General features: G+C 45.2%; 1 protein-coding gene across 7 annotated transcripts; it reads right to left on the bottom strand.

The window, feature by feature from the left end:
- Window positions 1–123,329: 123,329 nt before the first annotated feature.
- KCNE1 (potassium voltage-gated channel subfamily E regulatory subunit 1) lies at window positions 123,330–286,312 on the bottom strand. Of its 7 annotated transcripts, XM_085621333.1 has the most exons (4): window positions 286,026–286,312; window positions 283,946–284,066; window positions 179,574–179,717; window positions 123,330–124,469 (listed from the first exon to the last, which is right to left on the bottom strand). In XM_085621333.1, the coding sequence occupies exon 4, from the start codon at window positions 124,442–124,444 to the stop codon at window positions 124,058–124,060; it is 387 nt and encodes a 128-aa protein (XP_085477459.1). In that variant the 5' UTR covers window positions 124,445–124,469; window positions 179,574–179,717; window positions 283,946–284,066; window positions 286,026–286,312; the 3' UTR covers window positions 123,330–124,057. The 7 variants fall into 7 exon arrangements, with proteins under 7 accessions (XP_085477459.1, XP_085477457.1, XP_085477458.1 ...); XM_085621331.1 differs by lacking the exon at window positions 179,574–179,717 and having other exon boundaries at window positions 286,026–286,307; XM_085621332.1 differs by lacking the exons at window positions 179,574–179,717; window positions 286,026–286,312 and adding an exon at window positions 285,728–285,872.
- Between the last annotated feature and the right edge of the window lie 2,046 nt (window positions 286,313–288,358).

Genomic DNA, 288,358 nt, shown 5'->3' with positions numbered 1-288,358 from the left:
AAGAGGCAAAATAGAGGTCAGCAATGCATAGAAAGAGGCAAAATAGAGATCAGAAATGAGCAGAAAGAGGCAAAATAGAGATCCAAAACTACTACAAACGAGGCAAAATAGAGGTCAACAAGAAGCCGAAAGAGGCAAAATAAAGGCCAGCAATGAGCAGAAAGAGGCAAAATAGAGATATGAAACAAGTAGAAAGAGGCAAAATACAGGTCAGAAAAGAGTAGCAAGAGGCAAAATAAAGTCCAGCAGAAAAAGGCAAAATAAAGGCCATAAATGAGCAGAAAGATGCAAAATAAAGGCCATCAATGAGTAGAGCGAGGCAAAATAGAGATCAGAAATGAGCAGAAAGAGCCAAAATACGACCGCATCTGCAGCCAAGGTGAGGGCCACATCCCCAGGGCTAAAATAAACAATAATGCATGGGGGCTCCTGCCCCCACACAGCCCTGGGGACCACCACCTTCCCCCAGGGGCTTACTTTACCCTCATGAAGCCCTACATGGCTCTGGGGGGATGGGGACCGCCACCCCTCAAGGCAAACTCCAGCAATGTCCTGGGGTGTATATCCCTGGACATTTCAGTTTGTTAGGGCTTGGCAGGAGCACCGCCATAACAAACGAGTGCTCTGCTTTCAGCAAGTGAGACCACAAAATGCTCTTGCTTGCTGAAAGCAGTCCATGTACCTGTTTCCCTGCCCACTGCGAAGCGAGCAAGGAAATAGACATTGCTATGGGATCCAGGCCCTGGATCTCAAAGCAATGCCGGCTACCACAAGAGGTGGAGAGCTGCCAGGGACCACGGGGGTCTTGGGCAGCTGTCCCCAATGAAGTGACCAGGTCCCAGGTCATGGAATCCCCGGGGCCAATGTCAGCCCTGGGAGGGGAGCCATGTGGGCCCTCATCCCCACTTTAAACAAATAAAGGCCTGGCCCCAGAGGATGGGGTCCACAGGGCTGGAAATGGCCCGAGAGGGGGCCGCTTTGCCCCCTTCCTTTAAAGAAAACATTAAAAAAAGCAAATGGCTGGGCCTTAGGGGATGGGGTCCTCTTGTCTCCTTAGGGCCTCAGGACAAAAGTGAAATTCTTCCCCCAAGCAGCAGTGCACCAGAAGGTGAATTTGCAGAGTGGTGGAGAAAGGGGCATGGCCTCTGATGACCTCTCAGCAATCCAGCTGTGTGGGTCTTACTGGTGGTAACAGGAGGGCTAGTTGGCCCCTAAGGACCCTCCAGAGCTAAGGGAACTTTAATCCCCAACTAGTATTGTGCCAGTAGGTGCGTTTGCAGAGTGGAGGAGAAAGGGGCGTGGCCTCCTATGAGGTCTCAGCAATCTCGCTGTGTGGGGCTTACTTAAGGTAACATGAGGGGTAGTTGGCCCCCAAGGATGTCCTGGTGGTGTAACTACCTCTCCTGTTATCTCCAGTAAGTTTCACACATCTGGATTGCTAAGAGGTCTTTCGGAGGCCACACATCCTTTCTCCACCACTTAGCAAACATGGATTGTGGTGCACTACTGATTGGGGGATGATGTCCACATTACTCCTGAGGGACCTTGGGGCTAAGAAGCCCTCTTGATACCTTCTGTACGCATTACACAGTGAGATTGTTGAGAACTGGTCGGAGGCCCAGCCCACTTTCTTCACCACTATGCAAACACGACTACTACTTAAAAAAAAATTGATATTCTATGAAACAAACAAAGGATACAGGGACGTTATAGTTAGGAATGAGCATTTAAAAAATCTTAGAAATTCACTGAAAAAACAAAGGTTACAGGGACGGTATAGTTAGGAATTGGAATTTAAAAAACACCTTAGAAATTCACTGAAAAAAACGAAGGTTACAGGGACATTATAGTTAGGCTCAGGTTTCACTCGTACAAAACCAGTGAAATTCAGCAGCTAACTATAACTTACACTCCGCAATGCACTGCTTATGACCTCACATATATATTTAAAACCTGCTGGTGGTTGCCAGTAGGTAGTTATAGTTAGGACCATGTTTCCCTAGTAAAAGCATGTTTTAACTTGCCTATAACTTTTGCGCCGTTTGACAAATCTTCACAAAAAAATCTTTTTAAAAGTGTGCGGATAATTCTAGTTATACATGGACAGGTTTGGGGCGATCCGTCAATCGGGGGCCGAGAAAAAGTTGGGCTAAATAAAGTGTGTTTTCCCATTTAATTCTTTAGACATGCCTGCTTCCTGAAACTCTAGATGGGATTGCACCAAATTTGCCAAAAGGCTAGCTTTGGTCCACAAATTTTTGATTTTTGCCTTTTTGGTGTACATCTGTTCAGTAGTTTGCGTGAAATTAAAAGAAATCTTAATTTGTATATCAACAATTATGAACCCTTCACGAAAAATGATGTGCTTCTGCAGAGATCTGCAGAGCTCTGACTGGCTGCCAACACATCAAACAGGGAATGTTGGCAGCCATCTTGGGACTCAGCTTCAGCAGAGCCCCAAACACAGATGGAGAAAAAATAAAAGGGGCAGAGTAGGAATACCCTCATCCTCTAGCCCTGGTGCTGGGTTCCCAAAGGGACCCCGCCAGGGCAAAGAAGCATTTTTAATTCAGGGTGATTTTCCAGAGATATTTGTGAATATTACAGTGATTTTAAAAAAAAGTGTGGTCTCCTGCGTTTGCTTTTAATATAGCACCATGATGGGCCAGGTCCAGAAAGCATGCATAGCTTATTAAAATGAGGAGGGTGCGCACAGCCAACCTCCAAGGTCTTATTTATTCCACAGGTTTATATAAATGCAGGGGGCTTCGTGAAACCCCCCCACCCCCCAGGGACTACCGCCTCCAGGGTCATTAAAGTAGAAAATACATAGGGGGGCCATGGGGGCCCCCTGCACCTTGGGACCAGCACCTCCCTGTGGCTATTGTTTATATTTAGCACCTGCCCAGGGTAATCATTTAAAAAAATGGGGGCCACACAGACCCACCCACCCAGGGACCACCACCTCCCCAGGGCAAATTCCATTTAAAAAAAAGGGAGGGTAGCAGTGTGGCCCCGCTCACAGGCCATATACTGCCCCAGGGACCACCACCTCCCTGGGGCCGGCCTGTGCACAACAAACTCCCCTCCTGCAGACATTAACGGACCTGGGGACCACCACTCCCCAGGGCTGGCTCTTGCTAAATCCTGGTGTGCATTGAGATGTCATCAGTGATGTAATGAGTGAGGTCACTGACCATGTCATGAGTGATGTAATATGTGAGGTAATAGGCAGTGGATTGTGAGGCATAAGTTATAGTTAGCTCAGTTATCTATAACTGCTGAATTTCACTGGTTTTGTACAAGTTGAATCTGAGCCTAACTACAGCGTCCCTGTAACCTTTAGTTTTTTTCTGATAATTATAATGTCCCTGTAACCTTGGATTTGAAGGGACTACATATATGTATGTGAAAAGGTGTTTTTAGGGTTCAGCATTCCGTCCATCATCTTTATTTTGCAATTTTTGTTCTCAGTAGCAATGGTATTACCAGACATGGGTCCCGTGTTCATTACGCCACCAGATTCAAGCTAGCTTAGAGGATGAGCGCTGATACCCCAAAACCGGTCCCAGGAATACTTGTTTTCCGGTCCAGGGAGGACCTGACCCGGCAGCTCGGGCTGAACTGTTTCCACACAGAGCAGGTTCAAGACTTATTTGCATATGGATAAGTACAAACTGGAATGGTGTGGCGAGAAAAACAACAATGGATTTAGTCCAAGAATGGGCTGGAGGTGAATGTTTGGCACTGTTCAGCATTCTGTCCATCATCTTTGTTTCGCAATTTTCACCCTACGTGGCAAGGGTATGCCCAGATGTGGTTCCCATGCTCGCTACGCCACTGGATTCAGCTAACCTGGCTGATAAGGGGTGATACCCCAAAACCAGTCCCAAGATGCTTGAGGACCTGGCCTTTTAGTTGGGGCTTCACTGTTACCATGAGTAGCTAGGTCCAAACTGGATTAGTATGGTGAGAATGAAAATGATGGATGAGTATCAAACTGGACTGTGGTGAATTTTTGACACTATTCAGCATTCCATCCATCACCTTTGTTTTGAAAAAAAATATATATATATATATATATATATATATATATATATATATATATATATATATTTTTTCTATTTTTTTTTTCACTAAAATGAAAAAACCATAGGTTTTAGGGAAAGTTATAGTTAGTTGGACATTTCAATCGTACAAAACCATAGAAATTCCCCTGTTATAGTTAGTTCAGCTAACTATAACTCGCGCCCTCGCAATGCACTGCTAATGACGTCACATATTACATCACTCATGACATGGTCAGTGACATCACTGATGACATCACTGATGACATCTCAAATGACATCACTGATGACATCACTGATGACATCATCCAGTGACTGTGTGTTTCTGTAAAGTTTAATTATGTTTAATATATAGGGAAAAGCGTATTGAAGAATGAGTGGGTGAATAAGTGTCTGAATGGATGATTTAGTAGGTGCGTGACTGACTCTATAAGTGAGTGATTAAACTTATCTTACTGAATGTATGGGTTAGTGAGTAAACTGTGTGAATGTCTGTATCTGTCTGTCTGTTGGTGTGTAAGCAGCTGCATGGGTTTGCGAATAGCTACATGAGTGTCTATATGGGTTATTGATTGGTTGTCTTAGTATCTGTATGGGTGCCTGAGTGTTTGTGTGGGTGGGTTGTATGTATCTCTATACATAGATGTGTGAGTGGGTGATTCACTGGGTGCATGGTTTCAAGAGTGCATCTGTGATGGACTGTATGGGTGGGTGAGTGTGTGTATGGGTGAGTTAGTGAGTAAATGTATACTTCAGTTGTATATGTGTTAGTAACTACATATGTGAAAGGCAGTATATATGTGTGTTGGAGTATATAAATGGCTATAAGTGAGAGTGTGTGATTGTGAGAGTGGCTGTATGGATGAGTCTGTGCTTGTATCAGTGATTGTATAAGAGCGTAAGTATGTGCTAGTATTTCTATGAGTAAGTGAGCTGGTGTTTGAATAACTGTCTAGGTGAGTAAATGGCAGTGTGATTAATTATTTGCATGACTGACTAGGTGTGTGAATACCTCTATGGATGAGTGGTGGTGTGTGAGTTTCTATATAGGTGTATGAGTGCATATGATAGTCCTGTACTGAGTGACAATAAGTATGAGTGACTGTACGGGTGAGTGAGTGGATGTGTGTGTAAACCTAAGAATCAGTGAGTGGGTATGTAGTTATTGGTGTTGGAGTCTCTATGGTTTTGAGAAAGGCAGTCTTTAATTTAGAGTGGGTGTATCAAAGGTTATATTAGGGTATGAGAAGATGCATCAATTTATCACATGGATGATGTCATCAGTGATGTCACTGACCAGGTCATGAGTGATGTAATATGTGATGTCATCAGCAGTGCATTGCGGGGGTGTGAGATATAGTTAGCTGAGCTAACTATAACGGGGGAATTTCTATGGTTTTGTACGAGTGAAATGTCCAACTAACTATAACTTTCCCTAAAACCTATGTTTTTTTCAGTGAATTTCTAAGGTTTTTTAAATGCTAATTTCTAACTATAACATGCCTGAAACCTATGGATTTTTCAGTGAATTTCAAAGGTTTTTTAAATGCTAATTTCTAACTATAACGTGCCTGAAACCTATGTTTTTTTTCTGTGAATTTCAAAGGTTTTTTAAATGGTAGTTTCTAACTATGCCTACAGAGGTAGGACATGTGAAGAAAGACGAAACAAGCATTGGCATAGCCAAAAGGTCTCGCTTTTGGGACCTTATAAGTATTTAGTTATGCAGCACAATATCCTTGGTGCAACAACATCAACTGTTGCATGGCTAAACACTTATAAGGTACAAGGTTTAGCCATGCAACAGCTGATGTTGGTGCACCAAGGATATTGTGCTGCAAAACAAAATACTTATAAGGTTCCAAAAGCGAGACCTATTGGCTATGCCAATGCTTGTTATGTATGGGGTTGTTCGGATCAGCATGATTCTGAGTGATGTTGGAGATCGTGGGGATTGATGAAGTAGGTAAAGATATAGTTTTCGATAGCAGGTTGACTTGAAGATAGTCTTTCATGTTGGATGATTGTTAATGAAGAAAAGGAAATCTAATCACAAGAGAACTCCACTAATTGTGTGGAGGAGGGAACAAGAGGCGTGGGGTTCTAGGAGCTAGCAGCCTCCAATAGTAAATGTTTACCACAAAAGAGCTGCTCCTAGTGTGATAACCCAAGCGAGTTACAAGAACGTCGTGAGTGTGGGCATCTCACAAAAAGTTACGGACAGGTCTCACACACCACCTGGTGTCATGCTTCATCATTGACCAGTCCTCGCCCTCCAAAACCTTCGTTTGATGGAGGGCGGGCATACACTTGACGACAAGGATGCACTTCTAAATGACTAAGTGGGGGCCCGTGAATATGTGAGTGGGGTTAAAAATAATTATAGTAGTCACGAGTGTTTGTTTAATGTAAATGAAAACTATATGATATTAAAATATATGTGACGGTGATTGGGGTAGGTAGTGGTCGACATGTTTCTGCCAAAGCGGCCCAATAGGGTCCATGGCATTCATCAGGACCTAGTAGTAAGAAAGGGGCTCCGTTCTTACCAAATGTTGGTAAGATGTTACCACTGTGTGAGTGTGGCGTAGGTCACACTTCACTGTTTTAAACTGCTTCCAATGGTGAAGCCTAAAACAAAAACATTTGGGAAATAATGATTAATATAATTCGTTGGGTCACTCGTACCTGCAAGAGAAAAAGAAGAAAGACAATGCATGCATTGGTTTCTAAGAGTGAACTAAGTGTGTGCGTGACTTAGTGGCACTCTATTCGTGTACACATGTGTTAAACTTCGAGGGTGGTGGCAGGCAGCGCTGCTACCAGTCTTACCCTAATTAAATGGACAACTTATCCCCTCCATCAAACGAAGGTTTTGGAGGGCGAGGACTGGTCAATGATGAAGCATGACACCAGGTGGTGTGTGAGACCAGTCCATAACTTTTTGTGAGATGCCCACACTCACGACATTCTTGTAACTCGCTTGGGTTATCACACTAGGAGCAGCTCTTTTGTGGTAAACAATGAAGAAAAGGACACTGTTCCACATTTATTTCCTCTGTGATATTAATAGAGTTTGTAGTGGAGCAGATGTCAAAGAAATAACCGATGGTGCTAAAAAGATCTTGCGAGGGCCTGGAGGTGGTGGAATGTTTATGTGAGAAGAACACATTCTTTGCCAAGATAATCTGTGATTGCCACTTTTTCTGCACAGCTTGCAGATAGACTGTCTCGTTGTAAGTAAAACAAGATATGATGTTCTTTTTTCTGTGCACATAGACTGCTGAAGGACTTTAGTTTGGGGAAAGGCTGTTAAGAACCATTCCCTAGATTTCACTTTAGGGTTATTTTTGCAGGCCTTGCAAGGGCATTTAGTGGTGCTCAGGAGAGGATGTGCGCTTTTAGTGAGGTTTTTTTGATTTTCTATATTATTCTGGTCAGTGTGGTTTGCGTGGAAGAAGCTCGTGGACAAAGGTCAGTCATATCAGGGGTAAAGAGACACTTAAATTTAAGGTTTTTGGTCAGTTCGGGTAGTTTGGGACACTGTGGTAGCAAATGTGGTCTATGGCTTCTTATGCAGAATTGGAAGGAGATAGTTTGGTGACAGAGGCTGAATATGCTAAGGCAGGGGTTTAACATGCTTGCTCTGTGGTCAGTAGAGAAGCTGTGTTCAAAATATAAGTATACTAGAACGTAACGCCGGAAGTTGCACCAAAATTAACCTTTATTATTTAATCTGTAAATATTACCACTGACGTGCTTGGTAGCATCATTTAGAATAAGATTTTATAATTATGCTGAAGACACCTAGTTGATGGTTAAACTACATTTAGACAAAAGGGAACTAGAAAACAACGTGGCAACAGATCAGTAGAATGCGATAATCAGTTTAAACTAACTGCCATGTGTGGCCGTCGACTCTGAGAGAATGGCTAGAACTTGTGGCAGTGGAAAAAATCTGGGGGGGTTGAGAAGATCAAGATGTGTGACTCAAGATGGAAGTGAAGGTGGTGTAAGCAGGATTGCTTTCATTTGACGACAATGGTCTCGCGTTTTCTATTTCAAAATTTTCATCACAGAGTACAGGTAGTGATGGCTTTTGTCCTGTCCAAATAAGATTACTCAACAAGCATTGGCCGCGTGGCAGTAAAAGTAACGCCACGCGACCGTAAAAGCAAAAGACATCACGATCACACTGAAAGCGAAAGTGATCGCGATGACGCGCTAAAGCATGCTAGGGATGCACGCGCCGCAGCGGGGGAGGGGCAGAGGCAGGGAGCAAGGGAGAGGAAAGACAGATGGTGCTGAAGGCTGGCAGATCGCGCGTGCACGCTCACGTGTACGCAAGCTTGTCGCCAGCCAGCAGCACTTTGAAAACTCACCTACTAAAGTCTCTCCGAGCAGCGCATGCGCGCTGACTCAGCAAGACCTAAAAACACACAGAAAGAAGCAAAAGAAATGCAGAAAGAGGCAACAGAAGTCCACAAAGACAAAGAAAATTGCAGGAAGAAGCAAGACGTGCAGAAAGAACCAACAGAGGAGCAGAAAGAGGTCTTGTTGTAAAATCATCCTGTGCCAACAACTTTTTCAGACGGGTACTGGTGGTAACTGACTCTGACTAACCAGGCCTAGAGCCAGTGCTATGCTAAAAGACACTTAGAATACAGTGAAAACACCTACATACACTAGGGAACACTATGCGTTGGGGTACCCCTGTGATTAGCATGACCTCCTCTGTAAGGCCCTAGTACATACTAGGGCAGGGGGATTAAAACTACCTCATAAAACGCGCCACGGGGTGCGTTTGCACAGTGGTGAAGGGAGGGGGGGCCTGAGGTGACATGTGTGCAAACACGCCCTGTGGCGCATTTTAAGTTGGGGGATAAAGTCCCCTTGAATCCTGAGGGTCCCTGGGGTCCAACTAGCCCACCAGGTACCTCCAGTAAGCACCACAGAGCTGCGCTGCAGAGAGGTGTAAAAAGGGGCATGGTCTGGACCACCTCTCTGCAACGCAGGCCTGTGGCACTTACTGGAGGTACCTGGTGGGCTGCCCAGGGGCCCTCAGGATTAAAGGAAATTAATTCCCCAACTTAAAATGCGCCACAGGGCGTGTTTACACCCATGTCACCTCAGGCCCCTCCCCCTCTCTTCACCACTGTGCAAACGCGTCACGTGGCATGTTTTAAGTTGGGGGATAAAGTCCCCTTGAATCCTGAGGGTCCCTAGGGTCCAACTAGCCCATCAGGTACCTCGGTAAGCGCCACAGAGCTGCGTTGCAGAGTGGTCTAAAAAGGGGCATGGCCTGGACCACCTCTCTGCAACGCAGCCCTGTGGCGCTTACTGGAGGTACCTGGTGGGCTAGTTGGCCCCCAGGAACCCCCAGTAATGAAGAGGAATTAATTTCCCAACTTAAAACTCGCCACAGGGTGCGTTTTCAGAGTGTTGGTGGGAGGGGGCGGGGCCTGCGCGATGCTGTTTTTTTAAAAAAAAAATTTTAATTTTAAGAAGGGGAGCTGTGTGGCCCCCCTTCCTTTTCTATTTTATGGGCCCTGGGGACCCCATCCTCCAGGGCCTGACCCCTATTTTTTTTATTTTTTTTAAATTTATTTGGAGTGGGGCTGCGTGGCCCCCCTCCTCAGGCCATTTATGGCCCCGGGACCCCATCCCCTGGGGCAGGCCTTTGCGCGATTTAAAAAAATATATATTATGGGGGAGAGGGGCCGTGTGGCCCCCCTCCTGGGCAACTTCTGGCCCCAGGGACCCCATCCCCTGGGGCCTGGCCACCTCGTTGGGGATCGTGGGGGGAGCCCCAACGCCCCCCATGGTCCCTGTCGGCTCCCCGAGTCCTGCGGGAGCCGGCATTGCTTTTCCACATGGGGAGCTGCTGACATGCAGCTCCCCGTGTGGAAAAGCAATCTGGTGTGGACAGGGTGGGAGCTGCACGGCTCCTGCCCTGTCATAGCAAATAGCAGTGTCCTGGGCGTGGTCACCCCGGGACACTGCAGGAGCCAGCTCTGGGGAGTGGCGGTCCCCAGGGCCATCACAGGCTCCTTAACGGACCCCCAAATTGACATATTAGTGCCTCGGGGAGGTGGCGGTCCCCGGGGCGTGTGGGGGGGCTCGAGCCTCCCCACACAGGTATTTTTTTTTTAAAAAGAAGCCCTGGGGTGGTGGTCCTGGGGCTGCGGGGGGGCAGTGTACCCCCCACAAATAATTAATGCAAGCCCTGGGTGGTGGTGGACCCTGTAGCTTGGGGGGCCTTTGAGGCCCCCCATACATTAAAAAACAAGCCCCAGGGGTTGGCGGTCCCAGGGACTTCGGGGGGCTGTGTGCCCCCCCTGCAAATATTTATAGAAAGCCTCGGGGTGGCGGACCCCGGGGCTGCGGGGGTCCCCCTGGGCCCCCGCAATTATTTTTTGGCATGCCCTCGGGACTTGGCCCACCCGGGAGCTAATTAACAACGAAGCGCGGGAGTCCGTGCTACGTTTATTTTATTTTCGCAGCCGTATCCGCGGATCCTCCGCGCATCTCGACGATTTTTAAAAATAAATGCTTTTAGTGGCCTAGGGGGTCCTTGTGGGACCCCCTAAGCAGGCCTAGGGGGTCAGGGTGTTTCTACCCTGCCCCCTTTTCTTGTTTTACGTGTTTGTTTCCCTAGTTTCTTATGCCTCGGTTCTTCCGAGGCACAAAATGGCTGCCAACACTTCCTGGTTTGGAGTGTTGACAGCCAATTAGAATGCCGCTCGTGATTGGGAGGGTGCGCGGATCCACAGTGCCTCTATATATCTAAACTTTTATTTTTTGATTGTATCAGCAACTACTGATGGATTTACACCATTTAAAAAAAAAGGTCTCTCTCTGAACCAAGGGCTACCTTTTTGCCAAATTTGATGTAATTCTATTCAGCAGTTTTGGCTGTAACCGTGTCTAAAGTTTCCTATGGGAAATTGATTTTTTGATCTCTTTTTTTTTATTTCTCTGGAACTACTGAACGGATTTACACCATTTAAAAAAAAGGTCTCTTTCTGAACCAAGAGCTACCTTTTTGCAAAATTTGGTGTAATTCCGTTCAGCAGTTCGGGCTGTAGCCGTGTCTAAAGATTCCTATGGGAAATAACATGAAGAAAACACGTTTTGGGACCCCCTATTTTCTTGGCCCCCGCTTGCCGAATCACCACAAAACTTTTAAAATAGGAGCGGACCGTAACGGGCCATAAGTTTTGAAAATTTCGCAAAGATTCGTCAACCGGCGCCAACGTTATTGGGAAATCAAAATACGAGTTTCATATGGAAACTAGGTCCTAACTATAACTATCTACTGGTTTTTATTACCTACTGGCTGTCGCCAGTAGGTAGTTATAGTTAGGACCTATTTTCCATAGGAAATCCGCAACATTCTATTCCCAATAAGTCTGGCGCCGGTTGACGAATCTTTGCGAAATTTTCCAAACTTTTGGCCAGCTCCGGTCCGCTCCTATCCTGAAAGTGTCGTGGTGATTCGTCAAGCGGGGGCCGAGAAAAAAGGGGGGTCCCAAAACACGTTTTATTCATGCAATTTCCCATTGGACCTGTTGACACAGCTACAGCCCGAACTGCGGAACGGAATTACACCAAATTTGGCAAAGAGGTGGTCCGCAGTTCAGACTCGTGCCTTTTGCATAAATGGTGTAAATCCGTTCAGTAGATCCTGAGAAAATTAGAGTTAAAAATATAGATATATCTATGGCCACGGAGGATCCGCGCACCCTCTGCGAACCGAGCGTGCACCCTCCCGATCACACGCTGAATGCTAATTGGCTGTCAAGTGTCTGTCTACATTCGAAACCAGGAACTGTTAGCAGCCATTTTGTGCCTCGGTAGAAGCGAGGCTGATTAAGTAAGGGAAATAAGTGTGTGAAAGATGTAAAGGGGGCAGGGTAGAAATACTCTGACCCTCTGACCCTCTGACATCACTGATGACGTCATCAGTGATGTCATCAGTGATTTCATTTGAGATGTCATCAGTGATGTAATCAGTGATGTCACTGACCATGTCATGAGTGATGTAATATGTGACGTCATCAGCAGTGCATTGCGGGGGCGCGAGTTATAGTTAGCTGAACTAACTATAACGGAGGAATTTCTAGGGTTTTGTATGAGGGAACTGTCCAGCTAACTATAAAGCCCCTGAAACCTATGGTTTTTTCAGTGAATATATATATATATATATATAAAAACAAAGGTCACAGAGACATTAGAGTAGGCTCAGGTTTCACTCGTTTAAAACCAGAGAAATTCAGCAGCTTTAGTTAGGTGAGCTAACTATAACCCACATCCCCGCAATGCACTGCTCATGGCCTCACATATTACATCACTCTGACATGATCTGAGTCATCACAAAAGGGGCATGGCCTCTAACTACCTCTCAGCAATCCCACTGTGTGGGATTTACTGGAGGTAACAGGTCGTCTTGTTGGCCCATAAGGACCCTCAGCAGCTAAGGGGACTCCATTCCCCACCCAGCAGCGCACCAGGAGGCCCATTTTGCAGAGTGATGGAGAAGGAGGAAGGGCCTCTGGAAAGGTAATGGGCTTTTCTTGTTGCTTTGTTTTTTTTCAAAGGAAAGGGGGGCAGCATAGCCCCCTTACCTGGGCCAATTCAGCCCCTGGGACCACATCCCCTGGGGACTGGCTTTTCTTTTTTTTAAATGAGGAATGGGGGGGCCACATGGCCTCCCTTCCCTGGGCTGTTTTCGGCCCCTGGGACCCCATATTTTTTTTTTATATTTAAAGGGAGGAGGACCACGTGCCCCACTCCTCCCAGGGAATTTTCCGCACTGGGACGCCATCCCCCATGGCCCCACTACATGTCCGATTTTGGCCCCAGGGACCCCATCCCCGGGGCCCGGTCCATAGTGTGGGTGTCCTTATCCCACCAAGGGCACCTAACTTTTAAATGTTGGGGACCGTGGGGGGAGTCTGAAGGCCCCTGCGAGCTCTCCACCTCCTGCGGGAGTCGACATTGCTTTGAGACCCAGAGAGCTAACATGCAGCTCCCTTGATCTCAAAGCGATTTGTCTGTTTCCCTGCTCACTTAACAGCAGGCAGGGAAACAGACATGCACCGTTTTCTGAAACTGAGAGCATTTTCTGTTCTTGCTTGCTGAAAGCAAAGCACTGTTTGCTATGGCTTGTCGGGAGTAGTGCTCCCACCAAGCCATAGCAAACTTCAAAGTTCCGGGGGTAGGCACCCCAGGACACTGCTAAGGGCTGGTCCTGGGAAGTGGCTCCAGAAGGGGGGACGCGCATCCCCCTTCTTTTCTTTTTGGTTTTAGCCCCAGGGAGGTGGTTGTCCCCGGGGCTGGGGGAGGCAGAGCCCCCCGCATTAATGTTATATTTAGCCCTGAAGAGGTGCCGGTCCCCCGGGCTGCAAGGGGGTGCACGAAGCCCACTGCATTAATAAAAAACTTGCCCTGGGGAGATGGCGTCGCCCAGGGTGCTGGGGGTTGCCATGAGGGTAACCCCACATAAATAATTAAACATGCCCCTGGGAGGTGGTGGTCCACGGGGCTTTAGGGATTCTTGGAGGTGGGCCCTGTGTGCCCCTCTCCTACATATTTACACATGACCCCGGGTCCTGGCCCACCCGGAGGCCAATTAGAAACGAAGTGTGGGAGAATACGCTTAATTAAAAAAAAAAAATCTCACCAGGAGTTGCAGACGAGCATGACTCCCGATTACATTTTTTTCTTTAAAAAAAGATTTTTGGACCTGGGGGTTCATTTGGGACCCTCCCAAGAGGCCTAGGGGTTCAGGGTGTTTCTACCACGCCCCTTTTTCTTTTTTATTGTGTGAATTGTTTGTGGGACTCAGTTCAACCGAGTCTATGGCTGCCAACACTTCCTAGTTGAAGTGTTAGCAGCCAATCAAATTTCAATAGGATGTTGGCCTCCCAGATAGCTGTATTTATAAACTTAAGTATCTAAGAAACTACTTAATGGATTTACACCAAATCACAGAAAGCACGCTTTCTGGACCAACATCTAGCTTTTTGCCAAATTTTGTGTAATTCCGTTTGGAGGTTCGGGCTGTAGCCATCTTAAAATAATGAAAAATACCCTTAGACAGAACATGAAGAAAATGTGTTCTGGGACCACCCTTTTTTCTCAGCCCCCGCTTGACGGATCATCCCGAAACATTCAACACAGCAGTTGAACCAAAATGGGAAAGTTTTGTGAAAATTTCGTAAAGATTTGTAAAAGCAGTGCTAAGGTTGTTGGCAAAACAAATCAAAAGAAGGCTTTTTCTATGGAAACTTTGGCGACCACCAGTAGGACATATATATATATATATGTATATATATATATATATATATATATATATATATATATATATATATATATATATATTTATATATCCTTAGTTCACAGCTCATGTACCGCAATATTTTTTGGTTTAATCAGGCGTGGACCACATGTTAGTGCTTCAGTATCTTATTTTAATAGTCGGCCATTACGCGTTTCAGTATATATATATATATAGTGGGTAGGGGTATTTGGGTGGAAAAGGAATTTTTAGGGGGGGAGAGGGTATTTAGGTAGCAAGGGTATTTTTAGGGTGGGTAAGGGTATTTGGGTGGCAAGGGTATATTTAGTGTTTTGGGTGTATATGGGTATTTGAGTGGTAAGGGTATTTTTAGGATTTAGTGCAGGTAGGGGTATTTGGGTGCAAAGGTTATTTTTAGGGTGGGTAAGGGTATTTGGGTGGCAAGGGTATTTTTAGGGTTTTGGGTGGGTAATGGTATTTGAGTGGCAAGGTATTCTTAGGTTTAGGATGGATAAGGGTATTTGTGTGGCAGGTGTATTTTTAGGGTTAATGGGTGGGTAAGGGTATTTGGATGGCAAGAGTATTTTAAGGGTTAGGGTGTTTAAGGGAATTTGGATGGCAGAGGTATTTTTAGGGTTTAGGTAGGTAAGGGTACTTGGTTGGCAAGGGCATTTTTAGGGCTTAGGGTGGGTAAGGGTATTTGGGTGGGAAGGGTATTTTTAAGGTTTAGGGTGGGTAGGGGTATTTGGGTGGAATATGTACTTTAGGGTAGGTAAGGGCATATGGGTGGCAAAGGTATGTTTAAGGTTTGGGGTTCTTAAGGTTATTTGGGTGACAAGGGCATTTTTAGGGTTTAGGGTGGGTAAGGGTATTTGGATGGCAAAGGTATTTTAGGGTTTTGAGTGGGTAAGGGTATTTGTGTGGCAAGGATATTTTCAGGGTTTAGGATGGGTAAGGGTATTTGGGTGCCAAGGGAATTTTCAGGGTTTAGGGCAGGTAAGGGTATTTGGGTGGAAAGGATATTTTTAGGGTTTAGCGTGGGTAAGGGTGTTTGGGTGGCAAGGGTATTTCTAGGGGTTAGGATGGGTAGGCTTTGTTACCTACTGGCGGTTGCAAGTAGGTAGTAACAGTTTGGACCTACTTTCCATAGACAAAGGGTTTTTTCTTTAGCCAATAACTTTGGCTTTGTTTGACAAATCTCCATGAAATTTACAGAACTAGTACGCAACTAGTGTTCAACTCAGTTCAGCTGCTGTGTGGAAAGCGCTGTGACCAACTCCCCGCTGTGCACAGCCAAAGGCCATACGAGGCAGAATTTGGATTAACATATGGTAATTAAATATTACTTTATGTTAAAAAAATCATAGAAATCAACTGAAAAAAACAATGCTACAGGGATGTTATAGTTGGAAATAAAATTGTAAAAGTCTTAGAAATTCACTAAAAAACGAAGATTTCAGGGACATTAAAGTTAGGTTTACATTTTACACGCACAAAACCATACAAATTTAGCAATTGTAGTTAGAGTTATCACAAGTAACTATATAATATCGTTGATAATATGAGTGCAATGTCTGCTGTAAAATTATTGATGCGAAAACAGTGTACGCCCATCCTTTGTGATTATGTGAGAATTTGTGTAAGTTCCGTTCTGGCTCAAGGTTAAATTAGGAATGTCGTCATGAACTTGCACAAACGCATTCAATTAATTTACACTGATAGCATATGTCTACTTCCATGAATCACCGTGTGTGTACTGTACACAACATTGTGAAATTCTAATATAATTAATTGCTTACTGCACCTTTCTTAAACACAATCATTGAGAACTGGGCAGATTAGTGCATCCCCTCATACTTTATGCATCACTTACAACTGAACCCTTTTGGATGTAAGTTAGATACACAGATAATTCTGTTTGTGAATAGGCTCAGGGGTACTACTGTGTATGCAACAGCCGTATTTTAACTTCATTTTACTCAAGTCGCACTACCGAGAGCCTGATGCAGTCCACCCTGGCTCCCAATGAAGCAGTGTTTTTCATTCTAAGTAGATGATTTGCATGGCACACAGAGCTTTCTTCTATTCTGGGTGATTTTAATTTTCACCTGGAACTAAATAATTCAGATACTACTAGGTTACTTGATAACCTGGCAGCTCATGGCCTAACTCAAATCGTGTTGGAATCTAAGCACTCGGCCGATCATACACTTGATGGTATTTTCACTAACAACCCTGACATTACTTTGGTCAAAATGTCCTCATTACCCTGGACTGACCATAAGGCTGTACATTTTAAAATCAAACCAATACAGCCCAACAACTCCACTTTAAACAGACAACCCTTTGTAAAAATTCGATCCTGGCATAATATACAGAGAAACAAACTACAACAGTCCCTTGACATTTGCCCTCCCTCATTGGTCACTGATAATAATGAAACGGTTTTCCAGTTTGAGTGCAATATTGGGGCAGAGTGCAATGTTTACCATACCTTTTGAAATGCTCATCCATCAGTGGCTGCTGGCATGTACAGAGAGAGGTCGGGCGGGGCACACAAAAAAATGAATAGGCTTACCTTGTATCTTGCAGCGCAACGTCCTCCTCCCTTGAGTGTCTTCTCTACTCACAGAAGCTCCCGATGCAGGAAACTGCACTACCCAATCCTGGCGGTGCTTTCACAGCATAAAAGCAGTGCCAGGATTGGATAGAGTGGCCTCTCATAGTGCTCCTAAGAGCACTGGAGGTCTGCGCTTTCCCCTTACCTAGCTGTCTAAGACAGCTAGCTTAGAGAACTTTAAAATGTGCATGCCTGGCTGGCCGTCCCAAGATGGCCGGCCAAAGAGACAAGCGCATTTTAAAGCACGTAGCTCTCTGCTGCTGCCACTGGCCCCACCCCGTCCTGACAATTGGTTCAGGATGGGTTGCTGAAAAATAAAACGGTAATAAATTAACTTTATTACTGTTTTATTTTTCAGCTCTTGGGCTTGTGGGGCGACGCTCCTATGCTCAAATGGAGGAGTCTGTCGATTTGCCACATGAAAACTTTAAGCCATTTTTCTTTCTATTTGCTATTTTAAATTGATTTGAATTATACTAACTGATATTTTCATGCATTGACTACTGATTTTTTACAACATTAAATTATTTGAGTTTGTAACTTTGCTAATCTGCTAGCAAACCTTCAGGGTTTTTCAAATCATGCCACATCACTGGGGGACCTAATGAGCTTCACTGTACTTCATGTATTGTTGATTTGTTGATGTCACGCATCAGTCTAGGTCCAAAAGGTCCATTCACTCAAACGCAGCTTGTACTTGGCTTCATACTAAAGATCTGCAAGGTACAAATCTCCTCTTGTTGCAACAAAGGAAGCACACTCATGCAGTGATGTATGTGATAAGGAAGTAGTATACCACCAGCCACATGTCGATGCTGTGGATAGCAGACAAACAAAAGAATATATAATTTTTCCTTTATACATGTGGGTGCTGTTTGCCCAATTCTGTCTCCATGTGAGCCGGTGTACAAATAAGTATGCATAGTGAAGATATGTTTACAGTGCAGTTAGGATGAGTTAGTAGGGTTAAATGAGCCTCTCACCGAGATAAATACCAATTTACAGGGATAAAATCTTTGTTAGGTGAGATATAAATACATACGCCTTGTATGGACAGTAATAATGTTGACATTTCTGGTTTCAAGTCATAGTACAAAGTTTACCTTCATAGTGCTCTCTATACAAGCATTGTAAAAAACAATGGGTCTGGCTTAGGAAAGCTAGTGCTATAGTTCTTTTTTTTGTTGGAAGCATATACCACAAAAATAATAGAAGAAAAAAACATGTCACTGCCTAAATGAGCAGCCATAGGTTTGAAAACAAAAGTTACATTTTTAAAGAATGTAACCATTGCATATTATTTTAATAGCACCATATGGGTGCTTCCCAGCTTCCAGCTGCACTTAAAACAATTATAGAAGCCCTTTTTAGTTTTAATGCACATGAAATGAAAATATAATTCCTATAGGTGGAAAGAAAAGGTACTATTGGCATTGAATTACTGCGCTTGAAGACATATTAAATTACAAAAATAAAAAATAAATATATTACTTCAAATATATTTAAAATTACTCCCCAATCTTATACCCTATAAACCCAACATCCCACTCCTGAAATTAAATATAAAAATGTAAAGAAATATATTACTTAAATCAAATATATTTTAAATTACTCCGCACCCTTTGCCCCTATAAACCCAACATCCCACTTCTAAATAAAAAAATATGAATTAAAAAATACATATTACTTTAAACAGATATATTTTAAATTACTCCTCACCCCTATCCCCTATAAACCCAACATCCCGCTCCTAAAAATAAGAAATAAAACTAAAAGATTATATTTTAACGATAAAAAAAATATTTATACATATAAAATAACTACTATTAACATAGAAACATTTATTTTAAACATTATACTAAAAATATCACTAAAAAGTCGATATTAACAACTATATTTTCAAATTCGATATTTCTTACTGACACAAATTTCTATATTTTTTACAATAATATAACTTACCTCGATATTCTGCTTCCTCAATATTCTTCATTCGATATCCATGACACTCGATATTTGTACTTCAATATTCTGTCTGTTCACCTATAAGGTATAGTTCCACCATGGTGCTAAAACAGTGTATATGTGCAGGCATCTGATACAAAGTAGTAATCAGACATACTTCTACTATACCATAACTACTCTATGTGTGACTAGAGTGTAAAAGTGGGTGTGTAGCCAAGAACCTCCCCACAGGATGATCCAACCCCATTACCTGGTGGGAAAGAATGTAGGACCCCGCCCTGGTCACAAACTGGACACCCCTCACGGAGATGTCAGGCAGCTTCTTGGCAAAGCCGCAGCGTGCATGGACCCTCGATGTCAGCTGAAGTGTCTCCACTGTTAACCTCTGGAAATGCTTATTTATTTATAATAATAAGCATCCTTGCGATGTATGTGTAGATTAGCACTGTGGATGAAGATGGAAAGACATTTATACAGTGTGCATAAAGGCCTTTTACTCGGAGGTCGGGCATTATGAAAACGCTACAAGATGCCCGAAGTATAAGGCCAGCAGTTTCAGAGAAACTAATCCAACATTGTCACGCACACAAATTTGTGCAAATGGTTACAGTAACATGTTGATGTACAGAAAGAGGACAATGTAAGAAAATTTGCAGCGTTGCTACATGTGCCTAACCTGGGCACATAACACCTTAGTTCAGGGATGTAGTTTTGGGGAGGGTTGGGTCATTTCTGATGTACAGAGCAATGTTGCTCCACATTCTGGATGTGCAGATGGAGATGGCTTGTTTTCTGGATTTCACAGTTGTTTTTTGTAGTTTGACACTGCGTGCCTGCGGTGGCTATTTCTTTTGCCAGGTATTTAGGGATGGTCTTGTATATGATGCAGCTGGTCTTGAAGGTTAAATGGATTTGGAGGAGGAGCAAGTGTAGTTCTTTTCCTAGGTGTGAAAGAAACCAAGGCTCACCCTTGAGAACTAGATGCCACATGTACTATTTACTGGTAGCAAAATACTAGTTACAATTTGTGGCACGTATTTTTGTGACCCGTAAATTTTGAATTGTAGTGGGTCAGAATCTGACCTAATTTATGAACATAAATGAGATAGGTCACAAATTACATCTCACTTTGAGAGAAGGCAATCAGTGGGATGGTTGCCTGCACCACAACACCATGACTGTCATTGCCTTTTAATAAAACAAAATTTAGTTTTTAATATGCAGCCTGGTTTCTTGAAGGAAATTGGACTTTGTTTGAAAATGAAGGGGCTCATTTATGAAAAGTGACGTATCGCTGCGTGAAAACAGCGATGCGTCCCTTTCATTGTGCCCTTCTTGGGACATGCTGGATGCGTCATATTTACAGTACGACGCTTCATGTCACTAGGAGTTACAGATACGTCAGTATTTCTGATGTATCTGTAGGTGCAAAAATGACGCATTGCTGGAGTGTGTCACGAAAGTGACACAACTCCATCAATGGCTCATTTCACATGGGCAAGTCCCATTTTAAATGTGCCTGTGTCAGTTTTATGCCTTCTGTGAGGCAGCCATAAGATATTGACCCATTTGCATCCTAGAACAGTGTAGATGGACCAGCAGCCTTCCCCCCCTCCCCCCAGCACCTTTAGACCCTCACGGGTGAATAGCCGTGCTTTACAAACCCTAATTGATTGATTGTTTGATTGATATGTGGATAGGAAAAAAGAAGTAGAATGGCTCAATACATATGTGACAAGCTGTACCAGTGCACATACAAGTAATTAACAGGGTGTGGCAATCTCTCTATGGGCATGTGACAGGATGTCAGAGTCTGTGTATAAGTATGTGAATGGATATAAAGTGTCTGTATGGATATCTGACATGGTGTAAGAGTATTTGTGTGAGTATGGTAATAGATGATATACTGTCTGTATAAGTATGTGAATGGGAATAAATAAAATCTCAATATGTATGTGTGTATGTAGCTATGTGAATGGGTATAAGGGTGTCTATATGAATATGCGAGAGGGTGTGAGAGTATCTGTATAGGTATGTCAGTGAGTATAAGGGTGCCTGTATGGATATGTAACAGGGTCTTCCAGTGTATGTATGAATATGTGAGAGGGCCTGAAAGTCTGGGTATGGGTTTGTCCATGGATATAAAGCTCTATACATGATATGTGAAAATAGATGAGTCTATGTATACATATAAGGATGATTATGACACTATCTGTATGGGTATGTGACAGGCTATGACAGTTTATATATGGGTATGTGAACAGTTATAACATGATCTCTGTGGGTATTTGAAAGGTTGTGACACTATGTATGGGTGTATGACAAAGTGTAAGTCTCTCTATAGATATGTAATAGGATATCACAGTTACTGCATCAGTATGTGAATAGGTACCGAGGATTTCTTGTTTGTTACACGTGTGAAAGTTCTTAATCCCCTTGGAACTTCGTGACTTGGAGCGCGAGGACGCGCTGTTTCCTCTGTTCCCTCCGTCCTCCGTTGGTTGCTGAAGCGCGAGGTCGCGCTGATTTGTAAACGGAGTTTTTCCTTCCTGCCATAGCGCGGGGACGCGCTGTTTCCTCTGTTCCCTCCGTCCTCCGTTGGTTGCTGACGCGCGAGGTCGCGCTGAATTGTAAATGGAGTTTTTCCTTCCTGCCATAGCGCGAGGACGCGCGGTTTTGGTAAAAGGCAATTTATTTTTCTTTTGCTGCAATAGCGCGAGGACGCGGTAGCGGGTAAACCGCCCCCACCTGAATCTGTTGACATTTACGAGCGAAGATCATTTCTTTTCTTTTTGCGTTGGCTGCACTGAGGCAAGTTAAAAAAAAACACCAACTTTGCAGCCTTAAACCACGCTAAGGACACGCTAAAACTTTAATCCTCATTCCTGCAACAAGTTGGGAGAAGCGAGTTGGTTTGCATTAAATTCCCTACGATATCCCGACGCCACCAGAAGACGTGTGAGTACTGTAATCTGAGAAGAGACGTCTGGGTACTTCCTTCTTTTGGTTGCCTCTCTATTCTGCCAAGTATGTGCACTCATGGTGATTATAAGGTACGAGACTTTGTTAGCTAGAATCAAGTGCACCATCTGTTTATATCTCTGTGGGAGTTCTGGTGCTCGATGTACCCGTTTGTTTCTTAACACGCTGGGAGTTGTACTATCCAGACAATAAGGAATAAGAACTCCATTGGTTCCAGTCCATGACGATTACCATTTCAGAACTCATTTCAAACTCCCTGCCATAGTATTTATGTGTTCCATTATCGCCTTGTCCTGCTTCCATACAGAACACGTGAGGAACATCCTGGTGGCTCATTCCTGTCTCTTCGCTCCTCGAATATAGCTCCCCTTTTTCTTGCTATTTTAATAGGCAAGGAGTGCCTAACCGGAGGACTGCGAGGACCAGCAGTCATTGGACACACCTGCTTCCTCTGTGTTCCCGCCCCTTGGTTGCCGGACATTACTTACTTTTTGCGGCCCCCGCTTCACGGGTGCCGCTTGCCAGAGTCAGCTGCTTGGCTGTTCGAGGGAGTGCCTAACCGGAGGACTGCGAGGACCAGCAGTCATTGGATACACCTGCTGCCTCTTACTCTGTGTTCCCGCCCCTTGGTTGCTTGGTTATAACTGATTTGATCCTACCGTGTCGCGGGAGCGCGTGGGCGAAGCCCGGGCCAAGGGCGGGCCCGTTGTAGCCCGTTTGAGACCGGACCGGGCCCCTTCTCTTTAGTCCTGAGTACACACAGCCCCTCCGTGTCTTAATTCTGGACGCCCCTCCGTGATATTTTACTTTTAAGTGTGAATGTTGGCCTGAATAGCTCGAGTTTAAGATTTTTATTTTTTGTTTTTTGTTTTTAAGCTTGGAAGTTCCTTCTTTAAGTACGCGAGCTTTATCATGGCATCGAAGGAGGTCAGGAACTTACTTCCCAGTGGTAACCTAACTGGTACACTGGATAATTTTATAGTGAGAGCTAATTCTGTGATTGACCAGGGCATCGTTCTGATGGAACGTAGAGTTTCACAGGATCTTGCCATAGCTAAAAGGTCCTCGATGGGCCACTTTGCAAATGCCCGCACACCCAAGGCTCAGAAGGGTGCGCACAACAAAACCGACATTGTCATAACACATGCATCTAACCAGCCTCTCAGTCAGTTTCAGGATGATTCCCCTCCCAGTGGCGTCCTGAGTTACCAAGATTCTCTTGTGACCTTGGAAGATTCAACACTGGTGGCGCCCATGGAAAGACCTAATTTACGAAAAACCAAGGGAAAAGAAATAGGGACGATCCCAAAAAATAAGCTACCTTCTATAGGCGCCTCGAAAGTTAAAACCAGGGGAGCAAAAATACCCAAATGCAGAAATAACAAAGTCTCCAAGGAGCTCGAGGGTGAGGGCCCAGGGGATTGTGTTCCACCCCGTGTCCTCCCATCGAACCACCCTAGTGGAGGGCACAGGTCAGGAACAGGTTGTTTCATCATTTGTACCCCCAATAGATCATGAGCTTACCCTTTTGAAATTAGATGCACTATTGCGCTCCCTCCTCCATCCTTTGGAGGAGAGACTTAGCAGCATCAAGACACAACTTATCAAGCTCGAACAAGCAACTCTGGGCACTTTAAGTAGTATCTCTACCAAAATATCAGCCCAGGGCAATGGTAATCGCAAGAGCATAATTGGGGGGGCTGGGGTACTTGACACTGCTATCTGCCCTGAGCTACATCCAATTACTAACAATCAGAATACACCTCAAGCAGCAACTGTCACAACTTTAAACCCATTATACACCCAACAAGGAGTGAGCGTTAGGGATAACCAGCATCCAGTTACTAATAGCGTAGGTATGGCCCATACAAAAACTGATAGCTACGCCGGAAGGGCAGAGAGGGTGGAAGACATCAGAGAGGAACCAAGAATTACCACCAGAGCTGATTTGCCACCTCAAGTAAGCCCCTACCTAGTTGTACTAACGGGGGTACCTGAAATCAGTGCACCAAATAGAGAGACTTTCAGTTCCCTGAAAAACAAAATTATTCAGTGGCTTAATATTTATAGGCCACTGCCCCCTCACATTACAAGTGAGATCACAATGGTCAGAAGGGTGGGATGGGTGGGACAAACACCCAAATCTCTAATTGGCGATTGTGTACTGGTTAACTTCACGGACCCACGGACTGCAGAGTATATTTATAATTGGAATTTACCCTGTCCAGGAACAACAATTGCAGTTCGTCCCCTTACGTTTTTTGATCCTGACGGTCATTTGAGAAACCAGGAGGAAGGGTGGTCCCATGTAAGCCACATGCGAGGGGGTGGTAGTGGGAAGTTTAGGTATGATGCTCCCGCCCCGGTACTATATCACATTCCATGTTATAACAGGTTCAGTGGCCTGGATCAGGTCGATTGACTGGCCTCAAATAACTTGGAATCCTGGGCCAAAACTCCTGGTGAGCTCGTCAATTTCGAGCTCACTAGGGTAGTTAGGGACAGCCACCCATTATCCGGTATATCTGGGATCTCTTCCCAATTAAAAGGGATCTGTATGAATGGTGACAACTTGGAAATAGGGAGTACCCCCCGGGAACAGACCCCTTTATCACCCCTGGAAAACAGTAACGATGTTAACCATCGGGGGCACGAGGCAAATCAGTCGGGGTGTAATACCACTCCACAGGTTACTACACGTTATTTCCCTGGCAACTCTAGGTACTTGTCCATTTTGTCATGGAATGTTGCGGGCCTCCAAAGCAAGTTGGCCTGCCCGGACTGGGGCTCTTTTGTGGACAGTACTGATATTTCCCTGTTCCAGGAGACATGTGCTAGGGAGGAGCATGCTAGAGTAGGGTATGCGACCTTTTATATCAAAGCCCGATGGGGAGGGAAAGGTCGACCTTCTGGAGGCCTAACAACGTGGGTAGGTCTACATCTAGGTTGTAAGGCCGAATCCATCCCTACTAACTCGGATGACATACAATGTATCCTAATGACCTGGCCCACATCATATAAACTGGCAGTGGTGAATGTATATTCTCGCCCGACTGCCTTGGCTAAAGAGTCAAGTACTATTGGGGAGTTGTCAACTTTTCTTGACTCCCTAAGCCCTGACATTTATTATATGGTAGCAGGTGACTTTAATTGCCACTTTGAGCCCCTGAGAGGGTTGAAGGAGGGAGCGTTAATGGAAGAGGATGAGTATTGGGGAATTCCACCCTGTAACTCCCCTTTTGCTAAGGCATGGTCCCCATTGGCCTTGCAGGTCATGACCCTAACATTGCACAAGTCTATTAGGGCAGTAAATGGACGACTGCCCTCAGACATCCCCTCCAAGTGCACTTATAATAAAAGAACCCATGAATCGCGCTTGGACTATGTTATGGTTGAGACTCGTCTGTGGTCAAAGGTAGTGGACTTTGAGGTACGGGATAGGTTGGATAGCGATCATAACGCCCTGATTTTGAAACTGGACTCCCCATACATTTTGGAAAATGGCAGCGAGGCAACCATGGACTCTCGGCTGGTCATCGCCAACAACAGACGGCGGGTCAAGTGGGGAAAATTGCAGGCCAAGAGCGAGTTACTCCCCAAATTATATAAAGCCACTCTTCCCTTTCTTACGAAGGCAAGCGATATTATCGCCCAACCCATGAACCAAGTCACTCAAGGGGACCTGCTCTCTGTCCACCAGGAACTGGTTGACTGTTTAGCAGGTTTCCTTAATCCGATTGTTCCCCCCAGCAGGAGTAGGGTGCCCACCTCCTCATGGTACAACATATCCTGTAGGATGGTAAAAACGGATTTGATGAGGGCCATAAAAGATGGCAACGACAAACCGAAAATCCGCTCTCTCAGGACATTGTACAAAGAAACAATGAAGTCCGCTAAGGAAGATTGGGAAAGATGGCAGAATCTTGCCTCCTCGCTTGACAAAAAGGATGCACGGAGATTTTGGGCTATAGTGAATACAGGGTCAGATGAACCCCGCACTGCGATTGAAACAAATATAGATGCGGGGGGGTGGGAACTCCACTTTAAAACTTTATACACAGCAACCACTGACCTAGACACCATGCCTCTGCATGCATCTCTATCGGTGATGGGTGGCAATTTGGAATTTACACCTGAAGAAGTCCTAAGTGCTATAGGGAAACTGCTACCGGGTAAAGCACGCGGTCTAGATAAACTCCCTGGTGACCTGTTCAGAGACCAACCAAAGATCTGGGCGCCATATCTCTGTGCCTTATTTAACTTCCTTTTGGGTGGCATGGAGGTGCCGGGCACTTGGCTGGGAGCAGAGATTGTACGAATTTACAAAAAGGGTTCGCCTCTGCTCCCAGTCAATTACAGGCCCATCAGCCTCATTGATGTCCCCCAAAACATTTTTTCACGACTCATCTTAGACCATTTTCAGGAGTGGATTGATGAGTCTGAAATTCTCAGCCCATTACAGGCTGGATTTAGGAGGAACACATCCACCATGGACCAGGTCTTCCGCTTAGTCATGCTGTATTGGAAGACTGTCACAATAGAGGGTGGCAGCCTCTATATGGTGTTTGTGGACCTCCGGTCCGCTTTTGATACTGTACCTAGGGGGAAACTTTGGGCTGTGCTATCGGATATGGGAATTCCGCAAGTATTGTTGGGGGTCTTAATGAGGTTGCACGCCCATAATTTTGCACAGGTGAGATGTGGGAAAGGTGGGTTACTGTCCCCCAGGTTTCCGGTCAATAGGGGGGTCAGGCAAGGGTGCGTTCTGGCGCCAACCCTGTTTTGCTTGTATGTGAATGGAATGATTTCACACTTGGATGCTGTGCCCAATAATGATGCACCAAGATTGGCAGGCAGGAGGGTGCCGGCAATAATGTTTGCCGATGACACCCTCCTGCTTTCCAAGTCCCCTATGGGGATACAACGAATATTGGACGGGTTTAATGATTTTTGTCATTGTCGTGGACTGGAAATCAATGTAGATAAAACCAAATACATGATTTTTAATCCTCCAACATCCACCCGTCCTGCACCAACACTAGGGTTGGTTAGACTGGAGAGGGTCCAGACTTTCCAATACCTAGGGGTCACGCTAAGTGAGAATCTTTCCTGGGGCCCCCAACAGGCTAAGTCTCAACATAAACTATCCCAACTAGCGGGGGGTATTCTTAAAATGTCAAACGCATCAACATTCAAGCCTCTCAGCCCTGTGCTTGAAATATACAAAACAAGGGTGAGGGCAGCTGCACTTTATGGGGGGGAACTTTGGGGGCACGCCTCCAAGTCCAACATCTCTAAAGTTGAGAACAGATTTTTGCGGCAGTTGCTGGCGTTACCCCAAAGCACACCCGTTTTACCGTTAAGGTTAGATCTAGGATTATATCCTATTCAGGAGGAGCTATCTATAAAACCCCTTAGGTTCTGGAGAAGGCTGTGGGTAACACCTGAACTCTTAACGTACAGACTTGAATTGCAGGAAGTTTTGAGTTCAAGCAAGTTAACGAACATACCATGGCTTATTTCCGTTAAACAGGAATTAATGGCAATGGGTCTTCCAACTTTATGGCTTAACCCAGATATGGCGTGTAGGGAAGTCTCGGGCAAATCTCTCACGGAGTGCTACAGGATACGGAGAAGCAATGTATGGTTGCATGATTCGCAAAGCGGCACTCTGGTAAGAACATTTATAGAAAATAAATCTGTTTATGCCTTTGAAGACTTCCTGAATGTCATCTATCCTGTCTCAGCTAGAAAGTTGTATATACAATGGAGGTATGGCACACTCCCATTAAGGAGCTTCACAAGCAAATGGACTTCCTCTAGGGACACACACTGCCCAGGCTGTGAAGCAGGGATGGAGAATGAATGTCATATCTTATTTTTTTGTCCTGCCTATAGTAGAGCCCGAAAATACTGGATAGTACCTGTATGCAAGAATTTGGGCTTCTATAAATGCTCAGTTGCATTAAGAATTTTTAAATCAGATACTGCAGGGTATATTGTTTTTGCACTTTCAAAGTTCTTGCTTGCCATGTTGTCCAAAAGATGTTTTTTAATTGCGAATAGCAGTTAGGAGCCTATGAACACTCCGATTCTCCTCTGCTTTTCTTTTTTTGTTTTCATTTCCTGCATTTAAGTCTGTATGTAAATGAACCTTTTTTAAACTTTGTACTTGTAATGCTGTTTTAACCTGTATCTTTTATGGCTGTAATATTGCCGAAACAAAGATTAAAGAAAGAATAGGTATTACAGTATCTGTATGGGTAAGTGAGAGAGTGTAAAAGTCTATCTATGACTATGTCAATAAGTGTTATACTATGTATAAGTATATGAATCAAACTAAAGGAAGTCTGTATGATTATCTAAAAGGATGTCAGAGTCTGAGCATAGGTATATGAATGTGAATAAAGCTGTATGTATGAATACATGAGAAAGTGTGAGGGTATCTCTATAGGTATGTGACTAGTTGTGACAGTGTCTGTAAAGGTAAGTGGCACTGTCTGACAGACTATGAATGGATATCTGAGAGGGTGTAAGAGCCTGTGCATACCTATGTAATGGATATAAGAGGCTGTGTATGAGAGTGTGTAGCAGGGTGTGTAAATCTCTGTATGCATATCTCCATGAGTATAAGGATGTCTACATCAGTATGTGAGAGGAAATTAGTCTCTCTATGGGTATGTGAGAGAATGTCTAAGTCACATGTGAATGGGTATTACAGTATCTGTTAAGGGTAAGAGTCTCTCAATGAGGATGTAAATGGGTGTCACAGTCTGTATAAGTATGTCAATAAGAAAACAAGAGCTCTATATAAGTATCTGAAAAGTGTCACAGTCTAAGTTTACATATGTGAATGTGTATATGGGTGTATTTATAAATACATAGGAGGATGTGAATGTATCACTATAAATATGTGAATGGTTTTGACAGTGTCTGTATAGATATGTCAGAGGATCTGACAGTCGATGAATGGATATGTGAGAGGGTGTGAGAACCTGTGTATAGGTATATAAATGGATATAAGGGTTTTTACATGGGCAGCTCACAGTGTGTGATAGTCTGTGCATGGCTTTATGACTGGATGTTATACTGACTGTATGGCTATGAGTGAGGGTGTGAAGGACTATGTACGTGTTTGTGACAGGGTGTGGGAACCTCCGTATGCATATGTCAATGGGTATATAGGGTGTCTACATGGGAATGTGGGACGATTTCACGTTCTTTATATGGGTATGTGAGTATGTGAGAGACAGTCTGTGAATGGGTATATGACAGGGTGTGAGAGTCTTTGTATGGGTATGTGAATAGGTATAAAAGTGTCTACATGACTATATGAGAGAGTGTGGGAGTCTCTGTATGAGCACGTAAATGGGTATAAGGGTATCTACATGGGTATGTGAAAGTCTCTTTATAGGTATGCAAAAGACTGTGACTGTCTGTATGGGTATGTAAGTGCGTGTCAGACACTATAGATCTGTGAATGGGAATAGAGGATGTCTGAATGGGTATGTGAGAGGGTGTGACAGTGTATGTATGGATATGTAAGAGGGCGTGAGAGTCTCAGTATGGGTATATGACAGGATGTCAGATTCTTTGTATTAGTATTAGAATGGGTATAAAAGTGTGTGTTTAAGCATCAGAATAAAGTAGGTCTGAATTAGTGGGGGAAAGAATGCCCACATCAGCTTACTTCTTACTATGTAAATGTATACATCATTGTACCTTTTGATCTGTTACTATATGCATAGTTATATCATCATGTATAAAAAGTAAATATATTTAACTAAACCTTGCTTCTTTACCAAAATCATCCGTGTGAACCAGATCATCTTAATCTACATATCCGAGTATATGTTATTGCATAACTGCATACATAATAAAATACCTTCATTTCTTACTGCATACATTAGCATTTCACGCCTTGTGTCACTCCCTACATTGGTGTATACCTCTGTTTTGTTTTTCCTCAATAGTTTTATCTATAGTTCCTGATTAATACAGTTTATTTTAATCTTCTACTCACTTTGAACATTTCCTTTTACTATTGTCAAACATCCTGCTCACTTTCATCCACCTTACTCACACTCAGTACTTCTGTATCAACTTTTTTATGCTACAGCTTAATACACTTGATTTGATTTGATTTGAAAAAAGTTTTATATAGCGCTGGCTAGACCCGGAGGTATCAGAGCGCGTTACATGAGGATCAGTGAGTTACAGGTTACAAAAATAACTTACCTGTTAAATGTGATTGTTGGCCAGCGTTTTTCTTTCTCAATATCACGTTGTCAATCTTGTCTCAAGAAAGCACAGAAAAACCGAGCAGAAGAATGGTAAACCACTCTCATATAAGGCAACTAGTAATGGCACCCTATTCAACTTTGCTTTCAAGGTTACAGAGACTGCAAACAAATAGAAACAGTGATTTAATTGTATTTCATCTCCTTACTAATCATACATCTCTACTAAATGGTCACATTCCTTTACCCTTTGTTTAACTCCTTTAAAGAGAGCCCAAATCGGTAATGAGTTTGGGTGGGATCCGAGGATTTACGAAGGAATCCGGTAGTGTCAGCACGGCCCGTCATGAAGCCTAGTGGAGAATCTGCAGATCTGCTCGATAAACCAAGATCTTTTTTTTAAACTATTCCTAAACATTACCACTTACACACCACTTCATAAAATTCCTTAAATCTAGACCAAAAAATATCTTATTCACTATTTCTCTTATAAACAATGTTTCCTCACATTGACATTCTAGCCTTTTTTGTTCCCTTCCCCCATACTGCTATAGCTCTGTTTCCATGGTGACCAATAATGTAACATTGTCCGGCGGGAGCATCATGCTAACTTCCATAGCAAATTTTGCAAGTGTGGTTGAGTGTATACAATTACAGGCATATTCCTCATAATCAATCACATGTTGTTATTTTAAATGTGTTGCACCTAGTTGTAATTACTACCTTACTTACACCAACCAATGAAATGTGATGAATTAAACTTTACTTGCTAGAGTCCTTTTTAATTGACATAATTCTCAAATCTGCTTCATTCAGCTGCAGACTTCTCCTGTGTCCTACTCCTCCATCCTTCAAAATTGTTGGAGTATGGATTGGAGTTCACAGTTTTGCGTTCTAAGCAAGAGAGTTTTCTGGAAACAGACATATTGACAGGGACCTGGGTTTGCCTAACGTGGATATTAATTGGTTTGGCCAGAGAAGGTTAAAGTGGCATCAATTGCTTCCATTGGTTGAAAGCGTTATTGAGAAGCAACATCCAGACCTGATTGTTCACTTTGGTGGGAATGACCCGGGCACACTGACTGTTGGAGGACTCGAAATCCCAATGAAGAATACCTTTGAACAATTAATGCAACTTTTCCCTCACACTGCGTGGTGTTTTCTAACATATGCCAGAGGCAGAAATGGAACTGGTCTTCTGAATTTTGTCCGCAGATAGAGAAAGCCAGGAAACATGTTAATGAAACTGTTTCATCATTCCTCAGGGAACATAACATGGGCTCTGTCTACGATAATAACCTGCTCTTCATCATGCATGGAATATACAGAAGAGATGGTGTTCACTTCACAGGCAACAGAGTTTTTCTGAACAACTTAAAACTCTGCATTTGCTCGTATATGTAGTCATCATAAACACACAATGAACACAACAGCTTTTCTAAGAGCCACCCTATGTCCCAAACAGTTGTTATTTCTAACTGTAAACCCTCTTGTTAAATAAATTTGTCAACTCTGCGGATCCGTAGTGGATTCGCAAACCAAAAGCACACATTCAATTCAAAACAGCACATTTATTAATGCTAGTAAAAGTTTCTGAATGCATATCACAGTAGAGATAACAGAGTCTAAATGGCTATCATTCTAGGTGCATAGGTGAGTTTGTGAATGGTGTTACAGTATCTCTGTCAGTATGTGAATAGTTGGCCCAAAGTCTGTATGGGGTGTTGATTGGTGTCACAATGTCTGTATGGGTTTGTAAATGGGTGTGACAGTAACTGTTTAGGTACGTGAATGAGTGTCACAGTGTATGTATAGCTTTGTGAATGGATGTGACATTTTCTTTATGGGTATCTGAACAAGTGTGACAGTGCCTCTATAGGTTTGTAAATGAGTGTGACAGAGTCTCTATGGGTATATTAATGGATGTGACAGTGTTTTTTAGGTACATGAATGAGTATAACAGTGTCTGTATGGGTCTGTGAATGGGTGTGAAAGTGTTTGAACTCATTTGGGAAAGTGTGTAACAGTGTCTCTATCAGTATGTCACTGGGTGTGACAGTATCTGTTTCACTATGTGAATGAGTGTAATTGTGTCTGCATGGGTTTGTGAATGGGTGTGACAGTGTCTGTATAGGTTTGTAAATGGATGGAACAGTGTCTGTAGGGGTTTGCCAATGAACATGAAAGTGTCTCCATTAGTATGTGAATGGGTGTGAGAGTGTATGTTTCGGTATGTCAATGGGTGTAACATTGTCTGTATATGTTTCTAAATGAATGAGACAGTGTTTGTATAGGTTTCTGAATGGCTGTAACAGTGCAAATAGGAGTGACAGTGGCTTTATTGATATCTGAACAGGTGTGCCTCTATGGGTATATGAATGGATGTGACAGTGTCTGTTTAGGTACATGAAGGGATGTAACCGTGTCTGTATAGATTTGTGAATGGATGTGACAGTGTGTCTATCAGTATGTGAATGGGTGTGAGAGTGTATGTTTCAGTATGTCAATGGGTGTGACAGTGTCTCTATGGGTATGGGAATGACTGTCTGTTTAGGTACATGATTGGGTGTGGCAGTATCTGTATGAGTTTCTGAATAGGTTTAACAGCAACTATATAGGTTTGTGAATGGGTGTCACAGAGTCACTATGGGTATGTAAACGGATGTCACAGTGTCTCTATAAGTATGTGAATGGGTGTGACATTGTCGGTATCCTAATGAATGGGTATGACAGTGTCTGTTTAGGTACATGATTGGGTGTGACAGTGTCTGTATGGGTTTGTGAATGGGTATGACAGTGTCTGTATGAGTTTCTGAATAGGTTTAACATTAACTGTATAGGTTTGTGAATGGGTGTCACAGAGTCACTATGGGTATGTAAACGGGTGTCACAGTGTCTCTATAAGTATGTGAATGGGTGTGACATTGTCTGTATGGATTTCTGAATAGGTATAACAGTGACAATATAGGTTTGTCAATGGGTGTCACAGTGTCTCCATGAGTATGTGAAAGGGTGTGACACTGTCTGAATGGATTTCCCAATTGGTTTAATAATGGCTGTATGGGTTTGAATGAGTGTCTCAGAGTCTCTATGGGTATGTAAATAGGTACCACAGTGTCTCTATAGCTATGTGAATGGCTGTGGCAGTGTCTGCATCGGTATAAGAGTGGGTGTGAAGGTTTCTGTATTGGTATATAACTGGATGTGACAGTATCTGTATGGGTATCTGAATGGGTGTGAGAGTAAGCCTGGGTATAAAAATTTAAATATATCGTGCCCCCTACTCTGCGGATCCCCCGGGGAGTTACACAGGGGGTCCGCTGAGCCTCGAGAGGTATCTGAAGATCTTGCGAGTGGCCCAAATTATTTTTTTCCATTTTCTGACCCCAGGACACATGCTCACCCCTCTTTTATAATATGTGCAAGGGGTCCTGGACCCTCTCACCTGACCCCTTCTTTGAGCTTCCAAAGAAATGTTCAGCCCGGGGACTGTTTCCCTGACAAACATAATGGAGGCTGCAACTATTCTGTGAAGGTGCAGCCAGCCAATCAGAAGATCAGCAGTGCGCGTGAATCCGTGGATTACCCACGAGTGAATCCACATCCCCAGATATACAAATGTGTTCTCCAGTTAATATCCCCCAAAACACTCAACAGATTTACACCAAATCACAAAAAGCACTATGTGCGTACCAACATCTAGCTTGCTGCCACGTTTGGTAATTCCATCCAGCGGTTCGGTTGTAGGCTTGTTCAAAGGTCCTATGGGAATTAACATGGGGAAAATGTGTTTTGGGACCCCCCCCCCCTTTTCTCTCCGGCCCCACTTAACCGATCACCCCAAAAATTTCCAGACCCCATCTGAAGTACCGGGCAAATTGTTTTGGGGAAAATTTCATGGAGATTCATCAAGCGGTGCCAAAGATATAGGCACCTGAAAATGACCTCTTCCAATGGAAACTAGGTCCTATCTATAACTGCTTACTGGTGACCGCCAGTAGGATATATTACACATATATATATATATATATATATCAGCTCCAAACTGCCAGTCGGTAATCGTACCCATTCAAAGAAGACCGCACTCACGGGGGAGAGTTCCAATGATGTATTTATTTCGGGAACTCTGGGCGCACAACAGACGCGTTTCGGCAGGTCGCCTTTCTCGATGTTTAGCACGAAACGCCGACATCGCCATTGCCTTAAATTCATTATTCGCGCTGACAAATTGCAATCAACACAGTGAAAGGACTACTCCGGCAGATCCCCACAATCTGGGTACTAAAATGCCGCCATCTTTGAATATTCAAAGTAGTGGCACATCACCGTAAATCGTATATAACAAACTATATTACGAAATGCATAGATAAATACAATTCATAAATGTCATAGCCCATAATTGAGCCCTGGATGGGCATAATTTCATTCGCAAAAATAAAGCGCAAATAAAACCTCTCCGAATTCATAATGCAATGAACAGCGGCAACTGGACTTCATAAACAACGCAATATATAAATCAGTACAATATTCATGATAATTCAATGGATGAAATCATTACCCCAAACACAGAAAATCAGATAAGCATATACATCAAAAAATGTGTGTATGTGTAATAGACTCATTAGTCACCCAGGTGTACAGCTAATTCTGCACTACTATTTAGACCTTGCGGATTCTTACACTGTAGATCGATTATATAACGTGACTCAAGACGTCTAAGTCTTTGAATCCTATCACCCCCTCTTGGATTAATGGGTACATGATCCAAACAGAAGTATGACAGTAGATCTCGATCCCGTTTATGACATTGGTTAAAATGTCGTGCAACCGGGTAGGACATATCCACATTGGAAATGGCCCGCATATGCTCAAGGATCCGAATCTTGGCAGGGTGAATGGTACTCCCGATGTGTCGGAGTCCACAAGGACATGTCAGACAGTATACTGTGTATGGAGTAGTGCAGGTAAGAAATTTGGTAATTTTTCTCGGTGCTGTTAGGCCTGGCATATTATATGACAAGACCCTTTTGCTTTTCTTACAGGCCTTGCATTTACCGCAAGGGTAAAATCCATTAAGTACCCCAAAAGGAGATTTTGAGTCCACAGTATTGTGATAACTGTGTACCAAGGAGTCCCGAAGGGATCTAGCCTTCCTGAATGTGACCAAAGGGTTAGAAGGTAAATCACTACCTATGATGGTATCTGATAGGAGGGTCGACCAGTTCTTTTTCAAAATACGTTTAAGATGACCCGCATCTTTAGAGAATGTGGTAATCATCCTAAATTTTCCTTTGTTATCCTCTTCCCTGGGTTTACTGTGATCATTCAAGAGGTCACTTCTGTTCATGCCTTTGACCTTGTTCATAGCTTTAGTCAGTACTCCCTCACTATAGCCTCTTTGTCTAAAACGGCCAATACTTTCTTTGGCTGATAGTTCGAAATCAAGGTCTCTGGTGTTATTTCTCCTTATGCGTAATAGTTCTCCATATGGAATGCTGTCAATCAGTTTTTTAGGATGGCTACTTGAGGAATGTAAGATGGCATTCCCAGCAGTGGGTTTACGATACAATTTTGTATGCAATTTGCCATCTACTACAAACACACTAAGGTCTAAATAGTGAACTGATTCTGTACTGACTTCCCCTGTGAATTTTAAATTAACATTATTAGCATTCAGAATTTGTATATACTCGAGTGCTAATTCGGGGAAACCCTTGAAAATTACAAAAAGGTCATCGATATATCGATGCCATACCATTACTCTCTCTGTCCAAATGTTGCTGGGTTCGGCCCAGGCCACCTGCTCCTCCCACCAACCTACGAAAAGATTTGCGTAGCTGGGGGCGAAGCAGGTGCCCATCGCCGACCCGGAAACCTGTCTATATAGCTGTCTTTGATAAATAAATGTGTTATGAGTCAAGCAAAAATCAATGAACTCTACAATCATGGCATTATGATCTGTAAAACATAGTGGGCGATTGGCTAGGAAATATTTTACTGCTCTCAGCCCATCAGTAAAATATGAACAAGGTCAAAGGCATGAACAGAAGTGACCTCTTGAATGATCACAGTAAACCCAGGGAAGAGGATAACAAAGGAAAATTTAGGATGATTACCACATTCTCTAAAGATGCGGGTCATCTTAAACATATTTTGAAAAAGAACTGGTCGACCCTCCTATCAGATACCATCATAGGTAGTGATTTACCTTCTAACCCTTTGGTCACATTCAGGAAGGCTAGATCCCTTCGGGACACCTTGGTACACAGTTATCACAATACTGTGGACTCAAAATCTCCTTTTGGGGTACTTAATGGATTTTACCCTTGCGGTAAATGCAAGACCTGTAAGAAAAGCAAAAGGGTCTTGTCATATAATATCCCAGGCCTAACAGCACCGAGAAAAATTACCAAATTTCTTACATGCACTACTCCATACACAGTATACTGTCTGACATGTCCTTGTGGGCTCCGATACATCGGGAGTACCATACACCCTGCCAAGATTCGGATCCTTGAGCATATGCGGGCCATTTCCAACGTGGATATGTCCTACCCGGTTGCACGACATTTTAACCAATGTCATAAACGGGATCGAGATCTACTGTCATACTTCTGTTTGGATCATGTACCCATTAATCCAAGACGGGGTGATAGGATTCAAAGACTTAGACGTCTTGAGTCACGTTATATAATCGATCTACAGTGCAAGAATCCGCAAGGTCTAAATAGTAGTGAAGAATTAGCTGTACACCTGGGTGACTAATGAGTCTATTACACATACACACATTTTTTGATGTATATGCTTATCTGATTTTCTGTGTTTGGGGTAATGATTTCATCCATTGAATTATCATGAATATTGTACTGATTTATATATTGCGTTGTTTATGAAGTCCAGTTGCCGCTGTTCATTGCATTATGAATTCGGAGAGGTTTTATTTGCGCTTTATTTTTGCGAATGAAATTATGCCCATCCAGGGCTCAATTATGGGCTATGACATTTATGAATTGTATTTATCTATGCATTTCGTAATATAGTTCGTTATATACGATTTACGGTGATGTGCCACTACTTTGAACATTCAAAGATGGCGGAATTTTAGTACCCAGATTGTGGGGATCTGCTGGAGTAGTCCTTTCACTGTGTTGATTGCAATTTGTCAGCGCGAACAATGAATTTAAGGCAATGGCGATGTCGGCGTTTCGTGCTAAACATCGAGAAAGGCGACCTGCCGAAACGCGTCTGTTGTGCGCCCAGAGTTCCCGAAATAAATACATCATTGGAACTCTCCCCCGTGAGTACTGTCTTCTGTGAATGGGTACGATTACCGACTGGAAGTTTGGAGTGGATTTTGAAGGCGGGAGCACCCCCGCCGTGACTAGCACCGTTCATGTGTGCGTTGGGCTGGTGCAACCAGGGAGCGAAAAATATATACATATATATATATATATTCAAGCTCTGATTTGCCCACACGATTGAGTTGCACTCGGACACCGGCGAAAGGTGGCATGCCTTTATTTTCAGTACGTGCTGACAGCTGCCTGCTGCTTTTCAATCCAGTCTCTCCCGCAGCATGCCTGACGCGTTTCGGAAAATGTACTTCCTTCTTCTGAGGCTACGGGCTGTTGCAGGTAAGATGTGTGCCCACCGGACCGTGTTTCTTCTTATTCAATGCTGCTAGACAAGCCCCCAGATGGGCGGATTCCATAACAACGGCATGGCATTGTGGTCTACATGGTCCTGAAAAAAAATCCGTAGATGGACGCACTTATTACTGGGGAAAAAAACAGTCCGTGCCCTCAGATGGGCCCCCAACCAGCAGTGTCAGCACTAATCCCAAGCCAGTGTCCCACAAGGCGATTCGGCATATCTTGCTTGTGTGGATGTGTAGATATATATATATATATATATATATATATATATATAGTATAATTTTTTATATAATTTTTTATATATATATATATATATATTGGTGATTTTTACTCTCAACGATGTTTATATATCTATATTTTTATCTCTTTGAAAAAGACAGCCATTACATAAATATCTTGATTCCAATTTTTAAAGAGAAATCTTCATTATATATATACAGCTGTAATGATTGAATGTAAAGTACATAGTCAATACCTAAATCCTAGATAAACGTTGGATTAAAGAATCGAATTGAAAAAATCATCTCTAGGTTCTAATCAAGCCACTTCAAAAAATACATGTGTTTAAAATTCTCACAATAGCAACAAAAGAAAAAAGGGAAAAATATGATTTTAGTCCATACTGAGCAACCATCATTTCTCATGATCTCTCTCCCATCTGTTCCATATGTATCAAACGAGCAAGTTTTTAGTAGCAGTAATAGTGTTTTTCTGATTTCATGTTGGTTCAGGATTCCCGTGTCTAATGATATTATTTCATTGAGGATCTTATCAATCAATTTCTATCCTCCTTTATCATAGGTGTACATGCAATTCAGCGTCTAAATTATGTGCTGACGGATTCTCAGTACCAATGGCTAAGATTGTTCTAGACTCAGCTCTTCATAGATCAAGGGTTCTATTGCTTCCTCTTTCTTTTTGTTTTACAATCTTTATTCCTGAGTACTTTAGTTGCTTGCAGTCACTAGAATGAAATTCATGAAAATGTTTTGCCATCGGATATGTAAAATCTTTGTTTTTTATAGCACGTAGATGTTGTAAAATTCATGGTTTAAGTTTGTTGATGGTACTTCCTACGTATAACTTTTGACACGGGCATTCCAGAAGATAAATAACAAATTTTGATTCACATGTTATGTGATCCATGATTTTTTCAATATGACCATTTTGAAGCTGGTATGTGGTCATGTTTTGACCGTGATCACAGGCTTTGCACTTTGAGCATTTCCAGTACCCTGGAGTATTGAGCCAAGTTGAAATTACCTCTTTTTTGGACTCAAAGTGACTCTGTGTTAGTATGTCTCCCAAAGAAGCTGTTTTCCTATACGTTATTTTTGGTGAAGGAGACAATACTCTCTGAACGGTCTCATCTAACATCACGATGCCCCAATGTTTTCGAATAATTCTCTTAAGGTCGTTGCTTTGGTTGTTAAAGTCAATTATTAATCTGGTCATTTTGCTTTTTCCTGGATTCTCTTTGTTTGTTTGTAGAAGATCAGATCTTATTTTTGTAGTGACTCTATTTTTTGCAGTGGTTATTACTTCCAAGGGGTATCCTCGTTGTAAAAAGCGTTCACTCATTTCTTTAATTTGTGAATTCAAATCAGAGGCTTCAGAACAATTCCTTTTTGCCCGCAACATTTCCCCCGTAGGGAATGCTCCATTTTAGATTTTTCGGATGCCCACTGTTCGCGTGTAATATGCTATTGCTAGCTTTCTGTGCATTTTAGTGCAATTTTTTTTGCCTTGAATGAAAACCTCTACATCCAAGAAGATGATATTTATTGCACTTAAAGTGAAAGTAAAAGTCAAATTATACTTATTTGTGTTGAGAGAATGTAGGAAGTTCTGGAGGTCATCATTGTTACCTTCCCAAATAATGAAAATGTAGTCGATATATCTTGACCAAAATTTGATATTCCCAGATATTTCATTTTTCAGAACCTCCGTCTCCCACACAGCCATCAGTAGGTTGGCATACGTTGGCACAAAGGATGTCCCCATAGCAGTTCCTTGCTTTTGGAGAAAAAGGTCACCCTTAAATAAAAAAACATTGTGTGTTAGACAATATGTAAGCATTTGTATTAACATGTCTGTATGTTCAAGATGGCTTATGGATCTTGTTTCTAAAAACTGTTTTACTGCTGCTATTCCATCAGTATGGAGGATGGAAGTATACAATGACGAGACGTCAATCGAGGCCATGATATAGTTATCTTTCCAGATAATCGTCTCGATTTTTTTCAAAAAATCCATTGTATCCCTTAAGTAAGAGGGAAGTACTGTAACATAATTCATCAAGAAGATATCAATGAATCGAGATGTTGATTCCAACAGAGAACCAATGGAACTAACTATCGGTCTTCCCGGTGGATTTTGAATTGATTTGTGCACTTTCGGAAGAAAGTAGATAGTTGCAGTTGTTGGATGATCGGTTTTCAGATACAGGTATTCCTCCAGATCAATTAGGTTTTTTTCTTTCCATATCAATAGTTTCTGATGATGTTCCTCCGTCCAAGTTGTTATTGGATTTACTTTCAATTTTTCATAGTGGTCTTTATTACCCAATTGTCTGTTGGCTTCTGCTATGTAGCTTTCACGATTTTGGATAACGATGTTTCCACCTTTGTCTGAGGCCTTTATTATTATGCTCTGGTCTTCTCTTAATTCTTTTAGTGCATTATGTTCCTCTAATGTGAGATTCCATGATTTCTTTTTTGTATTTTTCTTTGGTTTGGTAATTCCATCCAGCGGTTCGATTGTAGGCTTGTTCAAAGGTCCTATGGGAATTAACATGGGGAAAATGTGTTTTGGGACCCCCCCCCTTTTCTCTCGGGCCCCACTTAACGGATCACCCCAAACATTTCCAGACCCCATCTGAAGTACCAGGCAAATTGTTTTGGGGAAAACTTCATGGAGATTCATCAAGCGGTGCCAGAGATATAGGCACCTGAAAATGACCTCTTCCAATGGAAACTAGGTCCTATCTATAACTGCCGACTGGCGACCGCCAGTAGGATATATTACATATATATATATATATATATATATATATATATATTCACTTAAAAAACCATAGGTTTCACACATGTTATAGTTAGCTGGACATTTCACTCGTAAAAAACCATTGAAATTCCCCCGTTATAGTTAGTTCAGATAACTATAACTCGCGCGCCCGCAATCCACTGCTGATGACGTCACATATTACATCACTCATGACATGGTCAGTGACATCACTCATGACATCACTGATGACATCATCCTTGTGATAGAGTGGCGGTCGCGCGAGTTATAGTTATCTGAACTAACTAGAACGGGGGAATTTCAATGGTTTTTTACGAGTGAAATGTCCAGCTAACTATAACATGTGTGAAACCTATGGTTTTTTAAGTGAATTTGCAAGGTTTTTTAAATGCTAATTCCTAACTATAACGTGTGTGAAACCTATGGTTTTTTAAGTGAATTTGCAAGGTTTTTTAAATGCTAATTCCTAACTATAACGTGTGTGAAACCTATGGTTTTTTAAGTGAATTTGTAAGGTTTTTTAAAGGCTAATTTATGTATGTATTATTATATTTTTTATATATTTATTTTACAAATAAACTACCTATATATATAGTTATACATTGGCTGTATCCTGTAATATGGAATGGCTCACCTCTTTTTTTTGAATTTGGATAAAGTTGAACAGCATAGTTAATAACTTCTATAAACTTATAAACAGTTTAAAATGTTTTTGTTTTTTTTTAAGTTTTTTTCACGGTGCGCGCACAGTGCGCGCACCCCGCGATTTTTTGAAAAAAAATAAAATATTTTTTTCACCCTCCGGGGTCCATCAGGGACCCCCTGACAAAGGCTAGGGGCTCAGGAACTCTCTGCCCTGCCCCCTTTTCACGTTCTCCACCTTTCTTTTTCACTGTCACACACAAAATGACGGCCGACACTTCCTGATTTCGACCGATTCGAATGTTGACTGACATGTAACCACCAATCAGAATTACGCTCGCGCACGTTATGGTGCGCGCACCGTGAGCGCACGGTGCGCGCTTATAGATATTTATGTACATTTAACTGCAATTTTCTCAGGAACTACTGAACAGATTGACAACATATATGCAAAAGGCACATGCCTGACCTGAGGACTACCTCTGCCAAATTTCAAGTAATTCTGGTCAGCCGTTCGGGCTGTACCTTCGACTAAAGGTCCTATGGGAAAATGCATGGGGAAACCACGTTTTGGGACCCCCCTTTTTTTCTCAGCCCCTGCTTGACGAATCACCCCGAGACTTTCAGGGTAGGAGCTGAGCGGAGCGCCCCATTAGTTTTGAAAATTTCACGAGGATTCGTCAACCGGCGCCAAAGTTATTCAAAATAGAATTTTCAGATTTCCTATGGGAACTCGGTCCTAACTATAACTATCTACTGGCGACCGCCAGTAGATAATATATTCACGAAAAAAAACATAGGTCTCAGGGGCATTATAGTTAGCTGGACATTTCCCTCATACAAAACCCTAGAAATTCCCCTGTTATAGTTAGTTCAGCTAACTATAACTCGCGCCCTCGCAATTCACTGCTGATGACGTCACATATTACATCACTCATGACATGACATGGTCAGTGACATCACTGATGACATCACTGATGACATCATCCAGTTAATGCGTGTTTTTCTGAAAAGTTTAAATATGTTTTATACATTTATAGTGAAAGGCCTATGGAAGAATGAGTGTCTCTATAAGTATGTGAATGGGTGTGACATTGTCTGTATGGATTTCTGAATAGGTATAACAGTGACAATATAGGTTTGTCAATGGGTGTCACAGTGTCTCCATGAGTATGTGAAAGGGTGTGACAGAGTCTTTATGGGTATGTAAATAGGTACCACAGTGTCTCTATAGCTATGTGAATGGCTGTGGCAGTGTCTGCATCGGTATAAGAGTGGGTGTGAAGGTTTCTGTATTGGTATATAACTGGATGTGACAGTATCTGTATGGGTATCTGAATGGGTGTGAGAGTAAGCCTGGGTATAAAAATTTAAATATATCGTTCCCCCTACTCTGCGGATCCCCCAGGGAGTTACACAGGGGGGTCCGCTGAGCCTCGAGAGGTGTCTGAAGATCTTGAGAGTGGCCCAAATTAATTTTTTCCATTTTCTGACCCCAGGACACATGCTCACCCCTCTTTTATAATATGTGCAAGGGGTCCTGGGCCCTCTCACCTGACCCCTTCTTTGAGCTTCCAAAGAAATGTTCAGCCCGGGGACTGTTTCCCTGACAAACATAATGGAGGCTGCAACTATTCTGTGAAGGTGCGGCCAGCCAATCAGAGGATCGGCAGTGCGCGTGAATCCCTGGATTACCCACAAGTGAATCCACATCCCCAGATATACAAATGTGTTCTCCAGTTAATATCCCCCAAAACACTGAACAGATTTACACCAAATCACAAAAAGCACTATGTGCGTACCAACATCTAGCTTGCTGCCACGTTTGGTAATTCCATCCAGCGGTTCGGTTGTAGGCTTGTTCAAAGGTCCTATGGGTATTAACATGGGGAAAATGTGTTTTGGGACCCCCCCCCCCTTTTCTCTCGGGCCCCACTTAACGGATCACCCCAAAAATTTCCAGACCCCATCTGAAGTCCCGGGCAAATTGTTTTGGGGAAAATTTCATGGAGATTCATCAAGCGGTGCCAAAGATATAGGCACCTGAAAATGACCTCTTCCAATGGAAACTAGGTCCTATCTATAACTGCCTACTGGTGACCGCCAGTAGGATATATTACATATATATATATATATAAATATTCAAGCTCTGATTTGCCCACACGATTGAGTTGCACTCGGACACCGGCGAAAGGTGGCAAGCCTTTATTTTCAGTACGTGCTGACAGCTGCCTGCTGCTTTTCAATCCAGTCTCTCCCGCAGCATGCCTGACGCGTTTCGGAAAATGTACTTCCTTCTTCTGAGGCTATGGGCTGTTGCAGGTAAGATGTGTGCTCACCGGACCGTGTTTCTTCTTATTCAATGCTGCTAGACACGCCCCCAGATGGGCGGATTCCATAACAACGGCATGGCATTGTGGTCTACATGGTCCTGAAATAAAATCCGTAGATGGACGCACTTATTACTGGGGAAAAAACATTCCGCGCCCTCAGATGGGCCCCCAACAAGCAGTGTCAGCACTAATCCCAAGCCAGTGTCCCACAAGGCGATTCGGCATATCTTGCTTGTGTGGATATATATATATATTATCTACTGGCAGTCGCCAGTAGATAGTTATAGTTAGGACCGTGTTTCCATAGGAAATCTGCAACATTCTATTTGGAATAACTTTGGCGCCGGTTGACGAATCCCCGCAAAATTTTCAAAATAGGTGGGGCGCTCCGCTCCGCTCCTACCCTGAAAGTCTCGGGGTGATTTGTCAAGCGGGGGCCGAGAAAAAAGGGGGGTCCCAAAACACGTTTTCCCCATGCATTTTTCCATAGGACCTTTAGTCGAAGGTACAGCCCGAACGGCTGAACAGAATTACTTGAAATTTGGCAGAGAGGTAGTCCTCAGGTCAGGGAAGTGCCTTTTGCAGGTCTGGTGTCAATCTGTTCAGTAGTTCCTGAGAAAATCAAAAGTAAAATCATATACATATGTGGGCGGAGCCTAACCACACATCTCATCCTGAGATCTGATTGGCTGTCAGCACTTCATCCAAGAAGTGTTGGCAGCCATCTTGGGACCAATATACATGATAGCACCTCATTAAAAAGCATTGCAGTTAATAGAAGGTTTTAAGACTTTAGTTACATTATAAATCATTTGTTGATGGTACCATACTCATTTTAGGAATTGTGGTATGTTCTAAGGTGATTTCACCATGTGAAAAAGCCTTCTGCTGGGATATCATGATTGAGAGAAAAATATTTTCTCATGCTTTTCCCACAGAGGTTTGGAAGGTGATCTATAAGCTAAACTGAGAGCTTATTTTCTGTAAATTCACATTATCTTTCTCAGTCATGTGAGAATGAAGTCTGACATTCTCAGTAATACATGTACATCCAACAAGGGCAGAGACTGTCAGTTGATTCCTTTGTGTTCTACTGCAGCTTCCCAGAGTGTTCCAAAGAACAACTAGAGCGCTAACAGTCCTACTTATGATAAACGTATGGCACACCTGAAGCCATCTTGCTTGGATTAAAGTGGTAACTCTTAAAACATTTAATTTAAAAAGGAACAAAATGAGGGGGTTCATTTTTCCATAAAAAGTATGATTAGTGCTGCAGAAAGAAAAATTAGGGCACATTTTGAGTGACTTCTCAAATCCTCTTCTATTTCATTAAAACATTCTGACATGCAGACTGAAACATGCACTTTCAATACCAGCAGCAGTTTTCCCTGGTGAGCAGTAGCTTTGCTACAGTGATCTAATGAGCAAAAAGAGTGCTAACATTCTGAATTTATGGCAAATGTGTGACACATCTGCATGCCTTCTTGATGGAATCAAAGTAAAAAACTGAAAGTATGTCCTACTGAGGAGACTGCAGAAAATGAGGAAATTAGGAAACTTCATAACAAAGAAGTCTCCCAAGATGGCCACCAGAGACAAAAGAGCCCAAATGTAGCCCAAATATCACCCAGATGTAGCCCAAGTATACCCAATGACAGAATGTCCCAGAGTGTTCTTAAAAACAACTAGAGCGCTTACTGTCTTCATTATGACAAAAGTATGGCACACCTGAAGCCATCTTGATTGGAATAAAGTGGTAACACTTAAAACATTTAATTTAAAAAGGAACACAATGAGGGGGTTCATTTTGCCATAGAAATTATGATTAATGCCGAAGAAAGAAAATGAGGGCACATTTTGAGTGACTTCTCAAATCCTCTTCTATTTCATTAAAAAATTCTGAGATGCAGACTGAAACATGCACTTTTAATACCAGGAGCAGACTTCCATGGTGAACAGTAGTTTTACTACAGTGATCTAATGAGCAACTAGAGTGCTAACATTCAGAATTTATGGCAAATGTGTGACATATCTGAATACCTTCATGATGGAATCAAAGTAAAAAACTGAAAGCATTTCCTACTGAGGAGACTGCAGTACATGAGGAAATTAGGAAACTTCATAACAAATAAATCTCCCAAGATGGCCACCGGAGACAAAGGAGCCCAAATGTAGCCCAAAATCACCCAGATGTAGCCCAAATATAGCCCAATGACAGAAGTGTGCAAAACACTTATTATTTTGTGTTTTTGCAGTGTTATATAGTGCAGACTTGTCAGGTATTGGAGTGCTTTACATGAGCATTGGTTACATCACACAAGAACAAATTCATTTTGGTTGTAGACATGGGGAGACTAAGTGATTTGACCAGAATCACAGAATGTCGAGCTGAAACAGAAACTCCAACCTGGTTCCCCAGTTGCAAAGACTGCAGTTCTGGAAGTAACACCACATCCTCTCCCCTAAGTGCAACATTTATTCAAGTGGACAACTGGATAAAAAAACATAAAGATAACAAATAATTTAAAAGTGCTTTGTCGCTATTTGAAAAATCAGAAAATATGTCCTTATTTTAGTCTTTTAGAGCACTAACCATAATTTTGATGCCAGTAAGACCCTCTCATATATGTAATTTCTAAAGGAAATGCTCTAGGTATTACAGTTTTGATTACATCAAGATGACGTCAGGCGTGCCACACTTTTGTAATAAATATAGAATGTTAGCAATCTAGTTGTTCATTAGGATACTGCTGAGAGGCAGAGGCCAGGGGCACGGACTCTGAAAATTGAAGGCAGGTAGGAGGGTGCAAAGGCAACAATTTAACCACACTGAGCAGGCAGGAAGGGCAGTGGCAGCACAACAGACTATGGAGGGCAGTGGAAAGGGGGGCAGGGGCAACAAACCAACAATACAGGACTTGCAAGAGAGGCTGTGGCAATGTAATAGACCATTGTGGGCAGAAGGAAGAGGCAATGGTAGTACAACCATACATGCCAACAGACCCGATTCAGCCAGGAAACGTCCAATGTTTTTAAGCTCAAATGGGCTTTATTTGATCTGTCTCCTGTCTACAATCTCCTCTTTTTCAATGTAACTCAAAGGGGAAAATCAATACCCCAGTTTTTTTTCAAAATCTCCCTCTTACCAAGTTCAAAATGTTCGCAAGTATGGTACATTGGATCATGGAAGGAAATGGGGTAGGGACATGGACTTGGATAACAGAGGACAGGGGGGACATGGAGAGGTGCACCAAACTGACCCTGCAGGGCAGGCATCAGGGTTTGCAGCAGCACAATACACCACAAAGGGCATGCGGGACGGGAGTGCAGCACAACAATCCATAGAAAGCAAGAGGGAGGGGACAGGACCATGCACATGGACAACAGAGAACAGAGGGGCAAGAGGCAATGGTAGCTATCTGACCATAATGGACAGACAGGAGAGAAAGCTGCAGCATAACAGACCATAAAGGGCAGGAGGGACGGATCAGGGGCATTACAATGGAACAGACAAGCCAGGAGGGAGGGAGTAGGGGTCTGCACATGTAAACAGAGAGCTGGGGGCAAGGGGGAAGGGCAGGAGCAGCAAGATAACCATGAAGGTCAGGCAGGATGGGCACTAGAAGCAAGACACACCATGAAGAGCAACAGTGAGACTGTGATGGCATACACACAGACCATGGAGGGAAGGTGGGAGGGGGTCAGGGGCAGCTAACTGCCACACAGGGAAGGTGGGGGGGGCATGGCAGAACAGAAGACCATGCATGGCAAGTGGGAGGGTTAGTGGCAGCACAATGGCTATGATGGGCAAGAAGGAGGGTGCAGGGGCATGCACAAAGGACGATGGAGGATAGAAGGGAGGGTCAGGACCTGTGCACAGACAAGAAAGTTCAGGGGAAGGGGCCTCACAACAGACCGCACGGGGCAGGCAGGAGGAGCAGTTTCAGCACAACAGACCAGGGAGGGCAGAAGGGTGTGGCAGTACAATGGACCATGTAGGACAGGAGGAAGAGGATAGGGGCATGGCATGTGGACAGGCAGGGTGGAGGTGGCAGGGACAGGTTACAGTCATCTGACAATGCTAGGCAGGTGGGAGGGGAGTGGCAGCTCAACAGAACACTCAGAGTAGATAGGAGTGGCAGGTCCATGGAACATGGTGGGCAAAAAGGATGGAGCAGGGGCATGCACAAAGACATCGGAGGGCAGGGGGAAGGAGAATAGGGGCAGCAAGCTAAGCACAGAGTTTAAGCAGGAGGTCAATGATGGGGCATAGAATTGGGCAATGGAGGGCAGGAGGAGTGGACTGGTACATCATACTAAATTGAGGGCAGTGGCAGCACATCAGACCATGCATGGCAGGAGGGAGGAGGCTAGTCCATGGATTCACACAACAGAGGATAGGGAGGAGAGGGATGGGGCAGCAAGCTAACTGTTCAGAGAAGGCGGGTATTAGGAACTTTATTGTTTTTAAAACGTGTGTCTGTGCGAACTACTTAAAATATGAACAAGTATGCAGCATAATCTCACTTTTATTCAGGAAGAAGAGGACGTTTGTGACTGTGACTCTGGGCTCACTTGGCAGAAACACCCCCTGACCCTCCACCCCCTGTCGCAAAATGTAATGCCCGTGAAAAGGGTAGGTGAACACAGTGTTATATAGAACATAGTCCTGAGAGCACGATTGAAAATGAAAACTAGATATAGTGTATGGTGTAAACTATGCACCAAAAAGTGTGATACAAGATGAACCGGGCGTGAAATATAATATGCAATACATTGTGCGCAATGACAGATTGATTGGAGAGCGCGAGATAGCACAGGCACTAGCGCGTGCTATGCGATATGCGCCTTGGAGTGTAATATGCACAGGGCAGTGTTGTGTAACCTAACTAGTCTCTAAAGTTGTAATATAAAATATGTGCTGGGGAGTGTAACGTTGCATATGCACTGTGACAAAGATATGGATCCCAGATTGTAATATGTATGGCATAGCACTGTGCGTTATAACATAGGCATCGAGGAAGGCACGTTAGATGGGGCAATATAACCCGTGCGAAGACAAGTGTGGCATGACATATTCACGGGGTGGTGTTACAGTGCACATGGGCTAGAGAGTGTCATAGCATACGCACTAGCTAGTGGAATACAACACAGAGGTGTGTGGCACTCAGCAGGCAATGGTGGGTGTAACACAGCATTGGGCTCTGCCAGGAGCGCGCTTTGACTCTCAAGTGATGTCCGTCCCCTTTCCAGAGAGTAAAATGAAAAGTATTACACATCCGGCAGTGGATGTGTGTTTTATTAACCGTGAGGGGGGTTTCTTGCATAGTTTTGGTCGAATTTTTGTTGAATCCCCTTTGAATGGCTTGGTGTGCATGTGTATTAAATGTGCCCGTCAATAGCTACCCATGTTTGTATAAATAAACGACAAGGGTGTCTACCGGGATTAGGCACGGCAGGGCATCAGACATGTCAGAGCTTCACTAGTGGTGTAAATACATTCCACGTGGATTCATTGTATGCATAGTCGCCTTTTAATGAATATCACGCAAATCGTCATGGTGATAGGTACGTACGGTTTGTCCAGCATGTCCTAGGTGTGTCTATAAATATATATTTTTTTAAAATAATAAAAAACAGTGGCCGGCCCTGGGGATTGGGGTCAAAAAAATATAATTAGGAGACAGGCCCTGGGGGATGGGGTCATCAGGGCCAATAAATTAGAATAAGAAGGGGAACCACACAGCCCCCCTTCTTAAAAAATTAAAATAAATAAAAGACTGGCATCGTGTCGGAGGCCACGACCCCTCCTTGCAGCACTCTGCAAACGCGCCCCCTGGCGAGTTGTAAGTTGGGGAATTAATTCCTCTTCAATACTGAGGGTCCCTGAGGGCCAACTAGCCCAACAGGCATCTCCAGTATGCGCCAGGGAGCTGCGCTGCAGACAGGTGTTCTGAGGCCAAGCCCCTTTTTACACCTCTCTGCAACGCAGCTCTGTGGCGCTTACTGGAGGTACCTAGCGGTCTAGTTTGACCCTAGGGACCCTTAGGATTCAAGGGGACTTAATCTCTCAACTTAGAACGGCCACAGGGCGCGTTTACACAGTGGTGAAGGGAGGGGACGGGGCCTGAGGTGACGTGTGCAAACACGCACTATGGCACGTTTTAAATTGGGGATATAATTTCCCTTCAATACTGAGGGCCCCTGGGGGCTAACTAGCCCACCAAGCGCTTCCAGTAAGCACCACTGAGCTGCATTGCAGAGAGGTGGTCCAGGCCGTGCCACTTTTTACACCTCTCTGCAACGCAGCTCTGTGGCACTTACTGGAGGTACCTATTGGGCTAGTTGGACCCTAGGGACCCTCAGGATTCAAATGAACTTAATCTCCCAACTAAAAATGGACACAGGGCGTGTTTACACAGTGGTGAAGGGACGGGGCCTGAGTTAACGTGTGCAAAAACGCCCTGTGGCCTGTTTTAGGAGGTAGTTTTAATCCCCCTGCCCTATTATATACTAGGGGATTACAGAGGAGGTATGTAGGTGTTTTCACTGTATTCTAAGTGTCTTTGAACATAGCACTGGCTCTAGGACTGGTTAGTCAGACTCAGTTACCACCAGTATCCATCTGAAAAAGTTGAGGGTACAGGATGATTTTGCAACAAGCCTTCTTTCTGCTCTTCTTTTTGTTCTTTCTGCACGTTATCCTTCTTCCTGCACTTTTCTTCGTCTTTGAGGACTTCTGTTGCTTCTTTCTGCATTTCTTTCTTTTCTTTCTGTGCATTTTTTCTTCTTCCTTCCCATGTCCTATCTCTGTAGGCATAGTTAGAAATTAGCATTTAAAAAACCTTTGAAATTCACAGAAAAAAACATAGGTTTCAGGCACGTTATAGTTAGGAATTAGCATTTAAAAAACCTCAGAAATTCACTGAAAAAACCATAGGTTTCAGGGGTGTTATAGTTAGCTGGACTTTTCACTTGTACAAAACCATTGAAATTCCCCCGTTATAGTTAGTTCAGCTAAGTATAACTCCCGCGCCCGCAATGCACTGCTGATGACGTCACATATTACATCACTCATGACATGGTCAGTGACATCACTCATGACATCACTGATGACATCTCAAATGACATCACTGATGACATCATCCTTGTGATAGAGTGGCAGACCTCCTCTCACCCTAATATAACCTTTGATACACACATTCAAAAATAGAGACTAAAATTTTCAAAACAATGGACATACCAATACCAGTTACAACAACCTCTTCAGTAATTCTAAGATCCACATACACATCCACTCATTCACCAACAGTCCTATACAGTCACTCATACATGTACTCACTCATCATATGTACTCATACACCTATACATCCTGTTACACAATGCCACTCATCCATAGAGTTACTCACACACACAGTCACTCATGCTAATAAAGAATCAAACATACATTTACTTGCATATACAGTTATACAAACACCACCACACTTACTTCTACGGAAACTTACACATACTTAGTCTTTTAAACAATCACTTATAGAAACACATACTTATTCATACAGGAACTCTTTCGATCTCTCACTCTCACATATACTCACTTATATACACCAATAGTCACATATACTAGTTTAAAACATATGTAGTTACTCATAAAGACACTATTGAGACAGTCATTCACTCACTAACACACCCATACACACACTCATCCACCCATACAGTCCTGCACACATGCTGTCTTCAACACATACAAACAGTGAGTCACTCATTCATGCACCTATGCACTACGTAATACCCCCCACCGAACCATGCAGACACTCAGACTGATACTCAAAAAACCAACTAATAACCTATATAGACACCCATGTAGCTACTCACCAACCCATGCAGCCACTTATACACAAAGTGAGAGACTGATACAGATATTTACATATTTAAACATTACTCACTAAGCTATGTATTCACTATGATACACTTAATCAGTCAGTTACATAATCAATTTTTCAAAAACAAATCATCCATTTAGACACTTATATACCCATTTATTCTTCCATCGACCTTGAGATATACATATATAAAACATATTTAATTTTCAGAAAAACACACATTCACTGGATGATGTCATCTGTGATTTCATGAGTGATGTCATTTGCGATGTCATGAGTGATGTCACTGACCATGTCATGAGTGATGTAATATGTGACGTCATCAGCAGTGCATTGCGGGCGCGCGAGTTATAGTTAGCTGAACTAACTAACGGGGGAATTTCAATGGTTTTGTACAAGTGAAAAGTCCAGCTAACTATAACACCCCTGAAACCTATGGTTTTTTCAGTGAATATATATATATATATATATATATATATTTATTATCTACCGGCGGTCGCCAGTAGATAGTTATAGTTAGGACCGAGTTTCCATAGGAAATCTCAAAATTCTATTTTGAATAACTTTGGCGCCGATTGACGAATCCTCGCGAAATTTTCAAAACTAATGGGGCGCTCCGCTCCGCTCCTACCCTGAAAGTCTCGGGGTGATTCGTCAAGCGGGGGCCGAGAAAAAGGGGGGTCCCAAAACGCGTTTTCCCCATGGATTTTTCCATAGGGAATTTAGTCGCAGCTACAGCCCGAACGGCTGAACAGAATTACGTGAAATTTGGTAGAGAGGTAGCCATAAGGTTCATGAAGTGCCTTTTGCAGGTTTGGTGTACATCTGTTCAGTATTTCCAGAGAAAATAGCATTTAAATCAATATATATATCTGTACGCGCGCAGCGTGCGCGCTGGGTGCGCACACCTTGCCGTGCGCGAGCGCAATTCTGATTGGTTGTTAGATCTTAGTAAACATTCGAATTGGTCGAAACCAGGAAGTGTCGGCCGCCATTTTGTCTCTCGCACTCTGAGGGGGTGAAAAAACAAATGTGGAGAACGTGAAAAGGGGGCAGGGTAGACAGTTCCTGACCCCTTAGCCGTGGTCAGGGGGTCCCAGAAGGACCCCCAAGGGCCAAAAAACAAATTATTTTTTTTTCGAAAAATCACCGAGTGCGCGCACCCTGCGCGCACCACCCAAACGGAAAAAATTCTGCGAAGTTCGCGCAGCGTGCGCGCACTCCGCGATTTATCGAAAAAAAAAATGAATTAGGCCCTTGGGGGCGAAGCGCTCCGTGCGCGCACGGCAAGAACTTTGTAAAGTGGCCTTGCGGTGTGCGAAGCGCACCGTGTGCCCACCGTGCGCGCACGGTGCGCGAAGCGCTCCGCGCGCGCACGGCACGAACTGCGCGCGCCGTGAAAAAGTTTTGTTTAAAAAAATATATTAATAAATACATAACTTAGCATTTAAAAAACCGTACAAATTCACTGAAAAAACCATAGGTTTCACACACGTTATAGTTAGGAATTAGCATTTAAAAAACCTTGGAAATTCACTGAAAAAACCATAGGTTGCACACACGTTATAGTTAGCTGGGCATTTTCCTCGTAAAAAACCAATGAAATTCCCCTGTTATAGTTAGTGCAGGCAACTATAACTCACGCGACCGCAATCCTCTGCTGATGACGTCAGATATTACATCACTGATGACATATGTGTCTTTCTGAAGAAAAAAAAAATGTAATATATGTATAGCTAAAGATGAATGGAAGAAGACATGGGTAAATAGGTGTCTAAATACAGTGATGTAATATCTGACGTCATCAGCAGAGGATTGCGGTCGCGTGAGTTATAGTTGCCTGCACTAACTATAACAGGGGAATTTCATTGGTTTTTTACGAGGGAAATGCCCAGCTAACTATAACATGTGTGAAACCTATGGTTTTTTAAGTGAATTTCCAAGGTTTTTTAAATGCTAATTCCTAACTATAACGTGTGTGAAACCTATGTTTTTTTCAGTGAATATATATATATATATATATATATATATATATATATATGTGAAGTACAATTTTTTATATAATTTTTTATATATATATATATTGGTGATTTTTACTCCCAACAATGTTTATATATCTATATTTTTATCTCTGTGAAAAAGACAGCCATTACATAAATATCTTGATTCCAATTTTTAAAGAGAAATCTCCATTATATATATACAGCTGTAATGATTGAATGTAAAGTACATAGTCAATACCTAAATCCTAGATAAACGTTGGATTAAAGAATCAAATTGAAAAAATCATCTCTAGGTTCTAATCAAGCCACTTAAAAAAATACATGTGTTTAAAATTCTCACAATAGCAACAAAAGAAAATAGGGAAAAATATGATTTTAGTCCATACTGAGCAACCATCATTTCTCATGATCTCTCTCCCATCTGTTCCATATGTATCAAACGAGCAAGTTTTTAGTAGCAGTAATAGTGTTTTGCTGATTTCATGTTAGTTCAGGATTCCCGTGTCTAATGATATTATTTCATTGAGGATCTTATCAATCAATTTCTATCCTCCTTTATCATAGGTGTACATGCAATTCAGCGTCTAAATTATGTCCTGACGGATTCTCAGTACCAATGGCTAAGATTGTTCTAGACTCAGCTCTTCGTAGATCAAGGGTTCTATTGCTTCCTCTTTCTTTTTGTTTTACAATCTTTATTCCTGAGTACTTTAGTTGCTTGCAGTCACTAGAATGAAATTCATGAAAATGTTTTGCCATCGGATATGAAAAATCTTTGTTTTTTATAGCACGTAGATGTTGTAAAATTCATGGTGTAAGTTTGTTGATGGTACTTCCTACGTATAACTTTTGACACGGGCATTCCAGAAGATAAATAACAAATTTAGATTCACATGTTATGTGATCCATGATTTTTTCAATATGACCATTTTGAAGCTGGTATGTGGTCATGTTTTGACCGTGATCACAGGCTTTGCACTTTGAGCATTTCCAGTACCCTGGAGTACTGAGCCAAGTTGAAATTACCTCTTTTTTGGACTCAAAGTGACTCTGTGTTAGTATGTCTCCCAAAGAAGCTGTTTTCCTATACGTTATTTTTGGTGAAGGAGACAATACTCTCTGAACGGTCTCATCTAACATCACGATGCCCCAATGTTTTCGAATACTTCTCTTAAGGTCGTTGCTTTGGTTGTTAAAGTCAATGATTAATCTGGTCATTTGCTCATCCGTTTTTTGGCTTTTTCCTGGATTCTCTTCGTTTGTTTGTAGAAGATCAGATCTTATTTTTGTAGTGACTCTATTTTTTGCAGTGGTTATTACTACCAGGGGGTATCCTCGTTGTAAAAAGCGTTCACTCATTTCTTTAATTTGTGAATTCAAATTAGAGGCTTCAGAACAATTCCTTTTTGCTCGCAACATTTCCCCGTAGGGAATGCTCCATTTTAGATTTTTCGGATGCCCACTGTTCGCGTGTAAAATGCCATTGCTAGCTTTCTGTGCATTTTAGTGCAATTTTTTTTGCCTTGAATGAAAACCTCTACATCCAAGAAGATGATATTTATTGCACTTAAAGTGAAAGTAAAAGTCAAATTATACTTATTTGTGTTGAGAGAATGTAGGAAGTTCTGGAGGTCATCATTGTTACCTTCCCAAATAATGAAAAGGTAGTCGATATATCTTGACCAAAATTTGATATTCCTAGATATTTCATTTTTCAGAACCTCCGTCTCCCACACAGCCATCAGTAGGTTGGCATACGTTGGCACAAAGGATATCCCCATAGCAGTTCCTTGCTTTTGGAGAAAAAGGTCACCTTTAAATAAAAAAACATTGTGTGTTAGACAATATGTAAGCATTTGTATTAACATGTCCATATGTTCAAGATGGCTTATGGATCTTGTTTCTAAAAACTGTTTTACTGCTGCTATTCCATCAGTATGGAGGATGGAAGTATACAATGACGAGACGTCAATCGAGGCCATGATATAGTTATCTTTCCAGATAATCTTCTCGATTTTTTTCAAAAAATCCATCGTATCCCTTAAGTAAGAGGGAAGTGCTGTGACATAATTCATCAAGAAGATATCAATGAATCGAGATGTTGATTCCAACAGAGAACCAATGGAACTAACTATCGGTCTTCCCGGTGGATTTTGAATTGATTTGTGCACTTTCGGAAGAAAGTAGATAGTTGCAGTTGTTGGATGATCGGTTTTCAGATACAGGTATTCCTCCAGATCAATTAGGTTTTTTTCTTTCCATATCAATAGTTTCTGATGATGTTCCTCCGTCCAAGTTGTTAGTGGATTTACTTTCAATTTTTCATAGTGGTCTTTATTACCCAATTGTCTGTTGGCTTCTGCTATGTAGCTTTCACGATTTTGGATAACGATGTTTCCACCTTTGTCTGAGGCCTTTATTATTATGCTCTGGTCTTCTCTTAATTCTTTTAGTGCATTATGTTCCTCTAATGTGAGATTCCATGATTTCTTTTTTGTATTTTTCTTTGATTTGGTAATTCCATCCAGCGGTTCGATTGTAGGCTTGTTCAAAGGTCCTATGGGATTTAACATGGGGAAAATGTGTTTTGGGACCCCCCCTTTTCTCTCGGGCCCCACTTAACGGATCACCCCAAAAATGTCCAGACCCCATCTGAAGTCCCAGGCAAATTGTTTTGGGGAAAATTTCATGGAGATTCATCAAGCGGTGCCAGAGATATAGGCACCTGAAAATGACCTCTTCCAATGGAAACTAGGTCCTATCTATAACTGCCGACTGGCGACCGCCAGTAGGATATATTACATATATATATATATATATATATATATATATATATATTCACTTAAAAAACCATAGGTTTCACACATGTTATAGTTAGCTGGACATTTCACTCGTAAAAAACCATTGAAATTCCCCCGTTATAGTTAGTTCAGATAACTATAACTCGCGCGCCCGCAATCCACTGCTGATGACGTCACATATTACATCACTCATGACATGGTCAGTGACATCACTGATGACATCATCCTTGTGATAGAGTGGCGGTCGCGCGAGTTATAGTTATCTGAACTAACTATAACGGGGGAAATTCAATGGTTTTTTACGAGTGAACCGTGCGAGCTCCCCGCGATTTTTTGAAAAAAAAAAAATGTTTTTTTTCACCCTCCGGGGTCCTTCAGGGACCCCCTGACAAAGGCTAGGGGGTCAGGAACTCTCTACCCTGCCCCCTTTTCACGTTCTCCACCTTTCTTTTTCACTGTCACACACAAAATGGCGGCCAACACTTCCTGATTTAGACCGATTCGAATGTTGACTGACATGTAACCACCAATCAGAATTACGCTCGCGCACGTTATGGTGCGCGCACGGTGCGCGCTCATAGATATTTATGTACTTTTAACTGCAATTTTCTCAAGAACTACTGAACAGATTGACACCATATATGCAAAAGGCACATGCCTGACCTGAGGACTACCTCTCTGCCAAATTTCTAGTAATTCTGTTCAGCCGTTCGGGCTGTACCTTCGACTAAAGGTCCTATGGGAAAATGCATGGGGAAAACGCGTTTTGGGACCCCCCTTTTTTCTCAGCCCCCGCTTGACGAATCACCCCGAGACTTTCAGGGTAGGAGCTGAGCGGAGCGCCCCATTAGTTTTAAAAATTTTGCGAGGATTCGTCAACCGGCGCCAAAGTTATTCAAAATAGAATTTTCAGATTTCCTATGGGAACTCGGTCCTAACTATAGCTATCTACTGGCGACCGCCAGTAGATAATATATTCACGAAAAAAACCATAGGTCTCAGGGGCGTTATAGTTAGCTGGACATTTCCCTCGTACAAAACCCTAGAAATTCCCCTGTTATAGTTAGTTCAGCTAACTATAACTCGCGCCCCCGCAATTCACTGCTGAAGACGTCACATATTACATCACTGATGACATGGTCAGTGACATCACTGATGACATCACTGATGACATCATCCAGTGAATGCGTGTTTTTCTGAAAAGTTTAAATATGTTTTATATATTTATAGTGAAAGGCCTATGGAAGAATGAGTGGGTGTATAAGTGTGTGAATGGGTGATTTTCTAGGTGCGTAACTGACTCTATAAGTGAGTCATTAAATGTATCTTACTGCAGACTAGTGACTAAACTGTGTGAATGTCTGTATGTGTCTGTGTGTTGGTGTATAAGTGGCTGCATGGTTTTGTGAATAGCTATATGAGTGTCTATATGGGTTACTGATTGGTTGTCTGAGTATCTGTATGGGTGCCTGAGTGTTTGTGTGGGTAGGGTGTGTGTGACTCTGTGCATAGATGTGTGAGAGGGTGATTCAGTGGATGCATGGTTTTAAGAGTGCAATTGTGATGGACTGTATGGTTGGGTGAGTGTATGTAGGGGTGTGTTAGTGATTGAATGTATATCTCAGTTGTACATGTGTCAGTAACTACATATGTGAAACGCAGTGTATATGTGTGTAAGAGTATATAACTATCTATATGTGAGAGTGTGTGATTGCGGGAGTGGCTGAATGGATGAGTGTGTGCTTGTATTAGTAATTGTATAAGAGCGTCAGAATGTGTTAGTATTTTTATAAGTAAGTGAACTTGAGTGTGTTTAACTGTATAGGTGAGTAAATTGGACTGTGTTTAATTATTTGCATGACTGACTAGGTGTGTCAGTACCTCAATGGATGATTGGCAGTGTGTGAGTGTCTATATAGGTGTATAAATGCATATGATAGCCTTGTACGGAGTGACTGTCAGCATGAGTGACTGTACAGGTGAGTGAGTGGAGATGTATGTAGACCTAAGAGTCAATGAGTTGGTATGTAGTTATTGGTATTGGAGTATCTATGGTTTTGAGAATGGCCGTCTGAAATTTTGAGTCGGTGTATCAAAGGTTATATTGGGGTGTGAGAAGATGCACTAATTTATCACGTGGATGATGTCATCAGTGATGTCATTTGAGATGTCATCAGTGATGTCATCAGTGATGTCACTAACCATGTCATGAGTGATGTAATATGTGACGTCATCAGCAGTGCATTGCGGGGGTGCGAGTTATAGTTAGCTGAAATAACTATAACGGGAATTTCTAGGGTTTTGTACGAGGGAAATGTCCAGCTAACTAGAACGCCCCTGAAACCTATGTTTTTTTTTAGTGAATTTCTAAGGTTTTTTAAATGCCAATTCCTAACTATAGCGCCCCTGAAACCTTTGGTTTTTTCAGTGAATTTCAAAGGTTTTTTAAATGCCATTTCCTAACTATAACGTGCATGAAACCTATGGTTTTTTCAGTGAATTTCAAAGGTTTTTTAAATGCTAATTCCTATCTATAACTGATCTCTAAATATATCATGTTTAATGATTTTCATTGGATTTCTATATTTTTCAAATTCAGTGTGTCAATTTCATTAATTCTGTTTTTTTGAAATTTTTTTTCATCACCATTTTTTAAATTTATTTTTTTAATTAATTCTTTTAAAAATTTAAAAATATTATTTGTTTTTATTGGGTTTTTCAAACATATTTTTTTATATTTTTAAAAATATTTCTTTAACTAATGTTCAAAACTTTATTTTATATATATTTTTTCCATGTTTTTGGATCCGCGCACCCTATGCGCACCGTTCTCGATCCCAACGCGTTAGCATCCGTGCATGGTATGCGTTGGGTACGTGTATAGTGCGCGATCGCAATGCGACAGGTACGCGACTCCCAGCCTATACGCGACACGTTCGATGTACGTAACGCGACGTTTATGCGCTTCCGCAATGCGTCATCTGCATCTATGATGCGGTAGGTGCGTGGATCCCGCGAAATATTTAACATTTAAAAAAAATCTATATATGTATTTCATGTGAATATTAATTGAAGACAAACTCTAAACTAGTCTTAAAACTAATATATTTTTACATCTAATCCTATAATTGTTTTTTTATTCTATATCGCGGATGCGCGCTGGGTGCGTGCTGCATATGCGAGGGTGCACGGATCCCATGTGACCTGCAAAAAAAGAGATTTGATTGGTTCATTACACTTCCTCTTCTAACTATTGAAATACCCCACTCAATTCAATCATTCTTCTTTGACCTTCTTTGGAGGAGCATCTCTTTGCAGAGAAGAAGATTTTTTTAGACTAAGTTTACACTTAGCTCTAACTTTTTTCAACTAAAAATGGCTTCAGGGCAGCAGGCATCACCTGCATCTCCTCATACATCTGAGGATGCATTTTTGGAGGAGGCACCACGCAAAGAACGTTTTTCTTCAGTGGTGTGGACATTTTTTACTTTTCCCCGAGGTGCAGAACAAGACCAATGCCACCTTGGTCACAAGCAAGATTTGCAAAAGAGTGCTGTCGCGAGGGGATCCTAACAAGAAATACTCGCGCGGCATGGCTAGTATGATGAAGCACCTAAGGACCCTTCATCCAAACAATCTTGCACGAGAAGAGTGCAAACGGATCAGAAACACTCCTGATCCTGCGCCTTCCACCTCATCGCAGCCGAGCACTTCAAGAGTGCATCCATCAAACCAAAATTTGGACATCCATCCTCAATTTCAATTTTTAAAAGTGCTCTGCACTAAGTGCAATGTGACTTTGTGCTACGGTGAGCAGTCGATCGATCTGATCTGCCGCCGGCAAGAAAGTCACATTTGCTAGTTTTTTAAATTTATTTATTGTTCCCTGAAGTTCATTGTTAGGTTCCTTCTGTTTTTTTTTTGTTTTTTTTCCCCAAAAAATCCACAAAAAAAAAAAAAATCACACAATCGTTGGAAAAACCCCCCAAAAAAAAGAAGAAAAAAAAAAGTTCTTGTAAGAACTAACTTTCCTGGTTTAAAAAAAGAGCTAAATTTCTTTGTTAGTGTGTGAAAGTTTAGATGAATGTATATGTAGTATGTAATTGACTGAATGAATGCATTAGTAGCATATGGTGAATGTGTAAGTGCAGAACTATGAGGAAGTGCTGCAGCATCACACAGTAACCTCTTTAACTGCAGTGTGCTGTAGTATTTCCGAAGCACAGGGATGCAATATATGTACATAAATATGTTGCAAATCTATGCTTCTCTCTGCACGGCTGATTAAACTGCAGCCATGTGGTGACACAGGCACCCTTGCACCATAGTGCAAGGATATCTGTGTCATGTGCTGTTTCTTTTTGTGCAGGAAGACACACCTTCCTGCACAAAAACAATCAGTAAAGGCATTTTTCTCTTTCAATGTATGCTGAGCATTGTAGCATGCATTGAAGATATAAAAATGTGGAGAAATGAAAACAATTCTCCTTGTTGTGCTTTCCTACACCAATTTTAGAATGGTGCAGCATTCACACACATATCGAGATTTATGATTTCTGATAAATCTAGACATGTGTCTTGTTCTATGAGTATTCAGTGCAATCATGCACAACAACACTTATAGAACACCCTTTCAACGCAAACTGGTTTGCATAATGAGGTTGTATTTACATGGAGTATAAAAAGTGCACAGAGTGCCTTTTCCTCTCTTTGCAAATATGAAAGAGTGTCTTGCGCAATAACTATGTTACAAAAAGTGACATATTTCTGGTTTTAATATTCCTTGCGAATGATAGAAGGTAAGCACAGAGTTTTGTCTTCAAAGATGTTCAAAGAAGAATGATTGAAATGATTGTGGTCCTTCAATAGGTACAATGGGAAATATTATGAACCCTCAAATCTCTTTTTTTGCAGGTCCCATATATCCGATTATGGTCAGATTTCAAAACTACATAGGTATAAACAGAGTGTTTTTAGAAACGTGTTTCAACTTTGTAACTTCTTGCAGACCTCCTCATTCTGCATATTGAGACTTAGTTAAACTTACCTTCACAGTAATAGGAATAAAAAATGGTATACATTTTTTTCAGATTTTCATTGCAATCTAAATTCATATAAATTGCTTATTTTAAAATTTGGATCTGTGAAAGAAAAGGAAAAAAAAATTATAACATGTAATAATAAATTTTTTACAACACAGCATAATTTCCACAAAGTAATTTGTTTGCCTTTTTATGCTGTTCTCAGAATATATTGAATTTCACTAAAAATAGTGATTTCAATCGTACTCATCACATAACAGCGGGCAAAAAAAAAACAATCATAAAGATTGTTAAAAAAGAAACAACATGCTATTCTCAGCAAAATACCACAAGATACAAATCACAGATATATAAAATGCTTACGGCTAACAAAATTTTATAAGTTTAACTTACAAAAACTGTTAATGTTGTCGCTTTAAAATATTCACCGAATCTGAGGATACATTTTTGGAGAAGGCACCACGCCCACAATGTTTTTCTTCAGTGGTGTGGAAATTTTTTACTTTTCCCGAGGGGCAAACAAAGACCAATGCCACCTTGGTCACATGCAAGATTTGCAAAAGAGTTCTGTCGCGAGGGGATCCTAACAAGAAATACTCGCACGGCAAGTATGATGAAACACCTAAGGACCCTTCATCCGAACAATCTTGCACGAGAAGAGTGCTAACGGATGAGAAACACTCCTGCTCCTGCACCTTTCTGAGTTTCTTTTCTTTTTCTTTTTTTTTCTGGCATGATTTCTCTATTTTTACGTTGAACAACAGTATCTGTAAAAAAGAATCACAAATCAATGTATATTAATAACTTTCAAATTTATACTATTCCATTACTGTGCAAACACATTTTATATAAAAACTCACTAAGAAACTATAGCCCTGAACCACAAGTGACACGATGGTTAAAACACTACATGCACAGTGCATACTACTTTGAAGCAGTTCATGCCCTAAAGCCTACCTCACTAAAAGATTACATGCTAACTGACTGAATGATTATAGTACTATAAGGAGACACACTGGGTGAGTGACAGGGTGTTTGCTAGAAGTGTATGAATACTGATTGGGAAATTGAAGGTGTGAAAGACAACTGTGTAGGTGATTAGAGGACTGCATCCATAGTGAATAGGCATTGAGCGTACCCCCACCCCAACTGTGTATGTACGACCCGTACCCTCACCCGCGTATGCATGGAGCGTACCCCCACCCCAACCGTGTATGTACGACCCGTACCCCCACCCCAACCGTGTATGTACGACCCGTACCCTCACCCGCGCACGTATGGAGCATACCCCCACCCCAACCGTGTATGTACGGCCCGTACCCACACCTGCGTATGTATGGCGCGTACCCCCACCCCAACCGTGTATGTACGACCCGTACCCCCACCCGCGTATGCATGTAGCGTACCCCCACCCCAACCGCGTATGTACGACCCGTACCCTCACCCGCGTATGCATGGAGCGTACCCCCACCCCAACCGTGTATGTATGACCCGTACCCTCACCCGCGTATGCATGGAGCGTACCCCCACGCAACCGTGTATGTACGACCCGTACCCCCACCCCAACCGTGTATGTACGACCCGTACCCTCACCCGCGTACGTATGGAGCGTACCCCCACCCCAACCGTGTATGTACGGACCGTACCCCCACCCCAACCGTGTATGTATGACCCGTACCCTCACCCGCGTATGCATGGAGCGTACCCCCACCCCAACCGTGTATGTATGACCAGTACCCTCACCCGCGTATGCATGGAGCGTACCCCCACCCCAACCGTGTATGTACGACCCGTACCCCCACCCCAACCGTGTATGTACGACCCGTACCCTCACCCGCGTACGTATGGAGCGTACCCCCACCCCAACCGTGTATGTACGACCTGTACCCCCACCCGCATATGTATGTAGCGTACCCCAACCGTGTATGTACAACCCATACCCTCACCCACGTATGTGTGGAGCATACCCCCACCCCAACATTCTAAGTACGGAGCGCACCCCAGGCCCCAACACCAGCACCTTCACACAACATCGCGCATGTACGAGTCGTACCAAGCCAGACACAAGGACAGCACTGTACAACAAAATTGCCGAAGTACACACCGTACACACGCTAAAAACGCACGTACACAACCAGGACAAAGCACAACAACACAAGAACACACTATTCGAATGGCACAAAGCCACAAAACATGTCCAACAAGCACAAATACAACACATTCACTGACCTGCAACTGCCAAAATCCCAAACAGAGGCCCAAAACACAACCACTCCTTATAACACACCCACCCAAAGTTCAAACACAGCCACACCCACCGATGGACCAATAAAAAGGGCCCACAGACACAAACCATGAGCCTTTGCAACAGACTCACTGCTGCCAGACCCCACAGACAACCTACAGCACCATACTTGAACCTTTACTACACCTTACACTTGCACACCTTCACACACCCACCTTCACAAACACCCCCTCATCACATTCACACACACACCTGCACAACCACACCCACACACCCACAACCATCCACACCCACGCCCCCCACAACCATCCACACCCACACCCCTCACCATGCCCACTAACAAGAATCCAAAGTTCACTAGCCGAGAGTTGGAGGTCCTTGTCGACGAAATCCTCAGAGTCGAGCCACACCTCTTTGGAACATTGGTCAGACAGACCAGCATTTCCGAAAAAACAGCCATGTGGCAGAGGATTGTCGATGCTGTGAATGCTGTTGCATCCACCAGAAGGACCAGGCATGAATGCCAAGCCAGGTGGTACGATCTGCGGAGGAGGGTCCGAGCCAAAATGACCGACGACCACAACCAGGCCAACATCACTGGAGGAGGGCCGCCCCGCAGACCCGTACAATACCATCCCTGGGAAGAGAGGGTGATGGCCATACTGCCGGTGGTGTCAGTGGACGGATTAGAAGGACTCCGAGACCCGGGTGAGTACACAAACAACTCACCTCACATGGAGGGAACGTCATCCACAACCAAACTCACAATCAGTCACGCAACCACCCCAAGCTATCGCATGACTCAACCACACTCCATGAACACGCACATGCCACTAGCGCCACCATGCCCCATGCACCCAGCTGGACAATGCCAAGTCACAGGCCACAGAAAACACCAACACAAGACACGGTAATCCGGATGGCGGGAGTGTGGGCCCCAAAAATCACATAGTGCAACTCAGAAGCAGACAACAATGCCCTCTGCCCATATGGCTTAGGTCGCAGCCAGACAAACAGTGTGTCCCCACACAGGAAAGACTTGCCAGCAAATGGCGGATGCCTTGCATTAAGACATGGGGGTGAAGGCACGTTTTTGCACATGACAGCAGCTAATGAACAGCCAACACTGTGAAAGAGTGGCAGCACACACCACCACAGCAGCAGCGCAGACACAGACACTACACCCAATGGGTGCCTGGAGATCAGAAACAAACTCAAATCAACAAGCCAAGGGCCATTCAAAGATCTGCAAAAAGTGTGTGCCTAGGAAGCTGGGCTGAGGTGACAGAGGGTGACACACAGAGGGAGGGAGAGGGGGAGAGAGAGGGAGGGAGACACAGGGAGACGGACAGAGGGAGGAGGCTGACACAGGGAGGGAGGGAGAGGGGGACAGAGAGGGAGTGAGAAAGGGACACACAGGGAGACCAATTCAGCCTTGTGGGGTGTGGGAATGTCTGCTCGTCAGCAGGTGGACTGCGTGCATGTAGACAAGGGTGGCCAGAGCCTGAATCCCCCTCTCTTCTCCATGGCAAAACACAGGGCCATGTCTCAACCTGTGCACGAGCACAACGCCAGCTACCTGCATTATATAAGTGTGTGGAACAACTCCATGTGCCCACGTACAGTGCAACACGGAAGGCGCCAATGCGTGGCTCGCCACACCTGCTCACTCCACTGCTGACTGCAGTCACAATTGACGCAGCAAGTAAGACTGTGTCACACATAGGTAAAGTCTCAAAAGCTGTGGCCAAGGGACATACCCATGCACAAGTGCACTGTGAGTGGAATGCAAGACATATCCAAATTCCCAGAGGAAATGTGCCAACTTAGAAACGAATGAAACATGGATGTTGCATGGAACAAAATTAACATTGTCTCTCTCACACACAGGTCAACGTCGTGGATCACCCACCAACACTGGGGGGGAAGACTCACAGGACCCGGCTCTGCGGGATGACGGACCCACCGGCAGCAATGACTCTCACCACTCTGTGGACAACCCCGACCAACCTGGCCCCTCTGGTGTCCAACCACCTGCAGCACCTGCGTCAGGTACAACTGGGCCAACCCCCACTCCTGCCACATCCCAGGAGACACCCAGGATCCCTGCCACACCACCACGACGCAGCCAGGCTGACCAGGAGGAACACGGTGTACCGGGCACCCAGGAGGAGGCAGGCGACAACGCAAATGCCACCCCTCAGGGGTCCCGGAGACCCGATGTGCCCACAAGGGCAGGCCAGGTGCAAGTGGGCAGGGGTGGTGGGAGTGGAGGACGGCGGAGGCGCGATCCTGACCAGTTGGCTGCGGAACCGGTATATTCCCATGTCAGAAACATCCTGGACACATACCGGCAGGACACCACGGGCATGGCCCAGGTTGTGTCCATCCTCGAGGAGATCAAGACCCAGCAGGCCCAGCAACATGCGGAGCAACATGCCTGTCTACTGCGACACCAAGGGCGGATGGAGGACAGAAAGGCTGAGCTCGTGACGGTGTTCACGGGAATTCACAGTACACTCTGTCGGATAGCCGACAACATGGGCAACCCTCCCTGTGCCACCAGGCATAGATCACCACCACCCACAGGGAGGGATCAGGAGGAGGAGGAGGAGACATCCGACGGAGCATCCCAAACATCGTCACGGCCTGCTTCTGAGGGTTCCCGCAGGAGGGCAGGTCGTCCACGGAAAAGATCATGAGGGTCGGCGCAACAGCACCATCTCCCAGGACACCTGGCCTGGCACCTGGCCCACTGGACCAACAGCAGCACATCAGCAAAAGACATTCTCTGCCACATGGACTTGCTGGTCACTGTCTGACCAATGTTGACAAAGACTGTGGCATGGACTCTGAGGATTTCCAATGGCAAGGACACCAACTCCCCTAGTGAACTTTGGATTCCACACACCCGGAAATCCCCTCATGTCATACCCCCCCCCACGTACCCCAACAAAAATAAAAAGTTACACTATAAAGAGATGATGCCTACATTTTGCATTATTACCCTACATGTGTCTTGTTAAGTCTAACCATGCCTGAGTTCTCATATGACTTCAACCATCCACACCCTGGGGCCTGAGTCTGGCACAGGACACACATGTGCCACAATGTATTAGGCAACACAGACATGGAGCACCATACACACCCGTGATGGGCCCAACCAGCTGAGGGGGTGGCCGCACAACCGTGCCGACAGACATATTGAGTACAGCGACAGCCATGCGCAGAGGTCAGGGATCATGTGGAGTGTCCTGGGGGGCACCCAGGTATGTGTGGACAGGTGGCAGAACCATGTCCTGCAAGCTTGAGTCAGGTGGATGCAGAGAATGGTGGCCTGGCCAACGTTGGATGCATGGGGATGGCACATGTCACAATACCCACACAGTCATGGACATCATGCACAATACACAGTCTAATCCCACACAAACAGCTTGCATCTTGCTACTCGACACATAGACACATAGCCACTATCACGGAAAACCATGCCAGACATGCCGGATGCACCGTGGCAACACACCAGCATTGACTGAGAATAGGCACCTTGGAGGCATAGGGACACCTTTATTATTCATGTATTCGGGAAAGCAGAGGCAACTCGGAGTACACATAAACAGGTCATGTGGAGTAACATGTGGGTCCAACACTGAAACCCCCCTTCTGCAGCACAAATGCGTGATAGCCATGGAACTGGCACACAAGTGTCGGCTAACAGCTAAACACCCCCTGCTGCTCATGGAGAGGCTGCCATACACCATTGATCCTCTGATGTGGAAGTCCCACACCATGTCAAGCCAATGCAAACCGTATGTGTCCGAGGGCAGTGTTACACACATTGATGCCATCATCACAATCCACTATCCCATCACAGATGACTGTCAACAAGTCTGACCATCTATTCAGGTGTACCCAGCTACATGTCATGTGTCCCATGGTGATGCGACATGTCTGCAGAGGAACCAAACATCGACAGGGGCAGTGTGCACACATCGTAAACAACTGCCACACCCAATACACCCCTGATGCATCCCTTACCCTAAAGAGACTTCCAAACTAGTCCGTGCGTGTAACGCTGAGTCAGCACACGATGACGTGTCCATGAGGAATAGCAGTGCCACAACAATGCAACCAGCAGACGGCATGCGCAAGTACCTGGGGATGAGAGACACACAAGAAGTCAGCCACAAAAAGCACAGCCACTTGCATGTGCATGTACTCGACACATGTAAGGATGACAACATGCTAGGTCACAATTATGACTGGGGAAATACACTCATCACTGGCACCATCACTCCAGTGACACATCCACACACACCTCTGACTCACGTGGCATACATGCAGATGGACACACACATCGCAACACATGCCACACGGGGACCAATGCGTGCACACACAGACACTGGTACTCACCACTAAGCAAAGAAGTCGCGTATGAGCCGACTCCGGATGTCCTCTTGCGGAACCACATCCTCCACATCACTAGCCCCATTGCCAAGCCCTTCGTCCTCCACGGGTGGATGGTCCTGATCATCTTGATCCAGGATGAGTGGCACAGCTTTCTCAACTGCCATGTTGTGCAGCATGCAGCAGACCATGAAGATTTTGCAGACCTTTGCCGGGGCATATGGGAGGGCGCCGCCGGTCTTGTGGAGGCATCTGAATCGGCTCTTCAGGAGGCCAAATGTCCTCTCTATCACTCGCCTTGTCCGGCCATGGGCGGTGTTGTAGCGGAGCTGGGCCGGCGTGATGGGGTTGCGGAGAGGTGTGATCAGCCATGGCATGTTGGGATAGCCAGCGTCCCCTACATGGAAACCACATGGACATAAGTAGGACAGGAGAAGCGGTCGTGCTGGAAGTCTACGCAAAATACAGGACAGACAGAGTGTACCCACCAACAACACATGCTCGTTCGTTGCGCAGCTGCGTCATCATTTCAGGCACCCTGCTACGCCTCATGATGTAGGCATCGTGTGCTGATCCTGGAAAATGAGCACAGACATGTGAAATCACCATGTTGGACAGACACACCACAAGGGCATTGATGGAGTGGTAGTGTTTGCGATTCCTGTACGCTACCTCCTGTGCCTGTGGTGGTACCAAAGCCACATGTGTCCCATCTATAGACCCAATGACATGGGGCATCCCTCCCAGGGCATAGAATTCACGCTAGACCCCAGTCAACTGTTCAGGAGTTGGGAAATGGATGAACTCATCCAGGTGAAGCAACATGGCCTCTAAGAAATCATGCAGCACATGGCTGAACATGCTCTGGGACATGCCACCAACATGAGCTATGGTATATTGAAAGGTACCCGTGGCAAGAAAATGTAGGGCTGCCATTACCTTCAGCTTGGGTGTCAGTGCCGTAGGATACCTGTGCAGCGGTTGCAGGTGTGGTGCCAGCCTTGCTGTCAACTCCTCAATCAACGGTTGTGGGAAGCGGTAGCAGCGTATACAGTCATTCTCCCGCATGTCAGCCAAGTCCGGAATTGGTCGGGGAAGAGGCGGCGCTCTGCAGTAATTTGGAAGTGACAAGGAAGAGTGAGTGCACTACAACAACAATTTATTTGTACTGAGCACATGTTAATCTGTCAATACACATATGCTACATACGGAGTCAGGTATGTGCCACATGCCCTGGACACGTATGGCTGCCAGGTGACACTCCTACCAAGACCCAGCTACACATGGAGATTGTGAACCTCCACAAGCCATGGCATGGGATTAGCTGTGTCCCAGTGTAAGTGAACAGCCAGACGCAACACAGGAGTGACATACATCAACACATCAGCAGAAGTAGGATGTCGATTTCAGAGACAGGTAGCGGAACACTAGAGCCACAGGTCACATGACATTACACTAGGACAGCCCACACACCTTGCCAATAAGGTGTACATGTAATGACTCACCACACATTCATTGAGAGGATGCAGACATGTCCTTGTTACGCTACTCCGTGTCCCATGCATACATACGCACCTCACATCCGATACCACATGTGGCCTGGTGTGCGTAACAGTGTGCCATGTCCATCTACACACAGACACCTGTTGGTTGGTGCAACAGCTGATGCTTTTGAGGGAGCACCAACATCAAGCTAATGGGAACACCCCACACATACATGACATAGACACATCGTGCACCGTGGGTACTCACATGTCTGGTGTGGTAACCCCTGTAGCGGGCATCAGGGGACACTTGCGTGTGTTGTTGACTGTGCCATGCCAGTGACGCTCATCCCAAGTGTGCAGTACGACATGCACACATGTCAAAGGAGTTAAGGGCATGCATGGCACACATTGCACCGTAACACATAACATCTGTACACATCTCATCATACATCTGTAGCCTTCTCGACTCAGGAGTAATGTGCCACATCACAGCCTTTCACACCTGTGCCCCACACATGTAGTACTGCCCAGACAATGCCTTGATGTCCATCCATGAACAAGTATGTCAGCTCTATTCCTTCCTGTGTGCTGCCTGTCACCACTGTGATGTGTGAAAGGCACCGTACATTCGCTCAGAGGGCCTGTGTACGTTCCCTATCACTATGGGTGTGCTCGCGTATGCGTACCCATAGTGATAGTGAGCGTACAGGCGTGTGTACGGTCCGTATCACTATGGGTGTGCTCGCGTATGCGTACCCATAGTGATAGTGAGCGTACAGGCGTGTGTACGGTCCGTATCACTATGGGTGTGCTCGCGTATGCGTACCCATAGCGATAGTGAGCGTACAGGCGTGTGTACGGTCCGTATCACTATGGGTGTGCTCGCGTATGCGTACCCATAGTGATACGGACCGTACACACGCCTGTACGGGCCGTTGCTATGCATTTGGGGTGCCCTAGGGCCCCGGTACGCACCGTACCTGTGTGTGAAACTCCAAATTACATAGGGGACACATGAGGGACAAGTATAAAGGCCTACATGCATGCTGGTTGTCATGGAGACCAAGTATAAAGTTTGAATTTTTTCCGGAAGGTGCACAGCAGAAGTCAGTTTGAATGAATCTACTTTGTTGCAATGTGGTTCTGGAGTTGACATCATGCTGAAGAAAAAAAACAATAAAAACCCACTGACTGTGCTAGGTTTGAAGGGATTGGAGGAAACATAGGATGCAAATGTGAGTGACCAATCACTCTGTACTCCTGTGCATGAAACAGGCCAGCAAGGCAGATATAAGGCAGCCAGGTCCCATGAGGGAGCACTTGCCTGCACATATTTCGATTCTACCACACTGCTGCTGCTCCTGATTCCTTGGAACCATGTCAAGGTCTGTGGAGAGGGCACAGCCTTTCACCCTGGAGGAGAACCTGGCATTGCTGGATGTGATCCTCCCACAGTACCCCTGCTGTATGGGCGACCAGGGTATCAGGTGAGTGCAGAGTCTACTAGCACAGACTGTGTCCCTTTTTTGTGACTGTGACTTCTGGCATTGTGTCCAGGTGTGACACACATGCTATGTACTGTGGGGGAGGTCCCAGGGGGGGGAATGCCTGATGTCTCTCAGCCAGAGCATGCTGTGGTGCATGTCTGCCGTCCTCACTTGCATTGTGTTTACTGTGACAATCACTGCATGGTGCATGCCACATTCTGCCTGTCTTGTCCTCCTGGGAATGTAGCCTCTACAGTCCTCATTTGATTATGTGGTCAGCCCAGTGTGACAGGTGACTGTACCCACAGATGTGTGTTAGTTCTGTGTACCTGTGCTGAGAGTGCCCACATGATGTGTTCGTACCCTGGACATGGGTGTGTGTGTAAGTCCCCTGTCATGTGGGTGGGTGCATATGTGGAGTGTAGCACCCGGGCTGCATGAGGGATGGATATACCCTGCCCATCTGATGTGAGCAGGGAGCAGTGCTGTGTGTCTGACGTGCAGAGCCAGCCCCACACCTGTGAGCCCCCCCCCCCCGTCTAGTGGCACATGTGCAGAGTGAGGTTTGTCGCTGCATTTGGCAATGGCAGGTGAATGTCCTGTGCCTGTGTGTGTCTGTGTACTCTGCTGAGGTAGTGTCAGTGGCCTGTGGCATGTGACTGCTTTGAGGTGCTGCCCATAATCCTGGTGTAGCTTGTGATGCACAGTGTGAGCCTGGATCATTGATTGTGTCGTTGCCCTCATTCCACCTGTGTACTTTCAATGGCACGTACTGCTTTTGCCCTTCCCCAGAGGATCATGTCCCTATGACAAAGATGCAATGCGTTGGATGCATACTATGCCTTGTTGTAAACAGCAAATTTGTTCTAATATGTCTCTCTGTGACATGTGCCAGGTGTATTGATGTAGTGTCACTTGTTCATCCTCACAGGTAGGCGCCTCTGCCAAGAAGCAGATCTGGATGAACGCCGTCAGTGCCGTGAGGAGGACGGAGGGTCGCAAGCGGCGCCTGTCCCAGGTGAGAAAACGCTGGCAGGATATCCGGTGCTGGACGCGGAGGATCGCACGGGTCCTGCTGGGGGACTCACCTGAGACCCATAAGAACCGCGGGCGCCGCCGTCTGACCCACATCCACAAGCGTGTGCTGGCGGTGGTCTCTCCAGACTTGGACAGGCGCTTACAGGAGAAGCAGCAGCAGGAAGGGGGTAGGTACATGTGTGTTTGTTGTGTGTCACCAGCATTTGTAAGTGCACAGTTGCATGGATACACTGCCAGGGTTTAAAGGTGCTGTGCAGATCCTGTTACCCACAGTATAGCGGTGCTCTCCTGCCTCCCTTCCCCTCCTTGCAATGTGTTCCCTGGTCTGTGTGTAGTCACTCCTTCACAAGGTTATCTAGGCTGGCACTTTATCCACGTGAACAATGCCTGTAGCATCATGTGTGGGGGTGGTGTGTAACAGGTTTTGGGACCTTGCCTGTGCCCTGTCCAGTTCAGTACTTGTGGGTTCCATGTCAGTTGGCACTGATGCTGAGTCCAGACATAGGAGTTAGTCTCTCAAGTGTCATGCCTTACAGCACCCATGTCCTATGTTGTGGCCTGTGACATGATGTGCATGAGTGTGCGATACGCATGTTGCAGGGATGGTGGCGTGTGTTGCAGTCATTCCCATTCAGGACCACGGAGTTGTGTGGCCACTACTGTCCCCTGGGGCATATTTTCATAGGTGTCATGTGTGTCATCACAAAATGTGGACACTCTGTGTCTACAGCATAGTTTGTGCTCTGTGCCATTGTCCCCTGGCACCATGTATATTGACGTAAAATGTAGTACAAGTGTCCACTGTACAGCCTGACCTGATTTTCCTTGTTCATACTCACGGTGGCCAGTGCCTGTGTGTCTTGTTACAATCATCTGATGATGACCATTTGTACATGATTATTTGGACAGGCGCACCTTGGGTATTTGGTGTCCAATCTTGCATTTATGCAGCCCATGTGTATTTCACCCAGACTAAGAGATGTAATTGCTTCCTGTGTCTCAACTAATTGTCTCATGTAGGGGGTGGTTGGTGCGGGCAAAGCCTACATGTCAAAACCTGATATCTCCTTGCTAGGTCTGGCCAGTGTGTGATGTTTGTCTGGACATACACTCAAGGTGCAGTGAGGCAGTCATGGTGGGCATGTTTTCAGTATTACCTATGCAGCATGTGCCTCAAGTTCATGGATATGGTCCCTGCTCATCCCTATTTTCGGTGACGCTGTGTGGTGCAGATGCAGTGCTGGATTGTCCCCAGGGCCTGGCTCCTCTGTCAAAATCCATTTCATGTCATTTGCTATTGTGTCATGCTCTCCATAGTTTTTCAGTGGCATGGTGGGTCAACCAACTGTGTGTTGCATGCCCTACATATGTACCTTGTTTTGTAGATGTTACTCATCTTTCTTTTCAGGCTATGCACTGTAACCTATGTAGATTGGACTCATGTGACATATGTATACAGGTGTATGATTAATTGCTGTCTCTTCACCTTGCCCACAGCATCGTCGGGGGACACGGAGGGAGACATCAGCACAGACGGAGCGGAGGGACCGAGCACCAGTGCCAGCGGTGACATCGTGGCTGGCACATCGAGTGGAACTGAGGCGGAGGAGAGTGAGGCCGAGGACCTGTCCACTGCCACCACAGAATATGAAGCTGACGGGTCCAAGGATGATCTCTCCGAGTGGGCGGAGGCTGCACCAGCAGCTGCCAGCGGCACAACATCTCTCCCCGCCCCCTCCATTGCCATTAGCCGCCTCCCACTTGCTCGTGTCCCTTCCCAGCATGCCCAGTCACCGCATGTCTCCTTCCTGCCAGGCACCGCACCCCCTGCCCCTGTCTCCACTGCTGCCGCCAATGCCGAGTCTGTGGACATCCAGCGGCAGTTGCAGGTTGGTCAGGCTGCGATGCTTAATGTCCTCCATGGCCACAGCCAAGTGCTGAACAACAAGGAGGCATACTTGGAGGGCATTTTCTCATCGCAGGCTGACCAACGCAACTTGCTGAGGTCCATTGACTCGACACTGACTGCAGCAGTGGGTCTCCTGCAGCGCTTCGTCCAACCCCCTACCCCTGACCCATCCACACTTCCCACTCCCATGCCTGTCCCACGTACACCCAGACGTCAGCATGCACCCACCACAACAGACACAGGCACCACACCAGCAGGGAAGGTCAAACGCACACCTCCTGGCACGCACACACAGGGTGAAGTTGGCACACCCACTGGGTCGAGGGGCAAACGTAAGACATGCAGCCAGAGTGAGAGTCCGCATTCCACCAAATCCACTCCCTCCAAATCCCCTCCCCTCAGCTCTCCTGGCCACATATCCGGCAAAGACTCCTTCATGGCCGCTCTGTCCCTGAGCCCCACAGTGACACCACCCCGCAAGCGGTCAAGGGAGTCCCCGGTCAGGGTGGTTGAGTCCCCCCCCTGTCCACACCCTCCCCCAGTGGTGCTGCGACCCATCCCTCTGACCCCCCCCCCCCTCCTTGGGGCCTGTGGTTCCTTCGGGTGCAGGGGAGTCGCTGGAGGACCTTGCTAAGGTGTGCAGTGCCATCCTGGCCTCCGCCTTTGGCCCTGCCCCACCCCCTGTGGTGGAGTCCTCCATCCCTGCACCCACGACGCCTACCCTTCGCCCTCATGTCCCTGCGGTGCCTGGTCCTTCCCCCCCACATGATGCCCTCCCCCCTCTGGAAGACGAAGGAGTAGGACTGTGCAGGCAAGCTAGGGGACACGGGTCCCACTGTGTCCACCACCTGGATTTGAACTTTGGATTGCCCTATGGGCATTGTACATTTTGAACTTTCAAGGGACAAACAGATTTTTGGATGCTGAATAAAGCAATTTATTTTTCCTTAGTACACTACTGTCTGTCTGGTATTGCTGTTGGTGGACCGGCCCCATTATTTTGGGTGGTGATTATGTGTTGGGTGTGTGGGAATTGTAGTCTTGTGCTGGTCATAGGGTGGATCCTGGTATCTGTGTGCCATCACAAGCTGTTGGCTACATAACTTTGTTCATGTAAGCAGTTACTGCATGGTGACATCGTCCCAAGGTGTGTTCCTTCCTCTGTGTAACCTGACATCTTCCCTGCAGGGTCTTTCCAATATGTGGTGCTGAGCTGTGTCTACATTGGCTGGGTGTGTGACGTACTCGTTAGACTTGGGCCATGCATGCTGAGCGATGTCTCCACCTGCATCATTCGTGGCGTCCTTGGTGGTCACTGTACTTGTGTATGTAGACTGTTGTCATGACTTCATGTGGACATGTTTTCTTTTCGGCGCTATGCATGTGTATACTGCCAGCCTCGCACACATGTGGTACATGTACTGCAGGATCTTTGTGCACCTGACTGACATTTGTGGGCATTGGATCTGTGGGTACTCCACCCTTTTCTTTGCAGGGGCACTGCTGTGAGTGTTAGGCACCCACCCCTCCTGTGTCTGGGCACTGCTGGGAGTGTTAGGCACACACCCCTCTTGTGACTGGGCACTGCTGGGAGGACTCTGCACACACCCCTCTTATGACTGGGCACTGCTGGGAGGACTCTGCACCCACCCCTCCTGTGTCTGGGCACTGCTGGGAGGCCTCTGCACACACCCCTCCTGTGTCTGGGCACTGCTGGGAGGCCTCTGCACCCACCCTCCTATGTCTGGGCACTGCTGGGAGGCCTCTGCACCCATCCCTCCTGTGTCTGGGCACTGATGGGAGGACTCTGCACCCACCCCTCCTGTGTCTGGGCACTGCTGGAAGGACTCTGCACCCACCCCTCCTGTGTCTGGGCACTGCTGGGAGGACTCTGCACCCACCCCTCCTGTGTCTGGGCACTGCTGGGAGGACTCTGCACCCACCCCTCGTGTGTCTGGGCACTGCTGGGAGTGTTAGGCACACACCCCTCTTATGACTGGGCACTGCTGGGAGGACTCTGCACACACCCCTCCTGTGTCTGGGCACTGCTGGGAGGCCTCTGCACACACCCCTCCTGTGTCTGGGCACTGCTGGGAGGCCTCTGCACCCAACCCTCCTATTTCAGGATATGTACGCTTAGGACATACACGGGTGTGGGTTCGCTCCATGCATACGCGGGTACGGGTCGTACATACACGGTTGGGGTGGGGGTACGCTCCATGCATACGCGGGTGTGGGTACGGGCCGTACATACACGGTTGGGGTGGGGGTACGCTCCATACGTACGCGGGTGAGGGTACGGGTCGTACATACATGGTTGGGGTGGGGGTGCGGGTCGTACATACACGGTTGGGGTGGGTGTACGCTCCATACATACGCGGGTGAGGGTACGGGTCGTACTTACACTGTTGGGGTGGGGGGGTACGCTCCATGCATACGGGGTGTGGGTACGGTCCGTACGTACACTGTTGGCATGGGGGTATGCTCCATACGTACGCGGGTGAGGGTACGGGTCGTACATACACGGTGGGGGTACGCTCCATGCATACGCGGGTGAGGGTATGGGTCATACATACACGGTGGGGGTACGCTCCATGCATACGGGGTGTGGGTACGGTCCGTACGTACACTGTTGGCATGGGGGTACGCTCCATACGTACGCGGGTGAGGGTACGGGTCGTACATACACGGTTGGGGTGGAGGTACGCTCCATGCATACGCGGGTGAGGGTACGGGTCGTACATATACGGTTGGGGTGGGGGTACGCTCCATGCATACGGGGTGTGGGTACGGGTCGTACATACAGGGTTGGGGTGGGGGTACGGGTCGTACATACATGGTTGGGGTGGGGGTACGCTCCATACATACGCGGGTGAGGGTACAGGTCGTACTTACACTGTTGGGGTGGGGGGGTACGCTCCATGCATACGGGGTGGGGGTACGGTCCGTACGTACACTGTTGGCATGGGGGGTATGCTCCATACGTACGCGGGTGAGGGTATGGGTCGTACATACACGGTTGGGGTGGAGGTACGCTTCATGCATATGCGGGTGAGGGTACGGGTCGTACATACACGGTTGGGGTGGGGGTACGCTCCATGCATACGGGGTGTGGGTACGGTCCGTACGTACACTGTTGGCATGGGGGGTACGCTCCATACATACGCGGGGGTGGGTACGGTCCGTACGTACACTGTTGGCATGGGGGTACGCTCCATACGTACGCGGGTGAGGGTACGGGTCGTACATACACGGTTGGGGTGGGGGTACGGGTCGTACATACATGGTTGGGGTGGAGGTACGCTCCATGCATACGCGGGTGAGGGTACGGGTCGTACATATACGGTTGAGGTGGGGGTACGCTCCATGCATACGGGGTGGGGGTACAGTCCGTACGTACACTGTTGGCATGGGGGGTACGCTCCATACGTACGCGGGTGAGGGTACGGGTCGTACATACACGGTTGGGGTGGAGGTACGCTTCATGCATACGCGGGTGAGGGTACGGGTCGTACATACTAGGGTGGGGGTACGCTCCATGCATACGGGGTGTGGGTACGGTCCGTACGTACACTGTTGGCATGGGGGTACGCTCCATACATACGCGGGTGAGGGTACGAGTCGTACTTACACTGTTGGGGTGGGGGGTACGCTCCATGCATACGGGGGTGGGGGTACGGTCCGTACATGTCCGTACCCACGCTGTGGAATGCTTGTGCGGGCCGTACCCAGGCCTTTGCCACGTGGGTACAGCCGTCCCGCCATTGTTGGGGTGACGTAGGTGTGGGCGTGGTACGCCTCGTACCCACGCTCTTAAGGCGTGGGTACGGGACGTACCTGTATTGTTGTGTTGCCAGTTCGCGTCGTCAACCACTTCCGTTGTGGCGGACGCTGGCTTTGCTGGACACGCCCCCACCCCCTCGTAGTGACCAGGGCCTGGGGGTCAGGTATGTCCAGGGCATGTGTGCTGTGAGATTTTGGTGGGGGTTTTGTGGCCTGCCCCTGCTCCTGCCCCCCCCTTTCCCCCCTCCCTTTGTTGTTCTGACCTTCTGCGGCGTCTGCGTCGTAACCTGTAGAGGAGGTCGACTGCTATGAGGGCCGGGATGACACGTAGGTTCGGGTCCATGTCTGTCCGTCGCGTGCAGGTACTCCTTGTTCGCGTCGTCCTGATTTCCCGGCAGTTTTTGGCTGCCGGAAAATATTCTCCGTGCGGGATGACGTCGGTGCGAATCGTACTTCCTGGTTCGTGAATGGCAGGCTGCGTGCGTCCCGACGTCACGTCGGCGCTTTCCCGGATCACAATTGTATGTTTATTTTCGTCGGTCGGGGTTTTGTACGATTCGTACGGAAATAGTATTTCCGTGCGAATCGTACTTACATGTTTGTATATTGTTACGACCGGGTACGCGTCGGACGGAGAATATGCTCCGTCCGACGGTTCGTACCCGGTTTTTACAGGATCGTAATCGGCACCCAAATGTTCTTATACAGAATCTCTGCACTGTGCAGCTCTCAGCAAAAACAAAGAATGGCAAAGTTTCCCTTTCATTTTCCACACATATACATGTAAACATCAAATCACAATCCTTCACACATAAATTCAAAAGCAAACACACATTTCTATTGGTTAAACATTTCAACCCTTTCCAAATGAAATACATTTTAACCCTTCCCCCAATCTGCCTTCTGCCTGTTACCATAGAAACAGGTCATGGAACACTGAACTGAGCACACAGGTCACAAGTGCAGCACACAATGTTGCTAAACAAGACAGCAAGTGTGCTTGACTTTTCAACACACAATGTTGCTAAACAAGATAGCAAGTGTGCTTGACTTTTCAACATATCAGCTTATCATATATAATGTTCCTTACAATCAGTTTTTGTTAACCAATAAGAATCATGCGTTTAAAAAACAGAAATATACACCCTACCTTTCAGTGTAGAAAGTTGTCATACAACCAATGATTTCTTGTCTTTTTTCAATTTTTTTTTCCTTGGATCCCCGCACCCAACGTGAGAGGATCCGTGCACCAAATGCGATAGGATGCGCGCACCCTGCGCGCATTTCGGCGTTTTTTTTTTTTCTTCAAAAGGGGGCCCCAGGGGGTCCTTCTGGGACCCCCTAAGCACCTCTAGAGGGTCAGAGTATTTCCACTCTGCCCCCTTTATATGTTTTACACACTTATTCCCCATGCTTCTTCAGCCTCGCTTCTACCCTGGCAGAAAATGGCCGCCAACAGTTCCTGGTTTCGAATGTAGACAGACACTCGACAGCCAATTAGCATACAGCGCACGATCGGGAGGTTGCGCGCTCGATTCGGGGAGGGTGCGCTTACGGTGCGGGTAGGGTCTGCGGATCCTCCCCGGCCATAGATATCACTAACATTTTTTACCCTAATTATCTCAGGAACTAATGAACAGATTCACACCATATATGCAAAAGGCACGAGTCTGAACTGAGGACTACCTCTTTGCCAAATTTGGTGTCATTCCGTTCAGCGGTTCGGGCTGTAGTTGCGACAACAGATCCTGTGGGAAATTGCATGGGGAAAACGCGTTTTGGGACCCCCCTTTTTTCTCGGCCCCCGCTTTACGAATCACCACAAAACTTTCAGGATAGGAGCGGAGCGGAGCTGGTCAAAGGTTTGGAAAATTTCGCGAGGATTCATCAACCGGCGCCAGACTTATTGGGAATAGAATGTTGCGGATTTCCTATGGAAAATAGGTCCTAACTATAACTATCTACTGGCGACCGCCAGTAGATAATATGTATATAGAGAGATATGTAGATATATATATATATATATTTAATAACCGAATATTATGGCGGCCATTTTGTGATGTGCAGGTTTTAACTTCATCGTTAAAGTATATAGAAAATAAATACTTCAAATACATCTTGGCATATATGGTACTACATGTCTCCAATTGTCGCCATTATTTCATCAAATATATCATTTAAATTATCAATGTCAATATTGGTATTTGGTGGCTCCCACATCATTCAACTCCACAATGTTGCCCTGGATGGGCTTAAGGTGCTTTTCTATGAAAACAGCTGGCTAATACGGTGACTATTTGACACCATGTAATTCTCCTCATCATATTTGCAATTAAAAAAAAAGAGATAACATGCAAACAATTTTGATCCCCTGATACTGCATCATCATTCAGCTACTGCATAAATGATGGTTCATCTATTGGCAGTTTTTTAATTTGCCATGCTTCCAACGGATCACTGACAAAATATCGAGAAGGAGAATATCGATTTGCCAAAATATCGAAGGAAAAATATAGAATGCCAAAATATCGAAGCCCTATCTCCAAACAGGTAAGTACAAAAATATAGAATACAAAATATCGTTGTAAAAAATATAATTAGTCACAATATCGAATTATTTTAAATGTCTTAAAATTAATGTAAAATTAATTAAATAAAACATATAATTAACTGAAACATACTTAAAAATACTTAAATAACTTTAAAATTAATAAATAATTAATGTAAGTAAAATAAAAAAAATAATACATATATATTAACGTAATATTAATTTAAAAAATGCAATATTTTTTGCGTAGGATAGCGGGCGGGTAAAATTTACTATTACCACTCCAGTAAGTGCAATAGTAGGGAAAGCGTTGGATAGCGGGAGGGTAAAAATTACTATTCCCACTCCAGAGAGTGCAACAGTAGGGAAAGCGTTGGATAGCGGGAAGGTAAAATTTACTATTCCCACTCCAGTGAGTTCAACAGTAGGGAAAGCATTGGATAGCGTAGGGGTAAAAATTACTATTCCCACTTCAGAGAGTGCAACAGTAGGGAAAACGTCAGATGGCGTAGGGTTAAAAATTACTATTCCCACTCCAAAGAGTGCAACAGTAGGGAAAGCGTTGGATAGCGTAGGGGTAAAAATGACTATTCCCACTCCAAAGAGTGCAACAGTAGGGAAAGCGTTGGATAGCGTAGGGGTAAAAATTACTATTCCCACTCCAAAGAGTGCAACAGTAGGGAAAGCGTTGGATAGCGTAGGGTTAAAAATTACTATTCCCACTCCAAAGAGTGCAACAGTAGGGAAAGCGTTGGATAGCGTAGGGGTAAAAATTACTATTCCCACTCCAGAGAGTGCAACAGTAGGGAAAGCGTTGGATAGCGGGAGGGTAAAATTCACTATTCCCTCTCCAGTGAGTGCAACTGTAGGGTAAGCGTTGGATACCGTAGGGGTACAAATTATTATTCCCACTCCAGTGAGTGCAATAGTAGGAAAAGCGTTGGATAGCGTAGGGGTAAAAATTACTATTCCCACTCCAGTGAGTGCAATAGTAGGGAAAATATTAATTTAACATTTTATTAAAAATAAATAAATTATTAATCCCAAATAAAAATATTAAAATTAATTACCAATCACACAATATTTAATAATTTATTTATTATAAATACCAATAATTTTTCTTAATAACCTATTAATGATTAACAACCAATTAATTTTAAATACTAAAATATAATAAATAAAATTAGTACCAATTAATAATTAATTAAGAATAAATTAATTAGCAATATACAAAAATGATTTCAAAAATTTATTATTTACAATTAAATTAATTCCCACCATATTCCCCTATAAACCCACAACCCACTACAAATAATAAATTAATACAATTAACATAATTATCAATTAAACAATTAATACTAATTTATTACCAATTAATACAAATTATTTACCAATTAATAATTAATCAACAACCAATTAATTTTCAATACCAATTAATAATTACCCATTAACAATTAAATTACTTCCCACCCTATTCTCCTATAAACCCATAACCCGCTACAGAAGTAAAACGCAAAATTAAAGTAAAAATAATGAATAATTTCTAAAAATTATTATTTAATGTACTATAATTAAATTACTTCCCACCCTAATCCCCTATAAACCCACAACCCGCTACGGAATTAAATTACACAAAAATTAAATAACATAAAATTCATTACTTTAAAAATATTCAAACATACATTCCAAAATTTATACATACTTTTAACACATATACTAACACTTAAAACACTATAAAAAATTCGATATTTTTAACAACTATGTTATGACTGTCGATATTACTTACTTATATATTATTTAAATCGAAATTTTTTTTCTTACCTGATTTTCGATATTCTTCACCACTATATTTTGGCAATTCGATATTCTGTCCATTCTATATTAAAAACTCGATATTCTGTCCTGTCGATATTTTTAATTAGATATTATGTCTGTTTACCGCTTCCAACTGCAATATAATTTCATTACATGTCCCACTTGAATCTTATAATTCCGAAATCTCTGAGTCCCACAATTGTGCTTTAAATGGGCTTTTTCTTTGCTGCCTAGGGCATGTAAAAAAAAAAACAATCAGTATCAGGGTCGAACTTGGATGTCTCTTGGTTTAAGGTTATTACTAGTGCATTATCCTCACAGATGTCCACATGTGCCATGCTCTAATTCTAAAGAACTTACATGAGATAACCTCTTAACCCCTAAGTGATCCTATACTTGAAAATTCCCACAGTGTCCTACACATAGGTACTCATTGTCCAAATCCAAATAAATGTCTCCAGTTTACGGTTCAGAATGAGAGGATCTGTTCTTAGAGTGTCTAAAAGGACCTAATCTTATACAATGTCAACCAACATGAGTCCACAGCTCCTCCTCCTCCACACCCCATGGTGTTATGTTATGTTATTAAGACTTATATAGCGCACTTATACCCATAGGTGTCTTGGCACTTTCAAGCTCAAAAATACTACGCTGAGGAAGCTAAATTCTAAAAAGCCACATCTTGAGTTGTTTTCTGAAGTCGAGGAGGGTAGGTATCATCCTGAGGTATAGTGGGAGAGAATTCCACAGTCTGGTGGTATTGTAGCAGAAACTCCTACCACCCCAGCTCTCCTTTTTGATTTTAACAGTGGTCACAAAGCTAGCATTGGCCGATCGAAGAGATCCATTTGGATCTATTTGGTGTGCGGGTCCTTAGCTCTACTATATATCTAAATTCCAGTTGCTACAGCAATCTGACCCCGTCACCTCCTCTCTCTTTATGGGGAATTTGATCAATGCAAAAGAAACATAGCAAGTTGCCTCTGCTGTTATGTGTTTCGGCAAAATGTCTTGCCACTATTATGTGTCATCTTTATTAGATATTGCACGAGCATGTTACAATACCCGCTTTTTGGCAGGGTGGACTGTGCTGCTGATGAATTTCTTACCTCATGGACATAAAAAGCAGTATAAAACAAAGCTAGAGTTACAGTTAAGGAGTTTCGTTATGTTCCTCTGCCCAGAATCTCAAAGTCCCTAACTTTTGCACTGCTTCTAAATGCCTTACATCTGGCACATGGAAATAATCCCATCAACTCTGATCTTGTGACTGGTTTCTCTGTGTAATGGCTATCTACTAAAAGATCTTTTAATGATAGGCTTTTAATGTGATATCTGGCCTGTCCGGTAACACTGATCCTAGAATGGTATCCGCCTGCAAGATACCCCAATGTTTCTGGATGAGCCCACGAATTTGACCAGACTCAGATGAAAAATTCAAATTAAGTCTTGTGGTGGTCTTCACCCCCATTGTTTTATGCTTTGGAGTTAATAAGTCCCGTCCATTCTTCTTCTGGACCTTGTGGACTGCTTCCTTCAAGATAATCTTGGAGTATCCCCTGTCTTTGAACCTACTGCTTGCTTCTCTTTCTGACTCCCTGAAATCATTGGGCAGAGAGCAATTACGTTTCAGGCGCCGTAGCTCTCCAGAGGCGATACTATTCACTAGACTGCACGGGTGTTGGCTTTGCGCATGCAAAATTGCATTGCCCACATTCAGTTTTCTGTATAGCTTGGTGCACAGTTTTTTTTATCCTTCACGAACACCAATAGATCCAGGAATAGCACTTGTATTTTACTTATGTGACTAGTGAACTTGATATTTAATTTATTGTCATTGAGGATCAAGATGCAAGTTCCTGCTTCCTCCTGAGTGCACCACCAGACAATAAAAAGATCATCAATTTATTAAGCCCATAGGGCCACCTTTTCCACCGACTGCTCATGGGGCTCCGTCCAGGCCATGTGGTTCTCCCAGCAGCCCATGAAAAGATTTACATAGCTGGGGGCGACGTACGTGCTCTTGGCAGTCCCCTGTGTCTGTTGATATAACTGTCCAGAGAACAGAAACATTTTATTATTAAGGCAAAAGGAAACACATTTTAATAACATAACATTGTGTTCCTAGTACTTAAATGATCTGTTTTTTTAATAAGAACTCAAGTGCTAATAAGCGAGGTTGATGTACTATGCAAGTGTAAAGACTTGTAATGTCCAATGTATTCAGTATGAAACCAACCTCCCATTGTATGTTCTGCACAGCCCTGATAAAATCTGTTGTGTCTTGAACATAAGGGCTTAGGTCTTTATCTAGAAGAAACAGAAATGAGTCTGCATGCATCAATGTGATTACCAAAAGGTCCCGTTTTGATGAAACTATCGGATGTGTAGGGGTCTCTCTGGGTTCTTCGGAATTTTCGATATGTTGTAGAAGGTGGGTAATATTGGATAATCCACTTTAAGGAACTGGTACTCCTCAACGTCCAAGGCGCCTTTGTCTTGCCAGCTTCCTATAATCTAGTAGAAATCTTCGATGCTAGCATCTTTTTATCGGTCCATAGCTCTGAACATCACCAAGGAGTCGTAATGCTTCTTCTTGGTAAGCTTCTTTGTCAAATATTACCACATTTCTGCCCTTGTCTGAGGGTCTAATGACTAGTGAAGCATCGTTCTTGAGAGATATATGGCTTCCCACTGTTCCTTCATGAGATTATATTTCTTTTTAGATGCTGTTGGTTTTGTTCCCATCCTAAAATTGTACTGCTCCCTAATAATAGCGTCATGAAAAGAGTTGATGGCATCAAAGGGAGTCTTGGGTATGAATCTGGATTTGTCTTTAAACAGACTTTTACCACTTTTTTGTTGTGTTCCTGTTTGATCTAAAACATGAAGAGCCCTCTTCTCTTTCTGGTTGGCTGTTGACTGGTGTAATTCCTGCAATTCAAGTAAAATCTGTAAGGTTTCTAGGTCATTCCCAGTCAATAAATCTGTGAGTGTCCCCATGTTGGTTGCTTTCGGTTCCTTATATTTAGAACATTGCATGTGAGTTTTTCTTAATGTTAACTTCCTGAAAAATAGATAGCAATGTGTGTCTGGGTGGGGCAGAACGTGAGTCCTTTTTGGAGTACCGAGGTTTCCTCAGCAGATAGTATTCGATGAGATAAATTTATTATTGTCCGATATATATATATTTATAATTTTTGCTAATGTTTTCAAAGCTCATATTTTACAGAAAAGAAGAATGACTGAATTATTTCCTATAATTCATTGTGCTGAATTACTTTGCAGGATATTTAGCTTACCTAAAGAAAATGCTTTCATAATGACACTGCTGCTCTTAGACTATTGATCAGCACACTTGACAAGCCCAACCTTGCAGGTCCAGCCTAGTCATCAAATAATCAAATAGATAGCAATGTGTGTCCGGGTGGGGCAGAACGTGAGTCCTTTTTGGAGTACCGAGGTTTCCGCAGCAGATAGTATTCGATGAGATAAATTTATAATTTATATATATATTCACTGAAAAAAACCATAGGTTTCACACATGTTATAGTTAGGAATTAGCATTTAAAAAACCTTGCAAATTCAGTGAAAAAACCATAGGTTTCACACACGTTATAGTTAGCTGGACATTTCACTCGTAAAAAACCAATGAAAATTTCCCGTTATAGTTAGTTAAGCTAACTATAACTCGCGCGCCCGCAATGCACTGCTGATGACGTCACATATTACATCACTCATGACATGGTCAGTGACATCACTCATGACATCACTGATGACATCTCAAATGACATCACTCATGACATCATCCAGTGAATGTGTGTTTTTCTGAAAATTAAATATGTTTTATATATGTATATCTCAAGGTCGATGGAAGAATAAATGGGTATATAAGTGTCTAAATGGATGATTTGTTTTTGAAAAATTGATTGTGTAACTGACTGATTAAGTGTATCTTAGTGAATACATGGCTTAGTGAGTAATGTTTAAATATGTAAATATCTGTATCAGTCTCTCACTTTGTGTATAAGTGGCTGCATGGGTTGGTGAGTAGCTACATGGGTGTCTATATAGGTTATTAGTTGTTTTTTTGAGTATCAGTGTCTATATGGTTCGGTGGGGGGTATTACGTAGTGCATAGGTGCATGAATGAGTGACTCACTGTTTGCATGTGTTGAAGACAGCATATGTGCAGGACTGTATGGGTGGAAGAGTGTGTGTATGGGTGTGTTAGTGAGTGAATGGCTGTCTCAATAGTGTCTTTATGAGTAACTACATATGTTTTAAACTAGTATATGTGACTATTGGTGTATATAAGTGAGTATATGTGAGAGTGAGAGATTGAAAGAGTTCCTGTATGAATAAGTATGTGTTTCTATAAGTGATTGTTTAAAAGACTAAGTATGTGTAAGTTTCTGTAGAAGTAAGTGTGGTGGTGTGTGTATAACTGTATATGCAAGTAAATGTATGTTTCTTTCTTTTTTTCATGAGTGACTATGTGTGTCAGTAACTGTGGATGAGTGGCATTGTGTAACAGGATGTATTGGTGTATGAGTACATATGATGTGTGAGTACACGAATGAGTGACTGTACAGGACTGTTGGTGAATGAGTGGATGTTTATGTGGTTCTTAGAATTATTGAAGAGGTTGTTGTAATTGGTATTGGTATGTCCATTTTTTTGAAAATTTCAGTCTCTATTTTTGAATGTGTGTATTAAAGGTTATATTAGGGTGAGAGGAGATCTGCCACTCCATCACATGGATGATGTCATCAGTGATGTCATCAGTGATGTCATTTGAGATGTCATCAGTGATGTCATGAGTGATGTCACTGACCATGTCATGACTGATGTAATATGTGACGTCATCAGCAGTGCATTGCGGGCGCGCGAGGTATAGTTAGCTTAACTAACTATAACGGGAAAATTTCATTGGTTTTTTACGAGTGAAATGTCCAGCTAACTATAACGTGTGTGAAACCTATGGTTTTTTCACTGAATTTGCAAGGTTTTTTAAATGCTAATTCCTAACTATAACATGTGTGAAACCTATGGTTTTTTCAGTGAATTTGCAAGGTTTTTTAAATGCTAATCCTTAACTATAACATGTGTGAAACCTATGGTTTTTTCAGTGAATTTGCAAGGTTTTTTAAATGCTAATTTCTAACTATAACGTGTGTGAAACCCATGGTTTTTTCAGTGAATTTGTATGGTTTTTTAAATGCTAATTCTTACCTATAACATATGTGATTCCCATATTTTTTTTTATTGATTTTGTATGATTTTTTTATTATAAATTCTTATCTTAAATGTGTTTTTTTTTTTTTAAAAAACAAGTTTTTTTAAACTTTTTATTCTCTTAAAACACTGTTTTTTTTTAAAAAAAAATATGCAATATATCAAGTTTTCTCTTTTTTTTTTTACCAAACAGGTAAGATATATTAGTATAACAGAATTTTTTTTTTTTAATTTTTTTTTTTTTAGTGCGCGTACGGTAAGCGTACGGTAAGCGTACGGTTTACGCAATGTTTGTAATTTATCTACTCTGTTTGCGTATAGTTACGCAATTTGCGTAGCCGCGCGTACTGTGCGTGGGGCGCGTAGGCGTGTACGCTACACGCGCACGTTACGCGGAAGTGTTGTAGAGTGACTGTTTTGCGCATGCGCGCGAGCGCGTCTTTTTTACGCGCATGCGCACTTTTACCGTAAGCGCACCGTAAGCGCAACGTAAGCGTAACGTAAGCGTAACGTACGCGCACGGTGGGTCATGTGATCATGAAACACAACTTTTGATTGGTTGAAACTACTTTCAGTTCTGGAACTCTCCTACACCACACCCATTCCCCTCATTTCTGCTTGTGATCCCTTAGGAGAAGGAGCTGACTTGTCTTTGTGATACGATGGCAGAACAGCACTCTTCTGCTGAGACTGAGGCTAGCAGCACCACCATCAGGCAGAGAAAGAGGAAACAGAAGGGCTCTTTCATATGGGAGTATTTCAGTTTTCCAGAGGGTGAGAAAAAAGTCAATGCTGCCTTGGTGACTTGCAAGCTGTGCCAGCGTGTACTTTCACGAGGTAATCCCAACAAGAAGTATTCCTTTGGGAATCACACTATGTTGAGACACCTTGAGGATGTGCATCCTAGGACACATGCACGACATACTAGGGGCAACCCTTCAGTAAGTCGAGCTAGCACATCCACAGCAGCTCAGCCGAGTCCTTCTTCGGAAGCTCAGCAGAGCCCTTCATCTGTGGGGGCACAATCACCTTTTTCTGAACCTCTGGAAATGAACCCTCGGTTTGGTAGGGTTACTATGCGGTGTTCATTTTGCCATGATCTAATTGTTCATAGGGAGACCAGTGTTTCCCTCATTAACAACAGAATAGATCAGCACAAATGTCCAACCAGCTAATGTTCCCATACTTCCTTTCCTCTGTCCCTACATGAACACAACGGCTCTTTTAAGAGCCAACCTTACCTCTCAACTTTTTTTTATTTTTTCTTTAAAACTTTTTTTTTTTTTACCGTACGCGTACGGTAAGCGTATTTTTTTTTTTTTTTTTTAAAAACACAAAATCAATTACCACATCTCAAGATCCTTGAGGAATTAATAACTAAATACTAAAAATCTTTTTGAGATAAAGTGGAAGAAAGAGACCTTCTAATTTCTCAGTTACCTGTCCCACCCAACAATTGAATTTTTAATTAAAATGTAATTGAAATTACTTGAAAAAAATGGTTGGTTTTTTTTGAAAATTTTCTTTCACAATCTGAAAAAAAAGAAAAAAGTATTAATATTTAATAAATCAATATATTACACAGTACACGTATTTACATGTTTTTCCCCAAAAATTTTTTGCCTTTTTTTTGCTGTTTTCAGAATATATTGCATTTCACTATAAATTGTGAAAGCAATTGCATTCATCATTTAACAGCGGGCAAAAAAAAAATAACAATCTCAAAGATTGTTTAAAAAAAGCCCAGAATCTCTTTTAACTTAAACATAACATTATAGAAATGCATAATATTCTAAAAAAATATCAACTAATATCAATACTTATTTCTTTAAAATACCGTCTGACATTTTTGTTTCAGAAGTATAATCACAAAAATATATCTCAAATAACTCCACAATACATCTGGTTCCATTTCCTTTAGGCCAAATAGTAATTTTAAAATTCTTTTTTGATTAAATTTCCAATGGTAATCCAATAAAATTCTAAAGTTTAAATTGTACAGATCTCACCGATTCTCTGTAACATTTTGGTTTCCGAAAGATTAATTAATAATTAAATAAGTCCACAATACAATTGTTTACCTTTCCTCATGGCCAAATAGTAATTTTAAAAATCTTTTTTGAATAAATTTCCAATGGCAATCCAATAACATTCCAAAATTTAAATTGTGCAGATGTTACCGATTTTGTCTAAATTTTTGGTTTTCCAAAGTTTCATTAAAAATTTAAAAAGTCCACATTACAATTAGTTACCTTTCCATTAGGCCAAATGATAATTTGAAAAATCATTTTTTTTGAAAATTCCAATGGTAATCCAATAAAATGGTAAAATTGTTTTGTACACATCTTGCCAAGTCTCTCTAAAATTTAGGTTTCAGGAAGATTAGATAGGAATTTGCTAAATCAAAAGGCAAACGTTGCTTGAAAATCAATTGGGAATCATTACACAGTGTCCAGCCTTTTTCACATTTAAGATAAACTGTGTAATGTCCAGAAGTAACAGTAGGTCCTTCATGGAAAATTATTGCAACTGTTACAAAAGTTTTTCCTGAAATTGATAATTGCTGTCCTGTAAACTTCTTTATTAAAGTATCCAATTTTGAACCATCAGCTTTACATCGTTGCATCATTAAAATTACATATTGTCCGTATTCCTTTAAAAGTAACGTTGAAAACATTTCAGATTGACACTCACTGCATTCCATGTTATGATTAGCATCTTTAACTAATTTAGCAAAAGTGACTGTTTTACTTTCTGGCAATGTTAAATAAATAAACCTTTCAGAATCAACATTAGAGCCACATGTATTGTAACAGTTTTCACAACTATGTTCCCATTTATAAGAGAGACCAAACAAATTTTTTAATGGGAACCCCTTCTTCTTCCAGTACCTGAAGAAAAAACATCAAGAATTCCTGTGCGTCTTGCTGTACATTTTGAGAAAACTGTGTCCGTCCTGAACATACATCTAAAAGTTTTCTAATTTCAGTAGCACTTTCTATTTGAGTTTTATCATTACTCAGCTTTTGAAAAAGGAGACTCAACTCAGAACAGAATCTTTTTCTCCGATTTACTATTATCTGCTCTTGCACACTTTCCAGATAAAATGCAACATTCAGCACTACATTAGCGTAGCAGTTGACACCAGAGCTATTTTCAAAATGACATCCTACAACCTCTTCTTCATTTTCCTTTTTCTTTTTGCTTGCAATTACATCACTCCTCTTTTTTTTCCTCTTCTCTACATCTTCATTACAGATATTCTAATTTCTCCTTTTACGAGAAACTACACGTTTCTCCAACACAGGATACTGACCTAAATGAGGAGCATAGGTTCTTCTTAATCTATTATACTCCTTTACACAATTTGTATCAGCACTAACTTTTGAGTCATCAAAGTCTATCATGAATAAACCAGATAATGTTTTCACTCGTGACAAAGCTACATAAGCCATACCTTCTTTGAACACAGTTGAACCAATGTTCACAAAAGCACAATCTACAGTCAATCCTTGAGACTTGTGAATAGTTACAGCATATGCTAGCGAAAATGGAAACTGCTTCCTACGTACATATAAGTCTTTCACAAGCATGAAACGAACTGAACAACGACAAATGTCTTTAACTTCTTGTATCTGATCAAATTTTATTTTTAAACATTCAATTCCATCTTTTTTCTGATAATTAATAAAACCCACAACTCTTCCCATAGCTCCATTAACTAAACCTTTTTCAACATCCAAATTTCTCCTTAAAAATACTCTACAGTTCATGCAAACATATAGATTTTTTTCTAATCCAGCTGTTTTGGAAATGTTCTTCTCTAGTGAATCCAATTTATTTTTCAGTGTGCCTGTTAATGTGATACTAATTCTTCCATCCTCAATTTTGTCCACTGCTTCCAATTTCCTGATATCTTCCTTTTCCAATTTTAAAAGCTCCTCATTGAATATTGAGCATTCACGTAGAGTTGGCATTAAGCAGATGACACTTTTCTTTTCTGCAATGTTCTTGTATATCTTCTCTGCAACTATTTCTTCCTTTGGAAATAAATTATGTAGCAGCCGACTCTGTAATGCTTTCGTGCCAGCTTCAGTGAGTAGTCCAATTCTAATATCTTTCAGAATACTTCCATATTCTTCATCGTTTGCTTGCCTCATATTAGTAGTAAGTTCCTTGTACTCAAAGAAGGACCAAATATTTGCATTACCGATGCTTCCCAATGACTTCTTTGTGTCTTCATGTGTCACAGTATTAAACACTGGTTGTCCTTTAACTGGAGTAAGCTGTAGAAGATCCCCAAAAACTATGACATGTTTTCCACCAAATAACACGTCATAGTCTGTCCTTAGAATTTGCTGCATTCTTAAATGCACAAAGGCAAGCATTAAGTTTGATACCATGCTCACCTCATCAATAATGAGAACTTGCATCTTCTTCAATACTCTTGAAACTTCCAAGCATGCTTCTCCAGTTAGCTTGTTGTATTGTATTTTGTCCTCATGCTCCACTGGTAACATTAGCAAACGATGTAAGGTGATTCCTTTTATGTTATATGCTGCTAACCCAGTTGGAGCAGTAACCACACAAGACAAAGTAGAATCCGTTTTTTGCTGTAGGTAGCTTCTGATGACTTTTATTAGGAAACTTTTTCCAGTTCCAGCTTGTCCGCTTACATACATCCTGATTGGATGAAATGATGTGCATGAGCACTCTTTTTTCATGTAGAAATCCGTGATCAATTTTGCTTCTGATCTCTTCATAAATTTGTTGCTGCTCTTCATTCAGTTGTCTTTCCAAATTTTGTAAGTCTATAAATTCTTCTTGAGCTTGATTCATAGCCGTTTCCACTTCATTCATGGCTATTGATGCTTCATTTTCAACGATTGGTTGTCCTAGGGGATCTTGACTGAGTGTTCCTGAACTTTGGCTGTCTTGAGAACTGTCTCTAGCTACTTCAGCTGCAATTGTAGTTTCCTGTTCAATTTCTTCATTTAACTTTTGCAGATAAGTTGTGAATGTACTGCATTGTATGCGGTCTTTGCAAGCATTAAATGAATCTTCATAGCTTTGAAATTCTCCCAGTAGTTCATCCTCTGTACACCATGGTTTAAACAGCTGTAAAAGAGCCAAGTAGTAAAATTCCTTTTTGTCAGTAGTGTCGCAACTCAACTTCCTGTGATTTATCAAACTTCCTTTTGTTTGCTTCACCAAACATCCTTCCTCACCAATGACTTTATATTTTCCATTGTTGATGTCTTCTGCGGCTTTCCGTGAATAAATGTAGTTCTGCAGCACTTCATAGAGACACATGTTCTCCAGATGATGACTTCTTTTTGGATAATATGTGTCCAACATGTTTGATTTCAAAATATCTGTACTTTCTGGGTCATTCTCGGCCAAATATTCAATTTCTCCAACTGATTTCAGTACCCGATTTCTCATTGCTGCAAGGCCTAAACTTGCCCAAATTATTCTTCCTGATTTCGAGTAGAGACTTGCAGAAGATAACCTATCTGAACATTCGTAGGATCCAATTTCTCGATGCGATAACATCTTTAAACTGAAACTGTACAGCTTCTTACTGACAGTCTTCTCGTGAGAAATCTCTTCCCACATTTCTTTCAATTCAGTTTTTTCAGATTTAGTAATGTAAGACGTTACATATCGAGCAACAGCAATGGAATTGTCAGCTACATACTGTATATCCATGTTAGCATTCCACATGAATAAAATGACTGGGTTGTAGTCATTTATATTTTTTGATTCTTCTTTTCTTTTTAGGTTGTAGGTATTCTTAGGTGATTTTCTTGTGATAGTATGTCTCACAGATGACATAAAACTGTTTACTCTTCCATTTGAAAGAACAGGTCTAGGAAATCCAAATCGACATTTAGTGTAGTATTTTTCTTTGCTCTTGTATTTCCGTCGACAGTATTTTCCACACCGATGACTTTGGAAACGTAAAACTTGCTCCTTTAACTTTTTCTCTTCTGTGCTTTTTGGTATAGCACATGTTGCATACTCTTCAATGTAAGATAACACTGCTTCATCAGCATCTGTTCCAAACTTTGGGGCATCCTTGATCCACAACAGCATATGAATATGAGGAGCACCTCTTGCCTGGTACTCTTTTCTCCAAAAGAAATCCACTACTTCTCCTAGAGGTGGATTTTTTTTATTGCAGATGAAGGACATCATAGCCTCAAATCTATGATTGAAATATCTGCAAACATTAACCGGATCCAATGAGCACAGTTCTCCTGCTGTCTTGTATTCGATGTTTTTAATGTTTGAATTTGCCTCTCGTAGAAAATCCAGTAAATCATCCCAAGCGTACTCAGCACAGCTTAGGGTAAGGAACCATGTTGGTGTTCCTAAATTCCGTGACATGCATTTTAATTCACCATGGCGTTGGCACCAATATTCATTTGTCCCACGCTGACAAGCCATCAGATTGATCAGTTGTGTTTCCAAATGATCATCTCGGTGCTGCACTTTCTCCATAAAATCCTTAGCAGACACATTTTGTAAATGTACTCCACTTTTTAAAATGTGATTTACTGCATAAGAGAGTGCAGACAAGTCGCTTTCAAATAAAAGATGGAACAAAAAAGGAATACTTTGTCGAAATCTAGGATCTTCAGCATATAATCTTGTAGTCCGCTACTCAGAAGCTGGAATCTGTTCTGGACGTTCATCGTATCGTCCTCCTTTTCCTTTAGGAAACAGCTGGGGAAAACATCGAGCTTCCAAGCTCTCCTCCCATACACTCACGGGAGTTCCTTTTGCTTTCTTCATCTGAAACAGATCAATATTGTCTCCCATAACTTCTTTTGAATGAAGAGGATGTATGCTAAAATGTTCATAAATTTCTTCTTCCTTTGACTTGTCCACTTTTTCAATTTGTCCAGTTGATGTTTCTGTGTCTTCTTGTAAATCTTCTTCTTCTTCTATATAAATTGATTCATACCATTTGTTATTCCTTTTCAAATACAAATTTGCTCTTTGTACTTTCCGTACATCTACCAGCTCCTGCCAAATCTTCTTATTCTTTGTAGGTACACCATTAACCAGAATAACTAATGGTTCAGTTTCCAAAGTATCCGCATCAATAGTTTCCATATTTTTTTTCAAATCCAAGGGCAAATACACCACTCTACCTTTTAAACCTCTCAGTAAATCTGAAGGAGGTAATTTACCAGTTTTGGGCTCCATACGTACTATGGTCTGGAACGGATGAACACATTGAATAAGTATAGACTCATATGTATTTAATTCAGAAAGTTCAGCAGGAATAGCATCCAATTCTAAATTATTATGTACAGCTCTGGTCGGCATTCTATTTTCCTCTAACTTGTTGTAACAGTATTTACAAATACGCTGATCTTCACCCAATTCAAAACAATTTTCTAGAAATATATATGTGGCAAAATCTTTCCACTTATAATTATCTTCATTTTCACTCTTTCTGTAGAGATCAACATTCCTAGTTTGGTTTCTATAATGAGTTCTGCGGCAACAAATACAAGTAATATTTGGTCTTTCATTAGAGATTTTTTCAAATTTTGTTATGTGATCATTAAATGTCTTACTTACAGAAGGTTCTACATTCTCTTCCACTTCTTCCTCATTTACTGTGTCCTTTTCTGCACTGTTTTGTTCAGGACCAAAGTAACAAAACTGAATTTCATCAACAACCTTCTCTACATCTGATACCGATCCACGGAACAGAGCCCTATTCAATTCATCTAACTTTATTGTTGGACTTTTAGCAAAATACAACCGTCTCACAAACTTTCTCATTTCAGTATGATGAACAGCCAGCATCCTAAAATGATGGAAAACACTATTACACACTTTTCTAGATAGACAAGCCAGAGAATGACCCTGCAAACCAGTATTCTCTCTCACTCTGCATGGATCTAGACTTTGAAGCACCTTAATCTTCTGTTTTACACTTTATTTACTATATTCTCTTAGAAACTCACGAAATGTATCAATAGATTCCGGACGCACAGTGCAAATACTACTACAATTCCAAGTGTACACTGGGGCTTTAGGACGTCTCCCCATAGCCTCATCCGCCATCACTTGTACCTCATCTCTTGGAACCATTATCTCCTTCTCCATTATGCAACCATTTTTCACTTCATAAGCACGACCTCTGGTGTCAACTGCATGCAGCAAACTATTACTTTGAAAATAACTCTCTTCATTAAAAAAAGGTTCACTACTTGAACTATGCATCCATTTTCCTAAAAACACTTTACAAAAGTTTGTTCTGTTCACTACTCTTTTCCTTTTGCTTTGTGATTTCAGTACATTAACCATTTTATCTAATGTACGCATCCTATTCAAAATTAAAATGAATAGTTTCCTTTTTAATTCTAATGCCTTTGCTGCAATGGCTTCAATTTCTTTTTTTCTCTTGTAAAATTTTGCCTTTTGCTTATATTTCTTCACATCCTTTATCAAATTGGACATAACTCTTCTCTGAAACATTTTTCTACGTATTTCTTTAAACGCTGTTTTTCTGTTTAAGTTAATCTTTGTTGTTGCAGAAGGTATATTTGCATTAACTAAATTCTCAATTTTTTCCTGTTTTTTTTCTATTGAAAACATTCTTTCCAGTACAGACATTTTGTACATTTTTCCTTTTTTTGAAGATGTTCTTTCAAAAATCTTTTGTCTGCTTACCAGAAGATTTGTTCTTTTTCCCAACATGAGCATCTCCAACTAACTTAGGTCCTCCAGTTGTCTTCAAAGATAGTTTTTTTTTGTGGTCTTTCTTTAGTCTGGATTTTGTAGGCATCTTAAATTTTGTTCACTGCTCTTTAGCAATACCTGAAAAAAAAAAAAAAATTCCTTTATTTTATTTAAATATATTACTACATTTTTTATGATCTTTTCAAATCTTAAAATACTATGTACCCCTTTCCTACAAGTGAAAATCACAATAACACCATAACAAATTAAATATCTAAAAACAATTCCTGTGTGCACACAGAGTCATGGTTTGAAATTAGGCAGAAAACGAAATTTCTTTGCCAATTGCAAAGCATACTTTCTACTACTTTTTTGGCAAGTGATAAGTACTTTTACAGTCTGACACATTTTGAATCCACTTTTCAGATTCTGAAAACAGCACATGTCCAAACAGCTTTTTCAGACCAGCAACATGTGTAACCTGGGTGACTGACTACACTCCAGCAAGGACAACCAGCCTTAGTGATGCTGAATGTATTTGCATAACTGATTAAAACCTCAAACCCCACTCGGTTGTGAATACTGTGCTTGATTCCACAGGATAAGCAGCTGGCTGTGTGCTAAGAGTCTGCTTCTGCACAAAACAATAACACCCCCTTTCCATCTATTGCAAATGTAAAATCACCAGAGCAATATCAAACACCTTTCTGAGACCAGCAACATGTGTAACCTGGGTGACTGACTACACTCCAGCAAGGGCAACCAGCCTTAGTGATGCTGAATGTATTTGCATTACTGACTGAAACCTCAAACCCCACTCGGTTGTGAATACTGTGCATGATTCCACAGGATAACCAGCTGGCTGTGTGCTAAGAGTCTGCTTCTGCATACAAAAAAATGGCTCCCCCTTTCCATCTAATACAAATGTAAAATCACCAGAGCAATACGCAATAAATCTCTGCCTGTAATTCCTATTTGCACACAGAGTCATGTTTTCATATTAGTCACAAAACGAAATTTCTTTGCCAATTTGAAAGCACACTTACTACTCTTTTTTTTGGCAAGTGATAAACACTTTTACAGACTGACACATTATGAATCCACTTTTCAGATTCTGATAAAAGCACATGTCCAAACTGCTTTTTCAGACCAGCACCATGTGTAACCTGGGTGACTGACTACACTCCAGCAAGGGCAACCAGCCTCACTGATGCTGAATGTATTTGCATTACTGAGTGCAACCTCAAACCCTTAAAGTATTCCTTATTTTTACCAGTACACCTTAAATTTTCGTGAAAACATAGTCCATATTATTTTACATGTTCCTCACATTTAAATTTCTCCCAAAACAGAAAATAATAAACACAACTTCAACAAAAGGAATTCCAATTCTATTATTCATTTCTTAATTTACCATATACATCCCCTCTCAAACTCTAAACTCACCTTTAAAATTAGTTAATTGTAAAAGAAATGTGGCACTCAAACAGCAGATTATCAGAGCCAAGATCTCTGTTCTCTACACCTCTCTCCTCTCAGCAGAACCAGATAATGGCAAAGTTTCCCTCTCTTTTTCCACACATATACATGTAAGTTTCAAATCTCAGTGCTTCCCCCTTTTTTTCAAATGTAATCACACATTTCAATTGGTTGAAAACCAACACTTTTCCAAAAGTACCCTTCCCCCAACTTGACTTCTGCCTAGTACCCTTCCCCCAACTTGACTTCTGCCTGCTACCATAGCAACAGCTCTTGAAACACTGCTGTGTAGAGTCAGGTCAGAAGTTCACCAAACAGTGTTTCATTTCCAAAGAGCAGGAGTGCTTGACTTTTCAAACCTAACAGCAAATCCATAGTACTGTTCTTTGGTAACACATTTTTCTGTACCAATACAAAACATGCTTCTATAAATTTACACATACAGCCTAGTTTTTAGTGTAGAATGGTATGAAACAGCCAATCGGTTTTAAAAAAAAAAAAATATGTATGCCTCCATTTCCAAACTGTCTTTCATTTCTTTTTACCATTCTACTGAATTACACCTCCTGAGTGCATCCAGTTCTCCTTTGAAGATGTTCACAGTGTGGATTGTAGGGCACAGCTATGTCTTCTGGAGTGAAAAGTATGCAGAGAAAACAGATATGGTGAGAGACCTTGCTTTACCAAATGTAGACATTAAATGGATTGGTCAGAGAGGGTTAAAGTGGCACCAATTGATGCCATTGGTGAAATCCTTCATGCAAATCCAACACCCTGACCTCATAATAGTGCACTGTGGTGGCAATGACCTAGGCACTTTGACTGGGGTAGGTCTGGAAATGCTTATGAAGGAGACCTTTGCACAACTGTTTTCACTTTTCCCTAAAACTGCCTTTGTGTTTTCTAACATATGCCAAAGGCAAAAATGGAACTGGTCCAATCATTTCTGTCCACAGATTGACAAAGCAAGAAAGCACGTCAACAAATCTGTTTCTGCTTTCCTCCGAGACTATGGTATGGGTTCCATTTACCACAACAACTTGCGTTACGACATGCAAGACATTTATAGAGGAGATGGTGTGCACTTCAATGATGAAGGGAACAGAGTCTTCCTCTTGAACCTTAGACTCTGCATCGGTACTTACTTGTAGGTACCACTAAAAAATCACTTCATAAACACAACGGCTCTTTTTAGAGCCCCCTAATATCTAAACACTTAAATCTGAATTTTATTTCTTTTTTTATTTTTTTTTTCTACCGTACGCGTACGGTAAGCTTACCGTAAGCTTACCGTACGCGTACCCCGCGATTTTTTTTTTAAATCAATAAATGTTTTTTTTGTACTTTTCTGTCCTTCTTTGACCCCCTTTCAAATGTTAGGGGGTCTGTAACTCTCCTCCTTGCCCCCTTTTCAAGTTATCACCCTTTTTTTTTCTGTGTGAAACACACAAAATGGCGGCCGCCGCTTCCTGGTTTCGACCGATTCGAATGTTTACTAAGATCTAACAGCCAATCAGAATCGCGCTCGCGCACGTCACCGTACGCGTACGGTAAGCTTACCGTAAGCGCACGGTAAGCGCACCGTAAGCTGCCACAGATATATATATTGATTTAAATGCTATTTTCTCAGGAACTACTGAACAGATTTACACCAGACCTACAAAAGGCACTTCCTTGACCGGAGGACAACCTCTCTGCCAAATTTCAAGGAACTCTGTTCAGCCGTTCGGGCTGTAGCGGTGTCTAAAGGTCCTATGGAAAAATGCATGGGAAAAACGCGTTTTGGGACGCCCCTTTTATCTCAGCCCCCGCTTGACGAATCCCCCCCGAGACTTTCAGGGTAGGAGCGGAGCGCAGCGCCCCACCTATTTTGACAAATTTGCGAGGATTCGTCGACCGGCGCCAAAGTTATTCCAAATAGAATGTTGCGGTTTTCCTATGGAAACGTGGTCCTAACTATAACTACCTACTGGCGACCGCCAGTAGGTAATATATATATATATACACATATATATATATATATATACACATATGTGTTAGACCTGGCCACTGCTAATCAGTGCCACAGCGCGAATGCTCCCTGTGTAAAGATGACTGTATGAATTGGCATAACCATAATTAGCTCGTTTGGTTTACCTGTCGGTCCCTAGTATAAGTGCACTGTGTGTGCCCTGGGCTGGTAGACCACATACTGCTGGTGGCCCTGCAGCGCGGATTTGCGCTACCCACAGAAGCAGCTTTTAAAGTATGTTTCAGACCTGCCATTGCAGAGTCTATAGGCAGCCCAGAACTGCCTTTGTAACTGTGAGGTGCACCCACTTCCCAGTCCCTGCACCTTCCCTACGCACCATGTAAGACCCCCCTATGGCAGGGTGCGTTGTCTGTGACAGGAAGAACATGCCTAGGTCTGTGCAGCATGTTCTAATAGCGAGTTACCCTCCATTTAACTATTTACTATTGTGAGGCTATCCGGTCTCACAGGACAGAATGGGCAGGCTGAGTCTTACATTCCACAATCCTACCTGACCCCAGGAACCCGATAGGGAATTCGAATTTGATATGTTTAAGCTCAGGACATTGAGATGCATCTTTTAGTAATTATCATTTCTATATCCCATGTTCGAAAATGCCTCTTCTAGAAACAAGATATTTTCTTGCCTAAGCTTTCCTGTAGGCTTTGCTAGTATGTGTATTGGCCGTCTGGTTTTGGAGCAGCAGGGCCAGCTGGGTCAGACCTGGCTGGAGAGAGAGATCGGCATTCAGAGCATGGGGAGGGGTGACTCTTTGATCTGAGCAGGGCCTTGGCTGGCAAGGTGAATGATGGCTCCACCTCCCACTGGGCGTCTGATAGCAGACCCCCTCATTCTCAAAGGGCAGGATGTCGCCTCGTAAACCAAGTGCTCCCCGACCCCACCAAACTGGTTCTGGCTGGATTCAGTGATTTGTAACTTTAGAGAACAAAGACTTTTTAGGTATAAAATGCTGCGCTGAAACCTTTTTCAAGTGTGTTCCTTCTGGATGTCAAGACAAAACTCTGTCCGAGTGAACAGAGGAAAGGACTTTGAAACTTTCACCAAGCTTACTGAAGAAACTACCTGAGGGCCTGAATTGAGAGCGTCTCCTGCTTAAGTCTCAGGGACATTAGACTTCACCCCGTCAGCCGTCTGAATACCTGTGCGAGGAATTCTACTTGCAGGTGAGGCCTCTGTCGAGTAATCCAGAGCCTCTAGTTCTATTGTGAGGAACGCAGACTGGTAACACTTTTTAACTCCGTGTGGGCCGCCGCAGCTAAGAGAGCTGCCGCCGCTGAGAGCCCGCCTTAACTTGAACCTTCTGAACCTTCGCTGAATCTGTGTGGGCCGCTGCAGTTAAGAGAGAGCTGTAGCCGCTGAGTGCCCGCCGTTGAGCCAGCCTGGTCGAGATCATCCTTTGTCCCGTGGGCCGCCGCAGCTAAGAGAGAGCTGCTGCCGCTGAGTGCCAGCACTTGTGTCAGCTGTGCATCATCGTGACTTGTCCTGTGGGCCGCCGCAGCTAAGAGTGCTGCTGCCGCTGAGAGCCCGCACCTTTGCCAACTTTGCCTCATTGTGATTTGTCCTGTGGGCCGCCGCAGCCAAGAAAGAGCTGCTGCAGCTGAATGCCCGCACTGTTGCCAACTTTACATCATCATGATTTGTCCTGTGGGCCACCGCAGCTAAGAGAGAGCTGCTGCCGCTGAGTGCCCGCACCTTTGCCAACTCTCCATCATCGTGATGTGTCCTGTGGGCCGCTGCAGCTAAGAGAGAGCTGCTGCCGCTGTGTGCCCACACCTTTGCCAACTTCGCATCATTGTGGTTTGTCCTGTGGGCCACCGCAGCTAAGAGAGAGCTGCCACCGCGATGTGCCCGCACCTTTGCCAGCTTTGCTTCATCATGATTTGTTCTGTGGGCCACCGCAGCTAAGAGAGAGCTGCCACCGCTGTGTGCCCGCACCTTGTTCACCATTGTCAAAGATTGTCGCTATTGTCTTGTGGGCCGCCGCAGTTAAGAGAGCTGTTGCCTCTGTGAGCCCACCACGGAGCTGCACAACGAGAGTCATCGCCACCACCAGCACAGGGCCGCCGCAGCTGCATGCTGCTGCTGAGTGCCCGCCTGTCCCCGAGTGCCCGAATCGTTGTGAGTTCATGCTGCGGACCACTGCAGCCAAGAGCTGTGGTCGCTGGGAGTCCGCCTGTCACCTTCTCCGCTTCTTTGAGAAGCTGCGTGCTGTGTCCCCTTCCAACGGCAGGTATCTGGTGCGCAACGGGTCGCATAGACCCAGGCCTTGAACTAAGTCAGTGCCACGTTCTAGTGAAAACGTTATTGCATTTTTAAGTCCATACTAATTTACGTGCATTGTGGCTTGTTAAAACACTTTGAGAGTCTTGTGTTAAACCTTAGATAAAGATACTATTTTTCTATACCTACTTGAGTTGTGTCCTTTTGTGGTGCCGCTACTGCCTTATTGTGCATGCGATACCAAAGGGGATGATGGACGGAGCGTTTGAGCAAATCAAACACTCACCCCCAGTCAACTGATCTGGGTTTAATCCATCATCATTCTTTAGCTCACTCCACCACCCCAGTTCAGACATGGCCATGATTTGATTTGATTTGAAAAAAGTTTTATATAGCGCTAGCTAGACCCAGAGGTATCAGAGCGCTTTACATGAGGATCAGTGAGTTACAGGTTACAAAAATAAGATCAGTTACAGTTACAAAAAGTACATCAGTTACAGTTCTACGAAATCACATCAGTTACAGTTACAAGTATAGGCATAGGAGAAGAACATGAGATGCACAATAACAAAAGGTTATTAGCGTTTAGTATATCCAAGACAACACGTTTCATGAGGAATGGAAGGAAAAGGGGGAAAGGTAAACAGGGGAAGGAATGCTGATAGTCAGGTAGACCAGAAGGAGTAAAGTATTTCAGGGGAGACAAAGCAGTCAGAGCAAAAACAGAAACAGACAGACAAGACCGTAAAGAACCGTTAAAAACAATGTCCGATGTCCGGCTGGGTAGGTGACGGCTGAGGGGTGAACCAAAGCCAGACTCCTCTATCGCTGAATAAGTCAGCTCCACTGGGCAACGGCCAACGATTCTCGGACTCCGCAGAACGATAGCGCTGGCTAGACCCAGGGGTAAAAAAGCACTTTACATAAGGACGTTAAAACATTAAAACAGCGGTTACAAAATTACAATTAGATTCTGGACACGAAAATCAGGACCCAAAAAGACCAAGGAGATCTGGGAGTCCACATGAAGGAGACAGGAGCGGAGAAAACGATGAGACAAATGTCTGAAGTCTGGCTGGGTAGGTGACGGCCATAGCGGTGTGCCAGTGCCAATCTCCCCTACAGCTGGCGGTGCAGCTCCACCGGGAATCGGCCAAGTGGATTCAGGCCCTGCCGGATTAGAGTGAAGATAAATCAGCAATGCCATTTATCCTGGTAGTGCATCGGGACCCCCTTTATCTGATGGGACAACTTCCCTCACCGGTGGGAATACCTTGACGGGCGCCATTTTAGGGTCAGGCTCAGAGTTCCAATGTAAAAAGTAGCTGCCGAGTTAAAATAGGGGATTAAATAAGGCACCAGAAGGTTCACAAAGCCCACATTGGGATTGAATGTGGTAGTTTTTTGTTTCCCCACTCACTGCCTATGAAGGGCGTCCACTGTGGATCGCAGAGGACAATGCCCGTCGTGTTAAAGTGCCCCTCCCTCTCCAGCAGTAGCCGTGCCTTTTTAGCAGAGTGGGAACGCAAGAGGATATAAACAGTCACGTTTTTCCTGCATCTTCCTACCATTTACTGCACACTCTTCAGCCCAAGAAGCACTCTCCACGTTATCGTGATTTCCTCTTCGGTGATATCCCCGATCTCGACCTACTGCACCTTCACACCCTCCCACACAGAACCCTCGTAACCCTCCTCACCATGACTGCCGCACGTCCCTCTTGGCTCGACTGGCACAGTTCAGGATCTCGTGCTCTCACAAGGCGCGTCCTGCTGCTGGCGCAATGCACCTTTGCGCTTAGCCGATCACTTTGCTGCCCCCGGGGGAGGGGGATCATGTCTCTGATGCCACACAATCCAGGGACTCACCCGGTGTCCTCAGGCTGTAGCAGGAATGGGTCGCACAAGACGACCTCCGCATTCGCCGATGTCATGGACTCCGCCACAATTCTTGAGTCACCCTCCCTAGTCCGGACTGGTCTCTCTGGGCGTTCGTTCCGTGTTCAGCACACGGGAGCCGCCATCTTGGCTTTTGGCTTCGCGGCTTCATTCCCTTGTGCAACTCTGTGCAACTCCATGCAACTCCGTGCAACCCATCGCCGGGGCCAAATCTCTCCTGCCCCAAGGGTCCAATGACCCTTCGCTGCTGTTGGTAAGTCGGCTCCCTAAATTTGGCCAGATTCTGACAGATGGCTGTGGGGTTTTAGGCTGGCACCAGCAGCTGATCAATTAGTCTGAGACCATCTTTGCCGTTTGCTCTGATATCTCTGCGATGCTCGATCGGTGAAGGGCGAGATTTATCTCCAGGTGATCCGCCTGCATTCCGGTGGCGGAATAGTTCTTTTTAGGTGGAAAAACAGTGAAGCGGACCGTCGCTCTGGAAGTTGGAAAGAGGGTTCACCACGGAGCAACACCTCAGAGCAGCCATGATGTGGGCTGGCTTCTCCTCCCAACCACATGCAAATCAGTCTGACCCGTGCCTCATGGGAACAGTCCAGCCCGAACTGAATACCCTGTCAACTTAGGGCGAACAAAGCGATACCAAAGAGGATGATGGATGGAGCGTTAGACCAAATCAAACACTCACCCCCAGTAAACTGATCTGGGTTTAATCCATCATCATTCTTTAGCTCACTCCACCACCCCAGTTCAAACATGGCCATATGCAAATCAGTCTGACCTTGTGCCTCATGGGAACAGTCCAGCCCAAACTGCCAAGCCATGTCTTCCCTGGACTGGAAACAAGCATCCTGGGACCGGTTTCGGGTTCATAACCCTCATCAACCAGGCTCTCTTGAATCCAGTGGCAAAGTGAGCAAGAGACCCACGTCTGGCCATTCCCTGCAACTTAGGGCGAACAGAGCGATACCAAAGGGGATGATGGACAGAGCGTTCAAGCAAATCAAACAGTCACCCCCAGTCAACTGATCTGGATTTAATCCATCATCATTCTTTAGCTCACTCCACCACCCCAGTTCAGACATGGCCATATGAAAATCAGACTGACCCCGTGCCTCATGGGAACAGTCCAGCCCGAACTGCCAAGCCATGTCTTCCCTGCACCGGAAACAAGCATCCTGGGAACGGTTTCAGGTTCATAACCCTCATCAGCCAGGTTATCTTGAATCCAGTGGCAAAGTGAGCAAGGGACCCACGTCTGAGTATACCCTGCCAACTAAGGGCTAAAAAAGCAATACCAAATGGGATGATGGACGGAGCGTTTGAGCAAATCAAACACTCACCCCCAGTCAACTGATCTGGGTTTAATCCATCATCATTCTTTAGCTCACTCCACCACCCCAGTTCAGACATGGCCATATGCAAATCAGTCTGACCCTGTGCCTCATGGGAACAGTCCAGCCCGAAATACCAACCCAGATTAGTTGACTGGGTGTGAGTGTTTGATTTGCTCAAACGCTCCGTCCATCATACCCTTTGCTATTGCTTTGTTCGCCCTAAGTTGGCAGGGCATGCCCAGACGTGGGTCCCTTGCTCTCTTCGCCACTGGATTCAAGATAGCCTGGCTGATGAGGGTTATGAACCTGAAACCGGTCCCAGGATGCTTGTTTCCGGTCCAGTGAAGACATGGCTTGGCAGTTTGGGCTGGACTGTTCCCATGAGGCACAAGGTCAGACTGATTTGCATATGGCCATGTCTGAACTGGGGTGGTGGAGTGAGCTAAAGAATGATGATGTATTAAACCCAAATCAGTTGACTGGGAGTGAGTGTTTGATTTACTCAAATGCTCCGTCCATCATCCCCTTTGGTCTCACTTTGTTCACCCTAAGTTGGCAGGGTACGCGCAGATGTGGGTCCCTTGCTCACTTTGCCACTGGATTCAAGATAGCCTGGCTGATGAGGGTAAAGACCCGATACCGGTCCCAGGATGCTTGTTTCCGGTCCAGGGAAGACATGGCTTGGCAGTTTGGGCTGGACTGTTCCCATGAGGCACAGGCTCAGACTGATTTGCATATGGCCATGTCTGAACTGGGGTGGTGGAGTGAGCTAAAGAACGATGATGGATTAAACCCAGATCAGTTGACTGGGGGTGAGTGTTTGATTTACTCAAACGCTCCGTCCATCATCCCCTTTGGGATCGCGTTATTGTGCATGGTTATAACTATATATATATATATATATATATATATATATATATATATATATATATATTCACAGAAAAAAACATAGGTTTCAGGGGTGTTATAGTTAGCTGGCCATTTCACTCGTACAAATCCATAGAAATTCCTCCGCTATAGTTAGTTCTGCTAGCCATAACTCGCGCGGCATCAATGCACTGCTGATGATGTCACATATTGCATCATTCATGACATGGTGAAATGGCCAGCTAACTATAACACCCCTGAAACCTATGGTTTTTTCAGTGAATTTCTAAGGTTTTTTAAATGCTAATTTCTAACTATAACGTCTCTGAAACCTATGCTTTTTTCAGCGAATTTCAAAGCTTTTTTAAATGCTAATTTCTAACTATAACGTCTCTGAAACCTATGGTTTTTTTCAGTGAATTTCAAAGGTTGTTTAAATGCTAATTTTAAAGTGTGATAGTAGATATACCTATTTTTGGTACTGATTTTCTACAGTTTTTAACTGTTTATTTATAAATCTTTTATTCATTAAATTACATTATATATTTTTCTGAAAATTGCAAAAAAGAATTTAAAAAAAAATTAAAACTGAAATATTGATAAATTGTTTTGTTTTCATTTATTATTTTAATATATTTATATTATTTTCTTTAAAAAAAAATTGTTTCCAATTTTTTTTTGGAGTCGTGCACTCAAAGCGTACACATCACGGTGGGTGTGCGGATTTTAGCCGCCATATTAGAAAAGTCGTGAAGGATCCGCGAACGGTGTGCGACGGCTGCGTGTTTTTCAGTTACATCATATACATTTAATATTACGTGATGTGCGCAATTGGTATGTGACCAGTCCGTGACTCCTGCTCCCGCGCATTCATGATTCCTGCACATTACGGTACGAGATGTTTGCGCGGTGGCGGGTCCTGGGTGACGTCATATACATGCTGGGGCGCGCTGGGTGTGTGACTCCCGCAAAAAAATGTAATGTTGCAAAATGATATGTATGTGTCTTTACTATACATATTAGGGCAAGAGATTATCTAAGATATTCATAAAAATAATACATTTGTACTTATAATAAACTTATATTATTTTTAAATATATTTTCGCGAAGCTGGGTGCGTGCATCGTGAGCGTAGAGAACCAGGTCAGCAGAGCTGCTGTAGAGCCAGAGAAACCAGGTCAGTAGAGCCAGAGAACCAGGTCAGCAGAGCTGCTCTAGAGCCTAAGATGCAGGTCAGCAGAGCTGCTCTAGAACCAGAGACCCAGGTCAGCAGATCTGCTCTAGAGCCAGAGACCCAGGTCAGCAGAGCTGCTCTAGAGGCCGAGAACCAGGTCAGCAGAGCTGCTGTAGAGCCAGAGAAACCAGGTCAGCAGAGCTCTTTAGAGGGAGAGAACCAGGACCGCAGAGCTGCATTAGAGCCAGATAACCAGTTCAGCAGAGCTGCTCTAGAGCCAGAGAACCAGGTCAGCAGAGCTGCTTTAGAGCCAGAGAACCAGGTCAGCACACAGAGCTGCGCTAGAGGTGGAGAACCAGGTCAGCAGAGCTGCTTTAGAGAGAGAACCAGGTCAGCAGAGCTGTTGTAGAGTCAGAGAACCAGGTCAGCAGAGCTGTTATAGAGTCAGAGAACCAGGTCAGCAGAGCTGCTCTAGAGCCTAAGAACTAGGTCAGCAGAGCTGCTCTAGAGCCAGAGAACCAGGTCAGCAGAGCTGCTGTAGAGCCAGAGAAACCACGTCAGCAGAGCTGCTTTAGAGGGAGAGAACCAGGTCAGCAGAGCTGCTTTAGAGCCAGAGAACCAGGCCAGCAGAGCTGCTTTAGAGCCAGAGAACCAGGTCAGCAGAGCTGCTCTAGAGCTGGAGAACCAGGTCAGCAGAGCTGCTTTAGAGCCATAGAACCAGGTCAGCAGAGCTGCTTTGGAGCCAAAGAACCAGGTCAGCAGATCTGCTCTAGAGCATAAGAACCAGGTCAGTAGAGCTGCTCTAGAGCCAGAGGACCAGGTCAGCAGAGCTGCTGTAGAGCCATAGAAACCAGGTCAGTAGAGCTGCTTTAGAGGGAGAGAACCAGGTCAGCAGAGCTGCTCTAGAACCAGAGAACCATGTCAGCAGAACTGCTTTAGAGCCATAGAACCGGGTCAGCAGACCTGCTCTAGCTGACACTGACTGACTGACACTGACTGACTGACACGGTCTGACACTGACTGACTGACACTGACACTGACTGACACTGACTGACACTGACTGACACTGATTACTCTCTACTACTCTACTACTCACTCTCTACTACTCTCTACTACTCACTCTACTACTCTCTATTACTCTCTACTTCTCACTCTCTACTCACTCTCTACTCACTCTCTACTACTCACTCTCTACTACTACTCTCTACTACTCACTCTCCACTACTCTCTACTACTCACTCTACTACTCTCTAGCTACTAATCACTCTCTACTACTCTCTACTACTCACTCTCTACTACTCTCTACTACTCTCTACTACTACTCTCTACCACTCACTCTCCACTACTCTCTACTACTCTCTCTCTGTACTACTCACTCTCTACTACTCTCTCTCTACTACTCTCTCTACTACTCACTCTCTACTACTCTCTCTCTACTACTCTCTCTCTACTACTCTCTCTACTACTCTCTCTCTACTACTCACTCTCTACTACTCACTCTCTACTATTCACTCTCTACTATTCACTCTCTACTATTCACTCTCTACTACTCTCTCTCCACTACTCACATTCTACTACTCTCTACTACTCTCTCTCCACTACTCACATTCTACTACTCTCTACTACTCACTCTCTACTACCCTCTCTACTACTCTGCTACTCACTCTACTACTCTCTACCACTCACTCTCTACTACTCTCCACTACTCACTCTCCACTACTCACTCTCCACTACTCACTCTCCACTACTCACTCTCCACTACTCACTCTCCACTACTCACTCTCCACTACTCTACTACTCTCTACTACTCTCTCTCCGACTCTACTACTGACTCTCTACTACACTCTCTACTACTCTACTTCTCACTCTACTACTCTCTCTACTACTCACTCTCTACTACACACTCTCTACCACTCTCTACTACTCACTCTACTACTCACACTCTACTACTCACTCTCTACTACTCACTCTCTACTACTCTCTACTACTCCCTCTCTAATACTCTCTACAACTCACTCTCTACTACTCCCTACTACTCTCTCTCCGACTCTACTACTCTCTCTCTACTACTGACTCTCTACTACTCACTCTCTACTACTCACTCTCTACTACTCACTCTCTACTACTCTCTCTACTACTCACTCTCTACTACACACTCTCTACTACTCTCTCTCTGCTACTCACTCTACTACTCTCTACTACTCACTCTCTACTACTCACTCTACTACTCACTCTCTACTACTTTCTCTCTACTACTATCTACTACTCACTCTCTACTACTCACTCTCTACTACTCACTCTCTGCTACTCACTCTCTACTACTCACTCTCTACTACTCACTCTCCACTACTCTCTACTACTCACTCTCTACTACTCACTCTACTACTCTCTACTACTCACTCTCTGCTACTCTCTCTACTACTCTCTACTACTCACTCTCTACTACTCACTCTCCACTACTCTCTACTACTCACTCTCTACTACTCACTCTACTACTCTCTACTACTCACTCTCTGCTACTCACTCTACTACTCTCTACTACTCACTCTCTGCTACTCTCTACTACTCTCTACTACTCACTCTCTACTCTCCATTACTCACTCTCTACTCTCTACCTCTCTCTACTACTCTCTACCTCTCTACCTCTACCTCTCTACCTCTACACCTCTACCTCTCTCCACATGCACACATATGCACATATATGCATTTTCAGTTATCTATATGTATATATATACATACATAAACATATATATAATCTACATATCTATATAAATACAAATATAAATGCATGCATACATATACATATATGCATACATACGCATGTTATGTACATGAAAGTTTGAAAAACACTAATACAAGCAAAGATAAAAAGCCACCTAATTACAAACAGAATTGCTTTAACTTAAACGAGGGCGAGACCTATTGCATTTTCAACTTTGGTTCCATCAAGAACGCATTCAGATGTGTCACACATTTGCCATAAATTCAGAATGTTAGCACTCTAGTTGCTCATAAGATCACTGTAAAGCTACTGCTCACAAGGGAAGTCTGCTGCTGGTATTCAAAGTGCATGTTTCAGTCTGCATGTCAGAATGTTTTAATGAAATAGAAGAGGATTTGAGAAGTCACTCAAAATGTGCCCTAATTTTTCTTTCTGCAGCACTAATCATAATTTCTATAGCAAAATGAACCCCTTCATTTTGTTCCTTTGCAAATTAAATGTTTTAAGTGTTACCACTTTTTTCCAATCAAAATGGCTTCAGGTGTGCCATACTTTTGTCATAAGTAAGACTGTTAGCGCTCTAGTTGTTCTTTAGAACACTCTGGGACATTATGTCATTGGGCTATACTTGGGCTACATCTGGGTGATATTTGTGCTACATTTGGGCTCTTTTGTCTCTGGTGGCCATCTTGGGAGACTTATTGGTTATGAAGTTTGATAATTTCCTCATTTACTACAGTTTCCTCAGTAGGAAATACTTTGTTTTTTACTTTGATTCCATCAAGAAGGCATTCAGATGTGTCACACATTTGCCATAAATTCTGAATGTTCGCACTCTAGTTCCTCATTAGATCACTGTAGTAAAGCTACTGCTCACCAGGGAAGTCTGCTGCTGGTATTGAAAGTGCATGTTTCAGTCTGCATGTCAGAATTTGTTTATGAAATAGAAGAGGATTTGAGAAGTCACTCAAATTGTGCCCTAATTTTTCTTTCTGCAGCACTAATCATACTTTCTATGGCAAAATGATAACCCTCATTTTGTTCCTTTTTAAATTAAATGTTTTAAGAGTTACCACTTTATTCCAATCATGATGGCTTCAGGTTTGCCATACGTTTGTCATAAGTAGGACTGTTAGCGCTCTAGTTGACCTTTAGAACACTCTGGGAAGTTGCAGTAGAACACAAAGGAATCAACTGACAGTCTCTGCCCTTGTTGGATGTACATGTTTAACTGAGAATGTCAGACTTCATTCTCACATGACTAAGAAACAAAGTGAATTTACAGAAAATATGCGCTCAGTTTAGCTTATAGATCACCTTCCAAACCTCTGTGGGAAAAGCATGAGAAAATAGTTTTCTCTCAATCATGATATCCCAGCAGAAGGCTTTTTCACATGGTGAAATCACCTTAGAATACACCACAGTTCCTAAAATGAGTATGGTACCATCAACAAATTATTTATAATGTAACTAAAGTCTTAAAACCTTCTATTAACTGCAATGCTTTTTAATGAGGTGCTGTCATGTATATTGGTCCCAAGATGGCTGCCAACACTTCTTGGATGAAGTGCTGACAGCCAATCAGATCTCACAATGAGATGTGTGGTTAGGCTCCGCCCAGATATATGTATTTTTTTCCTTTAATACAAAAGTGCTGAACGGATTTACACCATTTAACCAAAAGGTATGAGTGTGAACCAAGGGCTACCTCTTTGCCAAATTTGGTGTAATTCCGTTTAACAGTTCGGGCTGTAGCTGCGATTAAAGGTTCCTATGGAAAATTGCATGGGGAAAACACATTTTGGGACCCCCCTTTGTTCTCGGCCCCCGCTTGACGAATCACCCCGAGACTTTCAGGATAGGAGCGGACAAGAGCGCCCCACCAGTTTTGAAAATGTCGCAGAGATTTGTCAACCGGCGCAAAAGTTATTACAAAGAGAATGTTGCGGATTTCATATCGATAATAGGTCCTAACTATAGGTAATATTCACTGAAAAAACCATAGGTTTCACACATGTTATAGTTAGCGGAAATTTTACTGATAAAAAACCAATGAAATTCCCCCGTTATAGTTAGTGCAGGCAACTATAACTCACGCGACCGTAATCCTCTGCTGATGCTAATACTGTATTTAGACACTTATTTGCCCATGTCTTCTTCCATACATTTTTAGCTATACATATATTACAAATATTTTTTTTTCATAAAGACAAATATGTCATCAGCAGAAGATTGCGGTCGCGTGAGTTATAGTTGCCTGCACTAACTATAACGGGGGAATTTCATTGGTTTTTTTATCAGTAAAATTTCCGCTAACTATAACATGTGTGAAACCTATGGTTTTTTCAGTGAATTTGCAAGGTTTTTTAAATGCTAATTCCTAACTATAACGTGTGTGAAACCTATGGTTTTTTCAGTGAATTTGTAAGTTTTTTTAAATGCTAAGTTACTTTACGCCATTCGTGGCGTGCGCGCCCACTTAACGCAGTTCGTTCCGTGCGCGCACGGTGCGCTTCGTGCACCGTGCGCGCACAGTAAGCACGCGGTGCGCTTCTCGCACCGCGCGCCCACTTTACGCAGTTAGTGCCGTGCATGCACGGTGGGCACGCGGTGCGCTACGCGCACCGCGTGCCCACGTTACGCTAGATGGGCCATGTACGCACGATGCGCTTCGCGCACCGTGCGCACATGGAGGACATATGATGCACTTCGTTTTGAAAAGGTAATATTTTAATTTTTCGTACGTTTTTATAAGCCATGCACAAATGGTGCCCTTCAGGCACCATTTGCACACGGGGTGGACAGAGTGTGGATAACTTTTTTTTTTATTTTTTATTTTTTAAATATTATAGTTTTTATCTTCTCTTATAAGCAATGCACAATTGGTGGCCTTCGGCCACCAATTGCACACGGGGTGGGGAGAGTGTGGATAATTTTTTATTTATATAATATTTTACCGTACGCGTACGGTAAGCGTAATCGGCGACATTAGCGAAAAAAAAAAAAATCCGTTTTTGGCCTTGGGGGATCTTTGGGGACCCCCCCACCTTGGCAATGTGTGTGGGAGCTGTCTAAACAGCCCCTTTACATGTGTTTGTGCTTTGTATTTTCATCATCACTCTCAGTGCGAGAGAGAAAATGGCGGCCGCCGCTTCCTGGTTTCGGCCGATTCGAATGTTTACTAAGATCTAAGAGCCAATCAGAATCGCGCTCGCGCACGCCACCGTACGCGTACGGTAAGCGTACCGTAAGCGCACCGTAAGCTGGCTCAGATATATATATTGATTTAAAGGCTATTTTCTCAGAATCTACTGAACAGATTTACACCAAACCTACAAAAGGCACTTCCTTGACCTGAGGACTACCTCTCTGCCAAATTTCAAGTAATTCTGTTCAGCCGTTCGGGCTGTAGCCCCGTCTAAAGGTCCTATGGAAAAATGCATGGGAAAAACACGTTTTGGGACCCCCCTTTTATCTCAGCCCCCGCTTGACGAATCCCCCCGAGACTTTCAGGGTAGGAGCGGAGCGTAGCGCCCCACCTATTTTGAAAAATTCGCGAGGATTCGTCGACCGGCGCCAAAGTTATTCAAAATAGAATGTTGCGGATTTCCTATGGAAACGTGGTCCTAACTATAACTACCTACTGGCGACCGCCAGTAGGTAATATGTAGATATATATATATATATTTATTTATTTATAATTTTTGCTAATGTTTTCAAAGTTCATATTTCACAGAAAAGAAGTATGACTGAATTATTTCCTACAATTCACTGTGCTGAATTGCTTTGCAGGATATTTAGCTTACCTAAAGAAAATGCTTTCATAATGACACTGCTGCTCTTAGACCATTGATCAGCACACTTGACAGGCCCAGCCTTAATGCAAGCACCTACCAATTAATCCATCCAAGTGTGTGAAAATAAACATTGTATATGCAGAAGCATCAGCCTCATTTACTAAAAAGCATTCAGTAAAGTAGTTTACAATTTGAATACCAACTTTTAACAAATACAGAATCGTAGTGGGTCCCAATTCAACCTACCTCTTTAATATTAAGGATGTAGGTCATAATTTGCACTATTATTTTTTGCCATCACTAGAAAGGTGGCCTGCTGGGGTCAGCAGACCACCATGTCTGTGACTACTTCTAAATAAAGCATAGTTTTTTTTAAAGCAACCCATGTGTTTAAAAAACAAAATGAAAAGTCTTACAACCTATTTTTTAGGAACAGGCAGTGGACCCATGGACCACTGCCTGCACCTAAAAACTTTTTTGTAAACATTCACAAAGGGGAAGAGATACATTGACTGCTTCCTTTTCGCAAATATGTTACCACCTCCTTTGAGGTGGTGGTAAAATATTAAGCTTTGTAGCTGCAAAATATTAACACATAAAATAAGGAATAAGTATCTGGAAGGGATGACTCTAACACAACCCTTCCAAATAACAATTCCTTATGGTTTCTAAACCCATTAACCAATTCAAAAAAACATTTTTGAATCATTAAATGGGCTTGGTAAGTTTGTAAAAAGCAAATAGTTATACTGCCTCACATTTCACTTTATTTTCTTTATTTATGCATGCCTTGTTAAACCTACTCTATAGCGTCAATGTAGCACAGAAAAAATCACCCCATTTTAAAATGTGTTGTTAATTTCCTTACAATCTGATTTACATTTAAAATGTAATTTTATTTGCTATAATACACACTTTTGCATAAAACATATTCTAAATATTAGCATAGCCTAACAAAAACACACATTTCTCAAACATTGCCAGATACATTTGTTCTCTCAATCAAATAATTACTACAGACCAGATGACATTAGAATCCTCTGAAATCTTTCTAAAGGGTAACAAATTTGATTAATGAATCGTAAAATATAGCAAAATACACAAAAAATAATGTGTAATATGGCCCCATATTGCCATCTAGGGGTTCAGGTGACATAATTAAACCACTCATCCGAAGTTGATATCGCCAGAACCCCTCAATGGTAACATAGGCCCATAATACAGAGTTATCCTTTATGTATTTTATACCCATGATGTATTTAATATATATCTTGCACAGTGGGGATCACCTCTGTGTATTCAATTTTAGGTCAGACTTTCCATAAGAGGGGCGTTTTTTGTTTTGCTAATAAATTTGATGCCGTTTGACAAATATTCACGAATCTTTAAAAAAAATTATTCACCCACCTCACCCCTTCATTGAACGATTTGCGGTGATCAATCAAGCACGGTCCGAGAAAAAGGGTGGTCTCAAAATGCAATTTCCATAGGAAATGTTAGAAAGTGTGTTAGATCTGGGGTCTCTAGTTGGCAGGGTAGGTACCACTGTCCAAGTAGGGACCGTTGCTTCTAGTCAGGGAAAGGGGGATATAACCCCTGCTCACCCTCTAGGTAGCTTGGCCTGAGCAGTCTAGGCTATCAAAGGCAATGTGTAAAGTATTTGTACCAACACTCACAGTAACACAGTGCAAACACCATAGATTTACTCCCCACCAGTTTTAGAAAAATAAGGTATCTTTACTAAAAACTTCACAAGACCAAATACTACAGACAAACCAACATACAATGAAAAAGGTTACTTTAAAGATAGTTCAAGAGTTTGCAGAAAGTACTCCAGGATGTAAAAGTCAGTGTCCTGCACAATGCGACTCTCAATGCACAAAATGCGACACTCTCGTGCCCAACAGTACCTGTAGTTGCGATAAGGTTCCCAAAAGCTATAACAAGGAAGATGGCAAAGGCGATGCGATACTCCTGAGATCTTGGGGAGGCTTTGCAGCAGCCCTGGTTCACGCAGCAGAGGTGGATGCGCCGGCTCCGATCTGTAGGGGGAGGATGCGATGACTTTGGCTTTCGTTGCGTAGGTTTCTTAGGGGGAAGCTTCACGCACAGGTAAGATGCGACGATCTTCGATGCGGCGCGATGCACGGCGCAACGCTGACTTTTGGCACTGCAACCCTCGATGCGTCGCGGGACGGGACTCTGTGTCGACACACGCAGCGACTGGATACTTTCACGCACCGGCAGTGGTGCGGCCCGCAAACTGGTTCTGCGACGACCCTCGCAGCGTCGGGAATCTTCACGCACCGGGACGATGCTAGACGCACTCGGCGAAGCGGGGACTCCGGGTGCTGCGATGACGCCGCGATGAAATTCTCCTCGCACTCTCGTTTCTTGCGACTCGCAATCGGATGATGCGTTGGGTACTAGTTACTCTTTTTCACGCTTCTGCTTCCCAGCTCCCAAACACAGCAAAACGACCTCCTGAGGCCCCAAGACTAGGCAAGCACTCCACGGCAGGTCAGAACTCCCTCAGCAGAGTTCCAGGGGAGCTGGTGGTGAAGTCCTTTTGTTCCTGGGACTTCTTAACAGGGAGCCAGCTCTTCTCAGGCCCTTGGAGATCAGAATCAAAAGAAGGGGACACAGCAAAGTCCTTCCCCTCTCCTTTGCAGCAAAGCAAAACAGCAAGCAGGCAGTCTTCTCCTCTTCAGTTCTTTTCAGCTTTCTCCTTGGCAGAGGTTCCTTCTTAGTTCCAAAGTGATCTAAAGTTTAAGTGTCTGGGGTCCTCTTCTTATACCCCTCCAAGTATTTGCCTCTCTTTGTTTCAGTGGGGGGATTCCCCTGCTCAAACCGGTTCCTGGGTTTGCTCTGCCCTGGAGCACCTGGTTCCTTTCAGAGTGAGGGGCAGGGTCGTTAGACGCTCAGCAGGAGGTGGAGCCTTCTTTGTGCTGGCAGAGGCAGAGTCCTCAGCCTGGCCAGCAGGGGTTGGAGCCAGCATTGTGCTGGCAGAGGCAGCCCTACTCAAACCCAGGGGCTACTCCTCCCACCCATCTAAAGCAGTTCTCCCTATTCACCCTACTGCTGACTCATCCAGACTCCTGGAGCCACCTAGCCCATCACATGACACCAGTCAGCCATTCTGCACACAGGCACACAGGAAGGTTAAACAGGAGAATAGCTACTTTCTAAAAAGTGCTATTCTCACACAGTGAATTTAAAAACCATCTTGCTAAAAAGATGTATAATTAAATTCTGAACACAAACATACCAAACTTGGATTTTCTATCTTGCCTTCAGGGGAAGATAGGCATGTAAACAGCCTCCCCCATTCTGTCCTATGGGCAAGATAGCCTCTCACCAGTGAAAAACAAAAATGGCTGTAATTCACTACCAGGGCATGTTACACACCTCAGTACATGCCCTACCTTTCAGATACACTGCACCCAGCCCAGGGGGGTACCTAGGGCCACCATAGGGATGCCTGACATGTACAAAAAGGGAAGGATAAGGCCTGGTCAGTGGTTACACTGGCCAGGTCGACATGGCAGTCCTGGACTGCACATAGGCACTGCAAGCAGGCCTAAGACATCATTTTAGGGCTACTCCTGTGGGTGGCACAATCAGAGCTGCAGCCCACTAGTAGCATTTGAATCACCAGCCCTGGCACACTCAGTGCACTTTACTAGGGGCTGAGAGGTGAAACAAATATACCAATCATGGATAACCAATCAATATAACAATTTACCTAGGGAGCACTTGCACTTTGACACTGATCAGCAGTGGCAAAGTGCCCAAAGCATCTAAACCAGCAAAAACGAAATCCAGCATAGCATCAAAAATACTGGAGGTAGAGGCAAAAAGTCAGGGGTAACCACGCCAAAGATGCCAGGTCTAACACGTGTCCCCTCCAGCTGAAAGTGGGGAGAACTACCCACCCTCTTGGGAGTTCTCATCGCTAAGGCAGAAAAACCTGGACAGACCATCAGTGTTGGCGTGTTCTGTAGCGGGACGGTGTTCCACCGTAAAGTCCATCCCCTGTAGGGAAATAGACCACCTCAACAGCTTAGGATTCTCACCCCTCATTTGCATTAACCATCTAAGGGGCCTGTGGTCCGCCTGAACCCGGAAGTGAGTCCCAAACAAGTAGGGTCTCGGCTTCTTCAGAGCCCAGACCACAGCAAAAGCTTCCCTCTCGATCGCACTCCACCTCTGTTCCCTGGGAAGTAGCCTCCTACTAATGAAAGCTACAGGTTGGTCCAAGTCCTCATTATTTAGTTGTGAGAGCACTGCTCCCACTCCATGCTCAGAAGCGTCTGTCTGCACTATGAATTCCTTGGAGAAGTCAGGCGCCTTGAGTACAGATGCTGTACACATGGCCTCCTTCAGGGCATCAAAAGCTTCTTGGCAGACACTGGTCCAATTCACTCTCGTGGGTAACTTCTTGGAAGTAAGTTCTGTCAAGGGAGCAACAATGGTGCCATACCCCTTGACAAAACGGCGATAGTACCCGGTGAGTCCTAAGAAGGTTCTCACCGCTGTCTGGGTCTTGGGGGGTTCCCAAGCCCGGATGGTATCTATCTTGGCTTGTAGGGGCGCCACCTGGCCGCTTCCTACCTGGTGTCCCAAATACACCACCGAACCCTGCCCTATCTGGCACTTACTGGCCTTGAGAGTGAGGCCTGCACTGTGCAGAGCCTTCAACACTGCGCAGAGGTGTTGCAAGTGTTCTTCCCAAGTGGAGCTGAACACAGCAATGTCGTCCAGATATGCGGCGCTGAATTGCTCCAGCCCGGACAGTACCTGGTTGACCAGTCTCTGGAATGTGGCAGGGGCGTTCTTCAACCCAAAGGGCATGACACGGAACTGGAAGTGCCCCTCTGGCGTTGAAAACACAGACCTCTCCTTGGCCCCATCAGTTAAGGCAATCTGCCGGTACCCAGAAGTTAAATCAAACGTACTGAGGTAGTTGGCAGCTCCCAACCAATCCACGAGCTCATCAGCTCTGGGGATGGGGTGTGCGTCAGTCTTCGTGACCGCATTGAGCCCACGGTAGTCCACACAAAACCTAAGTTCTGGAGTAGCACCTGGCACAGCAGCTTTTGGTACAAGTACCACTGGGCTAGCCCAGGGGCTGCTGGAGGGCTCAATCACCCCTAGTTCCAACATCTTAGAAACCTCCTTCTTGATGCTGGCCCTGACCTTGTCAGCCACCCGGTAAAACTTTTGTTTCACAGGCATGCTGTCTCCCGTGTCCACATCATGGACGCACCAGTTGGTGATACCGGGGGTCAGGGAGAACCGAGATGCAAACTGACCCAACACATGGTGACAGTCCCTCTGCTGTTCTGGGGTCAGGGTGGGCGAGAGGACCACTCCATCCACTGACCCATCTTGCTCCTTAGCTTTCAGGAGGTCAGGAAGAGGATCGCTATCCTCCTCCATCCCTGCATCTGTAGCAAGTAGCATTGTTATTTCAGACCTCTCAAAATGGGGTTTGAGGCGGTTCACATGTAGGACCCTCATGGGGTTCCTGTGAGACCGCAAGTTGACCAGGTAGGTCACTTCACTCTTGCGCTCCACCACCTCATATGGCCCAGTCCACTTGTCTTGGAGCACGCAAGGCTCCACTGGCGCCATCACCCACACCATCTGCCCAGGTTGAAATTCCACCAGAGTGGTATGCTGGTCATACCATCTCTTCATCTCATCCTGGCTGGCTTCTAGGTTCGCCTGAGCGAGGGCCCTGAAGCGCTGTGTCTGGTTGCGGATGGCCAGCACATAGCTGAACACATCCTGGGGGGGGGGTCTTCCCAGGGGATTTCTCCCAACCCTCCTTCACCAGACTGAGAGGTCCTCTAACAGGGTGCCAGTACAAAAGCTCAAAGGGACTGAACCCTAGAGACTTTTGTGGTACCTCCCTGTAGGCAAATAGGCATGGCAAAAAGACGTCCCACTTCCGTCTCATGAGCTCTGTCAGCCCCATGATCATGCCCTTCAGGGTCCGGTTGAACCTTTCAACCAACCCATTTCCTTGAGGGTGGTAAGGAGTGGTGAACTTATAAGTTACCCCACACTCCTCCCACAGAGACTTCATATACCTGGAGATGAAGTTGGTACCCCGGTCAGATACCACCTCTCTGGGGAAACCCACATGGGAAAAGATCCCCATCAACGCACGGCCCACCACCGGGGCTGTGGTTGTCCTGAGAGGGATAGCCACCGGGTACCAGGTGGCATGATCCACCAGGACCAGGATGAACCTGTTGCCCAAGGCTGTCCTGGGGTCCAGTGGCCCCACAATATCTATCTCCACCCGCTCGAAAGGGGTGCTCACTACAGGAAAAGGCTGGAGAGGGCCTTTGCACTTCCATCCCGCCTTGCCACTTGCCTGGCAAGTCTGGCATGATCTACAAAAGGAAGCGATGTCTGTCTTCATCCCGGGCCAGTAAAAGTGGGTGGCAAGCCTTTGTCGGGTCTTGTCCTGCCCGAGATGTCCTGCAAGAGGCACGTCGTGAGCCAGACCCAGTAGGAAGTCTCTGAACCCTGCAGGTACCACCAGGGTACGTGATCCACTGGGCTCAGCAAACCTAGGCTCACTGTACAACAAGTCATTCTCCCAGTAGAGAAAGAAGTTCTTTGGATCAGCACCTGCTACCTGGTCTGCAGCCTGGTGCCGCAGACCTTCAAGAGTAGGGCATGCCTTCTGCGCTCGGCAGAACTCCTCTCTGGAGGGACCACCCTCTTGCTGCCAATGGGTCAGCTCAGGTATGTCTCCCAGCTCAGCTACCTGTTCCCCTGTAGGCTCCAGGGCATCCCCCGCAGGGTCTATTCCTTCCTGGACCGTGGGAACAGCGGGGGTGGACGCACCACGCCCCTTGCCCTTCCTCTTTCTGGCAGGGACCTGGGCCACTGGTTCAGGCTCCAGGTCTGCTTCACAACCCTGTCTGGCTGCCATGGACCGAGTGGTCACACAGACCCACTCAGGCAAACCCAACATCTCCAAATGAGCCTGGCGTTCCACCTCCTTCCATGGGGAACTCTCCAGGTCATTACCTAGCAGACAGTCTACTGGCATGGATTGACTCACAACAACTCTGAGAGGACCTGAGACCCCCCCCCCACTCAAAGGGAACATGTGCTACCTTGCAAAGGCGCACAGAGTTGTCAGCTGACACTACAGGGTGAAGTACATCGGGAATGATCAGCTCCTCAGGGACCCACTGACACCTGACCGTAGTCACACTGGCTCCAGTGTCCCTGAGAGCCTCCACCCTCTTCCCATTGATGGTCACCCACTGCCTGTACTTCTTAGTGTTATCAGGGACAGGGGTTTCCTGGACCATCTCTGTGTCTCCTAAAGAGACAAGGGCCATAACTGCTAATCCCTCCAAATCACTAGAAATTAAATCCCCACCAAAAGCTACACTAGCTATACCCATTGTTGGAGCACCAGAGGGTGCCTGGGATTTCTTGGGACACACAGGGGATTTGTGACCCAACTCCTGACAGTGATAACACTTAATGGGACGCTTGTTATCCGACCTGCCCTTAGGGGGCCAGGTTGGTTTGGGTTTTGACTTGGGGGGGCTGGGACTGGTTACCCTGGCAACTGTTTTGGGGCCCTTGTGAGAACTCCTTGTGGTTACCCTTGTCCCCCCCACTCTTCTGCTGGGGACCCTGCCCACCTTTGGCTATGGTACCCACAATTCCTCTGTGGACCCTGGTACTGGTCCAGCGGTCCGCCTCCTTAGCAAGCTCAATGGGGTCCGTCAGCTTGCTGTCTAAAAGATGCTGGCGCAGCTCTGGAACAAATAGACTACTCAAGTGCTCCCAACTAATTAAATGTAACAACCCCTTATAACCAGTTACTTTGCTGCCCTTCATCCAACCTTCCAGTGCCCGCGAGTACAGATTCACACACTCCATCCAAGTCTCAGACTCTTTCTTCTTGGAGTTCCTAAACTGCAGTCTATACTGTTCTGGAGTAAGTCCATACCCGAGACATAGGGCCTCCTTCATATTGGGATAGGTCATGGTACCTGCTAATTCCAAGGGCTCTAGAGCACTCCTCCCAGAAGCCTCAAAATGTTTCCACAGGCCCGCCCCCCAATGCTGTTCAGGCACACCATTGATCCTCAACGCAATTTCATACGAGGTAAACCAGGCATAGATATCCTCACTCCTATTATAATTCTGTACCAAATCCTTGGGGATATATACTTTACCCCCCTGCACTGGCTGTGCGCTGCCACCATTGGAACCGGACTCCGCCTGCTTGGCCTTGATGTCCAGTTCTCTCATGCTCACTTCGTGAGCCAGAAGCAATTTCTTCTCTTCCACCGCCTTTTCTACTTCCAATTGCTTCATTTTCATTTTCATTATTTCCAATTCATGGTTTCTCACCCTTTGATTCTCCTCCAACTCCTCTGGAGTGAGCCCCCTATTGGAATGGGAGCTGCCTGCCCTTGAGACTGGTCTGCCCACGGGCAGAGAGACAAAATGTAGCTGTCAATCAGTTTAACCACTTTCACTGATTCCTGAGTGGCTCGTCTCATTCAACATCCCCTCCACCCTCCACCATGGGATACATGTCCAGTGCGTGAGCTTTGATGAGTGAACACTGCTTGAAGCCAGTGGTGGTGGACTCCAAGGGTTTAGGGCAACCCTGACCAGAAAAAGCAGTCAAAAGAGCACAGCAACAATTATGTAGGCCCCGTGGTCTTCGACCAGAAGAAACACCACAGAGTTTTACTGTTCATGTACATGATGATGAGTACTGTGATAGGTTTAGGGAACAATGGCAGCACTTGATGGGATGCATAATGAACACAGAAGAAAGACTGCAATGACTAGAGTCAGCAGTTCATTGCACTCACAGACTGGTAGAGCTGCCCGAAGATAAGCATCGTCAGCAAATATGTAAGGTGAGATTGGTGGTATGATACACAACTCTACAGACAGAATCAGAAGCTGCTCCAAGCCCACACATGACTCTCAGAATTTTTTCCCAGGAAAAGCCCTCGAGGAATGCATCACAACTACAACCTTCTGACTCAATGGGCACGGAGAGGAGGTCAAAGACTCCGCACACACAGTTGCACCAGGACATATTTCTCTCAGGAACTATATGGAGGACCCAGTGCATCAACATCTTCAACTTACTGTTGGCTCATTGGAGCAACAACAGATGAAAAATGATTCAGAAGAGGCTGATGACACTGCCAGGAAGCAATTACAAAACCTGCTAATAGCAGCAGGATAACCAACCCGCAGTGGATCAGAAAAATACAGCACCAAGCCCTAGAAATTACTTTTCACAGACGTGATAAATACTATACAGTGCCAGACTGCACCCATTCTGGTTGGATGTGGACGGTCCAGCATGGCTTTTGGGTACTCCCCAGCTTCCTGGGATTAATTGCAGTAGTGGTCATAAGTGAGAGCTGGGATGGGGAGGGAGGAAGAGAGAAACACTTTTAATTGTGTTCCTCGTCCATCATTCTTACCACATTGTCATTATTTTATGTCACTTTTTCTTTTAGCTTCTCACTCTGTATTGACGGTTGGCACAATAAATGACCGGCACCCACTTCCCCAAGTTCTTTATTTTACCAAAATTTATTATAGCTGCTAAAACTTCAGATAAGACCTGCAACACATTTCAACATTTGGAACACTGCTCCTTGGAGGCAATTTATGCCAACGTTCATCTTGCTGTAGCTTTTAATGCAGTCTACAGGTTGCATATAGTGGACATGCTCACTTCAAAAATCCATCTATTCCAGAGAATCATTAGCATCGAGATGATGGGTGAGGTTCTCAGCATCAGTGACACCACTTTCTGTAAATGTGGGCTTGGGGTATAGCTGTCAGTTCACAAAAATGTCAGGGGTTGAGAAAGTAATATAATGTAAAGAGTGATTCAAGAGATGACATCACAGTGCTCACTCTTGTCCCACAGCTACTGGACAGACTCCTTTTTGCTGTCAAGGAGCTAGGAGTAATTCAATTAGTGAAAAGTGTAGAAGTTAAACATAATTGTACTTCCTGGAACCCTGTAATCTTCTGTTTCTGCCAGCAAAGGCAAGGTTGGGATCCAAAATGGCAAGCAAAGGCTGGTAGCTGATATCTCTGGCTGTTGCTAATTGACGTCCAAGGTACGGTGATCGGTGTCGTGATTTTCAACCTTAGTCAGCATTCGGAGGTGATTGTATTTGGAGCCCGGAAAATTGTACATGGCAATTTAGCCACTTTTCACCACCACTAATCATCCAAAACCTATCTGGATAAGTCATTTTTAAGCAATTGAAGTCTTAGGCGGGCTTCATGACCGGGATCTGATTGCTCGGCTGCTCAACGGCAAACTCATTTTTAATTAGCATGCAGGTGTTACTAGTCGCCCTGGCTCTAACTTCAAAAATCAACTTCTCTTCCTTCTCCCAGTCCTTTTCGATGTATGTGTGGAAGGGATCGGTGGAATGCTCTTGCTTCTTTGAACGTATGTAGCTCATCATGATCCCAAATGTGAAGAAGCCGAAGAAGCCCAACAGCAGCAGGACATATACCACTTCCAGATTGTCATGGCGTTTGGTGGTTTGCATACTTGTAGAATTCCTTGCACCATCCATATATTCTTTCATAAGCTTATAAAGGAACTCATTGATGTCAGTGCTATTGATTTCCCCATCTTGATTTCTCATAGTTCCACCAGACAATTTTTTATTTCTGGAATAAAAAAAACATATTCAAATGTAGTTAAAATAAGTTGCAGAGATTCTGTTTTTGGACACTGATCACAGTCAATTGCAAACAATCTCCACTTTATTTTATCTGAAGACTGAAAGATTAGGTAGCTCAAAACTAGGACAAGTATATGGTACAGCCTGCCAAGGTAAAGCAACACACTTTGCCAACAGGCCCTACTTGCTGCTAAAGAGGGATCATTGAATGGATTCCCTCCCTGCAGATTTTAGTCAGTAAAATACCTCTCTGCGGGCACAGCTGAATTGATCAATTTGCCGCCAAACATTGACCTGTCTCAATTCAACACATCATAATCCCCCACCCCACTAATATTAACTCAAATATACATGCAAATTAATTGTACCACTTATGGAGTAAGTGCCAAGTGGAGAATATTCATCATTTACATTTTCTCCACTAAACTATCCACAAATCAAATGATTTTCTAATATTACCCTTTCTAATCCAGGCACCAATTTCTCAATTGTATCTGCCTCCTCAGTAAAATAATTGAATAACCTGCATTGCTTATGAAATAGGTGAAGTGTGTTAGAACTGGGGGTCTCTAGTTGGCAATGGTATACACCTTTGTCCAAATAGGGACCCTTGCTTCTAAGTCAGGATAAGGGGATTACACTCCTAGATAACCCCTGCTCACCCCCTTGGTAGCTTGGCACGAGCAGACAGGCTTATCTCAGAGGCAGTGTGTTAAGCATTTGTGAACACATACAGTAATACATTGAAAACACTACAGATGGACACCACACAGGTTTTATAAAAATAAGTATTCTTTATATAGACTTAACACAAGACCTCAAATGACTAAAATCCACAATACTGTAAATTGGTTTCAAGATGGTAAAAGTTACTTAGTTCAAGTTGATAATAAATGCGACACAATTCTCACCAAAGTACCTGGATGCGTAACGCAAAGTAAACAAAAGGCTCGCAGAGGGAGATGCGTTGGTTCCGTGCTCCGGGGGATATGATTCGTCACGCCTCAGTAGGGGATGCGTCGTGATCCTTACCGGTGCGGGGGTGATGCGTAGGTTCTCGGCCTGCGGCCCGGTTGCGATGTGCAAGATGGCGCCTCGATGCGATGCAACAATCCTGGTGTGATGCGAGAAGATGGCACCTTTGATGCGAAGATGCGCCGGCGATGCGTTCACGCCCTGGCAGCCTTGCGACGACTCTGTACTTTGGAGCCGCGACTGGCCCTGCGACACGCTTCTCCGGCGATGCGATGGCGACCCTCTCAATGGTGTCACGATTCTCCGGTGATGCGACAGCACATAGCTTCGACGAAGACTAGATTCCTGCGAGATGCGGCGGCGGCACGCTTCTCCGGCGATGCGACGACTACAGCTGCGGCGGCGACACGCTTCTTCTCGTTGCGTCGCGCTTCCAGCTCCCAGCGACACGCAGGCTTCTGCAGATAGAATTCCCAGCAAGGAAATTCAGAGGGGAGCTGGTGGTGAAGTCTTATGTCCCTGAGACTTCAGCAGGAGGCAAGCACAAGTTCAAGCCCTTGGAGAAATATTCTGTAAGATGATTAAAGTCCTTTGAAACGTTCCTTCTCCTTTCCTTGGCAATGAAGACACCACTGCAGGCCAACCCAGCAAACAGAACACTGGCAGAGGGGCAGTCCAAACTCCTGCAGCTTCCTTGGTTCTTCTCCTTGGCAAAAGATTCGTCTTGTTCCCAGAAGTGATCTAAAGTTCTTGGGTCTGGGTCCCAATATTTATATCCCAAAATCCTTTGTTCTCTGAAGGCAGAGAGGCCTCTGCCTAGTCCAAACCAGTTCTTAAGCACTTTGTTTACAGGACTCCTTCTTTCCTTTCACAGTGCAGGGCAGAAACATCAGACGCCCCACAGGAGGTGGAGCCAGCATTGTGAGGGAAAGCACAGCCCTGGAGCACTTTGTTGACATGATTCCTTCTCTTCTTTCACAGTGCAGGGCAGAGACATCAGCCGCACCCCAGGGGGGTGGAGCCAGCATTGTGGAGGGAGGTCCAGCCCTATTCAGGTCCCAGGTGCAACTCCTCCCTCCCATCTAGATGCAGATCTCCCTATTCACCACTGGGCTGACTCATTCTGTCTCTGGGAATTACCCAGCCCTGTCACTCAAACTCCAGACAAGGAATACACAACCTAGCAGAGGCAGGCTTTGGATAGTTATACAAGAAAATACCTACTTTCTAAAAGTGGTATTTTCAAACACAGAATGGTAAAACCAACTTTACTAAAATATGTATTTTATCATTCTGAGTTCAGGCATACTAAATTTGAATTTCTACCATGTTCCCTGAGTCAGTTAGTATTATAAGATGTAATAATCTAACTGCCCATTCTGGCCTCTGGAGAACAGGTAGCCTTGCAATAGTGAACAACGAAAATGGCTGTAATTCACTATTAGGACATGCTACACACACCAGGGCATGTCCTACCTTATACTTACAATGCACCTTGCCCTTGGGCTCACCATAGGGGTGTCTGATATGAAGAAAAGGGAAGGTTTAGGGACTGGCAAGTGGGTGCACTTGGTCAGTCAGCATGGCAGTACCAGACTGCACATAGGTTCTGCAATGGCAAACCTGAGACACACTTTACAAACTGCTTCTGTGGGTGGCACAACCAGTGCTGCAAGCCCACCAGCAGCATTTGATTTACAAGCCCTGGGCACACATGGTGCACTGTACTAGGGTCTGACAAGTAAATCAAATAACCCAATCATGGAGTCACTAATCAATACATCAATTTAACATAGGGAGCACTTGCACTGTGGCACTGAATAGCAGTGGCACAGTGCCCAAAGCATATAACCAACAAAAACAGAGGAGGCAATCCGACAAAATGGAAGGGAGACTCACGCCAATGATGCCAGGTCTAACAAAGTGCCAACGTTGGTGCTGTATTTATTTACTTAGTTATAGATGTACTTAATGTTTTAAGCACTAGTGCCACCTGGTTACTTCATACCCCGATCTCTTGATTGCTGAGCAGCCCCTCTTCCCTCCATTGAATTAATAATAATCTTAAAAGAGAAAATGATGGTATTGCATGGGGATGAAACGGGGGGTGGCACGGACAAGATCTTTCGCAGCTTGCTACACTGTTTAGTTCATACAATATTTTGTCATAATATGCAAATTTTGGAAGCATACGTATAAATATATATGAACGCCTGGCATGGCACAGTTATAGCAACACTTAATAAAATATATTATGAAAAAAAAATTATGGCTTGGAATGCTACCCTTATCGATTGCAAGGGATTAGACTATTTACAAGCATTCCTCCCATCACTGTTTGTGTGTTCAATCAATAATCTTCCTGTACCTGTACTCTCCCACATCAGAAAAAGCTGATTTTGAACATAAGGCAGAATGGATTTTGAAGACGTAAAGAACAGTAAAACATATATACATTTGCCCAATGCAGGTCTTAAAATCAGGATTGTCTTGCTAAATAGCGGACAAGTATGAACTAATGCATGGAGGGCTCCAGACCAGGCTTCTCCAACAAGTAGCTTGTGAACGGAATATGAGCTTAAACTAAAATATCTCACCAGCCGCCATAAGAATTTAGGTGCAGTCTGAACCAGGAGGATTCATTGACCACACTAGAAACCCATAACAGCCCCCAGTACAGAGAGGTGTGCCGAGTGAATTTAAGGTTCTTGGGGTCCCTAACACTCATATACTGAAGGAGACAGAGCTCGCCATGATGTATGCAAAGCCAACCCCTTCCCTGGGATCTACAGTGTGGTTGGTATTTGTTGCATAGACTCTCCTTGCATTTCTCGCACACATCCCTGGCTTCTGGGCAGCACTCTCTTTTCTGGACCACTTTATCCCTATGCATGGCATCCCCAAGGCTCTGTAGCAGCAAATAACATGCTCCCTCCACTCGCTCAAGGGCAGTGTCAACAGCATTTCAAGAAAAGTAAATAAATAGTGTTCTGATAACTGGTTACTTGCTTAGCAGACTTGTTGGAGTCACACTTGTGTGTGTCTGCGATCTCATGATTGAAATGTGCATGTAAATGCACTTATTTTTCGTTCCACTGCATGGTATACCTCATTCCAAGATGGCTCATTCTTGGACTGTGCATGTAAACTACTTTATTTCAGTACCACCGCATGTTCTCCCTCCTTCTGAGATGCCTCACTTTTTGGAATATGTATGTTTTCCCCTTTATTTTCAGTGCCACTGTTATACCTCATTCAGATATGTCTCACTTCTTGGAATGTGCATGTCAACCACCTTATTTGCAGTTCCACCACATATTATATCTCATTCCTGGATGGCTAACTTCTTTGAATTTGCAGGTTTTCCTGATTAGTTTCAGTGCCACTGCAGGTTATACCCAGCTCTGAGATGTTTCACTACTTGCAGTGGCACTGAAAACCATCAGACATTCTCTATTCTGATATTGATAGAGATGGCTCACTTCTGGGAATGTACATGACACCCCTTTACTTGCAGTGCCACTGAATGTTATTGAGAAAATCCACAAGAAAGGAAGGTGCACTCTAAGTGAAGTCAGTCAGGATAAATGCGTTATCCAAAAATCTTCTCTTTATTTATGTAGTTTGGTTAAAACCGGCACACAGCCAACACATTTCGTTCCCTAGTACCACGGGAACTTCGTCAGGGCTTACTCGTAGTATAACAGGACATGTATGACCTAAGAGCAAATCCAATTTTCATCAGAGTGCGATGTCTCCAATTTGGATCGTCTCGTGTGAATAGTCCAAACAAATCTCCAGTACAGTCCACTCCTTCAAAAACGTCAATATCAAAACCGTATAATATCAAACGACCACTCTGCCGTGGTTCCCCTGGGTTCTTAACATCAATAAATAGTTCCTCATGTATAAGAAACCTCAGAGCGCACGCAATGGTCCTCTAATATGGACAAACAAACGTAAGGAAGCGTCTGTAGAAGATATTCCTTTAAAGAAAATGAATGTGAAAGGTGAATCCGAGATAGGGAGTTCCAGGATGCACACTAGTCCTTAAATTCAAGAAGTCAGCTCTTTCATAAAAGAAGGGTCCTAAATGGCAGGTAAACCAGAGAACCCCAGGACACATAAAAGTCCTTAGTTCGGGATATTCAGCTATATTGTCATGAAAGGTTCCTGAATGGAATATTAACCAAAGAGCCCCATAGCGTCCTATTTCAAAATGTAAAAGGTCCCATACGGCATGGTGACCGGCAGAAAGCACTGCAATGCATTCCAGCCAGTTTTCATTTTGGTGAAGATATTAGAAAGGGATTACCAATTGTTGAAGGTGCTGATCTTGATTATGGAAAGGTAAGCCACCTTCTCACATAGCTCTAGTGGGGTAAACTTTTGAAGCAGCAGGAGGCATCAAAGTGATAGATTTAAATGATTGAATTCATAAGGAATGCTGAATAATTATGTACAAATTTGCCATGACCCTCTGCAAAAGGAACAATTCTAAATTAACAAGTTTGGCACATCTTTTCAAAACTGAAGCACACGCAGCCCCAAATGTGTTATTGTCCCTTATTTGTGAGCCATTGTTTGATTCCTGATGGCACAAAAAACTCACAATATGTGCCCGTGATTATCCACACACTCTCTATTTGCACAAAGGTCATGAATGAAAATATTTAAATCAATATGATTCCCTATGACACAGTGAGTTTGTGACCTATAACAGACGGACACCAGACCCTCATCACTTGGAGTAATTCACTTAGTACACCCGACACTGAATGGAAATGTGTCAATGAATCTTATCTTCTAGGTGAATTTCATTCCTTGTTTTAGGTAATCTGTGCCATGGGACAAAGATGCCACATGAGGGCCTGGCCGGGCGGGGCACCTCCACAATAATTTGCCCCACCACAGGCAACGGCAGTAGGCTGTTGCAGCAAAACTTCTTAGCTCCTGTTAAGACTTCCTTTATGTCAAAAATACATTCAGCATGCAAGCTAAAACTAAAGTTTGTACTTCACTGAGAAACAAACTGCAAACTAGTTCTTTCTTTTTGAAATAATCAGTGGAACTGCTTCTGCATGATTATCAACAAACATTTGCATTATTATTATTATTATTAAATTTGTAAGGCGCGACAGCTACCCAAAAAGGGTTTCTCGGTGCTGGAGCAGATCAGAAGAACGTATAGCAGCTTGATAGGTTACTGGTTGAAAAGCCAAGTCTTAAGGGATTTGCGAAAAAGTGTGTAGACCGTTTCTTTGTGGATGGCTGTGGGAAGTGCATTCCATAGTAGGGGACCGAGATGTGCAAATGATCTGCCTCCCATCCGAGATAATTTAATTCTTGGAACAGAAATGTTATCTTGTGTGGAAGAGCGAAGGCACCTGGATGGTACGTAGGGGCTGACCAGAGACTGCAGATATTGAGGGGCAGTTTTATTCTTGATTTTGAACATATAGCTTAGGGCTTTGAACTTGATTCTGTTCTCCACCCTGAGCCAATGAAGGCCCCGCAAATTACTAGAAACAGAGGTAGCTCGAGGGACCCTGCAGAATAGTCTTGCCGCAGAGTTCTGCACCATCTGGAGTCTGCGAGTCACTTCCTTGTTAGATCCAAGGTAGAGAATATTTCCATAGTCCAGTCTTGAGGTGATGAGAGCCTGGACTACAGTTCTTTGAGTAGACTCGGGCAACATCCAGATGATCTTTTTCAGCCACTTGCATGATTTGGGGGACATTGTAATGCTGCACGGGTCACTGCAATGCATGCATTAGTGGGATGCATGTTTTACCTGTCATCCCTCCCTTTTTTCAAGTGGGTTTCCCCAAAATGCAATTTCACGCCTTTATTCAAATGCTCTTTCCTAAAACACACATCACCCCTGATCCATTTTTTAGCTCACAACTCACTTCTCTATCTTTATCTTCACCCTCAGGGTTCTTCCATTTCTTAGAGCTTCAAGGTGGACTTAAAATTATATAAGCAGTTTAAAAGCAAAAAATGACATAATGTGGGACACAAAGACTAGTACAATGACACAGAGTGACCCACGTGAAAAAAAGAAACTGAAACAAAAGCACCAACAATGACAAAGGGGCACCAACACACACAGTGAAATGAAGCCATTGATGAGGATACAGTGATAAAGGGACACTGGGGCACTACGAAGGGAAAACCGACACAGGGGTGCTGGTAAATGAGCTCTGTCACTCGAATACTGACCAGGGCAAATCAACACTGACTCTAGGACACAGGCACAGGGCAATGAAACAGGAGCACCAATGCTAAAATGGGAACAATGACACCGGGATGCTGACATGAGACACAAACACGTGTCCTGGGACACAAGGATAGGCCAGGTGTACTGGGACGCTGACAGCAGGATGCTATGGCACAAGGATACTGCCACTAAGCTAGTGACCGCAAGACACAAAATAGAACAGTGAAATGCCATGAGGAGACTGACACAGGGATGTTGACTTGGGGTGAAACACTAGGGCGACGACATGTGGATGCTGACTGCACAGCACTGATATGAAGACACTGTCACTGGGACACAGACACTAGAACACTGACACAGTGGCACCAGCACTGACATGAGGATGTTGACATGGAGATAGTGACACGGGAGCTTTGACATGGGTCACAGGCGCTCACACTAAGTTACTGGCACAGGAACACTAACATTGACACTGGCACACTGACACTGCAGCACCATCGATCACACAGCGACCCTGACACAAGAGACCTGCCACCCGGACAGACACTGGGACACTGATACAGGAGCACAATCACTGACTTGGGGATATTTATGTGGGGACAGTGACCATGCAATGCTGACAGAAGGCACAGACTCTGATGCTGCGATGGGAATGACACGTGGACGTAACACTGGGAAATTGACAAAGGGACATTGGGAATGTGATATTAAGATACTGACTCACGGACGCAATACCAGGACAGTGACACCTCACATGGACACTGGTATAGGGCACCAAAGGGGGCCACACCACTAGAACACTGGCTTGGGATTTCTGACACTTGAGATGCTGACAAAAAGACACAGACCTGGAGACCTCTGTATAGAGACAAGGATATTGATACTGGTATAGGGGAATGTACATGGACTTAGGGCACTGCAACACTGCTTAGGGTTACTGTCACAGTACAATGTCCTCTTGTCTCCCCCTATTAATGGGACAAGACCCCGAAACTAACTTGGAGACATTGGCATTTGGAGGCTAGAAGTGGCACAGGGAGCATGGCTGGAAGAACTGACATGGGGACATATTGACTCTGGGGCAGACACCACAACACTAACACTGCGACGTGGAGAGATGGGGAAATAGGGGCACTGACATGGATACTGAAACACTGACAGATGAAAGAAACCAAGGGACCCTGAAACATATGCACTGACACTGGGAGGAGAATACTGAGCCAGGAACACTGACAAGTCTACAAACACTAATGCTGAGATGCTGACACTAGAGCATCCGCATTGGGATGCTGTCACGGAGATGCTACAAAGCAGGGATACTGACACTAAAACTAGGAGGAGTCATGGCACACGGGTACCAGTCTGGAGGCACTGACACTAGTACGGTGACACAAGAGCACTGAAAGAGGAGCATGCGGATATTGATACTGACTCTGGGACACAAGCACAGAGGTTGGGCTGCTCTTCACTGCTGCTGAGGTACAGCCACAGATACCGCGAGACACTGATACACACTAACATGGGTGGCACCGGGACAAGCCAGGCACTGAGATGGGGTACTGGAACTGCAAGACTGCCACAGGGACACTAAAATGGCACAGGGACACTTGTGCACATGGGCTCCTGATTCTGTTCCAGGGCCATTGACATTAGGACACAGATGTGGGGGCACCGACAGACTGACATTGAGACTGACACAGCATCACTGACACTGGGACATGAGGATACAGGGACACAGGGTCACTGACACAGGCCCTAAAACCTACACAAGGTCACTGACAAGAGCACACAGGAACACTAATGTGTGGACACAAAAATGAGGTCGTTGTGACAGGCTGGGAGCCCACAATGGACAGGATAACAAGCAAACATGTGGTGACACTAAACAACGACGGTCTTTAACAGCCCTCAGCCCCAAGGGGGCATAAAGCTGGCATATGGTGCTCATAATACTTACTAACATTCACTCTTGAGATAATTATGCAGTCTATCAGCTTCCACCCACAATGAGTGCTCGGCCCTGTCCAAAATAGCCGCAACTCATGCCTAAGCCTGTATGAATTCCCAAAACACAAGGTTTTGGTTTCCAGCTGTGAGAGGAAGTCACTTGTGTTCTATGGGCCTATTCATAACAAGCATTTGCAATGCAATAGGTCTCGCATTTACGCGAGTTTGAGCTATTGACATTGCAAATAACAATGCCTTTTATTTTTGTTTTTTAACATAAATAAAAGGCATTGTCATTTACAATGCCAATAGCTTAAACTCGTGTAAATGCAAGACATATTGCATTGCAAATGCTTGTTATTACTGTTTTAAACAGTCTGTTTACTTTGGGACTTGGAGGGAACCGTGTTAATATAATGGTGTTCCTGTGCTTCCTTGTAAGATGATAATATAATTATTTGTCTTAATGTGTGTTCAATAAAATAGCAAGACGCCCCAGAATGTGGTACAAGTTTTGTCGTCTTGTTTTCTGCTTGATGTAATCAGTCCTGACGCATAACTTGGGCCTCCGTTGCCGCATAATTCTAGTGACCCTGCTTGTAAACAGTAACGCAGTGTGTTCTGTGAGACGCTCCATTCGAGTCTGTCTCTATGCTCTTTTCACTTGGGTTCACTAGATCTGTGAGCCGAATGCATACCTTCCTCACCGCACCCTACCTCACACCTACTTGTTTTCATTAATTGTGGCTCCGTAAGAGGAATTCGTGCCACTCTTCTAGGAAACATCTCACTGAGTATTTGTTACTATGAGTACAACATGTACTTTTCGAGTTGATTTAGGGTGTAACAAGTTTACACCATTTGTGTCATTCTTACAAGGGGGTGAGTGATGAGAGACTTCAAACGACAGAAGTTTGTCTTTGAGTGAAAATGGTATTCGACCGTTCATGACCCTCGTGACGCTTTACTTTCGGTTCTTGTTTGTACTGACAATCGTATGGCCTATGGGCGCTGACAGCAGCCTCTCTGCACTGAGCATTCAATCAATCAAACATTTCTAGAGCACAGCAAATCACCAGTGAGGGTCTCGAGGCGCTGCATTGACGCGTGGTTGGGAATCCTGCAGTCCATTGGTTGGAAGCGGTTGGTTTGACATGGGTGAAAGCAGTGGCGCAATACAACGTGAAGGGGGTGGGGCTGCAAAGCATATGCAGATGGCGCCACATGCTCCAGTTCGCACCTAGTCTGGAGCTTTCGTGCTAGGGGCCTGCAGCCCGTGCCGGAGGGGGGCCCCCTGGGGCTTGGTGCCACCGTAGCCACAAGGTAGCGGCTGTTACTCCACTGGGTGAGAGAGATGACACTATTCTTGTTGCATGGAATTCGCGTGCTTTATTTGTATGTGCTTGTGTGCGTGGCCCACAAAATAGGGCCTGGACTGGCACCCAGAGTAACGGTAAAGTATTGGTGCACACGCAGATGGTCTGTGTGGTCACCGAGTGCTCTGCGTGGACGGGTACTTGTAACGCTTTGTATTTGGGGGAAAAAAATCCACAAATATTAAAGCAGACACATGGACTTGGGTAATCTGCACACAATATGTCAGTATCCAAGCGGTGCTGGGGCTGGAGTAGTAAACACAGGTAGCACTGCTCCCATTGGTCAAGGTCACAGGCTTAAGTCTCGGCAGCAGGGCAACTTGACGGGTTGATCTGAGACTCGAGCCTGTGAGAGGAGTATACCTGAGCAAGAAGAGCAGTGTCACTTACCTACTGATGTTAAGGAATACACTTGTACATAAATGAGTCTTGCTGGGAACTGACCGATGGGGGCCACCCCTCCCAGCCCTTACTTGCAGTTTTCCAATTGTTCAATAAGAGACTCAGGGCTTGATTCCGAGTTTGGTGGACTCAGAGGGGTGTTGTAAATTTATGGTCCTGCAGGCTTGTGAAACTAGTGTCTTCCCCGCCCCCTTACTATTTAAAGTTGGGGAGACTCTAAATTGACACCGCTGAAGCTTCCGTTTAAAAAAGAGCCGTGAAAGTGATCGCGATCAAACATCAAAGCGGCCGTGCGGCTGCGAAACTGAAAGCAAATGGTGTGCAGGCTGCCATGTGGTGGGCGCGCCCGGGGCACATGCACTGTATTTGGAGGCCTGAAAGCACTCGTTTGCACTTCCAGATCCCCCATTTACAAAAGCTCTCGCGAGAGCAGCGCTAAAGCGCTGGCTCAGGCGAACCCAACAGCTGCAAATGGAGGTTGCCGAATAACAATGAGGCCTAATTTCAATTCCACGTCATTCCTTTCTTTCAGCACCCTGTCGTCGTGTCTCTTTTTCTTGCACTTGGAGGTTCGTTTTCAACTATGGGGGTGACCACTTTATTCCTGACCATTACAGCCTGACCTCTATTAATGAAAATTTCACCTTCAAATCATTTTTGTTGTGTAAGAATAAGAAGTTCATTGGAGGCAAAGGAAAGCTACAGCATTAAAAATACATTAGATCTCAATAACGTTCATGCCTGAAAACGCTGGGGTATACAAGTCCCAATCGCCACCGCATCACTTTTTTTGACACTCAGGTGGCGTAGCGCCATTTCCCATATTTCGTGGCGCTAAGCCACTTAACGTGGCTTAACACCACCTTGTAAATATGCCCCTTTCCACCGCAGTCCTCTGCGACAAATGGCTGTGCAATAGGTGTTGCTGTGGGTGTTCCACCGCAACACCCATTGCTTTTTGACGTAACCTCAGATTTACAAGGCTGAGGCAGTGCCAAAAACAGTGCCATTCTAATGCCATATATTATGAGGCATTGGAATTACGATACAAAGAGAAATCATTCATTTCTCCTTGTTTTTTGCTCTTTCCATGTGTGCTGCATTCTGCAGCACTCCTCAGCACACATGGAAAGAGCACATCGCCATGAATGATTCTTTGTGTGCAGCAAGGTGTCCCTCCCTGCACATGAACAATCGCCCCTGCAGCACAGGCAGCTTTTTTTGCAGCAGCGCTTGGGGAAACACAAGGATGTGCTGTATTCTTGTGAATACGGTACATCCCTGCATTTGAAAAATGTCGGGGTGCTGTGCTGCTGATATTTGTGAAGCTCTGCGCTCCTAAATCTTCTTGTAAATATGCCCCATTGTCTGTAACAACGAAATAGTGACAAAAGGAGTAAGAAGAGAAAGACCACTATTTTTCATCCTGTTGGTCACTGTTTCTCTATCATTTTCTTCCTCCTTCCGTTTTAGTCTTCTTTTATTTTGGTCCGGGTGAAAGTGCAATGATGACAAGCATTTGCAATGCAATAGGTCTCGCATTTACGCGAGTTTGAGCTATTGACATTGTAAATGACAATGCCTTTTATTTATGTTTTGGTTTTTAAACCATAAATAAAAGGCATTGTCATTTACAATACTAATAGCTTAAACTCTCGCAAATGCGAGACCTATTGCATTGTAAATGCTTGTTACTTATGGTCCTTGCTTACAAGAAGCAAGGCTGGCAGTCAAAAAGGACAACTTTGCTTCTCATAAGCTACGACTACAAGTACAAAGTGCGTGTTTATGCAACACTTGCAGGTTTTGAAAATACAAATATCGCTGCTTTAGCGGCAGAAAACTGCCGCTAAAGCAGCGATAATGGGCTTGATAATATGCCACAGAGAATTCCAATAGAAGCCCATGTTCACACCAGAACTTGGGCTTCTATGGGAATTCTCAAGGACATATTATCAAGCCCATTATCGCCGCTTTAGCAGCAGTTCTCTGCCGCTAAAGCGGCGATAATTTTAACGCCGTTTCTTGATAATATGCCCCTATGTTTCTTCATTTCTGCGTACAATATATATCCACATTTGCCCAGTTTCCTGCCGCTTGTCCCTCCAAGATCGATGACAGGTAATTTACATGGCTACACTAAAAGGGACATTGTTAGTTTCTTCCTCGAATGTTTGAACGCACACCTACCCTGCAGTAAGTCATTAGGAGCTAAAGACTAACGCAAGCACTATTTAAAAAAAATAATTGCACAGCTTTATTATGACTCATCACTAATAACACTGAAAGAGTCTTGAGTTATGCAGCTGAGAAAACGAAAAACCGTAAGATGGAGGTCAGGGGGTTCTATGGTGTGTTCTGCTTTATCTATCCTTAGCGTGACCGTTTCTATCTGTGCCATTTGCAGTTGTGGAATTAAATAATGAGATCTAAGTAACAAATTACGAGAAGCAAATAATATTTCAGCCTTACTTTGAAATCAAAGCTCTAAAATATTGCGACTGTTCTATTACAATCAAGGAGCGTAAAAATCTCTTACGCAAAGACAAGGGGCCACAGATCGCAAGTTTAAATTAACGGGAAAGACATTTTGCACACAAAAGAGAGAGTGGGAGACTACACAGAGGTATGCGGCTGACATTTTTAAAGAAGTGTGCACCATTCAAAAAATTTCACGCTGTGGTGGGCATGGTTTATCTCAAGCCAGCACACACAGAGACAAACACTTTCCTTTAAACGTCGATGCCAGTCTCTGGCGATGCTGATAAGAACCTACCAATCGTTACCATGTTGCAATACACACATTTCTATTTACGTGTCATGTATGCTACAAGACAGCTGTCAACGTTACCGTATTGGTAAAGCCAGAATTCCCTGAGCACGTAGTGGAAGCTGTTATTAAAAATAGAGCAGGATGCCAAAGCCACGCAGCATGTGTCGAGGCCTCGCTGCAAACAGGGAGGTTCTGCGTTTGTGTGGAAGGCGCATCAACGGGCTAAAATAAAAACTGACTGCTGGCTGCTGCAGGGGCTGTGTGCACTTGAAGAGTGGAGGGAGGGCTTATAATGAAACCGAAGGGGAGTAAAAACGGCCAGCAATGGTCCAAAAGCATAAACATGCTGGCATCAGGGTGTGAAGCACTCACCCGGGAGAAACTAAGGCAAACTCTCCCGAGGAAACAACCGCGCGCCACTCGCAGGTCAGAGGAGGAAACACAGGCACACTTAGCGGAGGAAACAAAGGACACATAAACGCACGCATGTGAGTGTCTGAGTGAGCAGCAGCGAGGAAAAGTAAACATTTTAACAAGCAAACATTTTAACAAGCATTGGCCGCGCAAAACGCGTTGGTGTGGGATAATGGACAGGCATTGAACGCGCGAGACGTGATGGTGGGGGGTGGGGGAGAGAAGCACGAGTTCAGATAAACTGGTGTGAAATAGCAGCAGGGAAGGGGGCGGAGAGGGGCTACGAGGGAGAGCGACGTAAAGCCATATGGCTGCTTTGCGCGCGTGCACGCCTCGTGCACTGTAGCTCTATGCCAGGGGAAGCACTTTCAAAAACCCACTTACAAAATGTCTCAAAGAGACAGCTTTCGCTGTCTCAGCGAGACCTAAAAAATGAGTCCAGGTGCCCAAAAATGAGTGCCATTGCTCACCACCTGCAACCATCTGCACAGTGAGACAGTGGGCCCATGGCTCTGGCAGCATGGTGGGTGGCTGCTTAGTTATTGCTGCTTTGACTAATGGAAGTGGACCCATCGCCACACTCACTCCCTTAGCTGTGCCAATACCCCAGCTGCATCCAATGCCTGCCTTGCAACACAAGCCGTGATGCCAGTTCCATCCGGGTCTCTCCCGCAGAAGCCATGCACTGTCAGTACACTGATGACTGACAGAGGGACCATCCAATTGTATGCATGATGCCTGTGAACTCAGTACTGTGTGCCTATGTGTCTAAATGTCCTTTGAAGCAGAAATGGCCAAGTACCAACAAAAATGACTGTAAAGAACGCTTGAATAGGGCTGTGAGCAGTCTACCTTCCTGTTTGAAAAACCCGAATAAAACTTAGTAAATAAATAAAACATATTCAGTTAGGATCAACGGTAGTTAGTAAAACATGCCAAGAGGGAGAACACTCAGCTCCATACATAACAGCGCACTCTGCTCAGTTTCCAGCATCTATACTGCCTTGAAGTGCTTTCAAAACACCATTTGACACACATTTGCTCAAAATTGTTCAATGTTTCTGGCTCACTGTGCGTTAAAGTGCATAATTTACTACTAATTATTACAAATTGTTGTAAAGATAGAATAATACGAATACTTTAAAAAGAAAAAGTACCAGATAATCTGCTGTTGTCTGTAAAACCCCGCCATATTGTCCTATTTTCTAAACTATATTGTGGGGGAACATTGAACCCCAAGACTCTTTTGTGCTGTAGTTGTTCCTTTGGGTCATGCCCCATGAAGATTGGTCTTATGTAGTCTCATGGATAAAAGGGAGTTAAACCAGCTTTGACAGGACACATAGGATCCATGTCTGAGCAGCCTCAGGCTGCTTATTAGAAAGGTCTGCAATTCACATTTTACCCAAGGGGTTTGCGATAATTTCCATTTCTGGAATTTGGGGAACACATGCTGATATTAAGCTGGTAAAACAGGTTTTAAGGTGATTCCCCATCCCATATGGACCCAGAGAGGGATCACTTATAATACTCAGAAATACTAAGCCCTTGTATTTCCAAGACTCCTGGCACTAGTGATTCTGGTTCCAACCTGGAAAGATGGCCTCAGAGACCACCCATCGGATGAATGGAAAGGTTTAATTTTGTCAGGGACATTGGTAATGTACCAGGATGGTTTCAGTTCCTTTGTTAGCGCCTCTGCTGTGAATGCAAAAGGAAGTACTGTATTTCAAAAATTAAGGCAAAAATAAACAAACAAGCCTGCACTTTATACAAGGAACCCAAAAGTGTTGGTAAGAAAGCGCCAAACTGTAAAACAAAGTCACGAACTGCTTGAAGAGGTCGTGGCATTTGCTTGTTGCTGTAAAGGCATTGTCGAAATCCAACAAAAGAAAAACTGTAGAAAAAAATGCCTGTCAGTAAAAATGGGGGGAAAAGTACTCCCAATAACAGCGCGAGCAGTGGATGGACAGCAGAAGGACACAAATAAACAAAATCAATTAGTACTTGGGACATGCTTCAGGGAAATAAAAGGAAGTGACGTGAAGCATATGGTGACCAATAAAGAGGCAGCTAAAAAGAATGATATTATACCAGCAAATGTTAAGTAAGGTGCGTTATTAGGCGAGACCTAAAAAAAATAGACGACACATTGACCTGAGCGACAAGTATTCTGGCACTACCATGTTGCCATGTCGACCAGTCCGACCATGCAAGCAGTGAAATAAACCAGCATTGGAAATGCAATCGGTTTGCATTTGTTTGTGTTGAAGCTATTGGCATTGTAAATGGCAATGTATTTTACGTTATGGAGTTTATGTATGTGGTGTGTAGTGGAACTATGTGGGTTTGATTGTATTAGTTAGTTGTGTAATTGTGTGAAGTGTAGTTGTGTGGTGTGGAGTGGATTTGTGTAGTGGCATTATGTGGCATGGTGTGCTGTGAAAATATATAGTTAGCAATTTTGTGGCATTCAGTGTAGTGACATTATATGTAGTGGGATTGTGTGGAGTGGTAACTTGTACAGTTTAATTATGTGGTGTGCAGTTGAAATTTGCAGCATGATATGGAACTGTGTGGTGAAGATTGGATGTATGTGGTGTTGTGTCATTGTGTTGTATTATGTGGTTTGGTGATGAATTATGTGGTGTGGGTTGGAAATGTGTGGAGCTGAATTGTGTGGCATTGAACTTTGTGTATAGCTTTGTGTTTTTGGTGATGTAAAAGAACAAATAGGTAGGAGCTAAGCATCAGATCTATAAGTTTAAAAAAAAGGGAAGCGTTGGAGCCATTGGCATTGTAAATATAAATGTCTCTTACCTTTGTGTTATGGATTGGAGTGAATGTATGTGGTGTGTACCAATTATGTGGGTTGGATTGGACTTGTTAGTTGTGGGATTGTGTGGTGTGGATTTGTGTGGTGGAATTATGTGGTATTGTGTGCAGTTGTATTATGTGGATCGTAATTATACATTTTGGAGTGTTTTGGAATTATGTGGTGTGAGACTGTGTGTAATGGAGTGTAAGTATGTGGAGTGGTATTTTGTGTTGTGGCGTGTTATGTAGTGGAGTTTAAAGAAGACATTGTGTACAATTGAATGACTCTTTAAAAAAATGTTATCAAAAAATGTCTTCTAGTTTTATTTTGTCCTTGCAATGTTGGCAATCTCCTCCTGCCTGTTGTAATGCTTGTTTGTTATAGCTTTTTTTGTTATGCAGGGACAAATAATAGGAGGGTGGAGATTGAGAAATACTACCTGAATTACAACATGAGCAGCAGACGGACACCAGGAGAGAATCAACAGATGCCAGATTCTGAGGGCACACTGAAGTGGTGCTGAGTAATGCTGGAGTGGTGCTGAGGTATGGGTGTGCTGGTACAGATGTGATGCTCAGGCGATGCTGAATGAAACTCAGGTATTGCTAAGTGATGCTGAGGTAGTTGTGTGCTGGTGTGGAGGTGATACTGAATGTTGCTGAGGTGGTGCTGAGTGATGCTGAGGTGGTGGTGCAGTGGTGGTGCAGAGGTGGTGCTGTGTTGAGGTGAAACCTCTGCTGAAGCTGAGGTGGTGCTACATGGGTGCTGAGTTGCTGCTGAGGTGGTGGTGGTGAGCTGACGCAGAAATAGTGCTGTGCTGATGTTTATAGTGTGCTGGTGCTGAGGTGGTGCTGCACTGATGCGGAGTTGGTGGTGAACAGATGAGGAGGTGATGATGAGGTGGTGCTGAGTTGGGCTGAGGTGGTGCTGAGCTGGTTCTCAGGTGGTGCTCGGTGATGAGCTGGTGCCATGCTGAGGTAATGCCGCACTGATGTTGAAGTTGTGCTCCACTGGCGCTGAGTTGCTGCTAAGGTGGGGCTGCTTTGGTGCTGAGCTGGTGGTGATGCACTGATGCAGAGATAGTGCTATGCTAATGCTGAGGTGGTGCTGCGCTGGTGCTGAGGTGATACTGAGTCATGCTGAGGTGGTGCTGCTACATGTGCTTGGGTGGTGCTGAGCTGGTGCTCATTTGGTGCTAAGTGATGCTGATGTGGTGTTGACCTGAAGTGGTGGTGCACTGATGTGGATATGGTGCTATGCACATGCAGAGGCGGTGCTGTACTAATGCTGAGTTGGTGGTGCACTGATGAAGAGGTGGTTCTGAGTGATATTGAGGTGGTGCTGAGTGATGATGGGTGGTGTTGAGGTATGCTGAGGTGGTGGTGCTGCCTTGGTGCTGAGGAGGTGCTGAGTGATGCTGAGTTGGTGCTGCGCTGATGCGGAAGTAGTGCTGCATGGGTCCCGAGTTGCTGCTGAGGTGGTGCTGCACTTGTAGTGGTGCACTGATGCAGAGATTGTCATTTGCTAATCCTGAGATGGTGCTGTGCTGATGTTGATGTGGTGCTGCACTGGTGCTGAGTTGGTGGTGCACTGAGGAGGTAGTGCTGGGCTTGTACCGAGATGGTGCTGCGCTGATGAGGAGGTAGTACTGTGCTGATGCTGAAATGGGGCTGTGCTGATGCTGAGGGGGTGGTTTCAGGTGGTGCTGTGCTTATGAGGAGATGGTGCTGCGCTGATGTTTATGGTGTGCTGGTGCTGAGGTGGTGCTGCACTGATGCGGAGTTGGTGGTGAACAGACGAGGAGGTGATGAGGTGGTGCTGAGTTGGGCTGAGGTGGTGCTGAGCTGGTTCTCAGGTGGTGCTCGGTGATGAGCTGGTGCCATGCTGAGGTAATGTCGCACTGATGTTGAAGTTGTGCTGCACTGGCGCTGAGTTGCTGCTAAGGTGGGGCTGCTTTGGTGCTGAGCTGGTGGCGATGCACTGATACAGAGATAGTGCTGAGGTGGTGCTGTGCTGGTGCTGAGGTGGTACTGAGTCATGCTGAGGTGGAAAAAGGAGGGAAAAGAGGCAGGACTGGCCACTATTAAGCAAGGGTTTTTAAAGGACATTAAAACAAACAAATGAGAAGCAAGGAATGCCATTTGGCCCACAGAGATATATGTATACTAAATTTTACAAGAGGTCTACGCTTACGCTCGACCTAAAAAAATGGCCCCTATATGCACGTGGAAAGGAAGTGATGTACTCACGCACCTATTCGTACTCAGGGACGTGTGGAGTTGAAAAGTTTGATCTCACAAACCTCTTGCAATTTTTGCAAATTATGATTGGTGCCTGGACTTACCTGTTTTAAGTATGTTGAAATCAGAACATCTGCACCCTGTTAAAGTTGATTTGAGAAAAAAACACCAAAATCCATCCTGTTTCAAAGTCGCGAAGGAAAACGTTTTAAACTTGCAGGAAACCGGCACATCTATTTGCAATGGCATCTAGCACTGGCGGGCAATATTATGCCGTGCACAAAAATAGGAAACGTAGAAAACTCTACAAATCCTTGGGAATGTAAACATGGGAACAAACAAATCAGTCAGTGTGTCTGTTTTCATTTCTGCCACTGAGCACTATGAAAAGCACCTTCTCTTTTTAGGCCCCATCATGCTGGTGGCCCCCTATGCACCAGCCACCACTTGGGGCACCTGTTTCCCATCAAAAGTTTCCATCACAGCCACACAAATTTCACTTCCATTGTGCAAGCACTCTTTCATCACATATCTAACAGACCTACCTGATGTCCCTGCGGTGAAGCCTGACATTTTCTCCCACATATTTCTGGAAGCATGGGCAGTGGAGTGATAAACATCTCTTGAGCCAACCTCTCATCCACTTTCAGTTTCATAGCACGGTGATAGTATGCCTCATTCATAATGAAGACCACACCCAGAGTAGGAGGTTGACATTGAAGACACAAGAACATCTGCACATCAAGTTCTGCCCCTGTGGTGCTTTTCTTATCTGTATCACTTAGGATACACCCGGCTCTGCACCTGCAGTGCTGAAAGCCTTTCCCTTCAGTCAGCTTCCACTGCTCAATTTACTTCTCTGCCACTCACCTCCAACATCTTCTGTAATACCTCACTTAACAATCTATGCACCTCATGCTGGAGTGACTGCACTTTCTATAGGATTCGCCTAATTTTCATGCCTTCACATTCCACCAATCATATCCACACCTGGGACATACTGAGTCCGTCCATGAGTCTCTATCAGACAAAGTGGTCCATATTAAACCCAACTAACACCCTTATGCATCAAGCCAAAATCCAGTCGGTAAAATACCGATTCCTTATTAGCTCCCGGTATTAAGTAAAAAATACCCAATCCCAATGCATCAACCCAAAAGCAGAAATCGGTATTTAAGGAATCCTTAAATAGCGATTCTTTAAATAGGGATTCCTTAAATACCGATTCCTTAAATAGCGATTGCATTTAAGGAATCCCAAAGTGAGATTCCTTAAATGCAATGCATCAAAGTTAAAAAATTAGCGATTTCGCTAATAAGGGGAGCAAATTACCATGAAGATGAACTGCATGGTAATTTGCAAAAACTTTGAAAAATGCACTTTTGTGCATTTTTCAAAGTGTCATGTTGCGCACACACATGCCCTTAGAGCATGTGTGTGTGCAACATATGTGCACATATCATTTTCAGGGGTGCAACAGGGTGTCCTTTTGACACCCTGGCACCCTTGAAAGTGCTCCCGCTATTAGCGATTCGGTAATACCGAATCGCTAATACAGAATGGCTTTACATTCATTCCTATGGGCCTCCAAGCCCATAGGAATGAATGGGTAGGTATTCCTTATTACCGATTCGGTATTACCGATTCGGTAATAAGGAATGTTAAGGAATCGCTATTTGAATAGCGATTCCTACATGCATAGCCTTTTGCTATTCCTTATTAGCGATTCCTTATTTTTCGCTAATAAGGAATCGCAAATGGCATTGTTGATGCATAGGCCCCATAGTCCTTTCATGTACAAACACTTAACTGGGTCAAGACTCGGAACAAACACAATCTACGAAACGCAGACAATCTGGTCCACTTTAGAGTCTAGACTCAGCAGAAAAACCAAGCAAGATCGGAGATTTTCCAGGGAGGAACCTCAGTTTATAAATATCTAAAATAAATATATGCAAACATATAGTATTCGTCACTGAGCAAATATATGAAACAGAAGTATTATTTAATCTATCAACGCATTATATGTTTAGTCCAAAGGTGCTGGGAAAAATAAACATGAGCTTAGGAGAAAGGCTGAAGAGTGAATAGGGATTTGCTCAACATACAGTACGGAAATTTGACAAACACCATTTTCTGAAGAGGTGACATTTGAATGATTTCCTCGAAGTCAGACGATCTGGTTATTGCTTTAGATCTTTTGTGGAACTTTACTGTTTTTTTATTGTTTTCTGAGGCGATAACACACATACAATTTCCAACAACCAGCAGGCTGCACACAAAGTAAAGGAATTGTAATAAACAATTAGGTCCAACCCTTAATAACCACCAACCTCCCTATAAAACACCCCTATATGATGTGCTTGTGAAGTGCAGTTGGAAAAAGAGATTATGCATAGCTGCTTAGCAGGCCCTAGAACCTTCGCGACTTCGACTAGAGCATCAGCCTAGCTCAAGGGTCCTTCGCCTTAATCTAATGTACTGATCTGGTCAAAGACTTTTTTCAGAATGTTGACACATGCTGTAGACAGACATGATATCACAGATATTTTGATAATGTAAAGCAATGCATGACAAATTATGTAGACAAGCTATAGCTGATGCCATCTTGAAAAAGACTGACTAAATGCAATTTATGCAATACTGAGGAACTGTGAGATCTCTTGTTTGCATAAATGAGTCTTTCAGCACAGTTTTGTATCAATTGGTGGTTGCTGAGATATATGGATTTAAATTCGCCAGATTTCTCAGAACACATTGAATGAAATGACTGCAATTGAAAGATAAACTCCAATATACTAATGAGGAAATTATTTATAGTTTAATGTGAATGTAGCAACAAACTTTAATGTGAAGAGCAATTTGAAGAAACCAAGTTTTTTAATGTATATAAACCCTGTTCAACTCTGTAAGAGCCAAACTGAATTCATTCAGTTGCAAGAGCATAAAAAGAAACCTGCAGAATAAACAGTCCTTGACATAAGCTGGGGGTTTGGTAACCATTCTCACCATACGCTTCCAGTGAAAGCAGGTAATTAACGTTTTATCTTTTCTAAAGACCACGTCAAAGCTTTCCAAATTATTGCAGGTAACCTCCGCCATTTTTTGGCGTTCCCTCTGTAATGGTGACCTCTGGTGGTAATTTGATTACAGCAAGCGCTTTCGTGTTAGGGCTAGAGTTATTACATGCAGAGCTGATTTGTGTACTTGTGCAATTTGTTTTCTATCTATAATGGGGTTACAGCACAGCCCGCCAGAATACCATTGACAGTATTGACATTCTTCATTGAGTTTTCCTTATGTAACATCAGCCGTATATCACCGGTACTTACCGAGGTGGCTAAAGTCTGGGGGCTCGATTCACAAAGGTAAACTGAGACGAAAGTCTAACTTTACGACTTTTGGCAACATTTTGACACTATGTTTTGCGGGGAAGGAATATATGACAGGGATGCATACAAAAATTATCTAATTTTTTCAGAGTATGGAAACTGTGTAGTTCAATGAGGAGAGATTTGCATTTTACTTTTCGAAGCTTAATGTCCTATGAGCTGGGGTAGACTATGTTAAGGCATAACAAACGTGCTTCACAAAATGCCAGAAATGTTGCAGATGCACAGCTATAACTTATGCCTATATGTATGACATTATCTGTTTTTAGGAACAATGGAAAGTATCAGTAGACACAAAATGTTTCCTTCTGGAATAAATGTCCTCTTTAAAAAGTGCATTTGAATGTATTACATTAAATATAAGCAGAACAAGAACACAGGGCTAGAACAAGGGCTGTGCCATTGCACTGGATACTGACTTTAGGGGGCAATGTTTCTGAGTTTATTTTGCTTTTAAAAGCACTCCACACATTCCTGGCCTCCTGCAATTTCCAGACAAAGAAAATGTCAACATAACTCTGGTGATTGATGTTCTTGCTGGAGAGATCAGAGTTGTCTAGTGGAAGATGTTTTAACTCATTACAAGGTAGCCTATGGAGGTACCATTTTTATCGGGAGATCTAGGGGAACGCTGGGTGGTAGGAAATTTGTAGATCCATGCAGATTCCAGAACTTTCTCACCCAGAAATGTGGGAAGATTTGATTTTTTCACCTAAATTTGAGGTTTGCAGGGGATTCTGAGTAGGAAAACGTTGGGGTCCCAGAAAAGCCATACCTCGCTGGACTCCCCCGGGTGTCTAGTTTTCAGAAATGTGTGGGTTTGGTAGGTTTCCCAAGATGGCCGCGGAGCCCGGGACCAAAAACGCAGATGCCCCCCAAAAGTGAAGGCAAAGCGAGCTAATGGAATCTGCCAATCCACAAATATCCTACCACACAGTGTTCCTACACTTCTCCCAATCATAATAGTATCCAACTTGTTTGACTGGGCTGTCGTTCATGGAAGGAAAGGCTCCCTAAGCACCCTAACACAGAAGGAAACATCAGGATTTTGCCTTGCAAATTGACTAATTCTGCGATGTGGGTACAGCCGCTTTTAGGCCAGGGCTCGGTAGGCAACCAGGAGAACCTGCCAGCCCCAGACATTTCTGAAAGCAAGGCACCCAGGGTAGTTTGATTTGCTGTGTACCAGCACAGTTGACTAATCAAAGCAGTATGCCATATTGGAATATGGAGTTTAATCACTTTTCAGTGTTGTATGCCGGGGGACATTAATGAGGCAAGGATTCATTCTTGTAGTACCAAGGGCCTCACTGTCAGTCTAGTAGAGACTACCTGCCTGGACAATGATTTACACAAGGAGGCCTTGTCCGAATTGACTGTATGTAGATTTCCCCCTATCACGGTAAGGGAGGTTATCAAAGCCATAGACTTGATTACTCCAGGAAATGCGCCGGGGTTAGATAAGGTGCCTGGGGACCTGTTCAAGGCACATAAGGCATTTGGGGCCCTTACTTCACTATGTATTTTAATTGTATTTTGGAAGGCTTGCTCACTTCCTCTACTTGGGCAGGGGCAAAAATTTTACTAATTTACAAGAAAAGTTCACGGTCCAAATAATAATATGATTAGTAATAGTTTTTAAAGGAAGCCAGTTCTCATTTGATTTACATCCCGCGGCGGCAGATTTTTTTAGTTCTTTTTTTCTCTTTTCCTTCTCTTTGCCATGACTTTGATCCATTACCACCCCTCCAGTGGGGTGTGCATTATTGCTATTGATCTTTAAAGCCTGGAGGCTTTAAAGGTCAATAGCAATAATACACACCCCACTGGAGGGGTGGTAATGGATCAAAGTCATGGAACAGAGAAAAAAAAAGAACTAAAAAAATCTGCCGCCGCTCATATTATTATTTGATTGAATTACATAAAGTTTCATTCAATTTTAACAAAAAACTACAGCACCCAGAGTACACTGTGATGCTCCCATCACCTGACAGGAAATGACGTAATTTCATGTTTGTAATGCTTTTTAAACGTTGGGGAGGGAGCGGTCATTTGATCGTGAGCAAGGTATCAGTGATACCGAAACGCGTAGATAATCACGCTTTTGACCTGTGAAAATTAAATAATGGAAGCTGTGCTAACTTCAGGAGTGCGTCCCGTTTTTCTTTGCAAAAGGAATATGGTGAAATTATATAATATTATATATAACATTTCTGGCCCACTCTGCACTAATACTAATATCATAACACTCAGCAGTTGTCAGCCAACTGTAACTTACAACTCTTAAATGTTTACATTTACACCTATTACATTCACATCAGACATAGCTGCTACAAGGCTTGTCCATCACCAGTACTATGCAGCCAGTAAACCAGCCATCAATACATTTAACAGGCATCGTATAACTTAAGAGATTCGTCACACACTGCAGGTCATTCAGATGTCTCTAATCTAGTTCACAACTGCAGGTCCCAAATATCTATCCACTATAGCCGATTCTTTACATATAACAATGACACTCAGATATGGGATGATTGTAACAATGCACACCCTAGCAGATCTTTCCACATCGCTATCCCTCCATCCATGCCAGCTCAGGCCCACAACTATGTACAAAATCTCTGATTGGACAACCCAGTGCAGTACCCAGCTAAGCAGACTATATTTATAGGAAATACCATAAAGGAACCTTCAGATCTGTTTAAAGCTTCCAACATACTGAAGAACCATAAACTACATGTCTGTGTCTCTCACACCTCATCATCCACCACGCTACTATGTGCTGATTCCTGTAACATGATAACCACACACCGGTGATCTTGATGCAACAAATTGAAACCCTTCCCACATAGGATCAGAAAACAGACAACACCCTTTCAACCCACACCACCCTATATGGCATAGCGTGCTGCCCATGTACATAAGCACCTCAGTGCCACACTTATGGGTAGTAAGCGCTATACAATATTTATTGTATGTATTATATTTACAATTGTGACCCTGAGCAGGCATGGCTGGAGGAAAAGAGAAGTGAACAGATCTGCTGGGATTGCTATCATCCCATATCTGAGTCTCATTGTGACATGTAAAGAATCAAGCAAACACAAAGATATGATGGACGGAGCACTGAAACTTTTTAGAGACTCACCCCCAGTCACAGATCTGGGTTGAATCCAACATCGTTCTTAAGCTCACTTCGTCACCACAGTTCAGACCCAGCCATATGCAAATCAGTCTTGACCCTGTGCCTCATGGGAACAGTCCAGCCCGGACTGCAAAAGCCAGGTCTTCCCTGGACCAAAAAGAATCAACCATTGTGTATCGATATATGGAACCTGCCGTCTTGGATGAGATTAAAGTCCTCTGATTAACCTGCAGTGCATGACAGATCTCTTCAGTTATACAATACCTGTTGATTTAGTGATGGCTGGTTTACTGGCTGCACAAGAATGGCGATGGACAACCCTTGAAGCAGCTATGTCTTCTGTGAATGAAAGAGGAGTAAATGTAAAAATGTAGAGGTTTAAATTAAAGTTGGCTTCTGACCACTGAGTGTTATGATATTAGAATTAGTGTGAGCCACAAATGTTAAATATGACATTTCAAGAGTATATAATATCCTTACAAACCATAGGCCAGACCTCCCTAATGTATCTGCCTATTGAAAGTAGTTTTCTATTTGAGTTGTTTCCAATCTGTGAATTGTAAACTGAAGATTGAGTTCAAGGGAGTGACTGTCTTTCAGGGTTCTGCTTCCATAATGTGTGACAGTGTAGTCGTCTTGGAAATAGTCATGTTTTCAACTGTCTTCTGAAGCGTATATGCTCCTGGATGCTTTGAAAACTAGCTAGTTGTGAGTTCCAGAGCTGGGCGGCTTGTACTGACAAAAGCAGTGACTCTTACATATTTCTTATGTTAAGGGGGTATGATAAGTGGTGCAACCTTGGAGCCCAGTGTTCCATATGTTTTGCATTGCTTGAATTTAGAGTTTAGCTATAGCAGCACTTATCATTGGATTCTTTGTGACAATGCAAAAAGTGCCTTGAACATTGCCCTTCTTGCTATAAGCAGCCAGTGGAGTGATTGCAAGACTGGAGTCATGTATTCTGCTGGCTGAAGGTGGAGAAGAAGTTTTGCAGGAGCATTGGCAGGAGTTTAATTTTGCGCATGAATGCAGGTGTGCCAAGGTATAGGCATAACTAAGCTTGGAAATTGCAAGGATGATTTACAGTGTTTTGTAGGGGTATTCAAGGTATGGGAGAACACAACGTAGTGATTTTAGTGTGTAGCAGGCACTCTGTTTGACATTATTATCATGTTGTATCAAATATAGGTCTGAATCTATGGTTACCTCTACATTTCTGACTTCTTGGTATTGATGGAGGGGCCTCATGTTAGTATCGCTGTGGCAGTGGGCTGGTATTTTTGCTATTGCAAACATGCCATATTTTTGCTTTTGCAGTATTTAGCTTTCTATAGTTATTCGTTATCCATGTCAGTTTTTAAATTATGGAGGTTTTCCAGACTATCCATTTTTAAAATGATTTAGAAATCATCTACACAGTTGGAACAGTTGAAGTTAAATGAATTAAACTGATTTGGTAAGCAGGTTGGGTAGATGTTGAATGATAGAGGTGATATGATCTACCCTGAGGGATGCCACAGACAGTGTTGTGCGAGGACCTGATGTGACCTGATGTGAAAGCTGGCACCAACACTAGTTCACAGTCAAAGCTGAGGGGCCAAGAATGCAATGGGAATTAGCTGAACTATTTTCTCACCTTCCACATATGTTATGTCAAACAAGAATTTGCTGTGTGAATAGCCTGTTCTGTGAGTCATCACAAGCCAGGTAAGAGTTACATCTCACTGATATTGCTGTAGCCTACACTGGCCTTTTGTGAAATATAGCCTGGTGAGATCATGTATCTGCTCTAGAGATTTTTATTTTGTTTACAGCAGGCAGATACTTTGTTAGGTTAATGTGCCTGCTGCGGAGGGCTACAAATACCCTCACTAGCAGTATTGTGAATCTAAAATGACTCAGTTTAGCCTGCCATGTCACAAAGGGCTGCTATAACAGATTATCTAGCTTTCGTAAATGGTGTATTATCTATATAACCCTTCCAGGGTCAACATACTGAGGATTCATCTCCTTGAACCACATATGGTGGGAACCATAATCAAGGCAACTAAGGCTAAAAGCATTTATATTGTAATTGATTTCTCTAGGTATAGCCGCAGAACATCGACTAACATTTTCTGAATTTTATTTATTATAATTTAAGATCTTTCTATTATAAATCTATTGTTTGAAAAGTATGAACTCCTTTGAAACTCTGTTGTATCTTTATGCAATTTATGGTCATAGCAATTAAATTGCTGTCATGAGGTCCCATCTAATTCTTCTACTAAATGCATATTATTTGTTGTACATTTGAGGTAGCATTTTTACTGGGAGAAGTGTGGGAACGCTAGGTGTTAGGAGTCGTATGGATCCTTACAGTTCCTAGAAGTTTATTTCACATGAAGAAAATCTGTGATTTAGCCAAAGTGTGGTGTTTGCAAGGTATTCTAACTAAGAAAATATATTTGGGTCCATGCAAACCACACCACCCAGACTAGACTAGGTGCCTTGTTTTTAAAAATGTCTGGCCATGGCAGATTTCCCTGGTGCTGACCGAGCCAAGTCCTAATTACTGAAGCTACCAACATCTCCAGAATCGATCAATTTGCAAGGCAAAATCCTGATGTTTTCTTGTGTCCTATGGTGCGTAGGGAGCCTTTCCTTTCACAAGAGACAGCCCCGTCACACACGTGGATTACTATTGTTATTGGGAGGAGTGTAGAAACGCTGCGTGGTATTACATTTGTTTATCCCTGCAAATTCCATTAGCTTGGTTTGCTCGCACATTTGGATTGATGCGTAACATCAGCGCACACAGTAAACTGTGAAATATAGCAAAACAAGAAATCAAACTTCAGACTCATGGGAAACATTTACCTTACGTTCCGACTTTGATTTTGTCAAAGAATATTTGTATGCTAAACACTTTTTCTTTTCCAGTACTGTGGATAACCCGTTCAAAACCACTGCACCGTGAAGGTATTGTAGTGGACATCAATGGGTTTTGTTCCTCAAAGCAGTTAAAACCCACCAAATCCATGCAGCCTGTCCTGTCCAACTAGAATTGACAACAAGCATGTGATGGCCACATTAAACTAACTCCTTTGTTCCATAATCATAGGGGACTTCTCCAGTTCCTGGAGAACCCTGGTCATAGACAAGTGCTACTAATTGCCGTTCACAGCCATACATGGTCTATGGAGAAGAGAACTAGAGAGAGACTAAAAAATGTTGAGCAGTACATAGAAGATAGAGCAGAAGATTGAGAGAAGAGTTTCTGGAAAAGGAGAGAAGATTGAGAGAATGAAAGGAGAGTAACAGAAAAAGCATGAGAGAGAGAGCGGGAGAGATAGTAATAGGAAGATAGATGCAACAGCAAACAGAAAGGGATAGCACATAAAAGGTTGAGGCCCTTCAGTGGGGACAGAGATTAGGGGATGGGAAGAGAATAACACATTTAAGAGAAAGCCTAATGGAGCAAAATGAGAGCTAGATACAAGTGGAGAAAATGGTGACTGGAGATTATAGGTTGAATTTATAGCATTTCATGCTTTGGCAAATACACATGGTTCAATGTGATTTCAATGCACAATTTTGCACTTTATTTTCTGAAAGAGATCCTAGTATAACATCCAAAAATCACCTTGCATAGTGGTCTTTAAAGTCACAATAAGGTCTAACCATTGTTACTTGAGCCACATTGCATTTTGCAAATTGTTTAACAATAGCACCCCTTGTGAACTGGTACTATATGCTCTTGGTGATACGTGCTGCCACCTTCTATTTAAATGCATATCAGCCGTGTCTGCATTTGCTGGTATAGTCACTGGAAAGTAGAACCTACTTGCTGAGAAGTATATTTAGATATAGCAGTCTATTAACTGTTTCATAACATGACGCTTGACATTTATCTATACCTGTAGTACTGCTGAGCAATCTCTCTGCAAGTAAATACTTTCCATTTGTAGTACACAGAGCAGGCTTCCTGTTTTTCCTACATTCATCCAAACAATGTTACCAACATAGAGGGTTCCACCTTGAGGACTTATATGCAAGGAGTCTGCAGCATGTGATAGAGATGTCCATATTCCAGAAGTGGAGGATTTTGTATGGGAGGTACCATGCAAGCAGCATCAAAAAGAGAAGTTATCACAGAGCAGGATTCTAGATGCAAACTGAGAAACCTCCACACAGACCATTAAAGGCAGTACTGCTGCCTGCCAATCCATGGCTCCTCCAACTGAAGATGGGACTAGTGTCCTTATCAGGCCACACGCCTAAAATGTACCCATTCCAGGTTCACACAATCACTTAATCTTTTACCATGCCTACCTATCTTGTTGGTCAATGTCTAACAATGGTCTCTTTTTGTACAACACCTTTCCCTCAGCCTGCCTGGAACCATGAGGCGCGTATGTCAATGACGGAACCTGGATCATATCAGTGCAGTTTTGACTGGTGCTTTTGATTGAATGTAATAAACAATCCATCATTTGTCACAACCGTATATTGAAATCAATTGTGAGACCTTCCCAACATCCTCTATAAAATATCTTCTGAAATCTATTAAGTTCACACCACTGTTGCATTCCTAAAATGTTTGAAACACACTTTTCACCACTCATTTTCCAAAAGAAAGGGAGCGGTACCTCCGGCCAGCTCTCAGGAATCTCGCTGTAAGGGACTTACCGAAGGTAACAGGAGGGCTTCTTGGCCTCCAAGGTCCCTCTGCAGCCAAGGGGACTTCACCCCCCAAGCAGTAGTACACCAGAGGCACATTTGCAGAGTTGTGGAGAAAGGGGGCATGGCCTCCGAAGTCCTTATAGCAGTAGTGCTCTGTGGGACTTACTGGAGGTAACAGGAGAGGTAGTTGGCCCCCAAGTACCCTCTGGAACCAAGAGGACGTCATCCCCAAAAAGCAGTGCACCAGAAGGCACGTTTGCAGAGTGGTGAAGAAAGTAGGCGTGGCCTCCGAAATCCGATCAGCGATCAGGCTGTGTGGGACTTACAGGAGGGCTTGCTAGCCAACAAGGATCCTCTGGAGCCAAGGGGACTTCATCCTCCAATCAGGAGGGCACCAGGAGGCGTGTTTTCAGAGTGGAGGAAAAAGGGGGCATGGCCTCTAAATTCCTCTCAGCAATCAGGCTGTGTGGGACTTACTGGAGGTAAAAGGAGGGCTCGTTGGCCCCCAAGGTCCCTCAGCATCCAAGGTGACTTCATTCCCCAACCAGCAGTGCACCAGGAGGTGCATTTGCACAGTAGTGGAGAAAGGGCGCATGGTCTCTAAAGATCTCTCAGCAATTCCACTGTGTGGGGCTTACTGGAGATAACAGGAGGGCTTGTTGGCCCACAAGGACCCTCTAGACCCAAGGGGTCTTAAACCCCCCCACTGGCAGTGCGCCAGGAGGTATGTTTGCAGCATGGTGGAGAAAGGGGGTGGGGCTTCCGGCAACTTGCCAGTCTTTGAATTTTTATTTTCATTATCTGGGGAGGGAGGCTGACTGGCCCGCCATCCCAGGGCCAATTTTGGCCCTGGGACCCCATACCCTGTGGCCAGGCCTATTTTGAAAAGGGGAGGGGAGCTGTGCAGCCTTCCCTCTTTGGGCTGATTTCGGCCCTGGGGCCCCCATACCCCAGGGCCCGGTCTTTTCTTTTTCGTTTTTATAACCTAAAGGGAGGGCGCCGAGTGGCCCTCTCCCAGGCCGATTTTAGCCATGGGTATCCCATTCGCCAGCCTCTGTTGTGGGTGCACTTGTTTCACACGGGTCTCCCTCACATTTTGTTTTAGAAACAAGCCCTGGGGAGGTGGTGGTCTCCAGGGCATTAGTAAGCCCCATGAGGGGCAGCCCATGTGCCCCCCTCTTATAATTTTATAATGCCCCCGGTACCTCCCCACCCAGGGCCGAAAATGAACGAAACGTGGGAGCCCGCACTTCACTTTTTAAATTTTTCCTCAGATCCGTGGATCCTATCCCCCCCCCCAAAAAAATGCTTTGGGCCCTGCGAGGTCCCAGTGCCCCCCCTCCCCAAGAGTCCGAGGGGGTCAGGTGTTTCTACCTTGCCCCCACTTCTTTTTTTATTTACCCTTTTTGTCAATGACTCGATTCAACCAAGTCCCAAGATAGCTATCAACACTTCTTGGTTAAAATGTTGGCAGCTACTCAAATTTTGGTAGGATCCGCAAGTTAACTGCAAGGACTCGTGTCACCAGTTATCTATATTTTTAAAACTTAAACAGCTCTGAAAGTACTGAATGGGTTTACAACAAATCACTAAAAGCACACTTTCTAGACCAACATCATGCTTTCTGCCAAATTTGGTGTAATTACGATCAGCGGTTCGGGCTGTAGTCGTGTTCAAAAAATGAAAAATCACCATAGATATAACATGGAGGAAAAGCATTTTGGGAACCTCCTTTTTCTCAGCCCCCGCTTAACGGATCATCCCACAACTTGCAACACAGCAGCTGAACCAAAAAAGGGAAGTTATGAGAAACTTTTGTGAAGATTCATCAAGCGGCGCCAAAGTTATTGGCCAAACAAAAAATGCTTTTCCTATGAAAACTTTGGTCCTAACTATAACTACCTACTGGTGACCACCAATAGGATATACATATATATATACAAACATACATATATATATATATATATATATATATATATATGTATATACATATTTTTTCACAAAAAAACCCAAAGGTTTCAGGCACGTTATAGTTAGTAATTAGCATTTAAGAATCCTTTGCAATCATATAATGGACAATGTGTGACAAATTAATGGACTATGTGCTGCACGTCTCTTTTCTACAGAGAGAATCAGATTACTAAAATCAGCATAAACGAATGTGCAGACATTATCACTGAGATGAGAACAATAAAGAAAATCAAAAAACAACAGATTGTCATGATGGAGATCGAATTGGACTATACCTAGAGAATGAGTAGTCCGTTTTTTCTTGCAACATGTTGTTGTCCAATGGGGATGGGGCAGCAAATGTTTAAAAGTGAGGCATATAATAATTGCTTAACAAAATGGCATTGAAAAAGGCGTAATCGCTGAAACGCGTCTGCCTAAACTGCAATAAATTAGAGCTAATGGAACCCAAGTGTGCTCTGTATTTCCCCTGTGGAAGTTTAATGAGAGAGTATTTGCGTGAAGGTCACAATCACGACGGAAGCACCCGCCCGTAGGAAGTTCAGCAGTAATTGTGACTATTGGTGGATTAATGTTTTGAGACTGCCAGAACCGCCATTGATTTTACTGGAAGGCACGCCCATTGACATTACTAAATGCAGGTATTTGGTTACTAAACCAGTTCCTATGGGTCAGCGTAGTGAATGTAGTCACTTTGCAGCAACGTGAGGGACATGAATTCTTCAGTTTAGCGAGCACTTGGCAGGAGAACGGGGTGCAATTATATAATGGACAATGTGTGACAAATTATTGGACTATGTGCTGCACGTCTCTTTTCTACAGAGAATCAGATTACTAAAATCAGCATAAAAGGGTGTGCAGACATGATCACTGAGATGAGAACAATAAAGAAAATTAAAAAACACAGATTGTCATGTTGGAGATCGAATTGGACTATACCTGGAGAACGACCAGTCCGTTTTCTCTTGCAACATGTTGTTGTCCAATGGGGATGGGGCAGAAAATGTTTAAAAGGGAGGCATATGATAATTGCTTAACAAAATGGTACTGAAAAAGGTGTAATCGCTGAAACGCGTCTGCCTAAACTGCAATAAATTAGTTTGGTGAGAGGATATATATTAGGCATCCAATTTCCTCTTTGCCCAGAAATAATCCAGCATTCCAAAGGGATTAGTTATCATATATATATATATATATTTTTTTTTTTTGGGGGGGGGGGGGTTTGTTTGTGTTCCACAAATGCCACTTCTAAACAACCGAACGCTTTTCAGGTCAGGTGCTACCTTCTTATGCAAGTGGCTGCACGTCCTTAATTTCACAAACAAGGACATTCACACAGGAACCTCAAGAATGGGCACACAGTGGGTTCACAAAATCAATTTATTTGGTAGACGCATTTTAGTGATACTTCGCCTTTCTCAATACCGGATGCCACAATGAGTCTCGAAATTCAAGCTGTCGATACAGGTAAACCCGCCCCCATTTGTTTGGCGCTGCATTTGGAGATTGCCCCTCCTACAGTGGGTACAAGTTCCACAATGCACCTCACTTTATGTACCCGCTGACTGTAGCACATTACTATATTGGGGCAGTTTAGCATGATCAATACATTGTCCATCACCTCCTTAGATCAGCCGCATTATTGCTGTGTTGTGGAATGTCACATTCTAAGCGTTCATTTGAGTAACTGATGCTTACCCATTTTTTTTTTGTCCTCATCTCACCAATAAGCATTAACAGAGGAGGCCGTCATACCGTTCTATGCACCCTGCGGCCACTGCCTTCGCTTAGGTCTAACCAGACCAGCCTCATTGGTGCAGGCTTGGTGTAATCATAGGACCAAGGGGGGGTACCAGGTACAAGTTATATCAATCTCAAGTTCAGGCCCCAAGACAATAGGGTGTGCCAGATGTTCATCTCACTTTCCCTGCCTCCTCTCTGGTCCAAACGAGCCATAACGAACGCAGCCTTAAGCCAGTCCTCGCACCTAGGAGGGCACAGATCTTTCCACTTCATGCATATCTCACGCCGGGCTAATAGTATCAGGTTTAACAGCAGTCCCCTCTGAAGCTGCGATAAATTATTCCCAGGTATTCCATCTCCTCAAAAAATTACCAGAGAGATATTCATCCTGATGTTAAGATTAAAAATGCCACAAAGGGCGTCTCCCACTTCTCTCCAATATCCTCTAACGACAGGGCACTCAAAAAAGATGTGTATGTCATTGGCACTCGGGGCATTGCATCTTGGACATTTGGGGGAGGATGTGGGGGCAAACTTGGCAATTTTAGCAGGTGTATAGTAAAGTCTGTTAACCACATAGAAGTGATACTTTTATAAGCTGGCTGGTTTAACATATTGATACAGAAGTTTCGAAGAGGGTTCATAAAGATCTACTGCGATCAACTCAAGGGATGTCTGGTTCCAAACTGCATGTTGCGAAGGCAGTTCTATATCATCGGCATCCATGAGCTTCCCATACCATATGAACACTTCTTTCTTTTTACGAATGGGAGTCTGCAGCAGATGCTCTATTTCCCAGTCACCACTTATAACCCCTTTTTCCGCATTAAACCAGGAGGTCAGCTGTAAGTATTTAAACCTGGAGAAATCACTTCCAACCCTGGTCCTCAATACCTCCCACGGGTGAACCCCCTCCTCTGAAATCAGATCTGACCAAATTGTAATACCTGTCCTTTTTATTGGGATTGCAAGGCTATCCTTCAGGCAGATCGGAGTTCCCGGTGAATCCCAAATAGGGGAGAAATCGGAGTAGTACCCAATCCCCCCATCTGCGTCTCACCTTGACCCAAATATCCAAAGTGGCCCTAAGTAGCTTCAAGCACACTCGCTTGAAGAACCTTGGTGTCCCAAACTTATACAAAAAGCTCTCCTCCCCACAGTCGCTCTCTGTCATGACCATTTCACCCAATAATCTCCCCCAGGATGACTCCTCCGGCTTTACACGTAGCATCCTAATATTTTTAAACTGGAAAGCTATAGAATACCACCTAATATCAGGGAGGGCCAACCCCCCCCCCCCCCACCCCTAACAGGCCTGTGTCTTAGCTTTTTCCAGGACAATCTGGCTCCCTTATTGGCCCAGACAAAACTTCCGATCTTGCTTTAAATTTTATCAATGTCCTTACTGGGAAAGGCCAGGGGAATTGTATTAAAAAGATATGTCAATTTGGGCAAAATGACCATCTTCACCAGGTTGACCCTACCATAAATTGTCAATGGGAGATTCCTCCACCTGGCAAATATACGGTCTATCTCGTTACTAGTCCTAGTTAAATTGATCTGTGGAATTTTGTCCAGGTTTTTAACAATGGTAACACCTACATATATTAGTTCTTCACTTGCCTGTCCCTCCGACCCATCAATGTTCCAACACATTACCTCTGTTTTGGAGGTATTGACTAGATAGCCTGATAATGTGCCGAATTCGACCAGCAGTGCTTTAGCTCTTGGTATGGTCTCCCCTGGATTATTTGTGTATAACAGCAGATCATCGACGTAGAGGGCCAGCTTGCTACTATATTGTAGTGATTTAAAGGGGGTGATTGAGTCATCTTGTCTTATAGCTTGCGCCAATGTCTCAATATAAATATCTGTCAAGAATTCCTGTCATACAAGGGAAACACGCCCATATGTAAACAGGAGAGCTGTTACATAACTCAAGGAAAACACGCCCTTATGTAAACAGGAGAGCTGTTACATAACTCAAGGGAAACACGCCCTTATGTAAACAGGAGAGCTGTTACATAACTCAAGGGAAACACGCCCTTATGTAAACAGGAGAGCTGTTACATAACTCAAGGAAACTCGCCCTTATGTAAACAGGAGAGCTGTTACATAACTCAATGAAAACACGCCCTATAAAGGGAGGAACCGGGAGGTACAATGCTGTCGGATATTGTGTTCACACCGACGTACCTGCTTCGTGAAGAGCAGTGTTCCGGAGTGGTGCTCCAGTAAGGCAAGAACGGAGGTAGGTCGAGTCGTTACTCCCTGGGCCGTGTCTTGCCCCATCGTCACCTGTGAAGGACCCGGAAGCTCTACCGGTCAACCATTGAGCTTCGCTTTTTGACTCGGCTGAGTCCAAGCGCAGTGGCGCTTTTGCTGGTTGGAGTCGTAACTCCCAGCCCGACCAGAGACACAGGGACTGCCAGCTGTAACGCACACCAGGAGGTGTTTGCCGCGTTACAGACTCGGAAGTCCACAGGATCGATCGAGCGGCTGCTCTCGGTTCAGTCTTCTTGCTTGTGATTGGGGTATCGGCGACGCATCACCAGGAGGTGACTCCGCGTCCCGGTGCAGTCTGAGGAAGAGGTTGAGCGGCTGCTCCCTTCAGGTAGAGACCCCGGCTGGGTGTTTCCCTGACTCCTCGATTCTCCCCAACACTCTTCGTGCCCCTCACAGCCTACCGATTGGCATTGTCGGCCATTTCATTTCTGCCCTCTGTTGGCATACGCCGGGACCGGCGTATATGCAGAGGACGGTTAGGACCATCCGTGCTGTGGGCTGGTAACGTACTTAGCCTGGAGGATTCCAGTGACTATAACTTGTTTATTCTTTGTATTATATTTGCCTTCATTAAAACAACTAACCCTTCACTAGTGGTTGCGTCCTCATTGTCGTGTCTGTTAAACGATCCTGAGACGTTCAGGGCGTTACAAAATATCCGACCTTAATAACACTAACTGTCTCCCGGTCGATAACAGACATGGCAACACTTGATGATGTGCTGGCTGCTTTAGCGGCCATGCAAGTTGAAGTGGCTGCCTCTAGGCAAGAAACAGCCGATGTAAAAGCCAGACTGGATGCTATCCAATTGGACCCGCTCACGCCCAGCACCTCCCTCACGAATCAGACCCCTGCGGTAGTAGTGGAAATGCCGGTAGCCATCTCCTTGGCGACACCAGAGAGGTACAGTGGGGATCCTAACACAGTGCAGGTATTCCTCACACAAGTGGCGCTACATTTATCGTGCAAACCAAAGGCGTTCCCCACGAGTCAGGCTCGTGTGGCTTTCCTTATATCCTATTTGGCTGGAAACGCGGCACAATGGGCCGTACCTCTGGTGAGCAGGGACGACCCCCTCTTATGTGATTGGGGTGCTTTTCGCGAGGAATTCCTGAAGGTATTCGACAGAAGGGCTGACTCGTACACGGCGGACCGTGAAATGCTTGAGTTGAGACAGGGATCCAACGACCTGGTGCAGTATCTCAACGCGTTCCGAAGGCTGGTTGCGGAAACCAAGTGGCCTGTTGCTAAACAGACGTCGCTCTTCCATCAAGGGCTGTGCGATGAGCTCAAGGACGCCGTGGCTCATATTGACCCACAACCCAAGACATGTGAGGGCCTTATCAACCTGGTATTACGGCTGGAACATAGGCTAAGTGAAAGAAAGGGGAATCATGGGAGAAAAGGAAAATCCCTTCCATCCTATGTGACAGTGGGAAGTCCTGAAACTTCCACCGCATCCAAGGGAGAACCCATGGACATCGGCGCAATACGAGCGAGCCTCACAGCCACGGAGAAAGAGTCACGCCGTAAACAAGGATTGTGCCTATATTGTGGCAAAAAAGGCCACTACGTACGTGAATGCCCTGCCAAACCGAAGACGTCACGTTATCGGGCCAACCGGTCGGTAACAGCCGTGGTGGACATACCGGTGGAAAACTAGAGGACTCCAAGACCAGAGAAGGGGCATCTCGGAGTCACTCATCCATCCCTTCACTTTCCAACTCGGTCACTAAGGGACAACGACACCTGTTTATCACGGTGCACGTGGGAGTGCATGACCAGTGGATACCCGTTGTGGCCATGGTGGATTCAGGGGCCACTGGCATGTTTATGGACCACAACGAGGCATGCAGGCTAGGGCTAGTGCTTCTTCCCAAAGCTGTACCCGAAGACGTCTATGCTGTAGACGGAAGGCGATTGGTGACGGGGCCCATCGGGCAGCACACGGGGGTCCTTCCGATGAGATATGGGTGGAACCATTTGGAACAAATCGATTTTAACATCATCCGAGCGCCCCAATATGGCGTCATATTGGGATTGCCGTGGCTACAGAAACACAACCCCTTTGTGGATTGGCCAACACATCGCATCGAAATGACGTCACCGTATTGCATCCTGCATTGTGGAATAAGAACGGAATCCCTTGACGCAGATGAGAGCGGGAGTCAGACGGTGGCTACAGCGGCAGAAAAAGATGTGGCTCTCCCCCAGGCTTATCACAGTTTTGAGGATGTATTTGATGAGGTGAAGGCGGAAGTGCTACCACCACATAGACAGTTTGACTGCCAGATCGACCTGGTGCCAGGGGCCAGCATTCCCAGCGGCAGGCTGTATGCCCTGACGGAGCCTGAAAACGTGCATCTCCGGGGGTACCTGGATAAACTCCTCAAGCTAGGATTCATCCGCCCGTCCAAGTCTCCGGCCGCCTCGCCACTCTTCTTCATCCCGAAGGCTAATGGGGAGCTGAGAGCCTGTGTGGACTTTAGGGCATTGAATGCGATAACCATAAAAAATCGGTACCCCTTGCCTCTCATCAGTGTACTTCTGGAACAGGTCAAGAAAGCTCGTATCTACACCAAGTTGGATTTGAAAGGGGCATACCATCTGGTGCGCATGAGGGACGGAGACGAGTGGAAGACCGCCTTTAAGACCAGGTTCGGCCTTTTTGAGTACCTCGTCATGCCGTTCGGTCTGTGCAACGCCCCGGCAGCCTTTCAGTACTTTTTGAATGAGGTATTCAGAGAGGAGTTGGATATCTACGTGGTCGTATATATCGACGACATCCTCATCTATTCGTCCAGTGTGGAGGAGCACGTACACCACGTCAAAGCTGTGCTCCAAAAGCTGAGGGAAAACATGCTGTTTTGTAAACTCAGCAAGTGTGACTTCCACGTCACATCCGTGGAATTCCTCGGAGTGATGCTGAGTCCAGAGGGACAGGAGATGGCAGAACGAAAGATCAAGGCGGTGAAAGAATGGCCGGTGCCCCAAAGCGTGAAGGACGTCCAAAGTTTCATTGGCTTCGCCAACTTTTACAGGCGGTTCATAGATGGATTTTCAGGAGTGGTGGCCCCAATCACACAGCTACTGAGGAAGTCCAAGGAGTTTGTCTGGTCCCCTGAAGCGAACAAAGCCTTTGAGGCCCTGAAAAGCGCCTTTGGTAAGGCGCCGGTGTTGGCTCACCCCGATCCGGATCTCCCCTACGTGGTGGAAGCGGACGCGTCGGATGTGGCGCTGGGGGCTATCTTGTCCCAACGCAACCACGACACAGGGGTGCTTCATCCCGTTGCGTACATGTCCCGCAAACTCAACGACGCCGAACGCAACTACCATATTGCGGAGAAGGAGCTTCTCGCAATCAAGGACGCCTTCACCGAATGGAGGCATTGGTTGATGGGGGCAAGACATGTGGTATCGGTGTACACGGACCATCGGAACCTACAGTTCATGACTGCCACTAGACACCTTTCTCCCAGGCAGCTGCGGTGGATGATCTTCTTTGCGGGGTTCAACTTCCGCATCACATATCGGCCGGGGACGGAAAACCGAAAGGCGGACGCCCTGTCCCGTCAATCTGCAGTTAAGGAACCATTGCCTGCGACCGAGCGTTCCATCATTTCCCCGAGGATGGTATTGGGGCTTATCCATCCGGATACTTTCCTGAGGGGAATAAAGAGAGGGATCAGGTCATTCGCATGGCGGAGGTGGCTCCTCAGTCACAGAGAATGGCAGCTGAAGGACGGGATACCCCTGAAGGGCAGGTGCCTATTGATACCCACGCCTAGGCTAAGGAAACAAGCATTCATCTGGTGCCATGACTCTCCATGCGCAGGTCATTTGGGCTTTGAAAAAACGGTGGCTAGCATGGGACGGCATTTCTGGTGGCCAACCATGAGAGTGGATGTCAGGAGGTGGGGACAGGAGTGTCCTACGTGTGCTACCATGAAGGCCGACCATGGCCGAACCCAAGGGCTCTTACATCCACTTCCAACCCCGGATAGACCATGGGATAGCATATCACTGGACTTCGTGGTGGGCCTACCGGTAGACCAGGGGATGACGGCAATACTGGTGGTGGTGGATTACTTGACGAAAATGGGGCACTTCATCCCCTGCAAGAGAGTCCCTACGGCCGGGGAATTGGCGTCACTACTCCTAAAGAATGTGGTACGACTGCATGGATTACCTGGGGTGATCGTGTCGGACCGGGGGTCGCAGTTTACTGCGCAATTCTGGAAGACTTGGTGCACTGCGCTGCATGTTAAGACCGCCCTGTCCACCAGCTACCACCCTCAAACGGACGGCCAAACCGAGCGCCTGAACCAAACGCTCAAACAGTATCTGCGATGTTTTGTGGACCAGGGCAGGGAAGAATGGGTCGACTTGCTATGGGTTGCAGAGATAGCCTATAACAACGCCACTCACAGCTCCACACAGTCATCCCCGTTCTATAGCAACTATGGCCAACATCCCAGGTTCTTGCCATTTCTACATCCGTTCAGAGAGGACAGGATTCCCGCCACAGCGGACAGGGTGGCACACATAAAAGACACATTGATGCGCTCAAGGGCTGTCCTAATAGAGGCCAAGAGAAGATACAAGGCTGCGGCAGATAGGAAGAGAAGGCCCGGGCCACTGTACCGCACTGGAGACTACGTCTGGATATCCACAAGAAACATGAGGTTTCGAAAGAACAGTGTGTTCCATCCCAAGTACATGGGCCCCTATCGAATTACCAAGTGTATGGGTCCCGTGAACGTGAAGGTGTGCTTGCCCCAGTCATTGCGGATACACCCTGTCTTTCATGTATCATTGCTCAAACCAGCACCCTCCAAGCCGTCTGGGACACCTCGGCCGGTATGCGTGGAGTCGGAGGTGGAGTATGAAGTGTCGGGCATACGGGCGTCCAAATGGCGCAGGGGGAAGCTGTGGTACCTGGTTGCGTGGAAAGGCTATGGCCCGGAGGAGCATTCATGGGAACCGGCTGAAGGGGTTCATGCTCCGCGCTTGGTCTCCTTGTTCCATCGGCGTTTTCCTGCCAGCGCTGGACCCGTGGGGAGCCGCTGAGAGGGAGGATGTACTGTCAAGAATTCCTGTCATACAAGGGAAACACGCCCATATGTAAACAGGAGAGCTGTTACATAACTCAAGGAAAACACGCCCTTATGTAAACAGGAGAGCTGTTACATAACTCAAGGGAAACACGCCCTTATGTAAACAGGAGAGCTGTTACATAACTCAAGGGAAACACGCCCTTATGTAAACAGGAGAGCTGTTACATAACTCAAGGAAACTCGCCCTTATGTAAACAGGAGAGCTGTTACATAACTCAAGGAAAACACGCCCTATAAAGGGAGGAACCGGGAGGTACAATGCTGTCGGATATTGTGTTCACACCGACGTACCTGCTTCGTGAAGAGCAGTGTTCCGGAGTGGTGCTCCAGTAAGGCAAGAACGGAGGTAGGTCGAGTCGTTACTCCCTGGGCCGTGTCTTGCCCCATCGTCACCTGTGAAGGACCCGGAAGCTCTACCGGTCAACCATTGAGCTTCGCTTTTTGACTCGGCTGAGTCCAAGCGCAGTGGCGCTTTTGCTGGTTGGAGTCGTAACTCCCAGCCCGACCAGAGACACAGGGACTGCCAGCTGTAACGCACACCAGGAGGTGTTTGCCGCGTTACAGACTCGGAAGTCCACAGGATCGATCGAGCGGCTGCTCTCGGTTCAGTCTTCTTGCTTGTGATTGGGGTATCGGTGACGCATCACCAGGAGGTGACTCCGCGTCCCGGTGCAGTCTGAGGAAGAGGTTGAGCGGCTGCTCCCTTCAGGTAGAGACCCCGGCTGGGTGTTTCCCTGACTCCTCGATTCTCCCCAACACTCTTCGTGCCCCTCACAGCCTACCGATTGGCATTGTCGGCCATTTCATTTCTGCCCTCTGTTGGCATACGCCGGGACCGGCGTATATGCAGAGGACGGTTAGGACCATCCGTGCTGTGGGCTGGTAACGTACTTAGCCTGGAGGATTCCAGTGACTATAACTTGTTTATTCTTTGTATTATATTTGCCTTCATTAAAACAACTAACCCTTCACTAGTGGTTGCGTCCTCATTGTCGTGTCTGTTAAACGATCCTGAGACGTTCAGGGCGTTACAATATCAAACAGCAGGGGTGAGATGGGACAACCCTGTCTTGTTCCTCTTTGGATGTTAAAGCTCGCTGTCACCAAGCCATTCAACAAGAACTTTGCCAAGGCCCCCTGATAACAATTTATCGTGGTCTGTACAAAGATTGGTTTGAACCCTATCTGCCTAAGAACTTCCCACAGATACGTCCAGCTAACTCTGTCAAACGCCTTGGCCGCGCCGAGAGCGACTACAGCCAAGGGGTCCGACCTAGCCACCGCCAAGTCTATATTGCCTATTAGCTGATGTGTCTGCTCCTCAATGTATCTTCTGGGTACAAACCCCTTTTGGTCGGCATTAATTAAACTAGGAACAAACTTAGCCAGTCTCCCTGCCAGAATACCCATGAAGATTTTATAAATCGGCATTCAGCAGGGATATTGGTCGATACGAATCTGCCTTTAGGGGGTCCTTCCCCGGTTTTAAAATAAGTACAATGATAACTTCCTTCCAGGTCCCTGGAACCCTTCCTGTTGTGCTATATACTGAATAAAATAACTCACACAATACTGGGACCAACTCGTCTAAAAGCATCTTATAAACCTCGCTTGGAAGCGCGTCTGAGCCCGCAGCCTTATTATTCTTACATTTATTAATTTGTACTTTGATCTCTTCCTCAGTAATTGTAGCATCTAAAAAATTACTGCTATCTACTGTTAACCTAGACAGAGATTTACTTTTCAACCAGGCTTGCAGGCGCGCAGGACTAGGGACCACTTCCTCCTTATAAAGCTCAGAAAATAGGGAAAGAAGACAGGCCTGCATGTCCTCTATATTACTTGACTTCTTCCCATCCTTATTTATAATTAATTCATTAATACAATTTTGTGAGCGTTCAACTCTAGCTTTCCAAGCTAACAGTGCTCCTGCCTTTTCGCCGTACTCAAAATTCTGCATGTTTTTACTCATCCATTGAGCTATGCACTTTTGATCCAACCTTCCCCTATACTCCTGCCGAGCACTCTCGAGGTCCCTCAAGACTTGTACCAACCTACCAGAGCTCCCTTGATTGATCAGATCTGTTTCCTGCTCTAACGGTTGGATTTTCCCCTCAATATTCTGCATTTCCCGTGCTTCCATCCTATTCCTAAAACAAATGCGGCTATGTAACACACCCCTCAAGTAGGCCTTAAAGGCATCCCACACGAAATTTAAAGAGGTCAAACCAATGTTCGTGGAAAAATAATCCAACGTGGCTGCTTTAATGTCCCTCCCTTTCTCGGGATCAGCCAACATGGATCTTTTTCGCATCCATCTAGGTTGTAAATTATGACTTTTCCGAGAGTAGGAAAACAGCACGGGGCATGGTCTGATAGGTGACTAGGCAAGACCGATATATCCATCAAGTTATCTGTACTGGGCCTATCAATTAAAACATAGTCTATTCTTGAAGAGTGACCATGTTTCTTGCTGTAAAATGTAAACCCGTGTGTGTCACCCCTTTTTGCCCTCCAGGCATCAACTAGTCCCAAGTCACACAGCATGTTTTTCATGGCTCTACGGACTCGTAGGGCCCCGATGTACGACCTCTGATCAGACCGAGGGTCAAAGAGAACATTAAAGTCTCCTCTGATTATTAATGGGGTGGTAACTTCCATTAAATTAGCTTGCAGTCTGCAAATTTAGGCCGGGTCGTCTATATTAGGGCCATAAAACGAGGCACAAGTCACCTCTAGCCCTCCAAAATCCAACACGGCCACTATCCACCTCTCAGAATTATCGGATTGAACCGATTTTATAATACATTCTGTCCCCTGTTTTATCAATATTGCCACTCCCTTACTATGGGTTGTCTGTTCAGAAGAACAGAAATATTTCACCCAGGGACACTTTGCGAATGTACTACAGGATTCTACATAGCTTAGATGGGTCTCCTGGATAAGGCAAATTTGGGCGGGCGAAAGCTCCAACTATTTTAATTCCAATCTTTGTCTACGAGGGCACCTTAGGCAACTGACATTCCATGAGATAAATTTTACCTCACTTATCATCCTACTTGTGCCTGCCATCCAATTCCACTTCCCGGGGATAACGGTTTAATATTAGCAAGAGAATGAGGATTTTTTTTCCCATTTTTAACCTACAGCTCCCCACCCTGTGCTCCCCCCTCCCTCCAACCCCCCAACCCATGGGAAACCCTCGCTACTAATAGGCAAAGCCTATTTGGCCTCAGCCCACTCAGGCATTAAAAGAAGAACAAAAAACGAGTAAAATTTACTAAAAAATCAAGACTATAATCTCGCTGATACGAGTCCCTCCCCAAGCCACCCCTCCTTATACTCCTCCCCCATTCTTGATCTTAACGATAAGGGCGTCCACCTCTTCCACTGTACGATATTGGTACATGTGGTTGTTCCACATTACTCGCAGTGCCGCAGGGAATCTCAATTGAGCCTTAGCCCCCAGACTATTCAGTTCTTCCAATCTCCTCCCCAATTCCCACTGCCTAGTTGCCGTAATGTGGGATATGTCTGATCTAATTGAAAAGGAGAAGGGACTTGGGGAGGCTTTAGATGTTAATGTTCCCTCCCTGAGAGCCAAAGACAAAATGTCTTCCTTCACAGTATATGTCAAAAAATTAACCAGGATCTTCCTGGGCTTCTGCTTAGCCAAGTTCCTCTTAAATGGATCACGGTGTAAACGTTGTATCTCCTTCGCGAGGTCAACGTGGGCGAGTTCTTCAACACGGTTTCTTTCAGTAAAGAAATTACAAACCCTTTCACGTCCGTTCCTTCCAGTGCTTCGGGAATATTGATAAGCCTGAAGTTATTTTTCCTTGAATGATTCTCCAAGCGCTCAATGTCGTCTTTCATCACTTTATTCTGGGCTACTAACTTTGTCATATCTGCCATGGTGCTTTTAAGGGCCTCTTTAATTTTTGGTTGGTACCTCAGACTCTAATGCTTCAGTTCTCAGAGATACATCCTCTAGTTTTTGGGCTAGGTCCACTCAGGATGATTGAATCGCGGCATGATTGGCCTCTGAAACGGTAAATCTACTTGCCATCTCCGAGAACCTACTAGCCATTTCATCTTTGAGAGCCAATAGTATATCTGCCAATGATCTAGTCATGGCTTCCATCTCAACAGACTCTTCTGGGGTCCTTTGTTGCTCTTCATGTTCGTATTGAGGTACCAGAGAAGAAAATCTATTTGTTAGCGCTACTGCAGGGTGAATCGTAGAAGAGGCGCCCTCATAACTGCCCATTTGCACTTTCAGGGGGTCCGTTGACTTCGTATCATTCTGTGTGATGTGTGGCATAACAGGCGTGTCAAGTACCTTATTCTGAATAAAATCCACCTGCACTTCTTCACGCAAACTACTGGTATCACCCCCCAGGGTGCCCGATTGAGAGCCTCCCTTTTTGGGGTCCCTAGTAGTCAAGGAAGACATCACCTTATAGAATGTTTTCAACAAGGGGGTTATCTTTACCTTTGAGGCGAGTGCCCTCTTGCCCCTGCCCCTACTTCCTTTTGCGACAACACTGGGATACTTAGTATTGGATTTGTGCCCTTGAGGCGGAAGCCGGGAGCTGGTGTTTTAAATCTGTTTTTAAGATTACTTGTGTAATAATCTGTGTTTTAAAACATTTACCTGGATACACTTGCACCTCGCAGCCGACTAAGGCGCTGCCACGCTGATTGCTGCCATTTCCAGGGAAGCCCTCGCTCCTGGACATGACCACTGACGCTCGGCCACGCCCCCCACCCACACTCCCTTAAACGATGTGTCTCTCCCGGCCGCACAGCGGACGCGCGCAGCGGGCGCGCCGCCTGCACGCCGAAGGCGCGCCAAAGGCAAGCCCGTCTGCGCCCGTCCGTGGATGGCCAAAGACAGGGGCCACACTCCCTGGCCCCCCTCAAACATCGAGGAAGTATTATAGCTCAGGGTCCCTCCACAACTTAAGACCCCCTTTAAAAACCAGCTGCGGTCATCCCCACCATCCCCTAGAACTTCCCTCATTCTGCCCAAACTGTAACAGTAGGCTCAACACCTCCCAGCAGAAAAATGATCTACAGAATTACACTATGCTTCTTCTAAACTGCAGATCCCTTCCAAAGCATAGCACGGAAATCTCTTTAATGATAAATGAACTAAATCCAGACGCAGTTTTTCTAACCGAAACCTGGCTTAACCCCGACTCAGAGCCGAACCTGATACAAGCACTCCCCCCCGGTTATCAAATCTCACGCAGGGACCGCACACAGGGGAAAGGCGGAGGACTTGCAATCATTTACAAATCCCTATATCAGTGCCACTGCATCTCGGACCCCATCCCAGACTGCGAAAGCATATCTTTTTCCCTTAAGCTCACCTCTAATGACAGCTTCACAGGAACACTTGTCTATCGCCCTCCAGGCCCACTGAATCAATTTCATACAACTCTACCCTCCCTAGTAGCAGAACTAGCTTTGTCCCCTTCCAACTTTACCTTGCTGGGCGATCTTAACATTCATTTTGACAATAGCTCAGATAACACAGCAAATGATCTTACCACGAGCCTGGCCGCAGTGCAACTGGAGCAACTAGTCCGAGCCCCCACGCATATCCGATCACTTTCTTATCCCTCTCACCTGGTCTATATATAAACCTGTATTCTGCACTCCCCTCCCACGAAAAATGAGAAACTAGACCCTCTTTTTCCCAGAATCCCTGGTCAGACAGCAGGGAATTTGACAATTGGATCCGGAAGTCCATTGACTCCATACTCCCCACTCGCAAAATCACCTTAAAGAGACCTCGGAAAACAGCCCCTTGGTACTCAGATGAACTCAGAGTGAAAAAACGACTCTGCAGGAAATTTGAGAGGAAGTGGCGTCTGGGGTATGCCACCGCAGACAAAGCCATGTATAGGGAAGCCATCAGAGCCTACAAAACTGAAATAAAAACGGCACAGTCCTCCTATTTTAGTGTAAAAATTATGAAGGCCAGATCTAAACCGAGAGAGATTTATCAAATAGCAAGAAGCCTCACCAAGCTGCCCCCTCCCGTAGTCCCAAATGACATCCCCATCGCGCGCTGCAATGACCTAGCGGAATTCTTTTATCAGAAAATAAACAAAATGTATGTAACATTTGCAGCCTCAGCCTTGGAACCCCCCATGGTTGAAGCTCAGCTCCCTACTGGGGCGGAGTGCCACCCGCGAATAGCTCTGGATCACTTCCCCCTAGTAAACCTAGAGTCACTAGAACCCTTGATACTACAGGTAAAGTCAGGTTCCCTAAATGACCCAACCCCACCCCGCACTATGACCGCCGCCAGTAAAGTTATTCTCCCTACTCTCATTGAGCTGCTAAACAACTCCCTGATAAAAGGAAGTGTGCCACCAACTTGGAAGCAAGCTATGGTGCGAGCACTCCTGAAAAAGCCCAACCCAGACCCCAATAACTATAACAACTACCGCCCCATCTCCCTTCTGCCTTGGGTGAGCAAGGTCCTGGAGAGACATATCAACCTCCATCTCACAAAGTTTCTCGAATCCAACCATCTACTCGCTGCCTCACAGACAGGGTTCCGCCCCAAACATGGGACGGAAACGGCTCTGCTGGCCGTGACAGAAGAAACCAGGCGGACCCTGGATCGAGGGGGGTCAGTGGCAGTCATCCTCCTCGATCTGAGCGCCGCGTTTGACACGGTATGTCACAAAACTTTGCTGTGCCGACTTCTCGATCTAGGAGTGTCAGGAGACGCTCTGGCCTGGCTAGGATCCTTCTTGAGCGAAAGGACCTTCCAAGTCTTTGACGGAGATGCCGTCTCCACAAGCAAACCATTGGACCACGGGGTACCACAAGGCTCATCACTAAGCCCCACGCTGTTCACCGTGTACATGAGGCCGCTGGCAGAGATCGGTCCGTCCATATGGCATTAAGATCATCACATATGCGGACGACACTCAGCTAGTGGTCTCCCTTGCACAGAAGAACAGTGAGCCGGTACAGGTCAACCTTACGACCTGTATGGAAGAGGTCAGAAGATGGATGACGGCATCCTCTCTCAAACTCAACGGCGATAAAACCGAGCTCATATTGCTCGGCCCTCCAGCTCTATCCACCATTGACCGCCTATGGCCCATCACCTTAGGCATACCCCCAATTCCGAAAGACAATATCAAAAGCTTAGGGGTCTGGCTGGACAAATCCTTAACCCTCAACACCCAAGCTACAAAAACATCTGCAACCTGTTTCGGGATCATTAGGATGCTGAAAAAAATCCTGCTACTCCTGCCCTTTGAAGCCAAACAAATTGTCATACAAGGCCTTATTCAATCCCGTCTTGATTTCAACAATGCCCTTTACTTAGGGGCGCCGGAATACGTGTGTAAACGGGACACCCCGACTCAGGGTGTTGTGAGGGATCGACAGGACTGGTGGATGCCCGTACCTCCACTACCTTGTTCTTTTACACCCCAGCAGGAGGATTGTTGTGACTTCGTGGCTGCAGAGGCTTTCCCCGGGGGCGAGCCGAGTCCCTTTAACCAGGATTGTATGTTCACGGTCACCACGCCCCCTGCATCACGAGGACACACTGGATTGGATATAGAGCCGGAAAACCCGAAGGCAGTGTGTGACGTTACCAAGGAGCGGAACCCCGGAGGTGAGGAGCCGAGAGCGAGCGCGGAAGCCGAGGAAGAAGCACCCGGGGAGTATCGGAAGGACGACCCGAAGACGGACGCAGTGATAAAGCCAGGAGGCCAACGATTCCGCGCACCGCCGAGCCACACTCCCGGAGGAGTGTGGCTACCTCAGGTACGGGAGCGGTTCAGGGGTTGGATGGGGTGGCAGAAAAGCCTCTAGCACTCTGAGTACCTCCTTTTACCTCTGCCCCTTCACAAACCCCACATCCCTCACTCACAGCACGGAAGGGCAGTAGAAACGGGCACTGAGTTGAATTCACAAGCAGAGGTGTTCCCCCACTCCCGGTCCTAGGTTCGATACAGTTTGTGAACTGTATTCCCAACGGTCCCCTTTCTCCTTCTTATACACGCATGCCCTGTGGGTCCTGGAGTATCACGGAATATAGGAAGAGGACGCCCAGGAGGTGGGGAAAGAGGTCAAGAGCCCCGCTGTAACCACGGAGTCAGCCAAAAAGAAGAGACATTCTAGCAAACACAGACGTGTATTTTCCTCAATAAAACCCTATGTAAAAAGACCTGGTCTACGTGCTGTCCCTCCCACCCCTCCACAACGTGCTGAAAAAACTCCAGCGGACCCAAAACTGCGCTGCATGCACGCTGCTGCAGATTCCACGCAGAGTATCAGTGGTGCCCACTGGCTCCCTGTCAGGGAGAGAATTAAATTTAAAGACATGTGCATATCCCACCAAGCCTTCTGGAGAACCGGCCCCAAAATTAACCACTCCCTGCTCTCCCCCTACTGCCCCGGCAAACAACTCCGATCCACCCACGCATTCCTAGCGGTAGCCCCCCGGATCAAGAGGTCAAGAGCAGGAGGAAGGTCCTTTACGCTCAACACCGCTAAGCTGTGGAACTCCCTCCCCCCACACCTCAGATCGAACCCTAATCTGTCATCCTTTCGCAAGGAACTTAAAACGTTCCTTTTCAGCAACTAACTCCCCCTAGCTGCTCTCCTCAAGACACTATCCTTTCTATTAGCGCTTGGACGCCTAAGGGCAGCAGTCGCGCTTAATAAAACCCCCTTTCATTCATTCATTCATTTCATCTACGTTTCCCCCCTTATGGTTAGGGGGTCTAGCTGAGGCTCTAACTTCTGAAATTGGGGGGGAAACTCTGAGGGGGAGGATAGGGTGGGTAATAGCGGTGTTAGAGGTAGAGTGGGCAGCTCTAGCTTGCAGAGTGTATCTATTAACTATTGGAGAAACTATAGGGGGCACAGTGGTTACAGTCTGTGTCCCACTTGTCTCCATACAAGAAAAATAAACCAAGCCTGCTTCTTCCTTACTTCGTTTAAGTAAACGAGAAATCTCAAATTTCCCAAGCATATGGACGCTGACACACGCTTTGGGCTTACCGACCTCACCCAGCTCACCGCTCCCTCCTCTCCAGATGACCACCGCAACCCTGTTGAACCATTTGGCATTTATACTCCCTACCTGGGTGGCAGTCTCTTGATTTACTTCAATTTTACTACCTCCTCTGACCCTGGCACTATATATATATGTATAGACATCGGCACTGGCTGTGCTGACTCTGCCGCCTGTGACCCGGATCTGAATACAGGCAGCACCGCCTCGTCTCCACTCGCGGGATGCTTCCTCCCACCGCGAAAGTCGATGCGCCGCCGCAGGAGTGTCCCCGAGGTCTGGGGCCATATAAATCCCTTTGTTAGCCGCGCACGCCACGCTGGCTGGGCTCCAGAGACACGGAGGAGAAAAGAAAGGCCCCCAAGGTAAGGCAAAAGGGAGGGGTAAACAATTTTCAATAAAATTGGTTTCTGAGACCCATATCAGCGCGCACCCACGTAAATCACGGAATCATTAATGGCCTGAGCTGAGCTGCAGCCGCGGCCGTTTAGCTTGCGGCCGCCATGTTCCCCACGCTTACCCATTTTGTAATTAAGGATCAGTATCCAATGTAACTTTCCCTTCCAAGCATGCGACGGTTCTGGCAGTTTCAAAATACAGTTCCAGAATTGCCACTTCTAAACCATCAAACACTTTTCAGATCGGGTGCTACCTTCTTATGCAAGTGGCTGCACATCCTTAATTTCACAAACAACAACCTTCACACAGGAACCTCAAGGAGTACTCAGTGGGTTCACAAAATCCATTTATTTGGCAGACGCATTTCAGCGATACTTCGCCTTTCTCAATGCTGGATGCCACAAGGAGTCTCGAAATTCAAGCTGTTTATACAGGTAAAACCAACCCCATTGGTTAGGCGCCACATGTGGAGATTATCCCTCCCACAGTGGGTGCAAGTTCCACAATGCACCTCACTTTGTTATGTACTCGCTGACTGTAGCACATTACTATATTGGGGCCGTTTAACATGATCAATACATTGTCCCCCACCTCCTTCGATCAGCAGCATTATTGTCATGTTGAGAAATGTCACGTTCTAAGCCTTTGTGTGAGTAACTGATGCTTACCCAGAAGGTAGCACCCGATCTGAAAAGCATTCGGTGGTAGATAGATAGACATACAGACAGATACACTTTTCAAGCATATTCTTACTATTTTGTTGTAAAGGTATATGTGTGGTAAAGGCATATGCGTGGCAGACTTGCATCGCAAAGGCAATGCATGGTAAAGGCATTGCATGGTAGTGGAGGCGTACTAAAGGTATTGCGTGGTAAAAACCAAGATGTAAATGTTGTTTCCAATGTGGCACAATACGTGCTGCAGCCTACTATTATCATTTAATTTACAGACTCTGGGTACATTTAGTACCGCTCTACTAATGACTTATTGGTAATTTAAATGTGGCAGTTGGATGTAAGCAAGTTTCACCATGTTTAAAGGAGACAGCACAAGCACTTTTTCACTGGTTAGCACTGGTAATGTGGGCAGAGCCCTAACAGCCAACAAAAACGGGTTCAGAAAACAGGAGGGTAGAGGCAAAAGGTTTTAAGGTGACCGTGGAGAAAGGGTAAAGTCCAACAGACCCATATTCAAGGACAAGGAGACATGGACAAGGGTCAAAGAGAGACACATCTCTGGGCAGTAAGGCTCAAACTCAGACTCTAGGGTGGGGAGCTAAAGGCCCGATACTACGATAGAAAGAATCAATCGATCAATCAATCAATCAGGGAGTTTTAAGCGCGCCACTCACCTGTGAGGGTCTCAAGGCGCTTAGCTCCGGTCAGTCGAAGAGCCAGGTCTTGAGGGTCTTCCTTAAGATGTGCAGGGTGGGGGTGCATCTAATGTCGATCAGGAGCTTGTTCCAGGTCTTGACCGCGATGTAGGAGAAGGTTCTTCCCCCCGTTCTTGTTCTGTAGATACAGGGAGGTTCGGCGAGGTCGGCAGATCAGAGGTTACTCTTGGGTAAGTGGAAGGAGAGTCTATTATTGAGAAACTGGGGTCCGGTGTTGTGGAGGCATTTGTAGGTGTGGGTGAATATCTTGAAAGTTATTCTCTTCTCGACGGGGAGCCAATGGAGGTTATGCAGGTGTTGGGAGATGAGTTCATGTCGAGGGATGCAGAGGACAAGTCTGGCTGCGGTGTTCTGTATGGTCTGGAGTTTGCGGAGCAGAGACTTGTTGATCCTGGTGTAAAGGGCGTTTCCGTAGTCCAGTCTGCTGGGTGATGGTCTTTCTTGATTCGGGGTTGATGGACTTAGATTATGATAGAGAGACACCACTGGCATAGGACGGCAAAGACACATTACTTAGGGGGAGGGAGATGCAGCCATACATGACAGGATAGGTGACAATGGACACTAAACAATAAAAAGCTGTGAAAAGGAGACACACACACTAACAAAGGGACACCCGGATCAGCAAATAACTAGCCGGCAGCCCTCAGTGCCGAGGGTCCAAAGCATTGCTAGATGTTACTCCTAACAAACTGCACCCAACAAAGGGAACTCAAGTATTTAGATAATTACCACCCTCCAGAATTTCAAAAAAACGAAAACGGCAATAAAAAGTGAAATTCTTCACTAATATTTTGAGTTCAGTTTAGGTAAGAGGGGCTGGTCAGAAGAGAGACGTTTTAAGGCATGGGCAAAGTGGGCTCTGGCCCAGGGCCCCAGGCTGTCAGGGGGGCCCCTGACAGGACCTGCTCTTTTCCGCAGAGACTCCCTGGTGACCTTGAATAATTCTTAAACAGATTGCTCTAAATACCAGTTCCCTTTTATTTATTTTTAATATGGGGATGTGTGAGAGCCTATTACAGACATTTGCAGGGAAATATTTTGTTTGTTTCACGCAAAATCCATACAAAAAGTTTCTTTTACATCAAAACAGGAACTCGCATATGACAAATGTGAGGGTGTCACAGAGATTATTTGCAGTAACATTAGTGAGCTGCTTCTCGGTTACAGTATTGAAAACACACATCACTATGCCTGAATATTAGATGTAAACACATTTAGAATTTGGATGAGTGTGCCTGTGCACTGTCAGTGGCCTGGTAAAAGAGGGCATGGCAGAGTTGAAATTGGATAATAAATTTAACAGGGGGCCCCAAAAATACATTTGGCCCAGGGCCCCAAAAATCCTTAAAATGTCCCTGGAAGAGAATGTAAGGAATGAAAAGTTGTAGGCGGAGTGCACATTCGCAGGGTGTCTTGGCTGGAAATCCAACTTAACTTCCCAGCGTGAGGAAGGACAGCGTGACATTGAACTGGATGAATTAGGAGCGCGCCCCGAAACCGATTCATGAATGTTCTGCCATGTTCAGTGAGAGGAATCCTGACGGGGCCGGGCTTGGTGCCACCAATTGTAGCATAACGCCTCCAGCTGCCCTTTACGCTGCGTCCTCCTTGGTTAAAACAGGCCCGTTCCAGTTTTACAAGACCTTCCTTTTAAATAAATCAATGTCAGAACATTTTAATTGAAGCTATATATATATAATGATGTCGGGTAAGTTACATTATTTGTGCATCCATGAATCAGCCTTATTGAAAGCATCCTGACTAGTCCCGAACTGCCTCAAACCTGTTAAAGAGGAACACATTCATTTCACATAAAGTCTCCTTTGAATACCAGATCAGATCTTTTCTGGCTCACCCAGACTTTCGGTGGGAAGGTCGAATGACGTAAACCCCCAGTTTTCACAGCTTAAGCGGGGTGGTGTAGAGAGTTATAGATATTTATGACCCTGTCCTGGCTGCAGCTCTGCAGACAAAGGCAAATCATTAATCAAAAGTAAAGGAAAAGGATAAACAACACAGTGACCAGGGGTTAACCACAGCAAAGAAATTAAGAGAAAAAGAGAGTGAATGAAAGAGAGAGTGGGAGAGAGGTTTGGAAGGAAGAGCAAAAGGAAGGACATATAAAAATAAGAAAGGAACTGTGGATGAAAGGATGAATGCAAAGATAATAGCACTGATGGATCGAAGGGGAAAACAAGATTACATGGGTGGGTGAAAGAAAGTGTCTATAATGATGAAAGGCTGGATGAATGTATGGATGGATGAATAGACGGGTGGATGCAAGGGTGAAACAATGAATTGGTGGATTGGTAAAAGAAGGGTGAATTGGTGGATGGATGAAAACAAATGGATGGATGAATGGGTAAAAGTATGGAGGAATGGTTGGAAGTGTGAGTATGAGTATGGATGCAAGACTAATGATGAGAGGGTAGATAGATGGAATAGTGAAAGGGTTGGTATATGGGTGGAAACATGAAAAGATGGATAGATGGATGGATGGATGGATGGATGCATGACAGGCTTAAAAGATGGAGAAATAGATTGACAGAAGGCTGGATTGAGGGACCTCATCTAGAGTGGGTAGAGTTTACTCGCTTTGGTCAGCTGACGGGGTTCGAGGGATGGATCAAAGTGGGGGGTATTTTAATTTTCTGGCTTCTTCCATGCTCCAGCATGACTGTTTGTCACAGAGGCCCCTACTTAAACATCTCATAACTAGCACCAGACGTTTAATGATGTCGTACCTGCTTTCATTAGGCCCAGTGGCTTACTCCGCACTGTCACAGTTCGTAAGTCTCTCAAGAGATTGCGGCTCTCAAGTTGCCATTATTCTCAATTGTCCCAGTAGCAAAGGCTATTCCGATCACTGTCAGGTTATTGCATGGGGGCTGAAGTGAAAAAAGAAACAAGACAAAAAAATATGGTAGCCCTCCTCACTGCCTTCAAATTAGCAAAAAAGTTCAGTGCGTTAATGCGTATATGCTGAATGTGGAAGTTCAAGAGTACAAATATTTGGGGGTCATTTTTGACTCGAGAGGCTTATTTAAGAACCTGTGTGCTGCGACACAAAGAAGGAACAACTCATGAATCATAGCGTTCGCCTCCCTATGGAACACCTTAACCCCTTCAGTGCCACGCCCTTTCCCCCTCCTGTGCCGGGCGTTGCACTAGTGGGTGGGGTTCATGACGAGATAGTCTCGTTATGGGCACAGCGCAACCGTGCTCCATGACGAGACTATCTCGTCATGGGCACTGAAGAGGTTAAAATGCTTGTTCCTCAAACCATTACTACAAGTCATGGCAGCCAAACATGCCCCAACTTTGACATATGGCGTGCAGATTCAGATAGGGAAGGCCTATAAAACTATAGATAGCCTTGTGGTAGCATGTTTTCTCTTCCGCAGCAGGCCACGCCATCACAAATCCCATTAGAGTTTGGCCTTAAGAGACAAACTTAAATAGTCTTGGGGCATTTTTGAAATTTTGTCATAAATTAAGAAACAATAACTCCACTATTATGTCAATCGTTAAGAGACCCTAGAAATGCAGCTGCGCATGAATATTTTAATCTGGCCATATCCACATTTAGTGCAGAACAATTATGGGCCCTACCCCTCTCACAACTCGTACTTAACAGAGTTATTAATGGGATCAGCAAGAAAGTGTCATCGCTGATGGCTAGAGAGGTGCTAGTGAAAAGATCCTACGTTTGGATTGTAATTGCAACGCACAGCCAATTAAAACCCCAGAACTATCTGGGGGTCCTGAATGGACTAAAAGCAAAGTTAAAGCTCTTGCGACTCCGGCTTGGCAATTTCCAATCCATAGCAACCTACCAGCTTGGAAAAGATTGAGCAACGCAATGTCATGTTGCCTCTGGAATTACAACAGAGAAGGCATTTGCCATATAGTTTGCAGCTGCCCAGCTTTAACTGTTGAACCTAAAAGACTGTTAAGACAGGATTTCAACCAATATGCCATTCATACACGCCGTCAAGCAGTAATCACTGGTATGCAGGGAGAAGATTTACCATTTAATGGAAAAAGAATTTAAATGCGTTGATATAGCAGAGGGTAAATTAGCTAAATGTGAAGAGTAAAAGGGTTTTTGTTTTCTACTCTTTCATTCATTCAGGAACGAACTCTCTGGATTGAGATATAATTATAGCAAGGGTTTTTCTGGCACATAATTATATGAGCACCTCAAATAATGTGTAAAAACAAGAGCTTTGATATGCGCCTTTCTGTTTATTTTATTCGCTCCTCATGTCCCTCTAGCTTATGGACTATAGCATCCATTCTGGATGACATTTGGTCTACTTTCTTTCGTCTGCTAAAATGTTGCATTCTCTCTTTTCGGCAAGCCTCTCTATTAGTTATTCACCATGGTATGACAATCTACTGACAGTGACTTTACTACTATTTTCTAAACACTCTTGTATAATTTCCAAGAGAGGAAGAGGAAAAGAACCTGGTTACAAATGTATCTAGAATATTATAAAAGTTGCATTTGTCATCTACATTCCTCGCCTAGGCAGGAAAGAAACCTAAAAGACCTTTAGAAACAGGCTAAATATCTACACTCTAAGCAAGCATTTGTAACATTTGAAGGACAGAGCACAGAAAGTACATCCTCTGACAATTCTGAGGCCTACATTAATTTAGTAAACAGAGAATAATTTCTAAAAACCTACACTACTTTCACGAAGAATAAAGCGGTTTCTCTTGTCAATTATTTTTCTGCAGCTAGGAAAACAGAATAACATTAGCATTATTTACATTATTCAAGCTAAGAAAAATCAACTATTGTGCCTTGTGAACATTTCCCATGTTATACACTCTTGTGTGATATTATTAGTTTTGCGTGTTTTATTAAAATACATGCATTAGAGTGGATTTCATTGAGCAGACTTCATTTTCAAAAATCGTGCTCCATCAAGAGTATAAGTGATCTCATCAGAAATGGAAGAAATGGCCCTTAGGTAATTAAGTAGGCCAGCTCCATAGAGAGACCGTCTGGACGCCATCACCTAGGGGTATTCCCCACATGCCACCCCACGCACGAAGGTGAAATGACTCAAGCGTAATAATCCAATAAATACAATTAGTAGTCTAAATTCATCCTGCTACCACTGTTCTTGCCATCTCATAATGTATCACTGGCAATTGGTATTGTTACTGTATTGTGCATTTTGACAATCCTGAGCTCTCAAAAAACCGAAATAAACAGATTTAAACAAAAAAGAATAATTCTGAAGTTATCTCCCTTTAAGGAAGATTACAATATAAAAAGCATTTGTGGGGTTTGGTGCGGGCGGTTCTTGCTCCAGGCTATGCAAGTCCTATACCCCAAAATATACGATAGCTCACCCTGCATTGGGCGCACTCTCTTTACAACAGAGGTCTTCGAACTGTGGGTGGGTTCCCTCTGCAAGTACATGTAAATGAAGATGGCCTGGAAGTGTGACAATGTTTATTTGCTGCATTTTCAGGCTTTCTTAATTTACTCTGATCAGTGAGATCAGAGTGCTGTGGGGCCAGAGGTCAGTGAGTGTTCTGCTGTGGGCTTGGCTGGGCAGAGTCTGGAGTCTTATCTCTGGCATTCCCGAGTTTTTCACAGGTTTTTAAAGTCCATTTGAATACTTACAAACCTTTGTAAACTGGTTACCAGGCTTAGTATTATTTCTGGTTCCAGTACACCCTGGGCCCCAACTTTGCCTATTCCTTACATTTGCATTTTATATTTACTAGTGTGAGAATGCGTTTCAGGGAAAGGAATATAAAGTAGGGTTGCCAAAAGAAAAATGCTAGCCATGTGTTGTTTGAAGAGCCTGCATAAACCTCGTCTTGACACTAAATAGGGTTATAAATAAAAAGTATGTATTAATTTGTAATGTGACTTTTCTGTCTTTGTTCACTTTTAATTATCAGTCATGAACCATTCAGGCCGCCCTTTCGCAGTGTCTTAAAAACGACCTTCCTAATGAATATTAAATAGGCAGTTTGTCCACCACCTCTGTGAATGGATGTGAAAGCAGGTATTGTGGCCTGCAAGGGACAGCTGACCATCATAAAGGATACTTTACTAGTGTGAAAAATATCTATGATAGATTCCCGTTAACTAGACTACATCTAGAGTTGATTCATCACCTAGTGGTCCTCCCCAAAACTAATCCATCTTTTGATTTTCGTTTTTAAGTGTAAATACTTGTCTTTTATAAATCTATCGTATTGTAGATTTCTCTTCCTATTATCTAAAAGTCTGAAGATTTTAAATGTAATTATAGCTTTTTAACTTTTTACCTGTTATTCTTTTATGGATTTGAATATAAATCTGAATAAAGATATGAAATGATTGATTGACCACCATCCTCTTCCAAATGTGAAACATTTTGTTTTTAAACACAGTGTGTGCTAGAACCCTAGGCCCTAGACAGACAAACCTACCACTCCCGTCAGGGGTGGGTGATTACACTCACTGTATAACCTGCACACACCCTTGGGTAGCTGGGCACTGAGCAGTCAGGCTTATCACAGAGGCAGTGTGTAAAGCACTGTCACAGCACTCACAATAAATACTCTGAGCATCACAAATGAGACTTCAGACATGATGTATGTAAATAACGTTTGTATTCGACACACACAATAATCAACAGATGAACATCATGAATTTCTGGGCATAAATCACACTTGGAAATATTACTAGCAGTACTAGGCACAACCGTGTCACAATGACATCAGTAGTATGCACACTTGGAAAAAATCCTATTCTACTGCCCCAGCAAACCGTTGTCAATCCTAGGCCACCCCTGGCAATTCTTATAATTCAATTTCAAACAGTTATAGGGTGCACCCCAGATCACAGCGATATTAGAAATGTGTACATAAAAGAATCATATCACTTTGGGGGGCATGGCTTGGCTGCGAAGCGGAATGGCTGCCTGAAACTGCAGCTCCGCCGATCGAGCGAATTAATCCGACGCTTATCTGCTAAAACTGGTGCCTGGACTCGGACCTCTTGACCCCTCTGAGACGCACTGTGTAGGGGCTCTGCCAGGAGGAATTCCCGCTCCGGTGGATGGTGTGGTGGCTGAGAACGACGTGGCGAGAGGCGAGCGGCCGGACGGCCTGGTGCGATCACGGACGCCGGGGACTGGCGTGAGGCTGAGCCCGAGAGTATCCTGTGCTGCGCGGCGGCGGGCGGCTGGTCGGCCCGGACCTGGGATCTCGACCTACCCTAGACACTACCCCCGCGGGCGGAGCCGTGGTCCGGAGGCGGCGTGCCCTGCGCCGCGGATCGTTGCTGGTCTGAGGTGCTGAGGAGTGGAGGGAGACCTCTCGGCGCCCCCGCGATCCGAGGGCCTGGAGGACATCCGGGAATCGTGGAGAGGGTGCCTGCGCCGGCGATCAGAGGACGTTGCAGGGCCGCGTGGGCTGCGTCTGCTGTGCCGGACATCGAGGTAGGAGGGGGCGCCCGAGGTCCCCTTGGAGCATTGGGCCCCAAATAAGGTCTTGTGGCACGGAGAGGAGGGCGGCCATTATAGTTGGCGCAGAGGCGCTGTGGCTGACTGCGTGAAAGAGCCCAACTTAGGCGGGCGGTGTGTCTGGGTCGGCTGGGGCGGCTGACCACTGCCTTGTGCCGGAGACGCTGGGCTGCAGAAATCGGCCCCTTGAGGAACAGTGGGACCACCCGGGGAGGCGGGGGGCACTCGGTGCTGGCGCCTAGGGAGTGCACGGAGGACCGGATTGGGGCCTGGAGCATTGCTGAGCCCGAGCTGAGATAATGCGTAGCCCCGAATTGTGAGACACAAGCAGAGCTGGTGCGCAGGCGGTGGCAGGAGATTGGGGTCTTGCGCTGCTGCTGTCCCGTGAGGGCAGACTGCTGCGCGGCGGTCACACCCCTGCGCAGAAGAAGGTGTCCCTCCGGACTGCGGGCAGTGGCTGCCCGCCTTGTTGACTGCTGCGCGAGCCTGGTACAGAGTGGCTGGGGACGAGAGAGGTGTCTGTGACACGGCTGCTCCGGTCGACCGATTGCGCTGGTTGGCAGACATGGGTAAGCCGGACACCCGACAGCCGAAGATCACGTTCGACAAATCCAAACAGAAAGCGCCGGACCCCGAACCTCGAGACGCTGAAGCTGCAAAGGACGACCGCAGTGGCTCTCAGGATGCGGACATTAAATCAATGTTCCAGGAATTAAAAGCGAGTCTGCAGGGCATTGACAATAAAATGGACGCGCTGGCGGAACGAATGGATGGCATCACAACGAGAATGGACAAACAAGAAGGCAGGGTGGAAGCGTTAGAAACACGCGTGGCCGAAACGGAAGAGAGTCAGATTGATCTCGTCAACAAACTGCGGGGCATGGATAAAATATTGGCGCTCATACAGCAAAAGAACGAGGATTTGGAGGCGCGCTCGAGGCGCAACAACGTCCGCATCACGGGGTGGCGGAAACAACGGACATTACCAACATGGAACAATATGTCGAGCAGATGCTGAAAGACTTGTTTGGATCGGGCCTCTCGTCGATGTTCCTTGTTGAACGGGCACATAGGACACTGGGACCTAAGCCTAAGCCGGGAGCACCATCTAGGCCCATTATTGCACGCGTCTTGAACTACAGGGACCGGGACACGATATTGCGTATGGCAAGTAACATGAAGGACGTGCAATATAAAGGCAACATCATCTCAATTTACCTGGATTATACTATGCAAGTACAGGCCGCTCGCAGGGAATTCATGCCGGCGAAAAAAATCTTCCAGCAAACGGGCATGAAATATTCACTAATTTACCCTGCGAAGCTCAGGGTACAGGGCCCGGGGAAACCATCTTTTTTCGTGGATGCGAGAGCGGCCCTGCAGTATGCGAAACAACTGGCCAGGGACCAAAAAAACCAAACACTTGCAGAGGGTCCGGCTTCGCAGGATAGACTAAGTGATGTGGAGTGAATGACTATATTAGGTCTATGACATACCGCTGCGACCTACCTGTCCTGGCTGGCTCGGGGCCTGTTGTCTGCTGGGTACATCGGAGGTCGCCTTGCCATGTTGGGGGAGCTGTGCATATGATTGTGGATTTGGGGGAGGGGGGGTCCTCGAGCCGGCATGCTGGGCTAGAGCTCGATCGCCCTGTCACGAGTACAGGGTTAGTAGGTAGCCACCCTGCGCGCCTCAGGGGATGTTTCCCACTAACTGGTTGCTACCAATGACTTTAGTTACAGTTACAAGGGTAGGGAGGGTGACCTATTTAGCACAACCCGATTGGGGGGTTGGAGCGGGTGGGGACGCTGTTATTGTGAGTTTGGGGGATAATATTGTTGTTAGTATGTTTTGTAGCGTAGGGTCTGAGGAAGCGAGTTGTTGGGATGGAATCACTACTGTACCATATTCACTGCCTTGTTGTCCGTCACTTTGCTCGCTGAACTGTGCGCACTCCCGTGCTTGGTGGCCTGTCGGGCTGTTCGGTTCTGAAACGCACTTTGGTTGGGGGTGTGAGTGTGGCGCGCTGAGTGGAACTGGCCTGCTGTTTGAACAATGTTCTTTTGTGCCTCCATTGCCGTGCAGAGCATAAAGTGTCTCACTTGGAATGTGCGTGGAATGAATGACAGCCGCAAGGCCAGGTTGGTGCAGGCCTACTTACTAAGAAGGGACATTGACATCTGCCTCCTGCAGGAGACCCACTTGACCTCCAATGCTGCGCAGCTGCTCAGGCGTAATAGATGGGGAGAGATAGTCCACGCATCGTATTCTAATTACTCCAGAGGTGTGGCGATACTGATTAGAAAAGGTCTACATTGGACCACGCACGAGGAAATCAGGGACGCTGAAGGCAGATACATGCTGCTTGTGGGGTCGCTGTGCGGCATGAGAATGGTGCTGGTGAACGTGTACGGTCCAAATGATGATAACCCATACTTTTACTGGAATTTGTGGCATAAGGTGCAGACTCGTGGCCCGGCGACCTTACTGTGGGGGGGACTTCAATGTTGTTTTATCGGACACTATGGATCGACAGGGCGTGGCTAGGGAGCATCATCCTAGAGCGTCGGAGGCGCTGGGCTGTATTATACAAGATGCGGAGCTGGTGGACTCCTGGAGGCTACTGCACCCCGGGGACCGCGTGGGTACATGCATAACAACGTATAGAGCTGCCTGGTCCAGGCTGGACTACTGGCTGCTCTCTAGAGATTTACACACCTCAGTACTAGAGGTGGAGCACCTGCCACGGTCGCTGTCTGACCACGCCCCGGTGTGCCCGTCCGTGTCCACCCCATCCCAATATATCAAACCGTTTAGCTGGCGGTTTCCCTCCCGGGCGCTGCGAGACCAGGTATTTCAGCAGGAACTCCGCGAAAAGCTGGAGGAGTACTTCGAGATTAACGAGGGCACGGTGAATTCACCGGGCATGCTATGGGAGGCCTGTAAGGTGGTGACGAGAGGGTACTGCATGTCGCTAAAAACAGGAGTTCTGAGATCCATAAGAAACACATTGCGCACGTTAGAAACTGAGCTTGCGCAACTTGAGTCTGCATTGATCGCTGCGCCGTCGGATAGCGTCCGTGCTGCGTTTCGATCGAAGCTTACTAGGTATCAGGAGGAGGCGGACAGAGAAGTCGCTTATTTGTATAAAGACTGTCAGGCCAGACGGTATGGTGAAGGTGATCGAGCCGGCCGCACGCTAGCGAACCTGCTGCGAGCGCCGCGAGGGTCGGACCATATCCTGGCACTACAGAGCGCAGAGGGCAGAGTTGTGAGGGAGCCGCCGGATATACTGGCTGCCATGATGGACTACTATAGGGAATTATACACCTCGAGGGTGTCGCCGGAGGACAAGGTGCTCTCCGAATACCTCGATACCATCGCTTTGGCATGGTTAAATGACAGTGCCAGACAATATATGGATTTACCGTTTGAGCCGGACGACATACGGGCAATAATAGCCAGTTTGCCACCTTACAAGGCACCGGGCCCTGACGGACTGACGGCGGCCTTCTATAAAGAATATGCAGACATCCTGGTCCCGAGATTACACAAGGTATATGAGGAGGCGATGGAAACAGGCATCCTCCCCCAGTCAATGCGTGAAGCGTTGATTATCACGCTACTCAAACCTGGAAAAGACCCTATAAGCCCGGACTCTTATCGTCCACTTTCCCTGATAAACCTTGACGCCAAAATTTACGCAAAACTGCTCTCTGACCGATTAAAATTTATGATGCCGCAGATAGCGCTAACTGATCAGTCGGGTTTTGTAATGGGGAGGTCCACCTCACATAACCTAAGGGTGCTGTTTGGGCTCCTGCACTATCTAGACCCCAGAGTGCAGGCCGCGGCGGCGTTACTGGATGCGACCAAGGCATTTGACTCCCTTGAGTGGAAGTTCTTGCGGACGCTGTTTACCCGAATGGGGTTCAGCCTGCCATTTGCCAGGCGAATTGGCATACTTTACAATGACCCGACGGCCAGGGTGCGGGTGAATGGTCAGACGTCTGCACCTAACTCCATAACTAGAGGAACTCGGCAGGGGTGCCCACTCTCACCGCTTCTCTTTGCTATCGCTACGGAACCACTGGCAGCTCGCATGAGACAACACCATACTCAGCGTAGCATCGGATTTACATCGCGCGGTCTACTCATATCGATGTATGCTGACGATATCACCATCTACATGATGAACCCGGCTGAGAACTTTGATCCGTTGATGAGGGAGGTGATACGCTATAGTGGCCTAACCGGCATCGATATAAATTGGTCAAAGTCGGTGATGTTGCCGTTGACGAATGGCACGGCCGTGTGTCACACTGAATATCCGATCAAGTGGGTCGCGGACGAGGTAAAGTATCAGGGTATACAGATGAGCCGCTCAGTCCAGGACATATGGCTGTCGAATTTTGGGGTGGCCATGGAGTGGCTGGAGAGCAAAGTGAAGAGATGGAAAACACTGCCGCTCTCTTTGTTAGGCCGCATTGCTATCGCCAAAATGGTTGTTGTGCCTAAATTCTTCTATCTATTCATTAATATCCCTGTGCCACTAACAAAGGCGTTCTTTCGCCGACTCCGCTCGGCCATGATCGAACTAGTTTGGGCGGGCAAGCAACCTAGAGTCGCATGGAACCTCCTTACATTTCCCTTCCGGCAGGGGGGCCTAGCTGCCCCGGACTTTGAGCTGTATGCTTACAGCGCGCAGGCACAATACTTGCATTATTGGCATCACCCAATTCTCTACCAGCCTCATGTGGCGATAGAAACGGACGTAGCGGCACCCTGCCCATTACGGACAGCGGTGTACCAGAGATATAAACGACCTCGGGAAGACATTGACACCGTGGAGATGGTGCGATGGGCTTGGTCGAGCATTGCGAAACGCGCGGGCGTGTCGGACTTCTACGCCCCGAGCATGCCGTTGGATGGCAACCCCCTGCTGAGTCCGCTGACGGATGCGGCGGTGGTGCGACGGGCTCATGATTACGGCCTGAAGGTGGCGGGGGACTTGTACCCGGACGACACTTTCCTCGACGTGAAGAATTTGGTTGCAGCGTCTGAACCGTCGGCATCGGAACTGCTACTGTACTATCAGTTGCGGTCAGACTGCAAGCATAGATACCCTACGTTCCCAGAGGCCCCGCCGACGACTTTGAAAGACGTACTATCGAACTCCTCCCCGCGTAAACTGATCACACGCATCTATAGGGTTACACAAAATGCAACACCTGTTGCGCACGTGGATTCCAGAGCTCTGTGGGAGGATGACGCAGGCATACAAATCACAGAGAAACAGTGGGAATTCTGTTGCTCCCAGCTTGAACAACTGTCACCTAACTATAGACTGCGGCTGATCCACTTTAACTACTTACACAGGATGTACCGTACGCCCGTGCAGCTTTTTAAAATGGGATTACAGGCTGACACGCAGTGTTGGAGATGTGGCGCAGGGCAGGCTGCGTTCTATCATCTTGTATGGACCTGCGAATCAATACGTGGATTCTGGGATGCAGTCTTTTCTGGCGTAGGGGAGATAGTGGGCATGGTTATTGCTCCAGACCCACTGGTGGCCCTCCTGGGATTTGTCAAAAATATACCTGGTGCGTCGCGACGACTTGTGGCCCTCCTTCTATTGCTTGCCAAGCGTCAATTGGCGATACACTGGAAGAAGAAGGCTCCGCAGACAATCTCGGGCTGGGTGAAATCAGCGGTATACTGTAGGGAGCAACTCACCGCTTACTGGGACCAGATGCCGCAGCGTTCACGACCTTTAAACATATGGCAGCCGTTGGTGGACTGGCTGGCGAGGGCGGGAGTGCCGGGAAATGACTGAGGAAGTGTGCGGGATGACTGATGCTGCAGCGCTTTTGGGATGGTGGGCTCTGTCGGGGGGCGTGCGAGAGAAGAGGGTGCTATCTTTGTCACAGGGGCTCTAGCGGCTAGACTGCGCTATACCTGGACGTGCCACATGGACACGGGGCGGTGAATGTAGGGATATCGATCCTTTAAGTATGTCGCTATTCCTCGACTATTGTTTACAGTTGTTGTTGTTACAAAATACGAAACACACTGCTTTGGGTACTCTGCTTCAATGTACGGCATAGATCAGCTCGAGCGGTGCGCCGCTACGTAATCAAGCTGCCTGCCTCCGGGTTGTTGGCTGAATAGCAGTGTACATGCTGAAGGATCAATAAAGGTTTTTGAATACAAAAAAAAAAAAAGAATCATATCACTTTTAAGCAGCACTGTGGGGCGAAGCCGTACCTGTTAAACCAATGTCAAACGTAGTATTCTTCTGGCAACAAATCAACATGTAAAGCACCTTCGCTGGCCAGTGTCATTAATCACAGGCAGTACGCAGACTGACCCACACACACACACACGCACGCACACACACACACACACACGCGCGCACACACACACGCGCACACACAAACACAGAGCACTGTAATGTGGTGCACTGATACCCGGCAGGCCAATTGATGGCACACTGCAGATTCCATGGTTTAAGCCTCCCGTGACCCTCCAACTCACCCCGACTACCCTAAGCCCACAGATTGAGGATAGCCAGCCCTCCTACCCAGATACTAGGCCGCACATAGCCGAAGTCACACTTAGTCAGGGTCCCAGGGAAGAAGATGGGGGTAGGTAGAAGGACTATTAGAAGGCAGTCGTTAAATGATGGTTTGTCCACCATTCCAGAAGTTCACCCACAGGATGAGGAGCAGAACCGGGCTGAAGAAAATAGTAGGTCACTCAAAAGGGTTCTACATGGGTCTTCCAGCACCAGCCCAGTTCTGTGAAGCACAGCGGGGGGTCATGCAGTTTCTTTACCTGCTTCTGATCATTCTCAGAAGCGTCCCTTCACCCTTATCAGTCACTTTAAATGCCCAGGACCGAGCCGGGCAATAATACCTGGCAGCAAGATGTCCTCGGGCCAGTGGGTAGGAGAGGGCAGTTGGTCCGCCGCACTGAGTGCCCAAAAGGGAACAATTGATGAAGGGGAAATGTAGCAGGAGACCCTCTCGGAAGAAAGAGGCACCTCAGCAGACACACGTCGAACGGAGTCGCATCAGGCAGCCAGGGCACAATATCTGGGGCGCTGTGATATGAGCCACGCCAGACAATTCCCGTCTCACACAATGAAGAGTGGCAAGCTTAGTACCTCCCTGGAAATGAGGCACACTGTCTGGTGCATGGCGCTCTGAGTCGCACCAGACAGTTCCGGTCACACACAACGAAGAGTTGCAAATTCTGTACCTCCTTGGAAAGGCTGCACCTTGTCCAGTGCACATTAATACGGGTAACACAAGGCAATTCCGGTCACACACACAGGCACAATTTCAGCAGTGCCACACGAGGTAGAATGAGGCACTAATACGGGAACACCCTCACCTCCGAGGTCACAACCTGTGAATCAGACACTGCACGCAATGAGCATGCAGTTGGTGTGTCCCATGAGAGAGATGCGCTACGATTGACAAAGAGGGTCACGTTGGGTCATGTAACGGGTAAATCTGATCATCGACAAAAAGATGCTTATGCCTGTTGATGCCTGCATGATGTAGGGGCCACACTACTTTTCATGTGGGGACCAGGCAATCCTGTCTCCAGACACAATTCTTAGTTTCACGCTCACGCCACACTCCCAGTTGGGATCCAACAGATGATGTGGGGTGTTAGAACTGGGGATCTCTAATTGACAGAGGTAGGTACCTTTGTACAAGTAGGGACCCTTGTTTCTAGTCAGGGTAAGGGGGATACATACTTTAGATAACCCCTGCTCACCCCCTAGGTAGCCTGGCATGAGCAGAAAGGCTTATCCCAAAGGCAATGTGTAAAGTATTTGCACCACAACGCACAGCAATATAGTGACAAATGGACAGTAAACCAGTTTACAAAACTAAAGTATCTTTATCTAAAGCAAACAAGACCAAAACGACAAAAATCCTAATACAGGTAGTAAAATACGACTTAAAAACAGTTATCTCCAAGATAGCACTAGTAGAAAACAAATAGCTCCACTGTCGGGACAGCAATAAATCCAAAGTACGGTGCTGACCGTGAGGTGTGCAGCGTTGGGCACGGAGTCAAATGGACCCCCCAAACAAACAGTACCTTGGAAAACGACATCTATGATGATGCACAGCATCGTGGGGGTGAGGAGTCAGAGCCGTGGTAGAGGCTGGTTTCCTGGCTGCCACGGGGGAGGCTAGGCGTTGTGTCCACAAAGAGGCAATGTGTCAAATCCAGGACAGGGGAAGTCGGTTGCATCGGCAGTGAGGCTTCGGTTCTGATGAGGCAGTGCAAAGTCGGCGAGTTCGTGGAGTCACCCTCGGCAGTTATCAGCTCCACAATAACGGCATGCAGCCACTGGCGGTGACGGCCTCGGTGCGAGCGCTGGCGTCTGGAAGGGCAATAACTGCAGACGTCGAAGGGCGTAGGAGCTGCGGTGCACGCAGAGCAGTGGTCTTGCACTTTGTGAGCGGTGCCCCTGACCTCAGTGCAGGTCATAGCTGTGCCGCTGATGGGTCGGAGATTGTTTTTCTTTCTTCTTTTAGGTTTCTTCCAGCTTCCAACAGCAGGAACAACCTCCAAAGGCCCAAAACTGGAACAGGCACCTGCTGGCAGGTCAGAACTCCCAGCAATGGAGTTCAGGCGAGCTGTTGGTGAAGTCTTTGTGTCCCTGAGACTTCAGAACAGGAGGCTAGCACACACAAGCCCTTGGAGATTCTTCTTCAAACAGGTTTCTCAGCAAAGTTCCAGTCTTTGTCCTTTCCTTAGCAGAAGCGGCAACTGCAGGCCAACCTCACACAGCACACAGCAAAGGGGCAGTTCTCCTCATCACAGCTCTCCAGTTCTTCTCCTTGGCAAAGGTTCCTCTTGAGTCCAGAAGTGATCTAAAGTTCTTGGGTTTAAGGTCCACTTCTTATACCCCATTTTGTATTTGTTCATCTTTGTGCCAGGGTCCCTAAACCCCATCCAAATCAGTTCTGTCCTCACCGGTGCAGTAAGACAACACGAGGGAGAGACAGCATTGCGCAAGGGAGACAGGCCTTATTTGGGTGTAAGGAAAACTCCTCCCACTACTCTAAATGCAGCCAAGGTCTATTCAGTTCAGCTCTAAGTCATCCAGGAAAGGCCAGGCACACCTCAACCCCCCAGTGGTTCTCTACACTGAATGCACATCCCTAGCCCCTGTCACTCCAAACCAGACAGTCATTCCACAAACAGGCAGAGGCACACAGAATGGTTAAACAAGAAAATGCCTACTTTCTATAAGTTCATGCCAGGCCAAACAGGTCCTAAAACAGCAAGAGCTGTTGAGTTAAGGTAGTTTTTAAACAATATGCCCATAGCATTGGGCTCATTAAATCAATTAATGCCAGAAGGAGCAAAAACAGACAATTTTACTGAATATACGTAGGGACACAAATGGGCTTTCGCATAGCAAAAGATTTATTATTTTTAATAAGAGATATAGTTCAAGTGCTCTCAAAAAAGTGAAGACAAGCGTGATGTGGCGAGTGAAGGTGACATTTAAAATATATACATCGCATTGACAACATAGACAGAAACTCCTGTTTGTAATTTTAACAGTGAAGGAGATTTTTGTAGTATAAAGGTTGACGGCGTTTTGATCTCACTGATTTGAGATCATCATCAGGACAAAGAATTGTGAGCATGACGAATATGAATAATGGATGTCCGGGTAATCCAATGGGTAACGGTGGGCGGGCACGTTTAGGGATTAAATACAATTCTAGAAGGCGAGCAATCACCGCGTAGTCGGAGTCACCAATTTTACTTCAGTAGCGGCAGAACGAGATAAAGCGTTCACCTTTAAGGATTAAATGGCCGCGGAATTCAATTCCAAACACCAGACAATCACCGCGTAGTCGGTGTCAACGTTATAACTTAAGTGGTTGCAGAACGCATGAGTCGGTTGCGTTCTTCTCGGGACGGGCAGCCGCTCTGATGAATCGAGACAGAGCGGCCTTGTTTTTCAAATACTTTCTATAAGTGGCATTTTCGCACAATTTAAAAACCATCTTTAGTAAAATATGTGTTATTACATTCTGAGTTCAGAGAGCCTAAACTTTATTCATCCATCTTCTCTCAATGGGAAGTTATACTTGTAAGATGTTACAAAGTATCTCCGAAGGTATCCTATGGGACAGATAGCCTTTCGATAGTTAAATACTGCCAATTTTGTTATTTCACTATCAGGACATGTCACACACACCAGTTCATGTCCTACCTTTAACATACACTGCACCCTGCCTATGGGGGTACCTTGGGCCTACCTGAGGGGTGTCTTATGTGTAAGAAAAGGGAAGGTTAGAACCTATCAAGTGGGTGCACTTGCCAGGTCGACATGGCCGTTTAAAACTGCATGTTCATACACTACAGTGGTAGATTATGAGACACCTTTACAGTGCTGCTCAGGTGGATGCCACAATCAGTGCTGCAAGCCCACTAGTAGAATTTGATTTACAGGCTCTGGCACATTTAGTGCACTTTACTAGGGACTTACCAGTAAATCAAATATGCCAATCAGGTATAACCAATTATAACCATAATTTACACAGAGAGCATATGCACTCATCAGCAGTGGTAAAGTGCCCAGAGTCCTATAACCAACAAAAACAGGTTAGGAAAATAGGAGGAAGAAGCAAACAGTTTGGGGATAACCCTACAAAAAGGGCATTTCTAACATGGGCACTTAAGATGGCACTGCTCTCCATGTGTCACAAGTAGACGGTGTGGGTCCTTCGTGGGAGGTCTTTGATGTCCCTGACACCGTCACAAGGGAACAAGGGTTAGGCCAACAAGCCCTTGGAAAGCACACTTCAGGTTGCCACACAGCAGCAGGTAGTCCGCCCAGGACTGCCACTATTCAGGAAGGGTACACCGTCTCTTTCAATGGCAGTAATCCTCCTTGTGAACAACTGAGTCCTCTGGCAGTGTGCACCACGCAGTTCCAAGTTCTCCGGTCCCACGTCCCCACAAGTGTATCTCTATCCTGTTGAAGTATGGCAACAGTAGTTATCTTGTAGTGCGCCTTTAAAGTCAGGGTGCTTCAGAGGGTCTACTTTTGAACCACAGATTTCTCCCCTAAATTTTAGTCCTGTCTGCCATGAGGCCATGGAATGCAAATCTTAATCTTTAATGGGGCCATGATCTGACACCAGTGGCCGCGTGTCAAAACCTCTCTCTCCAATCTATCCAGCTAGGCCCTCAAATGACAGAGGTCTGTCGTTCCAGTTGCATGCCCAAGTTTTATAGCTGTCGCTGGGTAGTTCAAAGATGTACTCCCCCGGCCTTCAGTGTGGGATGGAGTCAAACTAAAAGGCCCACAAAGAGTTTATGAGCAGAGAAATTACCACTTTCTAGAAGTGGCATTTCTAAGCTAGTATTGGCCAAGCCACCTTTACCACAGGAAAGAGTTTGTCAATGCAAATACAATGGGAAACATTATGAGGCTGCTCCACTGCAGTCCACTATTGCAGCCTGAAGTCATGTCAACCATTCATCCTTGTTAACATATGGGCAGAGACGTTTTAAGGCATGTACAAAATAGGCCCAGGGCCCCAATCTTTCAGGGGTCCCCCAGATAGAGCGAGCCTTGCTTTGCCAGCTCTGTTTAAACGCTGCCGATACCCATTTCAATGCTTCTATTTTAAAACTGCTCATTTGCACTGTTTTTTAAATTGATTGTGAACCTTTTAACTCTCGCTCTTATCTCTTGGTACACTTGCACTCTCCGGTCCGCCGCGGTATTTCCGTTAAGCGGAGAAAGTCTTTTTTGCCTAATGCTTTTTGGCGCTCTAGCCGAATTGTGCCTTCCGGGTGGGAGGAGTATAAAAACATATGGGACATTGAGCGCGCAGCGGACGCCAGCTCTGTTTAAACGCTGCTGCTACCAATTGCAATGCTTCTATTTTAAAACTGCTCATTTGCACTGTTTTTTAAACTGATTGTGAATCTTTTAACTCTCTATCTTACCTCTTGAAGGCGCGCCAAAGGCAAGCCCGTCTGCACCCGTCCGCGCTCAGACCGCGTCAGGGACCACATAGTAAAATTCCATTACTCCGGTGAGGAACTACCTATGCTGAATAACAAGCCTAATAACTGTATAGGCTTAGACCTTTGCAATTTGCCCATAATACATCTTGATAGCTGCTCCACTTGTGGTTTTGCATTCCAGCCTGACCTAGCAGCACGGGTTTCTCCTCCCTCAAACTCTCTTTTAATATCAAAACCTCTAGATATTACCCGGTGTGCTTTGGTTAATGCACGCTCACTGCCCAAACACAGACTAGAGATCGCCGAGTTGATTGAGGGAAAACAGTTGGATGTACTCTTAGTCCCTGAAACTGGGGGTGACAAAACGACAGGCCCGGATTTCTATCATGCTGTCCCTCAGGGTTTCAAGGTATTTAGGTTTGATAGAACAGAAAATAAAAAAGGGGGAGGAATCGCTATGATTTATCGTGACAAACTAAAAGCATGTTGCGAGCCCATACCTAACATTGATTGTGAAGCTATCTCATTTAATGTAAAAACTGATAATAAATCCACTTTTAAAGGGATATTACTATATCGACCTTCAGGTAGCAAAGCAAGCTTTCTAAATACAGTAAAATCACTTCTTGAAGAATGTGCGGCCGAGAAATCAACACACATTCTAGGTGATTTTGATTTCCATCTGGAAGATAGCTCTGACACCAATACAGATACCTTAAATGATCTCATGGCTTTGACTGGTCTTAGACAAATTGTCTCAGGCCCCACTCATCAGCCAGGGCATACCCTTGATGCTATTTTTACAAATAATGACAATACCTTACTCAAGAAATCTTACCTCTGACCTGGACAGACCACTCAGCTATTATTTTTGATTTATGTAACTCTTCCACTCTGTTAGGAAATAATTCTAGACACTTATTTTCAACATACCGTAGCTGGAAATTAATTGACAGCAAAAAGCTGAATGATCAATTACTGGGAACCCTATTTGAGCGTTCAAAAGATGCTGAAATTGCCTCTTTGCAATTTAACAACTGGCTTGCACAAGCAGCCGACAGATTAGCCCCCCTGAAAAAAGCAACAAACAAAAGAAAATCACCTACCTCCCCATGGTTCTCAGAGACTCTCAGAGCAAAACAACAAGAATGTAGGCGACAGGAAAGGCGTTGGAGAAATGATTATAACGTTCAGGACCTTGCCATTTATAAAACTCTTAATTGAATATAAAAACCTAATTAACGCAGAAAAACGCACCTATTTTACTAAACAAATTGATCAGACAAAGAATTCTACTAGAGTACTCTTTCAAGTGGTCTCAAAACTATCAGGTCCCTCAGAAACAAATTCTATTGAACCATCACAAGAATTCTGCGACTCTCCAGCGCAGCATTTCCTTGATAAAGTGAATCAAATCTATGACTTCTTTGGCACTAATATTAGCATAGACAACGATACTCCCATTAACATCTCTCCCTCTGACGCCTCTAGCTTCTCTAAATTTGAATTTATCACCAATGATAAGGTCACCACTCTTATTCAACAAACTACACAGGCTCCCCCCATGATTCACTTCCCCCTAGTATCTTCAAGCTAGCCTCCAAGATGCTAGCTCCTTGTCTTGACGATATTTTTAACGCTATGTTCTCTTCTCACTAGTTGTTTTCCCTGCTATATGGAAAGCAGCCTCTATAGTACCGTTGTTAAAGAAACCTAGTCTTGATCCCACACAACCTAATAATTATAGACCAATCTCTCGTCTACCTTTTCCCGCTCAATTAGTGGAGAACATAATGAACGAACAACTGACTGATTATTTACTAAAAAATAATTATCTTGATGAGACACAGTTTGGTTTCAGAACTGAACATAGCACTTAATCTGCTTTAATCAAAGCTACAGATGAAATTAGAGCGACTTTGTATTCAGGGGGAGCAGCCGCCATGATTTTATTGGATCTTTCCGCGGCGTTTGACACCGTCGACCATGATCTCCTGTTAAATTGCCTAAACTCCATTGGCATCTCTGATAAATCACTCACACTACTCTCATCTTTTCTGTTTGGCAGAACACAATAAGTGGCCCTGGGAAGCTATGAATCTTCGTCCTTTGTACTTCCCTGCGGAATTCCTCAGGGATCATCTTTAAGCCCCACGAAATTCAATATTTATGTATCTGAACTGCCTAATCTTATAAGAACCTTTGGGATTGCAGTGACATCTTACGCAGACGATACACAAATTGTCTTTTCCCTATCAAAAAAATCCTCACCACAAATGCAAATTTTCAAGGCTTGCATGCTAGCAGTCAGTTCATGGATGAACTCTCACTGTCTGATATTAAACTCCGACAAGACTGAGGTCATCACATTTGGCAATTTCCTTCCTTGTTGGTCACAGAGTTGGTGGCCGGATGAATTGGGATCGGCTCCGAATTCAGTTACCAAAGCGAAGAACCTTTGTGTTATTATTGATGATAAATTGAATTTTAAATCACAGGTAAATGCTGTCTCTTCATCATGTTTTTTCTTGTTAAAAACTATTTTAAAAGTACTCCCATTTATCCCCGTGGACAGAAAAAAAATAGTGATCTCTTCTTTGATCTTGGCCAAGCTAGACTACTGCAATGGCCTTTATATAAGACTCCCTGAAAAACAACTCAATAAGTTGCAGATGATTCAAAACGCAGCGGTGCGTCTTCTGCTGGGTATTCCTAAGCATTCATCTGTCAGAAATCATCTGCATAAACTGCATTGGCTCCCAGTCAGGAACCGCATTATTTTTAAATCTCTCTGCAACACCTACAGAGCACTCCAGAATACTGGCCCCATTTTTCTGAGGCGCCTATTCTACTGGTACATCCCAAAAAGGCATTTACGCTCCGAAGGAGCTAAACTGCTAGCAACTCCGAGAGTCTGTAAGGCCACATGGGTGGAAGTAGTTTTAGGGCAGCTGCCCCCAGACTCTGGAACAAACTTCTTTTTGCCATCTGATCCCTTCCAACTTTACTTGCATTCAGGAAGGCCTTGAAAACATGGCTATTTGATAAATAGTCATCTTCATCTTTACAGAAACTGTCTAGTCCACGGTCCAGCGCCAAGACACCCTCGGGTAATCGTGCGCTTAACAAATTTATTAACATAACAGAGTCTTACCCTGAAGCCCTTGAATAATTCTCAAACAAATTGCTTTAAATACCGTTTTGCTTGCATATATTTTTAATGTGGGTGATGTATGGTAGTCTATTACAAACATTTTGCAGAGAAAGACTTTTGTTTTTCAACACCATGTAACAGCCATAAATTCTTTTTTTAGATCAAAATAGGACCTCACAGATGAGAAATGGGAGGGCGTTGCCCAGATTATTTGCACTAATATTAGTGAACTGCTGCTGTATTATAATATTGAAAACACATGTCAATATCCCTGAATATTAGATGTAGACACATTTCGAATTTGGACAAGTGTAGTGTGCCTGTGCAGTGTCAGTGACTCAGCGGAAGAGGGTATGAAAGAGTTGAAATTGGAACATAAATTTAAAGCTGTTCTGAACAGGAACCCCCAAAATACGCTTGGCCCAGGCCCCCCGAAATCTTTAAGATGTCCCTGCCTACGGGAATTGCAAGCCTCATAGGTAGTGAAAACAGGGTACGCACATGTGTACCCACCCAGCCTTTCACCTACAATGTGCTTCAGCCCGCCGGACTTACCCTAGAAGTGCCCTAGAGGTAGTGAAAGGTCACCTCAGGATGGGCTAGTGATTTAGCAATGCCAGACTGAGCATAAGTGCAACTGCAATTGCAGGCCTGACACCTATTCAAAAACCACCATATGTGCCAGTGCGCAGATATCGGCCTGCAATGACAGGCTTGACACCTATTGAAAACCATCATAGCCGCAGGTGCGCCTAACCCGGCCTGCAATGGCAGGCTGGACACATGGTGACAGCCATCAGGTGAGCACCACTTCCTAATATGTGTAGGAAGGGTGCGCGCACTTTCACACTGCCTTTACAGTGGAAAAGTGCCCAGAGCCCTAAGGCCACAACAAGAGAATCAGCAAAACCAACAAGGTGTCCCAGGGGAAGAATCGACCCCCTAGTTAGGGAAAACCCAAACAAGGGTTCTTGACTACCTGGGCAGAGAACACACATGTGAACCTACCTGACTGCTCACCTACAATTGGCTTCACCCATCAGGAATTACCCCAGCGGTGCTCTGGTAGTGAAAGGCCCACTAAGGGATGGCTAATGAGTGAGACAGACCAACCTGAGTTTGATACATGTTTGACAGGCTATTCTGGTGGGTGGCACAATCAGTGCTGCGTTCCACTACAAGCCAGTGCAGTACCCGCCCTGGGTATGTGGTGTGCCTTTTTACAGGGCACTCACAAGTACAACACCTAAACCAATCCAGTAAGCACCCCTTCCTGGCACGTGTAGGAGAGGCATGAAAGTTTTCCCACTACAGTAAAGTGGGAAAATGCCCAGAGTCCTATGGCCACGAACAGAGAGTAAGCAAAAGCCAGGAGGACTAAAGCAAAACGTTTTGGGGAAATCCTCAAAGAAGGGCCGTGTCTAACACTGTGTATTTAAAAAAAAAACTTCCCATTTGATACCACATTGGTGGGAGTAGCCAGGGGTTCGCTGGAACACTTCCTGTTCCAACCCCGCCCCCCCCCATCGCTAGCCCATCCCCTCCACCTCCTCCGAGGCCATCCAATGTGATTTGATTTTTGCAAGGGAAGCTAATCATTCCAAACTATTTACTATGCCAACATAAGATAAGATAACATTTTAATGGTCTGTGACCGCAATTGATGTGACATACCATTGATAGAGACCTATGCAACTCACAACTAATATGGAACGCCTCTTTTAAACACCTACCCGTTTGTGATTTTGAAACGGTGGTAAAACCTCTATTACAAGTCAGAAAGACTTTTCCGTCCCAATAAAGGCGCTTAGTACACTCTAAAAAGGGCGTTTACGGTCGCAATGCCTGATATACATGCATTATGACTATAACAAACTTTAGTACACAAGGCCCTAGATTTTATAACTTGCATAAGCGACTCTGTACTAGGGCTGGGAATTTTTTCTCTTTTTCAGTGAAATGTAGCACTTCATATATGCACTAGTCAACCAGTTCAAAAACAACACTTTCATCGAAAATGAAAATAACATTGGACCCAAGTTGGTGCAAATGTTGGTGCAAAATTGACTTGCAACCGTGCAATCTACTAATTTCACACTAACTTTTAAAATCAGATTTTGCCAGTATCATACTGCACAATGCAAACCGTTCTACCCCTTTGTGCATGTAGGTTGTTGACATAGAGGAAGTTGCAGAATTGTCATAGACAAGCTTCTGTTTCCACAACAAACAGTTTTAATTGCTTTTACTCAGTATATCGTTAGTACGTGAATACTGAGCATTATATTTCGATATTAAGTGCAAATTGCTGCTAAGGCCTGAACAAATTACTTTCTTAAATTCTTTGATGAACGGAATTTTCCTGGCGTTCTTGCATTTTTCGGGAAAAGTTATGAATGAAAAACCTTTCTGTAGTTTCCAATGATTTATTTTTTTTAATAAAATAAAATGTAAATAGATTTGAGAGAGGCAACATTTTGGTTGGCTAATTATTACTCGACACAGAATCACTATCCTACCTCGTCAATTGTGCAATCTCGGATACATAGACATGTAAATATTTATCCTCCTTGTCACACATTTTCGTCCTTTAACACTTAATGTATACATGTGTGTTTGGAAAAAAATAACTACGGGCTTGATTCACAAAGGTAATTTACACTTTTAACTAAGTGTACACTTCGAGTAAGTTTACCACTTTTCAGTATTCACAAACTGCACTTTTTTAGTTAATTACAATTTTTTTTTTACAACAAAAGTGCACTTTGTGAATAGCACATTGCAGTATGTTTTGTAGCACTACAGTACTATTAAAAAGTGTACTAAAAAGTGCAGCTTGTGAGGCAGGCCCTACATCTCAGTTTAGTTTATAATCCTGTGTAAATGGCTCTTACTTATGTGGACTCATTCTGAGTCCTTAGGAAAACCAGAAATTCAGCATAAACAGGGTTTGTGCTCGATTCAAGCTTCTGAGTTGAGAGCAAATTACGCTTGCCTCACAGGATTTTTTCGTAAACTCTCTAAAAAATCCCTCAAATAACCAGAGACTCCTTTCATCATCTATGATAGAGGATGTCGCCTAATAACTAGAGCGTCGACTGCCATGCTGGGGAACCAGGTTCGAGTCTTGTCAAGGGACGCTCAGCATCCTGTGATTCTGGGCAAATCACCTAATCACCAGTGCCTAAAAAATTAATGTGTCCTTCTGTAATGCAACTGGTGGTTATCTAAAGCGCTCTGATGCCTTCGGGTCAAGTTTGCGCTATATAAAATTCCGGGGGAAAATAAATCTATAAAACCATGTCTCCTCCTTAGGCCGGCACACACATCTTGGGCATCAATACCTCTTTTTACAAAGGTATCTTGCCGTCCTCCCTCAAAACTGGTCAAATCTGCCCTCCTCAAAAAACCCACCCTCTGCCTAAATTGGGCTTCTAGTTGCTACCCCATCACACGCCATACTTACCTGAGGGTTTCACGAGGATATATCTACCCCTATGATGTACAACCTGTGCATGGAGCCTCTACTAGTACTGCTCATCCGGCAAGACATTGTAATCCAATAATAGATTGGTATACCCAGCTCAAGAACTTCGAGCCACACTAATCTCTGCTTTTGCAAGATCTTAACAACCCACAGTTTCTGTACCTAACCATGACCCTTGATTTTCAGTTTCACATATTCTTATTAATCAAATCAAATCTAATCTAAGCTATATGTTAGCCTGTGGGTGGCTAACAACATCTAACTCTGATCATACGTGGATAACATTCAAACCCGGTCCTCCACAGTGTATCTTTCATCCAACCCAGTTTCCCATTATTGGTAAACCCCAGTGTCCAGAGGGTCTCAATATAATGGACTTAGATGACTTTGTTCCTAGTCTCTCATCTTTGTCTAAATCCATAGGCTTTTACATTGACCTCTCTCTGTCCTTCGAGGAAGACATTGAGAAAGCAAGCATTGAAAATGCAATAGGTCTCGCCTTTGATTAAGTTAAAGCCATTTGCTTTGCTAATGGTATTCTATAGCAAAGCAAATGGCTTTAACTTAATGAAAGGCGAGACCTATTGCATTTTTAATGCTTGTATTTATGTGGTTTGAATACATGGAAGCGGTGCGTAAACACACACTTTGTACTTATAGTCATTGCTTACGAGACGCAAGGCTGGCAGTAACTGCACCTTTTTATGCCGGCTATTAGTACAAAGTGCGTGTTTAAGGACCGCTTACAGGTTTTCAAAACACATAAATGAAAGGCATTGTCATTTACAATGACAATAGCTCAAACTCTCACAAAGGCGAGACCTATTGTATTGCAAATGTTTGTTTAGGACTTGTGCCCAGATTTATTGAAAATTAAGAAAAGCGTAGGGACACCAGGACAGTGTGCTAATAAAGGTTTGTGGTACGGTGTTTTATTGCACAAGATCTACTCTACACTCGAATATTCTGGCCTGATTGTGACTTCTATTCCAGCCCCAGCTTTTGGAGGCAATCTTTTATCAGACACGTGAAAGCTTCTGAGGGTTTTCAGAGGCAATGGCGTGACACTAACAATATGGCAACTATAACCCCAGCATTTTATAGGATGTGGCGTAAAGGTTAGAGCTACTGACGTTGGATCTGTGGAAACGGGTTCAGTCTCGGTTCAACATCCTGTGATTCTGGGCAAATCACAATCACCCGTGCCTATCAAAAAAAATGTGTCCTTGTGTAACGTAACTGGTGGTCATGTAAAGCGCTCCAATACCTTCGGGTCGAGTTCGCGCTAGATGAAACCGTTGAGGAAAAAAAAAAAAGGCAATGCAATTTGTGATCCACCCATAGCCTTAGGCACTAGTCCATAGCCCTTCAAAGGCAAAGGCAGGCGACCCAGTACCGGCGTTTCAGCTGCGATAACATGTGTGATTGACCATCACTCCCCGACACAGTTTTAGGTGCTGCAACGTGACTGACTTGTCCCAAACGGTCCAGAAATTAGTCAGGGGTAGGAGAAGAGATAATCTTAAGAGCGGGTACCATCTGCTTCTGTGCTGCTGCGTCTGCTATCTAAACTTCCAAAGAATCGCTCAAACTGTCAATCATCTGCTAAACACTGCACGGGCGAGCGACACAAAGCGCAAAACATCAACGTAGAAACGTGCATCCGTTCAACTTGCAAACAATGTGCAAATGTGTAACGCCATCATATGTAATCAAAATGTGCACTGATACAACTGTATGCAAACATGCGACACCATAACGTGCAAACAGGCAAGCCAGCAGAATGCAGATATAATGCAAATAAACACAATCATAACATCTGCTCCAACAATGTTGACTGATTGGAAAGGGGGGAGCAGGTTCGAGTCTCCACATCTTGCGATTCTGAGAATAGGGCTTTGGGGGGGTGGCCGACCATCGGGAGGCCTGCACCATTTTGGTGGTTGTGACACGACAGCCGGCCTTGGGGCAGAGTAGTGCAAATTTGTTGATATAGTGGGCAAAGTTGGGGACATAGCGCGACGTGGTAATAGCGACGTGGGTAGGTTGACGTGCGTTTGCTTACTGGCGATGATCGGATGGCGGGTCTGCAGGATCCCCGGGTCGTGGAGGCGCTGCGGTTGCTGGAGGACGCGGGCCGCATGGACATGCTGAGGACCGACATCAAAGTGCGGCCCCCTGGGAGGGCGGCGAGCCGTGTCGAAGCGGCGGTTCTGGCTTGTGAGCTGCCGTGAACACGGAAACGGGTGAGTGCGGAGGCAGGGGGGTGCGGCCGCACTGCTCACGCGGCCGCGCCGGGGAAGCAGGTAAAAGGCGGGATGGGGGCCCGGCGTCACGGCCAGCATTGAGGTTCGGGAGGGGGCGGGGGGGGGGGGCGCCGAAGGTACAGAGACAGGTGGGCGGGGCTGCCCTGGGGCCACAACAGGGGATAAGGAGCGACGAAAGCTGGAAGTGGAGTGGAGGGGGCGGAGACAGCGGTCCCAGAACGGGCGCTCGGGGGGCCGAAGCAACTCTTAGAGGCGGGAGGATGGCTCGACAGGGTTCTGGAGGGCCTGCGCGCTTGGTGGTCAGAGGCAGTGGGCTGAAGGCAGCCATGGGGGCGGGGGGAGTGGGCCGGAGGGGGGGCGCGTGCCGGCGGTGCGGTGCGGCGGGCATTGGAGTCTTTGGAGTGGAGCAATGGGGAAGGGGGGCGGGTGGGGCTCTCGGGGCGGGGGCCCGGGACCGGGCGGGCCACTTCATCGCGGCGGGGGGGGCATTCCTCCAGTGCGGCGGGGCGGGCAGGGGGTGGGGGTTCCCACGGGGGGAGGTTTTGGGGAGCAGCGGTGCGGGGAGCAGGATTAACCCCAGCATGTCGGACTCCACTTTTTTTGGTCTGGACGGTGTGGTGAGGTGCTCGGGAGAGTTTCATGCGGCTCCAACCAACCGAGAGGATGGGCCGGCTCTGCCTTATGCGGGCGGCCGCGCTCCCACGAGGGACCCGACGGTAGCGGCATCCAGGAAAAGGGGAGACTTGGCCCCGGTGGCTTCACCCCGATGGGTCGATGCGGCCGCTGGGGGACGGGGTCACAGGTCCGGTTCAAATGACCAGGACAACGAAGAGCAGCGCACAGGGCAGCGGAGGGAGAGTGTAGATTTGGGGGACTTGCTACGCACGTGCAGGGAGCGGGCAGGCTGGAGCCCGCAGAGGGCGGCCTATGGCCAAGCCGGGTAGATAGGGACCGCGCAGGGGTTTTGGGGCTGGAGTCCAAAGAGGACGGCCCGTTACTGCTGGACTATGAGGAAGAAAGTGCAGAAGAAGGGGAAATTGTAGAGCAAGGGCAGGCAGGGGGGGCTGCGACCAATACTGTACCTAGTATTTTACAGAGTGGTGTGGTTCGGTTGAAGGAAGCGGACAGAGTGATGGCCCCACCTGCACGACTGTTTAGGCAGCGGGATCCGGTGCGGACGCCGACCTTGACGCCAGGTAAGGCGCACACAGAGGGGGTGAAGGCGGGTGGTGTCCTGCAGGCCAGGGTTTCGGTGGGCACTGATGCACGGGGTGGGGGGAGGAGGGGGAGTGCGATTGCGCAAAGGGACATATGTGAAGGACACAGGGGTGGGGCCGGAGGCGGGGAGTACGGACAACACAAGTGGTGCGGCGCCGGCAGTGGAAGGGTCCGTGGGGTTGGCGGGGGAGTCGGGGGGGAGGGAAGGAGGGACGCCCAAACCAGGGAAGGAGAGCCATGACATTCCCGTAAAGAAGTTGCTGTATATGGGCATCACGAAACCCTTGGGGGCCCATTTGACGCTGGCGACCAAGGAAAATATCTGGAAGGGCGAGTACGTGGATATTCTGAAGCTCCTTCATAGGGAGCTGACGGCGAAGGAGGGGCTCCAAGGAAGAGGAGCTGGAGTTGGCCAAGACGCCGAGGGTGCCGATGAATATCGAGAACTGGTCGGCGGGGTTTTTGATTTTCGCTAGTGTGTACTGCGAGAAATACCCTGACAGGTCCGTCGCACTGTTCAAGTACATGGACGTGATCAGGTGGGCGCAGGTAACATACGGGGGATACGCCTGGTCCCATTATGATGAGGAATTCAGGGCATGGCTGGCCTGGGACCCGGAGGCGAAGTGGGGGGAAATTGACGCGGACCTCTATCAGCAGACCATGGGGGGGGCCAAATACGGGAAGACGATTTACACGGCGAGCGGCCTTCCACTAGCACCACGCCCCTTTCCGAACCGCCCCACCCGTGGGGGGTGGGGCAGGCAGGAGCCACTGCGGGGGCATCAGTGGGCGCGTGCTGGGATTTTAACAAGGTAGCTGTGCCCGCCAATATTGCAAGTTCAGGCACGAATGCTCCAAATGCGCAGGGCACCATCCCGTGGTGCAATGCTGGGGGGGGCCGGAACCGGCGGGCACGGACAGCAGTCCGCGCAGGCGGGACAGCAGCCAGGGGGTAGAGGAGGCAGGGGAGGACAGGGACATATGGGCAAAGGCTCTTAAGCCAATTAGGCTGGACCGGCTCGACACAATGTTGGCATTTTACCTTCGGAGGGAAGACGCGGGACTGCTGCGGGTGTTTCGGGAGGGTTTCCGCCTGGGGTACGGGGGTCCACGGGCTGCCAGGTGGGCTGAGAATTTGAAATCAGTCAAAACCCGTGGCGGGACAAATTGGACAGAGAAGTACGGGAAGGGCGTATGGCGGGCCCATTTCAGGATATCCCTATGCGGGACCTGATCATCTCTCCCGTTGGAGTGGTTCCGAAGAAGGAGCCCGGCCAATACCGGGTGATACAGCATTTGTCCTGGCCGGAGGGAGCGTCAGTGAATGATTTTATTGCAACCGAGCTTTCCTCCGTGTCTTACTCTTCCGTGGATGTTGAGCGGTGGTTGGTCGCGACGGTGGGGATGGGGACCCTCATGGCAATATGCGACATCAAGTCAGCGTTACGGTTGCTCCCGGTACACCCGGGGGATTATCACTTGTTGGGGATACAGTTTGATGGGTCCATTTTCGTGGACAAAGCCTTGCCCATGGGGTGTTCCATATCCTGTGCCCTGTTTGAGAGTTTCAGTACCTTCCTGCAGTGGGTTTTCTCGTGGCACACAGGCAAAGAGAAGGTGACGCACTACCTGGATGATTTTTTCTTGGTGGGACTGCCCGGTTCAGTGGACTGCCAGCAGCAGCTGGACAGTTTTACAGAGCTCATGGGCTACCTGGGTGTGCCCCTGGTGCCAGAGCAAACGCAGGAAATCAGCACGGTGCTGTCATTTCTGGGTATCGAATTAGATTCGGTGGCTATGGAAGTACGCATGCTGCTGTTGATTGACGCTTTGCTGGCAAAACGGAAGGTGACGCTGAGAGAGATACAGGTTCTACTGGGGCACTTGAATTTCGCGTGCCGTGTGGTGCGGGCGGGGCGGACTTTCTGCAGGCGGCTCGGCATGTCATTGTCGGGGTTGTCACTGCCGCATCACCATATGCGCTTGTCGGCAGACACGAAGGCGGATTTGCGCATGTGGAGAACATTTTGGAAAACTTCAATGGTATTCCAATGGCCCCCGCGGAGGACTGGGATGTTACCATCTCTTTGGATGCGGCGGAGCGGGCGGTTTCGGGCTGTACTGGCAAGGGAAGTGGTGCGCTGAGGAATGGCCGTCACACTGGAAGAGCGGGGGGAGGAGCATAGCTTTTCTGGAACTTTTCCCGTTGGTGGTGGCGGTGGTTGTATGGGCGCGGGCGTTGGTGCAAGAGGGTGATTTTCAAGGTGGACAATATGTCGGTGGTGCAGGTCGTGAACAGGCAATCAGCCAGGGACACACAGGTTCTCAAATTGTTGCTGGAGTTTGTGCTGCGCTGTTTGGAACAGGATATACTGTTTCAAGCCAGACACGTGCCGGGGGTGGACAATGACATTGCGGACGCTTTGTCTCGTTCACAGTGGCAGAGGTTCCATGTTCTAGCCACGGAGGCGGACGAATACAAGACACCGGTGCCAGCAGGGATGTGGTCGGTAGGAGAGAAAGGGTTGTGCAACTGGTAAGAGCCTCGGTGGCCACCTCGACCTGGAGGGCTTACGAGCAGGCGTGGCGGGAGTTCTTGGTGAGTTGTGCAACGTGACATGCCAGCCCCTGGGGAAGGGGTAAACAGGTGGTACAATTCCTTCTGGCAATGATGGACAGGGGCCTGTCAAAGGTGACGATGGCAGGCAAGCTGTTGGCCATAGCTTTCATGGGGAAATTGTGGTGGGGTACACACCGTCCGCGTTTAATGGAAGGCTGGGCACGGGAAAGGGGTAGCGGCTCCCGGCTGCGGAGGCCCATAACGTTGGGCTTGCTCATCCGCTATACTCGGCTCCTGCCTCAGGAATGCCGCAATCGCGAGGAAATAGTGCTCTTTTCCACGTTGATGTTGTGGATGTATTTTGGGGCTTTCTGGGTTTCGGAGCTCTTGTGCGCACGGGGGGCGCGAGGGCTTTAGTGGGGGGAGGTGGATCTGCGGTCCAGGGAGGTGGCAGTTCGCCTGGAGCACTCAAAGATGGATCAACGGGGAGAAGGGATATGGGTGGTGATGGGGCCGGTAGGGGAACAGGAGGTATGCCCTGCGGCAGGATTTTGGCAGCAGGGGTGGGCCAGCTGGCCAGGGAGGTTTTTCGCAGGGAGGGGGGGGCAAGGTGACGGCGGCTCAACTCATCTGGGTTTTGAGGCGCGCCCTGCAAGGTCTCGGCGAGGACTCCAGGCAGTTTGGAACCCATTTGTTCCGCATAGGTGCGGCAACGGATGCAGCGAAACAGGGGTGGGGAGGGAAGAGCCGATGCACCTGGGGCGGTGGAAATCAGACTGTTCTTACACAACTCTGCAAAATTAACCCTTCACTCACCCCCCCCCACCCCCCACCCCCCACCCCCCCCTCTACAAACGTCAGGTCAGTGGTTCAGGCCCTCGTCTTATTGCATTTCAGCAGAGGCAACACTCGGCTCACTGTGCACCCCGAGTCAGTGTTAACCAGAGGCGCAACTAGAGCCAAATTTCGGGGGGGGCTAAGGAAAAATTTCGGGGGGGGGGGGGCTGAATCTTTTAAGCCATAGGCAGAGTGGAGCTGCAGGGGCTCTTAGAAGGGGTGAAACAACAGCGAGGCCTCATTAACATACAAATGGTCTTTTAAAGACCTGAGAAGTGCTCGGGAGCGGCTGTGTGTGCGCCGGGAAGCTGTCTCATCCCGGGCTGCCACACACGACGGCGGGGGGGGGGGAAGGGGGGGGGGGGGGCTGAAGCCCTGTGAGTCCAATGGGTGTTGCGCGCCTGGTGTTAACATGCAGCAGCACAATTACTCCCGCAGCCCAATAAAGTTCAAGCACGTCTCTCCTTCTTGAATTAACTGCTTTGGCTCCCTACCAGATTCCACTTCAAAGTCTGTTAGGTGGAGTGGTTTGTTGATCACACAAGTACACATGTCTAACTTTCTTCCAAAATCATTGTGTCCACTGATACCAGAATTTACAGGGGCACCTCCCTGCCCAGGGCGGAAATATAAACACAAAGACTCACAAGGAGCGCACACACCAAAAGACTGCGTTGGCATATGAGCAGGATGTGGCCTAAAGCCCAGAGCTGCTGACTGTGGAGCTGGTAAAACCAGGTTCGAGCCTCTGCGTCGGCTCAACATCCTGTGATTCTGGGCAAATCACTTAATCTCCCCGTGCCAACCAAAAATGAATGTGACCTTGTGTAACGTAACTTGTGCTCATGTAAAGCTCTCCAATACCTTCGGGTTGAGTTTGCGCTATATAAAACGGCAAAAAAAAAAGACTGTTTTTTGAGGAAGGAATTGAGGATCAGGTCACAAAAGCCATATCTTCATAATCTTCTTAACAAAGTACTGTACCCTACTCCGCCCTCCCCAACCTGTGGTAACTATGATGTTCTTGGTAGCAAAGGCATCCACGAACAAGCAGTGATAGCTTTGGAACGTGCGAGGTGATGCTGGGCAGTCGGTGACGTGTTGGTTTAAATTGAGAACTGCCGGCACAGCTGATGGCTAGGATGAATCTCCGGTACAAATAAACTTCATTATATTATAGGACATCTAACAGCGTGTCCTCATTCTGTAATAATAGCCTGCATTTTTTTACACCGGGGACGAGGGAAACGTACACGAAGGAGCTTTCATCCCAACATCGTGACTTAGGAATGACATTCGGTTGAGAAGCGGTTTTCAAATATGTATTTTTTTAGTCTCGTGGGTTTCGTCATTTGGCCTGAGAAGTGATTGCCAATACTTGAAATTTCATGTATCACAATTTGGGGGGTCGGGTGTTTATGTGCGGATCAGTGCAGGCCCGGTGAGGATGCGAGTTAACGCGGGAGGGGTTACACGGCTGCTAGAGCAAGAGGACAGCCCTCGAGGACTTGCGCGTGAGGGAGACCACGCTGCCAGAGCGAGGGCGATAGTGTAATGTCGCTCAGTAATCACTCGAGGCACGTTGTAGATTTACCGCTATATTTATTTAGCATACAATTGTAATTGTACCGAGGAGCGCCGGCCGGCACTCTGCTCTCTGGGATGCTCGGCGCGCTAATCCCTGCGCGCGCACCCCGGCGCCAACATGGCCGCCTGCGTCACGTCAACGTGACGTGACAACAACTAGACCGCTACATATCTCCCCCTTTTACCAAACCAAAGATCAGTCACTTACAGTTCGCAGTTTAGTTCAAAGTCTTGGAACCTGGAAGGCCTTACAACTTGTCTTCCGCTCCTGGTCACCTTACCAATGTTCCCTCGAGCCCCTTGGCTCTGCGTTTCCTCGATTTCTGTTCCTCCACTCATTGCTCCTTCGCTGTTCATATTGCCTCTCGGCCTGTCCATCTCTACCACTGGAGTCTCACCCCCTAACTCGCCTTCTTGCTCCTCTCCTGCACCTGCTTCTTCCATTTTTCCACTTCCGCCCATCTTGTTCTCTTCGTCCTCGTCTTCCATGCCTTCACCTTCCGGACACCACTGCTCCCATCTCAATATCTTGTTGCACCGGGCCATGCGGTCCTGCGACCACACGTTCCCATCACTGAGCAGGGCCGCTCGATCATAAACTTCCTTAACCTGCATCGGCTTGCTGTACTTGCTGTCTCCCTTTCTTTGTAGAGTAGCCAGCTTTACTCTCACCCATTCTCCTATCTCTAAATGAGTGTCCTTCACATTCCTCCTCTTATTGTAGTTGTTGGTGTAGATGGCTTGTGCTCTCTCCAGGTTTGCTCTTACTACCGCCGGAGACCATTCACTGGTCACCACCTTCTCCTTCCAGATTCTGTTGTCATGCGTGAAGGGTTCACGTCCTCTCAATATTTGAAACGGGCTGTACCCCGTGCTTGTGGGCGTTATTCTGTAGGCCCATACCATGTTCTCCAACGCTTTCTTCCAGTCTTTATTACAGGTGATGGCCGCTTGTATGGCCCCCATCACCACTCTGTTAAATCGCTCCACCAGACCGTTGCCTGCCGGATGGTATATGGCCGTGTGCTTTACAGAGATGCCATTTCTCCCCATGAATTGTTACCATCTTTCCGACGTGAACTGTGGTCCATTGTCACTTAAGATGGACTTGGGAATTCCTTCTCGGGTGAATGTTTCCGATAGAAACTCCAGGATGTTCTCCGTGTCCATGGATTCGCTCACTTTTATTTCTGGCCATTTGGAATAACGGTCAATGAGGACACACACGTATTTCTGTATGCTCTGGTCATCCAGCACCGGTCCTAGAATGTCTATTGACAACTCTTCCCACGGGTTTGAGGGATTGTCGAATTTTCCAAGGGCTGGACGTAGTGGTCTCAATGTTTTGTCGGCCCCTTGACATTGGGGACACTCTCTGACATGCCTCTCTGCTCTTACGTCCATACCTGGCCACCAGTAGTTCTGTTTCGATCTGGCCTTGAGTTTCCCTATGCCAAGGTGGCCTTCGTGTAATAAGCCCAGCAGCTTGTTGATGAGATTCGTGGGGGGAATTACTCTGTCTCCCCGGTAGATGAATATGCCCTTGTCTCCTACTGTCAGTTCTTCTTTCACGTCATAAAATGGTTTGAGGTTAGTTCTCACCTTTTTCTTATCAGGCCACCCTTGTGTGATGTGCGCTCTTACTTCCTTAAGGTCAGCATCTTCTTCATAGGCTTCAGTCCACTCTTGTATGCTGATTATCTTCTCTTGGTCCTCTATGAGAGCTACCATCTCTCCTCTGTCCGCTGGGTCTTCTTCTCCCGGCTCCATGGCCGCCGCTCGACTCAAGTAGTCCGCCACTCGATTCTTGTTTCCAGGGATGTACTCCACATCGTATCTGAATTCCAACAGTTTTAAGGACATCTTCGATATCCGGGGTGTGGCGCTGGCGTGCCCGCTCGATGTTAATACCTTCACTAACGGCTTGTGGTCCGTCTTGAGCAGAAATCGGGTACCCCATAGGAACTGCCGGAACCTCGTCATGGCCCACACTACCGCTAACATCTCCTTCTCGATGACGCTGTACTTGCCTTCTGTCTCCGTCAGTGCTCTGGAGGCGAAGCTGATTGTCTCCATGTCCCCTCTTCCTCGGTCTTGCATGAGTACAGCGCCTAACCCCTTGTCGCTGGCGTCGGTGATGAGTATGGTGGCGCCTTGTGGGTCGTACCCCTTGAGTGGTATGGCTTCCAGGATTCCCTTTTTGATGACTTCAAATTCCGCTTGGGCTTCCGGTGTCCACTGAAACACCGTGCTCTCTCTGGTCAGCATCCTCATGTTGTAGGTCTTGGATGCGAAATGTACCACGAACTTGCTATAGTACTCCGCCATCCCCAGGAACGACCTGACTTCCTCCTTGTTCTTGGGGGGCGGTGCTTCAGCGATGGCTTTCACGTTCTCCGTCTTAGGTGTGATCCCCTGTCGCCCTATTTCATGGCCTAAGTAGGTTACCGATTGCAGTCCCAACCGACATTTCGACCATTCTGCCGTGAGACCTTTGGCTTCCAGTGTTTGTAGTACTTTTTCTAGTTTCCGGTCATGATCTCTCCTATCTCTCCCCATCACTAGGATATCGTCCTGGAAGTACTGTACGTCTTTGCAGTCTCTGAACAATTGGTGCATCATCTTCTGAAAGACGGCTGCCGCCGAGGCTAGTCCGAACGGCATGCGACAAAATCTGTAGCACCCAAACGGGGTGATGAACGATGTCAGGCTTTTGCTGTCCGGGTGTAGAGCTACCTGGTGGTAAGCTGATGTAAGGTCAATGGTGGAGTACCACTGAACTCCTCTGGTTTTTGCCAACATCTCCTCTATCTTGGGAAGGGGAAATTTCTCCACCACTATGTTTTTATTGAGTTCTCTCAAGTCCACACAGAGCCTGACCTTCCCGTTGGGTTTCATCACGACCACCAAGGGCGCCAGCCATTCGGCGCAGGTAATGGGTTCTATGATGCCCTTCTTCTCCAGATCTTGGAGTTCTGTCTGGACGGCATCCCTTACTGCAATGGGCACATTCCTCACTTTATGTGCTACTGGTGTGGCTCCTTCCTTAAGCACTATTTTATGTTGAAATTTCTCCATTTTCCCTACAGTGCCCCCAAACACTTTTGGGTAGTTCTTCTTCCATCTGTTCATGTCCGGCCATTCCTCCTGTTCTGTGAGCAGAATTTGTTCCTTCCCTCCTGGGTCGAGTTTTATGCCTAGGTCGCCCTGGTCTAACCATCCTAGGACGGAGGGTCCTTTCTCGGCCACATATAGTTTGCACCACGCTGATCGGCCTCTGAACTCGAACAGTAGACGTCGGAAGCCTAGCATGGGAATGCGATCCCCATTATAGGTAACTGGTCGTATGTCTAGTTTCTCCAGATCAGGGCCCAACTTGGTTTGGAACTTTTCTTCCCACACTGCTCTCTGTATAATGGTGAATGGGGATCCGGTGTCTGCCACTACTGAAATGGTGATGCCGCCCATGGACATCTCTAAGACTGGTTTGGTTGATCTCTTGTCGTCTACGCTCAATACCTGATCGTATATACATAAGACGGTGACCACTTCTTCCTCTGTGGCTTCCTCCAGGTCTTCTTCGCTTTGGTCAACATATTTCACCACTCCTTTCTGTTGTTTCTTCCGACACACCTTCTCGTAGTGACCTATGATACCGCAGTGCAGGCATTTGGCTCGGAATGCCGGGCAACGTCTGTCGTGGGCTTCGTGGGACCAACTTCCACACCTGTAGCACGGTTTCTTGTTCTCACTGTTCGCTTGTTTCCCTTGCCATCTGCTAGTCCCTTTGGCTATGGGTTGTTTGTTTTTCTGGTCCTTGCGGTGATCTTCCTCCTGTATCCTGTTCACCATGGTTGGGGTGACCGCCTCTTTTTTGGTAGCATTAGCGCACCTCTTCACGAGTTCTGCCCTCTTCACTATGACCAGTACTTCTTGGAGTGTGGTGTCCCCACTCGCCCACAGCTTGTCTTGTACGTTTGCACTAGTGGTGTGCATGACCACCTGGTCTTTTATGAATTCGTCTTCCCACAGTGCGTACTTACACTGGGCTGCTAGCTTTCTCAACGCTGCTACATACTCTTCGATGGTTTCCCCCACCTTTTGTTTCCTTTGCTGGAAGTTATATCTATCCACTGAAACACAAATGGTGGGGCGGTATCGCTCATCTAGGTCCTCCACTGCATGCGCATACACATCGTCGTCTGTGTCTTCTCTCTTCTTTGGTACTAGACTCTTGTATATTCTCAGTCCTTCTGGGCCCAGATTTAGTAGCAGTATGCGTTTTTTTCTCTGAGGAGTGAATTTCTCTTCATTTTCGTCCTCCAGGACCCCTATGAAATTGTCTATATATTCCTTCCAGTCCTCCCATTTCATCAGTGGGTCTCCGGGTTTCGGTAGGAATTGCACGGGTGCCATCGCATACCCTGCCGGGGTACTCATCTTCACTTCCTTGGCGTTCGTTCCGTCGGTGGCTTTGCTCGGGGGGCTGCCTGGGGTGTTGTTGTTGTTCCCTGTGTGCTTGATTCTCTGGGGGCTCGTTACTAGACCCCACTTCCTCCTCTTTGGTAGCCAGCGCAGCGCTCCCTGTACGTGGTTATGTGTGAAGGTGGCACGTGTGCTCTTGGCCGTTTGTGGATAGCGTCGTCCCTGTGGCCTATATGCAGCTCGTGTGCTGTACTGTGGCGCTGCCACGCTCCTCGGTTGCTCCGTACCTCGGATCGTCCAACGTGGTTGACTAGGACGTTTTCCGTGACTCCACCGCTCCAGGCAGGCCTGTCTGGTGTTCCGTTTTGGGCCTGGTGACCTGCTTGCGTGTCTTCCTTCGCCTCGTGGGGGCCACGTGGGGTGTTGCCCTCTCCTGTGCTCCCGCGTCGGTCTGGTCTCTGTCCCGACCTCGTCGCCACTGTAATGTCGCTCAGTAATCACTCGAGGCACGTTGTAGATTTACCGCTATATTTATTTAGCATACAATTGTAATTGTACCGAGGAGCGCCGGCCGGCACTCTGCTCTCTGGGATGCTCGGCGCGCTAATCCCTGCGCGCGCACCCTGGCGCCAACATGGCCGCCTGCGTCACGTCAACGTGACGTGACAACAACTAGACCGCTACAGATAGCTGAAGGGGTCTTTATTGGAAGTGTGCATTTACAGTGTCCAAGCGTGCGGCCTAGAGTCAAGCGCCATCGTCCGGCTACAAGCGGTATTGCCCTTCAAAAACCACCTCGCGCTGTGGACTTCTGTGTCGCCATCATTAACAATTAGACCACAGTCTATTTATAGTATTCTGTGGACTTCAGCCTATCTTGTTCGGTGATAGGCACACCGTGATCCCGTGTAACTTCGTGTGTCTTTCAGTTAGATCTCGGTGGACAGGTAACTCCATCAGAAGGGTAACGGATATCCCGTCCACCGAAATATAAGTCCTATATATAGGATATACCGGGATTTGCATTTTGGTGGATGGGATATCCGTTGCCTTGTGATGGAGTAATCCGTTCACCGAGATCTAAATCATGCCCTTTGTGCAGTTCTGAAGTACTCTTGTCCTTAAGGACCTAAGTCATTATGTTCTCCCAGTATTGTGTGTTTTTCAGCATTGTTTTTCCAGGTTTTATTTCCAGCATGGTTTGTGGTTGTTCTTGTTTTTGCAGGTGGAAACTCAGGAACATATTCGTGTGTCAGTGGTATTGGTGGTTGATCTCTGTATTTGATGTTTAAATGTATATATTTATCATGCAGAATGTCACTGCGCCTCCATTTTTCTTTTCCTGTCCAGGAGAACCAAATATTAAGAGGGAAAAGTGGAAGAACGTTTGAGTGTTATGCTAGAGCAGGGGCGCATCTAGACCCGAATTTCGGGGGGGGGGGGGGCAAAGACTCCCATCCAGGGCTGGCCCTAGCACAAGTCGCACACAGTGCAACAGTCTTTTTTCGTGCCCCCTCCCCATTTCCTCCTTCTCCATGAATTCCCTCACTACCGCTCACCAACAATGTACCTAATCTCTCTATAGCACCTTTCTGACAAACATTTCATTAGGTCGAGCATTCAAGACCTCTACTTTATACCATAGTATATACTTATATGTTTATGTACGATGACACCCAGCTGATCCTCTCGCTCACCAAGGACCCCCACACCGCCAAAACCAACCTCCAAGAAGGAATGAAGGCCGTCGCCGACTGGATGAGGAACAGCCGACTGAAGCTGAACTCGGACAAGACGGAGGTCCTCATGCTCGGCTCCACCCCCTCGGCCTGGAATTACTCCTGGTGGCCGACGGCACTAGGAGCACCCCCTACACCCACCAACCACGCACGAAACCTAGGGGTCATCCTTGACTCTACACTCTCCATGACAAAGCAGGTCAACGCCGTCTCCTCCTCCTGCTTCAATCAATCAATCAATCACAGACATTTGTAGAGCGCACTACTCACCCGTAGGGTCTCAAGGCGCTGGGGGGAGGGGGGTGCCGCTACTGCTCGAACAGCCAGGTCTTCAGCTTCTTCCTGAAGGAGAGGTGGTCTTGGGTCAGGCGTAGGTCGGTCGGGAGGGAGTTCCAGGTCTTGGCGGCCAGGTAGGAGAAGGACCTTCCTCCTGTAGTCGCTCTTCGGATGCGGGGGACGGCGGCGAGGGCGTGGTTGGCTGATCGGAGGTGGCGTTTGGGAGCGTAGAAGTTGATTCGGTTGTTGAGGTAGCTCGGGCCTTGGTCGTGTAGGGCTTTGTGTGCGTGGGTGAGGAGGCGGAAGGTGATTCTTTTGTTGACGGGGAGCCAGTGTAGGTCTCTCAGATGTCCAGAGATGTGGCTGGTTCGTGGGATGTCGAGGATGAGTCTGGCTGAGGCGTTCTGGATCCGCTGGAGTCTCTTTTGGAGCTTGGCGGTGGTACCGGCGTAGAGGGCGTTGCCGTAGTCCAGTCGGCTAGTGACGAGGGCCTGGGTGACGGTCTTCCTGGTCTCGGTGGGGATCCACCAGAAGATCTTCCGTAGCATGCGTAGGATGTTGAAGCACGCCGAGGAGACGTTGTTGACTTGCCTGGTCATGGAGAGGGAGGAGTCCAGGATGAAGCCCAGGTTGCGTGCGTGGTCTGTCGGTTTGGGTGCGGTGCCCAGGGCGGGAGGCCACCAGGAGTCGTCCCAGGCGGAGGGTGAGGAGCCCAGGATGAGGACCTCCGTCTTGTCTGAGTTCAGTTTCAGGCGGCTGGTCGTCATCCATTCGGCTACCTCTTTCATCCCTTCGTGCAGGTTGGCTCTGGCGGCGGCGGGGTCGTCGGTCAGGGAGAGGCTCAGCTGGGTGTCGTCGGCGTAGGAGATTATGCTGAGGTTGTGTTGGCGTGCGATGGCCGCGAGGGGGCTCATGTAAACGTTGAAGAGGGTGGGGCTCAGCGAGGATCCTTGAGGGACGCCGCAGATGACTTCGGTGGCCTCTGACTTGTACGGTGGTAGGCGGACTCTCTGTGTTCTTCTGTCGAGGAAGGAGATGATCCATTCCAGAGCCTTCTCCTGGATTCCGACGTTGCTGAGGCGATGCACTAGGGTGCGGTGGCAGACAGTGTCGAATGCCGCGGAGAGGTCTAGGAGGATGAGGGCCGCTGTTTCTCCCTTGTCCATCAGGGCTCGGATGTCATCGGTGGCGGCGATGAGGGCGGTCTCGGTGCTGTGGTTGGCTCGGAAGCCAGATTGTGAGGGGTCGAGGGATCCATTCGTCTCAAGGAAGGCGGTCAGCTGCTTGTTGACGGTCTTCTCGATGACTTTGGCTGGAAACGGGAGGAGCGAGATGGGGCGGTAATTCTTGAGTTCGGTGGGGTCTGCTGTGGGTTTCTTGAGAAGAGCGCTGAGTTCGGCGTGCTTCCAGCTCTCAGGGAAGGTGGCGGTGTCGAAGGATGTGTTGATGACGTCTCGCAGGTGGGGTGCGATGACAGCGTCGGCCTTGTTGAAGACGTGGTGAGGGCAGGGGTCGGTCGGCGATCCGGAGTGGATGGAGTTCATCGTGCGGATGGTGTCTTCGGTGCTGATCGGAGTCCAGGCGTGGAGGGTGGTGGTGGGGGGTGGTTGTTCGGTCGTGGTGTGCGTTGGTTGGTTGTTGAAGCTGTTGTGTATGTCCGTGATCTTGTTGTGGAAGTAAGATGCGAGGGAGTTGCAGAGGTCTTGCGATGGGGTGATGTCGTTGTTTCCTGCGTTGGGGTTGGAAAGCTCTTTCACGATGTTGAAGAGTTCCTTGCAGTTGTGTGCGTTGTTGTCCAGCCGGTCCTTGAATGCAGTTTTCTTGGCGGCGCGGATCAGCTGGTGGTGCTTCCGGGTGGCAAGCTTGAGGGTGGTCCTGTTGTCTGGTGTTGGTTCCCTTCTCCAGACTTTCTCGAGGGCTCGGCAGTTCTTCTTGGAGCTCTTGAGTTCGTCGGTGAACCATGGGGCTTTCCTACTGCCGGGTCTGCTGGGCGGGGTCCTCAGCGGGGCGAGCTCGTCCGCGCAGTCGCTGATCCACTTCGTGAGGTTGTCGGCGGCCTGGCTGGGGTTCGCTGAGCTGGCAGGAGGGTGCTGGCTCAGGGAGGTGGCGAGCTGGTCGGCTGTGATCTTGTTCCAGCTTCTGCGGGCAGTCTGTTGCTGGTGGTGGTGGGTCGTCGTTCTTTTGAAGGTGAAGTGGACGCATCTGTGGTCCGTCCATTGAAGCTCTGTGGCGTGGCTGAAGGCGATGTCTGTGCTGGATGAGAAGACTGCGTCGAGTGTGTGTCCGGCGAGGTGGGTGGGGGTGGACACCAGCTGCTTGAGTCCAAGATTGGCGAGGTTGTCGAGCAGGGTGCTGGTGTTGCGGTCGTTGTTGTTCTCCAGGTGGAAGTTGAGGTCCCCCAGGAGTATGTAGTCAGCGGAGGGGAGGGCATGCGGGCTGACGAAGTCGGCGATGTCCTCGCTGAATTGGGTGCGTGGTCCCGGAGGTCGGTAGATCAGGGTGCCTCTGAGGGTGGTCTTCGGGTCGGTGTGGATTTGGAAATGCAGGTGTTCGGCGGTGGTCAGGGTGCTTCAACACCCTCCACATGCTTCGGAGGATCTTCAAGTGGATCCCCACCGAAACTAGAAGGACGGTCACCCAGGCCCTCATCAGCAGTGGACTGGACTACGGCAACGCACTCTACGCAGGAGCCCCGGCCAAACTCCTGAAACGACTCCAACCCATCCAGAACACCTCCGCTCGCCTGATCCTGGACATCCCCCGCCGCAGCCACATCATACCCCACCTGAAAGACCTGCACTGGGTCCCCATCAAAAAGAGGATATCCTTCATGCTCCTCACCCACGCACACAAGGCACGCCACGACACCGGACCAGCGTACCTCAACAGACGACTCAGCGTCTAAACCCCCTCACGCCAGCTCCGCTCCGCACACCATGCCCTCGCCACCATCCCCCGCATCTGAAGAGTGACCGCCGGTGGCAGATCATTCTCCCACCTCGCCAAGACATGGAACACCCTCCCCATCCGCCTATGGCAGTCCAAAGACCTTCTAACATTCAGGAGACTCCTCAAGACCTGGCTCTTCGAACAGTAGCAGCATTCCCACCCTAGCGTCTTGAGACCCTCATGGATATGTAGTGCGCTTTACAAATGCTATGATTGATTGATTGATTGATTGATTATGTACTTTGTGGGCTCTGGAGATCAGCCCTAGGACTTGTCTGCTTAGGGGCTTATTTTTCAGTGCAACTGACTCTATTTAACTGTCTTGATAGAAAACGACCGGTAGAGGTCAGTAAAATACCAGAATTGCTTTCTGCTTGTTCAACTGCCTCTATTTAACTGTCTTGATAGAAAACGACCAGTAGAGGTCAGTAAAATACCAGAATTGCTTTTTGCTGAGGGACTTTATTTTTTAAATTTTTCTGGCAACTGCCTCTATTTAACTTTTTTGATAGAAAACAACCAGCAGAGGTCAGTAAAATAACAGAATCAATTTAGCATTCTCTAGATTTCAGTCCATAGAAATGGTCTTCCACGAGCACCCGTAGACAATAATATTTTTTTCAAATCTTGCATTTTCAGTGATATGACCACCGAAGGCCCTGATTTTATATTAAAAACAGGGCTTTCGACTATACCATTTCCCGCTGGAAGGCAATATTTCTCTCCATGTGTTCCCATACCTGGTGTGTCATGCCATTTGGTGCTTACTTTCCCTCCATGTTAAAGAACAGTAGATGTTTCAGCACCCAGGCTATTGTGCTGCATAGCTACATACATATAAGGTCCCAAAGGCGAGACTGATTACATTGCAAATGCTTGTTTTTTTAAAGCGATGTCATAGTTTACTCACTCTGTGATTGGGAGTGAGTGTCTGCAAAGTTTCAGTGCTCCGTCCATCATCTCCTTGTGTTTGCTTTGTCTACCATTAGTTGGCAGGGTATGCCCAGATGTGGGTCCCTTGCTCACTTTGCCACTGAATTCAAGCTAGCCTGGCTGATGAGGGGTGTTACCCCGAAACCGGTCCCAGGATGCTTGTTTCCGGTTCAGGGAAGACCTGGCATGGCAGTTCGGGCTGGACTGTTCCCATGAGGCACAGGGTCAAGACTGATTTGCATATAGCCGGGTCTGAACTAAGGTGGCGTAGTGAGCTAAAGAATGATGATGGATTCATCCCAGATCTGTGACTGGGGGTGAGTGTTTAAAAAGTTTCAGTGCTCCGTCCATCATCTCCTTGTGTTTGCATAGTTTACTCACACTCAGTTCTGTGATCTGCATGGTACATGTTCTTTGTAGCAGGCACGTTAACCCTCTGCACTGTGTGTGTGGCAGGAGTGCTCATGTGAGTGCACGGTGAGTGATGCAACAGTGTGAGAGTAGGATAAGAGGAGTGATTTCAGGGTGAGTGAGGGGACCATATGCATTTGGGTGTGGATATAAGTGCAGAGTGGGGCGAATGAATGCATGGGTAGTGATGGGCTTGTTTGAGTGAGATTGCAGATTGAGCAGTGAGTGGGGCCAGGTGAATGAAGTGTCACATGACTGCTGAGTGAATAGTGTGCTCGTGTGACTGCAGAGTGAGGTACAGGGTGAACAGCACAAGTGGATTGTAAGTGCAGAGTGATTACTGTGAGTGCAGGGTTAGCGGATGAATGGTGTGAGTGCATGGTGACCAGTTGGAGTGCATTGTGATCGCTGTGAGTGCAAGGCGAGCATGAAAGTGAAGGGCGAGAATGAGGAGTGAGTTATCTGAATGCAGGGTGCATTCACAGACACTTGAAGTAACTTAGCTTGTTATTGACAGTGACGTAGGGTTACATGTCTAAGTTAAACTATTGCTATTATGGCATTAATCATGGATCGAGGGTGAAGGAAATAAATAATGTGCTCATCCTGCAACAAACTTCCAGTCTTATGATCCGGGTTGCAAGCTCATTATGTTGATGTCCTAGACGGTACAAAAATAAGCAGTCACCTAAAGCCGTATTTTCAGCACTTATCTGTGCGTACTTCGAACAGCAAATATAAATAGAAAGCACTTTTAATTGTGTTCTAGGGCTGCCTGAATGATCCATGACTGATAATTAAAGGAAACAAAGTCAGAAAAGTCACATTACCAATGAATACATACTTTATTATTTATATCCCTATTTAGTGTCAAGAGGAGGTCTTTGCAAGCTTTTTAAACAACACATGGCTGGCATTTTTCTTTTCCTTTTCATGAAATGCATTCTCACACTACCACAGTAAATGTAAAATACAAATGTAAAGAATGGACAAAGTGGGGGCTCAGGGGGTACTGGAACCAGCAAAAAAAAAAAGACATCCGTAACCAGTTTACAAAGGTTTGTAAATATACAAATGGTCTTTAAAGACCTGTGAAAAACTCGGGCGTGCCGGAGACAAGACTGCAGACACTGCCCAGCCGAGCCCACAGCAGCTCCAGCTGCAGCAACCCGGGCTGAGACGCACGAGGGGGGAGGGGGGGGGGGGGGGGCTCAAGCCCTTTTATCCCTATGGGCGTTGTGTACCTGTGCTAGAGTGCGTGAACATCTCTAACCTCAGAAATAAAGACTGCTTTATTATTACATTGCCTAGGTCATGAGGGACACATCATTTCTGGCCATTTGCCTGAAGTGGTAGATAGTGACGCTTTGAATTTGAACGACTATAAACTATGTATAAGGAAGCTAGAGAATCACTATCTACCAAAATGAGCACTATTCTTGAGAGGAATCACTTTGGGAAGCGGTTGCAAAGGAATGGTGAGACGGTCAAGGATTACGTCACAGATTAAAGAAAATTAGCATCAACATAGGTTTTCGGCATTGGTGGAGGAGAGAATCAGGGAAATTAAGTTTACATAAACCTGATATCAACCCTTATGAATTTGAGGGTGACCCCATTAAACGTGAAAGGGATTTCATGGACTTAATCAAATATAAGAGATCCTATGTTTCTGGAAATGTATACGTTTTGTCACAGGGAGAGAGTATACTGAGCTGATTCCATCAGAAGGATTTGGGAGTGATCCTAGACCGAAAAGCAATCCTCCCATAATCTTGAAAGAAGTTGATCGAAGTGTATAGGTGGTTGTGGATAATGCCACAAGTCAAAAGTTTGAGTTGGATATGATGCATGAAGTTCCCTCACTGTTCAGACAAGAACTTGGATGTTTGAAAGGGTGAGTGTTAGAAATGTGGGTCTCTAGTTGGCAAGAGTTTGTACCTTTGTCCAACTAGGGACCCTTCCTTCTAGTCAGCATAAGGGAGTTACACTCCTAAAATAACCCCTGCTCACCCCGTGGTAGCTTGGCACGAGTAGCCAGGCTTATCTTAGAGGCAGTGTGTAAAGCATTTGCACATAACCAACAGTAATACAGCAAAGAATCTACAAAAGTAAAACACACTAGTTTAGGAAAATATCCAATATTTTTATATATCAAAAACAAGACCAAAAACGATAAAAAATCCACCATACAGTTCTCAGAAATCTTCAGTAATCAAATAGACTTGAAATACAGTTCCTTGAAGTCAATAGCTCCTTCTGGGGCTATCACAGCATCGTGAACAACAAATCCAAATAGTTCAGGCTGACCGCAGTATCGCGGGCCAGCTATGATGTCGGGAAGACCCGCAAAACAGGACCTTTAGAAATGTAGGGCGTCGGCGACCTCTCGATGAGTCCCATAAGGCTGCCGTTCTCAGGCGTCTGTTCTGGAGGTCGGTGCAGGAGTCGTCCTACCCCATTGTCATCTCTGGCCACAGGTCAGCCCCTGGTAAATGGTACCACAGGTACCCATGGCACTGTGACCAGGGAAGACCTCTAAGGGCTGCAGCACTTATTGTGCCACCCTTAGACGCCCTGTACCTCTACACACACACACTGCCTTTGCAGGCTGCATGTTTTGGTGCAGATCAAAGTGAAGAGTCGATATGGCACACACCTCTATGTGCCATGCCTACAAAACACTGCCCTCGCATAGATCAGTCACCCCTCTAGAGGGTGCACTATACCAGTGGTGAGGGTACAGGTGCATGAGCCCTGTACCCCTACAGTGTCTAAGACCATTCTTAGACATTGTAAGTGCAGTGCTGCCATTAAGAGTATATGGTGCTGGGAGTTTGTCATTATGAACTCCACAGCACTATAACGGCTACACTGCAAACTGAGAAGTTTGGTATCCAACTTCTCAGCACATTAAACCCACACTGATGCCAGTGTGGGATTTAATGAAAAATGCACACAGAGGGCATCTAAGAGATGCCCCCTGAAAACTAACCTACCACCCATGTCCAGGCCTTCATCCCCAAGCCTGCAGTACATTTGCTGCCCGGAGGTTCCCCATTGAAAGCAACAGGGTGCCCGACGTCGAAACAGCACTCTGCACCCGCCCACCCTAGTGCCGCTGAGGGTGCACCTTTGGTGCTACTTTGTTTTCCCATTTGCCCTGAAGCTTGCCAGCGCCACCAACCGGAGGTCCCCTATCCCCCATTGGAAAACATTAGGCCAAAGCACTCTGCACCCGGCCGCCCTAGTGCCGCTTAGGGTGTGACTGGAGTGCATCCTTGACCCTGGGGGACCCCTGAGTCTGCCCCAAAACATCAACTCCCACTATTAAATACTTACCTCAAAACCGATGACACTATTTTCCTTCATAGGATAACATTGACTGTTTTTCTGTGAAAAGTTTTGAAGTGTGGAGTTTGAAAACCTAAAGAAATTCTTTAAAATTGTACTGTTTAACAAAAACGATTTTACTTAACTGTTTACAGGAAATGTCCCAGAGTAGTATCCAGGTATACTACTCTGAATAAGAAAAGTAACTTACCTGTAATCTTACTGAAAGTCCCATTCAAAGTATATGTATTGTATTCTGAAAAGCATTGCATCATCAGTAACACTACTATAATCAAATCAAAGTACATTTACAATTGCAATCCAAACTGTATTACAATCTGTATATTTACTGCAAAGTACTTATCACTTACCTGTGCCATACGTGCTTGGTTCAAGGAAATAAAATAGCTAAAAGAATATTTTTGATACAAAGCAATTGGTATGAAGTTCAGTCTTTGAGTGTGTGAATTCATTTACTGACTGAGTGTGTACAACAAATGCTTAACACTGTCCTCTGGTACTGCCTTACTGCTCGACCACACTACCACAAATAGAGAGCGAGGTGCTATCTCCACACTTAGAACATTTTTCAGAGAAAAACAGTCAATAGGTTCCTAAGGAGAGAAATGAAGTTAACGGTTACCAGGTAAGTAATCGGTCTTTGGAGTTGAGCTTCAGGGGTTAGAACCAGGGTTCCCCCAGGGTCAAGGATGCTTTGTCATTACACCCTGAGCAGCACTAGGGTGGCCGGGTGCAGAGTGCTGAGGCCCAATGTTATCCAATTGGGTATAGAGGGTCCTCCGGCTGGTGGCTGCTGGCAAGCAGCCCACTGGGTTGGGGGAGCCAAGCTCCTGGACTTTAGCTCAGGACAAACGGGGAAACAAGTAGCACCAAAGGTGCACCCTCAACGGCACTAGGGCGGCCAGGTGCAGGGTGCTGTTTCGACGTCGGGCATCCTGTTGGTTTCAATTGGGAACCTCCGGTTTCCAAAGGCACTGCAGGCTCAGGGACGAAGGTCTTCTGGGTACAAACACCACTTTGAGAGGTAAGTTGGGAAGTTAGGGGGTGGCCAGGCACTGTCGGTTTGGGCACACAAGGGTGTGGGGCGTTGGGTGCCGGGGTGCCTTTTGGGGTCGGATCTTCTTACCAGCTCCTGGTCAAGTTAGGGGGCCTTTTGGATTTAGGCTGCTGCCGTTGGCTGGAGGCAGGTCAGGGGTCACCAGATCTCGGGTCAGGATCGCCAGGGTGAACTCCTTGTGGTGTTTGCCCACTCGACTCGGGCCGTGGACGGCGGGTGCAGAGTGGGGCGGATCTGCGGTGTCCGCCGGAGCCAGAGGTTGCAGATGAACAAATCCGGTGTTCACGGGAGACATAGTCTTTGTAGTTGAGGGCAGGCAGGTCCTCCTGGGTTTTCAAGGTTGCTGACTGCAGGACACACCGGGATTTCGCAGGAGCAGGTTCAAGGGGGAGACAGGCTGGTAGGGCTGGGGCCAAGTCAGTGGGCGTCTTCCTCTTGTTAGCTGCTGCACGGAGGTTTGGTCCTTCTTCTTCTTCGTCTTCTTCTTGCAGGTTCTTGTCTGAGGAAGCAAGGTTCAAGGGTGCCCCTAAATACTAGATGTAGGGGTGTTACCGGTAGGTAAAAGGCAGGGACCAGTGGGTCCCTTCCCTGGGGTGGGTACACCCCCTATTAAGCCACCCTCCAGGCATGAGCCTGTCCCTGGTTGGCTGAGTCCCCCCATCTGCAAGATGGTGGGGACAGAGAGTAGTGCTTCACCTCACCTCCCCCACCTGAGGGGTGGAGTTGGCAGAGGTGGGAACACCTCTCTTCTTCACTTGTTTTTCCGGCCGGTTCTCCCGCACAAAGTGGTGGGCAGAACCAGTGGGGACCAGTTGCTGAAAGCAGCAAATGGCCTGGGGAAGCTCACAAAGGCAGAAAGCCTTTGAAGCTTCCCCTTCGTGAACCCTGGCAATTCTGGGGGTGGAGGATTGGCACTCATCCCAGGACGTGCATTGTTTCAGGCCCCAGAGAGCAGCAGGCTCTTGACCCAGTGGTCCAGACACATGTCTGGTGGTGGCAGCTGAAAGCAGCCACTCAGCCTGGACACTAGTGGTAGGTCAGTTTTCAGCGGCATCTCTAAGATGCCCTCTGTGTGCATTTTTCATTAAATCCCACACTGGCATCAGTGTGAGTTTAATGTACCGAGAAGTTTGATACCAAACTTCTCAGTTTTCAATGTAGCCATTATGGTGCTGTGGAATTCATAATGACAAACTCCCAGCACCATATACTCTTAATGGCAGCACTGCACTTACAATGGCTAAGAATGGACTTAGAATGGAGGGGTACAGGGCTCATGCACCTGTACCCTCACCACTGGTATAGTACACCCAGCTAGAGGGGTGACTGAGCTATGCCATGTAGGCATGGCACACAGATGTGTGCCATGTCAACTCTTCACTTTGTACTGCACCAAAACACGCAGCCTGCAAAGGCAGTGTGTGTGTGTAAAGGTACAGGGCTTCTAGGGGTGGCACAATAAGTGCTGCAGCCCTTAGAGGTCTTCCGTGGTCAAAGTTCCTTGGGTACCTGTGGTACCATTTACTAGGGGCTGACCTGTGGCCAGGGATGCCAATTGGGTTCGTTTTGGGGTAAGAACACAGGCCCTGAGAACCTGATTGGCAGGGACCCAGGGCACATCAAGTGAACGTGCATCAGCAGTCTGGCAAAAAGTGGGGGGGTTACTGCAACAGACACCCACTTTCCTACAGAGATGTGCTGATTCATTGTGAGTGACAAGCTGAAAGGGTGATTTTGCTTGCATCTCAAAGTTTGAGGGGACCTGAAAGGTTTTACTGTGTGAATGAAAGTGAGGCGTCAGCTATTTTTCACATCGTGAGGAAAATGAGAACATTCTTATGGGGCTGTGAGTTCACCATCAAGACTGGTTAGAAGCTGTTGAAAGAGGTTTCTTGCAATAAGGGAATCAATGCCTTCCCTTGTAGGATATGTAAATGGGGGATAGCTCTTCAAGATTACAGATTTTCTGTGGAGTATATTCCTGGAGTGAAGAATATTGTGGCAGACTCATTGTCTAGGTTGGTGAATTGTGGTGGAGAGGAGAATGGATACGAAAGTGCTAGGAAAGAAGATGAAGACACTGCCCTGTGTGAAATTGACGGAGAAGTAATTTCTGAGAATAGATGGAGAGCAATGATTGAGAGTGATAAGGTGTTTCAAGAAATTTTTAAACTGCTTTGTGGTGGATGGAGAAGGAAGAATGATGGGCCTGTGGAATGTTGAAAGGTTTGGGGCGTGAAGGACGAGTTGTCTGTGAGGTGAGGGTTGTTGGTTAGGAGAACAAGGTTAGTGCCTCCTGCTGCCTTGAGAGGTGAGCTAGTACTTAAATCTCATGAACGGCATTTAGGGATTTCCAAAACTAAGGAAAGACTGTGTACATTGTATTGGTGGTCTGGAATGGATGTGGAGGTGGAGAAGCATGAAAGGGATTTTATACAGTGTAGTTGTAGCGAAAAAGGGTTGAAACCTCAGATCGACCCATGGTTGTTAGGAGGTTGCCAGACGGACCATGGCAGGAAGTTGCGATGGATATTGTAGGTACCATACAGTCGAAGAATGAAATGATTTTTGTGTTGGTTCTGATAGACCTGTTCTAAAGGTGGCTGGAGGTAACATTCACCTGTGGATTTAAAACCAAACATGCTGTGTTGTTTCTTAAGAGTCTCACAGGGAGAAAAGGCAGACCAGATGTGTTATTGACTGACAATAGTGTTCAATTAGTTTCAAAAGAAATGGGGTCATGCATGAAAGAACATAGGATCAAATACAAAAAGTGTACCATTCCGAGGGCAATGATGTTATTGAATGCTTTAAGAAAGTGTTAAAGGAAACCATTCAGATAGCTAAGAGTTTGGGGATTGAGTGGAAAACTGAAGGGAGTAAGAGGGTGGAGGTGTATCCGTTGACTCCGCACTCCGTGAGAGGCAAATCTCCACTTGAATTGTTCATCGGGAGAAAGCCCAATATTTGATGTCTCCCTCATAGGTGAATGCAAAGTGTGAAGGTGAGAGCGGACATAAGGAAGGTTGGCGTGAAAGATGGAGGACAGGAAGAAGTGCTGAGAAGCTGACAGTGGGTGATTGGGGGAGAATTGGAAGACCAGGAGATGCAGCAGGAAAAAAGACTTCACGTTACATAAAAGTGATTAAACTGTTTAATAATGCGGTAAAGACAAGCGACTCATGTTTGGACTCTCTATAGGGTGGTGGTGGTGAAAGCTGATGGAGAAGTAGGGACTGCGGATGACGTAGGTGAAGACAAAAGAAGTGTAGAGAATAACAACAGAGTATAGGGGAGAAGGAGCAATAGGAAGGTTAGACCTCCTAAATACATAGAAGAGTATTGTAGAGAATGATAGCCTTCATCAGAGATTTGTTGTAGGTTATTCCTGGTTTTATATTTACTGTGTATTACCCATGCTTTGTCATGGTCTTTACCTGTATGTGTTATACTGTGTCCCCTCCCCCCCCCCCCCCCCCCGCCTGTGATGTTCACATTTACCTTTTTGCCTTGTTTGGCACATTCTCTGATTTATTGTACATTTGTTAAATGTTATTCCTTATGCAAGCTTTTAGTTTTTTAACCTGCATATTAGTGGGTGAGAGTGTTCGTTACTGTAAAAAAGAGAGGTGTGTGATAATGATGATACTCTTGGTACCACAGGTAAGGTATCCATGAGAATGCAGTGGCGCCTTTGGAATGTGTGAGGTGATGCGGGTCAGTCAGGAATGCTTGGTTTGAACTGAGAACTGACGGTGCAGCTGATGGCTGGGATAACTCTCCGGTACAAATAAACTTCATTGAAGGACCTCTAACAGCGTGCCATGTGAAGCTATGTTTCTCCTCTGTATAGTATTTTTACCAAGTTATCGTCGTCAGTTAATAACGTCCCAGATGCTCTCTCTAACATGTATCCTTGCATATTGGTCATCTATCCTGATGGAGTGTAAAATTATCATTGTGTCTCTCTCACACAGACACACACACACAAGATCCTGAATGCTGTTGCAACCTTAACACATAAAAAGTCAAACCCTCATTGGCGAAAGTAATTTACAAATATCAAAAAAATTATTTTTGCATGTTTTGATTTGTTTTGTTTATGTTTCTACCAATGTACTTTACAGCAGAAGCTTCGTTTTATAAGCATGTGAGTCACCTCACGCTCATTCCACAGTTGCTGAAACAAGATGTTTTGTATGTCCCTCAACGGGAGCCACTATTTTGAACACAAGATTATAAATCTGGAATTCAAGCACTTCTGACAGGGCTCTCAGAGAGCCTGTCCGTGCAACACAGATTCTCTTCCTCATGAAGAGCAAAGAGAGATATATCCCTATGCACTTTCAAAAATATTTTTTAAAGAAGGGCATCTGTTTAACAAACTATATAAACACACTACCCCAGCAGGTATCGCAGGTAGGGCTAGAGGCTCTGGGGTTTCAAGGGTGAGTTAGCCTCCCAACACAACATGTGTACACACAAAGAGCTCCCAAAGAATTGTGCAATTTATAGAGATATATGATGTATCTCTCCCAACTCAGTACAAATGTTGGGCATACAATTTTTTTTACGTATTGTCCTAACACACCACCAGGTGTAATGCTTCATCGTAGGACAATCCTCGCTCTCCAAAACCTCAGTTTGATGGAGAGCAGGCCTACACCTGGAGTCAGGGAGGGACTTCTCATTAAGCATGGATCTGTGAAAAATCAATGTGACAGCCTAAAACAGTTTATTCGTTAGACATTACACATGGTGATTAAAATCAATTGTGGAGATAAGGGTAATTAGTACCACATCACCAGTGTTACCGTCAACATGTTTCTGCCTGGTAGCTCAGTTGAGTCCGTGGCTTTCATCAGGATGGGCATACAGAATCCTAATGAGGCAATGTGATTTGCCTCCAAACCAGAGTGATCTGTGACTACCTCTTAACTAATCTCGCTTTCCAATATCCCATGGAAATAGGGCACAGGGACCCCTGTAGTCCCACTTTTGTCAAGATGCATCCCTTCCGGCAAGCCTAGATGCGCCTTCTCCTTCCTCCACATCTGTTTAACAAGGTATGACATGTACAACTCATACAGCAAGATGTTTTTAGCAGTGTAGCAGTGTACATATTCATAATGGTGTGAAACAGCAGTCTGAAATGCTCAAAAATCAAAGCATTTGCTCCTCGTCCCCATCCTTAACTATGAGGAAGCCCAGTCCCTTGGCAGCTATTTCTAAAGCACAAATAGACCCATAAAAAGACCCCTTCCAAAATTATATCGTGTTTTTACTTGCTGCTGTTTCAGAAACTAGTGGTTAAAACATAATATCGCATACAATAAATTTCTGAGTATTAACTCAATGTAGGTAAATCTGAGGTTCTTCCTTTTAATAAATATTGTGTCAAAGAGCCCATGTGGCTTAGCTTGGAATTTAACAAAATTAAATGCTTGGGTATATGGTACTGTAATTCACTTCAGAATACTGTTAAAATAAATACTGATGAATTTATTTCAAGAAATAGTAATCTCAAGCAAAAATCTCCTCCTTTGTATCTCTTTTGATGGGGATATATAGACAATTAAAATGAAGAATCTCCCCATTATAGGTTTTTTACTCATGATGCTACCAATTAAAATCCCTAAAACATTTTTTAATGAAATTGATAACATACTCTCCAAATTCTTATGGAATGGGAAAAGAGCCTGAATATCCTCCACTAGACTGAAGTTAACTAAGAACCAAGGTGGTGTTAAATTTCCTGATTATACTAGCAATCATAAAGCTTTTAGCATTGAACAAATTTATAAAACCTTTATTTCAATCAATTTTAATTACTCATACATTGTGAACTAATCTAGAACTCCTTTTTAGAACCCCTTTCTTAGTTAACCATGTACTTCTTATATCCTGGCCACCTACATTGCAGATGCCTCCTATGATTTCCCATGTATGTTTTTGTTAAAACTGTACCTAGTTAATAGTCTTTTTATCCTGGATGAATTTTTATCTAGCCCCATATGGTATGATAACAGGATTTAAAAGAATGATAAAGTTATTTTTTGGAAAGACTGGCTGGATAAAGGAATATACAAAATATCCCCATTTTTTTATAAATGGTAATCCCATTCCATTTCAATATTTTTTTTGTATTACATGATATTCCACACAAATATTTTAGTAAATTTAATCTGATAATTGACCTTTGTGTTCAAATAATTATTACAGTTGCCTCTGATATGACTGAAACTCGAGGTGTATGTCTTAATTCCATTTGTGAGGCCGCTTATGTTAACGACGCTCTTCTATGAAAGGAACTTGTTACATCAGGTATAGAGAAAACCAAATCATGCGCTGAAGTACAATGGGAATCTGATTTAAATTGTGTACAGTCTACTGTCATTTGGGATAAAATGTGGGCTAAACTTCACTGCACTGCTCATTCGGGCAGTCTAACATAAACCTTAGATTTCGTCTATAATTGATTATATTATACTCCGGTCAAAGTATTGAAATGTAGATTAGCTGGTCAATTTACTTGTTGGAGATGTGAAGCTATTGATGCTACATACTTACATATGTTCTTTTTTTTGTCTTAAAACAGCTGTTTTCTTGTCTAAGGCTTGGTTGACAATTTCTAAAATTACCTTTTTTATTTACCTATTTCCATTCCAACACTCTTATTAGGGGTGTCGACCAATCAGTAGGAAATGCGCGTTTGCGGACGACATAAACTTAGGATGGTGCCAGACTGATTCCATACACCCCAGTAGGATATGTTGTCCCTTTGACCAGCCAGCTTGCAGTGCCACCGTTAGCCCCCCTAAACCTAAATATGGAGCAAACAGTTCTGACAACCACTGAACATGACAACTCTGTTCCCTCAGGAGCCATGGTGACAGACTTCAAACTTTAGCTCAGTCACTCGTCCTTTCTTTCGCTCAGAGAAATATACAAAGAATACTCGGAGGGGCATGTTTTATATTTATTGAAATGTAATGATTCTTGTATAGAATATATGGACTGCAATGATTAATAGGCAGAAGCAGATAAAAGTTATAATGAGTTTCAACCCAGACAATGAAAGAAAGAGTTCTACCATCTTGTTGAGACAGGTTGTATATGCATAAATATGAAAGATTATAACAATTGAGCATACCCCTATGATGCTAACCCTAAACTATGTTTCTAGTTTGTGTATGTATGGTCTGCCAAGAAAGCCCACTTCTGCATGATCTAACCTTGTTACCTGGTGGATAAGAGTGTATGACCCCATCTTGGTCACAAACTAGACACCCCTCACGGAGATGTCTGTCAACTGCTAGGCGAAAGCTTTAGCATGCAGGGACCCCTCAAGTTCAGAAGAAATATCTCCACTGATGGAGTTAGGAAAAAAAAGGCTATATATAGAAAATGCCATCCTTGCCTTGGGCTGAAATTGTGATAGGACAACCATTGTTTGTGTTCTACAGATAGCGTGTCGCCATATGGATGTAATAATAAACACATTTGTATTACGCATGTGAGAGGCCTTGCACTAATGCCAAGGCAGTGTGATAATATTCTAACTAAGTGTTCTGTGTCAGCAAGGTCGATGCTTCTGCGAAACCAGAACAAGCGTCACAAATGCAAAATGTGCGTCAAACTCTAATGTGACAAAGAGATGGCAACTCTAGGAAAAAGGATTTCTGTACATGCAAGAATGATACTAATTTCTACAGGGCCTAACTCAGGCACAGGGGGTTTACATAGTCTGTGGTCTCATTACATACTCATGGGCAAGGTGGCTGATTTATTGATTGCAATGGCTCTACAAAATGAAAGTTGTAATTTTAAATCAAAAGAGACTCTGCCAGTTCATCTTTGGCAGAACTCAGTTTGTTATAATCATACATTAGACATGTATAGATTTGCTATTAAGCGTGATAGTGTTTGGATGCCTGTAACTGTTTATTTTTCCAATAGTTCTACTAGTTGTCACTTTTCTGTTACTTAGAAATGTTTATTTACTTCAGATGTTCAGGATTCATTAGATAGTTTCTAGATGATTGTATGTTGGCTTGAGATTAAGTGACACGTATCTTAACTGTCTCGTAATGCATTCACTTTGACTCTCTGCTTCTTTTTCCTTTTTTCAATACTTGTGACTTTTGTCTTTCTTTTCTCTCTCTCTCCTTTTTACTTCCATCTTATTTTGAAAAATGTTCAAAAATATTACCATTATATGGGAATTTGTATATTTCTTAAACATATTTATACTTTTAGGATATTAGGTATGTATGTTATATTGTATATTTGTTCTCCAAAATATAATGATTGTTTTTGTTCTGGACTTTTTGGGTTGTATTAACTGTTTCTTTTTATTTATACAATAACACTATTAACCTAAAAAAACTATGTGACCTATTGAAATTTAGGACCAAATGTTATGTTATGTAGGGAAGTAATTTTTTATGTGTACAGTAACACGAATTAATGTTTTAATTTGCATTCTTCTCTTTAGGAAATGTGTCATTGTTGTAACAAAACCCATTTAGGGGTAATTTTGTGATTCATACAATAGAGTAGTGCAGCTAATAAGCTGTACTCCCTTCCATCATACTAGAAGATTCCTCATTTAATTTAGGCGTTGGGGAATTGCTTTTTATTTTAATGCCCTCAGCCAAATCTGATAGTGGAAACCCCCGACCTGCCATTGCTCTATTTAAGGGGGTGCAACCATCACTAGATTTCCTTACCCAGGACCGCCATTCAATGCATAGCAGTCCTCTGCAGGGAAATCCATTGATGCCCCTCACACACAAGAAGAAAGCTCCCTTTGCATCAGGGCCTATAGTATATTTTCAGCAAGAAACCTCCGCTTTGTGGTTTATTTCAAAACAAAAAAACCTCTGCAGATTGGGCCCAAAAAACTTGGAATCTGATCGGCAAAGTTCACAGCCTCTACTGTCACTGTCACTTCAGTTGTTGAAGTGAAGGCTTTAGAGATCCCCAGCAGCCAGGCAGATATTTAAACTGTGTGGTTGATGGTATGCCAGACAGACTCTCAGTAGGCGGAAATACAGACACATGATGGGCAGAAAATGTATACAGAGAACTTCAAGACTCAGAGCTGTTTGATAACTAGAGAAATGTAGCTGACAAGAACATCATATTACTCCACTGTACATGGCATGTTCTCTAAGAGACACCACATCTTTCTTGCAGACCAACAGTCTCAATAGGTGAGAGAAGTACATTATTGTGGAAGAGTACTGTCACATCATTAGTCTGATGAACTGACATTTGTATACTAAGGGGCCAATTCGGATGCGGTTAGGAATGCCTCCTAATGGCATTTGCTCCATCCGAATCGGATCTGGAACTTGTCTTTCCGACTGAATCGGAAAGATATCCAACCGACTGAGTACGATGCGAGTTAGGCGTTAGGAGTTAGTTACACATTGCGACAGGAATTACAGAGTGGTGTACCTAAATAAAAAAACACTGTTGGATATGTTATATATATAAAAAATACTAAAAAAGAAAAATATTTTTGTTTGTGTACAATAGGAAAATTATTTTTTGTATAAAGAAAACTTATCAACAATTGTAATACAGATGCAATGGAGTGTTCCTATGTCAACTAAAAACGTATTTTTTCTATTAACCTGAATAGTTAGTTTTTCACTATATCCATTTAGGGTCTCCATTCACAATTGTTAAGGTTCTTCCTGTCCTTGTTCACGATTTTAACCTTTCTGTATTTTGTGTATGCTGGTTAAATGTGCACGACTGAAGTATGGATGATATAGTGTTTGACTGTGAGGCTTGTTTTGTTTATGTTTTTGGTGTTTAAGGATTTATGATGAGCTCTAGGGGGTAGGATTATCATTGCATTGATTGAGATTTGTTTTTTTAAAGAATATGATGTAATGTGTAAAATAGATTGTGGCCATACTATATTAAAGAATAGATTTTAATGTTTAATATAAGAAAAGAAAATAAAAATGTATAAATAGTCTACTACTAGACTTTGAGAGTTAACTTTGGTTTTGTTGGCAATCCCAATCCTTTTCTTGGAAATTTATTTTCGGGACTTATTTAGAGATGTTTTTGGCACCTATTCCAATCTTTTCCCTCCTTGTGCAGGGTTTTGTCAGTATTACTGTTAGGAATATCCCAATCCGAACCAAACTACATTTGGAATAACCAAGCCATATTGAGCAGACTCATAAGTCTCTACGGGTCACGTTTCCACACGACCGATTACGATGCTGGATTCATACAGCCTTTCTGAATTGTGCCATCTGACTCATATCTGCAGTCATAATCAGGCTCTGGGGGCCCTGTAGAGGCCCCCCCTGCACCCAGAGCCTTCCCAATGGGGCCCGTGGGAGTACCCATGGGTCCCTCCTTAGCAGCCATGCACAGTGTGGCATGCACCAGGGGGTGCCCGCCACAGGGTGACCGATTTTCCCCAGCCACCCCTTTCTTCAATGGGACCTATGCATTCGGTCGGAACATAGGCTCCCATTGAAGTCAATAGGAGTCCGACCGAATCGTATCTGGAAGCATCCGGATGCATCTACTCTCCCGATCAGAGTGGGTTGGAAACCATTCCCAAACCGATTCGGTCAGAATGATTTCCAAACCGCATGGGAATCGGGCCCTAAGTCTCTTGTTAGAGGACCCCCATTTGGAAAATGATGTCGAAGAACCGAACAGACAATATATTACGAGAAAAAGTGATGGAGGATATTAGAGTTTATTATACAGGTACATACAGGACTAAAGGCATGGAATGGAATAACATGAAGGTAGTAGGATCTGCACTTATGTTTCTCCCACTTTTTTTTCTGATGTTTACATTGGTTTCTGGCTATAGTCTGGCTGGGTCCCTGCTAATCAGGGCCCCAGCCTCTCTGTTCTCTCTAAACAACTTGGAGTGCATATTAGATGCACTAGTGATTGGATACTGTGGTACCTTATGAGCCCCTAGTATATGGTACCTTAGGTACCAAGGGCATAGGTACTTCACAGGCCTACCAGGGGCTGAAGCATGTATTATCCCACCCCTGGGATGAAGACTAAATCGGACACCACAGACCTGCTGCTGCAGCCTGGGTGAGGTAGTGTTAGCACTCCCCACAGAGGTATAGATTCCTTATATCTCACCTTACACACATATATAAGCCTATCAGTCACCCCTAAGGCAGCCCCTATCAATCCTGAGGGCAGGGTGCTTGGTTTCCATGTGGGGGGTGCCTCTGCCTGAGCAGGGCCCCTCTGCAGCCCTCAGAGTCTATTCTCTGTGGCTGTTTGTGGATGCGGTTAAACCATATACTCTTAAGTTCATTATAACCTTGCGGTAAATGCTAACTTTGGGATGGCTGCATCAAAACATGTCGTGTTTGGTGTCAAACGCCTTGGAATCATACCCCCACACCAGTAACTGGTGTGGGAGTATGATCCCACCCTTCTAGAGGGATAGACATGTACCTACTGTGGAAACACGGTAGAAATCTGAAAGAGCCTGGCATCACAAAATGGATGCCACCAGCACAGACACTGGGCTGCCCTCCTGCGGCTGACACACTCACAGTGGAGGAGGCCCAACAATAGGCATCCTGTCACAGGGAGGTGTCAACACCTTCCAAACAGGATTTAGTGTATTGGGGCTGGGTGGGTGTACTTCTAGAGTGCTTTGAAGTCCTGCACTGGGGGAGCAGTAGGCTCCTCTGTGCATACGCCAGCTCAAACCGGTTCAGGGGCTACCTGCCCCTGCTCTGGCACGAAACTGGACAAAGGGAAGTGGGTGTAACCACCCACTCCCCTGACCCTCCCATAGGAGTGGTCATAGAGCTGGTCCCTCCCTTTCCTTTAGTATAAGATAGGGAACCCTTGCCATTGCAAACTAGATATTCCTGGACGACGCTCTACAAGAAGAATCCTGGACCTTCGACGTTCCACTACCTTTGGAAGACTGAAGAATCTCCCTTGGAGTCAAGGAGTGACTCCCCTGGTGGCAGGCACCAAAACTTTGAATCAACGGTCGCAAACTTTCCCGCTCCCGCCGGAGTCCAAAGTCCCTGCAGCCCCGGAAGTAGATTTCCTGACTTCTCGGTGGCCATTGTGAGTCCCCAGAAAACATGAGGTGAGTGGACCCCACGAGTGACGAAGAACAGCACTACCCGGGTACCGTGCACTATTGTCAAGTGCAACCCTTTCACGATGTTCTACGAACTGGTGCATTGGACCACGTGTGGTCCAAGTCTCCAGCAGGATTTCCCTTGAAAATCAGAGGCCTACCTTATCCAGAGTGACCGTGGGCTCCTGTGAAGTGAATCCTCATGAGGCGTCTTTGCAATCCTTGCCGGCTGGCTTGTGGGTCCCCTGAAGACTTTTCTACCAAACCAGAGGGCTCCCCTGGTTGCTCCAGGCCTGCCCTGACTTATCCTTGCTGGGTGAGTCCCTCAGACCTTGCTGGTCTGCACAGCTGACTTTCTTCACTTTCTACAAGACTTGCTGTTGCCAAGGCTTGTTGGCTCCAATCCGGTTGCCGACACCTCTGTAAGCTGCAGACTTCGTGGGACACTCCGAATCCAGCTTCTGGTCATTGTCAACATCACCTGGACCTCGTGGCTGAAGAGTCAAGACACCTGTGAATCACCTGAAAACACCCGACTACCGTGGGCATCCATCTTCCTGGCCCCGGGTCACTGGGAAGTGACTTTGAAAACTGTCTCTTCTGCTTTCAGGTCTTCCTTCTTCTGAATCCAGCCTTGGATTCCACCGGACACTTCTCCTGTCTTCACAAGCAGCAAGTCTTCTTTGGCTCCCATTGAAAACGACGCCGCGACCCGACACCAAAAGACACCTATGCACACGGCTTCCCTGGGTGAGGTAACTCGTGCACTCCAGTGCTTCTGTGTGTGTTGGCCCTCGACTATTTACCCTGTAAGTGACATGCTTGTAGACTCTCCTGAAGTACCCTAAAACTTTAAAATTCCAACCGCGACTTGCTCCTTTGAAGTCTATTGGGATCCGCGGCTGTGTTCTCACACTGCATGCATCTCTCGTGGGTCCTTTACTTACCTGCCTTGGGTGGATTAGTGAGGCCCCAGCACTTTTGAAGACCGTAGGCCTTCTCCCTTCTCAAGTCGTTCTTCTTATACTTCTTTTTTAGTATATGGTCTGGTACGCCCCTAGGGCCCCAGCCATATAAGTGCTTAATTTGTTGTGAAACATTGATTTGTGCAGATGTTCCTGACTTCCAATCTCATAAAGAGATTAGTAGAGTGTGTCTAGAAATAAATACATATATATTTTATATATATACCTGTGTGGTGTCCTTTCATTTGGTAATTCAAGAGATTATAAGGTAAAACAAGCTGCTTTACATTCCTCTGAGACTTAGCCTGAAGGCTGCTCTCCACAGCTACCACTAGGATAGCTTTCTTTGAAAGGTTGTCTTAAACCTATCTACCATAAGAGTCGAATTGGATTGGTGCAAGGTGGCCACTTTAACTAGTGGCCAGCATATGCCAGGCCAACTTCTCACAGGTGGTGATATGAGGACATGCATTGATTGGTACCTATACATAGCTGGAAAACGACATAACATGAAGGAAAAGAAAAGTGGCTCATTTGGTAGCCACAGGGAACTGGAGCATAGAAGAGCCTGTGAGAATATCTAGGCCACATTTAAGAAACCTAGCTGACTCCTTGTTTAGATCACGTGTCTACACATTACAGTGCAGGAGAACTCAGCAGGGTTAACATTAGAATTCATAATATTGTATTTTGCAGAGCTCAAGGTTCTGATACGGTGAGAATTATTATGGACAGTGCCTACTGTGTTCTGTTCTCAGACTTGTTGCTGCATTTCAAGGTTGACTTCACGGTAGGAAGAATGTTTCTTTCTTGTTAGTTTTATGAATGAATGAAGGAATATTTGTAGAGCGCATGGTTACCCTGAGGCATCCCAGCGCTAAAAGGCACCCGGTAAGCTACGAAGGAATTACTGGAAGAGGAAGGTTTTCACTAATTTTCTGAACTTAAGATGGTCAGGTTCAGAGCATATATGCAATGGAATACTGTTCCAGAGTCTGGCCCCATTATATGAAACATTCGGCCTCCACTGCGAGCACGTTTGATTTTGGGCACACAGATTAAACCTTTTCTCCCTGACCTAAGGTTTCGGTTGGGAACGTACAGTTGATTCCATGTGCGGATCAAGGGCGGGCCCGTTCCTGCCAATGATTTATGAATAATACAAAGAGCTTTAAATTGTACTCTTTGCTGGACAGGGAGCCAATGAAAAATGTCAAGGGCCGGCCTAGCCGAGGAACGTTTGGGAATGTTCATCGGCATACGTGCCGCACAATTCTGTACGATTTTTAGTCTTTTGATAGTGGCCCGGGGGGCTCCCAGATATAACGCGTTGGCGTAGTCAAGCCGCGACAGTACAATGGCTTGTACGAGTAATCGTCTTGCTGCAAACGGGAGCATTGGAAGTATCTTTCTAAACCTTCTGAGCAATCTGTAACAGTTTGCTGTCACTATACGCGATTGCTCTCTAAAATCCAAGTTGCAATCGATCCAGACTCCTAAACTCTTGACTCGATTTTTTGGGACCGGGGGGTGCCTAGGCAGTTAGGCCACAGATGGTCAATGTTGGAGGGGGTGGATTGCCCGAAGAGCATGAGCTCAGTCTTGGATCATTAAGCTTCAAGAAGGAGCTGCTCATCCAATCAAAAACTTTCTGAAGGCAGGTTGCCAGATCAAGGTCTGATCGGTTGGATTGCTTTAGGGCGACAATCAATTGAGTGTCATCGGCATAAGAAACAACCTGTACCCCAAATGGGAGGACTGCTTCTACCAACGAACTCATGTAGACATTGAACATCGTGGGGCTCAGGGAAGATCCCTGAGGAACCCCACAAGTCAATGAAATGGGCTTTGACGAACGTTCTCCTTCAAAAACCGTATAGACCCTATTTTGTAGAAAGGATTGCAGCCACCTAAGAGCCAACCCAGTCACTCCAGCATCCCTCAATCTTTGTATCATGAGATGATAGTTGACAGTGTCGAAGGCTGCGCTGAGATCCAACAGGATAAGGGCAGCGCAGCCTCCACTGTCAAGAGTGTTACTGATTTCTTCAGTTGCAGCCAAAATGGCTGTTTCTGTTCCTTATTGGGGTCTAAAGCCAGTCTGGGTAACATGTAGACGCTTATTATTTTCCAAAAAGCAGAAATAAAAGCATTGGTATGTTTCTCTGCTAATTTGCTGTCCCCTGGCAACAAGGAGATTGGGCGGTAGTTTCCCCAACTGTCTGGGTCAAGATTAGTTTTTTTTTTTAAAAGAGCCTTCACTCTAGCATGTCTCCATTGCGGTGGCACACTCCCAGTTTCAAGTGACGAATTTATACAATCAAGTATAACAGGTGACACTACTTCAGAGATTTTTTGAAGAACACTGGGGGGGCAACATCTAGGGGAGAGCCCGATTTGAGTTCTTTAAGTAATCTTTGCAGGGTTTTGAGATCTAGAGGGGGAAATTCCTACAACAGCGGGGTGGAGGAAGGGGGGTTAACTCCACCACTTGATACCACCATTTGTGAGGCAGGAGCAGGCAGAAAGGAGTTATAGATAATCTGAATCTTTTCTGCAAAGAAGTCAGCGATTTGATCACATCGCGATTGCGCATATCAGTGCCAGAAAAAGGGGTAGAAGGAGTGAGAAGATTAGCAATTTTAAATACCTCACGCGGAGAGTTCGCCGAGAGGATCTTTCCCTGATAGTAGAGAGCTTGCGCAGTTTTGATTTCCTTTTTATACATTTTAATAGCTTCCTGGTATTTAACTCTACTCACTACAGAAAAGTCCTTCCTCCAAAGTATCTCATGTTTTTTACAAGTCTGTTTTAGCTTACGTAGATTGTGGGAATACCATGAGTTTTTTTTACTCCCACCTTTTCTGATATTTCTACTTTGGGAAGAACAGAATCAACTGTGCTATCTCATATTACCAAGAATGCTTATTGTGTCTCTCTATGCAATGTCTGGAAATTTCCATTGCTTGAGGAGAGTATATCTGACCAGGCTTAGTGATGAATTGTTAGACATTCAGTAGCTGAGAGTGGCTTAAGATGTCCTTTCAGCTAGAATGAAATGCTTTTCTGTCAAAGAATCTCCCGCCCTTAGAGTGTTTATTCAGTTGCACTTTCACAGTCTGGTGGAGAAGCTTGGGCACGTCATTGACACCTATGGTCAGATTGGAGTATCTGTGGCAGCCACATCACGGGGATCCCGTCAGATGTAGAAGGGTCATCAAACAGAGAGCTACTCCCCAAAATTTGCTACTTCTGATTGTGGACCCAACTTGGCTGTAATAGTAAGTGACACGTGCGTGATCATATTAATTCATTGAGAGCGACACAGGCAAAGGAGGAGAGCAGAGGATAAAAGTTAACTGATTAATAGGTTGCAGTCAGGTTGCCTGTGAGGCAAAAAGGCCTGCTTAGGTTTCCTTCCCTAAATCCAGAGAATGAGTGACGATGGCAGGATAAAAGGTGGGGTTGGTTCTCCTTGGGGTTCTATTTGTGAGTTTACGAGAAGGCATTGTGTCCTCTTCGGGTGTATGAATTAGTCTGCCAAAGGAATAAAGTTCCTTCAAGTGTAAGTGTTGGACAGGAATCATAGGCAGGTGTGTTTGAGAACCTTCTCCTTACCAAGGTAAACTCAAACACAAAAGGAAATATGTGAATTGTGCCAGGTCTTTCCCTTAGAAGGAGTGAATGTGAGTGCGGAACAGAGAGTTGTGGCCCTGGGACATTTCCCGGGTGAGATATACAAGTGAATGAGTGGTAGCTCCCTCAATTGAAGCCATGTGTACGTCTAACAGCAAGGGTAAGTTACACACGGCACAACCATTCTCCCATCCCCCACAAAGGTATGCTGGCTCATGAAATGTTGATCAATTTTGGAATGCATGTTTGTAGTTGAAAGAATGGCATGAGCTCACGGGAAAGGATCCAAGTTTGCAATTTTCTGTAAATGGTTCCATTGAATTGAAACATTGGAATAATTTGCGGAAGGATATGAATGAAGTAACAAAACCGCACTGGTCTGTGGAGAGGGATGCACTTAATATATTGGTGCAGCAAGTGATGGACCAAGCAAACGAGAGTAAGGTAAATCTTCTCTCAGACTCTTTTGAGCACTAGCCCTAAACCGGACGAGGATATTAACATAGCCAACAAGGATGTTGAAAACTGGATATCTGACGCACTTGATGCAACAACACCCTGGACCATCCTGAATACAAAAAGGAAGAGAATATAGGCAAATGCAAACAACTAGAATGCAGGTGGAGGAAGGACTACTTTTCTGTTAGTAGGGAGAACCAAAAAACGAGCTCAAACAATATCACGCGCTAATGTGGAAAACACTATGTGATTTTTAGACTGAGAAAATAGAAAATGCCAACAACTCCTCTAAAGAACTGTTTTCCATTTTGAAATCGCTGACCTCGCCTGAACATATAATGGCTTCTGCACCTATGTCGCTTGAGAACTGTAATGCAATTGCTGAGTTTTTTGTGTCTCAAGTAGTAAAAATATATGACACTTTCCCATCTGAAGCATACAGTGGTATAAATTTGGACATTCTCCCCGGAACAACTTTCGGTGGGATCACCCTTAATGAATTTAGTGTGCCGGCGTTGGAAGACTTCAAGGGCATGGCCATGACTATTAAATCTGGATCTCCTCTTGACCCAGCTCCATCTAAAATCCTAATGCAAGGTATAAATGTCATTTTGTCCTACATTTCACAGTTAATAGCTCGATCTTTGAGCTCAGGTGAAATTCCTCAGAAATGGAAACAAGCGACAGTACTTCCTTTACAGAAATAAACTTCAGCTGATCCTCTATTGTTAGAAAATCTACGTCCGATTTAGCTGCTATTTTTCTACGCAAAAATTACGGAGAACATGGTGAATAAGCAACTGGTATATCATATTAATTTAAATGATCTGCTTCACCCCTCTCAATCCAGTTTCAGAGCTTCCAACTCCACAGAGTTGGCTCTACTCCTTGCGACTGAAACTCTAAGAAAATGTGCTGATGCAGTACATACTGTTGTGCTGGTCCTATTGGACCTTAGCACAGCATCTGATACAGTATCCCATAACTTACTCCTCAGTAGAGTAGGTAACTGTGGGATCAGGGGCTCAGCTCTTCACTGGATGACCTCCTCCCTTTCACTTGGAGCTTCCAAGTCACTCAGCACCCGCACAGGTCAAGAGTATCCCTCTTACGCAGGGAGTCCCACAGGGCTCGATATTAAGTCCCAGTTAATTCAATCTCTATATAGGCCCCATTGCAGAAGTAGTAGAAAAACATGATCTAACAGTCATATCATATGCAGATGATACGCAACTTATTGTCACTCTATCTCAGGACTCTGCGACGGCTGCAAATCAGTTCTATCTATGCTTAGAGGAGCTTTCCTTCTAAATGTCCAACCACTGCCTAAAATTAAACGGCAATAAAACTGCAATAATGATAGTGGGGAAGGTGCTCTCAATATGGTCGTCAGCATGGTGGCCGGAGGCTCTGGGTCAAAACCGCGCACCAAAAACAGAAGTCAGAAATCTAGGGGTGTGGTGAGATTCCAAACTAACATTTGAGAGCCAAATCAGGAAGGTTGTGGAGAAAAGTTTCGGGCCTCTTAAAGTCCTAGGGAAACTCCTTGATTTCCTACAAATTACTGCTAGAAAGACTATTATTCATGCCTTGGTCACTTCCCAGTTGGATTATGGTAATGTTCTCAATCTGGGAGTTTAAAAAAAAAAAGGCCTAATAAAGCTCCAATCTATTCAAAATGCAGCCGCCCGCCTAGTACTGAACCTTCCAAAAAGAGCATCTGCCACGAAGGCTGTGCTCACCCACCACTGGATCCCTGTGGAAAAGAGGATCACTTTTAAAGCCATGTGCTATTGTCGCAGAATTTTATGGAAAAAAGGTCCGAGATACCTTCACTCTTTGTTGTCCTTTTACATACTGGCATGCAATTTATAATCTAAAGGAATATCCTTGGTCACGGTGCCAAGAATTCAAAAAGTTAGGATGGGAGCTCGATCTTTCGGATACCTCTCAGCCAAGAGCTGGAACTCTTTGCCAGTGTTTTTGAGAACTGAACCTTGCGAAAGAACTTTTTGCAAGGGTTTAAAGACTTCTCTGTTCCCATCTTCAAACTAAAACACTTAAAGCCTCCTTATTTCTGGGAACTCTTAGCCAGTTGAGCTTCCTCACTGGCTCCACAGACGTCCTGATTAGCGCAGGGACACATCGTTGGTGCAACCAGACGCTTTATAAAATGATAAAAAAATTAAAATTAAAAAAAGCGAAAAATGTGTATTGTGTTAGATGGTGATGGACAAAAGGCATTACAGAAAAGAAAGGAATATTGGTGAAAGAATATTGTGAAAGTGCCTGGGCTGTCCCCCTTCTTTGTGGTTCCTTTAGCCCCATCAGCCCCAAGGATGATGGAGATTGACTCGTGGAAGATTTGTTGAATGTTAGCCCCCCTCCTCTACATGTGCCCAGGAAGAAACTTAATATAAGCAAGCTATCGAGCAAGTGCAGCATACAGCCAAGTTGTTAGAGTGGCAGGTGAGATGGCAGTAGATTTGTGGAAGAAAGAAATACATACGTCACAAATTGCATTATGAATGAAGTGGAATTAAAAAACAACATTTTGATGGCGCTGTAGCACTGATTTGAGGATTGGTTAGAAAAGAAGGAAATGGGATGATATTGAAGGACTGAAGAAACAGTGGAGTAAAGAGGCACTTTAGGATTAGGAAACAGCATCCGAGGATGAGAATGATGTTGCGGCGATACAACTGCTCACGAGGGTGGAACTGGAATACCTTTTAAGGGAGGTTTTGGGACAAAATGGGCAACTTGTGCATATATGTGTGCCCTGCGCCAGGTGTGATCTGTAGTCTTTCACTAAGGTCTTTCAGAATCTCTGGCAAGCTCTTGAGACATGGTACACAGAAGTAGAGAGAATAGTGAAATTGACATATTTGTTGTGAGTAGATTTGGATGCTTTGGTTTCCATTGTGTTACTGAAGGATTTGTGGGATGCTTGTAAATTGGCAGGGAGATGGCCGGAGGTGGTGCCTATATGGGTAGATCCAAAAAATGTCACTTCACCGGTGATGATGGATAAGTGCAAGGAGATAATAGGGTACTTATACTTATTGTACAAGTGCCAGTACAATGTATAAATTGGTTCAAGAAAATGCAGACCAGGCAAGCCAAAGATGAAAGTATACATGCTTATTATAAGCCATTTTTACAGGAATACAAACTGAATAGTGGAATAGAAGGTGTTACCCAGCGCAGCATGCCGGCACTAGTGTCATTCTTTGTGTAGGGCTACAGCCTGATTTTAGTACCCCGATAAAGCAGGTTATGAAGTGTTAACAAGCTGAGACAATTGAAGAAATGTTAGCATGTACGTGCTATTGTAGTGAAACTCTTGACTAAAATGAAAGAAAAACTGACGAGTTATTTATTTATTTGAAAAGTTTTATATAGCACAAACAAGACCCACTAGGGTTTCAAAGCGCTGTACATCGAAGCAGAGACGTTAAGCGGTACAGGAGAAAATAATAAACCGAAGAAGAGGTTACACAGGAAACAAATTGCTCAGTAGGAAGGTAGGGAAAAAGCAGTAGACAAGAATTTAAAGTTAGTTTGGCAGGCTACAGGTCTCTTGTCACAGGTAGCTATTCAGGAGCAATCTTTTGACTTCTTTTTTTAACACGGCTGTCGAGAGGTTTGGTCCGATTTCGTGAGGAAGGCGCGGTTGTAGGTTCTCGTCTTTCTAAACTTTTGTGGTTTCAGCAGTAGAGTGTTGGAACTTCTAAGGGCTCGATTTGCACCAGATAGTTCACATTTTTTTGTCAAGTAAGTGGGGGTGTTATGATGCAGCTTTGTGCATTAAGCAGGCTATCTTGTATCAGATCCTTGCATCAAAACAGAGCCAGTTGAGTTTGATTAGATCTGGAATGATGTGATCACATTATGTGCTTGCAAAGTTTTGTATGTGTACGCATTTCTCAAGTAATTTGTCTAGAGTCATGATATTGGCAATAGGTCAGACGTTGTTAGCGTCAGATAAGTCGGCATTTGGCTTCTTATGGATGGGGGTGACTTGTTCTATCTTGAGGCAATCTGGAATCAGGTCCCGCACAAGAGAATCATGGAAAATCTTAGACCAGAGGGGGAGAATGGAAGATGTAAGCTCTTTAAAGAACTTGGTAGGCATAGGTTCATTTAAATGATTTGCAGGTTGTATTGAAGTTATGTTGTTGAAAAGCTCAGCAACATTTGGTAGTATAAAGGAATTCCATGATGCACTGTTGTTTGGAGTAAAATCCACCGAGCCAGCAGGAGGGGGATTCTCAAAAGGAAGTCATGCAAAGGGAGGGGACTGAGACTGATAATGCATGTCAGGTAAGGAGAGTTGCCGATCTAGTTAAATTTTTCTTGCTTTTTCAATAAAGTATACTGAGAACACCTCACCATTAGGGAGTGAGTCATTGGGTGCTGACAGATGATATACATTGAATTTTTCAACAAGGTCCCCCAGTCCAGAGGGCAGAGAATGTCAGAGACTATCAAGAGGGGATAAGAGGAGGAGAGAAAGGGGAATGAGGCAGGGTTATATGGGAAATCTTCAAAATGCTTGCTTTTATTGAGGGGAACTTAGATATTGGAAGTATGAGAGTCCCGAAGTAGGAAAGGGAAAGGTGTGGGGGGTATTTCTCATATTTAACCTGCTCCTACTGGGATGTCAACTGCCCTAGGCCACCCTACTGCTCCTGCCTCTTCAGTTGTGTCGCCTCCTCAATTCTATCTGCCAAATCCTCCCCCAACCATGATGTCTCCGAACCAGTCAATGTGTGTATTGAGTGATGCATTTTGCCACAACTACAGAGTTTTTGATAGGCCCTAGCTACACACAATAGGGATGCTCAGAGGGGATGACTGCTTGCAGGCTCCTATTCTTTCAGCTGATTAGGTAGCCCCTTACTTACAGGGTACGGCTAATGGACACCTTATGACTTTCCTACTTTATACTTAAGATACTCAATCTCCTGTGACACCAACAGAAGTTCCCCAATAACCCCTCTCGGGAAAAATGCTGCAAGCAGTCAGCATTTCAAAGTCTGCCATTAACCATCCTGTTTCCACCCTTGTCCCTGTAACCATAGGTCCTATCATGGAACAACGTACATTTTTGGTCACTCATACCAGCCCTGTCAATCTGTTTGAGAGAGCTTTCCTATGCAGAGTTTGTGGTGTTGTATATTGAACCCCTGAAGGAGTGTTTCCACAGATAGGAGACCCTGATGTGCTATTTAAAGTGATATCTTTATTGAAAGTGAGAATTATTCTCTATCGAGTCATATGAGATTACCAAAGATTTGCAAAGTACAGTACCGTTGAACTTTTGGCAGTGAAGGGAGGAGAAACAGGAAGGATGGGGAGAGCTCAGCAAGTACAGGTGAAATTGAAAGAGAGAGATGTTGCCCCTAATTCCCCAGTATACAGGGTTGTAGCCACGGGGGGGGGGGGGGGGGGGGGCATTTGAGGGCTAGGCCAGCCCATAATAATCTTTGGCCCCCCAAAACGACCGAGGCATATGACACAGCATATAGGTGCGAGAGTTCTGAAGGGGAATGAGCAAAAATAATTCCTTTAAATTATGTTTTTTTCTTGTTACATGTGCTGCTGTTCCAAGGCAAGTTAAATGTCAGGCTATGTCTTTTGACTAATTGCTGCTGAATGTCCACATTTGTAAAGCGCGAACAATCACCCGTAAGGGTCTCTAGGCGCTGGGGGCCATCGGGAAGATTAAGCAAGCTATTGCCCAGAGTCACATGATGCTGGGCTAATCTGCCGCCGGCGCTGGGGATCGAACCATGATCCCCAGATTCCGGAGTCAGTCGCCCTGGCCGCGGCGCCACACCTCTTCGCTTATGGAGATGTTGCTTAGTTTTCCTCCTTTGACTGCAAGTGAGAAGATTTTGAAGAGTGAACTATAGGACAATCTCTCTGTGGTACAAACAGGGCCATATTATTACACATGTGTTAGTAGCACTATCTGGAAAAAGGTTTCACTTCATTAGTACCAGTTCCACATTCAAATGCAGCTGTGAGTTACTGAAAGGCGACCAACCAACGTTCGCAAAGGACCTTCCACTGCACGGCAGCATATGTTACAGTATTTTTTGTAACCTTTACTCTGAACTGGAAACAAAATGTGTTTTTTTGGGTAAAATCTACAAATTATGCAGCAGATACTCGATTTTGCGACAAATATGGTAAATTCATAATTATGTGGAAAACACAGCAACTGCAGAATCGTATAATTGCAGTGGCCTTGTGTACAGTGAGTGAGAAAAAAAATACTGTAGGATTTGAATTTGTTTCTAATTCACAAAATACCTGTAAATGAACTGTAGAAATATTTCAACATATACCAGCTTTTATGAAAGCACACATGAAGCACATTTTGTTTTATACTTCTAAAGTGTAATGTGAACAAATATTTTAATAGGATCATAACAAATCTTGGCCGTGCACAAATGATAAATATTGTATTGTACATTTGTATAGTGCTTACTACCCCTATGTGTGGCAATGAAGCACTTACCTACAGGGGCAGCAAGCTATGCCATATACGGTGGTGTGTAGTTAGAAGGGTGTTGTCTAAGGGTGTTGTCTTTGTTTTATGATCCAATGTGGGAGGTGTTTCTATGTCGTGCATGATGACCACTGACGTGCAGTTATTGTGTTATGGGATGCATTGCTTAGCAGTGTGGTGGGTGATGAGGTGTGAGAGACACAGAGATGCAATTTATGATTTTAATAAGCTAGCAGCTTTGAATAGCTCTGGGGGACCCATTATGCTACTTCTTATGAAGACAGTCTGTATAGCTGGTTACCTCACTGGGTTGTCCATTCAGATGTTTTGGGGCAGATTTACATACATTTCACACAACACATCAAGAAAACTTGCTGCACTGTGTTGCATGAAAGGCAGACAACAGAAATGCACCATACTTACATATTTGTCTAGCGCTGGCACACTGTGTGCTGACCAGTGCCAACATGCACCCGTGCACCATAATGCGGTACTCGCAGGATTGTTTTTGTACAGGAAGGCACAACTTCCTGCACAAAAAACAATCCTTAGGGGCATATTCCTCTTTATGTGTGCAGGGCAATGCTGCAGGAAACGGAAGTAACCAGGAGAAATACAAATATTTCTCCTTGTTTCGCCCCACTGGGAAATGCGAAGCATTTTGGCGCATTCCCAGGTTCTCTAGCTTTATTAAATCTTTGAATGCACCAAAATCCACAGGTGGATGCATGAGAACTCCCATGCTCCTCCTATGGAACATCTTCCCAGTGCAAGGTAATGCAAGGCAGTGATATGCATTTTGTATTTACTAAACTACGCAAAGCCATGCAAGGTGGCTTTGCATGGCTTATCAAATACCAAAAATGATGTGCTTTGGGGAATGCGCCACAAAAGTGACGCAACCCTGATGCAAAATCTTAGTAAAACTGCCCAAAGTGTATAGTTCTGGGGCACAGTTGGCATTGTTGGTGGGAGAGAATGAATGAACACTTATAAAGCGCATGGCTACCAAAGGCCTCCCAGCGCTATAAGACACAACCCAGACTGCAAGTGTAAAGGAAATCAAGAGAACAAGAGGGTTTTAAGATGCTTGCGGGATAAAAGATGATTGACCTCAAGATGAACATCAGGCAACTGATTCCATTTTTTAGCAGCAATGACAGAAAAGAGACGCCCCCCGCTCCGGGCTCGATTGAATTTGGGAACAATGGCAAGATGTTTAAACTCAGAACGAAGAGATCTTCTACGGACATACAGGGAAATTATGGATTGGAGAATCGGAGGAGAACTAGCCACCAGTGATTTATGGGCGATACACAAGGCCTTAAATAGAACTCTTTTATCAACTGGCAGCCAGTGCAGTGCCTTAATGTGCGTTTTAGCAGATTCTCGGTTATGAACCTGCATAAGAAGTCGTGCCGCACAGTTTGACCGTTTAAAGTTTTTTTATCGTCAAGCAGGGGGGAGCCCAAATAAAGCACATTGGCACCATCAAGCCTCGATAAAATTAGTGCTTGCACCAACAATTTCCTAGCATTAAAAGGCAGGAGGGGCAAGATACTTCTAATCATTTTAAGAATGCCGTAGCAGGAGCCTGCTACCTTGGACGCCTGCGTCTTAAAACTCAGGTTATGGTCCAGCCAGACTTCAAGGCTTTTTACTTGGTCTTTGGGGGCAGACATAACTCCCATACATTTAGGCCAGAAAGTGCCGATCTCCAAACTGGTAGATTTTCCCAAAAACATAATTTCTGTTTTAGCCGCATTCAGCTTTAGGAAAGTGGAGTCCATCCATGCCGAAACATTTTCCAGGCAGTTAGCCAAAATGGACTTATTATTATCAAGAAGGTTGAGGGACACAATAAGCTGAGTATCGTCCGCGTACATGATGATCTTAACCTCAAAAGGCTGGACAATCTCAGCTAACGGACGCATGTAGACATTAAAAAGAGGTGAGAGGAGAGAAGATCTTCTGGAATATGTATTGTTACTATCATCTCATATCTGAAAGCCACTGTGAGATGTAAAGAAGGGGTCATGGGACTAGATTAAAGTCCTCCTGTTGACCAATAGTGATAGACAGATCTCTTCCATTATTCCATGCCTGTTCATGTAGTGGTGGCTAGTTTTCTGGCTGTGCAGTACGGCTGGTGGACAACTCTCATAGCACAGATGCCTTAATTGAATGTAACCGGTGTAAGTTACAGTTGGTTGCCAACCGCTGAGTGTTATAGTGTTAGTGTGGGCCAGAATTATTATGTATGAAGTTACATAATTCTATAATACACGGCGAAGCACAGATCACTGTTCTTAACTTACCTGCTTATCAAAAGTAGTTTGCGCGTTGGGTTGTTTCCAATCTGTGGATTGTAAGGTAAAGATTGAGCTTGAAGGTGCGACTGTCTTTCCAGGTCCTCTTGCTGGGATGTGTGATAGTGTAGTTGTCTTGGAAATAGCTGTGTTTTCAACTGTCTTTGGAAGCGTCCAGGCTCCTGGATACTTTGAATGCTGCCTGGTAGTGAGTTCTAGAGCTTGGACTGAGAAAGCAGTGCTTCATACGGATTCCTTATGGTAAGGTGGTATACGTGGTGCAAGACTGGGGCACAGTGTCCTGATTTGGTTGTCTTGCTTGAATTTAACTTATAGGTGTAGCGGTCCTTTTCCTTGGAAACTCTGTGAACAATGCAAAGTGCCTTGGACATTGACCTTTGTGCTATAGGTAGCCAGTGGAGTTATTATAAGACTGGATTCATGTGTTCTCTTGGGTGAAGGCAGAGAGGAAGTCTAGCAGCAGTATTTTTGATGAGTTGTATTTTGTGTATTATGAATGCTGCACCAAGGCATTGGCTGGTATAGTCAAGACTGGAGATTACAACTATGAGGATGGCTTGTAGTGTCTGTTGGTATCCAAGGTATGGGAGGATGTACCAAAGGGTTTTCATTGTGTAGAAGGCGGGCTGTTTTGCATTAAGATGATGTACCAACTATAGGTCTGACTCCATGGTTACCCCTAGGTTTCTGGCCTTTCTTTTTTTTTTTAAATGTATTTTTATTTTCATTGTATGCAGAACATAAAGAACAAGGCAACCATGCACAACAGGTGCCAGTTTCAGCAAAGGGTTTCTGGCCTTTCGTGATATGGTTATAGGGGCCTCAGATTCCTTAGGCCATATGGTGGCAGGCTGTTATTTTGTCAATGTCCGCAGATCATAAGCTCTGTCTTTTGGGTATTTTGCTTTAGATGTTTTTCACCATCCACTTGTTTATGGCCCAAATGCAGTCATCAAATGTTAAATTGTAGAATTATTTCAGACCATAGATTTTTAAAAATGATTTGGGTGTCATCTACATAGTTCTAACATGTGAGGTTGAATGATTTAGTCAGGTTGGGTAAGGAGGTAACGTAGATGTTGAATAGTAGAGGGGCTCTCTGTGGGATGCCACAGTGTTGTGTGTGAGGAACCAATATGAAAGGTGGTATCCATAGTAGTTCGCTGTCACACCTGAGAGGCCAATAATTCAACGGGCATTAGCTTAACTCCCTTCTCACCTTTCACATATGGTATGTCAAACAAGAATTTGCTGTGTGAAGAGATTGCACAACTGTACAGGACATCGAGTCATGGTCTTCTCAAGCCAGAAACTTTCATGACTTTGCCTATTTCTTATACATAAGTGCGTTTCACTACTCAAACCTAACAGACTTTCAGAAGCAATGTACAATCAGGAAACTCCAGATTCCAGTGTGGCATGGTGGTGGTTTAATTAGCCCATTGTGCTGGGGCAGAATTAACACAAGTCAGGTATAACTTATATTTGCCTGACATAGCTCCAGCCTACACTAGCCTGCTGTGAAGTATAGCCTGGTGAGATAAGGTATGTGCTCTGCGGATCGTTATTTTGTTTGCAAGAGCCAGATAGTGTACCTGCTGTAGAGGGGAGCAAATAACTTAACTAGCAGTAGTGTGAATCAGAAATTGCCCAATATAGCCGGCCATGTCGCAAAGGGCTGCTCTAACGAAGTAGCTTTAATAAATGGTTTAATATCTAGATAACCCTGTCAGGGTCAACACACAGAGGAGTTAGCTCCTTGAACCAAATATTGCCTTTTTTGCACAACATCAAATAACATTTTCTGAATTTATACATTGTAACTTAAGATCTGCATAGTATGAATTTGCTTTTTGAAATGTATTGATCCTTTTAAATTCTGCTTTATCTAATTTATGGTAATCACAGATACATTGCTGTTATGCAGTCCTATGTAAGTAATTAACTAAATGCACTATTTGGTGAACATTTGGGGTAGTGTTTTTATTGGGAGAAGAGCATAAACTCTGGGTGGTAGGAATTTTATGGATCCCCACATAATCAAGAATTGTCCATCACAGAAATATGAGGAAAATCTGTGATTTAGCCAAGGTTTGCAGGGCATTCTGGGTAAGAAGAATTATTGAGATCCATGCAAACCACACAACCGCAGACGTCCCTAGTTAACTTGTTTTCAGAAATGTCTGGGCCTGAAAGGTTTTCCTGGGTACCGGCTGAGCCCTGGCCTAAATACGACAGCTACTCACATCGCTAGAATTGGTCAATTTGCAAGGCAAAATCGTAATCTTTCCTTGTGTCTTATAAGGCTTATGGAGCCTTTTCTTTTATTGGCGACAGCTCAGTCACATAAGTAGGGTACTACTGTTATATAGTGTAGGAATACTGTGTGGTAGGACTCTTGTGGATCCCTGCACAATCCATTAGCGCGATCTGCTTTCACTTTTGTTTTGTAGTGCACACAGAGTGCTGCGCTACACAGCAAAACATAAAATCAAACTTGGGACTTGTGGGAAGAAATGTTTTTCACATGGCAAATTTGATTTTGGAACAAAAAACTTTCTGGTGTTTTTACCAGAAACATTTTCTTTTCCAGTACTGTGAATGGCCCTTTGAAGTCCAGAGTACTGTGACAATAGCATGGTGGGCATTAAAGGATCACTGTCTGCCCTAAAGCAGTTAAAGCCCACCAATATCATGAAGCCTGATGTCCTAGCCAACAAGAATTTACAACAAACTGCAGGGATGTGAAGGCCACATTGCATTAACCGGTTTGTTCCATGATCGTAGAGGATTCTCCAGGTCCAGTGCACTCTAGCCCAAGCAATGTTAGCCACATGTAGGGTGTCACATGGGGGGTCCTATGCAAGGAGTCCACTGCATGTGAAAGAGTAGAAAAATGTCCATCATTCTGGAAGTGTGAATCTCTGTGGCATCCAAATGGAAAGTGCCATTCAAGCACCATCAAAGAGAGAGGTTATCACAGAACAACCACTCAGAGCATTAGAGGCAGTGCTGCTGCTAATGTCTTCGGACAGGCCCATCCCAGGTGCACACAATCACCTAAACTTTACCATGCCTACCTGCTTTGCTGGTCGATGTCTTAGGAAGGTCTCTCTATGTACAACACCTTTCGCACAACCTGTCGGAGCCCGCTTCAAGTCTGAAGTTTTGAATGGTGCTGTATATGAAATGTAATTGACGTATCCATCTTATGTCACACCTTACAGTGAAATTCATTGCAGTACCTTTGCAACTTCCCCTGTAAAATGACATTTAAATTCGCTTTAGTTTTCATCATGAATCCCTAAAATATTTAAAACAAACTCTACGCCACTAATTTACCAAATGTTCTTGATGGATATATGTTCCAAGCTCTCTGTGAAGATATTTTAAATTAGTGGTGAGTAAAATTATAACTTCTCTTATAAAGATGGTCAAAATTAGGAAACTTCCTACTTTATGAAGCAGACAAGGTTTACTTTACTTGAGGTGAGTTTTATTCTTTCGGGCTTTCCAGATTGGATGATTTCCTGATGCAGAATGTCTGAGAAAGGGAATCACCCAGCAAAACATTTTTGAGTGGGGAGACTGTACATTAACCCCCTCGTGTAAGAGGTGTGGGAGGGAGGGCTCTGGCGAGAGACAAACATTTTTTTATAAGAAAGGAACTTGATAAGGTTTGCATGGCACAATGCTTGAACAGTTTAGAAAATACAAAAAGTTGAGTCCGCCTACTTTACAACTTTAAATTCTTCTACTGTAAATCCCATCTAATTGATAGGATTTAAAGTTAGATTGTGGAAAGTCAATTGAGTGCACTTTAATATGTACCTTAAAAAATCCACATATCGCTTCACATAGAATTACACTGTGGGCACCATGAATATCGAAACCAGAATATCGATGGCACTAAATGTCGAGGACAGAATATCAAATCCAAAACATCGACAGGCAAGTATAGTTTTTCTATACCTTGCTCCACATATATGCACCTATGCAATGTATACATCTTTAAGGTATGTAGATGTGGAGTTAGGAATAGTTAATCTATACTTCCATATATGCCTTTCAAAATTCTGTCCTTGGTATTCGTGTACCATGATATTCTAGGGGTTGTTATTTAGTAGTACAACCCAGATTTGGGAAAGAATGCACGTAAAGAGCACAGCTTTAATGTTTGGTCATAGCTGAGGGTCATGGCCCCCCAAAAATATACTTCTGGCTATGGGCCTGCCAGTATAACACTAATTTGGATGAGATATTTGCCAATTGGCAGAACATGTATTGGTTCTATTCTGGGCAGCACTTTCCCAGCCTAAAGGAAGTATCAAATGGTGGAACAATTTCTCACCTCTTTTTGTAGTTTGCATTTTATGGCATTTCATTAAATGTAAGGTTTCTCTCTGATACCGCAAATGGTTACACCTATGAATCCACCTTTAGAAAATGGTGTTCGATGACATGTTTGATCTACTTCCTTTATTTCTACATTGGAAAGCCTGTAACATTATTGTACCGGCCAAGCGTGACAATTGAACTCAAATAATTGTTTTCCATAGCAAAGTGAATGGGGCAACAATTGTGTGTTTAACAGGCAATATAATCAGTGCAGACCATATGATTAGGCTAAAAAGAACTCTGAGCCAATCTGCAGATATTCAGCTGACTAAAGGCACACAATACTAGTGTAAGAACTTGAACTCTTGGCCTCACTCACATTCACTGGATCACACAGGAACTGTGATGATATTTGAAATAATCTTCAACATAATTTCACTGACTATAATTTACTGAATACAGATAATGCAATGGAAGCCAACAGGTCTTGGTTCCCTTCATGTTTGTTCCCTTCATTTAGGACAAATCAAATCCTTGCATAAAAGTGAGTACCCTGGGTGCGCTCTTCAATCTATCACAGTGAGATTAGGCATAGCCATTGATAGGGTGGAGGGGATAACTATGATTTGTAGATATACTGGTGTCACAGGCCAAGATGATATTAGGCACTGGGCACAATAGCACTGCCTCTGTACTCAACCAACAGTAATATTATAGGCAAATATTCATTGAGGGGCTCAATGTTACACCCTCTCTATAAAATAGGTAGCTTAGCTCTTCTGTATATCATCTCATCACCCTTTCGAGCATTGAAGTTCACTTTATGCAAAGGATATTGCTTGGAGACTTAGACGATTTGGTGTACAAGGCCGATTACCTGCATGTTATCAGTTTCAACGGTCCATGCATATCTGCCAAGCAAACCATTTGCCCGAGTATAGCAATAGGAGGCCCCTTTAAAGAGATTCTCAGATGTCCAACTGTACCACCATGGTGCATAGTAAGCCTATCGTAACTCTATTGAATGCGGAATTAAAGTGGGCAAACGTACAGGAGTGGATAGCATCAGTCAATTCTGCTTTGTCGAACGATATGTAGGGGTGGCAAAATTGCAAAGCCTTGAGTACATGTCAATAGATGATAGAGGCCCATCATTTTGTGTAGATTAGCAGCACAGCAGATGTCAACAGGTCTACTCAACTGCCATGGAGGTCTTAAGTGTGATTTCATGTTCCTCAAAATCACAATGCTTCTTATTGCTCTCCTTCATTAAACATCATTCACAAGGGTTTTGGCTGATTGCCATAAAGGTTGGTAATGTGCTCTGTTCACCCCAGATGTGTAAAGCAATGATGTTCATGGCATCCCTAGGTCTATCTTCAGCCCTGCCCTTACCCCGTCATTTGTGGAAATCATGACATCTCGTTGTTTCACAGCCTGTAGCATTCTGCCCCAGTCCAGGTCACTTGAGCTAGGCTGTAGTAGAAGTAAAACTTCCTTAATCTCTGTTTCACTTCACTAACAATTTTATATTTCATCATCATGCTTCGTATTGTTATGTACATATTTATCTTATCCTCTTTACAGCCGTTGTTTGTTTGGTCTGGCTGCATAACTTAATGGCTTAATAACTAGAGCAAGTACAGGGCAAGATGCTACGGCTACATCGGCGGTGCTTCTTGGCGTGAGGGCCATCCCTGCTGCACACGGGTCAATGGATATGTAAGAAGTCTCTCTGGCTGTGTGTTCCTGTTCTCTCACCAGACAGGACGCAGTTGTTGCTGCTTTGGAGCAGCAACCAGGTCAGCTACTGTGCGATGAGCTAGCCGGGTGACACAGGAGCAGAACTCTGAGCCTACATACTGCTGCCTGCTGCTCTCTTTCCACAGTGGCTATTGTATTGTAATTGTATTTATATAGCGCTTAGCACCCCTGGCGAGTCGTTAAAGCACTTTTCAGCGAGGAGCACGCTGCTCCGGAACCCAAAAAGGATTAGTGGTGGATTAGTATAGTGAAATTTGATTTAATTTGAGTGGTGGACATGACCTGCAAGTGTGTGCTTCGGACCCATTGTGCTGAAGTTGTGTTGAGCAAGGTTCCTTCATCTTGAGCCTGCAGTCCTGTTTATTTGCTAGCCTTTACTCTCTATCTGTCATCATGGGCAATCTTTGCCTCCCTGAAAGCAAAGGGGAGGGTTCAAATCTGCCTTTCTTATAAAATGTTACATTTTCATCTGTTTCTATTAGCTTACCTATCTGCTCTTCGCTCACCGGAACCATTCCCCCATCTCCTGCCTGTCATTAGGTCCTGCTTACCTGAGTGCTGACATCTTTTGCTTTTTTCTGTCCCATACAATGACCCCTGACTGTTGCTGCCTCCCAGGTGGCTGCATCTCAGCTGATTATGACTGTTTTCCTTTTCTCCTTTACTATGAGCCATCACATTGATTCTACTTGCATCTCTTGTATTGAGTGGCTTTTGTCATCAATTGATCTGTACTGGACACGACAACGCTTCAGCTAGTGTTTTACTAATCTCTGAACTTTACCTGTTGTATTGCTACCTAGTTCCCCCTATTAATTGGGCATTAGAAAAGCGAACAAGTATTAATGAAACAAAAAGCCTTTGTGTACGCCTTTGTTTGCATGCGTGAGCACATGAAAACTCGGTCTATTGACTTCTTTTGTGCAATATATATTGATACCACCACCGAGTGAAAGTCCACTTTATAATTCTTGTTAAATAATATTTAAACTAACAATACATGACAGATTATCAGACAAGGTTCCTTTTATTCTCTGGCACAGTTTAGTGTAATCTCAGTGCGGTTAACCATCTGTCAATGCCCTTCCCCTACTTCGCCCAGAGATCATTTACACAAGCCGTACAACAAATTGTATGTGCCACAGTAATTCACACCAAGACCTATTGTGTGTTTTCTCAGTGCTTCTTTTTAAACTCTGTCACTTTGAAATGCCACCTCAGGGTGTGGATCTAGGAAGAAGGCAGAGAAAGTGAAAACCTTTTAATGTGTTCAGTTCCCGCGCCTCTCCTCGGTCTCAAAAGAAACCCTTTGAAGGAGCAGAGAGTGGGCTGTGGGCCTAGAGGAGGAAACACCGCTTGGATCTATCCACAGCTTGTTACAATACCCGCACTGCATGCCAGGGGTTGCATTTATCATCTGTGCTGAGAGCAGTGAGAGAGAGGCACACCCCCTCCCAACACAAAAATGCATTGAGAGCAGAGTTTACTGGCAGGACAACCAGCCTCCTTTAGGGCATCCATTGTGTGTGGCACAAGCACCCTGGCTGTTATCACTCGGCCAGCAGCATTGGCATTCTTCTAAAGTAGAGCCTTGTTTCAGTGGGATCATTGCTCTCTTCCAAACGAACTACTAGGAATCCTTTGAATGAAAACTTATGGGGTATAAAACATGTTCATTAGGTTTGTGTGTGTGTGTGTGTTCTAGGCTACCACCCACAAACTCATTAGCTTGTGGGTATTTCCAAGTCTATTGCAAATAGCTCCCCCACTCTGCAAACACACGCAAATGTGCTGCTATAAAAGGAAGCAGGAAGTGTTTTTGCAGGTTGGTAATAGAGACAGAGAGCCCCCACATTTTGTGGAAGCGAAGAGTAACGTCCCTCACCGTGGAGAAAAACAATTTACCCTGTGGAGAAAAAACATACTTAGGGGATAGCTCTGTATAGCTCTGAGATTGATTTGCTCACTCTAAAGCACGCAGTATAGCTCTGAGATTGGTTTGCTTGCTCTAAAGTGCACAGTATAGCTCTGAGATTGGTTTGCTTGCTCTAAAGTGTGCAGTATAGCTCTGAGATTGGTTTGCTCACTCTAGAGCATGCAGTATAGCTCTGAGATTGGTTTGCTTGCTCTAAAGTGCGCAGTATAGCTCTGAGATTGATTTGCTCACTCTAGAGCATGCAGTATAGCTCTGAGATTGGTTTGCTTGCTCTAAAGTGCGCAGTATAGCTCTGAGATTGGTTTGCTTGCTCTAGAGCATGCAGTATAGCTCTGAGATTGGTTTGCTTGCTCTAAAGTGCACAGTATAGCTCTGAGATTGGTTTGCTTGCCCTAAAGTGCACAGTTTAGCTCTGAGATTGGCTAGTTCACTCTAAAGCGCGCAGTATAGCTCTGAGATTGGTTTGCTCACTCTAGAGCATGCAGTATAGCTCTGAGATTGGTTTGCTTGCTCTAAAGTGCGCAGTATAGCTCGGAGATTGGTTTGCTTGCTCTAAAGGGCGCAGTATAGCCCTGAGATTGGTTTGCTCACTCTAAAGCACGCAGTATAGCTCTGAGATTGGTTTGCTTGCTCTAAAGTGCACAGTATAGCTCTGAGATTGGCTAGTTCACTCTAAAGCGCGCAGTATAGCTCTGAGATTGGTTTGCTCACTCTAGAGCATGCAGTATAGCTCTGAGATTGGATTGCTCTAAAGTGCGCAGTATAGCTCTGAGATTGGTTTGCTTGCTCTAAAGTGCACAGTATAGCTATGAGATTGGTTTGCTTGCTCTAAAGTGCGCAGTATAGCTCTCTGAGATTGGCTAGTTCACTCTAAAGCGCGCAGTATAGCTCTGAGATTGGTTTGCTCACTCTAGAGCATGCAGTATAGCTCTGAGATTGGTTTGCTTGCTCTAAAGTGCGCAGTATAGCTCTGAGATTGATTTGCTCACTCTAGAGCATGCAGTATAGCTCTGAGATTGGTTTGCTTGCTCTAAAGTGCGCAGTATAGCTCTGAGATTGATTTGCTTGCTCTAAAGTGCGCAGTATAGCTCTGAGATTGATTTGCTCACTCTAGAGCATGCAGTATAGCTCTGAGATTGGCTAGTTCACTCTAAAGCGCGCAGTATAGCTCTGAGATTGGTTTGCTCACTCTAGAGCATGCAGTATAGCTCTGAGATTGGTTTGCTCACTCTAGAGCATGCAGTATAGCTCTGAGATTGGTTTGCTTGCTCTAAAGTGCGCAGTATAGCTCTGAGATTGATTTGCTCACTCTAGAGCATGCAGTATAGCTCTGAGATTGGTTTGCTTGCTATAAAGAGCGCAATATAGCTCTGAGATTGGTTTGCTCACTCTAGAGCATGCAGTATAGCTCCGAGATTGGTTTGCTCACTCTATAGTGCGCAGTATAGCTCTAAGATTGGTTTGCTCACTCTAAAGTGCGCAATATAGCTCTGAGATTGGTTTGCTCACTCTAGAGCATGCAGTATAGCTCTGAGATTGGTTTGCTCACTCTAAAGCGCGCAGTATAGCTCTGAGATTGGTTTGCTTGCTCTAAAGCGCACAGTATAGCCCTGAGATTGGTTTGCTCACTCTAAAGCGCGCAGTATAGCTCTGAGATTGGTTTGCTCACTCTAGAGCATGCAGTATAGCTCCGAGATTGGTTTGCTTGCTCTAAAGTGCGCAGTAAAGCTCTGAGATTGATTTGCTCACTCTAAAGCGCGCAGTATAGCTCTGAGATTCGTTTGCTCACTCTAGAGCATGCAGTATAGCTCTGAGATTCGTTTGCTCGCTCTAAAGAGCGCAATATAGCTCTGAGATTGATTTGCTTGCTCTAAAGTGCACAGTATATCTCTGAGATTGGTTTGCTCACTCTAGAGCATGCAGTATAGCTCTGAGATTGGTTTGCTCGCTCTAAAGAGCGCAATATAGCTCTGAGATTGGTTTGCTCACTCTAGAGCATGCAGTATAGCTCTGAGATTGGTTTGCTTGCTCTAAAGTGCGCAGTATAGCTCCGAGATTGGTTTGCTTGCTCTAAAGTGCACAGTATAGCTCTGAGATTGGTTTGCTTGCTCTAAAGTGCACAGTATAGCTCTGAGATTGGTTTGCTCACTCTAGAGCATGCAGTATAGCTCTGAGATTGGTTTGCTCGCTCTAAAGCGCACAGTAAAGCTCTGAGATTGATTTGCTCACTCTAAAGTGCGCAGTATAGCTCTGAGATTGGCTAGTTCACTCTAAAGCGCGCAGTATAGCTCTGAGATTGGTTTGCTCACTCTAGAGCATGCAGTATAGCTCGGAGATTGGTTTGCTCACTCTAAAGGGCGCAATATAGTTCTAAGATTGGTTTGCTCACTCTAAAGTGCACAGTATAGCTCTGAGATTGGCTAGTTCACTCTAAAGCGCGCAGTATAGCTCTGAGATTGGTTTGCTCACTCTAGCTCTGAGATTGGCTTGCTCACTCTAAAGCGCGCAGTATAGCTCTGAGATTGGTTTGCTCACTCTAAAGACCGCAATATAGCTCTGAGATTGGCGTGCTCACTCTAAAGCGCGCAGTATAGCTCTGAGATTGGTTTGCTCACTCTAGAGCATGCAGTATAGCTCGGAGATTGGTTTGCTTGCTCTAAAGTGCACAGTATAGCTCTGAGATTGGTTTGCTTGCTCTAAAGTGCGCAGTATAGCTCTGAGATTGGTTTACTTGCTCTAAAGTGCACAGTATAGCTCTGAGATTGGTTTGCTTGCTCTAAAGTGCGCAGTATAGCTCTGAGATTGGTTTGCTCACTCTAAAGTGCACAGTAAAGCTCGGAGATTGATTTGCTCACTCTAAAGTGCACAGTATAGCTCTGAGATTGGCTAGTTCACTCTAAAGCGCGCAGTATAGCTCCGACATTGGTTTGCTCACTCTAGAGCATGCAGTATAGCTCTGAGATTGGTTTGCTCGCTCTAAAGAGCGCAATATAGCTCTGAGATTGGTTTGCTCACTCTAAAGTGCGCAATATAGCTCTGAGATTGGCTTGCTCACTCTAAAGCGCGCAGTATAACTCTGAGATTGGTTTGCTTGCTCTAAAGAGCGCAATATAGCTCTGAGATTGGCTTGCTCACTCTAAAGCACGCAGTATAGCTCTAAGATTGGTTTGCTCGCTCTAAAGAGCGCAATATAGCTCTGAGATAGGTTTGCTCACTCTAAAGCGCGCAGTATAGCCCTGAGATTGGTTTGCTCATTCTAAAGCGCACAGTAAAGCTCTGAGATTGGTTTGCTCGCTCTAAAGAGCGCAATATAGCTCTGAGATAGGTTTGCTCACTCTAAAGCGCACAGTATAGACCTGAGATTGGTTTGCTCACTCTAAAGCATCCAGTATAGTCCTGATTTTGGTTTGCTCGCTTTAAAACAAGCAGTATATTTTTTAGCATTCCACTGCGGTCATGCTTGCGTGATGTAAGAAAATGTATTAAATTTAAACACACCCACAGTTCAATCTCTACTTCGGAAACCATGAAACTATAAAAGTAAATTGCCTGTTTGTTAAAGCCTGTATGGTTAAAATAGAAGTTAGGAAAAGCATCCATTGGGCTAAATGTTGCATAACAGAACTTTTTCCCCCTAAGAATGAGCATACGGTAAACGTGTAGACAACATTATTAACCTCCACTGATCCTGTGTGGTGTTTTTCTTTATCTCAACACTCTTTCAAACATGTCCAGATGTTGTTTGATGCTTCTCTCTCAGAACATGTACAGTATGACATGATCCTACTTTCAGTGTGGCAGGCATCAGTAGACCCCAAATGATACCCCATACGTGGGCGCTCCCACAGACAGCAGACATCCATCCCTGGATTCACATTACCAAATGGAAAACAATGGTTTCTAAAGCAGCCCATGTCCTTTAAACGAACAAGTGCTGCTTTAAAAAAACGTTTTCCATTTGGGAAGACATCAGTGGGAGTATATGGTTTTCCCCTAAACCAGCCGTTCTTAACATGCGGTCTGGATACGGTGGAATAACGATGGATTAAACCCAGATCTGGGACTGGGGGTGAATGTTTTGCCAATGTGCAACATTCCGTCCATCATCTAGTGTGTTTTGCTGTTCGCCATATGTGGGAAGGGTATGCCCAGACGTGGGTCCCGTACTCACTACGCCACTGGAGTCAAGCTATCCTGGCTGGAGAGGGGTGAAACTCCGAAACCGGTCCTAGGATGCTCGATTCCGATCCAGGGAAGACATGGCTTGGCGGTTCGGGCTGGACTGTTCACATGAGGCACAGGGTCAAGATTGATTTGCATATGGCAATGTCTGAACTGGGGTGGCGTGGTGAGCAAAATAACGATGGATTAAACCCAGATCTGTGACTGGGGGTGAATGTTTTGCCAATGTGCAACATTCCGTCTATCATCTTGGGTGTTTTGTCTGGATATGGTGAACAGAATTTTAGAGCCAAAATAACGGGACATTTCCCCAAAATAGAAGAAGGACCACATTTTTACTTCAACACAGCGCACAGAATGACAGTGCTCCTTAGCAGAGAAGTACAGAAGAGACAGTAAGAACATACATAAAATGTAATTTTTAAAGCCAGTAGCATGCCTGTCAATTAAATTGCTTTCTTATAACAGCTGCTAACTATCCCTGCTTTGCAAAACATAAAATGATACCTCCCGACGTTTTCAGCCGACCCTCTCTAAAAACCGGGATATGAGCTCAATTTCTTAAAATCCGCCGGGACAGCTGTCGGAAAACCGGGACCGTCTGGGCAAATCCGGGACTCCTGGTCAGGTTAGGTCTGGGGGCTCCTGGATGTCCGTGAAGCCTACTCAGGTGGTCTGCGACTGCTTACTAAATCAAATCATTTAGAAGATTAACAAAATTGTACGTAATTAAAGAAGCAAAACTGAAACTGAAAATGTTATAATGTTCCGTAAATGTTGAGGAATTTGAAATTGGAGAATAAAGCTTAAGTTTGCATCCTTAGATTGATTCGTGGGACAGTGCAAGTGCATCAAATATAATATAGTATGGACCATGGGTTGCCTTAATTGATTATTTTTTTTTTAATCCTACCTTCCCATTAAAAATAAAATTGTGATTTTTGAAAAATATTTGTGTATTGTTTTATGTTTAAAATCATCAAAATTGTTTAGGCCAGGGTCCCCGGCTTTCAGCAAATAACTACGTTGAGAGTCCTTATCTTATGTGTAACTTTGGTAGGCATGCCATGTTTATTGCAAGCACATTTTATGGTCCAGTATTTTTTCTACAATTTATTAGTATTTACTTGTATATTTTCTATGCGTCTTTTATGGCCATATATGGGTGAATGAAGGTTTCTTTGATTCTGATGACTAAGTGGCGGTTTCTGGATTCCACTAATGATAAAGTGGAGGTCACAGAAGTCAAAAGATTAGGAACCACTACTCTAGACCACTTTCCAACCCCCTCCACCCACGCCACCCGACACAGTTCAGATGTCACAAATGCCACCACAACTGAGGTGTTGGTATCTGATCAATAGTTTGCAACCACAGTTGTAGTCACAAACCACTGATACTTGTCACTGAGAAATGAAATTAGGAGAGGCTTACCGTTTCACACCCCATCTAAATGCAATTCAGAATGAGTTACTGTTTCTCGGAAAGACTCCAAGGTAAGATCCTTGAGCCTCTGTTGCTGGCAGACAGATCAGAAGCAGGGACAGGACTTGTGGCTGGCCCCTTCTATACTCAAGGGTCATCACCTGTGAGTCAAAGCAAAGGGGCATAAGGTATATGGGATTCCGTCAATACCCTCCCTCTCTGGCGATGTGTGGGACTGGTAGAGACATCGCCTGAAGACCTCAAGCCGAATCTCAGCCAGATACCATGGTAGGGGTTCCCTCATCTATCACACTGCATACCTGTTCTACTGCCTTCTAATACTATTTATAAAACTTCACAATATTCTCTGACCACAAGGGCTCAGTGTATGTCAGGTCTTCCACAGTGAGAAGCACCATCTCTCTCTAGGGAATTTTCATGCATTACCATTTTTCTATTAAGCGAATGTATGGATAATCTCTCCACCCATCACTTTTAGTGTGAATTGACAGTTTGGAATATATATTCTAACTTGCATTACAAAAGAGTGGCACGGTTTAAAGCCCCTTGTACAAATTATCTATGGTTTTGCTATGCTCCCTTTCACCAGGGTGTGGATGGAAGGATTAATAACTGGTGGCAGTATTACAAGTATGGCCCATTTTCCTTGTTTGCAAAGAAAGCCATTCAAAAGACACACCTAGCACAAACAGGGACAGTGCACTGAATTAAAATAAATGTGCTGACCCAGGGCAGACGAGGGTAGCCCACTCAAATGAAATACAGAACAACTGTTTAAAAGCTGCTCTGTGTTTCTCTGTGCAGGCATCAACCCGCCTCCACTTTTAATGGGGATTAGAAATCCCCTTGCTGGTGAGTGCAGTGAGTGACTGCACCCGCCTGCAGGGGGATGCCTGAAGGATCCACTACTCCCCCCTAGACTGAAAACATCCTTAACCACATATTCACTACCACGATCTGCCTTTGCAACGCATTCATTACCCCGACTGCGATGTTACCACGAGTTCCTTTACCACGCAAGATGTTGCAACGACTTGCTTTAGGGGGCACGTTCCTGGACTGGTGATGGAGGTCCAACACCTTCCCTACTGTTGCTTAGACTGGATCTGCAATAGTAAATTATACTATTCCAAAGTCCAGTGCCCTGTCGGGTAGTCCCCTACTTCCCAGTAGAAACTGCGTGTTTGTTGGGTAACATAAACGTAGGGATGGTGCTAGAGTGATTCTGTACACCCCTGCAGGATATGTCATTCTAAAGACCAGCTAGCCCACAGTGCCACTCTTAGCCCCCCTAAACCTAGAAGGGTGGCAAATAGTTTTGGAAACCACAGAACATGATGACCCTGAGCTCTCCCAGGGATCATGGTAACAGATCTAAAACCCTTTCACCGAGTCATTCTTTCCCGCAGATAAGTATACAAGAAATGCACAGTGGGGAGTATTCAATATTTATTGACCCCAAGTGATTCTTGTATAAAATGTACGGTCTGCAATGATCAATAGACAGGAGCAGATAAAAGTGATTAGCAATATCAGGACAGTGAACAGACTGAAAAGTTCCACCATCTTGCTCAACCATGTATATATGCGGGCATATAAAACAATCTCTAGCTAGCGTACTCCTGCTACTCACTCCCCCTCACCAAAGTGTCTAGGGTGTGTGTGTATGTTCTGCCAAGAATCCCCCATCGGATGATCCAACCCCATTACCTGAAGGGAAGGTTTGTAGGTCCCCGTCGTGATGACAAATTGGACACCCCTCTTCGCAGAGGGATGAGCAAGCAGCTGGACTGAGGTTTCAGTGTGTGGTGATCTTGCAAATTACAGCAAGTGCTCTTCTGCCTCGAGCCGGAAATTATTGTTTATTTATATCAGAAAGCATCCTTGCCCTGGGCTGAGATTCTAGTCAGGCCACCATTGTTTATGTGCTATAGATAGGTGTGTCACCGCATGGGTGAAAGCAAACAATCGCATTTGCACAATGTATGCATAGATCTTGTACATGATGTTCGAGGTATTATGATAGTGTTCTTGTAAAGTTGATTTGGTAAGCAAGTGTAGTTTCATGGAAACTTATCTGCACTGTCATGGATGCAAATGTGTGTTAAAAGTAATTGTGTGAGAGTGAACGCAATTTAGGAAAAGCCTGTGTGCATGTAAAATGGTAGTGTTTCTTTCTTGGTCTAACCGGGACACCTGACAGCCCCCCTAAGTGAAGTCATTGTAATGACTTGTGTGTTAAAGAAATACGTGGTAATGTTGCAGTCAGGGTAGAGACTGCGTTGAAAAGGCATGCGTGGTAAATGCATGCAGTGTTCTGTCATACAACCCCCCACACCCTACCCGACACCCAGTTTCTGCTCCACGCGACGATTTCCCGTTATATTCGGACGCACTGGCAAGGGACACCAGCAGAACCCCCTACCTTCCACCTTTTGCGCTCTCTCCATATAATGGGCCATGGACGATGTCTGGTTCGTTGGCTTTACAGGGGCCTCCGGGAACATACTCAGGTTTCAGTGGTCGCTCTCCGGACACGGTGGGAGACAGACCTGTCCCGAGCACTTAGTGACAAAGAATGGGCTTATATATTGGAGTACCCTAAAAAAGTGTCCCGCAACTGCAGATTGAAAACTATTCAATTATTTGTCCTCCACAGGGCGTATCTTACTCCCCATGTACTGAGTAGGATGTACAATACGGTGGCTGCAACCTGCCCCCGCTTTCTGGCACCGGACGCTGATCTCGTACACATGCTGTGGCTTTGCCCGGCGCTGAGGGGATACTGGGGTGGGAGAACGCATGTCTTAACCACAATTACTGAACGCCCCGCCTGGGATACTGCAGAGGCTTGTTTATTGGGCCTTTTACCGATCCCCTTGAAAGCAAAGCTGTTGCGCCGTTTCGCCAACCTGGTATTAATGCTGGCGAAGCGCCTGATAACACAGCGGTGGAAGTCCCGCACGCCGCCGAGTGTGGAGGCTTGGAGAGACGAGGTCTTGAGATGGGCGGTGGCGGAGCGCGAGGCGCTGTACCGAGAGGAGAGTCGAGGGCTGCGCAAACGACCGATCTCCCTGGAATGGGCGCATCTGACCGAATTATTCAAGGGCGAGATGGAGGAGGAGGAGGGTGGGGGGGGAGGCTGTGGTGGCTGCCCCCCCGGAATTCCCCCGCATGAGCAGTGGTACCGGTGGACAGAGGTGGGTCGTTATGGCCGAGAGTGTGGGGCTGACTCCTGGTCAGGGGATGTGTGATGTTTAGTGTGAATGTGTCTGTTATCCGATGGGGGTGTGTGCCGTAGGGCGGGCCCCCCCGCACACCCCCCCCCCCACAAGTTGAGGGAGGGTCTTGCCTGTCCATTTAGTCCCCCCCTTTGGTGCTGCGTGCACCGGCCTTTCTCCTTCCCCTACCGGGAGCTGGGGGGGTTTTGACCTCTGCCCTGGCCCGCCCCTTCTTTCCCCCCCCCCCCCCAAGGATATGCTCTGAGTCCCCCCCAGAATAAGATTGTTTTCTTCGTGGCATAGTTGGGTAAGGAGGGTGGGATGTGGGATGGGGGTCAGTTGAGCGGGCACTGCTCCCTTTGGGCACGATAGGTTGGAGGCTAGGAATGTACTGCATAACACTGTGTTGAACTGATGACCTCCTTATTTATATTGTGATATTCTGGATAGGCTTCGATGACAACACCACATGGGGCACAGCGGTAGTATAATGCCTGCATTGTATCCTGAGCGCTCTGTATAACTAAAATGCTCAATGTAATGTGTACTACGATGTACCCCCACTTGAAAATCCCAATAAAGTTGTTTAAAAAAAAAAATACAACCCCCCACATCCCAGAAGGCTGCTTTTAGGGGGCGCACTGAAAGTGTGCACATTTTTAGTCAGCCTCTTAAAGGCACGTTTGCCTCTGAGCACCACATCAGTAATACGTCATGGGTGCAGAGGCAAAGTGATTCCCTCATTTGCATGGGGCCACACCCCCATGCAAGGGAGGGAACGCCCTCTCATGATAGCGCTGGTGCAACAGGTGCACCAGCACTCTCAGTATCACAGAAGGGGCCACACAAGTGTCTGTAATACCATTGGGCCCCGGGGAGCTTAAAATGGGCGCACACGTCCGATGGGCACCCGGGGCACAATTTATAATATGGGCCTGGGTTGTCATTTTCTTAATAATATATTTTTTCAAACATTTACACCTCTGAAAATGTTCCAACTTGGGACAAAACAAATGTTAGATGTTCTAATGTAACGTGGCTGGTCCATCAATATACATATATATTGCATCTAAATCTGGATGGTGATTGATCTGGTATGGACTAAACCATTCCTATTAATACATATACAATATTTGTATTTAAATATGGCCAGCTTATTAGCTCTTCAACAACAAAGTATAAAAAGCTTCCTTTATGGACAAGGAGCACTTGAAGAAAATTCACTGCATCTGGTAATTCTTAACTTGAACAAACCCTACCTTGGCTACCTGAGTTACAGTGACTCCTACAATGGAAAATGTCTGTAGTTCATAGACACAAACATCCTGCCTGTGCTCAGTGTTTACCAAGTGAAACTCCAATAGATACATCTTGTACAGTCACTCAATGGACAGCCAGTTAGCAAGACGTACGCCTTCCAATCGCGAAATTACTTTCCCTAGGAACCTCTGACTTCTATAAATGTCATTCCTTTACGCTCCACGACTCAATGGGCATTGATAAAACTCCACAGGAACCCCAGGATCTCAAGACGTGCAGTCATTACCTACCAATGAACTCTTCACGACACGATTTTCACAAGATAAAACTTGCTGGAGTTTGTGCCTAGAAAACCAAAACTTTCTGAAGGTTTTCGCCTCAGAAAGGCGAAAGCACACGCTATCGCTGTGTTATTCCCCATTTCGAGGCATGGGACTCAAAATACTGCAGTAATACTGCACCCTTGTGAAACATGCACAGTTTTCTGAATGCAGTAAAACTGCATCAATGGACCATGGGACTAAGAAATCTCTAGGTCTTCTTAGAAACATTAATCTGTTTACCTGACGGAAGGGATTCAGCAGAGTTACAACAATGGATAGAAGTGAAAGGAAAGCGTTGGGCAAATCATGACCTGTCAAACCTCTATATCCCGCATTCCAACCAGTGCAAACTCCTTAATGTGCACAAGACTCAAGCTGGCCAGATACTGCACAGCAATAACTTTCAAGACACTGGATGCAACTATCTGCCAAATCTTCCACCTACTAAGAGTGAGATGGACCATCTCCCAGTGAGCACAGAGCTAGAATTAATTAAAATCCATGTAATTAAAAAGTGTTCTTATTGCAAGTATTTAATTCAGAGATAACATGAAAGAGTGAACCTATTTTCTAAGTATAGCAAAAACCACAAGTGTGGTTCAAGTACTCATGTGTTGATGGTTGTGTTGTGCTTGATAGTTGACTGACATTTTAAGTGAAATTGCACAAATGTTGTTTTGGACCCCAGGGCTATGCACTAGATGAAATATTTGTATGGCCTAGATTAAAATGATGACTTTTGCTGGCATGTACATTATATGAAGACCCATGTAAGGGATCAAGCAGGAAGTGACATTGTGAGCCACATAAATATGGTTAACACTTCCGTCTGGTGTTCAGGATATATTGACACATCAAGTGAATGTTTGACAAATTCTTCCAAGCTGAAGATATTTAACCAAGACAATGTGGTTGTTGTCCTCCCTCTAACAAGCCAGGCACAGATCAAGCAACAAGATATACTTTTATGATCGGGTACCCTATTATACAATGTGGGTGACCTCAAAGAAAAATGGATTACATCAAAATTGAGTAATTTAGGGAAAGATGATAGACACCTAGGAGCCAGCTGCTCCTGTTTGCACATACTCAGTTTTGTTTCTACATCTTACGCTCAGTTGTGCATTGATTCGCAGTATACACTTGCCCTGAGGAGGATGGTCACCAGGGAAGTCACTTAGGCGTGCTTAATTTGTGAAGATGGTCCGCACCTGCATCCACATTTGGGGCCCACCATCAGTTCGACCATTAGTAAGAGTGAGAAACGCATAAAGGACGAAAGGAGTAAAAGGATTGTGGAAAACTGTGGAAAAACAGTGATAAAGACAGAAAGCACAGATGAAAAGCAACGCGAAAAATTCAGATAAAGACAAAGGGAAAATAGTGGTGGAAGAAATAGATGTAAAGTGGAGTCGAGAAAAGGTATCCTTGGTATTAGGCTACTCAGGCGCAACAGGCCCGAAGAAAAACTTTGGCCTCCTGCACTTATTTATTATTTTTAAAAACTAAGCCCTGGTAACGGCTTCTTTCCCTGACTTTTTTTTTTTACTTCTCTTTGTTCCCTTGGCACTGCGCATGCTACTCCTGGACCCAAAGTTCTTGAAGGCTGCTGCAAGAACAACAAAACAAGCATTGGTAAATGCATTAGGTTTCGCCTATATGTGATTAATAATATGCTGTTTTTGTTGTTAGCTGTAGCTTGCTGAGTAGTTGTACAATATAAGTTACAGAAAGTCTGTTCAAGTGCTATGACTTGTTTATGTACAAAAGGCAATATATTATGATGTTACTAGTGGTATAGCGTGGGTAAGTAATAGCAACTTTTTGAAAATCGAAATGAAAGAAGGAAATAGTAGAATTAATTGATGTAATAGCAATATTATGTGTTTAGAGGAGTTCTGACAAATTTTGGACCTGGTGCCACTGCACCTGTTGCACCATTCAAATATGCCACTAGCAGCTGCAAGATAACTGCATTTGTGACTGCCTGTTTAGTAGCAAAATATAGCAATATTTGGTGTTTAGAGGAGATATGACAACTTTTGGCCCGGTGCCATTGCACTTTCTGCATATTCAAATCATGACCCTATTACCTGTAAGGTAATTGCACTTGTAACTCAACTCCCTGTTTAGCAGTAAAATATTGCAATATTTGGTGTTTAGACGAGTTCCTAGAGCTTTGGGCCCCAGTGGCACTGCACCTGTTGCACCATTGAAATCATGACCCTAGTGCCTGCAAGGTAACTGCACTTGTGACTGCTTATTTAGTAGTTAAATACAGCAATATTTGGTGTTTAGAGGAGTTCTAACAACTTTTGTCTCCGGTGCCACTGCACCTGCAGCACCATTGAAATCATGGCCCTAGTACCTCGCAGATAACTGCACTTGTGACTGTCTGTTTAGTAGTAACATTTAGCAATATGCTGTGCCTAGTGGGGTCCCTAGATCTTTTGGTCCCGTTGACACTGCACCTGCTGCACTATTCAAATCAAGCCTCTTTTAACTGGAAGATAACTGCAATTCGGTCTGCCATTATAGTAGTAAAATATAGCAATATTAGGTGTTTAGAGGAGTTCTGACAACTTTTGGGCCCGGTGCCACTGCACCACCATTCAAATCATGACCCTGTTGTCTGCAAGGTAACTGCACTGGTGGTTGCCTGTTTAGTTGTAAAATATAGCAATAATCAGTGTTTAGTGGTAGGAGAGCTCATAAGAGGTGTCACTATACCTCGTGTTAGTAGGGAGGGTTCCCCGGCGTGGGTGGGGTGCGTCACTGATAAGAATTCAAAGTTTAGAGAATCACATAAGTCACAAAGGGTGGGGGAGCAAATGGGAGAAAACATTTTTAAAAAATGTCCTCCTATGTCCGGTCCAGTTGTTTTTTAATTTGTTTGTTTTCGTGTTTTTTCCTTTTCTACCTCTTTTAGGCTATTACCAGTTCAAGAGAGGTTCTGTTCTCAAGCCACTCTAGGTATAGCATTCCAGTTTCTTTCTCTAATCTATGGCAGGTCTAGACAATATTAAACTATTAAAAGTGTTGTCATGGAATGTTAACGGCTTGACAGTAATCCCAAGGAGGAAGAAGATGTTGCAATATTTGAAGATGAGTGAGGTAGACATTTTTATCCAAGAGTCCCATATACTAAAAGAAGAATGGCTGGAAATTGTAAAATCTCAACCATGTATAGACCATTGTATATGTACATCTCAAACAGTCACAGTTAAGGGGGTGGCTATAATATTTTTAAAAAATCAGCCCCATGTATTATCGGTGAAACCAGGGTCGACACTTCAGGCAGATGGGTGATTGTTAAGGCAAGGATTCAGGGTACATGGCTAGTTTTTGTTGTGTACTACGGCCCTAATCTAGATGACCCTTCACCCCTACGTACTTTATTTTTGCATTTACTTGAATTTAATGATCCAGTTATTATTGGGGGCGATTTCAATGTAATCCTAGATCCAGTTCAAGATACTACCTCCAAGAAGGCCGCTGCAGCAAATCCAAAAATGAGAAATTCCCTGAAATTCATAATTCAGGACTTAGGTTTAGTTGATATTTGGAAACTTAAAGGCTCAAGAAGGGGGGGAGAACAGGGGAAATTCACTTTTCATAATAAAAAACACGGACATCGATCCAGGAAGCAAGTAAGCTTGCTAACTATGAATACGGGGAGGGTAGCAGCAAACTTCTGGCCTGTAAGGCCAAGGCTGACCGGACTAGAAGTAACATTAAGGATTTGAAATGTCAATCCACGGGGATGGGGCGATCGAACAAGAATTTGTTCATTTTTTCAAGAACTTTATACAGATGATATAGATCTGATTAAGGATCAGATAACTGTGTTTTTTCGGGAAAGAGACCTTCCGCTTTTAAGTAATGAAAATAGAGAGGAATTATCGGCTCCTTTCACAATGGCAGAAGTTCACAGTACAAACAATAATCTGAAAAAGGGTAAGGCTGCGGGGCCAAATACCATCCCAAATGAATTGTATGTACTGCTGAGGGAGGAATTGGTCCCGATTCTGCTTAATCTTTTTAATTCAGCCTATATCTTAAAGCAGGAGCTTCCTCCGTCTTGGGATTTAGCCACTATAATCATCCTCCTTAAACCTAACAAGAACCCCAGAGCCTGCGAATCATACAGGCTGATATTATTGCTTAATAGCGATTATAAAATATATACACAGATTATGACCAAAAGGTTAGAGCGGATGGCGGGCACTATAATTCATAACGACCAGAAAGGTTTCATGAAGGGGAGGCACTTATAGGACCTGACCCATGAGTTAATAGGCACAATAGATCTAGCCATAGAATATGATAGACCCCTTACAGTAATAACTTGTGATGCTGCGAAAGCCTTCGATAGGGTCAGCTGGACCTTTCTCTATGAAGTGATCCAGCGCTTTAACATGGGGCAAGTTTTTGAGTCAGCAATTAAGGCCCTGTACAGAAATCCCACAGCCCGGGTTTTAGTAAACGGGGTTTTATCGGAGCAAGTTAAAATCAGAAGGGGCTCCAGACAGGGGTGTCCACTCTCCCCCCTTTTATTTAATCTATATATCGAGCGACTGGCCATTAAGCTGAGAGCATGCAAATATATTCCCCATTTTCTTGTAATGAATGAGAAAAGAAAAATCGGGCTTTACGCCGACGACCTAATGATATTTTACAAGTCATCTACAGCCAGTAATTTCTGGTACATGGGATAATCTGGAGAGTTTCTGTAAAATATCAGGCTATGCTGTCAACTCATCCAAAACCGAGATTATGCAGTGGAACACATGTTTCCAAAGTGACTTAAATAAAAAGAGGATTAGATACTTGGGGATTGAAGTGGTTCAAAATGTTGACTTACTAGCGAAAGTGAACTTTGATTTGGTCACCTCAAAAATTAAGAAACAATTACAGCAGTGGGACTCTTTGCCCATATCCTTTTTAGGCAAGTCAAACCTGTTAAAAATGTCTATTTTGCCTAAATTTACAACTCCATTCCACGGGAATTCAAGAAGGACTGCATCTAAAAAGTGCAAGGTTTTTTCTCCACCTTCATGTGGGGAAATAAAAGGCCCAGAATTGCATGGAAGAAATGCAGGGAAAAGAAGGAAAATGGGGGTATAGCGAGCCCAGATCTTCTTCAATATCAGAGACCCTTCCATTTGAAATTATTTAGGCAGCTTCTAAAAGACACTCCCAACCTTTCGCCACTGTTCCGTGCTCTAACATATGGCCCTCCAGATTTATCCAGCTTTTTTCTTTATAAGTTTAGAGATCCTAAATTTAACAAAAAATAAGATTAAAGACTCTCCAGTGGGCTTGTAAACTTTGGTATCAAATCAGGGTAACACTACAGATTCCATATTTTAGTTATTATGCCCCTATTTGGAGATCTCCTGGAACTCCAGCTTGTTTACAAGACTCCTTAGCAATTCCGATGAGGGAAAAGGGAACCTATAGATGGGGCCAGCTGCTGGAAGAAATAGAACTAAAATCTTGGTACAATTTCCAGGAGATCACTGAAGGTTCTGTCTCTAGATTTAAATACCGTCAGTTATCAAGCTGGGGAAAGTCTTTGAGACAGGGGGAAAGCAAAACGAGTTTGATGAAGCCAAAATAACCTTGCGCCCCGCGATACAAAGAGGTATCGGTATGGTACTGGATGCTGGTTCACTCTTCAGATGAGCCACCCTCATGGCATATGGGCACTTGGAGGAAGGAACTGCCGGAGTACGAGTTAGAAGCACTATGGCCAGTATCTATATCTTTTCTGTGGTATTGCGTGAAATCTGCAGCTTTAAGAAAAAAAACATCTTTTTACCATTCATAAGGCCTATTGGACGCCTCGAAGATTGGCAAAGATGGGCCTGCACACGGTGAGGAAGTTCCAAAAGTGCGGAGAAATTAACGCCGATGAAACACACATATTCCGGTGGTGTCCTTCCATCCAGTCCTTCTGGCAGAAAGTGGGTGTAACTTTATCTGATTTGGTGGGTCAAGAAGTGAAGGTGAGTCTTGCTCTGGTTATTTTTGGGGTAATACTGAGGAGTCTATTGGTCATATATCTAAACCACTTAAGTGGGTTTCACCTATTGCCCCTCCGGAACATGGGTTAACTCGATTCAAAGGATAGCTAAGCTGGATAGAGCAACGTGGTCCACAAAGAACAAAATTTGGGAGTATTTGAGATAACTGGGCTAAGAGAGTACATTCTTAGAGTAGATACCCTTTTCCCCTTTCTTTCTCTCGGCCCTACTGAAAGTTTGATCACTTTCTTTATATCTTTCCTTCCTCTTTCTATTGGTATTTGTGATCCATTTCTAATTTTATATTTATCTTTTGAATCACTGGTGAATATCAGTTTAATGATTAAGCATCAGTAAAACAGGCTGTTCGAGAGCTCAGGGGCTCTACCAAGAGGAATTGGTATCCCCGGAAGGAGAACTTATGCAAGTTCCTGTGACCTTGGAGAGGTGAGTTAGTCGACTTTGCAGAGAGGGATCCCGTGATGGAATCCATCCCCTCCATAGTGGAGTGTCCGGGTATCCCCCCCCGTACGGACGGCAAGAGAACAAGTCGGAATGCTCTTCTATCTCCTTTTATATACTGATCAGACATAGGAGGACAAAAAAAAACATGTTGCAATATTCTGTGCCTAGTGGGGTCCCTAGATCTTTTGTCCCATTGACCCTGCACCTGCTGCACTATTCAAATCAAGCCCCTTTTAACTGGAAGATAACTGCAATTCTGTCCGCCTGTATAGTAGTAAAATATAGCAATATTTGGTGTTTAGAGGAGTTCTGACAAATTTTGGGCCCGGTGCCACTGCACCTGCAGCACCATTCAAATCATGACCCTGTTGTCTGCAAGGTAACTGCATTTTTGGTTGCTTGTTTAGTTGTAAAATATAGCATTAAATCAGTTTAGTGGTGGGCCTGAAGGTTTTAGTCCTGGTGCTACTGCACCTGCTGCACTATTGATATTATGACCCTAGCTCTTGCTAGATAACTGCGCTTGTGACTGCCTGTTACATTGTAAAATATAGCAATATTAGCTGTTTAGAGGAGTTCTGATAACTTTTGGGCCCGGTGCCACTGCACCTGCTGCACCATTTAAATCAAGCCCCTTTTAACTGCAGGGTAACTGTTATTGTGACTGCCTGAATAGTAGTAAAATATACTAATATTAGGAGTTTAGAGGAGTTCTGACAACTTTCGGGCCCAGTGCAAGTGCACTTGCTGCACCATTCAAATCATGACCCTGTTGTCAGCAAGGTAACTGCACTTGTGACTAGTAGTGAAATATAGCAATATTAGGCGTTTCGTGGGGTGCTTAGTGCTTTTGATCCTGGTGTCACTGTACTTGCTGCACCATTGAAAGCATGTCTCTGTTGTCTGCAAAGTAACTGCACTTGTGTCTGCCTGTTTAGTTTTAAATTTTAGCAATATTTTGGGCTTAGTGAGGTCCCAAGGACTTTTGGCCCCGGTGCCACTGCACCTGCTGCATGATTCATATCAAGTCCCTTTTAACTGCAAGGTAACTGCATTTCTGACTGCCTGTTTAGTAGTCAAATATTGCAATATGTGTTTAGAGGAGTTCTGACAACATTTGGGCCCAGTGCTACTGCACCTGCTGCACCATTCAAATCATGACCCTGTTGTCTGCAAGGTAACTGCACTTGTGGCTACCTGTTTAGTAGTAGTATATAGCATGGCTCTTGTATATTAACTTTATTTTTAATGTGCAATGTTTATTACATTTCAAATTTAATCATAATGACCAAATAAAATAGATTATGTTGAAAAAAATCAATCCGATAATGCCTACAAAGTGCAATGAAAGGTACTGAGGCATGAATAGGAGATGCCACAAACATTATATGGCTAAAGCATCTGCTTTAGCCGACCAAGTAATAAAAAAGCAAGCATTCCAGCATACTGTTAGAAGCTGACTGCCTTTTCCATGGCAAGAGATCTTACCTTGACAGTGAATGGGCCTTAAACAGTGTGAGCAGCGTGTAGTAGAAGTTTCACAAATGCGTGCAGCCAGAGAAAGTTAAAAAAAAACTCCACACAAAAGTGAATGAACACTGTAATTCAGTATGGGAACTGATAAGAACACCCTTTTAGGATATATTAACTACAATAGATCTCACAAGCACAGCGCAAGCGAAACCTAAAGAGTAAATAGACCTCTGGGAGCTGTTTGTATTGTCTGTATTTTCCATTCACTGCCCTACCCATAACCCCTGCCCAGAAAATAGGAGGTGCATGAGGGGCTGAGGGTGGGACACACGGTCAACTCCCTGATATCTTCAAGGGTCAAAGGGCACATGCCGCCTATTTCATGGCTCTTTGCATTTTGGTGCAATTACAACCCTGGTGGCCAAAAATGCTCACATTCGCTATGACGTCACAGTAGTAGTGAGGGGGTGGAGGGGCAGAGAATGCAGGTACAGAGCGCGACGCTTCTCTAGACACAAAGCTCCGGATTCGGTCTAAAAATTTGAAACCTCAACACCTAGTCTACACCCACGTCCCTCATAAGGGTCATCCACACGACTTCCCATCCAGTATTCATCACGCTCCCACACCCCTCTTATGGGTCATGCCGGTCCAGTAATCACCGCGCTCCCACACCCCTCCTAGGGTCATCTACACTCATTCCCATCCAGTATTCACTGCACTCCCACACCCCTCCTAAGGGTCAACCAGACTCATTCCCCTCCAGTATTCACTGTGCTCCCGCACCCCTCCTAAGGGTCAACAACACTCATTCACATCCAGTATTCACCGCGCTCCCACACCCCTCCTAAGAATTATCTACACTCATTCCCCTCCAGTATTCATCATGCTCCCACACCCCTCCTAAGGGTCATCCACACTCATTCCCATCCAGTATTCAACATTCTACCACATCCCTCCTATGGGTCATCCACACTCATTTCCCTCCAGTATTCATCACACTCCCACACCCCTCGTATGGGTCATCCACAGTCATTCCCGTCCAGTATTCACCGTGCTCCCAACCCCTCCTAAGGGTCATCCACACTCATTCCCCCTCCAGTATTCACCGTGTACCCACAACCAACCTAACGGTCAACCACAATCATTCCCCTGCAGTATTCACTGTGCTCCCGCACCCCTCCTAAGGGTCAACCACACGCATTCCCCTCCAGTTTTCACACCGCTCCCACACCCTCCTAAGAGTCATCTACACTCATAACCGTCCAGTATTCAACGTGCTCCCACACCCACCCTAAGGGTCATCCACACTCATCCCCGTCCAGTATTCACCGCGCTCCCATACCCCTCCTAAGAATTATCCACACTCATTCCCATCCAGTACTCATCACGCTCCCAAACCCCTCTTAAGTGTCAACCACACTCATTCCCCTCCAGTATTCATCACGCTCCCAAACCCCTCCTATGGGTCATCCAAACTCAATCTCTTCCAGTATTCACCGCGCTCCCAACCCCTCCTAAGTGTCATCCACACTCATTCCCATCCAGTATTCACTGCGCTTCCCCACCCCTCCTAAGGGTCATCCACACTCATTCCCCTCCAGTATTCATCGTGTTCCCACACCCATCCTAAGGGTCATCCACACTCATTCTCATCCAGTATTCACTGCGCTCCCGCACCCCTCCTAAGGGTCAACCACACGCATTCCCTTCCAGTACTCACTGCGCTCCCACAACCCCCCTAAGGGTCATCCACACTCATTCCCCTCCAGTATTCACCGCGCTCCCACACCCCTCCTAAGGGTCATCCACACTCATTCTCGTCCAGTATTCACTGGGCTCCCGCACCACTCCTAAGGGTCATCCACACTCATTCCCATCCAGTATTGACCGCGCTCCCACAGCCCTCCTAAGAATTATCCACACTCATTCCCCTCCAGTATTCACCGTGCTCCCACACCCCTCCTAAGGGTCATCCACATTCATTCCCATCCAGTATTCACCGCGCTCCCACAGCCCTCCTAAGAATTAACCACACCCATTCCCCTCCAGTATTCACCGTGCTCCCACACCCCTCCTAAGGGTGATCCACATACATTCCCATCCAGTATTCATCACGCTCCCACATCCCTCCTGAGGGTCATCGACACTCATTCCTGTCCAGTATTCACCGCGCTCCCACACCCCTCCTAAGTGTCATCCACACTCATTCCCGTCCAGTATTCACCGCGCTCCCGCACCCACACCCCTCCTAAGGGTTCTCCACACTCATTTCCTTCCAGTATTCACCGCGCTCCCACATCCCTCCTATGGGTCATCCACACTCATTCCCATCCAGTATTCACTGCGCTCCCCCACCCCTCCTAAGAATCATTCATACTCATTCTCGTCCAGTATTCACTGTGCTCACACACCCCTCCTAAGGGTCATCCACACTCATTCCCTTCCAGTATTCACCGCTCTCCCACACACACCCTAAGAGTCAACCACAGTCATTCCCCTCCAGTATTCACCGTGCTTCCACACCCATCCTAAGGATCATCCACACTCATTCTCGTCCAGTATTCACTGCGTTCCCGCACCCCTCCTAAGGGTCAAACACACACATTCCCTTCCAGTACTCACCTCACTCCCACACCCCTCCTAACGGTCATCCACACTCATTCCCCTCCAGTATTCACCGCGCTCCCACACCCCTCCCAAGGGTCAACCACACTCATTCCCCGCCAGTATTTACCATGCTCCCACACTCTTCCTAAGGTTCAACCACACTCATTCCCCTCCAGTATTCACCGCGCTCCCACACCCATCCTAAGTGCCATCCACACTCATTCCCCGCCAGTATTCACCGGGCTCCCACACCCCTCCTAAGGGTCAACCACACTCATTCCCGTCCAGTATTCACCATGCTCCCACACTCCTCCTAAGGTTCAACCACACTCATTCCCGTCCAGCATTCACCGCGCTCCCACGCCCCTCCTTAGGAACCTTCACACTCATTCCCCTCCAGTATTCACCGCGCTCCCCCATCCTTCCTAAGGGTCATCCACACTCAATCCCCTCCAGTATTCACCCCGCTCCCACACCCACCCTAAGGCTCAACCACACTCATTCCCCTCCAGTATTCTCCGCGCTCCCACACCCCTCCTAAGGGTCATCCACACTTAGTCCCGTCCAGTATTCACCGCGCTCCCACGCCCATCCTAAGGGCCGCCCATCATCCGGCAGCAACTTAGCTGTAATGCTAGCACAGTACAAGAGTAGTATGATGTCACATAACATTCATAAATTCAGTTAACACACAACATAATGTGGCATATTATTCGCTTATGCATTAGAACATAACACAGAAAAGCAGATCAAAACGCAGAAAAAACGTAACATAACAACTATAACACAGCATAACAAAATTGTATAACTTAAATGTACCTGGCATAGCAGACCATGTCGTAACATGACATATAACATAAAATGACAGTTACACTGAATAATCCCCTGTGTCAGAGGTTCCCTGCTCGGTTGACCTAGCAGAGATTCATCGCTATGCAAATATTCCCAACCTAGTTTCCCTTATTAAGTCTGGGTTGACACCACCTGTCTGCAAGCCGGACTGTTACCAGTTCTTCAAAAGATAGGGTGGGCTTCAGATCCACAGAAAGGAGTATTACTCTTTCACCTCATGCTATTGGCTGTTCTGGTGTATAATTCCACATTCCAGGAAATAGTTCCATTGATGTGCATGAGGGATTCATCTTCATCTGAAAAGTTTACTTAGTCATCATATGCAATTCTTTATCTAATATACGGAATATAAATGTGTATATATATATTCATGTGACCAAGACCGCAAAAGTGCAGTCGAAACGCGTCATGCTGGGCACTTGCTTAAATCAATTGATGCACTTATAACTGCAATAAAAGGATCTGGTAATTTCCATATTGTGGTCCGTACCTGCTTGATTGCTATAGAAGGAATCTACAACAGGATTGTGGTTATCATATATATATATATATATATATATATATATATATATATATATATATACACACACACACACACACACGTGTGTATATATATATATATATATATATATATATATATATATATACACAGTTGTGCTGTGCAAGTTTAGTTTATTGTTGATTAATTAAAATCTCACTGTGTTAGAAAATATAAAACATCATGACAGAGATCAATTTAACCATTATTGTAAAAATCACTTACATTGTTAAAATAGTATATATATATATATATATATATATATATATATATATATATATATATATATCAGCTCTCCTTTTTTAAGCACGCGTAAAGATGGTAGGGCAGACTTCAAAGTGATAAGTACAATTTGTGCAGGAGTATGTATTATCTGTGAATGCATGCGTTTGCATATTTTGCCACAAGACAGCCAGACCTATTGGCTTTGCCAATTATTGTTTGCTGTCAATACTCAATTTAAACAACATGAAGGCAGATTTCCAAAACGCTATTTAGAAGTCAGCTGTTAATGTTCCCAATGGCTTTCTTTCAGGGGCTCAGCCTGTGCCCTGCAGCCATGGCCAGGTCATGCCGCACCTGGGAGGCGCACGTTTACACCGTTAATCACACTTGGAAGACAAGTATTTATAATTTAATTCGTATCACTCACAAAGGTACCTGTGGACGTGAAGGGCACATGAACAAAATAATACATTTGCAGCAGGACGTAAAGCAACAAATACGGTCATAAAATCACTTAAACTCAAAGTTAAAATCCATTACTAACCAGCAAACATTTAAAGATAAGGACGCATCTAGAGTGTAGGAAATTTGTCATACATGGCCGTTCTGATTTGTTTCAATGGGGGCGGCTATACAAACTTACCCGATCTGTCTGCAGAGGCGCTGCGGCTCCTGGCTGGCACTCGGAACCGCTCTGCTCCGGCGCGCTGCGTCTGCCCGTCCCGACTGTGTCTGCAACGCAGCTTCTGGTTTTTTTTCTTTACCTAAAGATGAAGCAAATCACAGTGTAGCTTCCACGTGCGTGGACTGCTGGGCGGAGTTTATTTTAACTTTGTGATCTTGTCATACCCCGAGTCGTTTCATCCTCCGTCATCGCGATGCACCTGGGGCATCATTGTTTTGCCTTTGGTTGACCTTGTTGCAGGGTACCGAGCATCCAATCAGGGACTGGAATTCCCTCGTTGTAAAACGAAAACTAACTAAACACTATTGCAGCCATCGCAAAAAGTGTGTGACGATTTAAACAAAATAATTAAAAAATACATCTCACACTGAGGTATACAACCTCGCGTACGTCCACACTCGCTCGTGTTTTCTGATTTTCGCGTTGTGCCTTGAAACCCGTGACAGGCACAAGTTTTCAAATGGTCTCCTGTAAATGTTATTTTCGCGTGAAAAAAATCGAAACAAGTGCACAGGCACCCAGTAAATGTGTTTTTCTTTTTTTCTATATGGTCGAGAAACCACACTTTTACATCTTCAACAATTGTAGGGGTGTGACGTTCCCTCCCACACCTTGGATAGTGATTTACTCACGCCCTTGTCAGGTGTACCTTATCGGCCTTTTCCACAGTATGAAGGACTCAGAGAGGAGGTTGTAACTGGCCTCAATGGTGTACATTTGGAGGAGTGCAAAAATCCAAAGGGGCAGGCCTGCCCACTCCCCACTCACATGAGTGTGAATAAATAATAATCCACATTTGTAAAGCGCGAACAATCACCGGTAAGGGTCTCTAGGCGCTGGGGGCGTTGGGAAGATTAAGCAAGCTATTGCCCAGAGTCACATGATGCTGGGCTAATCTGCCGCCGGCTCCGGGGATCGAATCGTGATCCCCAGATTCCGGAGTCAGTCCCCTGGCCGTGGCGCCACATCTCTAAATGGTTTTGTGAGGGTACAGCCCACGCTTGTAAATTTCAACAGTGTTAAACAAGGATGTTTGGGAGTGTAAGTGTTCATTAGGCTTCTGAATAGGGCGTGTGTTAGAAAAGAATTGGTAGGCAGGCGCACAACACCCATTGGACTCAAAGGGCTTCAGCTCCCACCCTCCCCCCTGTGGCAGCCCGGATTCAGGGGTTGAGACAGCTTCCCGGGCACCCACCCAGCCGCACCCGAGCACTTCACAGGTCTTTAAAAGACCATTTGCATGTTAATGAGGCCTCGCTGTTGTTTCACCACTTCTAAGAGTCCCTGCAACTCCATTCTGCCTATCGCTTAAAGATTCAGCCCCCCCCACCCCCAAAATCAGCTCCACTCTGCCTATTGCTTAAAGATTCAGCCCCCCTGAAATTTTTTCTTAGCCCCTCCGAAATGTGGCTCTAGTTGCGCCTCTGTTGGTAGGTGTGTGTACAAATACATATGAGTAAGACATGTACATAACTGCATGTTTGAGTGTTTGTGTAAGATCAGGGGCGTATCACAGGCCCCCCACAGCCCCCGCGGTGCGGGGGGCCGCTCAGCACAATACTTATCACGACATTATTCCAGTGAAGCGCGACGTCGAGCGTCGGAGGGTTATCACATCATCTTTCCATGGAAGCGCTGTGCTGAACGCAGGAGGGTGACTGTGCCTGCTGTGTCCCATATCGCTTGGCATTTTCGAGAAACGCCACATTGAATGTTACCATAGCCTGTTTCTCGGCTCACCTAGTATTACTCTGGATTTCTTCTCGAGCGCATGCGGCACTCAGCCTTGTCCCTGGAGAAGCGCCATGCCGGACTGGGAAGATGGCCGTGCCTGCGAGGCGCTAGATAGATTGCTTAACATCCTGGAGAGGCGCGAGTTGAGCAGCAGCGCGGGAAGCCGGACTTTCTATCAAGTCCGGCTGGGCAGCGAGCAGGGATGGGGGATCGGGTCGCACGCATGCAACGTTTACTTAAAAAAGGTTTATGGGCTCTTAAAATGTGAGTGAGCAGAGCCCTGGGAACAGGGGCTCTTACTTACCCTTCACATACCCTGGAGCAAACCCGGCCGGTCCCTTCTTTCGTGAGTGCGGTTTACGAGCGGGCAGACAAAGCTGCGCTCATTTGACCCAGGTGTCGCTGGTCCCAGGGGGTGCTGTCTCGTAGTGGGGGGGGGGGGGGAGGGGAGGTGCAACGGGAGGCGTACTTGTGGGACAGGTTTCATTCCTGTAGCACGCTGGACAGGAACCGGGCCCCTCCCTCCACTGTAGGGCCTGTGCTGTGGGGGTGCTCTCTGCTCCCCCCACCCCAGCCTCTTCCGCTTCCACAACCTCTCGTCTCTGGTACCTTTATGGAAACGAACTGAGAAGTGAGCCTAAGATGGGTGAATGTACAGGCACTCACTCTCAGGCCCCAGACTTCACGTGCCAGTCAGTGCCTCCATTTCAAACAGGGCCATTGAACTCATATTGCACTACCCGACCACATTATGCGGCAGGTTAACACAATTATGCGGCATATTATACGATTAAAGCCAGGCCAAATATGCAAACCGTTTGTTGGTATTATGATGCAATTGAGGTATATATAATTGTATTTTGCGCATCCGAGTTCTGTTCGTATGCTCGGTTTCCGTTTCAAGTTGCATCACTCTTCGGGGTCCATGGAAACACCTCAGTGGGTCGGCAGCCGTGCTGACCAGTGTGCCACATCTCACATTTACGGTAAGTGTGTCACAAGGCACTGGATCTTAAAGGGGCCTCGAGTTCTCACCATCAGCAACAGGCTTTCTAGAACGTTCCTCTGTTTGATGACGTCAGTTTAGGATTATAAGAAATATTGCGTTATCGTTCGCCTCTTCAGAAAGAGATGTAACGTGTTTGGGTTCCACTACAGTCCACTCCGAGCGCCCTCTTGAAATGTCTGCAGCTTTGAGAACAGGGTCGGCGGTGTCACCGTGAGTTGGGGTTGGGTGATACCATTTCACAACTCAGAAGGAATCATTCCTTCCATAAATAGATCATGTCTTGCAGGCGGGTCATCAAGGATGAGGATGTGTTTGGTGGGCTGGCTGGAGGCAGTGTTATGTAACTTTGCTGCAGGGCCGGCTTTAGCACTGGTGGCGCCTAGACCGACAATGTTTTTTGGCGCCCCCAACTACCAGCTCAGTCACGGACACCCCTTAACAGTCTCCATAACCTCTCTCTCAGATGCATTTTATAAATTTCATAGCGTCACTCATAAAAGTGAAGGGTGTCAAAGCATTTTAGATAACACACGCATTACACAGAGACAATCAATTTTAAGTCTGTAAATCAGTGTATAGTAAATGTTGCGAAGTACTTGGTCTTGAGGAGCACAAACTCTGAATTTGAAATGTAACACAATGGATTAGGGCTCTTTTTAATCGCAAGAACTGTTCGTACCCAAAATGAACCCTTTTTGCAACATTACAATAATGAAGGTCTGGGGAAAAAATCCATATCTCTAATTTATACCTTGAAGTCTGCACGCAGTTCTTTATGACAGTTAATAGCTCACTGTAAACTGAAACTAGCAAAAGGAAGTCTCTGACAAAAGCAGTAACCCACTGACCTGTTTACATTATATTCACTTTTGTTATCTGCATTGTACATGTTCTGTGCAGAAGGCATAGGAACCCACCTTCAAAACTTCCGCGAGTCAAAACTTCTACTAAGACAAAAAACTCCAATCTTGCCTGCAAGAACATTAATCACTGGAGTTTTCTTGACGTTTTAATTGTTGACTGAAAATTGCTTGAGACCACAAACGCAGCAGCAGGTGCTTTTAAGCCCCCATGTGAAGTCAGCACCTGGTGCGGTGGCACCAGTCGCACCGCCCTAAAGCTGGCCCTGCTTTGCTGGAGGGCGCAGCAGCAGTATTTACTGATGTATGTAAATCGCCTGATGAAAGGGCAGATGTGACCAATGGAGGAACCAGAATCCTTTTTTAGGTCTCGCCTGACCCAGCGCATGCGCTGATCTGGCGAGACTTATTGAGAGGGCTCCAAAAAGTGCTACCAGGCCAGCCTAGAGCTACAGTGCATGTGCGCCGGCGCGCTTGACCGCGGTTACTTTCACTTTCGCGGCCGCTTTGATGTTTGATCGCGATCACTTTCGCGGCTGCACGGCTGCTTGGCATAGCCAATAGGTCTCGCTTTTGGGACCTTATAAGTATTTAGTTATGCAACTGTTGCATGGCTAAACACTTATAAGGTCCCAAAGGCGAGACCTATTGGCTATGCCAATGCTTGTTTATTTTTAATAGGAAGGTCCCCCATACCCCTGCTCCCCTTTCCAACCTGCTTATGGACATGTCCCCACCTACAACGTAGTTTAATTAGGTGCTGCAGTG

Source organism: Triturus cristatus, chromosome 8, assembly GCF_964204655.1.
Source record: "Triturus cristatus chromosome 8, aTriCri1.1, whole genome shotgun sequence".
NCBI classification, from domain to species: domain Eukaryota; kingdom Metazoa; phylum Chordata; class Amphibia; order Caudata; family Salamandridae; genus Triturus; species Triturus cristatus.
This window is presented reverse-complemented; position numbering and strand designations above follow the sequence as displayed.

What these genes read in the sequence shown, in the direction of transcription:
- KCNE1 (XM_085621333.1), bottom strand. Translation starts at nt 124,444, where the DNA reads ATGAGAAATCAAGATGGGGAAATCAATAGCACTGACATCAATGAGTTC.